Raw genomic sequence first — 288,358 nt, forward strand, 5'->3', positions numbered from 1 at the left:
TGAAAGAATGCTAGGTAGAAATAAGTATAATGGGGAAAGAGTCCGTTTACCACTTAACTTCACCTGGTGGGCTTGTTACAGTTCAACACTTGCCTTTTGATTTACTCAGGTTTGAAACAAAAGTTTCATCCAATTTGTTTTATTCACTTGATTATTCATACTATTTTATTCCTTGAAGCAAGTTTATGTGTCATTTAAGTAACTATCCCATTCCATCACTACTGCTCTCTAATGAATCCCTAGAGTGTGACGCTACAACTTTCATTTTTAACAAGCTCCTTATACTTAAGTTTGAGAACCACTAAAGCAAAAGATGTTTGGGGCACCTGGGTGGCTCAGTCAGTTAAGCATCGGACTCCACTTCAGCTCAGGTCACGATCTCTGTTTGTGGGTTCCAGTCCCAAGTCTGGCTCTGTGCTGACAGTCTGGAGCCTGCTTGAGATTCTCTCTTTCTCTCCTCTCTCTCTACCCCTCCTGCTCATGCTTTGTCTCTCTCTCAAAATAAATAAAAAAACATGAAAAAAAATGTTTGAAGTGGTTATGTAAGAATAAAACTAGATAGACTGGACATTTTCAGTATTCTTTAATTTGGGTTCCACACTGAAAATTCAAAATAACTTGCTAATGTGTATATCATACACCCAATATAATAACACCAGAGATTGCTCCAAAAATTTGGGATGGCATAACATTCAAATGATTTTTCAAGGAAGTATAATATAGTTTGCCCCAGCATCTGGGAAAAAAAGGTGGCGGGGGAATCACCGTAGAAGGACAAAGATATCACAAAAAGCAAGAACGAGACCTGAAATAATGGATCCTGTTCTAAACTGCAAATGTAGTCAACCTTGATTTACCACGGTATAAATTAAGGTCATGGGCAACTCAGCAGTTGTCTAATATTTTAGGTTTTTAAAATTTTAGGTTTTTTAAAAGATTACATTGTGTGGAGTAGTCAAGATTCACAGTATGTGGGGAACAAGAACAGAGTAACTCCGAAAATCAAAATGATCTACCTTGAATTTTTGTAGCATTTAACGTTTTTCAAAGTGCTTTCACACATACTATTATCTTATCCATGTAGCAGCCATGTGAGTAAGAAAATTATCATCAGCAAAACCATTTTCAGAACTTTAAATACTGGATCCACGAAGAAAAAAGGCGTGGAATTGAACCAGAGAAATGACAGAAAAGGATGTCAGTGAGGAAGAGAATCATGGAGAGGGCAAGCACAAAAAGCTGAGGTCCAGGCGACAGGGAATTGAGAGCCGAACGGAGACTAACCTGGCCGGGTGGGGGTGGGGGCGATAGCTTTAGTGGGCAAATAAGCGCAAAAAAGCCTGGGTGCAGGAAATACAGGATTATGAAACTGGAATTTACTTATCTGTACCAAAGAGGATGGATAAGGTCAAAGAAGAAGAGAAAAATGGAAAGCAAGGCGCACTTAAAGCTGCACGGAACTTTTGTGGGCTGCTATCCTTCAGTCCAATGACCACGGAGTTCGGCCTCAGGTTGAGAATAACGCGAAGGGGAGTCGAAGAGGGCGCGGGCGGGAAGACAGCAGAGCCGGGTAGCGCGTTCACTCGGACCAACAAAAGCCGCCGGACACACTTAGCGAGCCACGCAACTTGCGGGGGCCGAAGGGTTAACCGCGCGCCCGACTCCCGCGCGCTTCCCGGCCCCCACTCCCGCGGTCGCTAGGAAACGCCGAAAGTGGGGGAGGGGCGGGCGGCGCGGCGGAGGGTGGGAATCTTTTTCGGGCGCCCGGGGGCGGAGGGAGGGGAGCGCGCGTGCGCGCGCCCGTCCGTCCGTCGCCGCGGTGACCGTCCTCGGAGTCCGTCGGCTCGCGCCCCGCCCCCGTTCTGCTGCCCCCTCCCCTGTCGCGCGCGGGGGGTGTTTCTCGCTCCTCGCGAGTTGCCGCCGCCGCGGTCGCCGCTGCTCCTCCTCTCCCAGTCTTGGGTTTCCCAGGCACTGCTGCTGCCGCTACCTCTGCGGTCTGTATGAGGAGGAGGAGGATGTGAAGATGGCGGAGCTGCAGATGCTGCTGGAGGAGGAAATCCCGGGGGGCCGCCGGGCCCTCTTCGACAGTTACACGAATCTGGAACGGGTGGCAGATTACTGCGAGAACAACTACATCCAGGTGTGAAGCATGTCCCGGCCTGGGCGCGTCGGGCCTCTGGTGGGCAGCGCGTGGGGGATCCCCGGGCCGGGGGCCGTGCTTGGGGGCGCAGGGCGCGCGGGGCTGGGGCCGCGGCGGGGACCCAGCCTAGCTAAGCCCTCGAGGGCGGGGGAGGGGGAGAATAGGGTGGGAGCTGGGTCTGGTGAATTGGTGAGAAACCTCCGGCTGGAGGAAATTGTAGCTTTAAAACATTTTAAAAAGCCATGAATCAGTCCTCGTTGCGGTGTATGTGTCGTGTCCCCGCCTCTTCGCTTCTTCTGCCCTCGGCCGCCCCCGCACTCGGTACCCGTCAGTGTTCGGGATGGCGGTGGAGGCGGAGAGTGTTTCTTTCTATTTGACAGAATCCTGCTCCCCCATATGGCAGGGGTGTGGGGGGGATTGATGGATCACCCCCTCCCCCAAGCTCTGGAGGATTTTTAAGGGGCTATGTTGTTGCAAAGTAAAGTGCCTCAGTTTTATATTCATGTAAATGCCTCAAGAGACTGGTATTTTTGTTTATTTTTTAGTTTCTAGCCGGGGTTACTGTAGAAGAGCAGTTGTCTGTTGGAAGTTATTGCCATTTTCCTCCTTATGGAGAATGAGAAGCTGCATGATAATGAGCACCACCCCCCCTTCCCTCGACAACCCCGTTAGAATAGTTAATTTTCCTGTGGGAAAAAGAATTATAAGTATTTTTCAGCAAGGATTAGGAAATGATCCTCATGATTTAATTTTTCCCGAGATGGTTGGTTTGGTACAGAGACTCAGAGTGGTAACGCTGTGTGTATGTGTATGGAGGTGGGGTGTGTTGGGTGAGATGAGATCCAGCTGCGCCTGGATACAGCAAAAGATTCTGTGGATTTAAAAAAAAAATCCTTCTTGAAAAATTATTTGAAAGGGTAGGTTAAAACAGTTTGCAAATTAAGCGTCTTTTGTTTCTTTGTGGCTTATTCTGGAGTCACAGATTCTACCTCCATTTTTTCCCTTAACGTTTAAATTCTCTTGGGATAAAGGTGGAAATGGAAGAAGTGTGTTAAATTGTTCTTTCACTATGGTCTTCTCCCCCTCACCTCCCGCCCCGCTCCCACCTCCATCTCTCCAGGCATCCTTCTTAATATCAGTTATATTGGGAAGCATTCTTTAGTCTTAGTGTAAGCTAAAAAAAAAAGGTGTTGGAATTTATAGGTTTATAAATTTTGTAAGGATCACGTGGTTAATCAAGGATGTTATTGTGAGATTTTACTAAATTAGGTATATACTTAACTCTGTATTATCTTGTAGCAATGATTTGTATTGAAGAAGGGACCAGGCATAATCCAAGGCTTTTCCCTCCAAAGAGACTATTGAAACTAGTAGGAACAGAAAAAAATGTGTCTTGGGTCAGAGATTCATGCAAAAAAACACAGTGGTCCATATTTGGAGGGTGCTTCTTAAATACTGAGTGGGATAGAAAAGAGTCAAACATTAAGTTGTTCAGTGTTCAACTGCATGTATTCAAAAGTCTTGTATAGCTTGCCACTGTGTAAAGGGTTGATGAAACACACCTAGTGTCTACAGAATTTCATAGTGTAGTTAGTAGGAGAGGCTGATCTGTGAGCAAATGAATAGTGTAGTGTGTCAGTTTATACTCTAAGGGACTGAAGGTGGGGAGAAGGCCAGGAGGAAGATATGCTATTCCTAAGGAATTCACTGTCTCTAGGAGAGGCAAATCTAAAGGACTGAAGTGGTAATTCCATTGACTGCAGCATATTATGGGAGTTATAGGTCAGAAGAGAAACTGAGAATAGAAAAGTGATTGGGTAGCGGTTATTACCAGTAATAAAAAAATAAACAGATTTGTCTCTCTTTGGAACATAATTTTTATTATAATTTGAAGGTATAGTTTTTCTTAGATTACAATTGATACATAAAGGTAAAGTACATGGATTAATAAAACTGAGAGGTTAAAGGGATTAAGGGTTGTCATCTTTTTAAATATTTTATACTATTCTGTCATTACTGTCACCATTATCTGTTTTAGCAATAGGACTAATAATTTAGTGTGGTTTTTTTAAATGCATAGTATAGCTATTGATTAATGGAATTAGATTTAAAAATATTTTTTCAGTTTAACATCTAAAATAGATTTTACATGTTAGATTAGATTTTACCTCTTAGGTTATCATCTTTTTTATGTGGGTATAATATTGGTGTTTTTCTCTTACGAGATGACAGCTCTTACATGATTTGTTTGTAGTAAAGTTGATAAATGGAACATGCTGATAGTGGATTTGTGCTGACCTAGCTGTACATTTGACCCAACTGGCTCTCCTTGTGACCAAAGAACTGACCAGCAGGGGTTTTGATGCTGCCTCTGACCCTGTAGAAAATGAAAATTAATTGGTTGTATATGATCACATACTCAGTTTAGCCTTGTTTTAGCATCATATCCTAACTACTAGCTCAAGTTAACCCAACACTTACTTTATTTTGTGGAAATGTAATTTTTGCCAGTAAAGTAGAAAAAGATAAATCTGTTGAATCATGTGTAACAAAGGGTAAGGGTCTTTGTTCAGTGTTCTTAAGTAGCTGGTTTTAAGCATAGGAATAGCCACATAACTAAGAGAAATAAGAATGCTCTAAATGTGGATTATATTTAGTGTGGAAATTGAGCAAAGGAAGGAAAATGATTTTGCTATCCTTCTGGAAACAACTGTATCGTGTTTAAATTGTTCCTAATAAAAATATCTTTCAGATACATTATCAGCATTAGGAGTGACCAGATACTGCCTGTGTTAACACCCACAATCTATAGGTAGAACAGCGTTGTAGACAACAGTGTTGTAGACAGCGGTTTTCCAGGATACTAATGCAGTTAGTTAGAAATTTAAAAATCATCTTTAGTAAAAATTTAGATGGTTTTTGTTTTATTATTTCAACCTCTAGAAAAAGTGACAGTAAAAATATTTTTTCTAAAATGTGATGCTAAGAGGCACCTGGGTGGCTCAGTTGCCTAAGCGTCTCTTGATTTCTGCTCAGGTCATAATCTCACAGTTTTGGGAGTTCAAGCCCTGTGTCGGGCTCTTTGCTGACAGGAAAGGAGCCTAATTGTGATTCATTCTCTCTCTCTCCCTCTCTCCCTCTCCCTCCCTCTCCCTCCCTCTCCCTCCCTCTCCCTCCCTCTCCCTCCCTCTCCCTCCCTCTCCCTCCCTCTCCCCCTCCCTCTCCCCCTCCCTCTTCCCCTCCCACTCCCTCTCCCTCTCCCTCTCCCTTTGTCTCTCTCTCAATCACTCTCTCTCTCTCCCTCCCCCTCCCTCTCTCTCTACTCGTCCCCACTCATGCTTTCCCTGTCTCAAAATAAACAAACTTAAAATTTTTTAAAAATTTAATGAAAAAAATTACAACTAAAATTGCTGATATTTCCTGATTGATTTTAATTCTTGTCTGTGAAAAAGGACTTAATAATTGTTAAGGACTTTTGTAAAGATACATGTAGGACCTGTGTTCTTTTTTTCATTTATTAATATAAACATTGATACCTAATCTAAAAAGTTTCCAGAAATTTTAAACAATGTTTTGATTGACTTGGAATCTACATTTTTACAAATAGAAGAATTTTATTTTATTACTATTTTTTTTAATGTTTATTTTTGAAAGAGAGCGTGAGTGGGGGAGGGGCAGAGAGAGAGGGAGACAGAATTTGAAGCAGGCTCCAAGCTCTGAGCTGTCAGCAAAGACCTGACTTGGGGCTCGAACTCCTGAACCGTGAGATCACAACCTGAGCTGAAGTTGAACACTTAATTGACTGAGCCACCAGGTGCCCCAAAAGAGTTTTATAATAGTAGGAGTTGCTTTAATGTTTGGTAGATGAAATAAATTTATAGTTTTTACTTTCCTAGAGTAACTCTGAAAAACCAACTTATTATTAACATTTTTCCTTTCGTTAGATAAAATAGTTAATTGGTTTTTTGTTTTTTTTGTTTTGTTTTGTTTTTTAGTTTTTTTTATTTGTTTGTTTTTTAGATACATAGTAAAATCCCGTTGTCCATTATTTGGAGTAAGAGCAAAATCATCCAGTAACATGGTTTTGCTCAGAAGAACAGAAATTAAAAATGTACCTAAAGGGGTGCCTGGCTGGCTTAGTCCATAAAGCATGCAACTCTTGATCTGAGGGTCATGAGTTTAGGCCTCATGTTCGATGTAGAGCTTGCTTGAAAAGATAATAAAATAAAAATACTTTATAAAAAATTTTTACAAAATGTGCCTTAAATTTTATGTGAAATATATATATTTTTTGCTTTTGAGTAATAGAGATGTCATTAATGACTTCTGTTTTTTGTCTTTTTTAAACATTTTTTTTTAAGTTTATTTATTTACCTTGAGAGAGTGAGAGAGTGTGTTCTGGGAGGAGCAGAGTGGAAAGGAGAGAGAGAATCTCAAGCATGCTCCATGCTGTCAGGGCAGAGCTCAACTCTGGGCTCCATCTCCCATGAACCATAAGATCATGACCTGGACTGAAATTGAGACTCTGATGCTTAACCGACTGAGCCACCCAGGTGCCCTCGTTTTTTGTCTTTATCAAAAAAGATACTCCCAGAATTCATTAAAAATTGCATGAAAAGTTTATAAGGAGTTACAGTTTATTTATAATGCTAAGACATTTGTTTAACTTGACACAATACCTTCTGAGTGTACAGTCTTCTAGTCCTATGGCATTGTTTTCAAGTTTTGAAGGAGATTTTGTTATAATACAAAAAAATCTGATACATACAGTTCTTAATTTCTAAATATTCAAACTATTGTATTTACATTAATTTTCTATTGCTGTTGTGACAAATTGCTACAAATTTAGCAGTTTAAAACAACACAAACTTACCATTTTATAATTCTGGAGATGGTAAGTCTATAGTAGGCCACAGAATTGGGTTCTTTCTGGAGGCTCTGGGGGAGAATCGGTTTCCTTGCCTTTTCCAGCTTTCAGGGACTACCTGCATTCCTTAGCTCATGACCTTCTTTAAAATTCCAAGCCAGCAGTGGCATCACTGCAACCTCAGCTTCTGTTTTCACATCTCTGTCTCTCTGCTTCCATCTTCACTTCCCCCTTCTCCCTCTGCTTCTGTTGTCACATTTTCTTTTCTGACTCTGACCATCTGCCTCTCTTTATAAAGACTCATGTGATTATATGTTGGGCCCATTCTGATAATCTTCCAATCTCAGGATCATTATCACACCTCCAGAATCCCTTTTTGCCATGTAAGGTAACATATTCACAGGTTCCAGGGATTAGGATGTGGTCATCTTTGCTGGGGGGTGAAGGTTGTGGGGGGGTGGGTGGTGGGGGGAGGAGGGAGGCACTATTCAGTTATAATATTTGAACATAGCTTTTCCTTCCTATATCAGTAATTGGCTGTAACCCTTTTGGTACCTAAGCCCAAAACCTTGGTACTGTCCTTGACTCTTATCTTTTGCATTGGATAACAAATGGCTCTGTCTTCACATGTCTGGATCTGACTACTACCACCTCTTCTGCTACCAACCTGGACCAAGATATGATTATCACTCAGTTAGATTATAGCAAAAGCCAGAGTGATCTTTTTAAAAAATCTAAATCAGATCATGTTCTGTTCAAAATACTGAGATTTTCTGTCTCATTCAGTTTAAGAACTAGAAATTAACATTGCCTACAAGATACAAATGATCTAGCTTTCTAGTCTTGAATCCTCTCCTAATGTAATTCCTCTTCTCTTTTGCTAATTGTGTTTCAGCCACATTGGCCTCTTTTTCTTTTCCTTCTTTTTTAATGTTTTATTTATTTTTGAGAAAGAGAGCACAAGTGGAGGAGGGACAGAGAGAGGGGGGTGGGCAGAGGATCCGAAGTGGGTTCTGTGCCGACAGCAGCAAGCCCAATGTGGGGCTCAAACTTGCCAACCATGAGGTTGAGCCACCCAGCTTCTCTGGCTCCTTTTCCTTGAACATAACAGGCACAGTTCTGCTTCCACATTTTTTTTTTAAACTCTAGCCGTTTTTATTGAAAAATTTTGCATGATTTACTTTTCATTAGTCTGTGCTGTCCATGCTTCTAATGATATCAGAATCACCTGGATCACTGATAGCCAGTATGCATACTCTGTAGTATTTCCCACATACTGTGTCCAGTTCAATATTATTGCCATTGTAGTGGACACCAGTTTTGGCCACTATGATGTAGTGTCTGTTTCAGATTTCCTCAGGGGTGGGCAGTTGTTGGCGAAGATGACCAATTTCACTTTGCCATGTCTGATCATTTTCAGAGTATGCTTCTATCCCAGCACATACTTTCCACTTTTCATTATGAGCTGGAGCCTAGAGTTCATCAACTCTAGCGACTTTTTCATCTTCTTTGTGGCCACCATCTTCCTGTCTTAGGTGCAGGATGGCCCCAACTAAGAGCAGACTCCAAGGTTGCTGGGTGCAAGAAAGGTACCTCAAGACTTTTTTATTTTGCATTTACTGTGCCCTCTACCAGGAGTATTCATCCCCCAGATAGTTGTATCACTGGATCTTTTTACCTTTTTCATGCCTTTGATCAAGTGTCAACTTTTAAATTTTTTTAACTTAAAAAATATTACAAAATTGTTTTTTAATTTCAGTGTAATTAACATAGTGTTATATTAGTTTTAGATGTACATTATAGTGATTCCACAATTCTATATATTACTCACTGTTTTCATGGTGAGTGTACTCTTAATCCCCTTCACCTGTTTCACCTGAACATCCTCCTGGTAACCATCTGGTAACCATCAGTTCATCCTTTATATTTAAGAGTGGTTTTTTGTTTGCCTTTTTTCCTTTCTTTATTTGCTTTACTTCTTAAATTCACATTTAAGTTAGTGAATTTCACCTGTGAGTGAAATCATATATTTATCTTTCTTTGACTGACTTCACTTACCATTAGACCATCTAGTGCCACCCATGTTGTTGCAAATAGCAAGAATTTCATTCTTTTTTGTGGCTGAGTAATATTTTATTGAACACAAATACCACATCGTCTCCTTTTTTTAAAACTTGTTCTAACGTTTTTATTTATTTTTGAGAGTCAGAGCACGACTTGGGGAGGTGCAGAGAGAGAGAGAGAGAGAGAGAGACACAGAATGTGAAGCAGGCTCCAGGCTCTGAGCTGTCAGCACAGAGCCTGATGTGGCGCTTGAACTCACGAATCATGAGATCATGACCTGAGCCACCCAGGTACCCCTTCTTTTTTTTTTCATTTGAGCTCTATGCCCAGCGAGGCACAACCCCAAGATCACAACCCCAAGATCAAGGGTTGAATGCTTTAGTGACTGAGCTGGCAAGGTGCTCCATATCATGTTTTCTTTATCCATTCATCCATCAGTGGACACTTGGGTTGCTTTCATGATTTGGCTGTTGTAAGTAATTCTGCAATAAAGATACAGGTACATGTATTTTTTCAAATTAGTGTTTTGTATTCTTTGGGTAAATACCTAGTAGTGGGATTACTGGGTCATGTGGTAATTCTGTTTTTAATTTTTTGAAGAATTTCCATACTGTTTTCCACAGTGGCTGCACCAGTTTATGGTTCCACCAACAGTGCACAAGGGTTCCCTTTTCTCCACACGTTGTTTCTTGTATTACTGATTTTTGTTATTCTGACAGGTATGAGGTGATTGTGGTTTTGATTTGCATTTCCCTGATGATTAGATCTGGAGCATCTCTTCATGTGTCTATTGGCCATCTGTATATGTCTTATTTGGCGAGATGTCTGTTCACATCAACTGCTTAGTTTTTAATTGGATTATTTTTTTTGGATGTTGATTTGTATAAGTTCTTTATATATTCTGGATATTAACCACTTACCAGATATATCAACAGAATACAACATCAGTATACAGAAATCTGTTGCATTTCTGTATACCAGTAATGAAGAAGCAGAAAGAAAAATTAAGGAAACAATCCCATATACAATTACACCAAAAATAAAAAATATCTAAGAATAAACTTAACCAAGGAGGTGAAAGACCTGTACACCAAAAACTATAAAACACTGATGAAAGAAACTGAAGATAACACAAACAAATGGAAAGGTATTCCATACTCATGGATTGGAAGAACAAATATTAGTAAAATGTCTATACTATTCAAAGCAATCTACAGATTTAATGCAATCCCTATCAAAATATCAACAGCATTTTTCACAGAACTAGAGCAAACAATCCTAAAATTTATATGGAACCACAAAAGATCCTGAATAGCCAAAGCAATCTTGAAAAAGAAAAACAAAATGAGGTATCACAATCTCAGATTTCAAGATATACTACAGAGCTGTAGTAACCGAAACAGTATGGTACTGGCACAAAAATAGACACATAGGTCAATAGAAAACCCAGAAATCAACCCACAATTATATGGTCAATCTTTGACAAAGGAGGCAAAAATATCTAATGGGAAAAAGACAGTCTTGGGACACCTGGGTGGCTCAGTAGGTTAAGCATCTGACTCTTGATTTTGGCTCAGGTCATGATCTCACAGTTCACGAGATTGAACCCTGCATCAGATACTGTGCTGACAGCGCGGAGCCTGCTTGGGATTCTCCCTCTCCCTCCCTCCACCCCCCTCCACTTTCTCTTTCTTTCTCTGCCCTGCCCCCACTCCACTCACACACACTCTCTCTCAAATTAAATAAATACACATCAAAAAAAAAGGAAAAAGTCTCTTCAATAAATGGTATTGGGAAAACTGAATAGCCACATGCCAAAGAATGAAACTGGACCATTTTATTTTTTTACTGTTTATTTATTTTTGAGACAGAGAGAGACAGAGCATGAGCAGGGAAGGGGCAGAGAGAGAGGGAGACACAGAATGTAAAGCAGGCTCCAGGTTCTGAGCAGTCAGCACAGAACCCAACGCGGGGCTTGAACTCATGAACTGTGAGATCATGACCTGAGCCGACGTCAGACGCTCAAATGATGGAGCCACCCAGGCGCCCCAGGAGCATTTTCTTATACCATACACAAAAATAACTCAAAATGGATTAAAGACCTAAATGTGGGAGCTAAAACCATAAAAATCCTTTCTAGAAAAGAGCACAGACAGTAATTTTCTGACATTGGCCGTAGCAACATTTTTCTAGATATGTCTCCTAAGACAAGGGAAACAAAAGCAACAACAGCAAAAAGGAGAAAAAAAAACCAACTATTGGGAATACATCAAAATAAACAGCTTTTGCACAGCAAAGGAAACAAAACTGAAAAACAGCTTACTGGATGGGAGAAGATATTTGCAAATGATATATCCAATAAGTGGTTAGTATCCCAAATGTATAACTTATGCAAATCAACATCCAAAAAAGAAATAATCCAATTAAAAACTAAGCAGTTGATGTGAACAGACATTTCTCCAAATAAGACATATACAGATGGCCAATAGATACATGAAGAGATCCTCAAGATCTAATCATCAGGGAAATGCAAATCAAAACCACAATCACCTCATACCTGTCAGAATAACAAAAATCAGTAACACAAGAATTCATTTATCAGTTCTAGTAGTTTTTGGTGGAGTCTGTAGGGTTTTCTATATATAGTATCCTGTCATCTGCAAATAGACTTTGACTTCTTCTTTACTAATTTGGATGCCTTTTATTTCTTTTTTTTTGCTGATTGCTGTGGCTAGGATTTCCCAGTACCATGCTGAATAAAAGTGGTGAGAGTGGATAGCCTTGTTTTGTTACTGAATTTAGGGCAAAAACTCCCAGTTTTTCACAATTGATAATGATGTTAGCTGTGGGTTTTCACATAAGGACTTATTATTTTGAGGTATGTTCCCTTTCAACCTACTTTGTTGGGGGTTTTATGATGAATGGATGTTGCACTTTCCCAAATGCTTTTTCTGCGTCTGTTGAAATAATCATAGGTTTTTATCCTTTCTTGTTCATAGGATGTATCTCGTTGATTGATTTGCAAATATTGGACCACCCTGCATCCCAGGAATTAATCTCACTTGATTGTGGTGAATGATTTTTTTAAATGTATTGTTGGATTTGCTTTGTTAATATTTTGTTGAAGATTTTTGCATTTGTGTTCATCAGAGATATTGGCCTGTAATTGTCTTTTGTGTGTGTGTGTCTTTATGTGGTTTTGATAAATTTGGAAGCTTTCATTGCTTTTCTAGCTTTTTTTTTTTTTTTTTGCATAGTTTGAGAAGAATAAGTCTTTCTTTCTTTCTTTCTTTCTTTCTTTCTTTCTTTCTTTCTTTCTTTCCTTCTTTCTTAAATTTATATCCATATTAGTTAGCATGTAGTGCAACAGTGATTTCAGGAGTAGATTGCTTAATGCCTTTACCCATTTAGCCCATCCCCCCTCCCACAACCCCTCCAGCAACCCTCTGTTCTCCACATTTAAGAGTCTCTTATGTTTTGTACCCCTCCCTGTTTTTATATTATTTTTGCTTGTCTTCCCTTGTATTCATCTGTTTTGTCTCTTAAATTCTACATATGAGTGAAGTCATATGATATTTGTCTTTATCTGACTGATTTTGCTTAGCATAATACCCTCCAGTTCCATCCACGTAGTTGCAAATGGCAAGATTTCATTATTTTTGATTGCTGGGTAATATTCCATTGCATATATAGACCACATCTTTTTTTTTTTATTTAAAAAAATTTAAAAAAAAAAATTTTTTTTTTTCAACGTTTATTTATTTTGGGGACAGAGAGAGACAGAGCATGAACGGGGGAGGGGCAGAGAGAGAGGGAGACACAGAATCGGAAACAGGCTCCAGGCTCTGAGCCATCAGCCCAGAGCCCGACGCGGGGCTCGAACTCACGGACCGCGAGATCGTGACCTGGCTGAAGTCGGACGCTTAACCGACTGCGCCACCCAGGCGCCCCGACATCTTCTTAATCCATTCATCTGTCGATGGACATTTGGGCTCTTTCCATACTTTGGCTATTGTTGATAGTGCTGCTATAAACATGGGGTGCACGTGTCCCTTCGAAACAGCACACCTGTATCCCTTGGATAAATGCCTAGTAGTGCAATTGCTGGGTCCTAGGGGAGTTCTATTTTTAGTTTTTTGAGGAACCTCCATACTGTTTTCCAGAGTGGCTGCACCAGCTTGCACTGCCACCAACAGTGCAAAAGAGATCCTCTTTGTCCGCATCCTCGCCAACATCTGTTGTTGCCTGAGTTGTTAATCTTAGCCATTCTGACAGGTGTAAGGTGGTATCTCATTGTGGTTTTGATTTGTATTTCCCTGATGATGAGTGATGTTGAGCATTTTTTCATGTGTTGGTTGGCCATCTGGATGTCTTCTTTGGAGAAGTGTCTATTCAGGTCCTTTGCCCATTTCTTCACTGGATTATTTGTTTCTTGGGTGTTGAGTTTGATAAGTTCTTTGTAGATTTTGGATACTAACCCTTTATCTGATAGGTCATTTGCAAATATCTTCTCCCATTTTGTCAGTTGCCTTTTCGTTTTGCTGATTGTTTCCTTCGCTGTGCAGAAAGAAGCTTTTTATTTTGATGAGATCCCAGTAGTTCATTTTTGCTTTGGTTTCCCTTGCTTCCGGAGACGTGTCGAGTAAGAAGTTGCTGCGGGCAAGATCAAAGAGGTTTTTGCCTGCTTTCTCCTCGAGGATTTTGATGGCTTCCTGTCTTCCATTGAGGTCTTTCGTCCATTTTGAGTTTATTTTTGTGTATGGTGTAAGAAAGTGGTCCAGGTTCATTCTTCTGCATGTCGCTGTCCAGTTTTCCCAGCACCTCTTGCTGAAGAGGCTGTCTTTATTCCATTGGATATTCTTTTCCTGCTTTGTCAAAGATTAGTTGGTCATATGTTTGTGGGTCCATTTCTGGGTTCTCTATTCTGTTCTGTTGATCTGAGTGTTTTTATGCCAATTAATTCTTTTTTAGATGTTTGGTGAAATTCACCTGTGAAGCCATTTGTCTGAATGTTACCTTTTGATGATTCCTTCTTGGTCTATTTAAAGTTATAACATACTTCTGCCCTTTGTTTACTCCCCTTTTTTCTTGTACTTTTCTTTCCATGCTTTATTTTTCCTCATATTGTTTACTGGTTAGCATATGGTGTATCTTATTTATTTATTTGCATATTTCTGTCCCCTGGCATATGAGCTTCATGAGAGCAGGGAGTCTTTTTCATTGTCAGCATCTGGAACAGTGCCTGGGACAAAACAGACATTCAATAAATATTTGTTAAAAGAATAAATTAAGGGTTTTTCTCATAAGCAGTGGAAAATATCCTTTTGAAAGAAGTGAAATAAATTAGTTTCCCGAAATGGAAGAGTTTTTATATTTATGTACAGGTAAATGAAGTTGGTGAATACTTTTCATTTGTTCAGGGTATTTAGTATAATGTGACCAACAGAATTGAAACTGGTTATTTTACGTGTGGCTAGTGCTTTAGAGTTTGTTCAGCAGTTCATTTGCTTTCACTTAATGCATGGTTTATTCTATAGTGGATGCTTCTCAAATATTTGAGTGGATCTACAACTTTTTGGGCAGTGAGCAAGGAAGATACTCCTATTTATAAAAAATCAAGTAAGTAAGGGGCACCTGCATGGCTCAGTCAGTTAAGCATCCAACTTTGGCTCAGGTCATGATCTCTCAATTTGTGAGTTCGAGCCCTGCATCGGGCTCTGTGCTGACAGCTGAGAGCCTGGAGCCTGCTTCGGATTCTGTGTCTCCCACTCTTTCTCTGCCTCTCCTCCACTCATGCTCTGTTTCTCTCTCAAAAATGAATAAATATTTTAAAAAATCAGTTAAGTAAAATCAAGCTTAGTTATGACTCTGCTAAACCAAAATTCTGTAAACATAGGAATTTTGTCCATTTTTTTTCCTGTGTCCCCTATGCTTTGTTGAGTAAAATGATTGAGATTATAACTCATACCATTAAAAAATTACATATATATGTATATATATTACATGTATAAAAAATTACATATTCTTTTTCATTTAAGAAGTACTTACTAAGTGAAACAAGTCATACAGAGAAAGACAGATACCATATGTTTTCACTCTTTTGTGGATCCTGAGAAACTTAACGGAAGACCATGGGGGGAGGGGAAGAAAAAAAATAGGTTAGAGAGGGAGGGAGCCAAAACATAAGAGACTCTTAAAAACTGAGAGCAAACTGAGGGTTGATGGGAGGTGGGAGGGAGGGGAGGGTGGGTGATGGGAATTGAGAAGGGTACCTGTTGGGATGACCACTGGGTGTTGTATGGAAACCAATTTGACAATACATTTCATATTAAAAAAGAAGAAGAAAAGAAATACTTACTGAGTATATGTCCATGCTGGGAAGTCATTGGTAACTCATGGAACAGTCTAATTCTGTTACCATTTAATTGCTATGAAGACCCTATGTTCAGTAGAGTCTGAATTAATGGGGTTTGGACTAAATATAACATGGCACAGCTTTTCTTTTGTTGTGCTTGCTGTTATTTGGCTTTATCCATTTATCCATTGAAGATTTTGAATAGAGGCAAGAAGATGCATTGTTAAGAACTTCCAGAACCTACAAAACAATATTGAATAGGGGAAGCAACAAGGGATGCCTTTTTCAGTATGTACTACAAATCTTTTTCGGGAGATAATGCTTGAATAATGATCCCTTGTCTTTTTGTTTTTAATTTTTATTTGTTAAAATTTTTTTTTAATGTTTGTTTATTTTTGAGAGAGAGAGAGAGAGACAGAGAGAGAGAGACAGACAGCTGGGGAGGGGCAGAGAGAGAGGGAGACACAGGATCCAAAGCAGGCTCCAGGCTCTGAGCTGTCGGCACAGAGCTGGACGTGGGGCTTGAACTCCCAAACTGTGAGATCATGACCTAAGCCAAAATCGGATGCTTAACCAACTGAACTACCCAGGTTCCCCTCCTCTTCTCCTTTAAAACATTTATTGTAGAAGAGCAGGGCAGGTTCAGAAAGAATTTGAATAACCTAGCTTAATATATAGTACTGTTTTTGAGAGAAGAAATTGAAATTTATTGACATTAAATTCATATGGCTTCTAGGTTTTTCATCATCTGCACATATGATTATGATATAGTAATATGTATAATTATGAATTTTATTCATGGTTAATTCTACATATAACATAAATTTAATGTCGGCAATTTAGTTTGTGGTGTAGATGTATTATGTAATAATAAGGCATTGTACCCCAGCTTTTCCTCTTTTGAAATGAATAAAGACTGGATCTCTTGGATTATTAACATGACTTTTTTTTTTAAGTAGATTAAAGTCTGATTAATTCAGGGGTTCTTGGGTGGCTCAGTCAGTTAAGCATTCGAATTTGGCTCAGGTCTTGATCTTCTGGTTGGTGAGTTCAAGCCCCATGTGGGGTTCTGTGCTGACAGCTTGGAGCCTGGAGCCTGCTTCAGATTTTGTGTCTCCCTCTCTCTCTGCCCCTCTTTTGCTTGCACTCTTTCTTTCTCTTTCAAAAATAAACAGTAAAAAAAATTTAAAAAGAAGTCTGATTAATTAATATTGGTTTAATATTATTTGATATTATACATAGGCTGTTTTGACATAAGATATGTGAATTAGATCAGGTCATTTTTTTCTTCCAAATTTTTATTTAAATTCTAGTTAGTTAAAATATAGTGTAATATTGGTTTCAGAAATAGAATTTGGTGATTCATCACTTACATGTAACACCCAGTGCTCATCATAACAAGTGCCTTTAATATCCATCGCTCAATTAGCCCATTCTCCACCTGCTGTCCTCTGTCAACCCTCAGTTTGTTCTCTATTGCTTACCTCTGTTTATTTTCCCCCCTTCCCATATGTTCGTGTTTTGTTTCCTAAATTCCATGTATGAGTGAAATCATAAGGTATTTGTCTTTCTCTGACTGACTTATTTTGCTTAGCATAATACACTCTAGTTCCATTCATGTTGTTGCAAATGGCAAGATTTACTTTTTTGATAGGTGAGTAATATTCCATTGTGTGTGTGTGTGTGTGTGTGTGTGTGTGTGTGTGTGTACACATCTTTGTCCGTTCATCAGTTGATGGACATTTGAGCTCTTTCCATATTTTGGCTATTGTTGATAATGTTGCTGTAAACATCAGGATGCATGTACCTCTTCAAATCCGTATTTTTTTTTTTAATTTTTTTTTTTCCAACGTTTATTTATTTTTGGGACAGAGAGAGACAAAGCATGAACGGGGGAGGGGCAGAGAGAGAGGGAGACACAGAATCGGAAACAAGCTCCAGGCTCTGAGCCATCAGCCCAGAGCCCGATGCGGGGCTCGAACTCACGGACCGCGAGATCGTGACCTGGCTGAAGTCGGACGCTTAACCGACTGCGCCACCCAGGCGCCCCTTCAAATCCGTATTTATGTATCCTTTAGGTTAATACCTAGCAGTGCATTGCTGGATGGTAACGTAGTTCTATTTTTAACTTTCTGAGGAGCCTCCATACTGTTTTCCAAGTGGCTGCACCAGTTTGCATTCCCACCAACAGATGGATTCTCCGCATCGTTGCCAACATTTGTTCTTTCCTGTGTTAATTTTAGCCATCCTGATAGGTATGAGGTGGTATCTCATTGTGGTTTTAATTAGTATTTCCCTGATAATGAGTGATGTTTGAGCATCTTTTCATGTGTCTGTTACCCATCTGGATGTCTTCTCTGGAAAAATGTCTTTTCATGTCTTCTGCCCATTTCTTAACTGGATTATTTGTATTTTGGGGGTAGAGTCTGATGAGTTCTTTATAAACTTGGATACTAACCCTTTATCAGATATGTCATTTGCAAGTGTCTTCTCCCATTCTGTAGGCTGCCTTTTAGCTTTGTTGATTGTTTCTTTGCTATGCAGACTTTTTACCTTGAATTCCCAGTAGTTCAGTTTTACTTTTGTTTCTCTTGCCTCCTGAAACATAGTAAGAAGTTGCTTCAGCTAAGGTCAAAGAGGTTGCTGCCTGTGTTTTCTAGGATTTTGATGGTTTCGTGTCTCACATTTAGGTCTTTTATCCATTTTGAAATTATTTTTGTGTATGGTGTAAGAAAGTGGTCCAGTTTTATTCTTCTGTATGTTGCTGTCCAGTTTTCCCAACACTATTTTTGAAGAGATTGTCTTTTTTCCATTGGATATTCTTTTCTGCTTTGTCGAAGATGAATTGCCAGTATAGTTGTGGGTCCATTTCTAGGTTTTCTATTCTGTTCTATTGTAAATCAGGTCATTTTTGGCTACTACTTTAATCCTAGTCCCCTCTCTGCCTTTCCAAATGTAACAGTTGTCATCAGTTTGTTAAAACTCTATTTACCTGGGGTGCCTAGGTGGCTCAGTCGGTTAAATGTCCGACTTTGGCTCAGGTCATGATCTCATAGTTCATGAGTTCGAATCCCATGTCTGGCTCTGTGCTGACAGCTTAGAGCCTGGAGCCTGCTTCAAATTCTGTGTCTCTCTGTCTCTCTGTGCCTCCCCTGCTCATGCTCTCTTTCTCTCAAAAATAAATAAACATTAAAAAAACCACCCTTATATAACTCGGGTTTTTTTTGGTTTTGTTTTATTTTAAACAACATTAATGTCACATAGAACTCACCATTTTAACTATATTAATTAAGTGTACAATTCATTGGTTTTTTAATGTATTTACAGAGTTGTGCAACCATTACCAAATCTAATTTCAGAACATTTTCATCATCCCAGAGAAAACTTGTACCCATTAAACAGTCACTCCGCATTTCCCTGTGCCTTCACTCCCTGGTAACCATAAATCTACTTTCTGTCTCCATTGATTTGTCTGTTCTGGACATTTCATATTAATGGAAACGTAATATGTGGCCTTTTGTTTGTGGCTTATTTCACTTAGCATGATAATATTTTCAGCATGTACATGTTTCAGTACAGGCATACCCTGGAGATATTGGAGTTTGGTTACAATGCACTGCAATAAAGCAAGTCAAATTAAATTTTTGGTTTCCCAGTATATATAAAAGTTATTTTTACACTATCTTGTAGTCTGTTAAGTGTGTAGTAGCATTATGTCTAAAAAATTGTATATACTTTTTATTAAAAAAATATGTCATTGCTGGGGCACCTAGCTGGCTCAGTCGGTAGAGCATGTGACTCTTGATCTCAGGGTTATGAGTTCAGGCCCACATTGGGCTTAGAGATTACTTAAAAAAAACACCTTATTGCTAAAAAATGCTACCCATCATCTAAGTGTTCAGGGAGTCATAATCATTGGTCATAGATTACCATAAAAATATAACGCAAAGTTTGAAATATTGTGAGAATTAAAGTGTGACGGGCAGGAAGTGAGCAAATGCTGTTGGAAAAATGGCACCTATAGACTTGTTTGATGCAGAGTTGCTACAGAACTTTGAGTTTTTAAAAAACAGTATCTGCAAAGCTCAGTAAAGTATGCTTGTACCTCATTCCTTTCTGTGGCCAAATATATTTCATTATATGGATATACCACATTTTGTTTTATCCATGCATCTGTTGATGGATATTTGGGTTGTTTCCACCTTTTGGTTATGAATAATGTTGCGTGAACATTTGTGTATAAGTTTCTGTGTAAATGTATATTTTAAATTCTCCTAGGTGTTATGTAGGAATGGAATTCCTTGGTTATATGGTAACTTTATTTTTAACTTTTTGATTACTTTCAACTTTTTTTTCTGTAGTGGTTGCACTATTTACATTTCTACCAATAGTGTATGAGAGTTCCAATTTGTCTACATCCTTGAGAATATTTATTATTTTCTGCTTAAAAGTTACAGTCATGGGGCGCCTGGGTGGTGCAGTCGGTTAAGCGTCCGACTTCAGCCAGGTCACGATCTCGCGGCCCGTGAGTTCGAGCCCCGCGTCAGGCTCTGGGCTGATGGCTCAGAGCCTGGAGCCTGTTTCCAATTCTGTGTCTCCCTCTCTCTCTGCCCCTCCCCCATTCATGCTCTGTCTCTCTCTGTCCCAAAAATAAATAAACGTTGAAAAAAAAAATTAAAAAAAAAAAGTTACAGTCATTGTTGTTGGTGTGAGGTGGTATGCCATTGTGGTTTTGATTTATTTTTATTTAATCACTAATAATGTTGAGTGTCTTTCCATGTGCTTGTTGACCATTCTTGGGAGAAATGTCTATTCACGTTCTTTCCTTTATTTTTAATTTGTTCACTTTTAATTGTGTTTTTTGCCTTTTTATTGTTGAGTTGTGAGAGTTCTTTATGTATTTTAGATAGCAGATCCTTACTAGATGTGTGATTTGCAAATATTTGTTTCCAGTTTGTTGGTTGACCTTTCATTCTTTGTTCTTTAACTTTATTTTTTATTTTTTAAAATTTACATCCAAATTAGTTAGCATACAGTGAAGCAGTGATTTCAGGAGTTGATTCCTTAATGCCCCTTACCCATTTAGCCCATCCCCCTCCCACAACCCCTCTAGCAACCCTCAGTTTGTTCTCCATATTTATGAGTCTCTTCTGTTTTGTCCCCCTCCCTGTTTTTATATTATTTTTGTTTTGCTTCTCTTATGTTCATCTGTTTTGTCTCTTAAAGTCCTCATATGAGTGAAGTCATATGATTTTTGTCTTTCTCTGACTAATTTCACTTAGCATAATACCCACGTAGTTGCAAATGGCAAGATTTCATTATTTTTGATTGCTGAGTAATAATCCATTGCATATATATACCACATTTTCTTTATCCATTCATCCATCGAGGGACATTTGGGCTCTTTCCATACTTTGGCTATTGTGGATAGTGCTGCTATAAACATGGGGTGCATGTGTCCCTTCGAAACAGCACACCTGTATCCCTTGGATAAATGCCTAGTAGTGCAATTGCTGGGTCCTAGGGGAGTTCTATTTTTAGTTTTTTGAGGAACCTCCATACTGTTTTCCAGAGTGGCTGCACCAGCTTGCACTGCCACCAACAGTGCAAAAGAGATCCTCTTTGTCCGCATCCTCGCCAACATCTGTTGTTGCCTGAGTTGTTAATCTTAGCCATTCTGACAGGTGTAAGGTGGTATCTCATTGTGGTTTTGATTTGTATTTCCCTGATGATGAGTGATGTTGAGCATTTTTTCATGTGTTGGTTGGCCATCTGGATGTCTTCTTTGGAGAAGTGTCTATTCAGGTCCTTTGCCCATTTCTTCACTGGATTATTTGTTTCTTGGGTGTTGAGTTTGATAAGTTCTTTGTAGATTTTGGATACTAACCCTTTATCTGATAGGTCATTTGCAAATATCTTCTCCCATTTTGTCAGTTGCCTTTTCGTTTTGCTGATTGTTTCCTTCGCTGTGCAGAAAGAAGCTTTTTATTTTGATGAGATCCCAGTAGTTCATTTTTGCTTTGGTTTCCCTTGCTTCCGGAGACGTGTCGAGTAAGAAGTTGCTGCGGGCAAGATCAAAGAGGTTTTTGCCTGCTTTCTCCTCGAGGATTTTGATGGCTTCCTGTCTTCCATTGAGGTCTTTCATCCATTTTGAGTTTATTTTTGTGTATGGTGTAAGAAAGTGGTCCAGGTTCATTCTTCTGCATGTCGCTGTCCAGTTTTCCCAGCACCTCTTGCTGAAGAGGCTGTCTTTATTCCATTGGATATTCTTTCCTGCTTTGTCAAAGATTAGTTGGCCATACGTTTGTGGGTCCATTTCTGGATTCTCTATTCTGTTCCATTGATCTTAGTGTCTGTTCTTGTGCCGGTACCATACTGTCATGATGATTAGGCTTTGTAGTGTAGCTTGAAGTCTGGGATTGTGATGCCTCCTGCTTTGGTTTCCTTTTTCAAGATTGCTTTGGCTATTCGGGGTCGTTTCTGGTTTCATACAAATTTTAGGATCATTTGTTCTAGCTCTGTGAAGAATGCTGGTGTTACTTTGATAAGGATTGCATTGAATATGTAGATTGCTTTGGGTAGTATCGACCGACATTTTAACAATATTTGTTCTTCCTATCCAAGAGCATGGAATCTTTTTCCATTTTTTTGTGTCTTCTTCAGTTTCTTTCATAAGCTTTCTATAGTTTTCAGTGTATAGATTTTTCACCTCTTTGGTTAGATTTATTCCTAGGTATTTTATTGTCTTTTGTGCAGCTGTAAATGAGATAGATTTCTTGATTTCTCTCTGTCGCTTCATTGTTGGTACATAGGAATGCAACTGATTTTCTGTGCATTGATTTTATATCCTGCAACTTTGGTATATTCACAAATCAGTTCTAGCAATTTTTGGTGATATCTTTTGGGTTTTCCATATACAGTATCATGTCATCTGCGAGGAGTGAAAGTTTGACCTCCTCCTGGCCAGTTTGGATGCCTTTTATTTCGTTGTGTTGACTGACTGCAGAGGGTAAGACTTCCAATACTATGTTGGATAACAGTGGCAAGAGTGGACATCCCTGTCTTGTTCCTGACCTTAGCGGGAAAGCTCTCCCTTTTTCCCCATTGAGGATGATATTAGCGTTTGGGTCTTTCATATATGGCTTTTATGATCTTGAGGTATGCTCCTTCTATCCCTACTTTCTTGAGGGTTTTTATCAAGAAAGGATGCTGTATTTTGTCAAATGCTTCCTTGCATCTATTGAGAGGATCACGTGGTTCTTGTCCTTTCTTTTATTGATGTGATGAATCATGTTAATTGTTTTGCGGATATTGAACCAGCCCTGCATCCCAGGTATAAATCCCACTTGGTCGTGGTGGATAATTTTTTTTAATGTAGTATTGGATCCGGTTGGCTAATATCTTGTTGAAGATTTCTGCTTCCATGTTCATCAGGAAAATTGGTCTGTAGTTCTCCTTTTTAGTGGGGTCTCTGTCTGCTTTTGGAATCAAGGTAATGCTGGCTTCATAGAAAGAGCTTGGAAGTTTTCCTTCCATTTCTATTTTTTGGAACGCCTTCAAGAGAGTAGGTGTTAACTCTTCCTTAAATGTTTGGTAGAATTCCCCTGGAAAGCCATCTGGCCCTAGATTTTTGTTTTTTGGCAGATTTTTGATTACTGATTCGATTTCCTTACTGGTTATGGGTCTGTTCAAATTTGCAATTTCTTCCTGTTTCAGTATTGGTAGTGTATATGTTTCTAGGAATTTATCCATTTCTTCCAGATTACCCATTTTATTGGCATATAATTGCTCATAATATTCTCTTATTATGGTTTTTATTCCAGTTGTGTTGGTTGTGATCTCTCCTCTCTCATTCTTGATTTTATTTATTTGGGTCCTTTCCTTTTTGTTTTTGAACAAACTGGCTAGTGGTTTATCAATTTTATTAATTTTTTCCAAGAACCAGCTTCTGGTTTCATTGATCTTTTCTACTGTTTTTTTTGTTTTGTTTTGTTTTTTTGTTTTTTGTTTTTTTTGGTTTCGATGACATTAATTTCTGCTCTAATGTTTATTATTTCCTGTCTTCTGCTGGTTTGGGGTTTTGTTTGCTGTTCTTTTTCCAGCTCATTAAGGCTTAAGGTTAGGTTGTGTATCTGAGATCTTTCTTCCTTCTTTAGGAAGGCCTGGATTGCTATATACTTTCCTCTTATGGCCGTCTTTGCTGCATCCCAGAGGTTTTGGGTTGTGGTGTTATAATTTTCATTGACTTCCATGACCTTTTTAATTTCCTCTTTAACTTCTTGGTTGGCCCATTCATTCTTCAGTAGGATGTTCTTTAGTCTCCAAGTATTTGTTACCTTTCCAAATTTTTTCTTGTGGTTGATTTCGAGTTTCATAGCGTTGTGGTCTGAAAATATGCACGGTATGATCTTGATCTTTTGTACTTACTTAGGGCTGATTTGTGTTCCAGTATATGTTCTATTCTGGAGAACGTTCCCTGTGCATAGGAGAAGAATGTATATTCTGCTTTAGGATGAAATGTTCTGAATATATCTGTTAAGTCCATCTGGTCCAGTGTGTCATTCAAAGCCATCGTTTCCTTGTTTTTGATTAGATGATCTGTCCAATGCTGTGAGTGGGGTGTTGAAGTCTCCTACTATTATGGTATTACTACTGATGAGTTTCTTTACGTTTGTGATTAATTGATTTATATATTTGGGTACTCCCACATTTGGCACATAAATGTTTACAATTATTAGGTCTTCTTGGTGGATAGACCCCTTGATTATGATATGATGCCCTTCTACATCTCTTGATACAGTCTGTATTTTAATGTCTAGATTGTCTGATATAAGTTTGGCTACTCCAGCTTTCTTTTGTTGACCACCACTTGTTTCTTTAAAAATTTTTTTTAATATTTGTTTATTTTTGAGAGAGAGAGACACACACACAGTGTGAGCAGGGGAGAGACAGAAAGAGGAAGGCACAGAATCCAAGACAGGCTTCAGGCTCTGAGCTGTCAGCACAGAGCCTGATGCAGGTCTTGAACTCACCAACCGCGAGATCATGACCTGAACCAAAGGTGGACACTTAACCGACTGAACCACCTAGGCGCCACAACACTTGCTGTTTTTTGAGTTTTTGATTTTAGCCATCCTGACAGGTGTGAGGTGATACCTCATTTTGGTTTTGATTTCCATTTCCCTGATAAGAGTGATGTTGAGCATCTTCCTGTTTTTTTTTTTTTTAAAGATTTTATCTGTTTATTTTTAAATTTATTTATTTATTTTGAGAGAGAGAGAGCACCTGTGTGCATATGTGCACACAAATGGGAGGAACAGAGAGAAAGAGGGTGAGAGAGAATCCATACAGGCTCCAACTCAGCATGGAGGGACTTGATCTCACGACCGTCCGTGATATTTTGACCTGAGCTGAAATCAAGAGTTTGATGCTCAACTGACTTAGCCACCCAGGCACCCCTATAATAACTATTTTAGTGACTTTGTTGCTAATTTTAACATTTGTGCCAATTCTAGTTGGGTTTCAATTGATTTTTGTTCTTATTATCAATCATTTTCCTTTTTTTTTTGTCTGGTAACTTTTGATTGATTACCACTCATTGTGAGTGTTAATTTACAGGGTGCTTGATTTTTTTTTATTTTCCTATAAATGTTCTTGAGGTTTATTCTTTTTAAAATTTTTTTTTAATGTTTATTTTTGTGAGAGAGAGAGAGAGAGAGAGTGAGTGAGTGAGTCAGAGCGTGAGTAGGAGAGGGGCAGAGAGAGAGAGAGAGAGAGGGAGACACAGAATTGAAACAGGCTCCAGGCTCTGAGCTGTCAGCAGAGTCTGACGCAGGGCTCAAACCCTGAACCAGGAGATCATGGCCCAAGCTAAAGTTGGACACTGAGCCACCCAGGCACCCCTTAAGGTTTATTCTTGAGTGCAGTTAGCTTACTTGGAAACCATTTGATCCTTTTGTGTTTTTTATGAAGTTGAAACCATTATGAAAACGATTTCGTGCTTTATGTGTCTTTTTTTGGTTTGAAGAGTTCTCACTATAGTAATTATTCTAGGGCTAATTATTCCCCACTACTCAGAAAGGAAGACCGTCTAGTGTAACCAGTTCCCCATGAATTGGGAAGCTTTCCATTTTGGCTGAAGGAGCATGCATTATTTCCTATCTTGTGTGAGGACCAGGCATTCTTCTTTATAATCCTCTTGGCTGATTCTCTCCCCACTGTTGGGTAGTTTTCTCCTATGCATGTACTGATCAGTATTTTGCTGAATACTAAAGGGAGACCGTGTAACACTCTGTTACTTTTAACTTATGAACTGTATTTACCTTGGTCTTCCCAGCTTCTTGCCTCTGTCTACTGAACTCCAACTTTTGCCAATAAATAAGTAAGTAAGTAAATACCAATAATACCTATTTAAACAGAATTCTTTTCTCCTTCCAGTCCAGGATCCAGTTTGGGATTTCTTATTGCAGTTATTTGTCATGTCATTTTAATCTTTAAACTAGAACAATTCCTTAACTTTTCTTAACTTACGTGGACATTTTTGAAAGGTATATGCCAGAGTTTTGTTTTGTTTTGTTTTGTTTTGTTTTTGATTGTCCCTCATCTGGTATTTCTCTGAATGTTTCCTTGTGATAATAATCAGTTTATGCGTTTTTGTATATTTGGCAGGAAATAGTGATAATAAGTTCTCAGCACAGAGCATTATAATTAGGAGAGTATCATTATTGGGGATGTTAAATTTGACTACTTGTTTCAACTGTTGTTTGTCATATTTCTGTTATGTAAAGTTACTTTTTTCCTTTTTTTAATGAGTAATTTTCTCATGTTGATTTTCATATCCATTTATGATTTTTGCTTGAATCATTTATTGTTTTGGTAGTTGTAAAATAATGATTCTATAACTGTCATTCTTGATGTATTCATTTGATATTTGGGTGTAGAAATGAATAGGGATTGCATTCCTGCTCTCACTGTGGTTTGTGCTAGCGAGAATAGTGTGGAAACATTAGTTTTTGTGGCAGTGTTGCATTGTCCAGTAACTGGATTCATGAGTATTGAGTGCTAAGATGTGGCACATTTATTTCTTGGATGATGCAATTTACTCGGCATTATGGATTCTAGGTACAGCAGTAATTATATGCCAATTTACTGATCATAGCATAATAAGGTGGTGTGTTTCTCAGATTGAGTTTCAGTGGTTACCTTCTGTTTATTCTCACATCTTTGTGTTAGCGATATATCTGTTCTGGGTGGGGCAATTCTGTAATTTTGTTATGGACATGGTATCTGGTGGTGCATACTAGAACTTATTCCTCTCGTGTTTCCTATTGTTTGGGAAACAATGCTTTGTAGAAATTTCTCAAAGTGAGTGTGGCACTGTTCTCCACTCCACCCCTATATATATTGAAATATAACTGACATGTAACATTGTGTAAGTTTAATGTATACACTTGAAGATTTGATACATGTATATGTTGTGAAATGATTATCACAATAGGGTCACATCTCAGTCATGTCACATACTTGTTTTTTGGGGGGAGCGGCAGTGAGAACATTTAAGATTTACTATTTTTTAAAGTTTTTATTTATGTATTTTGAGAGAGAGAGAGGAGAGAGGGAGGGGCAAAGAGAGAGAGGGGAGAGCGAGTCCCAAGCAGGCTTCACTCTATCAGCGCAGTGCCTGATGTGGGGCTTGATCTCACAAACTGTGAGATTGTGACCTGAGCTGAAATCAAGAGTCAGGTTTAACTGAGCTATCCAGATACCCCAAGATTTACTCTTTTAGCAGCCTTCAAGTATATGATATGGTATTTTAACTGTAGTCACCATGGTGTACATTAGATTGCCAGAACTTATTTCATTTTATAATTAGAAGTTTTTATCATTTGACCCAATATCTTACTATTTCCCCTACCCTGCAGCTTTTGCCAGCCACCATTCTATTCTATATTTCTACAAGTGTGGCTATTTTAGATTTCACATTTAAGTGAGATCATACAGTATTTATCTTTCTCTAACTTACTTCACTTAGCATAATGCCCTCCAGGCCCACCCATGTTGTTGCAAATGGCAGGAATTCCTTGTTTCTCATGGCTAAATGGTATTTGTGTGTGTGTGTGTGTGTGTGTGTGTGTGTGACATTTTCTTTACCCATTCATCTGTAGATGAACACTTAGATTATTTCCTTATCTTGGCTATTGTGGATAATGCTGCAGTGAACACATGAATACAGATACCTCTTGGAAATAGTAATTTCATTTTCTTTGGGTATATAAAATCCCATTCCTGGGTCATTTGGTAGTTCTATTTTTAACTTTTGAGGAACCTCCATCATATTTCCATAGTGGATGTACATTCCCATCAACACTTTCTCCACATCTTTGCCAACACTGTTATGTTTTTCCTTTTTAATGATAGCCATTGTAGTAGGTATGAGGTGCTATGTCATTGTTGTTTTGATTTGCATTTTCCTGATGATTAGTGATGTTGAGCATCTCATTGTGTACCTTTTGGCCATTTGTATATTTTCTTCAGAAAAATATATATTCAATTTCTCTGCTCATTTTTTTTTGCCCAGTTGTTTGTATTTTTTTTAAAGATTCATAATTTATTTTTTTAACTTTTAAAAAAAATGTTTAATCTTAGAGCGCGCGCGCAAGCAGGGGAGGGATGGAGAGAGGGATACACAGAATCTGAAGCAGGCTCCAGGCTCTGAGCTGTCAGCACAGAGCCCGATGTGGGGCTTGAACTCAAAAACTGCGAGATCATGATCTGAGCTGAAGTTGGTCACTTAACCTACTGAGCCACCTAGGCACCACAGTTGTTTGTATTTTTGCTCCTGATTTTTTGCTTTTGATTTGATTACTTACATATTTTGAATATTAACTCCTTACTGGATGTATGATTTACAGATATTTTCTTTAATTCTGTACACTGCCGTTTCATTTTGTTGATGGTTTCTTTTCCTGTGAAGCTTTTATGTTGATGTAGTCTCTCACTTCTTCATTTTTACTTTTGTTGCTTGGGGTTTTTAGTGTCATATCCAAAAAGATAGTTGTGAAGATCCATGTCAAGGAGCTTTTTCCTTGTGTTTTCTTCTAGGAGTTTTATAGTTTCAAGTCTTATATTTAAGTCTTTAATCCATATTGAATTAATTTGTGTGAGTGGTGTAAGATGGGATCCAATTTCGTTTTTCTATATGTGATTATCCAGTTCTCCCAGCACCATTTATTGAAGTGAGTGTCCTTTACACATTGAGTGTTCTTGGCTCATTTGTCAAATACTGGTTGACTGTAGATGTGAAAATTTATTTTTAGCTCTTGATTCTGTTCCGTTGGAGTGTCTATTTTTATGTCAGTGTCATAATGTTTTGATTATTACAGCTTTGTAATATAAAGTCAAGAAGTGTGATGCTTTAGCTTTGATTCTTTTTTCTTAGGTTTGCTTTGGTTCTTTGGGGTCTTATATGATTTTACATGAATTTTAGGATTGTTTTTTCTATTTCTATGAAAAATGTGGCACTATTTCTTATAACTGAATCCTAAGTCATACACCCTTGGTCCCTAAGAGGTTAATATTAAGACATTTGTCAATAGTCTCTGGGTGTGGAGAGAAACTGATGCATATCAGGTTGTTCTGTGCTACTGTTTATTATCTTTGTATTGAGGTATAACTGGCATATAATATTGTGTTAGTTTTAGGTATACAACAAAATGCCTTGATATTTTTATATATTGGAAAATTATTACCACAGTAAATCTAGCTAATAACACCCATCACTGTACATAGTTATGGAATTTATTTTTTCTTGTGATAAGAACTTTTAAGATCTATCCAGCAACTTTCAAGTATATCATACAGTATTATTAACTATGGTCACCATGCTGTACATTCCACCCTTGTAACGTATTTATGTGCTGTTTATTGACTCTAATATCTCTCTGGCCTTTGAATTAGAGTGTAGTAGCATCATTTTTTTTTTTTTTTTTCTGTTTATAAGGCAGAGGTGGAGGAGCATGGTTGAAGGGCCTCTGATGATTTACCTGGCCTGTTGGGACTTCTATCTTGAATATTTATTTACATTTATGATCATGTATGCTTTAATATTTTTCCTTATTATGGACACCTTTTTTTTAGGTAGAAAAGCATAAATATGAAAAGGGAAATCAGTCTGTAAATAATCGTTTCAGTATTTGTAATTATAAATTATTTCAGAATTGTAGAGAAAATACATAGGTTCTCAAAAGGACTTATTTTGTTAGATTTGAGTTTAATGTTTTCAGGTTTATGTTAATCCAGGCATAAATAAGCCAATTAAGAATTTAGATGTATTTCAGGGGCGCCTGGGTGGCTCAGTTGGTTAATCCCTGGACTTCAGCTCAGGTCATGATCTCACAGTTTGTGGGTTTCAGCCCCATGTCAGGCTCTGTGCTGACAGTTCAGAGCCTGGAGCCTGCTTCGGATTCTGCGTCTCCTTCTTTCTCTCTGCCCCTTCTCGGCTCATATTCTCTCTCTCTCTCTCTCTCTCTCTCAAAAATAAATGAACGTTAAAAAATTAAAAAAAAAAGAATTTAGATGTATTTATTTCTATCAAAAAGAATGAAATCTTGCCATTTGCAATGACGTGGATGGCACCATAGTATATTATACTAAGTGGAATAAGTCAGAGGAAGATAAATACCATATGATTTCACTCAGATGTGGAATTTAAGAAACAAAACAGATGAACATAGGGGAACAGAAGGAAAAAGAAAACAGGTAAAAACAGAGAGGGAGGCAAACCATAAGGGTCTCTTAACTGTGGAGATTAAACTGAGGATTGCTGGAGGGGAAATGGGTGGGTGGGATGGGCTAAATGGGTGATGGGCATTAAGGAGGGCACTTGCTGGGATGAGCACTGGGTGTTATATGTAAGTGATGAGTCACTAAATTCTACTCCTGAAACCAGTACTGTACTATATGTTAACTGACTTGAATCTAAACAAAATCTTGGAAGAAAAAAAATAATTTAGGTGTGTTTCTAATTTCCTGTGACTTGAAATGCCAAGTGATACTGTTGTTTTGTTATTTTCCAGATGTTCTTTACATTAATGATAAAGCTTTGTGTTTAATCTTTGTTTAGAAAGAATCTTACCTAGAAGTGTAAAGTTACCATCTCACAATTGCAAATAAAGACTGACATGAATATTATTGTTCATAGAAAGGGAAGTTAGTCTTTAATGATTGTTCAAAAAAATTACACAGGGCCAGCAATTGCTTTTAAACAGTAAAAATGTGTTGTAATGAGAAACTAAAGAATCATATAATTTTTTGTAAATATTTTCTTTTTTTTAATATTAAAAAATATTTTATTTTATTTTATTTTTTTTATGAAATTTATTGACAAATTGGTTTCCATACAACACCCAGTGCTCATCCCAAAAGGTGCCCTCCTCAATACCCATCACCCACCCTCTCCTCCCTCCCACCCCCCATCAACCCTCAGTTTGTTCTCAGTTTTTAACAGTCTCTTATGCTTTGGCTCTCTCCCATTCTAACCTCTTTTTTTTTTTTTTCTTCCCCTCCCCCATGGGTTCCTGTTAAGTTTCTCAGGATCCACATAAGAGTGAAACCATATGGTATCTGTCTTTCTCTGTATGGCTTATTTCACTTAGCATCACACTCTCCAGTTCCATCCACGTTGCTACAAAAGGCCATATTTCATTTTTTCTCATTGCCACGTAATATTCCATTGTGTATATAAACCACAATTTCTTTATCCATTCATCAGTTGATGGACATTTAGGCTCTTTCCATAATTTGGCTATTGTTGAGAGTGCTGCTATGAACATTGGGGTACAAGTGGCCCTATGCATCAGTACTCCTGTATCCCTTGGATAAATTCCTAGCAGTGCTATTGCTGGGTCATAGGGTAGGTCTATTTTTAATTTTCTGAGGAACCTCCACACTGCTTTCCAGAGCGGCTGCACCAATTTGCATTCCCACCAACAGTGCAAGATGGTTCCCGTTTCTCCACATCCTCGCCAGCATCTATAGTCTCCTGATTTGTTCATTTTGGCCACTCTGACTGGCGTGAGGTGATACCTGAGTGTGGTTTTGATTTGTATTTCCCTGATAAGGAGCGACGCTGAACATCTTTTCATGTGCCTGTTGGCCATCCGGATGTCTTCTTTAGAGAAGTGTCTATTCATGTTTTCTGCCCATTTCTTCACTGGGTTATTTGTTTTTCGGGTGTGGAGTTTGGTGAGCTCTTTATAGATTTTGGATACTAGCCCTTTGTCCGATATGTCATTTGCGAATATCTTTTCCCATTCCGTTGGTTGCCTTTTAGTTTTGTTGGTTGTTTCCTTTGCTGTGCAGAAGCTTTTTATCTTCATAAGGTCCCAGTAATTCACTTTTGCTTTTAATTCCCTTGCCTTTGGGGATGTGTCGAGTAAGAGATTGCTACGGCTGAGGTCAGAGAGGTCTTTTCCTGCTTTCTCCTCTAAGGTTTTGATGGTTTCCTGTCTCACATTTAGGTCCTTTATCCATTTTGAGTTTATTTTTGTGAATGGTGTGAGAAAGTGGTCTAGTTTCATCCTTCTGCATGTTGCTGTCCAGTTCTCCCAGCACCATTTGTTAAAGAGGCTGTCTTTTTTCCATTGGATGTTCTTTCCTGCTTTGTCAAAGATGAGTTGGCCATACATTTGTGGGTCTAGTTCTGGGGTTTCTATTCTATTCCATTGGTCTATGTGTCTGTTTTTGTGCCAAATATTTTCTTTTTTTAAGCATTGTTTTATTCTTAAAAGTTTTGTTTTATTTTAGTTTTTTAAAAAATTTTTCTTTTAACATTTATTCATTTTTGAAAGACAGAGAGAGACAGAGTACAAATGGGGAAGGGGCAGAGAGAGGGGGAGACAAAGAATTTGAAGCAGACTCCAGGCTCTAAGCTGTCAGCACGGAGCCCGATGCGGGGCTCGAACTCACAGACCACAAGATCATGACCTGAGCTGAAGTCAGCCGCCCAACCGACTGAGCCACCCAGGTACCCCCTGTTTTATTTTAGTTGTTAATTTTGTCGCCCAACGTAGGGTTCAACTCATGACCCTAAGATATAGAATCACATGCTCTACCAACTGAGCCAGCCAGGTCCCCCTACATTTTCTTTTTTCAATAAGATTGCTTGTGATAAAAATTTGCTTCTATTGTAACCCTGTGTGGACTTTTCCAAACAAGATTTCAGAATATGTTCTTTCCCAACTACTTAAATATTTGAGAAATTTAGTGTTGCAGACATGCACAAACCAGAAAAGTCTGTAAAATGCTATTTTTGTGTTTGGCATCTTTTCAAGTTTGTGCTAACAAAAAAGATACTGTATCTTTGTTGATTTTGTTGTGTCTTTGAAGGAGATAATTCTACTTGGGGACATAACGAACTAGTAAGCATGTTTGTATCACCATTGTGTGGGATATACCATGTTGCTGGCTGAATGAATACATCAACTGTAAGAAGGCAAATGTGGAGATGAGAAATACATCTGCTATATTTTGGGTTTATCCATTAATGGAGCTGTATAATCATAAATACAGCACATATCTTCTTTTTGTAGTTCCTATGGTCTTTGACTCCTCTGTCTCCTTTTTATTGTCATTGGCTAAGCTATACACACACACACACACACACACACACACACACACACACACATATATTTTTTACCTTCTAGATTAAGGGGATATAAACTTGTATTCTTTTTTCTTATCCTATCTTTTTGATTTAACATTTTGTTTTTGAGGGAAGTGACATTGACCTGTAAAGTAGGAAACAATGAACTACCCTACTCTGGGGAGGGCAGGTTATAAATTAGTAAACTGCTGACAAGAAGGAGGACATGTATCATGAAATGTCATTTTTTCCTGTTTTTATTTTCTAGTCTTACAGTATTAGCTTTTATTTATTAAAAAAAAATTTTTTTTAACGTTTATTCATTTTTGAGACAGAGAGAGACAGAGCATGAATGGGGGAGGGTCAGAGACAGGGAGACACAGAATCTGAAACAGGCTCCAGGCTCTGAGCTGTCAGCAAAGGGCCCGACGTGGGGCTTGAACTCACTGACCGCGAGACCATGACCTGAGCCGAAGTCGGCTGCCCAGCCGACTGAGCCACCCAGGCGCCCCTATAAATTTTTTTTTAACGTTTATTTATTTTTGAGACAGACAGAGACAGAGCATGAACGGGGGAGGGTCAGAGAGATAGGGAGACACAGAACCCGAAACAGGCTCCAGGCTTTGAGCTGTCAGCACAGAGCCTGATGCAGGGCTCGAACTCACGGACCATGAGATCATGACCTGAGCCAAAGTCGGACGCTTAACCAACTGAGCCACCCAGACACCCCAGTGTTAGCTTTTAAAATTGACCCCATAACCCCATACATGGAGCCCTTGGTTTTGCTACCTCACTTCATATGCTATAGTGGATTTTTAAATTTATTCAGTCATTCATTATTTACTAAACTTTAGTTCTATTTTTTTTTTAATGTTTTTATTTATATTTGAGAGAGCGAGCAAGAGCATGAGTGAGGGAGGGGGAGAGAGAGAGAGAGAGAGAGAGAGAGAGAGAGAGAGAGGCAGAGAGAGGCAGGCAGAATTCGAAGGAGACTCATGGCTCTGAGCTGTTGGCACAGGGCCTTGACACGGGGCTTCAACTCCAAGCTGTGAGATTATGACCTGATCTGAAGTCAGACGCCTAACCAACCAAGCCACCCAGGTGCCCCTGTTTTAATTTTGTTAAGCATTGCTTTACTTAGTAGTTGTTTTCCTCTTGAGTTTCAAATGGTCTTTTGGTCTTTAAATCATAATTAAGACATAGTGATTGCCCTGAGGTGTGCATTAGGTACTTTTATTGTTAGTTTGTTTAGAGCCATTGCATGTCCCTCAGAGAGTCATCATAAAAAGGTGAAAAAATGATGGGTTTGGTTTGTGGCTAAACCATGGAGGTGAGTTGAGTGGAAAGCTTTTTTTTTAGTATGAATATCATGAGATCTAAGCTTCAGTTCTACAGTCCTACATCTAGTAATTCTTTTTTTTTTCTTTTTTCATCTGTAAATGGAAAGGATGATATCCTGACTCTTAATTTATTCAAGTTTTGTTCATAGATCAAAGGTTTTTAACTAATATTTATTGTTTTGTGTGAGATTCTGGTGGCATAGGGAATTAAAAAGAAACTAATAAACTATGATTCTTGTTCTCATAATACATCTAGTCCTATCATAATGGAAATAGGATCCAATACACAACCATAGTATTCCTAAGTGGCATGATGAAATTACTTCCCAAGGAAAGATGCAGTGGGAAGTTGGAAAATAGTTGTATTCAGCAGACGTTTATAGACCTTCACCATGTGCTAGCCTTTCTGGTCAGTGAGAGAACAGACATAAGTAAGATAGTGGTCCCCGTTGTTAGAGTTGGGAATAGAAATTACATAAGGATTGGATTCTACTTTTGAAATACTTTAGATTTATTCTGAACAAACTGTATTATATAATATCTGTTACCACTCTTTGGTTTCAAACTGCATATTGTAGTTGCTTTTTTAGTCACTGGATGTTGGTAATGAATTTTTGGTTTGGCAGTTTGTTTAAAGCCTGACAGTTATGACAAAAACATTGACATATAGGAGTTATCATTTTGTAATATTTCAGAATTCTGGATACTTTCTAGATACTTAGAATTTGGTATTAACCAGGTAATCATATATTAACATGAAAGGAAAATGATTTGAAAGAGAAGAAGCTTAGTAACTCTATCCTAAGTAAAAATAACGCCATTAAGGTTCAGTCTGGTACTTTTAAGTTTATTCATTCCTGGTGAGTAATAGTCTCCACATTAAGCATGAAAAGTTCTTTAAAACTCAATCATTATTTTAATTGGTATGAAGCATGCAGGAGGTAATTAGCTTAAGAAGTAGTGGTAAAAATACGCATAATTTATATATATGCCTTTTATAGGATAAAGGGACTATGGAAGATTTTTTTTACATGCTTAATTATGAGTTATGTGTTGACAGGATAATTAAAAGTTGTATGTTAGTAGATTTATGAGACAGAATTTAATGATGGTGAAACTAAGTTACTGGAAACCTTCCCTCAATTTTTTTTTAACTCAACAATAATTTAATATTATTCCATCCAGGTGAAGTAAGGAATTTCTTATAGTGTTAATTAAAAAAGTTAAGGAACTTTTTGTTTTCTGAACCATTTGGAAATAAGTTGCTGACTTGATGTCCTATTATTTGCTAAACACTTGAGTGTGTTTTTCCTACAAACAAGAACATTTTTCTATTTAATCACAAAATAATCATCAAAATCAGGAAATAATATCGATATATTTTCATTATCAAGTCCTCATATCCATTGACATTTTGCTGACTGTGCTAATAATGTTTGTTATTAAAAAAGAATAGAGTTTAGAAATATGTTGTATTTAGTTGTGAATTTTAGCCTCCTTCAGTCTGAAACAGTTACTTGTTTCTTCATTTTTCTTTGCTTTTCATGGCCATAATACCTTTGAAAACTTTAGGCAGGGTTGTCTGTTTATTTGTTTGTTTAGTGTTCTTCAGCGTTTAATGTTTCCTCATGATTAGATTCAAGTTAAGCATTTTTGGTAAGAATGTCACAGAGGGGCACCTGGGTGGCTCAGTCAGTTAAGTGTCCGACTCTTGATTTCGGCTCAGGTCATGATCTCATGGCTTGTGAGTTCGAGACCTGTGTCAGCCTCTGTGCTGACAGCACAGAGCTTGCTTGGGATTCTCTCTCTCCCTCTCTTCCTCTGTCTCTCTCTCTCTCTCTCTCTCTCTCTCAAGATAAATAAATAGACATTTAGAAAAATGTCACAGAAATGATGCTGTGTTATTTCCTTGCTTCCTGTCAAGTTTGTCTTGATTGCAGTTTGTCCTATTACTGATGATTCACTTTGTCTTGTTATTGAAGATGTTTATTTGTTCACTTGACTGAACTTTGTTTCTGACAGGTTTCTGCACTGGTGAAGTTACTCTTGAAATGTTTCTCTGCAATTAAAAAGTACCTTGTGGGACGATGCTTTGATACAATGCATATGTCCCATTTTTCATTTAGCTTTTAGCCTGTTTTATTCATAGGGTTAAAATCCATTTTTATCACTACTTATTTTAATGATCAAATTGTCCTGCATGTAGCCTTTTATATTACTTTTCATTTGGGGTGAAAACATCTTTTTTTATACCATATCTCTTTTGTTCATAATGTTTCAAATAGAGACACAGAATCTTAGCTTAAATTACTGCTTGTTTCAGAAATGTGTAAACCCTTAAACTGGTCTAGTGCCAACCAACAACATTACTGTAAAAGGTGTTTAGTTATAAAAATGATTTTCTGTAGTTACTGGAGTTTTGTATTCTCTAAAAGTTCTTACAACTGATAAGTGTCTCCACGCAAGCTATAGTAAGTTGGTGTGTCATGGGTCCCCATTACCATCCTCAGGTTTGACAGTTTGCTGGAAGGACTCACAGAACTCAGGAACATTGTTCACAGTTTTTGTTTATTATAGATTAAAATTAGCAAAGGAAAAAGGCATGTAACATGGAGTCCAGGGGAAACAGATATGGACTTCCAATTTTCTTCTCCCAGTGGAGTTGTGACAGTGTATACTCTTCCAGCAATGACATGTGACAGCACATATGAAGTATTGCCACTAGAGAAACTCGCCCAAGTCCTGGTGTGTGCTGTTTTTATTGGAGCTTAGCCATATAGATATGGAGCTCCCTTGTGGCTGACTCTAACTCTGGCTCCCTGGCTCCCACCCTGAGAGAGCTGACTGGTACAGCATGACCTAGGGCCCCTGGTGAACAAAATGGATTTCACCATAAGTCACATTGTTAGCATAACTAACAATGGCCCTGGGCCCCAGGTATACAGAGATACTCTTATCAGGCAAGGTATTACAAGGACTTACACCTTTTCTCCCAGAATCTGACGAAGGGCCAGTCCTTTCTTTGGAATATGCAGGATTTGAACATTCTATGCCTGCTGCACAGTTGATTACCTCCAATAAAAATGAAGTAAGTGTGTTTAAGGAAGGAAGAAAAAAATCTCTCTACTGAATTCTTTGTAGTGCTAATGTAATTTACAAAGAAGTGACTTATTTTAGGCACTTGTGAGATACCAAATGGACTATATTTTAGGGAAAACTTGCCCATCAGTGCAATAATAACTGTGTACACTGTATGTTAGCTAACTTGACAATAAATTATATTAAAAAAAAGAATCAGTGCAGTAAAATAGAAAGGGTAGGCTTTAGGGAAGACACTATTCCAACCACTTTGATATCTGAGTGGAAGGGATCAGTAGTTGTTAACATCAGCGTCACGGAAGTTACGACGATATAATATTGGTACGTACTTAGGCTTTAGTTAACTGTATGTAGTTGTATTCCATAATGTGGATTACTGCATGATCTTTTTTGAATATTATAGTTGACACGATGGTTTATTTCTCTGTAACCTTAGGACTAAAATGTTAAGAACTTAGAGAAATATATCACTCTTTATATAGAAGTAACTTTCTTACGAATTACTAATTTACCTTCATGAAAAATCAAATTAAATTTAAAAAATGAGGCCAAAAGTCTTTAAGAATCCTACAACTTTGAAGTTGACAGAATCATTGTAACCATGTAGTCCTGTATTTCCCAAGCTAGCATTGCATAATGTGTACAAATATTTGTGTTGTAAAGTGGATATTGCAAAATGTGCCCCCTTTTAAACCTATAAGGCACAATATAATTTTAAATGTTCTGGGATGTCTTGCATTGAAGAAACCTTTTAACTTACCTAAATGTAGTGTTTCATGAAATATAATAGTCCTCAAAACTATTTTATGCATGCCCAACAGCTCTTAATAAATACTATAGCATAGTCTTAGAATTGCTGTTGTAGTTCATTTATTTCTTTTTAGTATATGTGCTACCGAAGTGAGCAAGCACCATTTTCTTCTTTTTATAAACCTAGAAGCTTATATCCATAGAATTTGAACATTCTTTTGAAGTTCTCTATCCCTGGACCATAGCTTTTAGACTTTCATCTGAATTTGTATTTAAATATTTTAAATGGTTGCAGTCCAAATGTTTTACACTTCTTTGGTACTCAGAAGTTTGTCTGCTTCCCCTCCCCTCCTAACCCATACTTCCCACATGGCTTAAAACAAAAAGTCTGTTTCTTGCTCTTAGAAGATCTGCTCTGAATTTAAGCATCTTCTATGGCTCTCCTGTCCAATAATAGTAGTCACTGGTCATTTATGGCTATTTAACTTTTTAGAGTCATTTTCTATTTTACATACCATAAAATGCATCCACTTTAAAGTGTACAGTTTCGTAGGTTTTAGTATATTCATAAGATTGTGCAGCCATCACCACTATCTGATTCTGGAACATTTTCATCACTCCAAAAAGAAATCCCATACCCATTGTCAGTTACTTTCCCATCCCCCTCTCCCTCTGTCTTAGGGCAACCTTTGATCTTTCTCTCTATGGGTTTACCTGTTCTAGGCATTTCATATAAATGGAGTCCTACAATATATGATCTTTTGTGCCTGACTTCTTCCACTTAATATGTTTTTAAGGTTCACTGTGTTGTATTATGTTAGTATATCATCTTTTTTTTTTTTTAAATAACAGCTTTATAGAGATATAATTCACATACCATGCAATTACTCATTTAACATATAAAATTTAGGGGCTCTTAGCATCTTTACAGATTTCTGCAGCCATAACTACAGTTAATTTTACAACATTTTCTTTACCTCAAAAGGCACCCTTTAGGTATCACCTTTTTCTTTAAGTTTATTTTTATTTATTTTGAGAGAGAGATAGAGAGCAAGAGGGGTAGGGGCAGAGAGAGAGGGAGACAGAATCCTAAGCAGGTTCCGTGTTGTCGGCACAGAGCCCAGTGTGGGGTTCGAACTCACAAACTGTGAGATCACAACCTGAGCCAAAGTCAAGAGTCAGACGCTTAACTGAGCCACCCGGGAGCCCATTTTTAATACAAAAATTTTAATGATATAATTGTGCTAATTTTGTTTAATCCTTTCTCTGTTGGATGTTTAGATGGTTTCCAATTATTTGTGTAACAGGATATTAAATGAGACTTTTCCTGTTGTCTTAGAGTTATAGTTCAGGCTCCAGAGGTGAGGACAATATTCAACAGTTATCTCCATATTTTAATAAAGGGTGTTAGATTACTCATATAGGATTTGTTGAAAGATGAAACTGCTTTTTCAGTTTCTGAAAGATGTTCAGACTGTTGAAAGATGAAACCCCCCTTATTCTCTGTATATCCATGAATATACATATTTATGGATATATAGCCATTCTTTACATACATACATTACACACATATATGTAAATGAATGAAGATTTCTTTTAAGAGGGGCATAGAAATGCTGTGCTTCTCCTCATCTCCAAATAAGTCAAGAGAGTTTTATGAAAATCAGTCATGTCAGTTGGGGTTATCTGCTAAAATAACTGAGATTTCACCCCCAGCTTGAAGCTTACTAATTTGTAGAAATGCTTGAGCTGTGAAGTACAGGGAGAGAATTCTGGGTAGATCCTGACCCTAGTTGAATTGAGCATGGCATGAGAGTGGGCATGAAACTATTGCCTGACTTTCCTGAGAAAAGTCTGAAGGTTAGATCCATCCTAGAGTAGAGCAAGAGAAGAGGTTGTAATGGGAGGACCTAGTACTTCTAGAGTTTTAGAGGGGCAAAAATGCTGATTTCTCTCCCCATGGACAAAATAAGTAGAGCAGAAGTTAGTTGGGATAGAGCTTTTAAGGATCTTGCCCAAGAAAACTGCCTGCTGTGGGGAGTTATCCCTCTCAGAAAGAGGCTATGTGATTTGTGCCTTTAAAAAAAATTATTATTATTATTATTAAGAGAGAGCGCATGTACGAGTCAGGAAGAGGCAGAGGAAGAGAGAAAGAGAACCTTAAGCAGGCTCCACACTCAGCACAGAGCCTGACACGGGGCTTGAAACCAAGAGTCAGATGCTCAACCAACTGAGCCACACAGGTGCCCCCTGCCTTCTAAGCTAAGATCCAAGTATGGGAATTTGCCATAGAATGAATCACCTTCAGAGGATCTCTGAGGAACCCATAAAGTACTTCACACGAAAGAGGGTCAGAATTTGGTGTTACTCATGTAAGTCATTGCACTTTTCCTTTCATTCCTCTTGTTTTCTTCTACCATGCTGCTTCTGATTCTGAAGAAATGAACTAGAAGTAGCATCATGAAGTGGGCAGGAAGAGTGGAAGAGCAAGGTAGAAGAATAATGAAAGAACATACATTGCTTTCTAATTCTGGTTTGTGCAATTTTCAGTTTGGGCTTGAGCTGAGGAATTAGAATGGAAATTGAATTTCTGATTTAGGTTGAAATGATCCTTTTGAAGTTTGATAATGAAACTATTTTAATACCTGAAAATTACTACAAAAGCTATGAAATCTGGTTACATAATTTAGGAGCAGGAAAAGGAGACCCCAACATAGCATGGTTTGGAGAAAAGATTTAGTTAATTTATGATTCTATCCTGGAGTTCATTTTATTAAACTTGCTATTATAAATAACTGCAGAGAACATCTGTGAACAGAGTTTTTGTCCATATTTCTCTTTAATTCTTTATTATAGTTTCCCAGAAGTGGGTCAAAGAGTATGAACATTTTAAAGACATTCAGAACAGTCTTGCCAAATTGCTTTCCAGAGAGATTGTACCTCAAATACATCGTTAGCTAGTTGTGGATGGTTATCTGTCTTAATTTACCTTCACCAGGATTGATTGTTGTTTTTGAAATTTTTTGCTAGGTTAAAGCTGTAAAAAAGATGTATCTTTTGATTTACTTTGCTTCAATTACTGCTATAGTTAATAGCCAACATTTTGTCAAGTTTTTGGTGGCTACTGAGTATGTGTTTCATCTTAATTTTAATAGTCTTCTGAGATAAATGGTAATCTCTTCATTTTAGAAGTGAGAAAATTGAGACTTAGAGTAGACATCTCAAAGTTTACTGTGCATACGAATCACCTAGGCATCTTGTTAAAACAGATTCTAAATCAGTAATTCTAGGATTTGGTCCAGGGTTCTGCATTTCAAACAAGTGGGTTCCATATGATGCTGTTGATCCTAGACAGTACGCTACGCTTGAGAGACAGATGCTTGGAAAAGTTTAAAACCTTGCTTATGGTGGCATAGCTAGTAAATGGTGGAGACAAAAATGTTGGATTACAGGCTTTAAGCATGAAACTGCTCTGCTAGTGAGGTTACATGTCTTTTTGTTTATTATGTTACTTTTTCTTTAATGAATTTCCTGTTCTACCCATTGCTCTACCTTTGTGTTGTTCTTAATGATTTTCTGTCGTAAGTCTATTGGTTGTAGGTTTTTTAAAAAGTAGACATTGTTTTTAGACTAGTTTTAGGTTTACTGAAAAATGAAAGTATAGGGAGTTCCCATATACCCCTAATCCTCCTCCTCCCCTCCCCCCGCCTTTGCCCTTATTATTGACGTCTTGCGTTAGTGTGGTAATTTGTTACAACTGATGAGCCAATGTCCATAATTATTATTCATTGAAGTTGACTAGGATTCATTCTTGGTATTATGTATTCTGTGGATTTTGACAAATTACAGTATCATAAAGAATAGTTTCACTGCCCTAAAATTCCCCTGTGCTCCCCCTATTCATCCCTCCTTACCTCCCCAAACTGCCAGCAGTCTTTTTACTGTGTCCATAGTTTTGCCTTTTTTGGAATGTCTTATAGCTAGAATCATACAATGTGTAGCCTTTTCAGATTGATTACTTTCACTGAGCAATGTACATTTAAGGTTCCTCCAAGTCTTTTTATGGTTTAACAGCTCATTTCTTTTTATTGCTGAATAATATTCCATTGTATGATTTGTTTATACAATTTGTTTATCCATTCACCTATTGAAGGACACTTTCGCTGCGTCCAAGTTTTGGTATTTATGAACACAGCTGCTATAAACATCCTTGTGCAGGCTTTTGTGTAAACCTAAGTTTTCACCTCATTTGGGTAAATACCAAGGAGCATGGTTATTTGCATCATGTAGTAAAAGTATACTTAGTTTTGTAAGAAACTGCCATACTGTCTTCCATTCACCAGCAGTGAAAGAAAGTTCTTGTTCCACATTCTTTTCAGCATTTGGTGGTGTTGGTGTTTGGTATTTTAGCCATTCTAATAGGTGTGTAGTGGTATGTTATTGTTTAATTTATAGTTCCTGGTGACATGTTGAATCTTTTCATATGCTTATTAGCCATCTGTATATCCTCATTGGTGAAGTATCTGTTCAGATCTTTGCTTTTTTAAAGAAATTGATTGCTTACTATTCTTGAGTTTTGTTTTTAAGTAGGCTGTATACCCAACTGGGGTTTGAACTCATGACCCTGAGATCCAGAGTCACATGCTGTACCAACTGAGCCAGCTAGGTGCCCCTACTTATTCTTGAGTTTTAAGAGTTCTTGGTATATTTTGGATGCCAGACTTTTATCAAATGTGTGTTTTGTAAATATTTTTTCTCAATTTGTGGCTTATTTTTTTAACGTAACGGTCTTCTACAGAGTTGAAGTTTTAAATTTTCTGTCTCAAATTTGTCTTCAAATTTTTTTATTACTTTAATTTTTCTTTCTATACCATTGGGTATAGATTTTTGTTTATTTCCATTTTGAAACTTCATTTTATGATTTAAAACATTTTGTGGTATAACGCTTTTGAAGATCGTGGTTGTCTTTTTGACCATTGCTTTATATTTAGCAAACTTTTTCCATCTAGAGATCAGATAACATAAAAGGGGCTGTCATTTTTTGAGCTCTTTCATTGTGCCAAATTCTGTGCTAAATTCTTGGCATGCATGATCTCATTTAATCATCCGTGTTTTTTACTGTCTGAAATAATTCTGTCATATCCTCATCTGTCTCTTCTTATATCCAAAATCTGTCTTTTTTATTCTTATATGATTACCCTGCTTCGTACTTCAGAGATTAAAACCATTAGACTAAATCTCCTTCATCTTTCCGCCTTAAAATCTACGAACCTTATAGCTGCAGCAACTTTCTCCCTTTTCTCTTTTCGATTAATGGAACTGTTCTCCTTCTATCAAAGACCAGTTGCTCCACTTGAGCTCTTTCTCAAATATTTTGTTCCTTTGCTTACACTCTCTTGCCTCTTCAACTGTTTCTGTCCCTTTGGATCATTTACCTCAGCATGCAGACATGTTCTGTTATCTCCCATCTTAAACTTTTTTTTTAACCCTATATTTTCTTCTAGCTGTGGTCCCTTTTCTATAATTCCCTGTATGAACAAACATTTTTCACAGACTTACCTACCTCTGCTTCCTTCCCTTCTTAACATTCATTCTAATCTGGTTTCTACAGTACTGTTAAACAAAAATGACTTTTTTCAAATTCATCAAATGATTCCATATTGCCACAGCCATTCACTGGATATGACCTCATCTTTTCTGACTTCTCAGTAGCACTGACCATGTCTTCCTTCTTGAAACAGTCTCTTATCTTGGTTTCTGTGACATTGCAGTCTCAGGTGTTCTACATCATTCGTCCTTTACAGATTGTTTACTTTCTCATTATCATAGTCTCTGAAGGTTGGGTTCTGAAGCATAGTTCCTCGTCATCATTTCTTCTCTTTATACTCTACATCTCATTCATATTTTCATTTTAACTATTTTTTGGGCACTTACTTTGTATTGCCTGCTGTTTCTAAGCAATATTGGGGATTCAGGAGTGCTCTGCATTTCCATGCTTTTAAATACAGTATACTTTCCATTGTCTTTTAAATTTCTTGACTTCTGTCCCAAATAGGTTCCCACTTCCATTTGACTTTCTTAGAGACAACTCAGATTCAGCATGACTCTAGTAATGCAGAAGTGGGAACAGACTTAAGGATTTAGTCTTATATCCTTATAAAAGAGACTAGTGATAAATAGTAATCATGGAGGTGAGATCTTACATGCAATTATGAAATTCTTTTGATATTTGAATTTTGAATTTTGAAATTTTGAATTTGAAACTTTTGAGATAGTGAAGGCTTCTTTGTCAATTTTAATTTGAGTTCTATCTTGTAAATGACATGTGCTCATGTGTAGTAAACCATTTGTGTCTCCTTCAGTATTTTCTTGATATATTGTGGCTAAGTATGGTGTCAGCACTATAATGGTAAAGTTTCACTGGGAAGTAAAAGTAGTTTTTGTTGATTTCATAATTACAAATAGAAGAAATCAGTCACTGCTTGTTGATGTGGGAAGCATGTTCATGCTGGTGTTACTAAACACCCTTTCCCTGTAGCTAATGAAAGACCTTAGTAATGGCTAGATTTGGGAGATAGGAGTATATTTTAATTCTAACTGAAAAAAATTTGGAAGAAGTAATCTGTACCCATTAAACAGTAGTCCCTCATTCCCCTCTCAGCACTGGTATCTCTACTATAATTTATCTGTATGAATATACCTATTCTAGTTACTTTATTTTTTAAAACTTTATTTATTTTGAGAGAGAGAAAGAATGTGAGCAGAAAAGGGGCAGAGAGAGAGAATCCCAAGCAGGCTCTGTGCTGCCAGAGCAGAGCCTGATGTGGGGCTCCAACCCACAAACTGTGAGATCATGACCTGAATTGAAGTCAGGAGTTGGATGCTTAACCAACTGAGCCACCCAGGCACCCCCTAAGTACTTTATATAAGTAGAATCATAACATTGGTCTTTCATGTCTTGCTTATTTCACTTAATGTTATGTTTTCAAGGTTCATCTGTGTTGTAGCATCTACCAGAATTTCACTTGTTTTTAAGGTTCTGTTATATCCCATTGTTTAGTTCCACCAGATTTTATTTATCATTCATTTGTGGAGAGGTATTTAGGTTGTTTCTACCTTTTCACTGTTGTGAGTAATGCTGCCGTGGACTTTAGTGTATAAGTATCTTTTTCAGTATTTGCTTCAAATTTTTTTGGGTGTATACCTAGAAGTGGGATTGCTGAATCATATTAGTAATTCTGTGTTTAACTCTTTGAGAAACTACCAAACTGTTTTCCATAGTCTCCATACCATTGTACATTCCTACCAACAATGCAAAGGGGCTCTAATTTCTTTGCTGCCAGCATTTGTTATTTTCTGTTATTATTTTTTAAGTAATAGCCATTCTAATATATATATTAAGTAGTACCATATGGTTTTCACTTGTGTTTTTCTAAAGATATAATGTTGAACATGTTTTCATGTATTTTTTGGCCATTTGTATATCTTTGGAGAAATCTCTATCAAGTGTTTTACTCATTTAAAAAAATTAAAAAAGATTTTTTAAAATGTTTGTTTATTTTTGAGAGAAAGACAGAGCCAAAGTTGGGGAGGGGTAGAAGAAGAGGGAGACACAGAATCTGAAGCAGGCTCCAGGCTCCAAGCTGTCAGCACAGAGCCCGATGTGGGGCTTCAATCTATGAACTGTGAGATCACGACCCAAGCCAAAGTCAGACACTGAACTGACTGAGCCACCCAGGCGCCCCTAAAAAAAAATTGTTTAATGTTTATTTATTTTTGAAGGAGAGAGAGACAGAGTGTATTGGGGGAGGGGCAGAGAGGGAGAGAGAGAGACAGAGACACAGAATCTGACGCAGGCTCCAGGCTCTGAGCTGTTAGCACAGAACCTGACACAGAACCCCTAAAAAAAAAATTGTTTAATGTTTATTTATTTTTGAAGGAGAGAGAGACAGGGTGTATTGGGGGAGGGGCAGAGAGGGAGAGAGAGACAGAGACACAGAATCTGACGCAGGCTCCAGGCTCTGAGCTGTTAGCACAGAACCTGACATGGGGGCTTGAACCCATAAGCCATGAAATCATGACCCTGAGCCAAAAGTCGGGTGCTTAACCAACTGAGCCACCCAGGCACCCCAAAGTGTTTTACTTACTTTTTAATTGGGTTGCTTGTTTTTGTTGTTGTTGTTCAGTTGTAGGAGTTCTTTATATATTCTGGCTATTGATCCCTTATCAAATATATGATTTACAAATATTTTCTCCTATTCTGTGGATTACCTTTTCACTGTCTTTTTTTTCAACGTTTATTTTTGGGACAGAGAGAGACAGAGCATGAACGGGGAGGGGCAGAGAGAGAGGGAGACACAGAATCGGAAACAGGCTCCAGGCTCTGAGCCATCAGCCCAGAGCCTGATGCGGGGCTCGAACCCACGGACCGCGAGATCGTGACCTGGCTGAAGTCGGACGCTTAACCGACTGCGCCACCCAGGTGCCCCTACCTTTTCACTGTCTTGATAGGGTCATTTGCACAGAAGTTTAAAACTTTGATGAAGTCCGTTTTATCTGCTTTTTCTTTTGTTGCCTGTGCTTTTAATTTCATCTGTCACCTTTTAAAGTTTATTTATTTTGAGAGAGTGTGCACCCATGCACACAAGCAAATGAGGGTGGGGCAGAGAGAGAGGGAAAGAGAGAGAATCTCAAGTAGGCTTAGAACTGTCATCATGGAGCCTGACGGAGGGCTTGAACTCATAAGCCTTGAGATCATGACCTGAGCTGAAATCAGTAGTTGGTAGCTTAACTGACTGAGCCACCCAGGCACCCCATCCCTTTTTAAAATTTATGTTTGCTTAGTGTACATATGACATTATAACCACATTTAAAAATATTTCAAAAGGAAAAAGTTACCCTAATATTTTAAGTGATGTAAAAACTTCTCTTTTCCCCATTCTTGCTCTGTGATTGTTTTTACATAATTAAATGCATACTGTATATTTTCTTTGTACTCATTTACAGATTTTTTCCATGATTAATGAAAATATAATGTGTAACAATGAGATAGCAAATATAAATATTACATAATATAGCAAAATATTAACATTTTTAATGAGTGATAATAGGTTTGCTTAATTTATTTTTATTTTTATTTATTTATGTTTAAATATTTAGTTAGTTTTGGGAGAGTGCAAGCGGGGAGGCTCAGAGAGAGGGGGCACAGAGGATCTAAAGTGGGCTGTGCGCTGACAGGCTGACAGCAGTGAGCCTAGTGTGGGGCTCGAATTCATGAACTTTGATATCATGACCTGAGCCAAAGTTGGACACTCAAATCGACTGAGCCACCCAGGTGCCCCAGGTTTGCTTAATTTATTTTTGCACATTTAGTTCCCTTTTTTGTTGTTTCTAACTAGGAGCTTAGTTTTTAGTTAACCCTATTCCTAATATAGGAAAATATAACAGCCTTAGGGTCTAGCACAATTTTTGGGGCACCTGGGTGGCTCAGTCAGTTGAGCATCCTATTTCAGCTCAGGTCATGATCTCATGGGTTCGTGAGTTTGAGCTGGTGCAGAGGCTGCTTCAGTTTCTGTTTCCCTCTCTGTCTGTCCCTCCCCCACTCAGTCTCTCTCAAAAATAAAATAAACATTGAAAAAAAGAATCTAGCACTTTTTACCATAAGTTCATACCATAATACAGGTTCAGTATCACTTTAGCTTTCTTAAGAATATTTGGCATCCCGAGGTGCCTGAGTGTCTCAGTTGGCTAAGCGTCCAACTCTTGATTTTCACTTAGGTTATAATCTCACAGTTTGTGGGATCAGGCCCCGTGTCGGGCACTGTGCTGACAGCGCGGAGCCAGATTGGGATTCTCTCCCTCCTCTCTGCCCTTCCCCTCACTCATGCGCGCACGCTCTCTCTTAAAATAAACATTAAAAAAAAGCATTTGGCATCCTTGTCATGAGCTTCTCTTCATCTGCCAAAGGAAGATAATTACAAAGCAGATTTAAAACAGTGTGGGTATGTTTTTAAAAACTTTTTTCCCCTTGTTAATTACTTGGTAAAAATAGTGCTTTGTTTTTGTCATCCTTCCTCCATCCCCATCATTTGTATGGAACATTTTCCCGTGTTCATGTCTGTTTTGTGTTATTTTTTTTTTTTTTGTAAATTGTTCATGTTTATTGAATTATATTGTGTCTCACTGTGTCATGTATGACTTATTCTAGTTTGAATGCCATACTGTCTTTTTTTTTAGACTATATTCTCCATCCAAGAATCTGGAAGCAAAGCATGAATATATTCTTCCATAGGCATCATAGAAACTAATAGTTGAACAATTCTGAAGGCATAGTAGGTGTATATCTCCAAAGTTTTGCACGTTCTTTTGGCAAAAACTTTCCAGTTGCGTGTAATGATTGTCATATATTTTAGAAGCTATTATTTGAATTTCAGTGGAATTTAGTGGTGGGTCTTTCTTTCAAATTTGGTTTAGTTATGAGATTTGTTGGAATGCAGAATTGGAAGCTCAGTAAATAGGTATTATAAGAATACTCCCCTCTGCCACATATTGAGTCAGATGCTGTGAGTCTGCCATGACCTAATTAGGTTAATTACACGTATGATATTTTACCTTCCTAACAGTTTGGTAAGAAGGAAAACGGCTACTATACCAATCTTAAATTCCAGCACATCCCAGTCTTAATGCAGGGGTGATAGTGAACTCATGATACGTTAATAATACCAAACTATATGTTTTCTGAACCAGGGACTCTTTTTCATGCCTCTTCGTCCTTGTTGAGGCTGTTTTCCCTAGTTGGAATAACTTCTCTCACCCTTGCTTGGTAGTAATAACTCCATTTTTGAGACTATTTGGATGGTCATCTAGGATACTGTTCCTACTTGGATATCATTTGTATCCTTGAAAATTTTGTGTTGATATTTTGTTTGTTTGCTTTTCTCTGTATTGGACTGAAACTTCTTGAGTGCAGAGAACATGTATTCATTTTGATGTCCTGCTGCATAGTACGGTATATGTCATGTAATATGTGTTCAGTGAATAAGAGTTTATTAAAACGGGCACCTGGGTGGCCCAGTTGGTTAAGCATCTGACTCTTGATTTTGGCTCAGGTCATGATCATCATGGTGGTGAGATTGAACCCCATGTTGGACTCTGGGCTGTGCATTGAGCCTGCCTAAGATTTTCTCTCTCCCTCTCCCTCTGCTCCTCCCCTGCTTGAGCGCTCTCTCTCTCTCTCCAAAAAAACAAAAAACAAAAAAAACCAAAATTATTAAAATAAACTGATGGAATTAAATTATATCATGGAGGGTCTAGAAGGAATTGTTTTATACTTTAGATGGGCTAACACTGAATGAGAACTAAGTACCTATATTTTATCTAATCTGGTTGTAGTTTATATTCAGAGCAAAAATAATTGTATTATTTTCCAGGTAGTGTAATGTACTGGACTAGACTAGGCAAGAGATTTAATGCTTGGGAATAGAAAGAAACTGACAGTAGATCTCCAGGGTGTTATCTGTAGAAGAAAACTGTCTCCTGCATGTTCCCACTCATGCTCCCTAAATATTGTCGTTCTCTTCCTGCCCCCCTCCCCATTATCTATGCAATATCTGCCAAATCTGTGGTTCTATTTAGTAGAAGTAGAAAGGAAAAATAAATAATGGTAGGAATCTGGTGATAGTGATATTATAGTTTTGAGGTGCTCTAGAGGGGGTAAAGTTCTTACTCTTTTTATTTCCCAGTACCAATCCCAGAACATCAAATTGAGAAGTAAGCGTAAATCTTTTTCTTAGGGGTACACAATAAGGCATGAATAGCTTGGATGGTGCCAAACCATCTGGAGATCCAGGACATCTCCCTTATAGCACTTTTTCTCCTTCCCTACTCCCCACCCCCACTGGGTGATAGAGGTAACCGTGATTCTCTGAAACCTTAAGGTAGATACAGCTCAACAAATAATATGTAACTTCCATGTGTAATGTGATATGAAGATATGTAAGGCATAGTACTTACCCTCAAAGGGCTTACCACTAGGGGGCGTGGGAGTTTGGGTCAGTGAAACATGCGCATATTATAAAACATGTGCTCTAAGTCTGATGACCGAATGCTGTGGGAATGAGTTCTCAATAAGAAATGATGAGTATCACAATCAGGGATGGTTTCCTTGAAGAGGCAAGGGATGGGTTGTTGAAGTTGATGGGTTACAGGTAAAGTAAATAGGCTAAGGTAAGAAGCAATGATCTATGTTTTGAGAATCATAAATTTCATTAAGCTGTAATCTAAGGTCCGAGTAGGGTTGAATGGGAGATAAATTCTAGGCAATATTAAGGGAGGCTGTAAATGATAAATAGGGGAGTTTACATAGAAGTAGGTATAAAGAAGCTATGGGGGTTTCAGAACTGATTTAGGAAGATGAATTTTTAGGACAGTCATCAGATTGTAAGATACTACAGCTGACCTGGATCATGGAGTAATGGTGATAAGGAACAGAATTAAGAAGTGTTTTGGGTAAGGTGATGAGTTATGGATATATTGAGCTGGCATAATATGCAAGATGAGATGCTATGTCAACTAAAATATGGATTTTGCAGAGATGTAAGGTAAGCTGTAAATAGATTTTAAAATTCTTTGCTTGAAATTGATAGCTGAGGAAGGAATAAAGTTTCTTTCTGGGGAGTGAAAGTACGATAAGAAGAGAAGTAGTTTGAAGACAGGTTTTGGGAAAATCTCCACCTATAAAGTAATTGGTATCATGAGGGAAACTAAAGACATAGCAAAGTTGGAAGGATTAATCATTGCATAATATGGACCTGCTAGGGAGGTTACTTTATTCTGTGTAAGAATCTGTCTTTGTAGGATTATTATACAGAGCATACATTGTAATGTTTTTCTGTAAACCTATGATAATTTCCTCTTTTCTAAAAGTTTTTTTCTTTTTTCTTAATCTCATTTAAGTAGGAACATTAAATAGCTGGGTTGAAGTGTTATTTATGCCTTTAGTACATAAATTATATAACCGTAATCTAGTCAGTACTTAAATATACTTATAGCAAAGGTCAGTCACAGGCATTTACTTATCAGACATTGCTGCTTAGGAACTGCAAAACAACCTCTGTTAAAGTACTATTCACTGTTTCTTTTATAGGAAATAAGATATTGTAGCTTCTTTGTAATTAATAGGTTTCTCTGTTAAAGGTAAAGTAGAAATTCTGATACCAATTTTTATTGAACATTTTATGGGGAAAAAATCTCAACTTTAGTAAATATGCTGGTGAAGTGATCACTAAAATCTCAAACTTAGAATATCAGTTCTTGTTATACTAGATTCTTATAAAACCTTAATGAATGTCCTTGGGTTGACTTATTCATAGTAGATGTGCAGTAACCTCGACCCTTTACAACTTCATTTTGGACTTAGAAATAATAATAAAAAATCTTTGAGTCCCAAATAACTGTTTTAGTAAGCATGGAAACGTATAATACATTTCAGAAAGTTTAATTAAAAAAATTGTTTTGGAACGATTATGCCTTACAAATATTCCTTAGAGTTGACTAGGGCGGAACACTTAAGTTTCTCTTCCTTTTTATTAACGCATGTGTTACAGTTAAAAAAAAAAAAAGTAATACCTCTGAGGCGCATCGGTGGCTCAGTCAGTTAAGTGTCCAACTCTTGATTTCAGCTCAGGTCATGATCTCACAGTTCATGGGTTCGAGCCCCAAATCGGCGTCCATGCTGACCACGTGGGGCCTGCTTGGGATTCTCTCTCTCCCTCTCCATCTGCCCTTCCCTTGCTTGTTCTCTCTCTTAGAATAAATAAATAAACTTTAAAAAGTAATAGCTTTATTTTTTTCTGACACATAAAATTAATACTTGCCTGAAGTAATCTTTATGAAAAGACTCAAATAAATTATATTCCCAACATTCAGAGAAAACTTATGTTGATATTTTGGGGCTTATTTTTTTCTGACTCTTTTCATATGCTCATTTTTACATACAGGCACCTACAGAATCAGGATGATTGTGTTAAAATTGCTTCATAACTGGCTCTTTTGCACTTTTTTTTTAAAAAATTTTTTTTTTTCAACGTTTATTTATTTTTGGGACAGAGAGAGACAGAGCATGAACGGGGGAGGGGCAGAGAGAGAGGGAGACACAGAATCTGAAACAGGCTCCAGGCTCTGAGCCATCAGCCCAGAGCCTGACGCGGGGCTCGAACTCCCGGACCGCGAGATCGTGACCTGGCTGAAGTCGGATGCTTAACCGACTGCGCCACCCAGGCGCCCCTCTTTTGCACTTATTTTGTAGATATATTTCCATCTCAGTAATACATAGCAATACTGTTCTCATTACTGTATGAATGTACTATATAATTGTACTGTTTAATCAGTCTTATGTTTCTTTTCCTTCCCCACTAATTGTGTCATCAGTGAACACCCTATCTGTGCCTTTTTCATAATTGATTATTTTTCTGAGATAGATTTAGAGCTATAAAGTAGTGGAATTTATATAAGCTTAGATCAGAATAGTGAAACTCTTGGAATAGAGGTATGTTTTTAGGGTGAATTATGACCTGATAAGCCAGAGAATAGTGTTTTATAGTGTCAGACTCAGGTGTATCAGAATAGTGTTAGTTGATCATGCTGAAGTGTTTCCAGAATTGCTGTGTTGAAGGATTGGAGGGGTAGCTATATATTTGAAAATGTGTGTTCTTTAACATTCAAATTGAGTGGTGGAGGATCTGATAGAGAAGATGATGAGGATGGCCTCTCTCCCAAATATGGGGAGAATTAGGTAATAGGTTGGGGGTAGAATTAATGGCTAAGCCAAAATTAGAGGTGTCTGAATAAGTTCTGATTCCAGTATTATAATCCCATGATTTAGAGGCCAAGACAGAATAAGCTTTTTACAAATTAAGAATGAAAAATATATACAGTTATTTGTATAGGGAGTTGTTTATATATAGGGTGTTTATCCTATGAAAACATTACTCATGTCTTCATTGTTAACCTGTTTTGGTTATCAGTGCAAAGTAATAATGATGTAAAAGTTTCCTGATATTTTTATTTGAAGATTAATAAGGGAGTAGAGATTTTTTTACACATTTACTTAAGACTTGTCATAAAATGGTTTACCTGATTAAAAAGATACGTATAATACAAGTAATCTGTGGGAATTACTTTTTTTTCTGAATCAGCTGTGTATACTATGTTAATTCATTGTTTTCTTGGTTAAAAATCGACGTAGGTGTTTGACATAATTGATAATTGTTTTCAACATGCCTTTTCCTCATACTATCATATTATGTTTATTTCACTGTACTTCTTAGTTTTTATTAACCTTGTTTAATTCACATTAGTAATTTATTTATATGTCTTCTCCCATAATAGATCCCTCAGAGCAGATACAATGTTTTAAAATTCCTTAGCTCTGAGAGCAGTGTCTTGTATATATGATAGTTATGTTACATTGAATGATAGGGCAACATTTTTTTTTTTTTGTAACAGTGGCCATACAGTTCTCCTTCATTGTAGTGTTCATTTTCAGCATTTACTTCTATGTGTCATTTTTTGTTATTTTTGTTTCATAGAGTTTATGTAAACCAGATTTTTGTCTCTTCTAATGAAAATAGTTATTAAACTGTCTGTGAATTTTGTACAAGAATGAGTATTATAGGTTAATGAGTTATTTCTAGTTAATTGAATGCAATCTTATTCTGTGGGACCAAGATCAGAAAAAAGTATTTATCTCCCTAGTCTACATGTGTTCTGGGGCTGTTATCTTAATGCTTACAGGACTGTATTTGCATTCTTTTTTCATAATTACATATGAACTGACATAGTAATTCTTAGGCTTAAGTAAAGATCAAACCCTTTTAAATAGAAAGAAAGAAATCTGACTGCCTGTATTGACTTGACTTATTTTGAAAAATAAATGTAATTTTTATGCTAATGTTATTTAATGTTCAAACGTAAACTTAGATATAAGCCACTTAAAATTACAGCTGTCTTGTAACAAGACATATTTATTAGTAACATATTTATTACTATAAATATGTAATAAATTTATAAACAAAATACTAAATTAATAAAATTTAAGTCAGGAGCACTAATGTCATGGGTAATATTTTGCCAAAACTTAATAGTCCTTGAAATTTGAATATGTGGTGGGTTTATAGATTCTTTTTTCTAACTTTTTTTTTTTAATGTTTATTTATTTTGGGAGAGTGAGGGAGAGAAAGAATCCCAAGCAGGCTCTACACTGTCAGCACAGAGCCCAATGGGGGCTCAATCCTATGAATGACAAAATTATGATGAGCCAAAATTAAGAGTCAGACCCTCAATAGACTGAGCCACCCAGGTGTCTCGGTTTACAGATTATTTTGAGCAGTGTTACAGAGTGTACGATGGACTTCTCGGGGGTCCCTTGGAATGACTCAAGTCTTCTGGTTATTTAAGCCATTGCAAACCCTTTAAAAAACTTTAATTGCTTGTACAGCACAATGTAGTGTACACTTGGTCATCATTTGATGCAAATGCTTTATTTATATATTGTTTGCCTCTTTTATCTCATTAATTTGCTTTTCAGTTAAAGTAGCATGACTTTGGCCTGACACAGTTGAGCCCCAAAGCAGAGCTGAATTTGCTTTGCGTCTTAGTTTTTCAGTAATTCCAGAGGATTTATATTATGTAATGTTAATATGTGAATTTTAAAATTTTGTAAATACATTATTGTGGAAATTTAAAGTACAAAAAATTATTAAAGACATTTGCTGATTTCTGGGGAATATCTGTGAACTTTCATTTGGGATACCGTGATTTAGTCTCTCTCATAGTTATTCTTAAATAGATGCTATCTGACACCTTAAAAATCCTATAATCTGTGGCTCTTTATTGAATAATCTGCTTAGGTGTAGTATGAAAAATTTTGGCAAATGTCAGAATAGAGGAATTGGAGTTTTGTTACCTTCAACTGTAGGGTATCTGTTAAATTTTTAAAAATAAATTTAATTTATGGTATAATTTATAAGCATAATTCTAATTTTATATAAGTTTGATGACAGTATAATTTTTGTATCTTTTAAAACTTTGTTGTTTTTAATTTTAATTTCAATACAGTTAACTAACATACAGTGTTAGTTTTAGGTGTATGGTACAGTGATTCAGCAATTCTATACATTGTCAGTGCTCATCATAAGAATACTTTTTAATCTCCATCACATATTTCACCCATCCCCCTACCCACCTCCCTTTGGCAACAGGAGAGTTCTCTATAGTTAAGAGTCTGTTTCAATTTTTACATCTTTTGTTGGCATTGACATTTGTGAAATTTGAAACAGATATGCCTGTGTTGAAAGTAGCTGACAACAGAGAATGATTTTGTGTTTGTTTTTAAGACTATTTTTTAGAGCAGTTTTAGGTCCACAGCAAAATTGAGAGGAAGGTGTAGAGATTTCAACATCCCCCACGATATTGGTATATTTGTTACAATTGATGAACCTATCTTGACACATAATCACCCGAAGACCACAGTTTCACTTTAGAGTTCACTCTTGGTGTTTTGCATTCTGTGGGTTTTGACAAATGTGTAATGACATGTATCCCTTACGGTATCATACAGAGTATTTTCACTGCCCTAAAAATCCTCTGTGTTCCACCTATTCATCCCTTCTCTGACCAACCCCTGGCAAACCACTGTTGTTTTTACTGCCTTCATGGTCAGAGTCTTACCTTTTTCAGAATGTCTTATTGTTGGAATCATACAACATGTAGCCTTTTCAGATTCATCTTTTTTCATTTAGTAATAAGCATTTAAGGTTACTCCATGTCTTTTCAGTGCTTGCTAACTCATTTCTTTTTAGTGTGGTATGATGTACCACATCTTGATTGCTTCTAAGTTTGGCAATTATGAATAAAACTACTATAAACATTTCTGTATGGGTTTTTGTGTACACATAAGTTTCCATCTCCTTTGGGCAAATACCAAGAAGCTGGATTACTAGATCATCTGGTTAGAGTATGTTTAGTTTTGTAGGAAACCAACAACGTGTCTTCCAAAGTGGCTGTACCATTTTGCATTCCCACCAGCAGTGAATGAGAATTCCTGTTGTTCCACAGCCTTGTCAGTATTTGGTGTTATCAGTGTCCTGTACTTCAGACATTCTGATAGGTGTAATGGTATCTTGTTGTTGTTTTAATTTACATTTCCCTGATGGCATATGATGTGGAGCATCTTTTCATGGGCTTATTGCCATCTGTGTATCTTCTGTGATGAGGTGTGGGTGAAGGTCTTTGGTCCCTATTTTAATTGATTTTTTTTCCCTATTGTTGACTTTGAAGAGTGGTTTTTATTTTGAGTAACAGTCCTTTATCAGTTGTGTCTTCTGTAGATATTTTCTTCCAGTCTGTGGTTTGTCTTCTCATTTCTCTTGACATTGTCTTGTGTAGAGCAGAAGTTTTTAATTTCAATGAAATCTAATTTATCCGTTATTTATTTCATGGATCTTGCCTTTGATTTTGTATTTAAGAGTCATTGACATACCCAAGGTCACCCGGATTTTCTCCTGTGTTATCTTCCAGGAGTTGCATAGTTTTGCAGTTTACTTTTAGGTCTATCATCCATTTTGAGTTAATTTTTATGAGGAGTATAAGCTGTGTGTGTGTGTGTGTGTGTGTGTGTGTGTGTGTATTTTATTTAAATGTCCAGTTGTTTCAGACCATTTGTTGAAAAGACGGTCTTCCCTCCATTGTATTGCCTTTGTTCCTTTGTTAAAGATAGTTAATTGTTTTTATGTGGTTCTATTTCTAGGCTGTTTTGTTCCATGGAACTTTTTTGTCCATTTTTAACCAGTACCATACTTGATTAGTATATCTGTCTTGATTACTGTAGCTGTAGAGTGAATCTTGAAGTTGAGTAGTGTTAGTCTTCCCACTTTGTTGTTCTCCTTCAATACTGTATTGGCTATTCTGTGTCTTTTGCCTTTACATTTTAGAATCAGTTTGTTGATATACACAAAATAATATGCTGGTATTTTGGTTGGGGTTGCATTGACTCTATATTTCAGATTGGGAAGAATGGGCATCTTGACAGTATTGAGTCTTCCTATCCATTTATTCAGTTCTTTGATTTTGTTTGTTGGAGTTTTGCCATGTTCCTTATATGGATCTCAGACATATTCTGTTAGATATGTACTTGAGTATTTTATATTTTAGGTTATTAATGTAAGTGATATTGTTTTTAATATCAAATTCCACTTGTTCATTGCTACTATATTCATTGCTGGAAAGCTGTTGACTTTTTTATGTTAACCTTGTATCCTGCAACCTTGATGTAATCTTTTTATTAAGTTCCAAGAATTTTTTTGGTCAATTCTTTGGGATTTCTATATAGGTGATCATGTCATCTATGCCCTTTCCTTCTAAAGGGTTTCAGGAATAAACTTTTTTCTTTTAATACATTAGAAACCATTTAGTTTTATTAAATATATAAAGTTCATACTTGGTCTAAATAAAGCACTTAAATAAAGCACACCACTGTGTGCTCCTTGGTGAAAAAATAGATTACAAACAATCAAGAAACATTTTTGGGGATGCCTGGGTGGCCCAGTCAGTTAAGTGTCCGACTTCCGTGCAGGTCATGATCTCACGGTTAGTGGGTTTGAGCCCCACTTTGGGCTCTGACAGCTCAGAGCCTGGAGCCTGCTTCGGATTTTCCCTCTCCCTCTCCCCCTCTCTCTCTCTCTCTCTCTCTCTCTCTCTGCCCCTCCCCCACTCACAGTCTCTCTCAAAAATAAATAAATGTTAAAAAAATAAAAGCATTTTTGTTCTCCTGATACAATCATCTGAGAGTTGTGCGTTCTTTGGTTTTCAAGACTGAGGCCAATTATTTAGTAAACATGAATGTACAATAAATGTATGCCCTTATAGAAAAGTAAGCTATACTTTTCTCTGATGTATGTGAATATTCTTTCATTTCAATCACATCAGCTGATATTCCTGACTTCTATATATTCATGACTTCACTATTATGAGGATACATCAGGATTTTAAAGGACTCCCAACTTTTTTTCCTTAAAGAGCAATTGGTATAGCAATTTATTTATAAAATTCACAGTGTTCCTTTGCCTTACTTTAATGTAGAAGAATGATGCCCTAAATACATACTTCATGTTGGTTTACATCAATGTTATATCAGCCACAAAAAGCATCTCTCATATATTTTACATTACAGGGTCTTCAGTCTTCTGTGGAAAAGTAGATATACACAAAGCCTACCTAATATAAAAGGGTCTCATATCTTTGATGATCAATCAGCTACATGATTTCATATATTCACTAGGAACAAAGGCAGAGCATGAAATGATAATATTTGCTCTTCAAAAAATCTCAAATACTATCCAATATAAAAAGGAACATTGAAAATATTTGTTTGTCCAGATATCCATCCCCTTGATCCTTTGAGGCATACTATCAAATAAATTTTCTAAGTGTTTTAATTTTGAATTATTCTCTAGAGTTAATACTCTGATTTAGAGTAATTTCTGAAAAGTGTTAATGACTTGCTGCTTTTACTGTGAATTCAAGAAAAGTTGTTGATTGTTGTCATTGTGTTGAGCTTTTTATTTGTTAGGATGGAATAGTGTCTTTCAGGCTCCTTACGTGTATAATCAGAATCTAGAAGTCTGTATGGTGGGCTTTTTTTTTAAGTATTTATCTTCTACCAGATTTGGTTTCAACTCTGTTGTTAATTCAAGTATTGATAAGAGTGAGATTACTGTGCTCTCTTCAGCAGCACATATACTAAATTTGGAACGATACAGAGAAGATTAGCGTTGCCCCTGCGCAAGGATGACATGCAAATTCGTGAAGCGTTCCATATTTTTTTTCACTCATATGAGGACTTTAAGAGACAAAACAGATGAACATAAGGGAAGGGAAACAAAAATAATATAAACACAGGGAGAGGGACAAAACAGAAGAGACTCATAAATATGGAGAACAAACTGAGGGTTGCTAGAGGGGTTTTGGGAGGGAGGATGGGCTAAATGGGTAAGGGGCACTAAGGAATCTACTCCTGAAATCATTGTTGCACTATATGCTAACTAATTTAGATGTAAATTTTAAAAAATAAAAAATAAAATTAAAAAAAGAGATTACTAAGGATTAAGATAGAAAAGAGAAAATAAAGCTAATATAGTTATCTTTAACTCTTTGCAAGATAAACTGAGTATAATTTGATTATTTTGTTGACTGCTCCTTCTTCAAAAGAATTTTGCTCTCCCTGGAAAAACATATCTAGGGTTGTTAATTTTGACTCCTGTACTGTGTAGGAAAGAGAGGAGAGTGGAATGTAGTGAACTTTGAATAGCTAATGAGCACTCAAAGAGATAATGAGAGCATATCATGATTTGTAGTTTTAGAAAGTGGTTTTACATTCATTGTCTTATTTGGTATTCACACTACTTAGAATGGTTGATATAGAGGTTTATCTCTTTTGCTTTCTAATTGAGGAAATTGAGAAACTGTTAATCTTGTCCAAGTTGATACCTTGTAAAGTAAATAGTAGAGATGACATGAAAATAAAAGGTTTCTTGTTCAGAGGTTCATGTACTTTCTACTGAACTACAGTCTCTTTTCTTTTTTTATGTTAAAAAATTTTTTAATGTTTATTTATTTTTTGAGAGATAGAGAGAGACAGAGTGTGAGTGGGTGAGGGGCAGAGAGAGGGAGTCACAGATTCTGAAGCAGGCTCCATGCTCCAAGTTGTCAGCACAGAGCCTAGCGTGGCGCTGGAACTCATGAACCGTGAGATCATGAGCTGAGCTGAAGTCGGACACTTTAACCTACTGAGCCACCCAGGCACCCTAAACCAAAGTTTTCTATAGAAGATGGTGTCTAGCATTTAGCAACATAGCATATGTATCTTTACCATTGTTTTGCCTTGTGACCTTGGAAATAATGATTTAACCACTTTTTACTGTGTACTCTGTTCTTCAACCAGAGTTTGATACTTGGCAATTTATGTCCCATAGAGTTATAGCACTTAAAGTGATTGAAGAGAAAGATTTAATTATTTTAATTTTAATTTTTCATTATTTGCCACAATTATTACCTATTTTTATTTACAGTGTCATTTTTACTTATCATTATTATTACTTTTTTTTCTTTTATTTTTTATTTAAAAAAAATTTTTTTTTCAACATTTATTTATTTTTTGGGACAGAGAGAGACAGAGCATGAACGGGGGAGGGGCAGAGAGAGAGGGAGACACAGAATCAGAAACAGGTTCCAGGCTCTGAGCCATCAGCCCAGAGCCTGACGCGGGGCTCGAACTCACAGACCGCGAGATCGTGACCTGGCTGAAGTCGGACGCTCAACCGACTGCGCCACCCAGGCGCCCCTCATTATTATTACTTTAATGAGACATTACATTTTACCCACATTTCACATTTAGAATGGAAGGAAAGAACAAATTCAGAAAACTAGAGAAATGGATGCTAGAATTTATACATTCACATCAGTGCTACTTTTCCAGACAGTGATCTTGAGAAGCTATGTACTTGCTGCCATTGCTCAAAATATCCAGTGGATCGGGGGTGCCTGGGGGCTCTGTCAGTTGAGCATCTGTCTTCGGCTCAGGTCATGATTTCGTGGTTCATGAGTTCGAGTCCTGAGTCAGGCTCTGTGCTGACAGCTGGAAGTCTGCTTCAGATTCTGTGTCTCCCTCTCTCTCTGCCCCTTCCTTGCTCATGCTCTGTCTCTCTCAAAAATAAATAAACATTAAAAAATTTTTTAAAAAAATCCAGTGGATCTCATTTTTAAAATAATGGCTATAGGATTTTATGCATCTATACAAAGATGTATCTATTCAACATGAAAATATTAACTCAGCCAACAGTTGTTGGGTTTACATGATACTGATAATTAACATTCAGAACATTTTTAACTAGTGTATGTAGATTCAGAAACTGGATTTTATGAGCATTTTTGTAGAGTAGATTGATAGAATGAGTTATCTTTAAATTGATGATTGTTTTTTTTCCCCCTTTAGTCAGCAGATAAGCAGCGAGCTCTAGAAGAAACCAAAGCCTACACCACCCAGTCCTTAGCAAGTGTTGCGTATCTGATTAATACCTTGGCCAACAATGTCCTGCAGATGCTGGATATCCAAGCATCCCAGCTACGAAGGATGGAATCTTCAATCAATCATATTTCACAAGTGAGACCACACTGCTTTTCTCTTTTGCCTCTGAGGAACACTATAAACACAAGCAATCTGTATAATGCTGGCAGGCTTTATCATGTGAGTTAACTCACATGTATGATTTGCAAAATACAAATTCAGTATCAGGTTGTTTTTGATTCTTTTTGTGGAGCGATTCTCTATGAATTTGACAGGGAAGCAGATGTTAATACTTTTATTATAATTCAGTAGTCATGTTAAAATAATCATCTTTGAGTGAAAATTTCTCTGGTTTCTTCCAACTTGTACTGAATTCCACATTTCTTTATCTTCAAAAAAAAATATTAATGTGATAGCCTAATCACTTCTTTACATTTTTTTTTTCTGTTGGTAGGACTTTTGTTTAATCAGGATGGTACCGTATCTCAATAAAGAAAATATTAATTTAAGTGAACTTATAAAATTATCTTTATATAAAACTTAAAAAAGTTTAATGTTATACTTTTTTCCATTGTAAAAACCATTCCCTTAATATATAGAAAAATAAAAAAACGGAAAAACAAACCCTTTCACCACTGTTTAAACTTTTTACTTTTAGTACTTTATTCCAATACATTTTTCCTATAAATAGTTTTAAAAACGTAGCTGTGATTATATTATGTATAGAATTTTGGATTTTGTTCTTTTAACTTGTGATGACAACAGATATCTTCCCATGATGTTACAAGCTCTTCATAAACATTTTCAATGGCTGTATAATATTGCATGTGTATGTCACAGCTTTAGTAACCATTTCTGTATTTGGGGGCCATTTAAATAATACTGCAATGAAAAGCCAATTTGTAATTGCAAAATGAATTTTAAAAAACATTAAAAAGATAAAGGTTTTGATCTGCCTGCTTCTCTTTGTTGAGATCCTTGGAGCTTTTCTAGTTTAGCTGTCTTGTTACTGAGTAGCAGAGTTCAGGATGCTTCTGAAATTGACTAATCCAACAAATTTTCAGTCTGAAGCTTAATTTGTGTAATTAAATAAAATAGAGTCCAGATAATCAAACCAGATATGAGAAGACTCACTTATATTTGCTATTTGAAAGTTCACCAAACTGATTTAGAGGGACTTCTTGTTATTTAATACTATTTAATCTTAAAAATGTATTTGCCACTGTAAGGTTTTCTTTACATCCCATATGAAATTCTGTAGACATTGTATAATTTACTGCTTGCTATATTGCTGTATCTCTTAAAGTAAAAAACAAACCCTCCCCCAAACCCCCCAAGAATTCGCGAGTTTTAACGAGAAGTAAATTTTATTTGGAAGTGACCCCTTAGAAGAAATAATAATAATGAAATAGATGAACTTGGTTTTCTGTAAAAGGAGGGATATTGACAAATTACTAGTCTGATAGAGAATTTTGGGGTTTACAATTAAGAGTTTTAGAATTTCTGCATATTTGAAGTCTTAACAAAGGACCAAAAAAGACTATGAGAAGAAAAGTTCAAATGCAGAAGAGACATTAATAGAGTTTCTAAAAAGGATGAACAATTTGTTATTAGTTTGTGAAAGTAGAAGAGATTGTGAAGATAGATGATGACAATAAGCAAATAATAATGAAACATAATCATCTGTTTTTTAAAAGTAATCTCTATACCCAACGTGGGGCTCAAACTTATGCCTCTGAGATCAAGAGTCAGATGCTCTACTGACTGAACCAACCAGGTGCCCTGATAATCATCTGTTTTTTGATTAGAATTCTGTACTACTTTGGTAGAGAAGGGTAGCAGTTTTTTTTTTAATTTTTAAAACATTTTTATTTTTTGAGAGAGAGAGAGAGAAAATGAGATGGAGAGGGGCAGAGCGAGAGGGAGACACAGAATCTGAAGCAGGCTCCAGGCTCTGAGCTGTCAGCACAGAGCCCAATGTGGGGCTCGAACCCATGAACGGTGAGATCATGACCTGAGCTGAAGTCAGCCGCCCAACTGACTGAGCCACCCAGGCACCTGAGAAGGGTAGCAGTCTTAAGGAGGAAGGTGAATAAGTCTACTCTAAGTTGTAATTATATGTATGAATTCAGTTAATGAGAACATTTTATTTTTGAGTGTCACATAAATCTACATATAATTAATAGTCTAATTAGTACTGTCTTTTAAAGCCATTTTAATGGAGTAAGTGAAAAATGGGAGAGATGAATGGATAGAGATTAGTAGGTCAGAAATAACAGGGGCCAGGGGCACCTTGGTGGCTCAGTCGGTTAAGCATCAGACTTCGGCTTAGGTCATGATCTCATGGTTCATGAGTTCGAGCCCCACTTCGGGCTCTCTGGTATTAGCACAGAGCCTAGAGCCTGCTTTGGATCCTGTCTGCGCCCGCCTCCCCCACTGGTTCTGTCTGTCTTTCTGTCTCACTTTCTCTCAAATATATGTAAACTTAAAAAAAAAAGGGGGGGGGAAATAACAGGGGCCTGAGTCAGAGCTGTCAAGAATATGTTGACTCTTCTTCATTTGAAGTTGAACAATCCCTGGAAGGGTGAGGGATCTGCAGTTGTATAATACCTGTTAAGTCTATACAAAAGAGTATGCTGGGTGAGAGGTTGAATAGGAGAAATGGGCTGATGGAGGTTATAGCTAAGAAATAAGTAAATTTTAAAAATTATATATTTTTTAGTATTTGCCTTAAGGGTTGAAATAATTTTCAGTTATACTTAATGCACAGGTAGAGTCCTTTGTTTTAAAAGTCAATTGAGGGCACCTCTGTGGCTCGGTTGGTTGAGTGTCCAACTTTTGATTTCACCTCAGGTCATGATCTTGCAGTTTGTGAGTTTGAGCCCCGAAGCAGGCTCTGTACTGTCAGTGCAGAGCCTGCTTTGGATTCTCTGTCTCCTGGTTTCTCTTCCTCTCTCTCTCTCACCCTCTCTCTCTCTCAAAAATAAATTAAATAAATAAATAAACATTAAAAAAGAAAAGTCAGTTGAACATCAGAGTTATTTGATACTCTTTAGACTGAAAGATTATAGTATGAGAAAACATTTTCTGTTTACAAAGCAAATACTTAGTAAATACTCTAAATACAAGGATTGGCAAACCTTTTCTGTAAAGGACCAGCTAGTCAATATTTTAGGCTTTGTGGGCCACATGTGTAGTATCAGTTTCGTGTTATTCTCTGTGTGCGTGTGTATTTAAACAACTATTTAAAAATGTAAAAAGCTATTCTAACTTGTAGGTCATATAAAAGCAGTCTGCAGGCCAGATTTAGCATGTAGGCTGTAGTTTTTGCAAGCCCTTGTTCTTAAATACTGTTATTTTCTAATGTTTGGTAATTATATTTATTATTTATTTTTATATATATATATAAAATATATTTTTTTATAAATATATTTATATATATAAATATATTTTTTTTATAAATATATATTTTTATAAATATATTTATTATTATAATTATAATATTATTATTATTATTATGCTTTATTAAGAATATTACTATGTTTTTAGAGGGAGCCAGAACGTTCTTATGATATCTTGAGATTAGATTTTCCTTTCCTTTCCTTTCCTTTCCTTTCCTTTCCTTTCCTTTCCTTTCCTCTTTTCTTTTCTTTTCTTTTCTTTTCTTTTCTTTTCTTTTCTTTTCTCTTTCTATCTTTCTTTCTTTTTTTTTTTTTTTTTTTTTGGCAATTTGAGCAAAAGTATTAGGTTTAGAGAATTTGGAGAGAAGATTGGATTGAAGAAGGAAAGAAATGGAGGTTCAGTCAGGTCAAAGACCAGATCACATATTTATTGGAATGCTAGTAGGTATTAAGAGTTGTTTTGTAGGAATTGTCTGGTAGAGTGGTTCAGGACTAGGAGATACTAGATCTCTGATGTTTTTGATTTCTTTCCTCATCAGTATCTTTTTTCTGTGTCATGGGTAGGAACCTTATCACTTTTCAACCGCCTAGTGCTCTACCTCTTTTCTCCATATGTTTGGGAGTGGGGAGGGTCAGGGATCTAAGTTTTACTTTGATTCTTCTGCTGACTTGTGTGACATTTGACTTGAACTTCAGTTTTCTCATCTGTAAAATGATAAGACTGATTAGATGATATCTGAGCTATTTTCCATTTGGAATTCTTTATTCTTTTGAGGTTCCTACAAATGAACTTGATTTATATTTGCTTTTTTTCTTTCTATTCTGCTGGCTCTGCTATTCACCTCAGTCTGTGCCCCGCTGACCTCAACCCTCCATCACTCTGATATAACTGAGCTATTGCCTAAATTATTCTGAATTAGAATCTGAAGATGGGAATTCCATTGACTTAGCCAACTGAATGGCAGAGGTTTTAAAAAACAAAATAGAATTGATTACGAATATTTAGTATCAGACTTTTTTGTACTAAACATAGTATGAAGTAGTGCACTAATTTACACCACACTCACCATATCCATAAGAAGTATTAGGATAGGTTCTTGATGTAGATTACCTTAGGTAGTTTAAGGGTGGCAATTTAATTTTTATTTTTTATTTATTTTTTAAAGATTTTATTTTTAGGGCATCTGGGTGGCTCAGTCAGTTGAGCGTCTGACTTCAGCTCAGGTCATTATCTCACAGTTCATGAGTTTGAGCCCCACATTGGCTTGCTATCGTCAGCCTGTCAACACAGAGCCCACTTTAGATCCTCTGCCCCCACTTGTGCTCTCTCAGAAATAAATATTTTAAAAAAATTTATTTTTAAGTAATCTCTACACCCATTGTGGGGCTCAAACTCACAACCCTGAGGTTAAGAGTCACATGTTCCACTGACTCAGCCAGCCAGGTGCCCCAAGGATGGCAATTAAAAAAAATTTTTTAAAACATTTGTTTTTGAGGGACAGAGAGAGGCAGAGTATGAGTGGGGGAGGAGCAGAGAGAGAGGGAGACACAGAATCTGAAGCAGACTCCAGGCTCTGAACTGTCAGCACAGAGCCCGATGTTGGGCTCGAACCCACAAACTACGAGATCATGATCTGAGCCGAAGTCGGATGCTTAGCCGACTAAGCCACTGAGGCGCCTCCCAAGGGTGGCAATTTTAAAGAAATCCTGTCTCTAGCTTTGTTGCTGTTATCTTATTTCTTTGGAAGCATATTATTTAAAAAGCTAACAAATTTTTAATTTTAAAACTGAGAGTAGGAGTTAAATTAACATTAAATATTTTTCAAAAATATATAGTTATCAGAACAAACATTTAATTTTACTGAATTACTTGTATAAACATACATAGCTACTTTTAAGTCAGTATAGCATTATGTGTAAGGATGAATGCTATTACTGTGTCCTTGACTTTGTGTCCATTTCTGGTTAGTTAAAAAAAAAGGTTTATGAGAACATTATTCAAACTAAAATTCTTTTTTTTTAAATATATTTTTTAAGTTTATTTATTTCTTTTTGAGAGAGACAGAGACAGTGTGAGCAGGGGAGGGGCAGAGAGAGAGGGGGAGAGAGAGAATCTCAAGCAGGCTTCTCACTGCCAGCACAGAGCCTGACATGGGGCCAAACTCACAAACCGTGAGATGACCTGAGCGGAAACCAAGAGTTGGATGCTTAATGGACTGAGCCACCCAGGTCCCCCAAACTAAAATTCTTATAAGCTTATAAACTAAAAATTTTCCAAGCCAGGCCTGTCGCTTTTCTCAACTTAACCTAAAGAGTCAATACTGTCTACATTCAGTTCATCATGGCTTAAAGTGTATTTATTTTGAGACAGAGTGTGTGGTGTGAGTGTGAGGTGGGGGAGGGGCAGAGTGAGAGAGGCTATGAATCCCAAGCAGACCACACGCTGTCAATGCAGAGCTGGACTTGGGATTCTATCCCACGAACCATGAGGTCGTGACCTGAACCGAAATCAAGAGGTGGACACTTAACCGACTCAGCCACGCAAGTGCCCCCTCATTATGGCTTAGAAGAAGATCAGGGGGTTCAAAGGCAACATAAAGAACTTAAAGAGTAGTGTTCTTCCCACTCTAAGAGCTGACTAGAATTTATTTGGCCAGGTGTTGAAGTAGTTAACAGAGAGTAAAGGAAATAGGAAGGAATGATTATTAAATGCTATGAGAAGGGAAGTAATTCTTCTCAAGGGCTAGATACTAAAAGGCGGTGGAAGTTCTAACCCCTGAGGAACTTACCATGTAAGGTAATTTTTAAAAATTTATTTATTTATTTTGAGAGAAAGAGAGAGAGTGTGCATGTGTGAGCAGGGAGAGTGTGCATGTGTGAGCAGGCAGAGAGAGAGAGGGAGAGAGAGAATCCCACACAGGCTCTGTGCTGTCAGCACACAGCCCAACTGGGAGTTTGAACTCATGAACTGTGAGATCATGACCTGAGTTGAAATCAAGAGCTGGACATTTAACCAACTGAGCCACCCAGGAGTCCCAGGTAATTTTTTGTTTAAAAAACTTTGTAGCCTTGGGGTGTCTGTGTGCTCTGTCAGTTAAGTGTCCGACTCGATCTCAGCTCAGGCCTTGATCTCAGGGTTGTGAGTTCAGGTCCCACACTGGGCTCCGTGCTGGGCATGAAGCCTACTTAAGAACAAACTTTATAGCCTTGTTTAAAAATTCGATTTTAAATTAAGGAGATCCTTTGAAAGGTTATCAATATGTAATTATTCATAGAAGATAGGGTTTATACAGTTTTTAAATTCTTACGTATAGTTTATATCGTTTTATAAAAAATGAATAAGTGAAAATTGCCATTTAGTAATAACTAATTTGTTTTATGGAAGATGAATAATTTAAAGCCTATTTGTCATTTAAATAATTAAATGCTTATTTGAAACATTAACGTATAATTAAAAAATTGAGACATATTTGAAAACACCCAACTTAGTTGAGTTATTCCACCGTAACTATTTGCAGATGTTTTCTCACACTGATGATCAGCTGAAGTAGTACTGTCCAGTACAGTCACCTTTTGATTATCTGTGTTAATGGGCCACAACAATGCATGGGTAATCCTAAAACAAAGTACTTTATACAGTACCTGCCTGATATCTGTTGTGGCCTGAGCATGTGTTTGGATCCATGAAGGAGATGTAGGAGTGGGTCTCAGGCTTGCAAGGGAGTTGGGAGCCATTATGGTTATCTGAGGGTGATAAGAGGTATCCTAGAGAGCTTGGGTTTGGCACTACTTGGCTAAAGTGTCATGGGGGAAGCCCACAGCATGTGAGACCAGACTTGGCAATAGCCATGAGAAGGATAGAGAAACAAATTAATAAGGATCTGTTAATAGGAATAGACCACACAGTTGCAGTGACATTATTTGTTGTATTTTTTGGTTAACAGGTAACAAACAATAGTAGTATTTATTAAAAGTTACTTGCATTAGTTTTGGTCATCTTTGCTAAACACATTTTTTACTTGCCACAGGTAAGTGGTATTATTGAGACCTCTACTAAATAAGACTAAATTTATTATCATGTAACCAACAACTCTAGAAGTGACAGGATAAATTTGAAATACTTTTTTTTCTATTAAAATTCTTCCTAAATATCAATGTTGAACTTGTACTTCCAAAATTTAACTTTAACACATTTTAGTTTTGTAATTTCAAAGAATATGAAAAGGCAAGGCAATGATGATTACCGAAGGCTATGAATTTGATTTAGGAAAAACAGAGTAGCCATATTTTTAATAAAAAAATATAAGAGCTTTAAAAAAATTATTTTAAAACTAATAATTGGCTGTGAGTTGATGAGTGTTGAAGCTGGATTTTAGGTATATAGAGGAGTGTTCATTCTGTTACTCCATCTAATTTGAATGTGATTTTCCCCAAGAGAAACCTTTGAAAAATTTGAAGTAGGTGATTGCTGAAAATTTCAGAATGTTATAGACCAAACTTTCTTCTCCTTCCTTATGGAGTAGATTTATTGTTCTCTGTTATTATTCAGATTCTAAATAAAATCATAGCTATCTATTTTCTGAAGATACATTTGATTCACAAGAACTCCTACAGTTCAACCTAGTGTGGTAGTAGGATGGGAAGAACACAACTTATGCTCTTTGATTTTCTTAACCATATATTACTTTTATTACTGTATATGTTTTTAAAAAGTTAAAGACATCAAATATCTATACTTATCCAGTCGTTAGAGACATTAATCTTAAGTCAACTCTTGTAACAAGTCTGGAAACAATTGATATTTGAGAGTGCATAATGTAAGGATAAGTGAATTAGTCTCTCCTCTAGATCATTGGTTCTCAATCCGGGTAGTTTTACCCCTGCAGAGACATTTGGCACTGCAGACATTTTTGGTTGTCACAACTTGGGGCGCTCTTGGTATCTTCTGGGATGCTTCTTCACATTGTACAATACTCAGGACAGCTTCCCACAACAAAGAATGATCTGGCCCCAAATCTCAATAGTGTCTCTGTTGAGAAGCCCTGCTCTAGTTTTTCCCAGATGTAGGTATTCTTTTAAAATAGACAACTAGAATATTATATAGTGAAACTAAATTCTTTTGATTTCCCATGTGTATATCCTGTTAAGAATTATGTTTTAGAGCATGCATTCAGTTTTTACTGGTAATTAATACAAGAAGCAACATTTTTCTCTTCAGAATTCCTTCAACCAAATCCTTTTAGAGTTTAGTCCTGGGAAAATTGTCCCTTCCTCATGAAGGGATATATTTCCTTGTAATTCATTGTACTTTGCCTTCTCTCCTAGGAAGATGTAAGAGCCCAATTTTATGTCCTTTTATAGCAACTAGCCCTTATTTAGGCTCATAGGTCTGAGATCTTTTTCTTTGCTTTTCTGGTTTTTGTTTTATCCTTAGCATAAAGGTTTGTGGGTTTGGGCTGTGTGTTTGTGTGTATATAAAGAGAACATAGAAGTAATATGTAAATGCCCCAGTCACCAGGTATGATCAAATGTTTTGAGTGCTTTTTTAAAAAAAAAAGCCTCAATTTTTTCAAACAATTAAAAAAATGTGCTTACTATAAAATGTAACTATATATTAGTGCAGATATGGAAAGTTCCTTCCCCATTTTTATTTTGTAGAGATTTATTCATATTTCCAACATGAAAATTTGAAATTGAAGTTTCAGTTTGCAGTAAGCTTAGAATTCTATGGTTGCTTGGGTTTGCATTCTTATGGCCTCATTTTTGAATAGGATAATTATGTTTCTAAAAACAACATGGAGGGGCTCAGTTGGTTAAGCATCTGACTCTTGATTTCGGCTCAGGTCATGATCTCACAGTTTGTGAGTTTCAGTCTGGCATTGGGCTCTGTGCTAGTGGGCCCCCCACCCCCCAAAACAAATAAACTTAAAAAAATAAAAAGTGGGGTGGAAACAATGTCTCAAGAAAATAACATTCTCTGATAAATTTTCCTTTATTGATGTGTTTAAGACCAGTTATATAAAAAATAGGTACAAAAATGTGCCTATTTTCTTTGGTTTTTGTTTATTTTGAAGTGTACTTAATATATATGAAATCTTCTTAGCCCATATTTTTAATGATTTAGAATGTGACTCATTAAAAATTATTCAAAATGAGATTTTTATTTCTCTGAAGTTAAAAATAAGTAAATACCAACATTGTCACTAATATATAGATTTCTTTTTTCTTTTTTTTTAAAAAAAAATTTTTTTTTCAACGTTTTTATTTATTTTTGGGACAGAGAGAGACAGAGCATGAACGGGGGAGGGGCAGAGAGAGAGGGAGACACAGAATCGGAAACCGGCTCCAGGCTCTGAGCCATCAGCCCAGAGCCCGACGCGGGGCTCGAACTCACGGACCGCGAGATCGTGACCTGGCTGAAGTCGGACGCTTAACCGACTGCACCACCCAGGCGCCCCTAGATTTCTTTTTTTCTGTTACAGCTCTACCAAGTAGTTGAAAAGGAAAGCAGATTTTGTCATTTTTATTTAACATGCTCAGAAAAAGCTCAAAGATTATTTTTGTTTTAAAAAGAAATACTTAAATGATAAAGTTACTACCTTGGCCAGTCTTTGATTTGATACTTTATTTAGATACTAGTTGTGAAGCTTACACATCCTGTTGGCTTTTAGTCTTTTGGCTGAGGGGCACCTGGGTGGCTCAGTTGGTTATGGTTGGTGACTTCAGGTTATGATTTCATAGTTTGTGCATTTGAGCCCCACGTCAGGCTCTGTGTTGACAGCTCAGAGCCTGGAGCCTGCTTCAGATCTATGTCTTTCTCTCTCTCTGCCCTTCCCCTGCTTGCGCTCTGTCTCTCTGTCTCTCTCAAAAATAAACAGACATTTAAAAAAATTGTTTTTAAGTCTTTTCATTGAAATAAGAGGCTTTGAATTTGTTTCAAGTTTCCTTCATACCGTAGGTAGTTTGAGGATAGATAATCAGCTTTCATATTTCATAAAGTGATATTTAATACTGTCATATGGTCATCTTTTCTGTATTATTACAGATATTTTATTTTTTGTTTTTGAAAAACGTTTTGAAAGTGTTTTTTATTTTTGAAGTTTGTGTATTTATTTTGAGAGAGAGACAGTGGGAGTGGGTGAGGGGCAGAGAGAGAGGGAGAAAGAATCCTAAGCAGGCTCTGCACTGACAGCACAAACTCTTGATTTCCACTCAGGTCATGATCTTGTGGTTTGTGGGTTTGAGCCCTGCATCAGGCTCTGTGCTGGGAGTGTGGAGCCTGCTTGGGATTCTCTCTCTCTCCCTCCCTCTCTGCTCCTCCCCAGCTCGCTCTCTCTCTCTCTCTTTTAACATAAATAAAAACACTTTAAAAAATTAAAAAATATAAAATAATTGCTCTTCATATGCCACTAAACTACAGCCTGCTGTTTGAAAATGCTGTTTAAGGGGCGCCTGGGTGGCGCAGTCGGTTAAGCGTCCGACTTCAGCCAGGTCACGATCTTGCGGTCCGTGAGTTCGAGCCCCGCGTCGGGCTCTGGGCTGATGGCTCAGAGCCTGGAGCCTGTTTCCGATTCTGTGTCTCCCTCTCTCTCTGCCCTTCCCCCGTTCATGCTCTGTCTCTCTCTGTCCCAAAAATAAATAAACGTTGAAAAAAATAATTAAAAAAAAAAAAAAAAAAAAAAAAAAGAAAATGCTGTTTAATAGTATTAATCAAATTAATAAGAAACATAGTATTATCTGTGTACAGAAATTCACCCTCTATTAGCAAATGGAAAAGTAAAAAAACACATCCTATGTGAACATTTAATAAACCCAATAAATTAATGAGATATTTTATGAGTATTGTGTCATAAAAAACAAATTTTTTTGTAAAAAAATGTTAACATTGTATTTATATTTTAGGCCCCCCCTTTTTTTTTTAAACGTTTATTTATTTATTGAGAGAAGACACAGCATGAGCAGGGGAGGGGCAGAGAGAGAGGGAGTCACAGATTCTGAAGCAGACTCCACGTTCTGAGCTGTCATCACAGAGCCTGATGTGGGGCTCGAACTCACGAACTGCAAGATCATGACCTGAGCCGAAGTTGGACGCTCAACCTACTGAGCCACCGAGGCTCCTTTTTTTTTTTTTTTTAAAATAAAAAGGCATTTAAACACCAATGGAAATTACACTAATAGGTTATTTTAAAATGTAACCAACTTAACCACTGGGGTTTTCTTGATCATTGTATTAGTATAAATATAAATGGGGTTTGGGAAAAAATTAGCATGCTTTAACCCAAGGATTGGCAAACTTTTTCTGTAAAGGCCCAGCTAATAAATATTTTAGGCTTTGCAGGCCATACAGTCTTTGTTACAACATTCATCTTTGCCCTTGTAATATGAAAATATGTAAGTGAGTAGAATGGCAGTGGTCCAATAAAATTTTATGTATAGAAACTGAAATTTGAATTCTGTATAATTTTCACATGTCATGGCAGTAATTTTCTTTAGACTTTTTAAAACCATTAAAACATGTAAATACCACTCCTGGGTTCTAAAAACAAAAAACTTCAGGTGGGAAAAAACTTAGTGGGCCAGATTTGGTCTGCCAGCCATGATTTGCCAGCCCTTGCTTTAGCCTAGAAATGGAGAAAGCCAGTAGGTCCAAAAAGGAGAAAATTTAGCCATTGGGGTTAAGAATATAAATAATGATGTTAAGTCACTGAGCACCTATATTTTGACTTTTCCGCTTATTAGAACTATACATTCTCGTGTTGCACTTACATTATATTTTTCAGACCGTTGATATTCATAAAGAGAAAGTTGCAAGAAGAGAGATTGGTATTTTGACTACCAATAAAAACACTTCAAGGACACATAAGATTATTGCTCCAGCCAATCTTGAACGACCAGTTCGTTATATTAGAAAACCTATTGACTATACAATTCTAGATGATATTGGACATGGAGTAAAGGTAAGTATAATTTTTGTCAGCCTTTTAAAAATAGCAGTCCATAATGAAACACTTTAGAAAATGAAGCTTTTATCTTTTTTGGAAGCCCAAGTTTTGGCCCAGTTGTGGTTCTGAAGATTCCTTACTACTATAACTATTTTATCCTTCTTGCTTCTTCTTAGTGCTATGTTGTCAAGTTTTAAGCAGTCATCTGTAAATGAAATGCATTTATTTAAATAGTTATGATTAGACCTCATGTAGATTGGGCAAATAAGTGTGGTATAATTTCTGTAGTCTTTTAATGACTTAATATGACTGATTAAAAGATTACTTAGCATGTTATTAAAGTATTTACCTTACTTCAAGAATTTATCAGCAAGCTTCTGGCATTAGTTTTCAGAAAGAACATATGTAAACAAACATGTACTTTGAATTTTTCTAAAATAATTCTGTCTTAACATTTGGGTGAGAATAGTGTAGACAAAAGTAATATATGAATTAATATTTCTACCCATTTTGAATATGTAGCCATTATGTGTTTTGGCTATCTTTTAAAATGTATTAGAGTGCCTGCTGTATATATAAAATACCATGATCAAAACTGAAGTGCATATAAATTTCAATGAAATTGGTATTTATACTTAAACTATTTGGAGCATCAGCTAAGTATTAAGTAGCTTAAAGTTGACATCTTAATCATTGATTTGAAAGGCAGTGACTTATTAAATGTGACTTTGGATAAATATATACAATATACTTATAAGTGAAACTGTATAGTTTATGCAGTTGATTTATGTCTTTATATATAAGCAAATGTAAATTAAAAAAATACACTATACTAGTATGGCTAGAAATCAGTTAAGTCTAAATTTAATGTATATCTTGGTAAAAGAAAACATACAGTATAATTAAAAAAATATTTTTCTTAGAATTTTAATATAAGCATTATTATCTGGAATTTGATATTTAATTTTATAAAATACTTAAAATTTTATAATTTTGAGATTTTTTTTTCAAGGCTAATAACTGCAAATAGAAAATTTTAGGATACTGCTGGAATCTACTTCCAAAAGGCACTTAGAATAAAGCATAATATTTGTGCTTGCCCATTTACATAATAAAAACATGATTTCCTTCCCACTCTAATTCTTACTTAATTCAAGTAAAATATTACTCTTTTGGGACTCTGTAGTCCTTCTTATTTGGACTTTTAGTGTTTAGGCGACACTAATGTGAAGAAATCTTTAATAATGTTTTTTGAATAAAGCAATGTCATATAATTTCATCAAAAAACCTTCCTGTTCATGACACATTCTGCTTTGACCACTCTTTCTATGATCTACTGAAACATTATTTTTTAATGCTGAATGCTTAACTTGTTTTTTCTTTGTTTTTTTCCTTTCTCTTCACATCCTGAAGTTCCAACTAACCTTTCAATGCTTTTTTTCCTTACCTCTTTTATTTGCTCCATTTATGCATTAAGTGGTTGCTTAGATTTAAGGTAAGAGATTCCAGGGCTGGATTTCCATTCTTTGTTCTTATGTAGAATATTACATATGGGGAGTGAAGAGATACTCGGCACTTGGCCTTCTAAAATCAACAAATAATTCCTCTTTTTAATATTTAAAACTTTTTGTCATGCAATTTTGTGGTGTGTCTTCATGTTCTGTGAGGGCAGATTTTTTTGTGTTGTTCACCACCTTGTCCTGTGCTCCTAGAACAGTGCCTGACACACACACTAGTGGCTTAGTAAATATTTTTGAATAAATGCTTATTTTGCAATGTTAATATGTTTTGTGAAAATAAAATGTAAGTTACCGTATCATAAAATGTCATTATGGAGTAAAATTAGCTGGATTTTTGTAAATGTAGAATTTATGTTATGGATTGGAGGGCCAACTAATGTGCTTCATTTAACCCTCCCCCTGTGTAATAGCCTTTTTATTCTATAAATGGTGTGCTTTATTATACACTTGTGGCCAGTATGTCATTATCTCTTGACTCTTAGTCAATGTAAAGAAAGTGAGAAGTGGAAAATATTCAGTGTTATGGGTTTTTTTTTAAGTTGCAGTATCATGTATTTTGCTAAAATCAAGATTAGTTTCTTTTTTTCCAGTATTTCAATATAAACTCATTTTAAGAGTTTTTCTAGCTGAATATTAATTATATCAAAACATCAAAAGTTCATGATAATATTTAACAACAGGTTAAAAATTAGAGAAATATTTTGTTATGTGTTTCAGTAACAGGTGTTTTTTTCTTTTCTTTCTTTTTTTTTTTTTTTACAGTTTTAGTATTTTGAAGAATTAATGGTAAAAGACATTCAAGTATATTCAAGAAGTCTCTTTTAAATACAGTTACTAAAATCGTATTCACCAAACCATGCATTTCCTTTTTGTTCTTATTTTCTTAACTGACCCTTGTAATTTATTTTCAAATACATTTTCTTTCTAAACCCTGTTATTTGCCATGTCTTCAGTATAGAAAGTGATGACAGGAAGATAACTGAGATCTGAATCATTAACTATTAACCACGGCCACTGACATTTCAACAGATCTGATAGAGAGATGTGACTAGAGGAGTCGAGGCAAATAGTACTTCTTGTGTTATTGAATAGATGATGTTGGCTCCAAGCCCTCAGTCTTGCTGAGTGAAGGCATGTGGAATTGTGAGGAGAGTGCTTTTGCATAACAAAGAACTACACCCAAAGCAGTGTGTAGTTGCTTGGCTCTTTTCCTGTAAATACTATATGCAGATTTTGGCTGTTGATGTTTTAAAGTGATTGAAGAGAACAGAAAGATTACCTGAATGAAACACAGAAGTGGACTAATTCTTTTCCTCGTAAGTTTAGACCAGCTTGCCTAAGCTGCTATCCCATGCTCATTTCCTCCAGATTCCTTCTTGACCTTCCTGGGTTCAGGATCTGTTCATGTGAGAGATAGACCAAAATGAGTGGGAAATGAGAGAAGCTCCTAGAAAGCAAGGAAATATCACACTTGGATAAGATTCCTTAACATCTTTGCTCTTTGTACCAAAAACCTTCACTCTTTGGGTACTGTGGCTTTATATAGGTGTTGCTGTTATATCTGGGTGCAGTTTACTGAGCGAGAAGAGTACCCTGCATTCATCCTAGAAGCTACAATGCACCAACGTTCTGTCTTTTCTTCCTTCCTGTCCCCCTCCCCTCTTTTTTTAAAGCACATTGTTAATAATTTTTGGTGAACCAAAACAAAGTAGAGTGAAAAAAGTATTCAGCATATAACAAATTATTTCTCTTTTAGTGCTGGTATAAAAATGATTGGTTTTCAAAGGGTGATGAATGGAATAATATAATACATTAAGGTAGAAAATATAATTTAAAAATGTTAAAGTTGGAAAGGACTGCAGATAATAAACCAGTTAAGTGGTTTTCCAGCTGAGCTTGGAGATCTGTGGGTTATATCAAGTGCCCTAGAAGTCTCCTGATGTTTGTTGGTAGGATTATCTGCTACTTTGATTTCCTCAGCTGTTCATGAGTTCTGTCTTTGCTCTTGTTGCTGTTAGACTTTTGATGCCTTTCAGACTCTAAACAAAGATAACACTTTGGGACCAAACACATGGGATTTGACTCAGAAGAATCCTCTGTACTAAAAGTTGAATTTTTAACGTTTTGTACAGCGTGTTCTGATAGTGGTTAATTTAGGTTTTTTCTTTAGTTGAGTGGGGAGAACAAGTTGTAGAGTTTAGTTCATAAGACCTTTGAAAACAATGTCGTGATATTTGTACAACAAAAGGCATAAAAAACTAAATGGTGGAATGCCATATTGGAAGTGTTTTAGTATGTACCTGAGGCCATATAAAAGTGTAATTTACCTTGAACTATACATACTACTCCTCCTTGTATATTTGAATCCTGCTTTTTAAAAATGTTTATTAATACTGATATTTCTTTTTTTGGAGATTTCTATAATTTGTAGACATTCCTTTTTGTTTAAAACATAGTCTTATTCTAAAATATTCTAAGTTCCTTAAAAGCAGAGAAATCATTTTATAGGCCTTTGTGTCTCATTCTGACCCCCTGCCATGTCTCCCTTAATTTTCATATTCCTTGGTGTGCCTGGGTGGCTCAGTCAGTTAAGCATCTGACTTCGGCTCAGGCCATGATCTTGTGGTTTGTGGGTTCGAGCCCTGCGTTGGGCTCTGTGCTGACAGCTCGAAGCCTGGAGCCTGCTTCGGATTCTGTGTCTCCCCCTCTCTCTGCCCCTCCCATGCTCATGCTCTTTATCTCTTAATAACAAATAAATGTTAAAAATTAAAAAAGAAAATTTTTTCATATTCCATTGCCTACTAGTCTGGTAGATGAAAAGTGGTTGATAAATGAGGAATATACCACAGATAACCATTTTAGAATGTGTCTGGTACTATTCTGTCACAGCAGGTCATCTGTCAGTGGGAGATTTCTTCTTAGCAGAAGTGTCCTTTGTGAACTAGAGATATCTGGCCAGCCAGCTTTATAAAAAATACTGAAGTTCACAGGGTTCTGAAAAAGCACTGAGATTTGTAATAAACATTGTATTTTGATATATCAAGGTTCAAGGAGTTATTGAATGCACCAAAAAAGCATAGAGCAGGAGAGTAGGAGCACTGTAGAAAAAATATTAAGGCCATAAGAATGAGCTTGATGCTTGGTGCTAGTTGTAGAGATCTCCAAAGCCTGGGAGATAGGACCACTCTTTGAACATAAAAGAACTTTTCTACCTCCAGTATTACCTACATTCCTTACTCACAGGCCAATGGCAAAGTATTTGAGCATTGTCACTTAAATGAAATAATTCTTCTGTTTTGAGGATTTCTTTTTGGTGGGAAAAAAAGGGGGAGAATGTTTCCTACTGTTTCCTCCTTATACCTAATACCTGCTTTACTTAGCTCTCAATGATGACTTTCCCCTTTATAGAATTAAAAAATGCCCACATAATTCAATGGTTAAAAGCTTCATTCTGATTTCCAAAAAAGACTTTGAAGTATAATGAACACGCACACTCATGATTCAGGACCATTAACTGCATGTTTATGAACCAGATGATAGTTCTGCTTATGTTTATAGTTTGTTTTAAAGTTTCATGTGGAATTGCTGTAGTGAAGTAAGTGTAGCTCTGCTTTGTTTTCTTTTTCCTGAGTTTATGGTGCATTCTCGTTCTCCTGTCTCTCTTTCCCTCCTTCCCACCCCCCCCCCCCCACCCCGGCTGTCCACTTCTCCACACACAAAATTTAGTCCTGTGTTTTGCTGCTTGTGAGGAAGTGATGTCTCCCCCATAAACTTCCCTCAAAATAGTGTTTAGAACCTTGATGGCTATCAAGTGAATTTTTTTAATCAAATTATTTTATATTTGAAATAAACTTTCTTTAATTATAATACAGATCCTGCCTGTGATAAACATGTTAAGTTTTTATTTGTTTTTTTTTTTTAACATTTCTTTATTATTGAGAGACAGAGCATGAGGATGGGAGGGGCAGAGAGAGGAGGAGACATAGAATCTGAAGCAGGCTCCAGGCTCTGAGCTGTTAGCACAGAGCCTGACATGGGGCTTGAACTCACAAACCGTGATATCATGACCTGAGCCGGTCAGATGCTTAACTGACTGAGCCACACAGGCGCCCCGACACATTAAGTTTTGTTTGGCAGTTATTCCTATTCTTGCTCTTTCCCTCAAATTAGATGGCAGTATTTATACTCTGCATAGCATATTCATCGTTTTACTTAGCCTTTTTCACAAAGGAAAACCACCTTGAAGAAGTATTGAAAAACTCTTTTAGCTTCATATAAAGGTACAGTATCAATAAAGTATAAAATTACAGATTTTTTGGACATTCTACAGGGACTCTGGTTTCTTACATGATTTAAGTTACTTATCCAAACCCCATTAACCAAGCAGATACAATCATTTGATGATTCTACAGATCATAAAATATATCAAGTTTTGTTTATGGAAGTGTCCACTGGATTTTAATATATAGGTTGTTTATTTTATATATTTTATAGATTAAAAGACTTCTAGAAGATACTGCAATTTAAATAAAAACACTTTACATGCCAAAACCTTGAATCAAAGTTGAAAAGCTGTTTTCAAGTATTTTAGCTATTCCATATATAGAATAAAATTCTCTTTTACTTTTTCTGCTGCTCCTTTTCCTTCCCGTTTCTAGCAAATTGATGTAGTTTAGTGTTGGCTCACCTACTTCTCCCTCATCACTTAAAGTAACTTTGGGTTTTATGTTGTTTAAGGTTGAGCTTAAAGGACTTTGGTTATTACTATAAAAAATCTGATATCATAAATTAAGATTTACAGTTTGAAAAGCTACTGGTTATTTGTCCTATTACTCTTGAAATTTTACCTAAATGTGGATTGATGTTTTAAAAACTTCTGGCATTTTCATTTTAAGATATGATTAGTATACCCTCTGCTTATTAATGAGGGGGGAACAAGGATAAGTTAATCTGTCTTACTTGATAACTGGTTTGTTTTGTATTTATTAAAAGTAACACCAAAGGATTCCAGATAAACGTTTCACTTGAAAAAATATTGACATCTCAAAGGTATCATTTGTCAATTAAAGATTGTTTTAACATCACACACAACTTGTTCACTGGGCTTATTCATTTGCAGAGTTTGCTTCATGATATATTATTTCTTGCCTATTCAGGTAACAAGTAGTATTTCAGGATTTTTAAAAATTTCATTTAAGCCAGAGTAATTTTGGCAGCCTCAGTACTCTGTATTTGGTTATGATTTGTTTTCTTAAAATTTATATTTTGAAATTATAGTTATAAATACATTCTGATTTCAGTGGTGTAATGTCTTGCAGTTTCATTTTATAAATAAAATTGAATACTCCAGACATAATCTTATTAGAAAAGTTAATATCTTTTTTTGAAGTGTTTGGTAATCCACAATATTGGGGGCTTAAAATAGGGTCAGGTATGAACCTATATGTTGAACATATTTACTCTAACCCATTGGTAATCTCAGACAATTTGAGATTGCATTTGAACTATATTTGTGAATGACTTCTCTTACCTCTTTAAGATATCCAGATTTCTAGGGCTTTCTATATGAATGCTGATATACTTCTTTGGTGGCATCATTTGTTTCCAGATTATGCTACTCTCTTTCTCTCATAATTTCAATTAGAGAGAGATGGAATAGTGAGGAGTGATGGCCCAGCTCTGATTTAGGACGATGTTACATCTTTCCCATAATCTTTATTTTCGGCCTGAGTGGGTCTAATTCCCATTGGAACTAGTACATTGCCTTTGGCCTCTGTATTGCTCATAATTGAATGGGATATCTCAGCCCTAACTTTCTAGTTCAGATGTTTAGGAACATGACTTAACTTCTGGCAGCTTTCAGGTAGGTGATTCCTTCATAAAAGAACGTTAAAGAAATCTGAATTGTAAGGCTGATCCACTATTTTAAAAACTGAAAATTTTTTGGTATACCATACAATTTGACTTTGTATTCTCTAGTTACAATGGATCAAAACTATACTGCATATTTTATTGGGAAACATGTATTTTTTATGATATACTTGCTATCTAAAAAACAAGGAATTGTTTAAAGGCATTATTGTTTTTGACCAAGTTTTTCTTTGTTAAAACTAAAGTTCTTATGGTTATCCTATTTAATTTCAATTAAATATAGTATCAAATAGTCTAACCAGTGATCTGTTGGTGTGATGGCCTAATGGCAAATACAGTCTTTGCATACAAGTTTACAATCATTTGAAAATCTCATGTTAGGAAGAGTCCTTTGAGTACAACTGTAGAATAATAGTAGAGTAGAAATTGCATATGAAATGCATGGCCTCTAATTTTTTTTTTCCCTATTTAAACCTTCCCCTCCTTTGTTAAATAGCATAACATTATTTCCCAAAAGTGACATTTTGTTTCACTGTATACGAGTTGATTTTTCCTCCAAATTTTTTTAGGTGAGTACCCAGAATATGAAGATGGGTGGGCTGCCGCGTACAACACCTCCAACTCAGAAACCCCCCAGTCCCCCTATGTCAGGGAAAGGGACACTTGGGTAAGTATGTAATAATTGAAAACCACTTCATGTAGTGTTGTTGAAAACTAAACACTACATATGTTTAAACTATTTTTTAATATTTGAAACAAGAACATTTTCTTCCCAAGGTTATCCTTTTTTCTGGGAAACATCTTTATAATTTTAAAAAGATTTTGTTTGAAAGTTATTTTTCTGTTGAATTTTAAATTTGAGGTAAAATCCTAGCCCAAGTTCATGGTTTATTATAAATTGTACTCTAATTTCAGAAATGTTTTAGAGTATTCTGATTGTGCTTATTTTAGACTATTCTTCTGGAGAACACTGTAAATTACAAAATTCTGTATGTCTTGTGTGGTTATGAGAATACTGAGCTTTAATTCTATCTCACAGAAGTGAGCTCTGGATTTGACTTTTGGCAGAAATGGCCATTTAATGTAAAAGCTTAACATTTTTCTTCTGTAGCATCATAATATAAACATTTGGTTTACAATGGAGATTTGTGATCAGGTGGACATAATATATCCCAAAAGGCAGATGACTAAAATGGTGGTCCAGCTGTGCTCCTGCTCTGTGGTTTTGCATAGTCAACCTCTTAGCAATTCAGTTTTTTCATCTGTAAAAGGGGGTAATATTTATTCTCTATCAACTTTTCAGAGTCATTGTATCACAAATTGGATTTTTCAAAAAATGTGTAAGACAAAGACAAAATGCTTTGATACCCATTGGCTTGATGATACATGCTTAAAATTTTTTAAATTGACAATCTTGTTTTTGGCCCCCTCACCAAAAAAAAAAAAAAAAACTACAACAACAAAACCAACCAAACAAAAAAAACCATAACCAAAAAAACTGAAAAGAGAGAAAAGAAAAGGGAAAAAAGAAAATGACAAAGAAACTAATTAGGACAGGACAAGATGAATTAGAATATAAAAGAAGATAATGTTGGTAGAGGAATTATAGTTAGGACAATGGGAAATAAAAGGATAAAAATTAATTCCGGCCAGGAATAGGATGCTTTTATTTGGGGTCAGCAAAACAAATTCTGCTTAGATGAGAGAGGAAAGCATCTAGTAGATCAAATAAGATTTAAACTTCAGTGTAGTATGTTTTTATTTATTTATTTATCTATTTATTTAATTTTTCTATTTTTTAAAATTTACATCCAAATTAGTTAGCATATAGTGCAACAATGATTTCAGGAGTAGATTCCTCCGTGCCCTTACCCATTTAGCCCATCCTCCCTCCCAGAACCCTTCCAGTAACCCTCAGTTCTCATGTTTATGAGTCTCTTCTGTTTTGTTCCCCTCCCTGTTTTTATATTATTTTTGTTTCCCTTTCCTTATGTTCATCTGTTTTGTCTCTTAAAGTCCTCATATGAGTGAAGTCATATGATTTTTGTCTTTTTCTGACTAATTTCACTTAGCATAATACCTTCTAGTTCTGTCCACATAGTTGCAAATGTCAAGATTTCATTCTTTTTGATAGCTGAGTCATACTCCATTGTATATATATACCACATCTTCTTTATCCATTCATCCATTCTTTCCATACTTTGGCTATTGTTGATAGTGCTGCTGTAAACATGGGGGGTGCATGTGTCCCTTCAAAACAGCACACCTGTATGCCTTGGATAAATGCCTAGTGGTGCAATTTCTGGGTCGTAGGGTAGTTCTGTTTTTAGTTTTTTGAGGAACCTCCATACTGTTTTCCAGAGTGGCTACACCAGCTAGCATTCCCATTCAGTGTAGTATGTTGATGACATGGTAGGCTGTAGTGGTGCAGATGTAAGAGTAGAGAGATCAAGAGGAAGTATTTGTTTTCCTGTGGAATGTCTATATTTCTATTATATGTAGTACCTAACAGATTTTGTTAGGTTTTAAGTCAAGATTGTTAGCAAGGTAACCCACTGTCCTCTTAGTAAAAGAAAACTTTCTGTTGCTCTCAAATTTTGAAGATGTATTCATATACCAGTATTTGTTTCCCTTGTGTATTAGCAAGGGCTCTGCAGGATCTTTGGAGACCAGAGTTGCTGAGCACTACAAACCAGTTGATGGTCACAGTGTGGTGTTTTTGCATAGTCTTTGTCTAGCCATCATATTTTGTTCCTTTGGCCCTTATTTTTTACTTTGTATTTATCATTGCCTTCACTGTATTGTTCTCAGTCAGCAAGGGTTTTTGTCTGCATGAAACAGAACATTTTTATTGTCTGGAAATGAGATGTTTGGAAATGAATCCGTACCTTATTTTTTTTTTATATTTACATTATAATTTCATTTTTTTTTTTTTACTTTTTTTTTTTTTACCGCTTATTTATTTTTGAGACAGAGGGAGACAGAGCATGAACGGGGGAGGGTCAGAGAGAGAGGGAGACACAGAATCTGAAACAGGCTCCAGGCTCTGAGCTGTCAGCACAGAGCCCGACGCGGGGCTTGAACTCACGAACCGCAAGATCATGACCTGAGCCGAAGTCGGACGCTTAACCGACTGAGCCACCCAGGCGCCCCTTTACATTATAATTTCAGATGCCTAACCTTTTTAGTATTTTTTTTTTTTTTTAATTTGAGAGAGAGAGAGCACGAATGGGGGAGAGAGGCAGGGGGAGAGAGGGATCCTCAGCAGGCTTCACCTCAGCACAGAGCCCGACCCAGGGCTCAATCCCACAATGCTGGGATCATGATCTGAACCAAAATCAAGAGTCTGATGCTCAATTGACTGAGCCACCCAGGCACCCCTAAACTTTTTCGCATTTTATTTATTTTTTTTAAATGTTATTTTTGAGAGAGAGAAAGAGTGGGGGCACGGCAGAAAGAGAGAGAGAGAGAGAGGGAGAGAGAGACACACCCAGAATTCGAAGCAGGCTCTGAGCTGTCAATGTAGAGCATGATGCGGGGCTCGAACTCACAAACCATGAGATGACCTGAGTGGAAGTCCGACGCTTAACCTACTGAGCCACATAGGCACCCTACTTTGTAGTATTTTATTTATTTATTTTTTTAATTTTTTTTTTCAATGTTTATTTATTTTTGGGACAGAGAGAGACAGAGCATGAACGGGGGAGGGGCAGAGAGAGAGGGAGACACAGAGTCGGAAACAGGCTCCAGGCTCTGAGCCATCAGCCCAGAGCCCGACGCGGGGCTCGAACTCACAGACCGCGAGATCATGACCTGGCTGAAGTCGGACGCTCAACCGACTGCGCCACCCAGGCGCCCCTGTAGTATTTTAAATCCACGTTCCTGATATTCCTTTTCCTTCCTTGGACGTACTATATCATCTAGTGCCTTTTACTTATTTTTACTTATTTTTTTATTTTTTAGAGAGAGAAGAGAGCAGGTGGGGGAGAGGGGCAGAGATTGAGAGAGAGAGAGAGAGAGAGAGAGAGAGAGAGAGAGAGAGAGAGAATCTCCAGCCTCCACACTCAGTGCAGAGCCTGATGTGGGGCTCCATCCTACCACCCTGGGATCATGACCTGAGCTGAAATCAAGAGTCAGATGCTCAACCGACTGAGCCACCCAGGCACTACTGCTTATTTTTAATTATTAATGTACATATGTGTTTATGCAAGATTTTGAGGGTAGTAGAGTGGACAGGGTCACTACAAAGTGATCTCACTGAAAATCTATCTGGGCTATTGAGTAGCCCAGGAAAACTGTATTTAAAGGAACCTTGGGACTCTGGGAGGAGTGAATTATTGAGAAATTTGTAAGGGAGTAACATCATTTCAGGAAAAGATAGCTTTTTAATTTTCACATCTTGAGATCCCAATTTTTATTCTTTAGAAACCAGAATTGTATCTGCAGAATGTCACTTTCATGTCAGTTGAGTATTTATCATTGTCATAAAGAATTTAGAAACTTAGAGATGAGAACTAATTTAATAATCATTAATATGTCATTGTGCATCCTATTTCCTGTCATATTTCCTCTTTTTTTTAAATTTATTTTTGATGTTTTTATTTATTTTTGAGACAGAAAGCACGAGCTGGGTAGGGGCAGAGAGAGAGGGAGACGGGACCCAAACTGAAGCAGCCTCCGTGCTGACAGCAGAGAACCCAATGCGAGGCTCTAACTCATAAGCCGTGAGATCATGACCTGAGCTGAAGTCAGATGCTTAGCCAGTTGAGCCACCCAGGGGTTCCTCCTCTTACTTTTCTCATTCTCTTCCTTTTAAAGGAGATTTTGAGAAGAAGGAAATATATTAATAAAATCCAGTCTGTTTTGTACTTTACAGTCCAAAGCAAAATAAGTAGAAAGACTTAGGTGGTCTTTTTTTTTTTTTCTCTCCCTTTTAAATGTTGAACACTGAGGAAGGTAAGAGGTAAAAGAGATCAAGGTAAAAGTTGAGTGAGGTGAGAAAGGAAGTGAGGGGAGAATGGAAGGAGAGGAGATTAACTTGTGTATTTCTTTGTGTGGATGTGTAGTGCAAGTTCTATGTATTTACTATATAGAAAGGGAAATGACTTGTTAGAGTTGCTATTGATGATCACTGTGGGGGGTTGTGGAGCCAAATTATAGATTTATTTACCCTATCTTTGAATATCTTTGGTTAGGGAGAGAGGGGTGAGGAAGATAATTAGTGCATTCATGCAGTACAGTTGGGAAACTTTGGCATGGTACTAAAATAATTCGAACTCATTAAAAAAAAAGTCTGGGAAACACTGGCTTACTTGGTGGGAGAATCTTTGTGCTCTCTGAGAATGAGTGAACAAAATTGCATTAGTACAGGGAAATGAGGTTGGAGACTAAACAACAGCAATACTCATTGAAACCCTAATGACAAAGAAGTGATACTTAAGGAAAGACTGAAATTGGTAGCTGGGTTATGTGAAAACATTTTCCTGTCTCTGAATACAAATTGTATTTCACTACTGGCAACTCTTTGAATTTATTGTGCCGAAACTTGCTAATCACACAATACATACGCTCTTCTTTTTGTAGGCGGCACTCCCCCTATCGCACACTGGAGCCAGTGCGTCCTCCAGTGGTACCAAATGATTACGTACCTAGCCCAACCCGTAATATGGCTCCCTCGCAGCAGAGCCCTGTGAGGACAGCTTCTGTGAATCAAAGAAATCGAACTTACAGGTATTTTCTCTACCTCAGTGCAAAATGTGATGGTCATAGTACCATAATTTGTTCAGATTACTTCAGTTAAATCTCTCTCATTTTCCAAGCACTAAGTTCTTTTCCTCACTCTACTCCCCCAAACCTCATCTGATTCTACTTCTCTCTTCTCATGTTCTGATGAAGCTTTGAGGTCAGGAAGTTGAAAAACAGAAAAAACAGACATCTTAAAATACAGGCTTCTCTACAAAATTAATAGTTTAGTTGACCTGGAAAAAGTTGTGGACCAGATATGGGAAAAAAAGTTATGGATCAGATGTGGGAAATTGCAAGTTGTTTTTTGGTGGAACTTTACAGATGAAAAACTATATGCAATAAAACATTAATATGGAATGGTATATCAGGATATTATTACAAATAAAATTAGTTTTTAATTATTAATCAAATAACCTGTTTAGGGAAACTGCTTTTATTATAAAACAAGTTTCTTCAGACAATAAAGGAAAGTAATAGTATTTTTATATGTTGAACCCTATCACTTACCACTTATATATTTTTCCTTCTTTTTCAATTTCTTTAATAGATGCTTATTAAAAGTTGGTCAAAGCAAGTTTCTTGAACTTAGTATTTTTCCTGTTTTAAGAAATTAATACTTGAAGTGGAAGATTTTTGAATGATCTTTATTTAGCTATATTCATTTCAGCAAATTTTGGGAAATGCTGGCAGTATCTTCTTATATATAAATACTCATGCTTTGGTGGCTCTTACTTCTTCAGCAGCAGCGGGAGTAGTGGAGGGAGCCACCCGAGTAGTCGGAGCAGCAGTCGGGAGAACAGTGGCAGTGGGAGCGTGGGGGTTCCTATTGCTGTCCCGACTCCCTCTCCTCCCAGTGTCTTTCCAGGTAAAACACAAATGGTACTTCATCTTTACTTGTCTTTTTTCAATTTGAATTCAATGTATGATTTAACTATAGTGGGCTTTTTTCATAATCAGGATTTTGTTTTCTTTAGGACTCTAATAATGTTGGGAAATCTTTATGCATTTTTATATGTTTATTTTGAGGGAGAGAGAGAAAGCATGTGTACATGTGCACAAGCGAGCAGGGGAGGGGCAAAGAGAGATAAGGAGAGAGAGAATCCCAAGCAGGCTCTGTGCTCAGTGCAGATATCATGAATCGTGAGATCATGACCTAAGCTGAAATCAGGAGTTGGACACTTAACCGGCTGAGCCATCCACTTATCCCTCTGCTCTTGTTATTTTTGACCAAGTGATTTCTGAGTTCATGTTCACATACTTCTCTGTCATTTAGCTTTATGCCTTTGGTGCTGTGGCTCAGTTGGTGCTTTGAGGTTTCACGTACCACCTGGGTATGAGTTATATTCCAGCCAGTGTTATGACATTGCATGCCTTTGGACACAGTGGGTACTTAGTGTGAGAATCACATTCAGTGACAGATTTTAAAGTAGTTTTGGCACTTAAGTTTAGTGGACTTATGGAATTTAATACTGTCTGAAATACTACCTTTTTTTTCTGAAACAGAAAAATATGCTTGTTTAATGTGAAGACACCAAAGTTAAACTTTATTTTAAAAGTATGACACAGAAGACATAAGGATAGAATATTTAAAAAAAAATTTTTTTTAATGTTTATTTATTTTTGAGACAGAGAGAGATAGAGCATGAACGGGGGAGGGTCAGAGAGAGAGGGAGACGCAGAATCTGAAGCAAGCTCCAGGCTCTGAGCTGTCAGCACAGAGCCCGACGCGGGGATCAAACTCACGGACTGTGAGATCATGACCTGAGCCGAAGTCGGGCACTTAACCGACTGAGCCACCCAGGCGCCCCGAATATTTTGTATTTAATTTACTTATAATAGCAAATAGATAATACCTTTTTAAAAATCATAAAAAAAGATTTGTGTTTTCTAAATTCTTTTTTTTTTTTTTTTACCAAATAGGGTGTTTATATCTGAAATATATGTTTATTTTCTGATTTGTGTAATTCAAAATGGAATATTATTTTTCTAGTGTATTCTGTTTAGATTTGTATGCTGTTTACAAAATATTATGCTAAAAATTACAATATAAAGGGAGCACTTTTCTTCCAGAGTAGTGGCTTTTAGGTAAAACGGAATGCTTGTTTCTAATGAGTTAAAAAATCTGTACATTACCCTGAACATTTTGAATTATTTGCTAATAATCCTTTAGTATAAGCTTAATTTTTTTCTTTTTTTTTTTTTTTTTTAACACTCTGTATTCTTTGGTTAGTGTTAAGCACTGGATATCTAACATTAGGTTCTCTAATGCCTTTTCTAATCCTGCCTAATGGGTCTGCCTCATTAATGCTGCCTCTTACTCCTCTTTCCCCTCAGCCCCTGCTGGCTCTGCTGGTACTCCTCCCCTTCCTGCTACTTCTGCATCTGCCCCTGCCCCTCTTGTTCCTGCTACTGTCCCTTCCTCCACTGCCCCAGACGCTGCTGCTGGGGGTGCCCAGACCCTTGCTGATGGCTTCACTTCTCCAACTCCCCCTGTTGTTTCTTCCACTCCCCCTACAGGTGAGTATGGCTTGTTCCTTGGCAGGCACATCCAGTCATCTGGCTCTTTTTACATGGAACTCTGGCTTTATGACTTCTGTTTGTTTGTGCTCTATTTCTCTCTCTCTCTCTCTCTCTCTCTCTCTGTGTGTGTGTGTGTGTGTGTGTGTGTATAAAATCTGAAGAGTAATGGACTAACTAGAAGATGGCATGTGACCACAAGAGTAAAATTTACTGGGGAAATCAGGGTAAAGTTGACATACATTTTTCCAGTAGAATAACACAAATATACATTTTTTTATTGCTTGAATTTCACTTACTAGAGATTTGTGAATTTAGTATGGAGCCCTCTTCTGTACAGTTTCGAGAAGTTATCATTAGAATTATTGTTACAGATTACGTCTTTAACAAATAGAAAAGTCTATGAAAATAATTCTAAGGTATATTTTATAGGTAATATTTAACATATTGAATGTCTCTGTAAGTCTTTTAAAGTAGCACTGGAAACACATAGTAGACAATGGACTTTTTAAGAAATTCAGGCTTACTTAAGTGTTACTTAAGGTTGGCTGGTGTTTTAGTGTTTTAAAACTGCAACTTAAAATCTGTTTTGATGGGGAAGGAGAAAAGGTTCACTTTCTACAAAATATATTTGCAAAGTTAATAGTGATGCTGGTTAGTAAATAAATTCTTTATTATAAAAATGTATGTGTTTGGACATGTATCACCTTAGCTTGCTAAATACTTCATAGAATATATATATTTAGCTCTCCTGCTATAACTAGATGGTTGTGTTAAAGGACACTTAGCTAAAATGGATTTTGGATGGCGTTTTATGGGATAACTTCTATAATAGCACTTTGTAAGAAAAGCTTCCATAGTGTACGAATGTAAACATGGACTGTACTTTGATCTATACACACCTCTGTTAGGCAAGACTGTCTAGTTAAATCTAGGAATCTTACTATACTCCAACATCAATGCAGTAAAAAATACATCTTGAAGTTGGTTGTAGGCCCAGAAAGAACAAATCGCTCCCACCCAAGAGTGAATATTTTAGTAATAAAATCATAATTTAATAGCAGGTACTGGTTCAGAGTTTACCCTGAATAAACATTTGTTACATGACTGAATAATTATAGTTTTTCTTAACAAAAATCAAGGTAAATGCCTTAATAACATATCAATATAATCTTTTTAATACAGTTTTTGAATCACCAAGTACTTTTTTCTTTTCTTCTTATTAAGGTATAATTTACATACAGTAAAATTCACCCTTTTTAGCATGTATTTCTGTGACAGATGTACACAGTAATGTCACCACAACTTCAGTCAAGATGTGGAATAATACTGTCATCCTTGAATTTCCTTCATGCTCCCTTTGTGATCAGTCCTTCCCTTTCAATCCTAGCCCCTGGTAACCCTTTGATCTGTGTTTTTTTCGTTCTTTTTTCCCTCTAAAGTTTTGACTTTGTTAGCTTGTCATGTAAATGGGAATATATGGTATGTAGCCTTTTGGGTCCGTTTTTTTGGCACCAGTGCATTTGAGATTTATCCATGTTGCTTCAAGTTTCATTATTTTATTACTGAGTAGCGTTGTATCCTTCGGAGGTACCATAGTTTGTTTATCCCTTGGATTATTTCCATTTTGGGGTTATTATGAATAAATTGCTGTAGGTACACACACACAGACTTGTGTGTGTGTGTCAGTTTTCAGTTCATTTGGGTAAACACCTAGGGATTAGGATTGTCGAATTGTATAGTAAGTGAATGTTTAACTTCATAAGAAACTGTCAGATTGTTTTCCAAAGTGGCTAAATCATTTTATACCTCGACCAGCAGTGTGTTAGACTTCCAGTTGCTCTGCATACTTGTTAGCATTTGCTGTTGTCAGTTTGTCTTAAAAAAAAATTTTTTTTTAATGTTTGTTTATTTTTGGGAGAGAGAGAGTGCAAGTGGGGAGCAGCAGAGAGAGAGGGAGACACAGAATCTGAAGCAGGTTCCAGGCTCTGCTGTCAGCACAGAGCTGGATGTGGGGCTCGAACCCACAAATCGTGAGACCATGACCTCAGCCGAAGTCAGATGCTGAACTGACTGAGCCACCCAGGCGCCACCCCCCCAAACTGTTTTTAAACTATAGCCATTGTAATAGGTGTACAATAGTTTCTTGTGTGGTTTTGGTTTGCATTTCCCTAATGTCTAATGATGTAGACTATCTTTTCATTTGCTTCTTTGCCATCTGTTTATCTTCTTTGATGAAATGTCTGTTCAAATGTTTTGCTCCCCTCACACACCTTTTGAATAGGGTTGTTTGTTTTCTTACTGAATTATTTCATTTGTTTTGTTTTGTTTTGTTTTGTTTTGTTTTGTTTTGTTTTGTTTTGAGAGAGAGTGAGCGTGTAGAAGTGGGAGAGGGGCAAAGGGAAAGAGAGAATCTTAAGCAGGCTCCACGCTCAGCACAGAGCCTAACACAGGACTCAATCTCATGACCCTGGGATCATGACTAGTGCCCAAAATCAAGAGTTGGATGCTCAACCAACTGAGCTACACAGGCACCCCTTGAATTCTTTTTTTTCTGAATAAAAGTCCTTTATCAATTTTATGATTAGGAAATACGTTCTTCCATTTATGACTAACTTTTCATTCTTGTAATGGTATCTTTTAAAGGGGGAGTTCTTCATTTTGATTGAGTCTAGTTCATTGATTTTTTTCTTCTATGAATTGCGCCATACTTTCAATCTTGTTAGCTTATGCAAGGTCATAAAGATTTTGTTCTGTTTTTCCTAAAAGTTTTTAGTTTTAGGTTTTATAGTTAGGTCTGTAAAATTAAACTGTAGCTTTGTTTGCTTTTTTAACCCAAGGCAAAATAAATGCTTTATTAATGGTATCAATAGATTGTCTTTTAGTAGTGTTTTTGAATTATTGATGACTTATGTGAGATTTTAGACTGGATGTAATCTATAAAATTCATAATGGTGTCAATTATCAGGATGTTTTTAACTTGAAGATCATAGGTTTGTATTAGTTTGTTACAGATTAATTACTAAAATGCCAATAATGTATTTGTATCTGATGATTCAAATGGCAAAACATACCTTTGAAGTAATAATTTATTAGTATATATGTTTTTACATTTTTTATTGTGGTTATATAGACTTGACAGTAGATTATGTTTAAAAAATTTTTTTCTTTAGTTTTTGAGAGAGAGGGACAGAGTGCAGATGGGGGGAGGGGCAGAGAGAGGGAGACCCAGAATGCCAAGCAAGCTCCAGGCTCTGAACTGTCAGCACAGAGCCTGATGCAGGGCTTGAACTCATGAACTGTGAGATCATGACCTGAGCTGAAGTCGGAGGCTTAACCAACTGAGCTACCCAGGTGCCCCCTGACAGTAGATTATGTTTAAGCTTGAATACTCCAGATTTTTATACAACAGAATTGATTTTTAGGTTTTGATGCTGTCGTATGTAAAATTAAATGATATAGCAGATCTTGAGTACTTTTAAAATATTCTTTATATGAGTTCATATGAAACCAAGTTTGATAAATTTTTGGAGTTCCTGAAGACCAGTTTTAGTCACGTAAATCCTTTTTACAATCATGGATAAGATGAAAAATTGCCAGAAGTGTTTTTCTTTCTTTTCTCCTCTCCCCTCTCTCTTCCTTCCTCCCTGAACTTTCTCCTCCTCTTCCCCTTTGTTTTTTATTTTTTAATGTTTGTTTATTATTTTTGAGAGAGAGCGTGAGCAAGGGAGGGGCAGAGAGAGACGGAGACACAGAATCTGAAGTAATCTCCAGGTTGCGAACTGCCACCACAGAGCCCAGTGCAGGGCTCAAACCCAGGAACCACGAGATCATGACCTGATCCAAAGTCAGACGCTCAACTGAGCCACACAAGTGCTCCTATCCTCTTCCCTTTATCTCTCCTCTCCTTCCCCTTTCATCCCCTCTCACGTCTCCCTTCCCTTCTCTCCTCCTGTTTCCTCTCCTCCTTTCTTGTTTACTGGAGTGGTCTTTCCAGGGTGTTCTAGTGCTTTGTTTGCTCTGTCTGTTATAGTAGGCCTTCAGCTGAATGATGTTAAGTGGAAGTGGAGTCAAGAGAAAATTTAGGAGCTGAATTGCATTAGGGACTTGGATAGATTATGAAAGAATGTCTTTAGTTAGCATTACCTGTTTAAGTATTCTCAGCACAGTTGAGTGAAATTGCTAATAAATATGTATAGGTTCAGAGATGGTATTACAAATAAGATATATTTTACTCTTTTGTATCTTAGCTTTATTCATAGTTGTAAATTTCTTAAGCTGTAATTAAGAAATTTATTTATTTATTTATTTATTTATTTATTTATTTATTTAGAGGGAGGGGCAGAAAGAGTTGGGGAGAGAGGGAATCCCATGCAGGCTTCTTGCTGTCAGCAGAGCCCAACGTGATGCAGGGCTCCATCTCACAAACTTTGAAAACATGACCTGAGCTGAAATCAAGAGTCAGATGCTTAACCAGCTGAGCCACCCAGGCACCCCAACCTCTAATTTTAAGGCAAAATAATCTACCTTCGGAAGTGGAGGGGTTTTTTTTTATTAAAAATTTTTTTTCAGTGTTTATTTATTTTTGAGACAGAGCATGAGTGGGGGAGGGGCAAAGAGAGAGGGAGACACAGAATCTGAAGCAGACTCTAGGCTCTGAGCTGTCAGTACAGAGCTGGACACGGGGCTCAGATGCGGGGCTTGAACTCAACTGCGAGATCATGACCTGAGCTGAAGTCAGATGCTTAACCGACTGAGCCACCCAAACACCCCTTTAATTTTTTTTTTTTTTTTTTAAATTTTTTTTTCAACGTTTTTATTTATTTTTGAGAGAGAGAGAGAGACAGAGCATGAACGGGGGAGGGGCAGAGAGAGAGGGAGACACAGAATCGGAAACAGGCTCCAGGCTCTGAGCCATCAGCCCAGAGCCTGATGCGGGGCTCGACCTCACGGACCGTGAGATCGTGACCTGGCTGAAGTCGGACGCTTAACCGACTGCGCCACCCAGGCGCCCCCCTTTAATTTTTTTTAATGTTTATTTATTTTTGAGAGAGAGAGAGAGACAGAGCACAAGTGGGGGAGGGGCAGAGACAGGGAGACACAGAATCTGAAACAGGCCCCAGGCTCTGAGCTGTCAGCACAGAGCCCTATGTGGGGTTCGAACTCAGGAATGGTGAAATCATGACCTGAGCCGAAGTTGGATGCTTAACCAACTGAGTCACCCAAGTGCCCCATGGAGGTTTTTGATTGAATAAAGACGTATTTGATTTGGAATTATGTCACTTGACCTTTTGTGAAATACTTTGTTTTCCTTTAAATGAATTGGCTTTGCTACCTTAAATTTATTGCTATTGTTATTATTGCTATTATTGTTTTGGATAAGACTGTGTGTCAAACATTTTTTCTTTTTCTTTTCCAAATGTCATTTTTGTTTAGTTTTTAGTGGCCATTTTTGAGGGGTGGAGGAAGTAAGCCACAGATTTTAATTGTGATGATTTTGAAACCCTGTCAAATTATTAGTTTAATACAATTATAGTATTAATTAGTAATCTGTTTAGACCATAGCTTTTCCAAACCTAGTTTTATTTATCTACTTTCTTGCTTTTGCACTTTCTTTTTTAAAGTTTATTTATTTATTTTGAGAGAGAGCACAAGCTGGGGAGGGTCAGAGAGAGAGAGGGAGACACAGAATCCAAAGCAGGCTCCAGACTCTGAGCTGTCAGTGCAGAGCCCAATGTGGGGCTTGAACACACAAACCATAAGATCATGATGCGAGCCAAAGTTGGACACTTAACCGACCGAGCCACCCAGGTGCCCTCTTGCTTTTGCACTTTGATATGTTAGCTGAGCAATAGCTGTGGCTTTGTATGATGTTTGTCAGATAGCAATTAAGTTAGCTAAGCATTGTTACTTTTAATCATGTTATTAAGATTCAGACAATAAAGCATTTGGTTGTCTGAGATAATTTTCTTTTAATGGCAAATTTATGCTCTATCCCTTTTCCAGGTCATCCTGTTCAGTTCTACAGCATGAATAGACCTGCCTCTCGCCATACTCCCCCAACAATAGGGGGCTCGTTGCCCTATAGACGCCCTCCTTCCATAACTTCACAAACAAGCCTTCAGAATCAGATGAATGGAGGACCTTTTTATAGCCAGAATCCAGGTTAGATTTTCTTTTGCATCTTATAGAATATTTAAAATTTCAATTACAGAAGAAAAGACCTTTAATTACAAATGACTAGCGCATAATAGGTGTTTAGTACTATTTGTTCAATGAATGGAAGAATGACTACAAGGTTGCTAATACTATATCATCCATTTCTTTTTTTTTTTTTAATCAGTACACGATTTCCCTATAAAGTAGAACTTAATTTTTCCAAACAATCTTTTTGATTGTGCTGGTATTTGCTTTTAAAAATAATACTGTGGTGAACAGTATTTCCTTCTTATTTTATCAGATATCCTTGCTCTACGAATACCAAATAATGAAAATTGACTGTATATGAACATAGTTTATAAGTGGCATAGTAAAGGAGAGATGATATTTTTGAAGCTGTTTTGTGCTAGGCAGTTATACTGTCGTATTCACGTCTCATACCAAACCTATGATGGGAAAGCTAGGACTTGGACAGATTGATCCAGATACTACAGTCAGTCTTTCATCATGCATCATGCATACAGAAAAAAATTAATCTGGCACATATTTAAAGTCACGCAAACATTATTTTTGCTTTTTCCCCAGAGAAGGTAAAAGCAAATACTAGACACTGTGACTATTGTGGACATGGTATATCAACTTACTGCATTTTTCTGGATTTTTGCCAAGAGGTCAGGAAGTCTGTATATGCTCACCTTTAATATTAAGGGACAACCCATTCCATTTTTGATAAGCCCTGAAACCAGTCGACCATGGCTACCTTTTGGTGAAGCCTCCTTATTCCTTGGGAGTTATGCAGAAGAAATTTGATCCTCTTTCTAGATAAATGCAGTTTACTTATTTATTTTTAATGTTTATTTATTTTTGAGAGACAGAGAGAACACAAGCCAAGGAGGGGTAGAGAGAGAGGGAGACACAGAACGCGAAGCAGGCTCCAGGCTCTGAGCTGTCAGCACAGAACCCAGTGAGGGCCTTGAACTCGCGAACCGTGAGATCACGACCGGAGCTGAAGTCAGACGCTTCACCTAAGACTGAGCCACCTAGCTGCCCCTTGATAAATGCAGTTTAAAGAATGCCTTTATATATTATCTCATTTGATTCCTCTAATCATGTGTTCATTTTCATCTGTATTTTATAGGTGAAGAAACTGAGGCTGAGGTGATGTCAGGTTAGGATTTGAACTTAGATCGTCTGCCTCTGAGTTCCATGTTCTTTCATACTATCCTACCTAACTTCGGACCTTAAAAAATCTTCCTCTTACTCTCATAGTCTCTTTTTGGGAGTTAGGGGGTTGGAGGTGAGGAGGATCCCACAATGTTGATATAAAGTGCTTGAGAGCCTGAGACCTCGTCAGTCTTTTATACAGTTTTATCCTGGGAATAGTGCTCAGTAGCTGTTGGATGTAGAATGAACTCCTGTTCCTTTACTCAAATCCTTTGACTCTTTTGGGTCCCTCTTACAGATTAAACGCCATATTTACACTGTAGTGTGATGACCAACTGCCTGAGCTGAAATAGACTCTTGCTGCTGTCCTTGATTACACTTAATGATTTTTTGCTGTGCCATTCTTTTAAACTCATTTTGAGCTTAATTTTGACAAATCTGCCTATCTTTTTCATACATTCTGATTTTAAATCATGTGTTCCAAACTCATTTTTATACCTAAATGCAGTTTTTATTTTTAAACTTTAGTTTGTTAGTAGATATGGCTTATTTCATAGTTGTGTTGAAGGTAAGGTCTCTCTCTGGCCCTCCTTGGAAGTCTAGACAAATACTGCTTATGGCCCATACACCCTTCCCTATGCTCAAGTAGAATTTTGAAAGAGTGGTGTCAGTCTAAAATGGCTGGTTCCCTAATGGAGCTGAGAGATACTTCACTGTTACAGTTGATGACCCATGTGTATATGATATTCAGGAAATAGGTACAAGGATATTTACTTCTTTTTGTGTACATATACACATATAAAATATTGGTCTTATGAGAACTGTTGGTGGAATTTATTTGAAGGCTATTTGAGCACATACTTAACTGTATTTTATGTACATATTTCAGTACTTTCTTTGTAAATCTGATTTTAATGAAAGTATGTGTTAAAGCAGAAAAATGCCCTACTCTCAGGAATAATTTTAATGAAAGTATTTTTCACACTCATGGATATAAAATGAATTGAGATTCTTGAGCCTTCAATATAATGTGTGAGACAATTCATTTATTTATTTTTTTTCTCCTGTATGCCTCTCTTTTAAGTTCTGCCTTTCATCTCTAGGGATTTGGTAACTGTTTAAAGAGGGTGACTGCAGCTTTGTTAGTTTATTAATCATGGTGCTTTTTTGAATTAAAATTTATTTTTACTAAATCATGTTCTTTGAAAAGCTTTTCTTTCTTTTTTTTTTTTTTTTTTTTTTTTTGCAAGAATCAATACTTTGCAAACCAGTGTCCTAAGGCTACTAGGTGTTTCTTCTTTTTATTTGCTTTAGAAAATTATGTGTCTTGTATTATTCCCATGGGTCTTACCTTCATCCCTGTTTATTAATATTTAAAATGAAAAAACGTGTGTTGTGCTTTCTCAAGCAGCTAATTCCCTGATTTAACAAAAATGATCCCAGCTGTGTTTTTTATGAGCCTGTTTTTTTACAATCAGAGGCTTAAAATGGATGTGGACTTCTGAAGGGGTGAGCTGACAGGCTGGGATTCATGTGTCTCTAAATTCAATGTGATTTTCTGTGAGATGGAAATCTAGCAGCACTGTTATTGTAGTTGGTTTGAGTTGAAAAGGCAACCAAACATAGGAATTAAAATATGGAATTATGAGAACTGTTGGTGGAATTTATTTGAAGTGCCAAGTCCTAAGAGTACAATAATTGTTTTGTAATGATCCTAAGGGTACAGTAATTGTTTTCTAATGAGATTATTTCAGAAGCAATTTAATGAAAGGAACACTTTGATCAGGGCATAACTGAAATCCCTTTGGCTCTCATTGTTTCTTAAAATGTAGTCAAAGAAATAGGAATACCAATGTATCATTCATCTTGTCAGCTGCAAAGAGAGTCACTGAAACAAATAGAGCTAACAAGTTAACAGTTTTTATTTTAAATATCAATATGAAGCACTTTGGTGGTAAATAAATATGTGTGTGTTTGTACATTTAAGTGTCTTAGTTTAGGCTGCTATAACAGAGACTGGGTGGTTTATAAACAACAGAAATTTATTTGTCATAGTTTTGGAAGCTGGAAGTCAGAGATCAGGGTGCTAACATGGTCAATTTCTCGAGTTCTCTTCTGGGTTGCACACTGCTATCTTCTTGTATCCTCACATGGTGGAAAAGAGAGGGAGTTCTCCAGGTCTCCTTTGTAAGGACACTAATTCCATTCATGAGGGCTCCACTCTCATGACCTAACTGCCTCCCAAAGTCCCACCTCCTAATACCATCACATTAGGATTTCAACCTATGAACTTAGGGGATACATAAATATTCAATCCATAACATTAAAGAATCAGTAATGTATTTAAGTACCAACACCTTTTTTAATAGATATCCTATATTATACTGCTCATATTTTCTTTTTTTTAAATTTAAAAAAAAAATTTTTTTTTCAACGTTTTTTATTTATTTTGGGACAGAGAGAGAGCATGAACGGGGGAGGGGCAGAGAGAGAGGGAGACACAGAATCGGAAACAGGCTCCAGGCTCTGAGCCATCAGCCCAGAGCCTGACGTGGGGCTCGAACTCACGGACCGCGAGATCGTGACCTGGCTGAAGTCGGACGCTTAACCGACTGCACCACCCAGGCACCCCATACTGCTCATATTTTCTTATAGCAAAGATTAAAAAAAAATCTCATTCATAAAGTGGAATGTTGGTTGCAAGAAATGTGACTATATATAGTTTGTATGAGGAATTTGTGAATGAGTATTGTGTTTTACACAGGGAAAATGCCACGTTTTAACCACTGAATGTTATTAAAAACAACTAAAAAGAAACAATGAAAAAATTATATTGGGTTGGTGATACTGCAGAAGAGAAATCAATAACATATATTCACTAAATGATACTTACCATAAATTTCCAGAAGAATGCAGATGTGGTAGAGCTTTAGCAGAGTATGAATAAAGAGCAGTAGCAAGAAGCTATTTTCAAATCCTTGTTTTAGGCAGTCTTTAGTGTTTGTTAGAGAATGCTTACTCTAAGAACGAAAAAGCAAGGGAACAACTGAACAGTGGTACGTATATTCTCAGATGACCAAGTAAGCCAGATAGGCCCTTTATACTGATTATTAATACCAGTTATGTTTTTAAACTGTTAATTTGCTACTTTCACTTGGCATAACATCTTGTGACTCTTTTGGTTCAAAAGGAATAACAACAATGATCCAGTTCTTTTAACCCTTCTGAGACCACAGAATTGATAATTATTTGGTAACCATATACTCTTCCATCAAAAAAGCCTCCTTACTGAGTATCATTAAGTTCACTTTTAAATACTCCTTGCTATTCATGTTTAGAAAATATTTCACTTTTTAAAATGTTTACTTTTGAGAGAGAGAGAGAGCCAGAGAACGAGTGGGGGAGGGGCAGAGAGAGGGAGACGCAGAATCTGAAGCAGGCTCCAGGTTCTGAGCTGTCAGCACAGAGCCCAATACAGGGCTCAAATCCACAAACTGCAAGACCATGACCTGAGCTAAAATTGGACGCTTAACTGAGTGAGCCACCCAGGTGCTCAGAAAATATTTCACTCTTAAAATGAATTGTTTAAATCATTTCCCTCACTGCAATGTAAAATATAAGCAGCTAAACCTGAATAGGCTGTCAGATAAATACAACTTCTAAAGGTGGTATTCTTTAATGGTTTTAGTAGTAGTATTGAGGATGTTTGTTTTGTCTGCTTTTCTCAGAGTATTTATAAACCTGTAGAAATAAGATGTAAAATCCTAAGTGATTTTTCAAAACTTTTTTTAAATTTTTTAAAGTCCATTTATTTATTTTGAGAGAGAGAGAGAGAGAGAGAGAGCAAGCAGGGGAGGGGTAGAGAGAGTGGGAGAGAGAGAATCCCAAGCAGGCTCCACACTGTCAGTGCAGAGCCCGATGTGGGGCTGGAACTCAGGAACCATGAGATCATGACCTGAGCAGAAACCAAGAGTTGGATGCTTAACTGACTGAGCCACCCAGGTGCCCCTCAGAACTCTTTGAACTGGATGTTTTAAAACAATAAGCCTCAAATATTGTGCTACAAAGGATTTTATAAATAACCAGGAAGGTCATGCTTGGAAAGGCTATATATTTCATCAGCACAGACTCATAATGTAAATTTGGTTTGCTTGCAGAGCCTTTTAGTGTGTGTGTGTGTGTGTGTGTGTGTGTGTGTGAGTGTGTGAGTGTTTGTGTGTGTATTTGGTCCAGTCACTTGGTGAGGACATCTTCTCACATTAACATCATTAGTGTATATTGTGAACATAAAATTACTACATTTAGAGACCTTTTGGTGGTTATAGGGAAAGGGTGTTGTCATATGAGGAATCATCTTAGCTAAGTGTGGTGAAAACAAATGTCTACTTACTCTCTGCTCTTCCCTGTTCACAAGATGCCTAGGACTAGACTGAATATTGCAAATAATTCTTCTCATCAGATTCCTGCTTAAATCTCCTAGAATGGTTGATTTTCTATTCAGCTCTAAGAAAGATAAATCTAGTTTAAAGTAGGATTTTCTGGTTCACAAGAGTTCTGGTCAGATAGTAGGGAGGAGGAAGATGGAGGCATAGGAGGATGTTGGGCTAACTGCGCGTCCTGCTGATCACTTAGATTCCACCTACACCTGCCTAAATAACCCAGAAAACCGCCAGAAGACTAGCAGAACAGACTCTCCAGAGCCAAGCGTAGACGAGAGGCCCACGGAAGAGGGTAGGAAGGGTGGAGAGGTAATGCATGCTATACGGACTGGCAGGAGGGAGCTGGGGCGGTAGAGGGGCAGCCCACCAGGCAAGGCAGAGCCCTTGAGTCTGGCTTGCAAAAGCAGAGGGGCCAGACTGCATGAGTTCTGACAGCCAGTGGACTTAACATCTGGAATGTTATAAGTCAATAGCTCTGCTCTGAGAGCGGGAGGGCGAGAGGACACTGCAAAGGAGAGGTGTTGAGCCCCGGAAGACAGAGCTCAGCTCAGCGGGGAACAAAGACGCTGGCCAGCGCCATCTCCCTCTCCCATCCCCTTGCCGAAATCCCAAAGGGAACCAGTTCCTGGCACTGAACTTGCTTGCACCGCACAAACACCCAACGCTTCTATGGATCCATCCCTCCAATGGGTCTGCCTCCCTCCTGTTGCTGCAGGGCCCCTCATGCAGGGGACCACTGAGGGCAAAGCGAGCTAAGCCTGTCCCTCCTGCCTCTGTGCACCTTGTAGATCCACCCCGGCTAATACGCCAGATCCCATCAAAGCAGCACCACACGCCTGGCGGTGTGCAAGTAACCCAGACAGGGGCCATACCACTCCACAGTGAGTCCTGCCCCTGGGAGAGGGGAAGATAAGGTACACACCAGTCTGACTGTGGCCCCAGCGGTGGGCTGGGGACAGATATTGGGTCTGACTGCGGCCCCGCCCGCCAACACAAGTTACTCCAGACAGCACAGGGGAAGTGCCCTGCAGTTCCACGCCACCCCAGGAACCATCCGAAATGATGAAACGGAAGAATTCTCCTCAAAAGAAACTCCAGGAAGTAGCGACAGCTAACGAATTGATCAAAAACGATTTAAGCAATATAGCGGACCATGAATTTAGAATAATATTCATAAAATTAATCGCTGGGCTTGAGAAAAGTATAGAGGACAGCAGAGAATCTATTGCTATGGAGATCAAGGGACTAAGAAATAGTCATGAGGAGCTAAAAAATGCTATAAATGAGGTGCAAAATGGAGGCAACTACAGCTTGGATTGAAGAGGCAGAGGAGAGAATAGGTGAATTAGAAGATAAAATTATGGAAAAAGAGGAAGCTGAGAAAAAGCTAAAAAAATCCAGGAGTATGAGGGGAGAATTAGAGAACTAAGTGATGCAATCAAATGCAACAATATCCGTATAATAGGAATTCCAGAAGATGAAGAGAGAGAGAAAGGGGCTGAAGGTGTACTTGAACAAATCATAGCTGAGAACTTCCCTGATGTGGGGAAGGAAAAAGGTATTGAAATCCAAGAGGCACAGAGAGCTCCCTTCAGACGTAACTTGAATCAATCTTCTGCACGACATATCATAGTGAAACTGGCAAAATACAAGGATAAAGAAAATTCTGAAAGCAGCTAGGGATAAACATGCTCTAACATATAAAGGGAGACTGGTAAGACTCGTGGCAGACCTATCTACTGAAACTTGGCAGGCCAGAAAGGAATGGCAGGAAATCTTCAATGTGATGAACAGAAAAAATATGCAGCCAATAATCCTTTATCCAGCAAGTCTGTCATTCAGAATAGAAGGAGAGATAAAGCTGAAGGAATTCATCACCACTAAACCAGCCCTACAAGAGATCCTATGGGGGATTCTGTGAGTGAAATGTTGCAAGGACCACAAAGTACTAGAGACATCACTACAAGCATGAAACCTACAGACATCACAATGACTCTAAACCCATATCTTTCAATAATAACACTGAATATAAATGGACCAAATGCTCTAACCAAAAGACATAGGGTATCAGAATGGGTAAAAAAAAAAAAAAGACCCATCTATTTGCTGTCTACAAGAGACTCATTTTAGATCTGAGGACACCTTCAGATTGAAAGTGAGGGGATGGAGAACTATCTATCATGCTACTAGAAGTCAAAAGAAAGCTGGAGTAGCCATACTTATATCAGACAAAGTAGACTTTAAATTAAAGGTAGTAACAAGAGATGAAGAAGGGCATTATTTAATAATTACAGGGTCTATCTATCAGGAAGAGCTAACAATTATAAATGTCTATGTGCCGAATACGGGAGCCCCCAAATATATAAAACAATTAATCACAAACATAAGCAACTTTATTGATAAGAATGTGGTAATTGCAGGGGACTCTAAATACTCCACTTACAGTAATGGATAGATCATTTAGACACAGGATCAATAAAGAAACAAGGGCCCTGAATGATACATTGGACCAGATGGACTTGACAGATATATTTATAACTCTGCATCCCAAAGCAACAGAATATACTTTCTTCTTGAGTGCCCATGGAACATTCTCCAAGATAGATCACAAACTGGGTCACAAAACAGCCCTTCATAAGTGTAAAAGAATTGAGATCATACCATGCATACTTTCAGACCACAATACTGTGAAACTTGAAATCAACCACAGGAAAAAGTCTGGAAAACCTCCAAAAGCATGGAGGTTAAAGAACACCCTACTAAAGAATGATTGGGTCAACCAGGCAATTAGAGAAGAAATTAAAAAATACATGGAAACAAATGAAAATGAAAATACAACAATCCAAACGCTTTGGGATGCAGTGAAGGCAGTCCTGAGAGGAAAATGCATTGCAATCCAGGCCTATCTCAAGAAACAAGAAAAATCCAAAATATAAAATCTAATAGCACACCTAAAGGAAATAGAAGCAGAACAGCAAAGACACCCCAAACCCAGCAGAAGAAGAGAAATAATAAAGATCAGAGCAGAAATAAACAATATAGAATCTAAAAAAAAAACTGTAGAGCAGATCAATGAAACCAAGAGTTGGTTTTTGGAAAAATAAACAAAATTGATAAACCTCTAGCCAGGCTTCTCAAAAAGAAAAGGGAGAGGACCCAAATAGATAAAATCATGAATGAAAATGGAATTATTACAACCAATCCCTCAGAAATACAAGCAATTACCAGGAAATACTATGAAAAATTACATGCCAACAAACTGGACAACCTGGAGGAAATGGAAAAATTCCTAAGCGCCCACACACTTCCAAAACTCAAACAGGAAGAAATAGAAAACTTGAACAGACCCATAACCAGCGAAGAAATTGAATCAGTTATCAAAAATCTCCCAACAAATAGAGTCCAGGACCAGATGGCTTCCCAGGGGAATTCTACCAGACATTTAAAGCAGAGATAATACCTATCCTTCTCAAGCTGTTCCAAAAAATAGAAAGGGAAGGAAAACTTCCAGACTCATTCTATGAAGCCAACATTACTTTGATTCCTAAACCAGACAGAGACCCAGCAAAAAAAGAGAACTACAGGCCAATATCCCTGATGAATATGGATGCAAAAATTCTCAATAAGATACTAGCAAATTGAATTCAACAGCATATAAAAAGAATTATTCACCATGATCAAGTGGGATTCATTCTTGGGCTGCAGGGCTGGCTCAACATTCACAAATCAATCAACGTGATACATCACGTTAATAAAAGAAAAGATAAGAACCATATGATCCTGTCAGTCGATGCAGAAAAAGCATTTGACAAAATTCAGCATCCTTTCTTAATAAAAACCGTCGAGAAAGTTGGGATAGAAGGAACATACTTAAACATCATAAAAGCCATTTATAAAAAGCCCACAGCTAATATCATCCTCAATGGGGAAAAACTGAGAGCTTTCCCCCTGAGGTCAGGAACACGACAGGGATGTCCACTCTCACCACTAATGTTTAACATAGTGTTGGGAGTGCTAGCATCAGCAATCAGACAACAAAAGGAAATCAAAGGCATCAAAATTGGCAAAGATGAAGTCAAGCTTTCACTTTTTGCAGATGACATGATATTATACATGGAAAACCCAATAGATTCCACCAAAAGTCTGCTAGAACTGATACATGATTTCAGCAAAGTGGCAGGATATAAAATCAATGTACGTACAGAAATCAGTTGCATTCTTACATACTAATAATGAAGCAACAGAAAGACAAATATAGAAACTGATCCCATTCACAGTTGCACCCAGAAGCATAAAATACCTAGGAATAAGCCTAACCAAAGATGTAAAAGATCTGTATGCTGAAAACTATAGAAAGCTTATGAAGGAAATTGAAGAAGATATAAAGAAATGGAAAAACATTCCATGCTCATGGATTAGAAGAAATATTGTTAAAATGTCAATACTACCCAAAGCAATCTACACATTCAATGCAATCCCAATCAACATTGCACCAGCATTCTTCTTGAAGCTAGAACAAACAGTCCTAAAATTTGTATGGAACCACAAAAGACCCCAAATAGCCAAAGGAATTTTGAAGAAGAAGACCAAAGCAGGAGGCATCACAATCCCAGACTTTAGCCTCTACTACAAAGCTGTAATCATCAAGACAGCATGGTATTGGCACAAAAACAGACACATCGACCAATGGAATAGAATAGAAACCCTAGAATTAGACCCATAAAAGTATGGCCAACTAATCTCTGACAAAGCAGGAAAGAATATCCAATGGAAAAAAGACAGTCTCTTTAACAAATGGTGCTAGGAGAACTGGACAGCAACATGCAGAAGAATGAAACTAGACCACTTTCTCACACCATTCACAAAAATAAACTCGAAATGGATAAAGGACCTGAATGTGAGACAGGAAACCGTCAAAACCCTAGAGGAGAAAGCAGGAGAAAACCTCTCTGACCTCAGCTGCAGCACTTTCTTACTTGACACATCCCCAAAGGCAAAGGAATAAAAGCAAAAATGAACTATTGGGACCCCATGAAGATAAAAAGCTTCTGCACAGCAAAGGAAACAAACAAGAAAACTAAAAGGCAACCAACAGAATGGGAAAAGATATTTGCAAATGACATATCGGACAAAGGGCTAGTATTCAAAATCTATGAAGAACTCACCAAACTCCACACCCGAGAAACAATCCAGTGAAGAAATGGGCAGAAGACATGAATAGACACCTGTCTAAAGAAGACATCCAGATGGCCAACAGGCACATGAGAAGATGCTCAACGTCGCTCCTCGTCAGGGAAATACAATTCAAAACCACACTCAGATACCACCTCACTCCAGTTAGAAGGGCTAAAATGAACAAATCAGGAGACTAGAGATGCTGGCAAGGATGTGGAGAAACGGGAACCCTCTTGCACTGTTGGTGGGAATGCAAACTGGTGCAGCTGCTCCAGAAAACAGTGTGGAGGTTCCTCAAAAAAGTTAAAAATAGATCTACTCTATGACCCAGCAGTAGCACTGCTAGGAATTTATCCAAAGGATACAGGAGTGCTGATGCATAGGGGCACTTGTACCCCAATGTTTATAGCAGCACTCTCAACAATAGCCAAATGATGGAAAGAGCCTAAATGTCCATCAACTGGTGAATAGACAAAGAAATTGTGGTTTGTATGTACAATGGAATGCTACTTGGCAATGAGAAAGGGTGAAATATGGCCTTTTGTAGCAACGTGGATGGAACTGGAGAGTGTTATGCTAAGTGAAATAAGTCATACAGAGAAAGACAGATACCATATGTTTTCACTCTTATGTGGATCCTGAGAAACTTAACAGAAGACCATGGGGGAGGGGAGGGAAAAAAAAAGGTTAGAGAATGAGGGAGCCAAAACATAAGAGACTCTTAAAAACTAAGAACAAATTGAGGGTTGATGGGGGGGTGGGAGGGTGATGGGTATTGAGTAGGGCACCTGTTGGGATGAGCACTGGATGTTGTATGGAAACCAGTTTGACAATAAATTTCATATTAAAAAAAAAGAGTTCTGGTCAGATGAATTCTTAATTTGGTCCAGAAAGAAAACGCTGTGGTATCTGAATTAATTTAGACCATCACCTAAAAAGTTTTCCCTGGGGTGGGGGGTAGCATTTGGGGCGGCCTTTGTAAACTCCATTTGGAACTGAATTTTTTTTTTTTTTGACATGGACGGGCTTTGAAAAAAATCTAACTTGTTTTGCTGTAAAGTAATTCTGTTTTAGAAAGATTTGGGATTGGTTTTTACCTGGGGTGCTGTCAGTGGACTTCTTAAAACCAATATGGTTTCAGATTTTCACTTTCAGAACTAGCAAAAAAATAAATACTCATCTTAAAAAATAATAAACTCTACTTACAAAAGCAGTGTTCTGAGTTAAACACCTAATCATTCTTGTTTAGTACCAGAAGTTCATTTTTTTTTTTTCAATTTGGATGAGAAACAATATCTGAAGTGGGAAATTTCCTGCTTTTCTGTTCTAGGAGAGGTTGGGACTGGTGCTAACAGAAGAGGAACATTTCATCTTATTTGATATGAACATATACCTGATATCTATTTTTCTAGAAGTGCCAGTTGCTGCCTTCTGTTCTTTCTCTTTTATCAGCTTTGTTTGTCTCTGCTATTTCTATGTTCATTATGTCATCTTCTCCTAAGTTTGGAAACATAGGGTATTGTGACCATATCAAATTGTTCCAAGTCTTTGCAACATACAACTTAAGGGTTTACTATCAAGAAGTATGACTTAAGGGAAAAACCTAATCAACAGGTGTCTTTTATAAAAAGAAAAGGTACCCATTTCTAGGGTTATTCTGCTCTGTCCCTTATATCTAGATATTCTTCAGGATTAATAATTTAGCTCTTGTCTGCATTATATATGTTCCTTAGTTACCCAGAAGTACCAAGTGGCACTTTTTTCACACTAAGTTCTCTTCTTTTGTTTATGCAGCCTTGATTTTTTTTTTTTTTTTTTTGTGCCAGGTCCTGCATTAGGTTCTCTACGTGCATTAGTTTTTTGATTTTTTTAATCTTTGCAATCATTCTGTAAAGTAAACCACTCTTTTTCATTACATTTATGGATTAGGCTCAGAGAAGTTTTTACTTGGTGTTCCAACAACAAGGAAATGGTAAATTAGATATTTGACGTTGAATGACTTTAAAGTCCAGTCTCTTTCCACTAAGCAATCTTTCACCTAAGGTACTTCTCTATTTCATATCCAAACACTTTACTTTTCCAGGTTTGTATGTTCTCCCTGGGCCATTTTATGCTAGTCATATAGAAACATGTCCAGTCCTGTGAACTGGTCATGCTGTTTTATACCTCTAAGCCTTTGCCCGTCACTTGGTTTTCAGCTTCCTTTGATTCTCATTCTTGTCTGTGTATTGAACTCCTTTTTCTTCTAGTGCCTGTTCAGAGGTAATTTCTATGTGGCCTTCCTTACCACTACCCCATCCTGTACCCCCACCACCGTCACACTGCACCATCACTACTGCTGCCTCTCGCATAAACATTGTTGGGTTAAGGTTATTATTTTGTTTTATATTCCCAATTACAATGTGATCTCTTTGAGGGTAGTGACTCTTATTCATCTTCTTAGTTGTATTGGTCTTAACTGTAATTTGGAGTTAATAAAGGTGTTCTCTTTTTATAAAAAGATGTATACCATACTTAATACCCCTTCTGAAGGAAACTATAACTGTAGAATTAATCTTGGGCAATTGTTGGGCATGTATCTGGTTTATTTATATATGTTAAACGTTTGTTGAATGCTGACTAGTGCTAGGCGCTGTACCAGTGTTTGAGATAGAAGGAAAGACACCTTGGGTGGAGAGAATGATTTGAATGAGGCCAGTGTTGTTTTTTTTTTTTTTGTATGAGTTGGGTTATGAAAAATTATGACTCAGACCTGTTAGAATGGTTTTGATACTCGTCTCCTAGCAAAGTGCTTACTGCTTACTAGAAAGTCAGTAAATATTTGTTTAGTTAATGAATGAAGAACTACTTACTTTGTTAATGAAGCAATGAAAAGTATAAATTTAGGATGTTGGGATGTGATGTTTTTTTTTCTTGTATTGATGAACATTAAACTTGTAACATTTAAAATCCTGAAAAACAAATTATTCATGATAATCTGAAGATATTCTTTCTTTGAGAAGACATGTTAGCGATATGACCAGATCAGTTTGCCATTACATGTTAGAGTAGATCTGTATATAATAAATGCTTCCTGTTGCAAGTTTTGAAACATTCTTAAAACTCCCCCTAATACTTTGTATTTTTTGTGTTAATGTATTATCCCTTAAAAGAGGATCTTTAAGATAGCTTATAAAATATTTGTACATAGTGGTTTCCCTCCTTATATGTTTGTTTTATTGTATTATCCTTTCCTTTTAATGTAACTTGCCCTTACCCCTTATCCTCCACACCTTTTTTGTTTTTGCAGTATCTCTTGCTCCTCCTCCTCCCTCCATCCTACAGGTAACTCCTCAGTTACCTTTAATGGGATTTGTGGCCCGAGTCCAAGAAAATAGTAAGTTTATGTCTTCTTTATGCTGTAGATCAGATTATAGGCATAAAATGTCATTTATATATGATTGGCTGAATAGTCATTCATATCGCTAATACTTCAAATATTGGAATATTATTGAACAAGTCACTGTGTGAGCAGCTAGTGTGAATGATAAAATAAGATGAAGTTCTCTACTTTCAGGTAACTTAAATCTGGTAGTGAAGATAATACAAAAGTAAAATAAAGCACGTATAAGAACAAAAACCATTTCTAACCAAGGAGATGCTCTTTAGTCATCAGATATCGCATCTTTTTCTCTGAGTTGCTCAAGCAAGTAGTAGCCTAGTTTTCTGTCACTGGAGTTGTAGGGTGTTATGGCCGGCTTGAGAATCTTCCCCAGTCTTGGGATTCTAGGTGTAAAAATGGCCATGCCATGGTAGGTCTCAGGGAAGCAAAATTATCAGTCTGTCTCCCAGGAGACCTCATAGATTGGCAGTGAATTTACACTGGCCTGTGGTCTCGTGTTGAGCAATGCAGGATCAAATAACTAATATTATTGACACATTCAGTCTTCTCCTAGGGAAGCATTAAGGAAGCTCAGGAGACTGATGTCTACAAAGCAGGAGGCCTATATCAATATTCAGTGAGGAATTGCTGGTAAAGAGACCAATGAACATAGTCTGTATGATAGGTGAATTCTCTTTTTGTCAGCAGTCTACACAAGGAGCCCACATCACAATTGTAAGGTTGTATGATGGGCATGGAATCTGAATGAGAGGCATTACATTAATGAAAGTTTTAATGCCATCAGTATGAAGGAGCCCAGTGTATGCATCTCATAACAGGGATGGTCTCACCAGTGGGGTAGAAATACTGGCACTCTGTTGCTTAGGACTCCTACTTGTTTGGAAATGGGCATTGCCAATTCTAGAATGTAAGCTCTTACGAGAGCAGGAATTTTTGGTTGTTCTGTTGGCTGGCCGTTTCCCCAGCACTTAGAGAAGCATCTGACACAGTCCTGGTATTTTTTGTTTTTGTTTTTGTTTTTGTTTTTTTGTGCTTCTATAGCTAACTAAATGCCCCCTTTTTATGAACACATTTCTTTGTTGTGTTTTAACTGGCTATAATCCAGTCTTACTTGCCTGAGGGCTCAGTATCTCTTTCAGGTGCCTTTGCACCTCTGTTTGCTAGCTTCTGAAAATAGTCTGTTTAACTTCTGTTTATTGAAAGGTAAACCATGAGCAGCTCCAATGTTTATCATAGTGTGATTGCTTTTTGGAATAGTCTTTCTTTCAATAGTAATATACATTTCTCACCTAAAAATGTATAAAAATAAGAAAACTTTGTATATGAGGTGAGCTGTGGCTGATTTTACAGACATAGCAGGACTTCTACATTCAAATGAATGTTGTTTTTTTCAAAACATTCACCTTGGAAAGATACATACCTGTCTTTGGAATTATCTTCATAGTTTTCAGGTATATTATTTTGAAAATACTCTGTGGTTAGCAGATACTTACGTAGTCTGTAATAAGATTGATGTTTGGAAACAGTCTGGAATTATTTGGAACCAGGTATCCTGGGCTAATTAGTGCAGCTATGATTCTATTATTCTTCTTAAAATCCTTCTATGGCACCCCATTACTCTTTGGATAGAATTCAAACTGTTGAAGGCCCTTCCTGCTTAATCCTCTTCAACTTCCTCATGCCTCTTCCTGCTGAACTTTGGCTAGTTCTTTGAAGAGTTCCTACTTTATCTTTTTTTTTTTTCTCCCCTTTACATCCGACATGAAATATCCACCCTCACTCCATCCTACCCTTTGGCCATTAACTCTTACTTATCCTTCAGATTCAGGAAGCCTTTCCTGACCCACGTAAGAGTTTTGGTCTATTCCTCTGTTTTCCATAATGACTTAAAGCACTTACCACACTTGATTATATAAGTGATAATTTGGTTGTCTATGTCTCTATGACTTAAGCCTACTGCTCTATCCTAGTGCTGAGCATAGTAACTAGCCATAGTAAGCTTTCATTTCATCTTTGTTGAATGAGTAATAATGAACCATGACTTCAAAGTTATCAAATTGATCTCTTCCCATAGTGTTTCTTTTAAGATCATAGGCATTGAAGTTCAAATTCTTGCTTTCCACTTATTTAGTATAGTAGTACTTAATCTTGGAAAGCCAGTTTCCACATCCATAAAATGAGGCTTAAAAACACCACCTCCCAAGGTAAAGATTAAATGAAATAAAGTGCTAGCTGAGTAATTAGAACATTTTAAGTAAAAAATGGTAGCTTATGTTACTCTCATTAACTCTGAGGCATTATAAGAAAAGGTAAAAAATGAGCAATGGCAGAATCTTTGAGTAATTTTGTAGTGTAATTTCTCAAGGTGATTGTTTTGAAAGACAGTATTCCTTTGGATCTTTGTTTTGTGTAATTGTTTAAAGTCAGTTTCTTTACCTTGTAAATGCAAATAGGTTATGTTGTTTATATTGTTGATTCTTACCCCAACCATATGCAATTTCTCATAAAATATATGCTAAATCACATTTCTATATTTTTTGTTTATTTAAAAAACCCATTAGTACTAAGAGAATTTTTTTTTTTTGTTTCTAGAGAGAGAGAGTGTGAGTGAGGGAGAGGGTCAGAGGGACACACAGAGAGAATCTTAAGCATGTTCCATGCTCAGCTTGGAGCTTGTTGCAGGGCTCGATCTCACAACCCTGGGATCATGACCTGAGCTGAAATCAAGAGTTGGACGTTCAACCAACTGAGCCACCCTGGCGCCCCCCTAAAGAATTACTTTTTTCTTTTTTTTAAACTCTAAGGATTTTTAAAGTTTATTCCTGAGAGAGAGTGTGCAAGTGCAGGAGGGGCAGAGAGAAAGGAGAGAGAATCCCAAGCAGGCTCTGCACCATCAGTGTGGAGCCCAACATGGGGCTTAAATTCATGAACTGTGAGATGACTTGAGTCGTAATCAAGAGTAGAACCCTTAACTGACTGAGCTGCTCAGGCACCCCCAAGAATTACTTTTAATGAGGAAAGTTTTGAAGTGCATAAAGCAGATAGGTTGGGAGGTAGAGTGGCAGCAGGTGAAAGAATATTGGAATAGGACAGAATATGATAATGATATTATCATTATCCTGTGGCTAATGATGTGGCTTATCCTCACCAGACATCAGCAGTCTTCTCAAATCCATTTGATTGAATCAGTAGGCTTACATGAAAGATAGAAAATAAACAAGATTGCTTAGAGGATTTCACAGAAACAGTACCAATACCTCATAATAAAAATTAATACATAAAATTGCGTAGCTGATAAATTCAGCTTTACTCAGTTTTTGCTGAGCTGTGCTTATTTATGTACCAAGCATTTTGAAAGCTTTGAGTTCCCAGAGTTTGGAGATAATCTTTTAGATGTTATTATATGCCGATACCTGAGCAGTGGAAGCAGATCTCTACAAGGAGAGATTTTTAAATCACTCTTGGGTATTTAGCTTAAAGAAATTCTGGATCCTATATTAGTCTGAATTGTTAAAATTCTTTCTATATATAAAAAATAGCAAACACAAGCATCTTCATGGATGAAGTTATCCAGTCTTGTGATTTCCATCCCACTAAATTTGGTAAAATGCTATTAAAAAATTGAGAGGAATGTAGATTACAATATTTGATTATTCACTGGTGCATTCTAATTTATTATAAATTAAATATGGTTATAAATGTCCAAATTAGTAATATTTCTGATAACCACCACTCATTGGATATAATGTAAAGCCAAACTATATTGTATTTCTTTCTTTCTTTGAAAAAGAGGTTGATGTATTAGTATAAATAGGTTCCAGGAGGCTCTAATAATAATTGTTTTAGCTAAACTTTAACATCCATCAGCCCTGACCCAGAGAGGGGAGAAAGTCGTGCTTGGAGATTTGAAACATTATAGTTGGTGGAGAGCCTTCCCTTACTCATTTTTTGAAAGAGCATTATTTTCAAGTCTAGATTTATATACCATGTACATAGAAGCTTGGATAGGAAATATGGAACTTCACATAACATGTAGTTTTGTTATCAGCCTGATACATTCTTAGTTTCAGATACACCACCTCCACCACCACCTGTGGAAGAACCAGTCTTTGATGAATCCCCCCCTCCACCTCCTCCTCCAGAAGATTATGAAGAGGAAGAAGCAGCTGTGGTCGAGTATAGTGATCCTTATGCTGAAGAAGACCCACCGTGGGCTCCAAGGTCTTACTTGGAAAAGGGTAAGTTTCAGAGGGATATCTAGAGGGATGGGAAGAAACCTCTACATAGAAATGGAATTTACTGGTACTGAAGAGAATCTTACTTTCTACTGATAGGTAAAGTTTTGCTTGTAATAATCTGTGCAACGTTCTTATTAATTTAGTTTACAAGGCTCATGATTTTTGAAAGCCACACTAGTAAAATTCTGTGACTATTTGATTTTATATTGTTTATTTATTGTTCTTACTGAACATGCTTTTTTATGAGTGGTTTCTTCAGTAAGACAAAAATTTTAAAAATAGGGCTTTAGTGGAATGCCTCAGGAAGAGGATAGTTTTTCTAAATTATTCGTTATTCCTACCCCCATGCTTTGAAGCACTCTTTCGTGGTATCTTCTATCAGATATTTTAGTTTAAGCATCTCCATATGAAACTTTCTTCCAAACAATAATGATTTCTTAGTTTCTTTGCAAAGTAGTATTTGGCATTTCTTTTAGTAAAAAGTTCCTCTAAACATATTAGGTAATAGTGACATGACACTTCTGGGACACAGACTTCCAAATCTCACCAAGACTTATTAGCTCAGAAAAAATGTGTGCTATCTTGAAATTTTCTGTTAAGGAAATCAAAGCTACTGACTCACTGGTTTTAAAAACTGACCACATTAGAATCACCTGGGGAGCTGACATTAACAAATAATGGACTTCCAATTTGGCCAAGATAAAAGCAACAGTAATCAGATTTACCTACCCTCCTAAAACAAGAATGAATCCAGAAAAAAAAAAGACAAAAAATAATGATTTTCAGACATTGGATAATAGGCAGTGGTAGACTATGAGAAGGAACTCAAACAAGGTAAACCTTTGATTGTCCTAGCTTGCTTTACTTGGGGAAGTTTCTGCGTCATAGTGCAAGGAGGTGGAACCCATACAGAACCTGGAGATCTCACTGCATAGACGAGATAGAGATCAGAGTCTTAGGAGGCCACAGAGAAAAAGTAGTTACACAAAGACAGAGGACAGAGCCCCAGAGATCTGCAGAAGGGTCCCCTTAAGATTTTGGGATTGAATATTGATCTGTGCATGTGTGTGAAGAAACTACCCGAGATTGGAGAAAGAACAACCAAAAAGAAGTATGCAAAGAAATCATTCAAAATAACAAGCTTGGGAACAGTTCATGCTCCTGAACCAGCCAGAATAGACCATGTAATACACAAGGCATAGAGAAGAGGCCTCAAAACTCTGTCCTCTCGGTGATAGGTCCAAATTAGCCCTAGACTAAAGGTTGCTGTGGATTGCCCCAATAAATGCTTGAATGCAGACCTTGAAAGCAATCCAACTGACTTCAGGTAACTTAATTGATCTCCAGAACAAAATCCAACATTGTTCAAAAAAGCAAAAAAATCCAGTGCACCAAAAAGTAAGATTCACAGTGTCAGCATCCAATCAAAATTACAAAATATATATATATATATAAAAAGGGGGGGGGCGGGAAAATGTAAGTCGTAACTAAAAAGTCAGTCAACAGAAACAAACCTAAAATGACTGAGCTGGAGGAATTAACAAAGGATGTTATATAGCTATTACAAAAAATATTACAAATGCCACATATGTCCAAGAAAGTAAAAGAAAACAAAAACATGAGATAGAAGTAGAATATCTTTACAAAAAGAGAGAAACCCATATAGAATTTCTTAGAGATGAAAAATCACAGTATCTGAGGTACTTCAGAAGAAAAAATCAGCAACTTTGATGATATGACAATAGAAACTATCCAAAATGAGACATGGAGAAAAACCAAAAACAGAGCAACAGATATGTGGGACAGTATGAAATAATCTTCATTTGCAGATATGATCTTATGTGTAGAAAATCCCCAAGGCAATCTACAAAAAAAGCTGGTATAACTAAAAGGCAAGCTTATTAGCAAGATTATAGGCTACAAAGTCAATGTGAAAAGTTAATTGGATTTTTATATACTAGCAACACATACTTGGAGATTGAGATTTACAAAACTGTACCTTTTGTAGTAACATCAAAAATATGAAATACTTAAGGATAACTTTAATAAAATATATGTAAGACTTATATAATGAAAACTATAAAACATGAAAAGAAATTAATAAGGGCCTTAAATAAATTGAGAGATACATTATGTTCTTTGATCATTATTGTTTAAAGACTGGCTTTCCCAAATTGAGCTGCAAATTTAATGCAATTCCAATAAAAATTCCACCAGCCATTCTTATGGAAATTGACAAGGGGATTCTGATAGTTACATAGAAATGCAAGAGATCTAGTAGAATCAAAACTGTTTTTTTTTTTTAAGACTAATGTTGGAAGATTTAAACTAAGGCTATAGTATTCAGGACAGTGTGGTGCTGGTGTTAAGTATAGAAATATAAATCAATAGAATATAGATCCACATATATTGTTTGACAAAGGTGCCAAGGTAATTCAGTGGAAAAGGATAGTGTTTTCAACAAATATGCTCTAACAGTTGAATATCCATCACCTGTGGAGCTTACAATAACAAATAGCAGACTTCCACTGCTGGCCAAGGTAGAGCAACAGTAATCAGATTTGCCCTACCTAAAAGTTAGGAATAAATCCAGGAAAAATTTTATGTATGGTAAAGTAAAGGTACAAAGCTAATGTTCATGTACTTTCTACCCTTTACACAAAAATTCACTTGAAATGTATTATAGACCTAATGTAAAACCTAAACTATACAACTTCTGGAGAAAAATACAGGAGAAAATCTTTGTGTCCTGGGATTAGGAAAAAAAAAATGTATAGAGTGTATAAAAACATGAAGCTTAAAAGAAAAAATTGACAGACTGAATTTCATTAAACTTTTCTTCTTCAAAGACACTGTAAAGAAAATGACAAGGCAAGCATAGATTAGGAAGAATTTTCGCTAAATTACTCAGTAAGGAGGCAGACAACTTGAGAAAAAAAAATTTGGACACACTTCACCCGTTAGGTCCATGAATTGCAAATAAGCACATGAGAAGATGCTTAACATTATTAGTCACTAGGGAAATGCAAATTAAAGCTACAGTGAACCAAACTAAATACCGCTACATACCCTCTACAATGGCTGCAGTTAGAAACACTGGCAATACCAAGTGTTGGAGAAAGTGTGGTGAAACTGTAGCTCTTAAGCACTGCTAGTAAGAGTGCAGCATGTTTCAGCTACTTTGAGAAACAGTTGGCAGTTTATGAAGTTAGACCTACACCTGCAAGCTGGTCTGTCAGTTCCTTCCTATTTACTTAAGAGGAGTGAAGATCTATGTTCACACAAAGACTTGAACTCAGATGTTCATAACTGCTTTATTCGTAATAGCTAAAACCTAGAAACAACCCATATATCTTTCAACTAGTGAATGGATAAACTACTTGTGAGATATCCATCCATTCAGTGGAATACTGTTCAGCAATGAAAAGAAACAGACTTACTGATACAAGCAACAACATGGATGGATTTCACACAATTATACTAATGAGAGAATCTAGACACTAAAGACTCATACTTCATGATTCCATTTAAATGAAATCTGGATCAGTAGTTTCCATGGTGAGGAAAATTACATAGGAGCAAAAGGAAACCTTGGGGTGATGGGCATGTTCTATATGATTGTGGTGGTGGTTATATATTTGTCATATATACAAGTGCATATATTTGGCAAAACTTATTTGTTGTATTTTGTGTCTGAATTAAACCTTAATAAAGCTGTTTTTAAGAAAAACAAATGAGCCCAAGGCACTACACTAGGGTGTGGCTTTGGGCATTGACATTTTACAAACTCCCTACCTAATTTTAACACTGTCCTAGTTAAGGGATGACAGTTTTCAGCTCTGAAGAACCAGCTCAGTTATTCCTTGAGAACGGCCAATGAAAGATTTTGCTTTCTAAAAATGTACTCCTCGGTGAACGTGTAAAACTCTGGAGAAATTTTAAGAGAGGAAAATTAGTTGTTTTCAGTCCAAGTAACCCTTTAAAGTTTAAAAGAATATGCCTGAATTGTTCCCAAAGATATTTTTCAAAGTTTGATTTAGCTGATAATTTCAGATCTTTTAAAACATGAAAATCAGTTAAGCTCTTTCTTACTCTTTCTGGCAAAACAAAAATAACCAACCATGCTTAGCTTGTGGTTGCTTTTTTTGTTTGAGTGTGCATCAATGTTAAGGCTACTGTCTAATGACTCATTTTGTCGTCTTAGACCTTAGGGCCTGGTTCTCAACCCTGCCAGCATTTTAGAGTCATCTAGGCAGCATTTAATATGTCTGCACCTCCAGACCTATGAAATCAGAATCCATGGGCACAGAACCCAGGCACCAGAATTTTTTAGAGTTCTTCCAGGGTCGAGAACCACTGTCATAGGAGGTGGTTTATCTTAACCCTTGATTACTGCCCTTACCTGCCAAATGGAGATAATGTGTATATGTAAGTATCTTGATTTAACTTGGGTAAAGAACAGATGTTTTCTTTATTTTTTTTTTAAGGTTTATTTGTTTTTAGAGAGAGAGAGAGCATGTGCATGTGTGCAAGCAGGGGATGGGCAGAGAGAGGGAGAGAGAATCCCAGGCAGGCTTCCCCCCTCTCAGCACAGAGCTCAAAACGGGGCTCAATCCCACGACCCTCAGGAAATCATGACCTGAGCTGAAATCAAGAGTCAAACTTGGACTGAGGCACCCAGATGCCCTAAGAACAGATATTTTCATGTATTTATTATGTGCCTGACATAATGCAAGACTTATTACATTAGTAAGGCAGTTAATCTCCCCATTTTGCAAACTAGGAAATTGAGGTTCAAAAATTATTTATATAACAGAAAATGTGTTTCAGAAAAGACAGTATATCATAATAGCTATAAATGATAATAAAAGAAGCTAACATTTATATAGATAATGGTTACTTATAAACAAGGCCCTAGGCTACATATTGTATGTGCATTGTTTCATTTAATATGACAATATTACGTTGTTTTGAGGTGTTAGCACTATTGTAATTCCCATTATACATTTGAGTAAAAAGAAGCTTAGGAAAGTTAAGTATGTTCTGTAAATTTGTAAGTGCTAGAGCTGGGATTTGAACTAGGTGGTATAAACCTAGAGCCCTCATTCATTCATTCATTCATTGATTTTAGAGAGAGAGAGTGGGGGAGAAGGGCAGAAGGAAAATCTTAAGCAGGCTCCATGCTGAGCATGACCTCAGCCAAAATCAAAGAGTCAGAAATCAGGAGTGCCTAGGTAGCTTAGTTGGTTGAGCATCTGGCTCTTGATTTTGGCGTAGGTCATGATCTCACAGTTTTGTGAGTTCAAGCCCCACGTCGGGGTCTGCACTGACAGTGTGGAACCTGCTTTGGATTCTCCCTCTCTCTCTGCCCCTCCCCTGCTCATACCTTCTAAATAAATGAACTTAAAAAAAAATAAGAGTTTGACACCCAACCAACTGAGCCACCAGGTGCTCCGAGAGCCTACATTCTTAACCACTGTCCTTAGCTTGATCTCAAACCTGGGATTGAGTTTTAGCTATACTATTTAATAGTGTTAAATTCTTCCTGGCAAACTTCAACCTGTTTGTCAGTGTCCTATTTTCTATTCCTTCCTTCTAACAAGCCATCTGTTCTTGTGTTCTTGTAACTTCTTGTTAGAAGTATAAACAGTGTATGGTAATTTATCAGATAATATTTCTGTCCTCACAAGACTATGACAGTCGCTTGTCTTGTTCATCTTTGTATCTCTAGAAATTAGCACGGATGCTCCATTAACAATTGTCAAAAAGTGAATAGTGCCATTAATTCTATCTGGGGATTCCAGAAGGCTGCTCAGAGAACATGGCTTTGTGGTGTGTCTCAGGCAAAGAAGAAAGATAGAAAGGGCCATCCAGGCAGAGGGAATCCTCTTGAGTGAAAGGGCAAGGTGGTTTGGGATATGGTGAGTAGTGTCACATGCAACATGGTTGGGTGGCACAGAGAGGGTGGGGTAGGAGTGTAGGAAGAGAAGTACGTTGTAATTAGCGGTGGGAAGCCTTGAAATACCACCAGCCTGAGGTGTTTGCATTTTTTTTCTTTTAAAAAAATTTAATGGTGGAGGGAAATTGTGTAAGATTTTTAAGCAGCTTAATAATTTCCCATGAAAGTTATATTTTAACTTTTTTTGGAAAAAAGATAATCTGAGATAAGAAAACCAGGTATTTATACCTCCCTAAGCAAGATTAGGGCGAGGCAGTGGTGCTGAAAATCTTGTTTACATAAATAAGTAGATGCAAATGGAAGTATTTTTATGTGGCACTGTCACTCATTTTTTAAACTCCTTCAGAGTTTATGTACCAAAAATCAAGTAATGTTCTGTCTTTAAAAATTATGTTTGTGATCATGTGTCAGCTGATAACTCCAGTATAGTATTTTTTAAATTTTATTAAAAGCAAAGGAAGGGGAACAACTTGCAAGCAGGTTGGGTTAATCAGTGGAGTAATTCCTTTTTAATACCACACCAGATTCTTGAATTGTCCTTTTGGTACCCAGAGATGTTTTGTACTTTAAGGTGGTCCACAACTGTACTTCTGTGAAGTAGGAGAAAGATAAATAGGAAATGAGAATTTTTATGACTGATGTCTGGTTGAAGGTATCATTTCTAGCAGATCAGATTTAGGAAGCAGTTTTTTTTTAAATTCTAGTATAGTTGACATACAGTATTAGCTTTAGGTGTAAGGAAGCAGTATGCTTTGAGAATCTAGAAAGTGTCTCTATAAAATTATCTGTCACTCATACTGTTTAGAAAATCTTCAGGTACAGGGGCGCCTGGGTGGCTCAGTTGGTTAAGCGTCCGACTTCAGCCAGGTCACGATCTCGCGGTCCGTGAGTTCGAGCCCCGCATCGGGCTCTGGGCTGATTGCTCAGAGCCTGGAGCCTGCTGCCGATTCTGTGTCTCCCTCTCTCGCTGCCCCTCCCCCGTTCATGCTCTGTCTCTCTCTGTCCCAAAAATAAACGTTTAAAAAAAAAAATTAGAAAATCTTCAGGTACAGCCAGCGATATGTGTGTGTGTGTATGTTTAATGTTTATTTTTGAAGGAAAGAGGGACAGAGCACGAGCAAGGGAGGGGCAGAGAGAGAGAGGAAGACACAGAATCCAAAATGGGCTCCAGGCTCTGAACTGTCAGCGCAGAGCCTGACACGGGGCTCAAACTCACAAACCACGAGATCATGACCTGAGCTGAAGTTGGTTGCTTCACTGACTGAACCACCCAGGCACCCCAGTGATATGTGTATTTTTAAAGACTGCTGCCCTAAGTAGGGCAGTGACTGTCATGATGGAGAAAAGTATTTGGATTTGAGAGACATAGGAGGTAGAATTAACAGGACTTGGGGGATATTCTCCTGCTAATTACTTGCAGTGGGTTTGCATTTCCAGAAGCATCAAGAATGTTATCAACTCAAAAAAACCACAAAAAACAAAAACAAAAAACTAACACAACCTAGGTTGACGAAGTACTAAGTACTCTACATATCTTACATTCTCTTACATTTAATTAAACTTCTGTTGCATTTGTGTTTAGGTGTTTGGTTATATATTGAGAAATCCACACTATAAACTCTTCCTAGACTGGGGCGCCTGGGTGACTCAGGCATGAGTCCGAGCAGTCCCACTCTTTCTGCCCCTCCTTCTGTTTCTGCCCCTCCCTTTCTGCCCCTCCCTGCTCGCCATTCTCTCTCTCTCAAAAAAATAAACTTTAAAAAAAAAAAATTAGGTTCCTCTTAGAGTCCTCCAAAGTATTTTCTGGCATCTGTAATAGATTACTATAATGGCAAATATTCAGAGATTAAGAAAGCCATTTAAATTTTACTAAAGCAGCCCAGAAACAAAAATTAGGGTAAGTTGCATTACATCCTAAGTCCCTGTTGTAGTTTTGTTTTTGTATGTGAAGATTAAGGTTGTATGAAAAACTAATAGTCAGTATATACTTATCAGAATGATGGCCAGATGGAGACTGGAGTTCTGAGTGGTATAATGAAGATGCAGAGGATCTTTTTATAAAAAAGATAAATCTTTACATGGAGTTGAGCAAGTTACAGGGTATCCCAATTTAACTCTAACTTACTGAATTTCCTACAAGTTATATGTGTGAACAATGGGAATCTACTATATATATTCTTTCAAAACACATGCTGCCTTAAGCCAATATAAATTCTAGGGAGTTTGAGAAAGGAGAAGTAAATCTGCTATTCCCTTATTCTCTCTCAATTTCTCACTTGCCTTTTATGGTGCATCTCACTGCACTAGTATAATTCTCATGTTTAAAGATTTACACAATATGGTGCTTCAATACAAGCTCAACTGAAGTAGCAGCCATCTTTCCCGATTCTGGGATTGTGCATCTTTCTTCAATGAGGTATTTGTCCATAGGCTCTTGAAGGTAAGTTTGACTAAATGTGATTTTTTTTCTTTTCTTTTCTTTCTTTTTTTTTTTTGCCATTTATGCTGTTTTGAACCTAACCTCTCCAAGATGGGATTCCACTGTATATAAACTGGGTATTAGGAAACAAATTTTTTAGTCTGTGTTTAGAAAGTTACTGTTTGAAGTGCTGCAGAAGTTGGGAAAGGATGGATATTATTCATTTATTTGTCTTTCTAGGAATATTATTCTTTTCACATCCTATTTTTTTTTCCCTCTAGTTGTGGCAATTTATGATTATACAAAAGACAAGGAAGATGAGCTGTCCTTTCAGGAAGGAGCCATTATTTATGTCATCAAGAAGAATGATGATGGTTGGTATGAGGGAGTTATGAATGGAGTGACTGGGCTCTTTCCCGGGAATTATGTTGAGTCTATCATGCATTATTCTGAGTAAAGCTCAGCAGGGCTATGCTTCCCTGAATAGTCAGGTCTTCCCAGATTATCAAAAGGCCCTGGGGCTTCCCCTCCAGTGAAATGAAGGAAAGATACAAAGGACACAAACTACTTATGTTTTTTTGGTTTATTCCCCAGTATTAAAAAAGCAAGCTGAATCTGAACAAATGGGTCTTTCTGCCATTATTTGTACTATGCTGACCTGTTTGGATTAAAGTAAAGTGACCATTTCTAAATATATCAGAGGTATAATAGCATAACTCTGTAAAACAAATCAGGTTAAGACTGATTCAGAAAAAATCTGGGATTTTTCTCAGGAATACTGTACACCCTTGGGATTTCTCCTCCTGCAGAATCTGTGGCATTGGATGCTCTTCAGTGCCTGTGCTAAAGGGTCAGCCTTGTGGTCTCGCGCCGTACCCGCACCCCACACTTTCTTCCACTTGTATGAGGAGAAGTGAACTAGTATTTAAATACCATACTTAACCATTTTTATAATTGTTTCGATGACTTATTTCCTCTTAACACTGTAAATTCTGCATTCTCTCAGCACTTTGAGTGCACCAGATGAGTTAACGCTGCTGACTTGCATCCCTTCATGTTTTTCAGTTTGTAGATTGAGGATGATGAAATGAGTCCCCAAACATTCTGAGGGTGGTTAACAATCGCTGGCTTGATTTTAATGTGCTGCTGCTGCATGAGACTGCATTGCCACTAATGGCTTGTGTACCCAGATGTGTGAAGTGTGGTGGCCCGGATCGTATACTGAAGTAGGCGCGTGAAGCTAGATGTGAGGTCCTGAGGTTCTGAAGAGATTGAACTGTAGAAACGTTCTGCTCAATAGGCATCCTAAACCCTTGCCTTAGGCATTCTTTCCAGGAGTAGAATCTTGGAGGTCAGACCAATTATTTCTTTACTTCTTTCACTATTTAGAAAAAATTCTTTTTTGGAAAATAGCAGCTACTTTCAAGTCTCTTAACAGTCACTGGGAACAAAAGTCTTGCTACCGTCCTCTCTGTTGTTAATGGCCAGTGTTAGCTGCTGCTGAGTAGTTTACTCAATTCTAGGAAAGGGAAATACTCTCCCAGTTTTGTGTGACTGGCTTTAGTAGCTTCTGTTGGTGAGAATTTGAACCTTGTACCTCAGACTAAGAATCGTGGGATGAGAGGTGTAAGGCCAAATACTTATCTAATTACATTGCTAAAAATTAATGTAATGTTGAGAGAAACAATAACAAGTATTTCTGTCTGTCTGTACAAGTTATAGCTTCAAATGCAGTGGAGTTTGTAAGGCAGGTGGATTTACTCATCTTCTTTAATCAGTATAAAAAATAGTGGAAACGTCCAGGAGGGCTTGCTGCTCAGCAGGTGGAAGCTGCGGCGATGACCCAGCTCACAGACCCAACAGTGCTGTGGGTTTGTCCCAGTCCCAGGGACTTGGCCAGAAGAGCCTTTTGCCAGGTCATTTTCCGGTGCTGGGTGAAAGGGGAGAGGCAATAGCTGCATTTACTTCAAGTGAAGGCCTTTAACAGGATAGTAGAGGTCGAGAAATTTGAAAAATGAACAAGTGTGCACTAGTGTGTGAGGGAATTCGGTGTAAGCAAAAGTTAATATTCTGCTTACAAATCTGAGCACAGAACTTCATCCCCATTTAACTGAGACCCAGATATAGAGTTCCCTTATCAAGACTTTTCGTTTTAAAGTTGTAGGGGTTTTCCTCCTACACACTGCAGGTTAGCTGTTTGCTTTTAGATTTCTTCAACACTTTGAATTTAGTGTTCATTAACTTGCCTCTGCTCCATGCTTTTGTTAGGTCATCTTGACATTCTTTACTCCCTGTTTTCCTTCAAAGTAATGGCCCTGAAGTGTCGTCTGAGCCTTCGGGTTCATTATGGACCTGGATAGATTAAACTTTTCTTAGTGTTGGTGTATAACTAGGAAACCTGTTTTGAAATTAGATGTTCCAGTTTTTACTTAAATAGCTTTGTGCTGAGAAAGCTTAGTGGATTTTTAAGGCAAGGAGGTATTTTGAAATCCAGTATAGTTCTCACAGCTCACACCCACAGAAGCAGAGAAGATAATTGTGCAAAACAGTTGGTGGTAGTCCGCTTGCCTGTTGGACCCCTTCTGGATTGTGGGGTGCAGAAGACACTGATGAAGTCCTTCATACTGAAGACCTGCAGCAGAGGGGGATCCATGGGTCAGCTTTTTCTTTATTATTTAGTACTAATCTGTGTGATTGTTTTAAAAAAACCTGTTGGATTTTCGGCATATTTTAAATTTTTGTACAGTTTGGAATTCTCTATATTGTCTTGGAAGGATGCTATGTAATGATGATAGGCCAGGCCTACACTAATTGGAGACTTTTAATGTATGTAATATTTCATAGATTGCATGCTATTAATAGTCTGTGAAGGTAGTATTTCTTGATTTATCGTAAGTTTCCCCCATTTATCTTTTTATAAACTACAAGATGGTAGTAGGAATTCCAAATGAATACAGAAATCTTACAGGATACATAATATTGTGGCAAAGATGATCCAAGTCTAAAATGTGACTAGTAAGCAACCATTCTGACAGGATAGAGGGAATCTAATGGGAGAGGGGATTTTTTTCCTCCTCAAGTGCTTTTTTTTTCCATTTAAAAAAAAAAAAAGTGACTTAAGCACCCCACACCCCACCCGTTGCTTTTGGTACTACTATTTAAAAGGCCATGGGGAAATTAATGAAAATACACTTTCTTGTTGACCTTATGACCAGGGCAATAAATTTAAAAACCAAAATCTAGCCCTGAGAGATTCAGCCTGTATTGGGAGTAAATATGAGTCTTTTGAGATGTCTTGATCAGTATTTTCCATTCTTTTGGCTAGTTGCCTTCTATCTCCCTCAGGGGCACCTGCTGTTCCCATCTTAGGGTTGGCAAGGGCCTGCTACTTTTGCTGTATTCCTAAAAGTCACTAGGTGGGACATTCTTTTCCCTCCCTTTCTTTCCCCCTCCTGCTGCTGTTTATTACCCAGCTAGAGAGAAGGTTTTGTGCATCTTTACAGTGATGTCTGTGATGCAGGTGTGCTCCTTAGCTGTCTTATGTTGATTACTGATGATTACTTAAAAGATTTTTCTGCTGGAGAGGCATCAAAATGATGGTAGTTTGCTTTTATCCTTTTGTGTTCATTTTCTTTTAGCAGGTACTTTTCTGCATTAAGAACTGTTCCTTTATTTTTATTACCTTTTCTCCTTGGTGGAGAGAGCATGACATGTTCTGAAGGCCACCTTGCCCTCTGAAAAGGGTTTGATGGAGGAATTGGCAGGTGACTGCCAAGTCTTCAAAAAGAAGGGATCTGAATCACTTCCCATCTGTTCACTTCTGAACGTCTTTGGCCAGGAACTCCTGACTGGTGTGAAGGTGATGATTTCCCTCACATGATTTACTTAGGATCATAGAATTTTAGAGCTAGAGGATAAAAAATTTTAGTTCATTTTCCATTTTAACTGAGGAGGTTAGACGTTTCGTTTCAGATAACAGCTAGTTAACAGTGGTAGAGTTCCTGACTCAACGCCTGGTACTCTTTCTACAACTGTCTTAATTGAATGTGCTATGTTTCTTTAAAAACTGAGTTCTACTTGATGTCTTCAGGAAGATACTTGAAAAGATATGCTGTTTCGATAAATACCATCAGTATTCAAATTGTTTAAAGGCGTGTACTAAGTGCAACCTTAATTAGTGAAAATAATCATTTTAACCCTCTACTACACTCAGTACTATGTAGCAAAAATAGGTTCTATTATTTCAACACTGGCAGGAGCACAGCAAAAAGCCTTATTGAGAGAGCCTTATAAGACAGTTCTTAAATGGAGGCATTGTGCTCATAACCTGAAGTTTACTTTATGCTGATCTTTGTTCCTATTTCTTAAGAATTTCATAATTCTTAAAATTGATAATAGGGCCTAGCTATGTATAAATGATCCTTGCTAAATATCTTGAGGTTTTTTGTAAAAAACACAAAAAGCTTATTTTCACATTAAAATGGTAATGTCTTTTGCAACTTCAGAATTCTATGGAAAAGCAGTTTTTCATACTTTGTGTCCATGCATCTTTCTTCTTAAAATGGTTTACAAAAAAGAATGTAAACACTTGTGATCTGGCCAGTTGTATTTTTAAGCTCCTGCAGAGAGGGTTGGTGTTCTGAGTTGAGTAGAAATCATGCAGGAAAACTTGAGGGAGCAGTCTGTTGCCAGTAATGTTTTTTGTGTGTGCCATTAAGCCACCTCCAGATGAGTGGGGGAACATTGACTTCTTAATTTCAAAAATTGTATTTGAAATTGTTGCTGTGTACTAAGAACTTGACCTAAATAAAATTCTACAAAGTCCAAATGTCTTGTGAATGTATTTATGCAAGTAACCAAAGAGGTTAAGTACTAAGGTGAGTAAGCTGAAGTGTATCCTTCCGTGTTGCTCTAAATTGTTTTCTGATCACTTGCCCCCAAATACAATTCTATTAATATAAAAAGAGGAGCTTTTTTTTTTTTTTTTTTTTTGCCTTGGTTTGGCAAACACACAGTGTACATACCTTGACATGGCGACATGGCAGGCCAACACATAAGGGTGATAGCAAAGCTTTAAAATAAAAAAGGTTGTACTTTAAGAAGAAAAATCTTAAAATTTATTATCACTACTTAATTGCTAATGTATTCAGTAGCCAAAGCTTTCTCATCTGTCAGTAAAAACTAAAGGTTAACGAGTTGAATGTGTTTAATTTGTTCTTACCGCACAGCCTATTTATGGGTACCACCAACATGAACAGCGAAACCAAGTTCTTAATGATGTCAATCCACAAACAGTCAAGTCCCCATGTTTAAATGAAATCTATGTATTCTTTTTATTAAGAATTGGGTAAGCTGACATAATGAAAACACATAACTGAAAACAAATTTACACTGACTGTATGACTACTGTCCTAAGCCATTACAATATTTCACCGACAGTAACTGGTAGGAGTAATTTGGAAAATAACTTAATCCAGCAGAACAAAAAAAAACATCGTCAGTAGTACTGAATATATCTCTCTCATATATATATATATATCTCTATATATATCTATATATAGGTTTGCACAATCAGGGAGCAAGGCACATAATGAAATGAGAGCGTACATTTAAGCAGAAGAAAATAGCAACAAAGCTGAAAGAAAAACTGTAACTTCACCTTTACCGAGCTGTGCATAATCATAATGGTTTGAAAAATGTCCTCTTATCAGGTACTTTATAATGCAGTTCTTTTTGCCGCCTTTTTCATGCTTTAAAAAACTATATTCCTACACTGTATCTATTTATTTATAACAAAGCTCCCACAGCCTGGATGTCAGTGTAAGCCTTGACTCCATTTTTTAAAGAAATGGGAAAACGAGCAATCCCAGTTAAATATAATGTGCAATTTTCCTTTGAAACAGTAAACAATGATTTTTACAATATTTAGCACAAGCTAATGATACCGTAATTGTACATTTCTATAAAAGGAGTTCACTAGTGGCTAATGATAAAATTAAGCAAAATCATTTGAAACATTCCAGTTAATGCTTATTTTCGAGGAGGGATTATTTACAAGTAGAGAAAAAATATATAGGAAGTAGGAATCATGAAAAGTGGCAGTTTTTGGTATAGGTTACAATAAATCTAACAATGGACAGTTCCCAAAATGCAAAGACTTTAAGTGCTGCAAGCATGTTCTGCCTAAGAAGAGGTTGAGGCTTCAACAATGATGAGCTTGGTATTAATAGCCATCCGTGATCAATGTGGTCACTTCTGAACTTAGCTACCTTTTAATACGCAGTACTTGCCATCACCCTGACTTGACTTACTTCTCTAAATGTCTTTGGTAGAAAGTGGCCACTCTTCAGCTAGATGAAGCCATCTCTTGTGAGACAGACATTTTTTCTATTTCTGCACAAACTACAAATACTCATCTTCCTTCTCTTTCATTAGCACCTCAAAGTTTGCTTGTTGGATTTTTTTTTTTAAATGCTATTCCTCCAAAAGAGTTCAAGGCACTGGGGATTATAGCAGATAGTGTCTTCTCTTCAACAAACAAAGAGCAGATGAATTGGAGATGTTTTCCCTTATGTGTTTCTCAAGTATATTCTTTTTATTTAGCAAATTTACTCTACAGCTATATTTCAGGTTTCTTTTACATACAGACCTTCTGAGGGCACAATAAGAACAGAGCACTTGTTTAGTTGGAGAGACAGCCTGGTAAAGGTATAGAGATGTTCTTCTACTGAAATGTTTAAAGGAAAATAAATCTTAAAAAATTGTGGGATATTGTATTGCATTTCTCTGTACATCAAATCTCAACTTGTGAGTGATCACATATTCCTACAGGGTTCGGGATAACCCACTTTATATAAATAAGTGATGTCAATGAAACAAGACTCGAAGTGCCAAAAGATACTTGCAACCTGAAAGGGAGTTTTAGGACTAGACATCCTCTCATCAAGTGTGTAAGTCCAAATTATTATACCTACTTTACTTAAAGTAATTACCCCTGTAATCAAACAGGGCCATAGAGGTTTAATTGGTCTAAACTTGAATAAAATGTGAGACATTCTATCAGTTATAATTTATTAGCTCTGAAGGTATATGAAAAAGCTTGTTAACATGAAACTAGGGAAAAAAGGTGACAAAGGGTTCTGTTGGTGGCTTGATAGTCAAATACAACCAATCCATACCATTACCTGACACTTTTTTTCCAGGCTATTTTATAACCTTACATCCCTGACACAAGGTGATAAGCAGCTGTATTCCCCCAGAACAGCTGCTTCTCAAACTCTAACTGGATGCACAGCTCCTATTAAATTTTGATCTCAGAGTTGTCACTCCACTGGAATTACTTATTCACAACCTCCCAATTTTGTTTAAACTTTGTTGATAAACTCAGCATTGTTTTTAGTGGCAAGTAAACTTACACAGAGAGAGGACTTCGAGGAAAGTTCACAGCCCTTAGCAGAGTATGCCATTGGTGGGCGGGAGCACCTTGATTTTAGAGGACTGTAAAACACCATCACATCTACATTACTTTGAAATTTTCTCATGAAAATCATTTTCCTGTAATTTTGAAACGTCATCTTTCTCATCTTAAAAAGTCCCCAAAATTAAAAACAAATTTACAGTTAAATGAGTACCTATGAAAACCTTAAGAATACTTAAGAAAAAATTACAGCAGCTAAAGAAATAATGTATTTGAGTAGTAAAAGCCCAGCTGAATAAAACTGCAATACAGAATAGTCTAGCATTTGTATTATTACAAAAACCTAGTGTAAGTTGTTTTATCAACAGAATAGGCTCTGCCACCTTTCCAAGTTGGTGCCAAAACTTTAAGCCCAGGGTGGTCTAATTCTGAAATTATCTGTGGTAGAAGTTAAGGGGGTCACTAATTAACTGAGTCACTGGCTGAAATAGGCACCTGTTTGCACTGCCCTCAGCAGCACGATGAGCTCATCCATGCTGTTCATTTTTCAGCACAGCCAAGTCTCAGCTGTCCAGATTTTCTTCTCTGACCAGATGCAGCTATGTGGGATTGGAAGAGCTGCTGAGCAGAAGGCAGTGGAAGAAGGCACAGTATTAGTGTCCTTTGGCAGCAGGTGTTCTCCACGAACACACCAGAGAAAAGTTACGAGAATGGAGTAGTGTCAAAAAACCAAACCAAAACAAAAAAGCCCACAGAACTACATCCCAACAAAAATCCAAATTTAAAAACACTCCACTAGGGAGTCAAACACTAGAAGTACAATCTAACTTTTTTTTTTTTTTTTTTTTTTTTTTTATTCAGCGTTTCACAAAAAACAAATGGGAAAGTTGATTAATAGCCTTCTCTGTCTTTGGAGATAGGTAAAAGAAAACAGCCTATTGTAGACTAGCCATTGGACTGGGGAAAGAATGACAGAGTTCTTCCTCTGGCCCTGCTCTCTTCTCCGTGCCATGAGCATCCTAAAGGATGGCTGCTCTTTCAGGAAAGTGATATGCTGGAAGCTTCAGTTCAAGATGACTATCAGGCAAGAAGGCCTAAGGAATCCTACAATGACTAAACAGCGGCTGTACCTTAGGGCTCAAATCATGGGTGAAGGAAGACTGAGGGCACATTATTGTCCCCCTCCCCCCCAAGCAAAGCTGAAGTCCACCTATATACACATATACGTATACGTATACATATATATAAAGGTCACCATCACAACAAAAACCCTAGTGATGAATATGCCACTGGATTCATAATAACTTTACCCCACAAATAAGGGTGATCCTTAGAATATAAAGCTGCAGGCAGAACACAATGGGAAATTCCTTCTCTCGTGAGTTACAGTGGAGCGTGGCAATCTGTATTCAACCATTACCCAAACTGCTGTGCATGTTAAATTAATTAACGCAGATGTGTTAAAAGTCGCTTTAAAAGCCTAAGGATATCAAGCACACAGAACTTTGAGAACAAATGAAAAAGTCCAAAGTACCTTTTAAAGAAGCAGGGCTTTAAAAAATGCACAAAGGTACACATTGCTCAGTAAGCACATGAATATGCAGACCGATACCCTGGGGCCATGGCAATGGTGAGGTGCCACTTCACATCCTCTATGGTGCCATACTTTTCTGGAGGTGGCTTTATAGGAATATCTTGTGTATACAGTACAACTTTTGCTTATTTTTGAATTATTTACTATCTCTGCCCCACTGCTATGGCATCACTTTTTCCTTATGGGACAATCCTTATTTTGCACTGGTAATCCGTATTCACAACAGGTAGAGACTTTCATTTACAAGATGTGCTCATTTATCACTGCTGGGATGGCTAGTTTTTATTGTGTAAGAGCAGCTCTGAGGTTGCATTTTATTTGTAATGGTCACTTTATCATCATAAACTGATGAGACAGTACATAGTTCACATACCAAGGAAAATTCACAGGACCAAAAAAAAAATTTGCCTAAGTATAATGTGAAGCATACAGGATTGTAGGGTGTGATGAGAGTGACAATTCTGTGTTATACCAAATTGCACATGCATATCATGTATTGTCACTTTGGACTACACTACTCCATCAGAACACCTGGTTAACCTGGACAAATCTCCACAACCAAGCTATGGCAAGCAAGAATCCTAGTGCACTCCAGTAGCTGAGGATGAAATTGTCAAAAAGCTCATTTATATTTTTCCCTCCCTGTAGGACAGTCCCATGCTTAAACGAAGTACAACCTGATTAATGATACCTGCACAGGGGCCAGTTTTGTTCTTTCCTAATCACCCATCCTAGAGCAACACACAAAAAATACGCATTTCAGAAGGTAACTTTGTTTTTTGTAATGATGCACTATTTCGGACATGGGATGTGTATACTTGATATAGCAATTGTCTACAGATACCTACTATCAACGTCTACCTAAAGCACACACTACAACTGGTGGGACGGAGCATTCCAGGGGTACTGTGTCAGACATTCTCTCACAACAAATCAAAGCAAGGATCATGAAGCCAAGCTTGATGAGGCTCCGCAAAGCTTATGAAAAAGATTCCAACGGTACAAAAAGAACTACCCGGGATTATAGTACTAAATTATCCATGTATTGTAGGTGAAGAGCTTACCTGTGACAGAACACATCCTAGATACGGGTGGGATCATGGCAGCAATACTGCAACTAGAATGGTTTGGTTACATCATATATTTACTGCCTATGCACGAGCACGAACAGATATGGTGTCTGTGAAAACTTCCCCATACTGCACTATTTCTCCATCCGTGATGCTGACAGAGTTTCCTGATTTAAAGTGCCCCTTCATGTACAGTCATGAAGTGTCAGTCAAGCAGTTCGAACTTCAGCCAAATGGGGAAAAAACAAACACAAAAGCCCCATTGGTACACCAAACATTCTGTTGTCTTCTCAAATTGAGACACCACATAATACATCTATTCCTTAAGATATAATACACAACGTGCACAGACAGGCTGTGCATGGACACTTATAAAATGCCTTCTAAATAAGTCATTATAAGTTTTTGGTCCAATCCACATGATAGATAATAGAAATCATAAGGGACAGGACACAATCCCCTTCCAGGCCTCTTCCACCCAAGATACACAAACCCATTTTCAGATTAGGAGAGAAAAGGAATAAATAGATTCACTCTCAGCCATATATATACATATACACATACATATATGTATACATATATATACATATACATACACACACTATATGTGTATAGCTATGTGTGTCCACGCAAATGTACACACACATAGAGCTGGATACTACCTGAATAACAACATCATACTAGGAGGCTCTGAACACCAGAATTCATAGGTGATCAGGTGAGCTGATTGTAGAACTGATTACAGACACCATGAAAATAAAGTCCTATGGTAGCTACTACCAGTCTCTTGAGAGCTTGGTATTCTGGTCTCTCTTGGGGGGAGCGGGAGGGGGTCCTCTCCGCAACGTTGCATAGCCCGATATATGACTCCCCCCGTAACCAGCTTTTTGTTGATCAGAAAGCAGTTCAGGGGGGGGCGGGGGCAATGCCATATCATCCATGGTGGCTGTGGGTTCTGCTCTGGACATGCGGGAGGAGGAGAGTGAGCCATGCCGGGTGATGGACTTCCGTTGCAGTGTCCTGTTGAGGTCAGCTAGGAATCCAGGCTGGACACTAAGGCTGGATTTGGGAGAGGTGGGCACTTGTGGCACAACTGTGGCCATTGTTGGCTGCTCAGAGATCTCTGCTTGAGTGAGGCGGGTGCTGTCATTCCGTTTGGGTCGTGTGGGGGGAGGGGCCTTCTTCACGGATGTTTTGGACCATGGCTGGGGTTGAGGATTGACAACTGCGACTTTTGGAGAGGTGTTTCCCGAGAATACTGCCGGAATCTCTATGGGGGGCAGAGGAAGCTCTATTTCAGGTGGAGGAGGTGGAAAGTCAGAATCAGATGGAGGAGAAGGAAATTCTACCACGGAGTCTTTTCCACGTCCACTCAGAACGGATGCTTTTGCTGATACACATCCTTGTTGGAGAACTCCGGGAAGGTTAACTCCAGAAAGATTCAGTTTTCCAGGTTTGGGGGGTGCTGCCGGAGGGGGGCTCTCTTTGCTGGGAGACCCTGACGGTTCTGCTGGCGATGCGAACTTGCTCACTAGACTGTCTACGGAGGGTCTTTTGGGCTCAGGGTGCTCTGCGCTACCGCTGGACTTAATGCTGGAGTTTCGCTGTGGGGTTGGGGGAGGTTTCTTTGCCCCGGGGCTGGACGTCTTACTGGTCTTTTTGCCAGGAGATCCACTTTTGTCGGAGGCGGAGGCTGGAGAAGCTGTGGGTGTGGCTGGCAGTGGTGGCGGGGCTGAGGCCAGCGGTGGTGGTGGTGGTGGTGGTGGTGGTGGTGGTGGTGGAGGAAACACCAGGCTGCTCTCAGGTGGAGGAGGAGGGAAATCCGGAGAAGGGACAGGGATGGAGCTGGGCTGCCACTTAGGTTTTGCTTTTACAGCAGGAGGGGACTGAGGGGCCACATTTGCTGTGGGGGGCTTTAAGGGCTGTGACTCCACGTGAGGAGGGGTTGGGGGGGGTGGAAACTGGCTGGCTATCTGCTTCACTACCGAGGGCACCGAGGGCACCGGAGATAGTGGGGAGGGAGGTGGTTTTACACAGAAGCTCTGCTGCTTGGGTAACGTGGGTGGCGGAATAGGGCCAGGAGGAGCAGGGGGAGAGGGTGGAATGTGGGAAACAGGAAAAGCTGGCTGCTTTTTTGCGGGGGGAGCTGGAGGAGCAGGTGTAGGTGGCACAGCTTGTGTCATGACAGGTGGCACGGTCTTGGTGCCAGTCGGTGGGGGCACAGTCACAAGGGGTTTGGGAGGTGCCTGGGGAGGGAGGGGTGCAGGGGCAGGAGGGGCAGGTGGTGGTGTGGGAGGAGCCACTTGAGTGGCATGCTGCACGTGATGAATCTTCAGCGGGGGAGGGGGAGGGGGAGGGCTGAACTGTGGGAGGCATGGGGTGCAGGGCACCGGTTTTAGCTGGGCCATAGCTGAGCCCGGGGTGGGGGGTGGGGGCGGAGGAGGGGGTGGGGGAACCACTCCATTGGGGGGCACCAGGATCTGAGGTTTTCCTGACTGTGGGGTGGAAGCCAGAGACTGTATCACTGAGGGTGGTGGAGGCTTGAATAGGGCTCCTGAGTGCTGAGAAGCGTTCTGCAGCCTGGTTATTGTGCTGTACTTGACAAACATCGTGGCTGCTGAGCCTGCAGAAGGTGCAGACTGGCTGGGCAGGGGAGGGGGAGGTGGGGGGGGGAGGGGGTGGGGGTGGGGGTGGTGGTGGGGGTGGGGGCGGCAGAGGTGGGGAAGGCTGTGAGGCGGTGTAGGGGGTGATCAGCTTGGGCTGTGGGGATAAAGGGGGCATAAGTGAAGTGTAGGGTCGATTCAGAGACTCCATTCTGGCCTAAAAGGAGTATAAAAGGGGTGGTGGGATGGGAGAGAGAAAACACAACAAACACAACAGTTACAGAGGTAAGCTTTGCGTAAAACTAAACAGCAAGGAATCTGGGACATGCAAGAAAGGACTCAGCAGTGGGACATCACAAAGGCGAAAATGAGACTCCCTGGGCAGCAAGGCACAGCATTTGATCACCCAGCAATACTCTCAAACGGCAAGACTGCCTAACAATCTAGGAAAAAGGTCCTGCTGCAAAAGCTGTTGACGGGTGACGGGCGGCCTGATTTCTGAGCCCTGACTTTCTCACACCTGCCCTGAATGGGCACCCCCGTGGGTGGACCTCCGAGCACAGACCCCACCCGGACTGTGGCAAGTGGAGATGTGATGGGTCGAGTTCACCTTTCAGTCTGTGGCTGCATCCACATCAAGCAGATGCCATAACTGGGTTCAGGAGTGCTGGTGGAGGGCCTCCTGAGGAATGAGGATGGCTTTTTGATGCTAGCAAGCAGACACGTGAGAATATGAGAATGTTCAGCAGGCGTGCACAGTCACACAGGAATGAATGAGCTTGACACACACACTCGTGTTCGTGTGAGACATTTGCATCCAACATGCACAGAAGTCCAGCAATGCAGGTAAAGGGGGGGGCATTCTTTACATTTGTGTTACTGGAAAATACATAAAGAAATGCTTCATAAACATTACAGCAAAAGATCATTAAAATACCATCACAGAAAAAGCCAGGAGAAAATGAGAGGAAACCTTTGAAAACTAGAGTAAAGAAGATATATCAAGAAATGGGAATGAGAGTTTGCCAACAACCTGCTGACCAGCCCATCTGGGCATCTCTGGCATTGCCTGAATTACCACATTTGGTCATCCATTTCACAGAGCCAACTCACACAAGAATGTGGTTCAAGTACTTTTGAAAAGAGTGAAAGAAGGACCCTTGGTTTATTAAGTTTGGGTACATCTTTTAGGTTCTTTGAACAAACTGTGAAGATCCAATATAAATCATTTGTTTCCAAATTATGAATGACATCTAATTAGCGTCAAAAATGCTTAGGTTAGTAGACTAGAAGGCTGAATTCTAATGCCCATTAGGACACTCACATGTTTCTTTAAAAACTGCACAAAATAAAAGCATTAGTCTGGGAGATTTGGTTACAGGAGTCACCCAGGTTAATGTGTTTCCGAAGAACAGTCCCTGACCTTAACTTGACCCTGTCTTGGCTGCTGCAGGGGTGCAGACCTTAGCTGTGCTGGCCTTCTCATTTGGCACCTGAGGCTGAGGTAACAGAAGAAACACAGGGGTGGGGGGTCAAGACAAACAGACTAGCACCCCTACATAGCAGGGTGCACGCTCATGAAACTACTAAGGCGAACTATGCTGCTTCATCACACAGCATTTGGACCTTTGTTTTCCTTGGCCTTTCATTTCAAATGCACATGGAGAACACCATTAAAAATTTAGTAAGGGAGAAGACTTTTCTTTAGATACCTGAATTGTATAAATCTGCTTTTCTACATATATAAAATTATTAGTACCAGATAGGGCTGTTCCACCCAAATTGATTAAGTGGGGAAAGGTAGACCATAATTTCTTAAAAGTATGAACCCCTGATACGGGAGTTAAACAAACTGGCAGTGTTTTGAGAATTTAGGTCATTAGAACCAATTCTCAAATATTTATTTCTAAGACAAAGTGTTCCATCCCCACACTACCACTAATGCCTCTAAGAGCCTACTACTAAGAGCCTACTAATGCCTCTTCCTGAGGGCCAGTTTATCAACCACATAAATAAATAACTGGATAAATTAAGGGAAAATATCTGTTTAATTCACATTGGTGAATACACTTGTGTAAAGTGATTCAGACCAAAACAACAACAACAACAACAACAAGAAAAATCACAATGATTATTGGGTAAAAACACAACAGTCAGGCCAGGTGTGCCACTGGTCCTTCGGTGATGGTGTGGGCTCCTGCCTGCTCAGAGGGCAAGGACAGCTGGGATGCAACACTGCCCACAGAACTTCACAGGTAGTGTGATATGATGTCTTCTACTGAGGCTAAAGAACCTCTGTATTTCTGAATAGTCTTGCAATAATCATACTCGTCCTTCAGTGTCACTGAAAAAACTACCATACAAAGCTCAGGGATCCAAAATTTTAAGGGGATTCATCTGAATTTAGTCTTCCACATATACTAAAATTTGAGAGAATTCATCAATGTGCAGAGAAATGCCAAAAAAGCGTAAAGGAAAAGACGACAAAGGAGTGAGTCTAAATAAATTAAATTAATAACAAATAATGCACCATAAGCAGCTTCTCTGGAACAAAATTAGGGCACTGGCACTAAATGGCGTTACTCCATCCAAACTGATTAAGGGTGAAAAAGAAGAAATTGTTATTTCTTAAAAATGTGAGCCACTGATAAAGTCGTTAAACTGCTAGTTTGAGATCTTAGGGCATTAGAGTCAAGTGACAGATACTCATTTTTGAGGAGAAGTCAAAGAAAGAATACTGAAATAGGGCCCAGAGAGTCCTAACCAAGGAATAAAAGAGCAACAAACTAAACCCATGAAACGTCAGATTTCTTCCTATCAGTGAACACAAGTGTGTTACCTACCTTGCTGGACTCTTCTAATTGAGTGCCCCGTTTCCAGGCTTCAGAGAAGATGGAGCTCACAATGCTCTGGGAGCGGACATGTCCTGCTGGCTGAGTGTCAGACACTCCACTGTCAGACTGGTTCGAATGGTTTGACTGAGACTCTTTAAAAGAGATTTTCAAAAATAGGATCAAATAAGTCATTGTTGTGACAATGTGAATGTGCACACTTAGCTCTTTTACACAAGACAAGATGCTATGCCACAGCGCAACAAGTTACTTTTCAAACTCATTTCATATAAACACTGTCTGGACCTTCCACTAGAAAATTTTTATCTTAGGGCTAGTAGGAAATCTTGATTCTTTTTAAATAGTTCACCATGACAGGCTGACCGTTACAATGAAAGGTTCGTGTAACATTACTGGTATCCTGAAAACTTGTAAGAACTCCTAGCAATTAAGAGAATCAGTAAACTACCAATAGAGGAGTTGAATTTTTTTTCCAATCACATCTTCATTACACCAAGACTCAATCTTTGTATACACCCCTGCTTCAGACCATCCTAGAGAGTTCTCACAACTTCAGATCATACATGAAGTCTACTTCCTTTTTTGCCTGCAGCGACTAGTACTTAGGAACTACACCTGTGTGAGAAGTGTTTTCTAGGGATTCAGGTATTGGTACCACAAGGCAGCTAGCCACACTGCAGCCTGGCCTCCTGGTAAGGCAAGAACACCTCTTCGAGGGAGCTGGGTATGGTGAAGGGTACACTGCAATCTGACATCCAGGGAACTGGGGAGATTAAGTCACTGGACCCCAAGCCAGGCAAGATAACCATGCAGAAGGAAGCACCTAGCTCAATGATGGAGATTCAGGTGTTAAAGCAGTCCCATCCAATACTTGGTGAAGGGGGGGTTATTATCAGATTGCTTTATTAATCAAGTCCAGCCAAGGTAGCCAAAGAAGTACACAGATAACAGCCACAAACTCCTATGGATAAAGTCAGGACATATCCTCAAGGCAAAAATATAAGCTATGAGATAAAACCTACTCTGTTTTCTTCTTTCTCCACCATCTAATTGCTGAGTGTTTTTTAAGCTTTTAATTTTAATTCCAGTATATTAACATACAGTGTTAGTTTTAGGTGTCCAGTATAGTGATTCAACAATTCTACCCATTACTGAGTGCTCACCATGGTAAGTGTACTCTGTAATCCCCATCACCTATCTCCCCCATCCCCCGCTCCCCCACCCCTCCTCTCTGGTAACCAGCAGGTTTGTTCTCTATAGTTAAGAGTCTGTTTCTTAGTTTGAGTCTCTTTTTTCCTGTTCGTTTGTTTTGTCTCTTAAATTCCACATGAGTGAAATCATATGGTATTTGTCTTTCTCTGGCTTATTTCGCTTAGCCTAATGTTCTCATGCTGCATCCTTGTTCTTCCAAACGGCAAGATTTCATTTTTTATGACCAAATAATATTCCATTATGTGTGCGTGTGTGCTTGTGTATGCCACATCTTCTTTATCCATTCATCTATCAACGGACTTTTGGGCTGCTTCCACCGTTTGGTTATTGTAAATAATGCTGCCATAAATATAGGGGTGCATATATCCTTTTGAACTAGTGTTTTTGTATTCTTTGGGTAAATATCCAGTAGTGTGATTCCTGGTTCTATTTTTAATTTTTTGAGGAACTTCCATACTGTTTTCCACAGTGGATGCACCAATTTGCATTCCCACCAACAATGCACAAGTGTTCCTTTTTCCTCCATAACTTCACCAACACTTGTTTCTTGTGTAATTGCTGAATGTTTTTTAAAAAGTTGCAACTTCACTAGCGTATGTCCCTATTTAACTGCTATTCAGGACAACAGCCTGTAAGATAAGAGGCTGGAATATGTGAATCCTTGAGCTCTCTTCAGCATGAATGCACATGATTTTGCAATTTATATTTACAAGGCTGCATAATATTTAACACACTGTATAAGAAGGGATGATTCTGGACTAGGAAAAGGCACCACACCATGTCATAAAATGTGTGGAAGAACCTGCATTAATGCTATATAAATTTAAAAAATATATATTATGGCGTCTGTTTTCTCAATCTTTCCCTGAATTTCTTTTTCTAAAATCTTATTTGTGACATATTCTTACCTTGTCTTTCTCAATCCATTGTCTCAAAAGTGTCTTCCCTTTTTAATAAACATTTTTACAAGAGTTTTAGATTTATAGAAGAGTTGCAAAGCTAACAGAGTTCCTGCACACCTAGCACCCAATTTACCTCCTTATTAAGTTGCTACATTACCCTGGTACATTTGCCACAATAAAGGAACCAACAAGGATACGTCACTGTTAACTAAACTCCACAAGCTTTTTTTGGACTTCACTTACAGTTAGTTGTCATGTCTCCTATGACAGTTTCTCAGACTTCCTTTGTTTTTGATGACTTTGACAGTTTTGAGGAGTAACAGGTCACGTATTTTAGAGAATGTCTCTCAATTATTATTTTGTCTGATGTTTTTCTCTTGATTAGATTCAGTTATGAAATTTGGGGAAGAAGACCAAGAGAGGCAAAGTGCCAATTTCATCACATTATGTAAAGGGTACATGCTATCAACAGGACATATTACTGAAGACACTGACCTTGACAACTTGGCTGAGCTAATTTTTGTCAGGTTTCTGCACTGTACAGTTACTCCCCTTCCCCCACACCTAACCATCCTTTTGGCAAGCAAGTCACTCTGCCAACCCACACTTAAGTGGGGAATTAAGCTCCATCTCCTTGAGGGAAGAGTGTCTGCACAAACCACTTAGAACTCTTCCATCCAGAAGATCTGTCTCTTCCCCATTTATTTATTCAAGAATTTATATCCATATGGACTGATGGCTGTTTATTTTATAATTTGGGTTATGATCTTAGTTATTTTGTTGTTCCAACTGTTACAGCTTTGGTCCCTGGACACTCTCTCAGGTGGCTCCTGTGTCCCTTTGCACAGACTAATCACTGTGTTTTTTGAGCACTTCCTTCATTACAAGCTGCTCCAGGCTCCTCTTATTCTCTGCCACAGCCCTAGAATCAGCCATCTGCCAAAGAGCCCTAGTTCTTTTGTTCTGGAAAATGGAATTAGAAAACCAAGATCTAGGCTCTCTGCATTTTCACTGCCACTGGGGTGTCACCACTCCTAGCCCTCTCTGTGGACAGTACTAGGAAATATATGTATGTATACTAACCGATGTGTATACACATTTTGTTTCATAGAGATGAAATAAAGTCATACAACTTTTTAGTCAAATACTTCTTTTTAAAAAGCCCGTATTTTGGGGCAAGTAGGTGGGTTAAGCGTCTGACACTTGGTCACTATCTCCCAGTTTCGTGAGTTTACTCCAATGAAAGGCTCTGCACTTGGCAGCGTGGAGCCTGCTTGGGATTCTTTGTCTCCCTCTCCCTCCCTCCTACTTGCACTGTGTCTGTTTCTCTCAAAATAAATAAAAAACTTAAAATTTTAAGTACATAAAAGTCCATGTTTTTATTTTATCCTAAAGTAAAATAGATTCTGAAAAGTAGAATTTTCTTAAAGCATAAACACATAGCCTGGTAAAAACACAGTAAAAGATTAATTCATATGTCGTACTAATAAATGATGAGAGGTTTTTTTTTTTTCTTTTTTCTTTTTTTTTCAACGTTTATTTATTTTTGGGACAGAGAGAGACAGAGCATGAACGGGGAAGGGGCAGAGAGAGAGGGAGACACAGAATCGGAAACAGGCTCCAGGCTCTGAGCCATCAGCCCAGAGCCTGACGCGGGGCTCGAACTCACGGACCACGAGATCGTGACCTGGCTGAAGTCGGACGCTTAAATGACTGCGCCACCCAGGCGCCCCTGTTTTTTTTTTTTCAAATATCTCTTAAAGTCATTATTTCTTTCATAATATGTAAGAACAAATAAAAACATTCTGCTTTTAGAGGACATAGTTACTCATATTCATGAAATATTTTGAAGGGAAAGAAGCATTTTTAGGTGTGATCACCACATACTTTAAGGATGTGGGATCTGAAAATAAGTAACTTTTGAGTATCACTGATTTTCTGTGAAAACTTTAGTTAAGTTTGATGACTTAAACAGCCTCCTTAACTGTGATACTGAACTAATTCTAGTTATTTCCACTCTGTTGAAATGTCAGGAATCCTCTGGGGAAGGAGGGCAATTTCATCATGGATTCTCAGTATGGAGACTTTCTCCAAGGAACTTTTCTACCCCTGAGTATGAATCAACAGTTGTTTTTTGGCAGTATGATTTTTTTTTTCCATTTATTTACTTGAGCGTAGGGGGTGGAGCAGAAAGAGGAAGAGAGAGAATCCCAAACAGGCTCCACACTGTCAGCACGGAGCCCGATGTGGGGCTTTAACTACGAAACCATGAAGTCATGGCTTGAGCTGAGATCTAAGAGTCACTTAACTGATGGAGCCACCCAGGTGCCCTACTATGACTGAGTTTTAAATAAACTTTACAAATATATAACAACACTCCTGAATTTACAACTCTATACTGCTGTTCCATTTCAAATACATTTGTGATCTAGCCCGGGGGCACCTGAGTGGCTCAGTCAGTTAAGCATTTGTGATCTAGCCCATGATATTGTCCCCTCTAATCACCAAAAAATTTATTTTATAATTTAGACATTAGGTATAGCTCTGCTTTTAACAACCATGCTGAAATAACCAGGTCTGCCATCAGTTCATAGAGATATCTTCATATTGGCAGTAAATAGTGCTTTCAGTGTTTCAAACTACCTGGGATGCTCGAAGAACTGGATCCTGATTTAATGCTGGAGCTGGATAAGGAAGTCCAATCATAAGCCGACTCTGTCCTCTTCAGGGCTTCTTGATAGTTCATGTAGAGCTGTTTCCCATACTAAACAGAAGGCAGTAAATGGTGACGTGAACTTTACTGGGTATGATACAGATGGGTGAGGTAAGACAGGGGGATGCATTTCTGTTTACTGATTCATAGTTTGCATTAAAATTAATACCTATAAATACTTCAAAAGTTATTTTATTACCAGTAAATTATAATCTACTCTTATTTTTCATTTTAATAAAGATACCAATAAATTAACATTTCATTCATATTCCTTATCAATATAAAGATTTTTTTTGTTATTCCTAAGGCAACTCTGATTTTATAGCTATAATAAATTTTATTTTACTTAATGGGCAAAAATATTCCTTCATGTATTATGTATAATCTTCTTCAAGATGTCCTTAAAATTTTTTTCAAGAACTTCCTTTTTTTAAAGAGTTTTAGATTCACAACAAAATTGAGAGGAAGGTACAGAAACTTCACATATGCCCCTGCTACTACCCATGCACCATCTCTCTTTTATCAACATTCTCCACCAGAGGGTGCATTTGTTTCCATCAATGAATCTACATTAACACCTTATAATCAAAGTCCATAGTTTACCTTAGGTTCACTCTTGGTGTTGTACATGCTATGGGGTTTGAAGAAATGTATAAAGATATGTATTCACCATTACAGTATTACAGAGTATGAATATTTTCACTGACCTAAAAATCTGGTGTCCTGGTTATTCATCCCCCTACTCCCACCTTGAAGCAATTTAATTCTCAAAAACTTTCTTTGACTTAGGCTAAACTCTGCCACAGAAGAATCATGTACTGTGTTCTCCAGAGCCAAAATAAATCACTCTGATGCTACACTTTTACCAGCAGTATGATTTCATGGATACCAACTGTTAAATGTCTATCTCCTCACCAAAGAAAGAAGACATTTCAAACATAAAACTCAGAAAACACTGACAAAATCATAAACATGAAATGATTAGAATTGTCATGACAATCAAAACCACATGAAACACCTCATCATATTCTATCATCAAACCAAAAACAAAACAAAACAGAAACAAAAACACCCTACCTTTGCAATGCGAATACCATTAACCCACTGGTGCAGGGTCCTCACATCATCACAACAAAGGTACTTGATATACTGAGATTTCTTCTGGATCTGTGGGTGCTGCAATATTAAAGGCAAAGTCTAATTCAGTCCCCTGGAGAACTAAAGAAAAACTATCAAAGCTGAAACATACCCTGACAAGTTATAGGCCATTAGAGTAATGACCAAAAATAATTTAAACCTCTTATGTGGGCATAAGGCCAAATAAAATGGCCCATAAGTATTTTTACAAAATAAACTACAAAGAAACTTATGTTAAATTTTAGGTCAAGATATATGCAAGGTAAAAAATACCTTCATGTCATGGCTAATTCCCAAATACCTTCTGTATTTCAGAGAAACAGGCCATCAAGGTTAACAAATCAATATAACTCTTCATCTGTAAGACTATGAAAGGGAAAATTTTGGTTTCACTTTGAACCCATTGGAATCATGAGTTCAGAAGACTCCAAATGAGAGCGTCTTCGGTAAAGCTTCTAGAGCTTCTGTGGAGGTGAACCAATGGGTGGAGTGGGTGAAGTGCAGGACACAGCACCTAAGACAGAAGTGGGTGCTCACACCTGGTGCAGTGGTGCCCCCTTTGTGGCCTGAGCACTGCCCTGCACCCCTTCTACCCACAGCACGTACCCTCCAAGGAATGAGCAGCCTTTCAACTGCACCATCAGAATGAGTTTTCACAATCCAATGTACTTTTCAGCTGCAGCTAGGATGGGAGATGACTGACCAGACCAACTACGCAATGCAAGTGCTAGAATGGACTGAAGGTATTTTAACTCTACTGGGCCACAACCTGGAAAGAAAAGCCCCAAATCACACTTGGTTCTGGATGTAATGGTTGTTAATTTATTACTTCTTTTTTCAGTTATTCTGAAAAAACTTTGAAATGGCTATATTTTACCTGGGGAAATATTTACAATTATGTTCAATTATGAGAGGCTTTAAAGATTCTCTAACCACATTTGTTGTGGGAATCCATGAGATCAATAAAATAAGTTGGTTGAGCATCTGACTCTAAATTTTGGCTCAGGTCATGATTTCACGGTTGTGGGATCAAGCCCCCACAAAGGACTCTCCGCTAGGGATTCTCTTTCTCCCTTTCCCCCTCCCCCCATGCACATCAGTCTCTCTCTTCCTCTCTCTCTCTCAAAAAAGAGATCCATTTCTCTGGTCTACAGTGTGAGGAATTTAAATCCATTTATTTTATTCTATGCATTGCTTTAGAAAGCTCAGCTCCTATAATAAAACATTTAATACCAAAACCAATTTAGTTACTAAAGGCTATAGTCAAAGTTTTAAACAATAAGTCCTCAGCAAAAAGAGGTTAGCAAAACAATACTTAACAGTTTTCTCTCCTAATTCTATAGGTTCCATGGCCTTCTCTTGGCATATATTTCCTCATCCTTATTAAATTACATTATAATAAACCACCATAGCAATCTTGAAAAAGTAAAGGAGGACAGGTAGAGGAGATGTATTTTCCATACAAGAAAGAAGAATTCTATCTCATTCATTCATGTAACAGAAATATTAAGAACTGTTAGCCAAATCTTTAAGTAGGTGTTGGGATATACTGTGAGCAAAACAGAAGAAGTCACAGTCCATGCAGAAGATAAAATGGGATGGGGCGCTCAGGTGGCTCAGTCGGTTAGATGTCCAACTTCAGCTCACGTCATGATCTCGCAGTTCATGAATTTGAGCCCCACATTGGGCTCAGTGCTTACAGCTCAAGAGCCTGGAACCTGCTTTGGATTCTGTGTCTCCCTCTCTCTCTGCCCTTCCCCCCTCACTCTATCTCTGTCTCTCAAAAATGAACATTAACAAAAAAAAAAAAGATAAAATGGGATGACTGAAAAAGAGCTTTTTTCAGTATTGCCAGCTAGCTCTTGAAGAGTAGCTGTTCTCCATCTCCTGCTTCACTCAGGCACTGCCTACAGGACATGGTGTGGACATCTGAACAAAGGTCTACAAGGTGGCACTCAGCCTTTACCACCACCCCCTCTATGGTGATTCACAAACCGTTCTTGACCAATTCCTTCCATTTCCCGAGAGCAGGGCTACCTACCACACATGGGCATTCAACTGCAGCAGTGGCCCTGCCTGAGCGTTCGTGTTCTACTCATTCTCTACATTAAGGGAGTATTTTTATCAATAAAATATCAGAGAAAATCAAAGAGAAACAATCTTCCATCCTCTCATTTCTCTAACCTGGGAATCCATATAACACCCTGAAGAATACTATGGATATGATTATTTGAGTATCTGCAGATTACCTGCTAGTTTAAAGTTCATTTTTGGACCTCATAACTTCTCTTTTCTAACTTCCCACGTAATAGAGACAATCCTTCTATAGCCTTCATTACGGTCACCCAGGCTCCGCAATAATACCTCAGGCAGTTGCCTGTTCCACCAAAATATTATTTTCTTAAAACTGGCATTTATTGGGGTGCCTGGGTGGGTCAGCTGATAGAGCATGGGACTCTTGATCAGGAGTCATGGGGCTCTTGAGCCCTATGTTGGGCGTAGAGATATAAAGTGCCATTTATTGAGCACTTAGTACATACCAGGCATTATGCTAAATATGTCACATATGTTAATTAGTGCATTCCCTCCTCAGGAAAACCTGATGAGTTACATATTACTATCTTCACCAAATGAAGAGAAACTGAGGCTCATTACTCCAAATTGCTCACATATTCATGCTTATTAGTGAAAGAACTAGGATTTGAAACCATGCCATCCATTCCAGGGCCTGTACCTTTAATTATAATGTCATACTTCTGTCTTATTAGTGGTGATATCTTCTTCCAAAAAATGATGCCTCTCTCCTCTTTTTCCCCCATTAACATTCCACCACTGTAAACATCACACAAGAGCTAGGAGCAAGTGTGGAGGAAACATTCTTTGTCAAAAACCAAAAGCTTAACATTTAGATTCTTAAAGATTGCAAAGAAAAAAAATATATATATATATAATCAAATTGTTCCCCTAAACAAATTAACAGCTATTTTATCATTTCATCTTTAAAATGATGTGGATTTGGAAAGTTTGCATTCTCTCATAAAGGACAAAATCTGAGGGGTGCCTGGGTGGCTCAGTCCATTAAGCTTCCAGCTTTTGATTTCAGCTCACGTCATGATCTCACAGTTCATGGGTTTGAGACCTGCACTGAGCTCTGTGCTAAGAGCATGGAATTTGCTTGGGATTCTCTCTCTCCCTCTCGCTCTGCCCCTCCCCTGCTCTCTGTCTCTCTCTCTCAAAATAAAAATGAATACACTTAAAAAAAAAAACAAAGGAAAAATGTGAGAATTAAATAAAAATATTTAAGAATACAGTAGGAAATTCAGGATTACTATTGTACTATCAGATTAATTTTCTCTGTTTATGCCAAAAATTTGATTGAGATAGGTAATTCTTTTTTTTTTATGATTATTTATTTTTAAGAGAGACAGAAAGACAGCATGAATGGGGGAGAGTCAGAGAGAGGGAGACACAGAATCTGAAGCAGGCTCCAGGCTGTCAGCAGAGCCCGACACGAGGCTCGAACTCACAAACCGCGAGATCAAGATCAAGACCTGAACCAGTTGGATGCTTAACCGACTGAGCCACCCAGGTGCCCCGAGACAGGTAATTCTTAAAACTAAGTAAAAGTAATGCTCTAAAATCACAGTCCAACTGCCAAAGGAAAACCAATGAATATATACTACCCATTTATTACTTTGGAAACACAAATAGGCTTGAAAATTAATTCTCTCACTAACATGTAAGTTAAAAAACAAAATACATAACACTCAATTCTACTACTTCCACCATTATCATATAACATCTTTCTTTTAATAATGGTGTTTGAAGTTCATTTTCATATTCCACCTCTAAATATTAACCATTTTTTCTTTCTTACCTAACATACTAAAATAAATTACTTTGCCTCATTTCTTTAGGAATAAACATTTAGACCTGGGTAAGATGAGCTATATTCCAACAATTACCATGGTATATGTATTTTAGAAATGTAAGTTTCCTTTAAGTAACGTATATACACGCATACACATGTATCCAACATGTACGGAGCTCTTTCAGATAATAGATAACGTATGTCCTATTTATTCCCTCATTGTCATATTTCATGAGCAAACTCTTCCCATCATTTTTATTAATACCTTTAAAAAAACTAATTGCTGGGGCGCCTGGGTAGCTCAGTTGGTTGAGCGTCTGACTTCAGCTCACGTCATGATCTCACAGCTGGTGAGTTCGAGCCCCGCATCAGGCTCTGTGCTGACAGCTCAGAGCCTGGAGCCTCCTTCAGATTCTGTGTCTCCCCCTCTCTCTGCCCCAACCCACTTGCATTCTGTCTCTGTCTCTCTCAAAAATAAATACATAATAAAAAAAAAAACACCTAATTACTAAGGGGCGCCTGGGTGGCTCATTCAGTTAAGCATTGGACTTCTGCTCAGGTCATAATCTCATGTTTCGTGGGTTTGAGCCCCACATCTGGCTCTGTGCTGACAGCTCGGAGGCTGGAGCCTGCCTTGGATTCTGTGTCTCCCTCTCTGCCCCTCCCTGCTCATACTCTGTGTCTTTCTCTCTTAAAAATAAATGAACATTAAAAAAATAAAAAATAAACTAGTTACTAAACAATGTGCTTTATTACTTTCTACAAGTGTGTATTATATTTCCTGTATCCTGCATTTTACTGGAAGAACTGACTCAGTCATTATAGCCCAAAGGTGATAAGTAGAATCAGACCCTATAAATATTTACATTTGTGTAGATCCTGTGTGGCAGCATTTTTGGGTTTGTTAGAACTCATATGCCCAAGAATAAAAATACTTACATAGGCAAAATCTAGTACAGACTTTGCAGGAAAAAAAGGCAGGTCTTAAATACTAACAGTTGTGTCGTCTCAAGAACATTGATCCCTCTAAACCTCAGTTTCCATATCTGAAAAATGGGGACTCTAGAACACATCTGTGTGACACTGTCATGCAGTGCTTCTAGCGCAGTGTCTGCTACCCTAGAGTTCTTCGATAAATGACAGCCATTATTTTTACTACTATTTGTGCCTAGCGGTATGGTTTATTTCAGTACCTTGAACATTTTTAGATATAAATAGGTAGGCAATATAAATATATGAATTCAGCTTAACCTACACTTCACCAAAAGCAAATATGAAGTACATAAATTACTATATAAGCTAGCAAACAACTCCTCTGAACAAAAATATTCCTGACCTAAGAATTCTGTGAGCTGCAAAAGGGATTAAAATAATAGCGGTGATAATTAATTTTGGCTGTAAGAGACACTGTTTGTTGCCTTCCTCACAGCTATTTCTTCTCCTCTACTTCTTTTCTGAAAGAGCCTCAATTTTGTTTGGAAGTCTGTCAATCCCTCATCTTAGGATGTGCATTCTGATTAGGCTAAGCCAAAAATAATGGAATTAACATAACCAAGGAAAGACCTGTACTACGAGAACTATAAAACACTGATAAAGAAATGGAAGATGACACAAAGAAATGGGAAGACAGTCCAATCTCATGGATTGGGAGAACAAATCTTATAACGCCCATATTACCCAAAGCAACCTATAGCTTTAATGCAACTGCTATCAAAATACTAACAGCATTTTTCATGTAACTAGAACAAATAATACTAAAATTTGTATGAAACCACAGAAGACCAAAAATAGCCAAAGCAATCTTGAAAAAGAACAATGAAGCTGGAAGTATCATAATCTCAGATTTGAAGATATACTACAAACCTGTAGTAATCAAACAGTATTACTGGCACAAATAAAGGACACATAGATCAATGGAACAGAATATAAAATTCAGAAAGAAACCCATGCTTATATGGTTAATCTATGCCAAAAGAGGCAAGAATATATAATGGGGAAAAGACAGTCTTTTCAACAAATGGTGATGGGAAAACTGAACAGCTACATGTAAAAGAATGAAACTGGGCCACTTTCTTACACCATACACAATAATAAACTCAAAATGGATTAAAGACCTAAATGTGAGACCTGAAAACCATAAAACTCCTAAAAGAAAACACAGGCAGTAATCTCTTGGACATCAGCTCTAGCAACATATTTATGAGTATGTCTCCTCAGGCAAGGAAAATAAAAGAAAAAAAATAAACCCTTGTGGCTAGTCGGTTAAGCATCCAACTTCAGCTCAGGTTATGATCTCACAGCTTGTGAGCTCGAGCCCCATGTCAGGCTCTGTGCTGACAGCTCAGAGCCTGGAGCCTGCTTCAAATTCTGTCTCCCTCTCTCTCTGCCCCTACCCCACAAAATGAATAAATGTTAAAAAAAAATTATAAAAAAACACAAACTATTGGGACCACACCAATATAAAAAGCTTCTGCACAGCAAAGGAAATCATCAACAAAAGGACAACCTACAAATGGGAGACGATATTTGCCAATGATGTGTCAAATAACGGGTTAATATCCAAAGTATATAAAGAATTTACACAACTCAATACCCAAAAAGACAAATAATCTGATCAAAAAATGAGCAGAGGATCTGAACAGAATTTTTCCAAATAAGACATACATATGGCCAACAGACACAGAAGATGCTCAACATCATTCATCATCAGGGAAACGCAAATTAAAACCATAATGAGATATCACTTTACAACTGTGAGAATGGCTAAAATCGAAAACATATGATATAGCCAGTGTTAGGATATAGAGAAAAAGGAACCTTTGTGCACTGTTGGTGGGAATGCAAACTGGTGCAGCCACTATGGAAAACAGTATGGAATTTCCCCTCAAAATTAAAAATAGAATTACCATATGATACAGTAATTTTGCTACTGGGTATTTACCCAAAGAAAACAAAAACACTAATTCAAAAAAATACATGCACCCTTATGTTTATTGTAACAATATATACAATAGCCAAATTATGGAAGCAACCCAAATGTCCACTGATAGATGAATGGATAAATAAGACATGGTGTGTACACACACACACACACACACACACACCCAGAGGAGTATTCCTCAGCCATAAAACAATGAGATCTTGCCATCTGCAACATGAATGAACGTAGAGAGTATAGTGCTAAGTGAAATAAGTCAGAGAAAGACAAACAGCATAGGATTTCACTCATATGTGAAATTTAAGAAACAAATGAACAAACAAAAAAAGACAAAAACAGACAAATACATAGAACTGGTGGTTAAGGGGGCATGGGTGGGGGGACAGGAGAAATAAAGGGGATTAAGAGTACATTCTTCTTAATGAGCAAGAAGAAATGTATAAATTATTGAATTATATTGTACACCTGAAAGTATTAAAACACCATCTGATAATTGTGCTTCAATTTAAAAAATAATTAAAAAAAAAAAGGTACGCATGTCCTCAGGCCAATGATTCTCAAGAGAAGGACTGTTGGTAGCTCCTGGGAAATATTTCCTCACTCTTAGACAAATACAGGGAGTAACAGTCCCTCTTCTGCTGCTGGATTTTTCTAGATCCATTGCATCATGGATCCATCATCCAGGTGATGCCTAGAACTACAGTGGTCATCTGTACCTGTGAAGCAAGCCAGCCTGAGGATAAGCTGATAAAGCAGAAGATGGAATAGGGAAAGAAGGAAGAAATTTCGGTTCTTACAACCCTGACTCCTTGAAATAACCAACTCTTACTGCCTTCATGTTATGAGACCCCTAAATAACTTTCACTTATATGGGTTATGTCTACTGATACTTACCTTATAAGAAATTAAAACTGAGAAAAATTAAAATAACAAAAGTATACAAATATATGTTCCATTACCTAAGACAGCAAAATTATCATCACATGTCATGTAATCTCTTAGAAAACTCCACAATACATTTGTGAGAGAATGAGAGTGTAAAAGACAAATAACATCTCAGCATTACCGAATAGTAATTTTGACACCACAGTCCCCTTGACAGAGTTTCAGGGACTCCCAGGGAGCTTGGACTTTATTTTGAAAACTACTGGATTGAGCTACTTTGTAATGACTTTTAAAAAATTATTTGTTGCTATAACCTAAATGATACAGTGGTATTCTCCAGGAAAGGATTATTTAATAAAGGGGTACCATTACAATACAGTTAATTTTACCAAAGCAATGAAAACTCTACCCCCAAACTCAACTGACAATTCTCAGAGAAAAGAAAAATCAATGACATAAACATGTAGACATAAGTAGTTACCCAAGAGGTAACTAAGATGGAACCAATGAGGAAAACTTAAGTCATCTCCATAATTATCTTGAACTTTTATTTTTATTTTTTTAAATGTTTATTTATATTTGAGAGAGAGAGACACACACACAGAGTGCGAGCAGGGGAGGGGCAGAGAGAGAGGGAGACACAAAATCTGAAGTAGGCTCCAGGCTCTGAGCTGTCAGCACAGAGCCCGACCTGGGGCTTGAACCCACAAGCTATGAGATCATGACCTGAGCTGAAGTTGGATGTTTAACCAACTGAGCTACCCAGGTGCCCCTATCTTGAATTTTTAAATGTTTTCTTTATCAGTGTTCCAGAGATTACTTAAAATGCACTAAAAATATCAGTTCTCAAAAGCACAGTTATAGTCCGTGTGAGAAGCTCAAAAGTTTGGATAAAAGAGGGAAGAAACTCACTAAAAACAGCTCAGATAGGTCATAATATATGCATTGGCTATCAGGGCTATGGTTTGCTGGAAAAAGTGACAAAAATCATTTCTGGACCAGATATGAGCCAGTCCACTTTGAAATTGGGCACATTGCCCCCTGATGGTTCTGCTGGGTAAATACAGGAAAAGAACTAAAACACAAAATACCTATTTCCCATTTTTGGCTTTGATCTAAGTTTCCTAAAATTAGCCTGCTTTTAGATAAAAATCTCAAATTTAAAATTTAAATATTTTGTATATTCTGACCCAAAGCTTATACAGTATCCATTTCTTAGCAACATCAATCTAATTAGGGCTATTGAGTTAGTGGTCAGCTGTGGTTTAAGCATATACTTCTTTTCCTTACCATCCTTCACTATTCTCTTCAAAACTTAAAGAGAAGGCAAAAATAGTATACCAAATAGAGATATAAACTATTCTAAAATGTCCAATAACTAGCTCTATGTCTAACATCAATTAAAATTCCTAAAAAGAGGGGTGCCTGGGTGGATCAGTTGGTTAAACATTCAACCTCAGCTCAGGTCATGATCTCGCGGTTCATGAGTTTGAGCCCTATGTCGGGCTCTGTGCTGACAGCTCAGAGTCTGGAGCCTGCTTCGGATCCTGTGTCCCCCTCTTTCTCTGCCCCTCCTCTCTCTCTCTCTCTCTCTCTCAAGAATAAACATTACATTTTTTTTTAATTCCTAAAAAGAGAAACATGCTTACCTTTAGCACCAGACAATAATCTGTGGGTGCTTTGTATTTGTTCCGATAGTCCTGTCCATAATAAACATTGACATGATCCAGTTGGAGAAAGCACACCAGTTCTCGAGAGACCTAAGATAAAAACACCCAAAAGACTGAATGAACAATAATGTATAAAGAAGTAAATATCATACTTGGTTAACAGTTTCTGGTGGAGAATAAAAACTTTGCTTAGTGGAAATAGTGATATTTTGTAGATAACAAGACAGTGAGATTCTCTATAAATGTTCCTTCTTTTATCCATAATGCAACAAAAAGGCAGTCCATTTCACTTACTGCCTGCCATTCACAATGAACACACTTACTTGGAAAGGGTGGCATTTTAAAGAGACTTTAAATATAATATAGTATATTAAATACAACATAGTATAACAGAGCTCTGGAAAAAAATAAAGAATCGTGTAGTTCAGGGCTTGTAATGCATATCTCAAGTACAATGATTCTTAAGTCAGCGTTTCCTCACCTTAAATAGAGGCAACAAAATATACCTCTTAGGATGGTGGTTAAGACTGGATAAGATGATGCTGTAAAGAGTTTAAAACAGTGCTGGTCCCTAGTAAGCAGAGAAGTGACAGCTACCAAACGGGCCCTCAGCAGGAGCATATTATCCCAGTGAGGCTGAAATGCCTATAATCCCAAAAATCTATTATCCCCAAACAATAACAAGCAAAACCTACTCTGACAGAAGTTCCAAAAATACTAAATAACAGTATGATTTCAAATGTGACAAGATAATTGAGATGGGCCCAATGAATGACCAAAATGTGACCACTTTCAGGGGTCTTTTTCTTTATAACAGATCAATAAACAAAGCAGTATCCTGTGTGTCCTACAAGAGTTGAAACCATCAGAGCCTGGATTCACCCTCTCAGCATACTCACTGCAGATTAAAATCAATTGCCATAATGAGGAAGCTCAAAAGCCAACAGAAGGGACACACCTTTGCTTTTCCTTTAGGGACATAGTAGATACCAGATGCTCGCAAGAGAAAATAACGCTTTTTCCAGGACTTTTTACCATCATCTTTCAGCCACAGGACTCCTTCAATTTCTGGTACAGTTACAGAACTTCCACAAAAACATTCCTAAAATAAGAAGATGATTTGGAAAGACATGTGATCTTTTGATTCTCAAAACAAAACTGTGTTTAGCCTGTAAAATCCATGATACTATAATTAAACCAAAATGGCTTTGTAGTAAAACCACATTGCTAATTTTACCTCAGTTAGAACATCCTATTCTAAACATCATGTAGATTTATTGTGAAACAACTATGGCTATCCCTATGAACTTTCACCTGACACTTAAAAAAAAAAATGTTTTTTAAATGTTTATTTTTGAGATAAAGACAGAGTGGGAGTGGGGGAGGGGCAGAGAGAGCAGGAAACACAGGATCTGAAGCAGGCTCCAGGCTTTAAGATGTCAGCACAGAGCCTGACATGGGGCTTAAACTCACAGTCCATGAGATCATGACCTGAGCCAAAGTTGAATGTTTAATTAACCGAGTGAGCTACCCAGGTACCCCCCCCCCTTTTTTTTTTAACTTAGAGAGAGAGAGAGAGAGCGTGCACACGAGTGAACATGGGTATGCAGGTGCGGGTGAGAGGGGCAGAGGGAGAGAAAGAATCTTAAGCAGGATCCATGCTCAGGGTGGAGCCTGACTCAGGGCTCCATCCTATGACTCTGAGATCATGGCCTGAGTCAAAAATCAAGAGTCAGATGCTCAACCAACTGAGCCACCCAGGTGTCCCTACCTAACACTGTTTTGAAGAAAGTAAGCTGAACTGTCAACTGAGCTGCATGTAACAGGATTTAAATGCATCTGTAAACAGCATTTACACTGTAACACTAAATTTAATAAATTAGTATAACACTAAATTTAATAAAAGTCTCAGAGCTAACATAAGCATTAGATTTTATTTTTTCTCCAAATTAACAACACATTTTGATTAGCTGTCAAACTAAATTTTAAAAGAAAGCAACCTGCTAAGTGATAAATTAAAATTCACAATTTAAAAATTATCAATTTATATGATTCTAAAACAAAGAGGTCATTTATTTTCTAAAGATTTATTTAAAATTTTTTTTTTAACGTTTTATTTATTTTTGAGACAGAGAGAGACAGAGCATGAACGGGGGAGGGGCAGAGAGAGAGGGAGACATAGAACTGGAAGCAGGCTCCAGGCTCTGAGCCATCAGCCCAGAGCCCGACGCGGGGCTCGAACTCATGGATCGCGAGATCATGACCTGAGTTGCAGTCGGACGCTTAACCGACTGAGCCACCCAGGCGCCCCAATTTTCTAAAGATTTAAAACTAAGTTGAAAGCAATGTAAACTCAAAATTATGAATTCTAATGTCTATATTAGATAAAAATGTAATTAAAAAATCAGTTATGTATTTGGTAAGAGAAAAATAGAAATCCTTACTAAATATTAACATAGAATATTTTGAACCTAAATTAATTTCTCTCTTCTCCAAGTACAGAGAAATCAGGAATTATAAAGAGGATTTTTTTTTTTAACGTTTATTCATTTTTGAGACAGAGAGAGACAGAGCATGAATGGGGGAGGGGCAGAGAGAGAGGGAGACACAGAATCGGAAGCAGGCTCCAGGCTCTGAGCCATCAGCCCAGAGCCCGACACGGGGCTCGAACTCATGGACCGCGAGATCATGACCTGAGCTGAAGTCGGACGCTTAAACGACTGAGCCACCCAGGTGCCCTAAAGAGGATTTTTAATTGTAACTAGTATTACTATGAAAAGGTGAGTGTTGATCTTCATTTTCCTAATTGCCTTTTTGCTAACTAAGTTTATTCTGGTTTTTAAATATACTAACTTCTTTGATTTTAGTTCTCTAAAATCAGCAAAGGCCAAAAAACAAAAAACTGAATTATGTTTGAATTTATTTTATTAACACTGGGGCGTATGTATGTATGTGTGTGTGTGTGTGTGCATGTGTGTATGTATGTATATATGTGTACATCTTAAAAGATCATGATTTATAAAATTATTTGAATTATATAAAGGTAAGGCTTGAAGTATTCCGTAAATAACTAAGTATATTCAAATTTCTCTTTGGGTAAATAGATAAAACACCACAGTCATGTCCTTCATTGACTAGCCTTTTTTCCCCACCTGTCTGCTTCTAACAGCTCATGACTCCTTTTTAGTCCACTGATATATTACTTGGCAAAATAACAGATTTTAAGAGGTTCTTCAGTGGCCTAACAGTCACATAGTTGAATTCTCCCCCTCAGGATATAGAGGAATATAGGCTTCTCTAGTTGCAAGTGCAATTATGAATATATAGCATTGATATACTCAACTTCAAAAAAGGTGCTTAGTATTTTAATATTTTAATGTGCAGGAAAAAAGACGGTGAGGGGAGTGAAGAGTCATACCTCCAACAGCACTTCTTTATTTCTATCTGCCATCTCAGCGGTTTCCTTTTTCCCCAGAAGATAATTCTGGAAAAATAAATAGATGAAAGTTAAGGAATAAACCCACCCTATTATTCCCTTGGAACAGGTGCATATATGATTTCTTCTAGAGATTTCGCAATTGTGTCTTCTTGTATAGAATGAGAGGAATACTGCTCTGAAAAGTAACTGGTGCATGAGCATCAGGGCTAAAATGCCTCCTCCTCCTCATTTTTCCCAATATCTTGAACTATTCCATAAACAGCCCTGCCCCAAATCCGGAGGTGATATCACATGTAACAGATGGCAAATGTTTTCAACAACTGATGAAAGGACCTGAAAGGTTTACAAATTTAGTAGAGTAAGGCAAATTTCCTTAAAATATGCTAAGCTTAAGTGATCCAGATACAAAAATTTTAATTTGTATTCTGGCTTTAAGAGAAGAAATTCTCAATTCTCTGAGACTATCATTATATCATTTGCTTGACTCAACTAAAATCTGAATTCTAATTCTAAACTTTTTCATAATCACGTATAAAAGGATCTATTAATATTCCCAAATGTGTACTGTTCACTAAAAATATCTGGTGAAAATGTATCATGATTAAGCTGTCTGAAGGATAATTATTTAATACTTTTAACACTGCAACCATTTTTCATTACTTCCTTTTATAGTGGAGTTGTTTTCTCTTACCTACTGATTTTTATAAAATATTTGTGTTAGGAAGTATTAAACATTCTGAAATAAGCAAAGATGCCAAATAAATCAAGGTAACTTAAACTAGAAGGTAGAATCATTTATAATCAAGGTTATTGAGATTTTTTAAAAAGTCAAAATAAAGTGTCAACTGGATAAATGGAGGAAGTAGAGAATTTAAATATGAAAGTACTTTTCTTTGATAGATGAGAAGCTCACCAAATAAACAGCTGAGTTCAACAGCTCTGGATTACAAAGAGGAGAAACCTGGTATCTCCCTGGAGTTCCTTCTGATGCCCCAAAGGCTCACCCCATCTGGCTCTGTGAGACTGGTAGCCTCTTTGAGGCCTGACACCAGGGCCCCAGCAGACCTTCCACTTCAGCAGTAGTGAATGCTCCCATGAGGTTTTGAAACCACAATGCTCCAACTAGGTGGTTGTCAGTTTTTTGTTTTTTGTTTTAAACTCTATTAACTTAAAAGTAATAGAATAATGTAAGGTGAACATTTAGAAATCATGGCTTCTGTAAGTTATTCAGTCTCACCTGTGGGTTTTTGAAAAGTGCATATTTTTCTATACGTTCCATAAATATAAGCTTGTTTTGGCTATCTCTTGTCCAATTAAGAAGATTTTCAACCAAGTTTTCATGGTCTTCAAAGATTCTCTCTGTCCCAAAATAAAATATCAATATTTTGTTAGTATTCATCAGACCTGCATCAAAGGTATGCAACCTTGTGAAGTAATTCAGAGCGGAACCACACAATTTTAACTGACATTATAGTCCCTGGCCCTTAGGGATTATCTGGTCTTCCCTCTATTTTCATATAAGGAAATGTGCCCAGTGGTGTTAACTGATTTCAGCAAAGTCACACAGATGCTACATGGAAGAATTGGGACTAAAATCTAGGTCTTCTGACTTCTGCGTCTTCCTCAGCCTTCAGCCTTTGCCATCCCACCCTTGAAAAAACAAACACCAAAATCCCCCAGCATGTTAGTTGCATTTCATAAATTCTTATATTAAGTATTCCCAATAGTATTTAGTTCTTATCATTTAAAAAATTTCCAAGATGTTTTCTTCTTTGGACTATTGGTTTTAATTTTAAACAGATGTATTTTCTAATTTCCAAATTAGGAATCAAAGAACATGTCTTATATATTAACCCATGTTCAAGGAACACATCCAGGATATGGATTTTTTGAAATTTCCTTTCAGGTGCTTATGGACTGACATTTGAATCAGTTTTTGAAAATATTCCATCTCTGCTTGAAAAGAATGCACACTGTCCTGTTATTAGTGTTCTTAATATGTCTATTAGATCAAACTTATTTTTCAAATCTCCTATATCCTTTTTTGTCTGCTTGATTATACTGATCACTGAAGAGATTCTTAGGTGAAAAGTTCTACTACAAAGGCTGACTTGTGAATTTCTCCTGGTAGTTCTGTCAACTTTTGCTTTATACATTGTAATGCCATTATCAGATTAACATTTAGAATGATTACATCTTCCTGGTGAAGATGTGTGGTTTCCTTTCCTAGTGATGCATTTTGCTTAGTCTATTTTGTCTGATCTTAACATACTTATCTTTTTTTTTAGTGAGTATCTTTCACACTCCTTTTACTTTCAATCTTTCTGTGTCTTTAGGTAATAGGTCTTTGGCAAGCAGGTGCATTTTACATTTTGTTTATTCATCCTTAATAATCTTTACTGTTTAACTGAATAATTGACAGTTCTTATAATTTGTTTTCACCATCTTATTTTGGGTACTTAGTAGTCCCTCGTTTTATTCATTCAACAAATACTGAGTGATCACATACTGTCTGAAGTATGTATGTTTGAAGCACTGTGCCATATATGATTAAATTAACAGTTTGTTAAGATACTGTAGCTAATTGTAATAGAGAAATATTACATATGTGGGTCTTTAATCTATAGCTCTGGATATATTCCAAAAACTAGCATCCAAACATTTTCTGTGTACCATGATGCCATACCTATAAACTCAAACCTTTCTAATTCTCTCAGAATAGTTATCAGCATTATTAGAATATATTTTATACATGTTAATAAACTAATAACTTATGGCTTAGTTTTGGGGGTGATGTATGTGTGTTCTGTGACCAAAGAATAATTAAACTTTTATTTCTCTGGAAACTGCTGTGAAATATTTAAAGATAAAAGAGGTAGGAAGAGCAATGCAAATACTTTTTAAAATAAAATATAAAGTTGAAATTGATTACTGATTCAATAATACCTAATAAAATAATAATTGCCAGGTTGCTATAATCACACAACTAATAATATAAAAGAAAACTTTTTAAAGAGTCCATGATGGCATTAAAAATGAGGAATTTTTGGGGCGCCTGGGTGGCGCAGTCGGTTAAGCGTCCGACTTCAGCTAGGTCACGATCTCACGGTCCGTGAGTTCGAGCCCCGCGTCAGGCTCTGGGCTGATGGCTCAGAGCCTGGAGCCTGTTTCCGATTCTGTGTCTCCCTCTCTCTCTGCTCCTCCCCCGTTCATGCTCTGTCTCTCTCTGTCCCAAAAAAAATAAATAAAAACGTTGAAAAAAAAATTAAAAAAAAAAAAAAGAGGAATTTTTAAAATTAGAAAATACCACACTACATTACAAATCATAGAAAACTAAGATTTAGTACATCTAGCTAAAAATAAAAAAGATGTTTTATGTTTTCCCTTTTAAAAGTCAAATGCTGGTCTAAGGAATTCAGAACAGGGATGCCTCAGTGGCTCAGTCAGTTAAGCACAGGACTTTGGCTCAGGTCGTGATCTCATGGTTTGTGGGTTCGAGCCCCGCGTCAGGCTGTGCTGACAGCTCAGAGCCTGGAGCCTGCTTCAGATTCGGTGTCTCCCTCCCTCTCTTGCTCTCTGCCCCTCCCCCACTTGCACTCTGTCTCTCTCTCTCAAAAATAAACATTAAAAAAAAAAAGGTAAGACTTGTTTTTAAAAAAATAAGGAACTCAGAACAAATGTGAATAGATATAATGATTTTTAGCAAGTGTGTCTATTTATGCAGTTACTTAAGGGAAAAAGTATTTTCTTACTTAAAAAAAACAAGTTTTAGCCATAAGATCTGAAGTGAAACTGGGAATGATCTTGCATTCAAAGAAATCTCAAAATACTTGATGAAAAAAAAGATAGTGTATGAAATCCAAAGTTATATATAGAAAAAAAAATATATAGATGTCTCAAAGTGTTTTTGTTAACACGCAAGCTGTTAGAATTACATAGAAACGAAAAAGTAAGTAAAGCAATTATACTACTAACCCATTTGTAATTCAGAGATGGTTTCTACGAGTGACCAGTCTAAACTATAACCGCAGTGGGATTTGTCCATTAGGTTGTCCAGCACTTGTCTCACCGTCTGCCTCTCATCCACCATCATTGTTTTAGAACTATCGTCAGACATGTGAACTCTGATCACCAACTATAACAGGTAAAAGGAAATTAAAAACAAACCGAAAAATAGGCATTCTAGAAATTTCTTCCAATATCAAGCAATGTTCTGAGTAATGTTCTTAGTTAAATATAAATTAAAACACAAATAATGACTTTATTATGCAAGAAACTCTAAAATTAGGTATCAAATAACCTACCTAAACAAATTTAAAGCATTTTTAAGGTTATCAGAAGACAATTGTGTTTTAGAATTTAAAACAAAGTTATTTCTTTATAATACATTTTATCTCCAAAAATACATGCGGAAAATGTATTAGGAAGAAATACCCCTCTATCTCTCCGTACCTTAGAAGTATGGTATATAAGCAAGGCAATTCTTTATAAATCTGATTTTAAAAATCCCAAACCAGGAAAACACCCAAATATCACCTTTTTCACTTGAGCCTCTTTAATTTTCTCCAGGGCAACTCTGATCTTCTCAGCTTTCAATTTTGCTGCCTGTTCTTCCTGTGAACACAAAGCACTTCAGGTAAACCGATGCTAAAATAATGAGAATTTTTGAAAAGTCTTTTTATCTTAAGGATGTTTGCCAGCATTGAATTTTAGTATCAATATAACTTCAGCCACTTACATAGAGCACATTTAAAAAATAACCCTACTCACTAAGTAAGATAGACATACAAAGAACATTTTTAAGATGAAGACTTGAAGATCTCTTATAAGACCAGATTCCACCTTCTAAAGGAAAAGCAATCTATAATGTAGTAAATCTATCAATCTGAAGCAGATAAATTTCAGGTTCTGAGGTAGGAGAAACAGGAATGCATAATGTGCTGTGGTATGGTCCTGCCAGTTTGTCACACCTGCACAATCCCTCAACTCTGAATTTACACTCGCCTCTGAAGTCCGGGCAATCTTCTGCATACTAATGTTTTGTTCTATTATACTAAAAATGTATCTTCATCATAAACAGCAAAAAAAAAAGTATCAGTTTATTTCTTTGCACTGACATAAAAGTCCCTAATAAAAAATACAGGTATGTTCTCATTAATATACCAATTCAGATAGAGAAGAATGCATTATACACTAGGTTTCATTCTACCTTAAAAAATATACAATATAACCAATGTCTTATGTCAGTTAAACTCAAATTTGTTTCTACTAACTCACTGATGAAATTTTTAAAATTTCAAATATAATTTCAAATATAATTTTCCAAATATCTAATTTCTAGTAACTTCTTTATAAAATTTAGAGAAGTAGTAATAAAATTATCAAGAACTACAACTACAGTTACACAGTTTAGTTTTTCCTAAAATAACATATAGTACTGTAATACTGGTACTTACTTGCACTTTCCAGCAATAGGCCATTGTATACTGTAGCTTTAATCTCCAGTTGAGAAAAACTCATATAAGTAAATCTTCACTTATGAAGGATTACTTTCTATTTCTAAGCTTTTGATTACTCTGGAAAATATCTAAGAAAAACATACACTACCATCTTATACATTCCTATATTTAATATAAGACTTAAAACAAAAGAAAACCCTGGTTATATCAGCCAACTTTACCTGCTCTGGATTATGATTAAAAAATACAATCCATATGTTACTCTTCACGAAAAAGCTAAAGCTTCCAGAGTCAAAAACAAAAACGAACTTCATTTATAAGATTTACTCCCTGTTCTCCTAAATTGTTGTCTTTCTTGTTTCTGAACTGTTCTCTTTCCATTTCATAATCTAGGCTATCTTCCCTCATTTCAAGCTTAATAGTTACTACTCTGTAGAACAGAGAAGAAAATAGTGGTTAGAGAAGATACTGGGCTCCTTTGCCAGAAATCAGATCCTTTTCAATGAAAGGAGCCAGTGAATTAACATAATAACTGAGGCGTGGAAATACTATCTGTAAACCCAATTAGGGAACAAAGAACTTTATTTTAACAATGGAGGGGGTAAGATAAGACTTGATTCTTAGACTATTCTAGGTATATTCTTTTGATTAAAGGATTAAATCCTGTATCCACCCCCCCCTCTTTATGCAAATAAACAACATAAAATATGTTGCCTGTGTATTTCACAGTAAGTTTCTTTTTTCTTTTTAATGCAGGCTATACAGTGAGAAAACTATGCTACTGTCATTAAAACTTAGTTTCTAGAATTCTGTGTCTTAGAGAAACAAACCATTATTAAATTACCAAACCCTGGGTTTCTAAGTACAGCACTACTCTAGAAAGGAATTTTGAATACTAGCATTTCCAGTGGTTTTTATGAAATCAGTTGACAGGTTTTTTTTTTTTTTTTTGGGTGGGGGGAGAGGAAAGAAGGAAGCACGAGTCTTACAAATGTTTTCTCAATGGGATAATGATCTTATGTTCCTCATGGCTCATTTCCCACATCTTTGTATTAGTATGAATGGCTGTTACAGAGAAGAAAAGTTTATCAAGGCATATTTTCAAGTTTTACTTCATGTCTCTGAAAAGCAAATTTAAACCTCAAAGTCTGGTGAGCAAAGACTGATATGCAAAATCAATGCTTTGTGTATTTGTAATATAAACATGAACTTCCAAAAGGCCAAATACTTTTATAACATTATAATTATTCTGCAGAAGTTAAAAAAAATTGTCCCCAAAGCCAAAAAACATTTTTAAAAGAAAAAGAATATTCAGGAGGATAAGACAAGCTACAGACTAGGAAAAAATATTTGCAAAATATTTATCAGACTTATCCGATAAAGGACTATTTATCTAAAATATACTAAGAACTCTTGAACTCAAGAAAATGAACCCAATAAATGGGTAAAAGACACAAATGAACAACTCACCAAAGAAGATACACACGTGGCTAATAAGCCTATGATGCTCAATATCATATGTCTTTAGGGAACTGCAAATTAAGACGAGATACCACTACACAACCTATTAAAATGGCCCAAATCTAAAACACTGAAAACATCAAATGTTGATAAAGTTGTGGATCAAAAGGAACTCACATACATTGCTGATGGGAATGCAAAATGGTACAGCCACTTTGGAAGATAGTTTGGTTGTTTCTTATAAAACTAAACATGCTCTCACAATATGATCTAGTAATCTGCTCCTTAGTATCTACCCAAATAAGGTGAAATTTACCTCTACCCAAAAATCTGCACACAGATGTTTATAGCAGCATTATTTATAAATTTGCTAAAACTTGGAAGCAACCCAGATATCCTTCAGTAGGTAAATGGATAAACTGTGCTACATCCAGACAATGGAATATTAGTGCTAAAAACAAATGATCAAGCCATGAAAAGACATCAGGGAAACTTTAACGCATATTACTAAGCAAAAGAAGCCAATCTGAAAAGGCTGCACACTATATGATTCCACTTTTTTTTTTAAAATTTACTTATCTGAGAAAGAGAAAGAGAGTGGGCATGCGTGGGTCCAAGTCGGGGAGGGACAGAGAGAGAGTCCCAAGCACACTCCGCACCGGCAGTGCAGAGCCTGATACAGGGCTCAAACTCACAAACCGTGAGATCATGACCTGAGCCGAAGTCAGATGCTTAACCAACTGAGCCACCCAAGCACCCTGCACACTATGATTCCAACAACAGGACATTCTAAAAAAAGGCAAAACTATGGAGATAGTAAAAAGACGAGTGGTTGCCCAGGGTTGGGGAAGAGGGAGGGATAAGTGGAGTGAAGCTATTCTTCATGATACAATGTTAGATACATGTCACTATACATTTGTTCAAATCCAAGACTGTCCTTGTTAATAAACTGGAGGGTTCCCAAGAGGGAACCCTACTGTAAACTATGGATTCTGGGTGATAATGATATGCCAACAAAGGTTCATCAGTTGTATCAAATGTACCATTCTGGTGGGGGATGTTGATCACTCTGTACCTTCCCCTCAATTTTACTGTGAATCTAAAAGTTCTCTACAAACATAAAGTTTATTTTAAAAAGGAATATACAAATTTGAATACTGCATTCTGATACTGGTTATAAATATAAAAATAATATTTTCATATTCCCCTTTTAGTATAATATTATTTGCCAAATACAAAAGAACACAACCAGTGCTACCTTTTGAAGCACTGATTAAAAAAAGTCATTCAATTGTAAGATTAGTTTCAATGAAGTTTTGTTCCACAGGCTAACAGGAAAAATGCTGACACACCAGAAGAAAGAATTAATGAAACAAGAGATACAGTGCAACCATTTGACATATATTAAACCAATTAGATTTCCTAGTCATCAGTAAGAAACCATCTTTATGTAAAGCACCCTAGGTGGGACTATGTAGAAATTTTTTTTTGTTGTTGTTTCTTTATTTTTGAGAGAGAGAGAGAGAGAGAGAGAGAGAGAGAGAGAGAGAGAGACAGAGAGTGAGTGGAGGAAAGGCCAGAGAGAGAAGGAGACGCAGAATGCGAAGCAGGCTCCAGGCTCTGAACTGTCAGCACAGAGCCCAATGTGGGGCTCCAACTCGTGGGGTCTTGAACTCATGAACCATGAGATCATGACCTGAGCCTAAGTCGGATGCTTAACCGACTGAGCCACCCGGATGCCCCTAGGTGGGGCTATTTTAACATCCAAATTCAGCCCTTCCACGTACTTAAAATACTACTCTTGATCTGTTTTAAAACTATATCAAGTTCAAATTTAAGAACTATGTGCTTAATGTCAACCTAGGCAAATTTTAGTTTATTCTTCTCCAGTTTATTAACAAGGATGATCCTTGCTAGAAGCTTTTTGAAGAAACAACTGATCAAGATACCTCTTACTTTTAGATTTTAGAGTCTGAATATCATTACTGGAGCAAAATTGAAAATAAAAATATTTATATCAAATTGCAGGATCATAGCATTTTATGCTTCTTATGGATAACCTCTTCCTCGGAAAGGTTGATTTCACCTACATTATCATGTTGACCCTAACAACCTAGGAGAGGAAGAAATTGTTTTAAGTTCATAAAGTGTACAATAAAGATCACTCTTTGTTGATATGTTTAGATTATATAGTAAGAAGACATATAGCAGTTTATTTATAAACTGACTTCAATACAAAGAACAAAGCCTTATTCATCTCATGTTCTCTTCTTTTTGTTAATGCAGAAACCCTCAGGTCTTAAGCCTTCTCTGCCCCTTATCTTTTGACTATCCCTTTCTCCACATTGTTTGTCCCACAGCCATCCTAAACGTAAGTAAAAGGTATCTCACACATACAACAACTTTCTCTACTACCCTGTCTCTTAAAAGAGCAAAAGACAACCCATTTTCAACCTGAAAAACTCCTGTGGGGCTATCAATAACCATCAAATGCCAAGCCTCTTCAAATTTACATAAAGAACAAAACTCAGTGAAGATCTTCTGATTAAATGAAAGCCAATGCTGTGGTTACACAGTGTTGAAGCATTCTCTTTAGTGTAAAAATTAAAATCTCACAGAAAGAGTGACAGTTGCTAAGAGATGGCCAATGAATTCCTTCAACTAAGAAATTATTAAGGCTTTGATGGTTCAGAACAAATCCAACTGAAATTAAGGGGTTAAAAAGTGGTTAGCAGTTTCTTTGGGATCTAGCTTCACATTTTACAAAAAGTTATGTAAATTTAAAAAGATTCCAAGGAAACTTTGAGTGGTAAATAGCTCACTGCCTATGAAATGTTCTACTCTTTACTACTTAGAGCCCAAATAATAATAGTAACAACTAGTTTATTTCCTTGGAGAAATCCGGACATTTAACATTAACTGAACACCTAAAACTTGCCACACACTATGAGACATCCTTGCACATAATATCTCACTTAATTCTGAATGATACAAGGCCAATATCATTATTATATCCATTATACTGATTAACCAAGGCCCAGAAAGACTAATCTTTCTAAGATCATACCGGCAGTTACCAAATGACTAACTACTTGCTCTCTCCACTATAATGTTGTCACAGTTCCTTTTGTTCTTAAACGTTATAGCACAAACTTATGGGAAAGCAGTAAATAAAAACTGCTTGTGAAAAATGAAAAGACTTACAGTAATATAATACCACTTTTGTAACTTCCCTGAAGCAAAGAAAATGGTGGTTAACATTATTAACAGTCCTTAGAAGTCACTAAAGGACCACTGTGTTATGTGACAGATGTTTGTTGAGACTATGCAGGCTTGGATCTGAGTGCAGGGGAGAGAGTTCCTGCTCTCAAGGAGCTTACATTTAAGGAGATAAAACAATAAAGAAATAGATGTATGATAAGTCAGTCAGGGATAAGTCCTACGGAAAAAAATAAAGCAGGGTAAGGGAGTAAAGAGTGACAAAAACACATTGTTAGATGAGGAGGTCAAGGAAGGCATTTAGAATGGTACCCAGAGTTTTAAGGGCATCAGATCAACAATGTGTCCTTTGTCCACTGCTCCATTTATGGCAAAGTAGTTCTGTGCTGGCACTAATGCCATTCTTAGAAGAAACTGGTTGGTATGGTTTTTGCAGAAGTTCCTGGCTCAGAACTGTATGTAGGATTGTTAGTTCGGTAATAGAGGTATAGGGACAACTGGATTTATATGGAAAAACAAAACAAAACAAAACAAAACAAAACAAAACATTCCCTTTGCTGCCTTGGCTTAAGCACAGTGCCACTATGTTCATTCTACTGGGTGTCACAATGTCTTAGTTTGGAAAAGTGCATATGAGAGGTGGGTCGTAACTGGGGCATGATGCTTTTTGGGTAAAGGGAACCAGACTGCCACAAAGGTGGCATGCAAGAGGTATAAATTCATTTTAGCTTCACAACAGCCAAATTCTGTGGTATTGAGGACACTGACATTGAGAAGCTCCTGCAGCATGGGTTATCTGGGGATTTCTACCACCTCCTTGACTCCATGCCCCATCCCAGCCTATGTGTTTAGGTTCTATGCTAATGAATCACATTCTTGCTCAAATTTCTTGTTGTATGTAAGCAGGGACATAGCTGGAGCCAGGTGTTGGCTATATAGACCAGCAGTTCCGACACCTAGGTAATGGGAGAAGGAGATAATCCGAGCAGAGATGGCTCTGATGCTGCAGTTGGCATCACTGTCTCTTGGGCAGAGGGAAATGAGAGTTACTGACTGGATAACTCTCCCCGAGATAGGAACTTTGTACTGTTCACTGCCAAAGCCCAGGGTTGTGAACATGGCATGTATCTGTTGAATGAAGTTATTCTCTTCAACAGTTTGCCACTACATTTGGAAAAAAATACAAACTCTTTAAGCATGCTGTGAACAATCTGGTTCCTGCCTACTTCTCCAAACCCAAATCAAGGCCACTCCTATCTACATTCAACTACTGTGGCTCCAGCAACATAGCCTTTTTTTCAACTTCTCAAACCTACCTAACTCTTCTCCCTGAGCCTATCTATATGTAACACTAACCTTCACCCTCAAGCTGGCTTCTTTTCATCCTTCAATGTTTAGGTTAAATGCTGCCCATTTAGAAGGGTCTTTTCTGATTTTACCATCTAAAGAAAATGTATTCCTAATATTCTCCCCAGTACTCTCTATTGTTTTACCTTGCTTCCTCCATAGTATTTAACATAATTTAGAATTTGCTTCTATTTGCTTGTTAATATTTTTTTTATCTGTCTTCCTAAGTAGACTGTGAGCTCCTGAGGGTAGAGGGATATGTCCATTTTATACAAAGCTGTATCTCAGCCCCTAGCATAATACCTGACTCAACAAATATTTGTTCAATAAATAAACAACAGAAATGGTAAAATGTTACATCTGAGTGCAGTATACAAAATGGACTGGAGGAAAGAGAGGCAAGAATGAAGAGGCCAGTGCGGTAGCCTGATAAGAGGTAAGCGCCTATTTTAGGGTGGTAGCAATGGTAATAAAATGGATGGGTGAGCCTAATCCTGCAATTTCTTCATTGTAGCTTTAAGATAGTAACTGAGAAGAAAGGCACTATCGATGGTAACGAGGGCTCACACCTGGGTAACCAGGACAGTGGCAGCATTCTGAACAGAAACAGAAATGTCACAAGAAGAAGGACATAAACTGTGAGGCCCCAGGGTAAGTGTGAGTAACAAAGCTAGAGATCTGTAGGAGTGGAGATGCTGGGAAAATGCTGGTAATCTTTAAGAAATGCGATAGCGATCTGGAAATATGTTGCTCTCAGGTAAAGAGATCTAATCTAGAACAGAGATCCTAGTTGAAGCTATGAGTGTGGATTCTGGGGAGACAGAGAGTAAACAGAGTAGGAGCTGAGGAAAGAAAAAAACTTTGCTATGGTTATAAAGTATAACGTGGCTATTATCTGCTTAGAATTCTACATTTCCCTACCATAAGCTGCTTTACCCCATTCCTAGATCACTTTAAAGAGAAACTCAAGCGAGAGAAAGGATTTCACTGCGGACTCACGGGTCTTTGAGCTGCTCCTCTCAGAGATATTTTAATTTTAGCCTTATTACCCTCTTTCACAAGTTTATAAGGTTAAGTAATACATTTTTTTAAAAAACCCTCAGACATAATAACTTAACACACATTACCCATTATCACCACACATATTCCAAAGAAACTATAACCAAGTCTGAATTCTTGAATTCATTCTTGAACCATTCTTGAATTTAACAGTATTTAAATAAGATAATGAAATAAAAACATGACTTGAAAAGAGGTAAAAATCTATTCAGCTTCCCTATTCTGTTATTCCTTAGTTAATAAAGACAGGGGCTAAAGGATTTTTTTTTAAACCCACCACCGCCTCGCCTCCCCCCACCCTTTTTTTTTTAAAGGATTTTAAATTGATGTAAAATATCAGCCCAGTGAAAATCCAGTTGGACCAATTCAAAGCATTCTGAAGGCAGAGAACTGAGAAATTAAAATTACAGCTTTCTCTTCCAATTTGATTAAACTAATGTAAATTAAAGTAAGATTCTGTTTATATAAATAAATGTTTTAATTAAACAAAGTGTTTATAATGCAAACAAGAATTAGAGAACAAAATTTGCTAAAGAAACTCAGAGCATGGATAACCACTAGTAATGAAAGTTAAAATTAAAGCAATGTTTTTTGGCTTTAAAATGAAATAAAATGTTAAACTAGATTGGTCAGGTCATTTACAAAAGTTAAAAACTAGTGAAAAATTATGGAAAATATTTTCCACTCTCAATATTTTCTGATATTGAGAGCAGAATATTAAGTCATTATATCTTAAGTCATTAAGATCAATAAATAATTACCTTCAGTAAGAGAAAAAATAACTCTACTAACAACAAAAGTGCTTAAATAAGAAAGTACAATCTGAGAGCACAATCAAAACTGGAAATTATATTCTACCTAAAAGGCAACAAATATTTACATGCAGGTGGAAAGAAGTATCACCTTGGTCAGCAAATGAGAAGGTTTTCCTGCAATGTTTCTCAGAAGAAGGGAGGTTTCCCTGTCCAGATAGGAGTGCTTGTGCAGAAAAAGAGAGAAAAACAAAAAAGGCAATAGAAGTCAGCAGAGATTTTATGTGTTTAAAATATAAAGTAGACAAAGAATGATTCTCTATCATTAATCTCATGTCTCTTTCCTATAGTGAAATGTGTTCATAAGAAAACTTAAAAAAAAAAAAGAAGAAAAGGATGGAGAGGCAGACACCATCTATGCCAGCAGGCATGCCCTACCTGACTCCTGGTGGTCCCTCACTCTGAGAAAATGGACCATGCACTGCACAGATCACAGAGCCAGTTGGTCTTCTTGGGCAATGTTTGTGAGTGCTGTGCACACGGCACAGATAAATAGGTGTTGAAGACTAATGACTAAATGTATTCCTTCCTCTTATTAAAGCCTATAGAGACCTATATAGCTTTAGGTAGTATATTCTTATGAAAATAGAACAAGTCTATTATCATTTCAAAAACTCTGCAAGTATTTCTGATCAATTCAATGATAGCTACACCAAGAGAAAAAAATGTCCATAAATATTTTGCCTAGTGGATATCATCTGTTTTCAATAAAATCTTATCAATTCACTCATTATATCAACACTAATAGGACTATATTGCACAATAAAGGACTTACATAGCAAACAAATGACATAAACAAAATATTAACAGTATAGTTTCTTTACACTGATTAAATTCAAGCATTTAATATATTTTCATAAGAATAGTTTGTGAATAATGAAGTCCCTAACTATCCTTTTCCCCCTTAATAACTTTTTAGTAACATGTTCAACGTAAGTTCATGCAATTGTATTTGAACTCACAGAGTATAAATTATAGTTGTTTCCATATATATGTAATTCAAACTTGCCTGTCCCTAAATAATTCTGAATTAGAATTTATTTTTTAAAGCTATGTAGTTACTAACCACCATTTAAAACAATACATCGACACTGCTGAGTGGAATTACAGAAAATACTCTATGATATTACATTTTATAAATATAACTGTATATAAAGTTATATTTTGTAATATATAAATATATATTTTATAAATATAACTGTATATCAAGTTATTCTTGAGAAAAAAATTCTTTGGAAAGAAATTTAAGTGAACTAGAGTAGCACCCACTCTCAGAAAATTGTCAGAGATAATAAAACACACTACTTCTAAGATTAATATTCTATTAAGATTAATCTTATATTAATTCTAATCTTAATTCTATTCTAAGATTAGAAACACTGTTACAGAAAAGAATATTAACTTAATCTTTGCTCATATCTACACTACACTGAGTTGAGTTTGCTACTTAATATTTGATTGTCTATATAATTTATGCTTTAATACAAGATGAACCTTATAAGCATACCTGCCCCTTTCACCCATTCCTGCAAAAACAAAAACAAACAAAAAAAAAAAGGAAAAAAAAACTAAGGTTAAAAAAAATTGGGCATATTCATTAAGATTAGCACTAACAGGATCAAACAATAACAAGAACAGAGACAATTATCTCTAGGTCCTCATTTACCTAAATAGTATAATCCTCCTGAAGGAAAAGATTAGTTGGCTTATCCATAAAGACGCAGGGCAAGAGAAATTTCTAAAATTGCAATTTAATTATTTAATTGTTGAGGTTAACAATCCACTAAGACCAAGGAGAAAACTGGGAAGGACAATTAAAAAGAGCAAGTATAACTTTCACTGCTCTTCCATTCATTCATTTTTTGCTCACATGCAATGGCAACAAATGTATTTTATTTAATTTTTAAAAATTTATTTATTTATTTACTTATTATTTATTCATTCATGAGAGAGAGAGAGAGAGAGAGAGAGAGAGAGAGAGAGAGACAGAGACAGAGACCACACATGCAAGGGAGGGAGAAGGGCAGAGGGAGAGAGAAAGAATCCCAAGCAGGCTCCAGGTTCAGCATGGAGCCCAGTGCAGGGCTCAGTCCCACAACCCTGGGATCATGACCTGAGATGAAATCAAAGTCAGACATGCAACCAGCTAAGCCACCCCAGGTGTCCCTGGAAACAAATGTATTCTTACACAATTATGTAAAATACACAGAAAACTATTTCTTAAAAACCTACTCCTATTTCCTTTATCTTATTCAAAGATTACTTTTTCAGAAAAAGATCCTTCAAATAAGTAGAATATCTATATTCAGAAATTATATTTCAAATTAAATTTAAAAAATCTGCTTCATGCCATCAAAATGAACTATTATTTTGTGAATATAATTCCAGACATTAAATTTGAGTTTAAACTTAAAAATCATACAGGATTTACTCAATTAGTCCTCAAACTCAAATCACCTCAAGACTTCAAATTACTAAAAAAGAAACCTGTGATCTAATCAGTGAGAAATAATGATACCTAACTGTATTTGTTTAAAGACTCATAAATAGAAGTTATACATTTAAAAATATTAAAAGGTTTGGAGCACCTGGGTGGCGCAGTGGGTTAAGTTCCTGACTCTTGATTTCCACTCAGGTCATGATCTCACAGTTCATGAGATCCAGCCCCATGTCAGGCTCTACACTGTCAGCCTGGGATTCATATTCTCTCTCTCTCTTTCTCTCTCTCTCTTTCTCTCTCCCCCCCCCCCGTCCCTATCCCACTCGCATGCATGTTCTCTCTCTCAAAGTAAATAAACATTAAAAAAAAAAGAAGAAAGTATTAAAAGGTTCAAACAGCCTAAAATAAAAGGGAGATAATCATTATATTATCATAGCTGGTGTACCAAAAATAATCCACATCCAAAAAATTAGACCACAAACAATATCAGAACATGATCATAAATTATTCTGTGCTTGGGACAGTCACATAGGTATTCACTGCTTACTCACTAGCTGGGAGGGAAGCCAGGCCGGCATGTTTCCTCTAAGTTTTAAGTATTTGTAGCACAAAAATGAAAACCTAGAAACCACAAGCAGCCAACTCCTTCCTTCAACAAATGCCTTACTTTATCTTCCCCTAATGGTGCCAGTCATGTGTTGCTCTACAATTCCTCAGAAAGTGGGCTAGGATGTCAGGAGAACTGGTTACTGGAGAAAAATGCAAGAGGGATGAGAAAAGTGGTATGCAGTTGGAGGACTGAGAAAAGCAAAGGCCACAGTGGTTTGTGCATGTCCTTAAATTAGTCTTCTGTCATGGCACACAGTGCTGGTAACAAAAATGCACATCACTTCATTTAAATAGGGCCTTCTTAGATTTTCTTTCATTCACCACTAACAATACAAAGTCAGTGGCTTATTTTCAATCCATTTCACTGGTTTATTAGCTTATTTTCTCTTTTCCATTTTCCCCTTTATATTTTCAATTATTTATTAGATTTCAACTTTGAGCCTGGAGCCATGTAAGGCACTGGAAATGCAAAGGTGATCAGGATAGGCATTCCGTTGCTCTCACAAAGCTCAGAGTCTAACAGGGAGATAAACTGGCAACTTTAATACAATGTGTTAAGTGGTATGGAAGCAGGTAGGAGGTGGAGTATCTAATGCAAAATTAGGGGCTCAGAAAGTATTTCTCAAAATGCTTAGAGTCCTGGAAGATGAGTAAGCAGCAGCTAGGGGTGTTGTGGGAGGTAGAAACAGAACAAATAGAGATATCAGAGGCTCTAGAAGGGGGCAGTACTACCTTCAAGGAGACATTTCAGAAAATGGGGATATTTTGGACTGTCACAATGAAGAGGAGGAGGGTGTTATTGGAATTTATTATGACGGAAACAGAAATGCTGGATGCCCTGAAGCATGGAACAATGTCACATAATAACGGTAAAAGTCCCACATCATACATGAACTTTTACTGTCTTTATATAGAAAATCATATAGATGGAAAATACTGTTCCTAATATTCTGAGCTTAGACCCCAACTCCGTTTTACATATAAATACAATGTATTTCTGTGTAATTTTAATATTCAGTGACTCTTCCAAGAATGCTATTTACCTTGTGAAATAAATTGGGGGAAGCCTGCACTTTCTTTTGTCCAAAGTTTGCCAAGAGTTATTCATTACGTTGGAAAATCATTTCACCAATGGAAACCTAGCTTAAAGAGTTGCCAAACCACAACAGACAGTATCACTGTGCACTCTGTCACATGCAAGTAAATGACAGGAGAGATTTGAAGTTCCTTTTAACAGAATTAAGAACTAAATACTATTAATGAAAAGACATGAAATGCAAGGACTTCTCTGAGCTTCAGTAATAAAGACTTTTAAAATATTCCATATTACTATCTTATTTAAAATAGTTATAGCATAATGAGAAATCTATGCTGTAAAAATATCAAATATCAAAATAATTTTATTATTGCCTCATCCAATTTGTAAGATAGTGAATGGTTTTATCACAATTAGAAATGACTCATGTGTAAAAATTTTTTACTTCCCCATTTTCTTTTCTTTGAGCCTATAAGTAGCCTCAGCACATTATCCCTACTTCAGTTAAGGTTATTTTCCTTTTTCTATTACCAAATATAGGTATGTTTTGTCTGCAATTATTTGTCATAAAATGTTTTAGTTCTAGGCCCACCCATATTTCTCCTTTTTTCCTGTAAAAAATGACTTCTGATCTGCTCACCTTTCTTAAATCCAAATTATAAGTGGGTATATGATTATGTTATTATGTCTTTTAATACAGTGGTGGTCAAGCATTTAAAAACTGAAATAGATACATTATTTTATTATAAGTTACTTTTTGGTTATTCTCCACCATGGGTATTAATTAGGGCATTAAATTTATTTTAAAAAGTAGGTATGTAGGTAGGGTATAGTATCTATGAATTTCACTTGGGATAAACATAGTGATCTATATTATTTGTTATAAAATGGGGGTACTGGGACTGGAAGGATTAAGAACTGAAACAAGTAGATGGCAACGCAAATATTACAGCAAGTGTCGATGATGCTTAAGAGTATAAGGGAGGGGCTGAAGGTGAGGTAAGAAAAGTGTTTTTCACTATGCAGGATATAACCCACTAGTGGATTATGAAATCAATTCACTGGGTTACTAGGTTATTACCAGGCAAGGGAAGGGGATGGAAAGAAATGGAAGGAGGGTCAGAGGGAATCTGATTCGGTTGGACAGGGGTCAGGAACTTCGCATTTTCTTGTTATTCATAGATGATTCTGAAGCAGCAGTGTCCAACTGAATATAATACAAGCCACAAATAAAATTTAAAATTTTCTAGGGGTGCCTGGGTGGCTCAGTTGGTTGAGCGTCCGGCTCAGGTCATGATCTCACGGTCCGTGAGTTCAAGCCCCACATCGGGCTCTGTGCTGACAGCCTGGAGCCTGCTTCAGACTCTGTGTCTCCCTCTCTTTCTGACCCTCCCCTGTTCATGCTCTGTCTCTCTCTGTCTCAAAAATAAATAAACATTAAAAAAAAATTTTTTTTTTAATTTTCTAGTAACCACATTAAAAAAAAAGGAATGGTAAAATGAACATTAGTATCTTTTATTTAACTGAAAATACCCAAAATAATATAATTTCAAGAAATAATCAATAAAAATATTAACATTTATATTTTTAATATTAAGTCTTTGAAATCCATGGTGTCATTTATTTTTATAGCACATCTCAATTTGGATTAAGCACATTTCAAGTGCTTAATAGCCACATGTAGCTAGGGGCTACCATAAGGAACAGCATAGCTCTTAAGCATCCAGCTTTGTCAACCACTGATCAGAGGGTACATTTTTGAAGAAAGAAATTGGGTTTTCAGTGAAGCATCAGTGTGGAAGAGTCACTCTACTTGACAACCCCATTCGGAAGAACAGCTAAATTTGTCCATACCTTAAGAAATATACAAAAGCCCTTAGTTTCAGAGTAAGAAAGAAAGTATGTAGCTTTAGGTTCTGATACAAAATTTCTTTATATCAGATATCCTACCACCTATATAATCTTACCGTATTAACATTCAGTTGTACTGTTTCATGCAGTTGCTCATTTGTTTTCTGCTAGTTTAAGACTGGTTTAATTTTAATTCAAAAAATTTAGGTATATGACCAGTTTTCATCATCAGGAGTTCTAAAGAATGCATTCCTCTTTATTGCTATTTTAGCAGTCCCACAGACAGGTTTACAGAACTTACAGGTGTCAGCTCAGCCTGTTCTTCTGTGAAGTCAGTATGATGCTTGGCCTGCTTGCTGGGGCATCTCAGAGAAATAGCATGCTGTGAAAATGCAGGAAGGAAGAAAATGATAGGTAAAGGAGGTGGAAAAGGGCCAGTCTCATTATCATGCAGGAAGAGAAAAAGATCACTGAAATGAATCGTTGAAACAAAATAGTAATGAAAAGTTGCATGCATCTTTAATTATATTATGCAAAAATAAAAAAGAACCAGATGATCTAACCCTTGATAACTTAAGGATAACCTCACTACTTTGAGACAGCAGAGCTCTATGGGAAGCTATGCACAAACACCAAGTCTAATACCAATTCCTGCTTCAACTGGGCCCTGACTGCTGTTTGGCAGTACTCTTATTAGTCTTTTCCCCCCACTTCCTAAGTCATTCTCTCTAAAGCTCGTTCTAAGCAGTTTCCAAGTTGGTCAAGCTTCTAGTTTCACCCTTCCACCTCTTCGTATGACTTCATTTCACCCCATTACTAAGAACATCACATCCCTCAGTGAGGATTTTCATCACTAAAATGTATCCTTGAACCACACCTCTTTCTCATCTTTTTCTCCATTTCTGTATGAATAAATATATATTAAGTATGTCCTAGATCCCATTCATTTCCCCTCATTCCCAGTCTCTATATTCAACTAGTCCAACTTATTGGGAGTGGGAAAGACAGAAAAATATTAATACTTCTAGGTACCCACCTCTTGTTAAACTAGTGTTTTCTCCTTTTCACTGCTAAATTTCCTGAATTCAGCTATAGTACACTACCCTTCACTTATCTCTCAATTTCCTGCAATCTAGCATCTATCTTTTTTCTCCAAAGTCTGCATCCTTTGAGTTGTAATGCATTCTACAATTCATTCTCAAAGTCATCAATGATCTTTTAACCAAGGATTTCTATCTTTCCTATCATAACACTCACTACACTGTACTGAAACTGAAATTGTTTGGTGGTCTGTACTGGCACTTTCTCCTCACACTATAAATTATAACCTCCTAAGGACACTGTGTATTATGTTCACAGTTTTACCCCTTACAGCCTAGTGCAATGCCTAGGCACTCAAATATTTATGGCATGAATAAATGACTAGTGCTTCTTGGATTTCCCACCACAAGCTTGTTCAGATCAAGACTGTTTCTGCAACAGACGTTGGCAAGGATGTGGAGAAACAGGAACCCTCTTGCACCACTGGCAGGAATGCAAACTGGTGCAGCCACTCTAGAAAACAGTGTGGAGATTCCTCAAAAAATTAAAATAGAATTACCCTACAACCAGCAATAGCACTACTAGGAATTTCTCCAAAGGACACAGGAGTGCTGATGCACAGGGACACATGTACCCCAATGTTTATAGCAGCACTATCAACAATAGCCAAAGTACAGAAAGAGCCCAAATGTCCATCAACTGATGGATGGATAAAGAAGATGTGGTATGTATATACAATGGAATACTACTTGGCAATGAGAAAGAATGAAATCTTGCCATTCGCAACAATGTGGATAGAACTAGAGGATATTATGCTAAGTGAAATAAGTCATTCAGAGAAAGACAGGTATCATATGTTTTCATTCATATGTGGAATTTGAGAAACTTAACAGAAGACCATGGGGGAAGGAAAGGGAGAAAGATAGTTTCAAACAGAAAGGAAAGCAAAACATAAGAGACTCTTAAATACAGAGAACAAACTAAGGGTTGATTGGGGGTGCGGGGAGGAGGGAAAAATGGGTGATGGGCTTTGGGGAGAGCACTTGTTGGGAGGAGCACTGGGTGTTGTATGTAAGTGATGAATTATGGGAATCTACTCTTGAAGCCAAGACTACACTGTATATACACTGTATGTTAGCCAACTTGACAATAAATTATATTAAAAAAAATCAGCCAACATGCATTTATTGAGGGGCATCTATAACTGTGCCCAGTACTGGTAAATATTCAGAAGTAAAATAAATGACTTTATTAAAAAAAACTGTTTTTTCTTTATTGAGGTATAACTGACAAATAAATGACTCTTAAGAAAAAAAAAGACTTTGGGGCACCTGGGTGGCGCAGTCAGTTAAGCGTCCGACTTCAGCCAGGTCACGATCTCGCGGTCCGGGAGTTCGAGCCCTGCGTCAGGCTCTGGGCTGATGGCTCAGAGCCTGGAGCCTGTCTCTGATTCTGTGTCTCCCTCTCTCTCTGCCCCTCCCCCGTTCATGCTCTGTCTCTCTCTGTCCCAAAAATAAATAAATGTTGAAAAAAAATTAAAAAAAAAGAAAAAAAAAGACTTTTTTCTTTGCCCTCTCTACACTGTCTCATTAAACATATTCTCTAACGTGCCAATCACTCTATCATGGGAGGCCTATCAAATGTATATTGCCAATATCCCCATTCTTGGGAAATAAATAAAGACTGCAGTATTAAAGACTAAAGGGGCATGATAAATGCAATCGACTGCCAAATGGTATGGGGAAGCAACTGTATATATAAAAAAACAATAAAGCAAATGTTGCAAAATACCAAAAATTAGTGAATCTGAGTAATGAGTTTCATGAGTTCTTTGTACTATTCTTTTCTTTCAAGTTTTCGAAAGTTTCCTATTATTTCAAAATAAAAAGTTTCTTCATTTGTTTATTTATTTTAATTTGCATCCAAGTTAGTTAGCATACAGTGCAATAATGATTTCAGGAGTAGAATCCAGTGATTCATCCCCTACATGTAACAAACACCCAGTACTCATCCTAACAAGTATCCTTCTTAATGTTCCTTCCCCATTTAGTGCATCCCCCCTACCAAAAACCCCTCCAGCAACCCTCAGTTTGTTCTCTGCCAAAATAAAAAGTTAAGAATCTATTCTCTGTAGACTCCATCTCATACAAACTCCCATCTGAAGTGTTCAACAAAAAGAGATGACTGACTATATATACCATGTTAGTATGACGGAACATTAGTTATTAAAATTCAACACATTGAGGGGTGCCTTGGTGGCTCAGTCAGTTGGGTGTCTGACTTTGACTCAGGTCATGATCTCACGGTTTGTGGGTTCAAGCCCCACGTCAGACTTTGCACTGACAGCATGGAGCCTGCTTCAGATTCTCTGTCTCCCTTTGTCTCTGCCCCTCCCCTGCTCTCGTTCTTTCTCTCTCTCTCAAAATTAAACATTAAAAAAATTTTTTTAATTCAACACATCCTCACCAAAAATGAATATATGTATGCAAAGTGACAACAGAAGTAGAAATAGTACATGTGCAAAGATTAAATGTCATTACATTAATACAGATGAAAGGGATCATGGAATGATATAGTTTATTTAATATTAGGTTCCACTTCCACAAAATATTCAAATACTTTACTACAAAAAATTATCTTCCCCAAATCTAGTTTTTACCTCAAAAATGAATCTGGGGGTCAATCAATTCAACACATCAATTTTGCTATAAAAATGTTCAATTTCAAAAACTTTTCTTAGCAAGCTATCAAATTTTCCATCTATCAATCAAAAACTCCAAAAATCTCTGCAAAGTTAGTAAAGTTAGTTATGAATCACCACTTTTTTGAACTGAATCTATAACATATTAAAATGAAGTTTCATTTACAAGCCAGAATCTTGTGCTGGTGTTGGAGTGGGGGGGGGGGGGGAGGGACGGCAGGTGCACAGAAAAGCATTGATCTCATATAGGAGCCAAACCATAATCAAGAAATGGCCTCACACCAAAGAACAAAACACTTCCTTTTGATAGCTAACACCTTAGATTACAACTGGAAAAAAGAAGTAGAAGTCAGTGGACACACATTAGGTTTCAATAAAACATTTACATTCATCCTTTACTGACGTGTGTGCATCTTTCACAAATATTAAAAATGAGCACAGCATTGGTAGTAAAGATTGCAGACCCTAGGGCTGGAATAGTCATTCCAGTCTGAGCCTCTCAGCTTAGCCATTTACTGGCATTGTGACTCTAGGCTTACTATTTAACCTGTTTCCTCATGTGTTAAATAGAGTGATAATAGCATTTTCTCCAAAGGCTGTTGTAAGAAGTGAATACCATTACTATTTATTACAAATGTGGGAAACCACCAACCTTCATCTGAATTTCATTTATGCCTCAATTCATTTAAATTAGAGCTAGTTTAGAGTTGTTAAATTTTAACAATACATTCAGGAATATACTAAAACACCACAAGATGGGGATATTACTGCGTGAATCTCTTCACCCTTTTTCTTCCTCCACCCTTGTATTTCTGTCTCTTGGTCTGGGTCTAAGAGCACTGGTCATTTTGAGTTTATTTTTGTGAATGGTGTAAGAAAGTGGTCTAGTTTCATTCTTCTGTATGTTGCTGTCCAGTTCTCCCAGCACCATTTGTTAAAGAGACTGTCTTTTTTCCATTGGATATTCTTTCCTGCTTTGTCAAAGATCAGTTGGCCATACTTTTGTGAAATAAGTCATACAGAGAAAGACAGATACCATGTTTTCACTCTTATGTGGATCCTGAGAAACTTAACAGAAGACCATGGGGGAGGGGGAAAAAAGTTAGAGAGGGAGGGAGGCAAACCATAAGAGACTCTTAAAAAACTGAGAATAAACTGAGGGTTGATGGGGGGTGGGGAAAGTGGGTGATGCGCATTGAGGAGGGCACCTGTTGGGATGAGCACTGGGTGTTGTATGGAAACCAATTTGACAATAAATTTCATATTTAAAAAAAAAATAGAGCACAGGCCAGTCTAGCCTTGTCTTGATTCTCCTTCAATTCTGTGATGAAGCAGCAAGGTATTGCAGTATGAGCTCTACAACCAGACTGTCTGGGTTCAAACCCTGGGGTAACTTATTTGGTCACTCTCTGCTTCAGTTCCTTCAGTTGTAAAAATGGAGGTAATGCTATCTATTCCATAAGACATTGTGCAGATTCAGTGTGTTAAGACATGGTAGGCACAATGCCCAATACAGAATAAACGCCCAATACAGTAGGGGCTATTATTTTCCTGTTTTTCACCCCTCTTCTCTCTATTCCTCTTTCACTAGCCATTATGTAACCAGTAAATGTCTGAATGCTTTAAAATTATTTCTTTTATATTTTATAGTCCTTATTCATTGTAAAAACAGATGAATCTATTTATATTCTTGTTCAAAAAAGGTCCTTTACCAGCCCTCGCAACACAAAACTAAAAAGAAAAACAAAACAGACCTAAAATCAAATAGAGATGAAAAATCGCACAGATTACTAAGAAATACACAAAACAAGAATCAGGGTATACATGTAAATGTTGATTGGGGTGGTGTGTTTGAAAAGTGTGAGAACTAGACTTTCATCCTGGTTTTCAACAAATCTTCAGTTCTTTCATCTGGTACCTATTCTTTCTACTATTTATTAACCTCAGAAAGCCAGTGAAATTGGAATTAAACCCAAGTTGGTACATGTGAATAAATTTCAGTCAAATGTAGTAACACAGCCATCAGAATTTTAAGAGAAAAATAGCTGCAATAATTGAGAAATCAATTAATAATCTCTATCTTTTAGATATGCAGCCCTCTTAAAGTTTGAGAAAGCCTTGTGCTCTCAAGTTAATACTTCAGACCAAAAGGTTGTTTGCTAAGAATAACTCAGGACTTAAATTCCAGTGTGGTTCCCCACCTCCTTGTGCTACAATAAACACAATTGCTATTTTCTTTCCACTACCTCAAAATTTCTAATTAATTCTTTAAATAGTTCTAAAAAGTGAAGGAACTGGAAGAATTTATTGCACTGAACCTATGATATGCTATTGGCATATTGAGTTTTAATGGTATATCAATGAAAGATTTCATCTAGGAAAGATTTCATTTACTAGATCAGATACTAAGAAATTTTTTCCTATCATAATATTTATAGTACAATCATCAAGTATTAGTAGGATGCAATAAAACGTTTTGAATCTGCCATAAACTACAATAATAATAGCTCTTAAAAGCATTTTCATTTTAAAAGTACAACTTCATGTATAAAGTTCCAAATTCAGAGGAATCATTAAAGTTTCAATCTCACCAAAAAATAAATATAAAGGAATGTTTTAGCATTAACCTTTTATCAGTGAACCCTATTCTATATAAAATTTATAACATGAAATTACCATTTAAATTTGCCAACTGCTATCTAATTGAAAACTATTGTCTTATCAGTTAACATGAATAAAAGTGCCCTAACAATGCCAGGAAATCAGCTGCAACATTTATTTCACATGGGTTAAGATACAAAGAGGCTACATTTGAATTTATTTCAACCACAATGAATTCCAGTTTAAAAATTTACTGGATGGGGGCACCTGGGTGGCGCAGTCGGTTAAGCGTCCGACTTCAGCCAGGTCACGATCTCGCGGCCCGTGAGTTCGAGCCCCGCGTCAGGCTCTGGGCTGATGGCTCGGAGCCTGGAGCCTGTTTCCGATTCTGTGTCTCCCTCTCTCTCTGCCCCTCCCCCGTTCATGCTCTGTCTCTCTCTGTCCCAAAAATAAATAAACGTTGAAAAAAAAAATTAAAAAAAAAAAATTTACTGGATGAATACTACTGGTAGACTTCATAAGAATACTGACTGAAATTATTCTATGATCCATTTTTATGTTTATCCATGGAAAATATTTTATTTTAAAGCATTCTTTAACATTCAGGAAGTAATCATTTTTTAACAATCAGCTTCAGTTTATTTTTAAGATACTGATAAAAACTGGGTATGGGGCGCCTGGGTGGCGCAGTCGGTTAAGCGTCCGACTTCAGCCCGGTCACGATCTCGCGGTCCGGGAGTTCGAGCCCCGCGTCGGGCTCTGGGCTGACGGCTCAGAGCCTGGAGCCTGTTTCCGATTCTGTGTCTCCCTCTCTCTCTGCCCCTACCCCGTTCATGCTCTGTCTCTCTCTGTCCCAAAAATAAAATAAAACGTTGGAAAAAAAAAAAAACAAAACTGGGTGGCAAATGTTATAGTTTCGTAATTCAAAATATAGACTCCCCAGTTACTTGAACTACTTACTGTCTTCTTTGGAATAAATAAATAAATAAATAAATAAATAAATAAATAAATAAATACTAAGAAGGCTTAAATAAATAAATAAAGCACAGTATTTCAACAAAAGTTAGGAAAGAGAAAGGCAGGGAAAAAAAGACTTACTCTTCCAGATGTGAAAAGGTACTGTGCCTATCCTGGTTTCAGAGAGCAAGAGGGCAAAAAGATAAGCCATGGTATTGTTTCATTTTTAGATGGGCACTTTGACTACCCATGCCCCCAAGATAGAACAATACCAATCTCAGATTGATTCTTCTAACCTGGCTCAGATGTCTGGCAAAAAAGTAGGAGGCAGCATGACTGGCAAAGCGAGAGAAGGAGGGAGAGGTAATGGGAAAGCAAATCCTGCAGGCCATTGCATGGAGCTGGGGTTTAGAGTAAGATACAAAGTCTTTGGGTTTGAAAAGAGGGGTAAAACCCAACCTACCTTTTAAGAGGATCACTCTGGCTTCTGTATGGATGGTATGATGTTAAGGGGAAGGTGAATATAGGAAGACTAGCTGGGAGGCTATTGCAAAAATCTACATCAAAATGATGCTGGCTTGGTGGCAGTGAGGGTCACGAGAAGTGATCAAATTCTGGATATATTCTGAAGGTAAAGGAAACAGAATTTGCTACGACTGGAATGGGGGGTGGAAAGAAAAGAAGTAGACTAAGACTCCAAGGATTTTGTTTGATGCACTAGAAGGACAGCAGAGCCACTGACTATGATGGAGAAGACTTTTCTCCCAGACTTTTAGTTTGGGAGAAAAGATCAGGATTTCAGTTTTAGATGAGTTAAATTTGAGCTACCAATTAGACGTCCAAATAGAGATACTGATTAGAGATAGGATGTATGAGCCTGGAGGTCAGGGTGGAGGTGCTGGCAAAAGACACCTGTATTTCTTTGAGTCTAAGATGACTTAATGCTGGTACTTTCTTGATCTTCATCAGGAACTGTCAAAAGAAAACTTCACACAGAATGTATTTGCCACCTCACTGACAGTGAGTGACAAATGCCACCTGTTTCTAAAACATGGTCTCTCAACCTTGGTACAATTTTGGGTTAGATAATTCTTTGCTGTGGTGGCTGTCCTGTGTGTTGTAGGATTTTAGCAATACCCTTGGCTTCTACCCACTACGTGCTAGTAACACCCTTTTATTGGCGATAACCAAAAATGTCTCCACACACTGCTGAATGTCCCCTGGGGGGAGTGCAAAATAGCTCCCAGTTACCACTGTTTTAGAGGGATTAAAATGTGGGGAACAGATGCGTCTTAGATAAATGAAATAGGGTACTAAAATGTGGGAGTTGTCAGTGCTTAAGCTCACAAGACTGGATTTGGATAGAAAAGTAGTCTGAGGACTGCACCTTGGGGTACTCCAATGTCAAGAGACCATAGACATGAGAAAGAGATTGTAAAGGAATGGTCAATGATATACATCCACTCCTTCCCCAAATCAAACTAAAACAAAGATAAATGTTTTTTTTTTTTCTGTTGCCTTTTAAAAAAATATTTATTTTGAGAGAGAGAAAGAGAGCAAGTGAGCCCATGCGTGTGTGCATAGAGTACGAGCGGAACAGGGGCAGAGAGAGGGGGGGAGAGAGAATCCCAAGCAACTCCACGGTCAGCACAGAGCCGGACATGGGGGCTCAAGCTCATAAACTGTGAGATCATGACCTGAGCCAAAATCAAGAGCTGGATGCTTAACTGACTGAGCCACCCAGGCACCCCTTGTGTTGCTTCTGAAAAAAAAATTAATAACAAACTCACAAGACATGACAAAATTTTGGAAGCTAGAAAGCATTTGGCTGAGTGGTAATCAACTCATAGACCCAAGGAAAGCTGAATGTTGAGCCAGCACTGGAGAAAAGCACAGGAACAACCCAATGTACATCATGTAACCTCAAAGTCTCCAGAAGCAACAGAAATGATCGTGGGAAGAAAAGCAGGAGGATTACTTGAAAGCATACTTAAGAAAGCAGTTAATTCCCAGATTCCTTCCTTTACTCGCCCACCAGCAGTGGTCTCAAGTTCAGACTGACAGTCACTTATAGGACCCAACAGACCATAGTTTGGCACTAAGTTTACTTAGTTCTGTAGAAAGACAAAGCATGCTAGCATGAGACATGCTATCTTTAGAAGGGATTATACAGTCCCCCAGGAGCCTTTTGTGGACACACCATTGTAAAGGACAGAGATCATGTAGGTAAGTACAGAAATCACTCTGGCTTAGGGAAACTTCATACTCCACATGAATCAGCAGTACATTTTAACAGCCAATGAGTATAGGTTCTAGGATCCCTCAAGGGATGTATTTATGTTCACTTATAAAACTGACACACTGCACACTGGGAAACAAAGGACTGTGTCTTTTCATAGGCTTCTATAGTTTACTCAGTCTTCCCAGTCCATATGCACTCACTAATCAGGAGTCAGTTTGCAATAAACAATATTACCTGGAAACATTCTATATTTATTAGTCAAGTTTCTAGTTAAAAAAAAAAAAATGCCAGGAGAAGGAAAACACCCAAGATTGTTTCCCATGAAAATAAGGGCTCAGACTTGCTATTAACCCTTTTCTACTTAAAGTGATTCTCGGGGCACCTGTGTGGCTCAGTCAGTTAAGCACCTAACTCTTGATTTTGGCTCCAGTCATGATCTCATGGTTCATGGGATCAAGCCCCATGTCAGGCTCTGTGCTGACAGAGTGGAGCCTGCTTGGCATCCTTTCTCTCTCTTTCTCTCTCTCTCTCTCTCTCTCTCTGCCCTGCCCCTGATCATGTGTGCGTGTGTGCTCTCTCTCTCAAAATAAATAAACTTAAAAAAAAAAAAGTGATTCTTGAAGGGGAACTTTTGCCTTAAAGGGAACATATAGCAACGTCCGGAGATGTTTCTAGTTGTCACAACTGTCACAACTGAACTAGGCGTATGTACTCCTGGCACCTAGTGGATAGATGTCAGTGACGCTGCTGAATGTCCTACAATGCACAAGATAGGTCCCACAACAAAGGATTATCTAGCCCAAAATGTTAGTAGTGAACGTTGAGAAATCCTGACCTAAAGGGATTAGACAGAAGTTCACATACTGAACACTGAGGACCACCTCACATTGCAAGCCTTCTCAAATGGGCTGTTAATGCACTGGCAGCCAAGCATATGCCCTCCATGCAGGAGAATGGAAGAATCTTCTCTGGAGAAGCTCACCCACCTGAGAGAAAAGACCTAAGAATGATCCTACAGCAAAGACTGCAAAAGACAACAAAGAACTTTAAGATGATAGTAACAGAACACTAATTTTGTTTGAACCAAGAGACTTAATTAACTGGGGGAAAGTTTGGAGTTGAAATAGTGATAAACATACAAAAAAACTGTATGCTTTTAAACTTAAAGACAAGTTTTAATTCCAGGTAAGCAAAATGTAATGTCCCAGAAAGGAAATGTAATAAAAGCACATAGAGCCTTGGGCACCTGGGTGGCTCAGTGGGTTAAGCGTCCGTCTCTTGATTTTGGCTCAGGTCATGATCTCATAGTTCCTGAGTTTGAGCCCCGCACTGGGCGGTGCACGGACACTGCAGAGCCTGCTTGGGATTCTCTGTCTCCCCCTCTCTCTCTCTCTCCCCCTCTCTCACTTGCTCCCTATCTCTCCCAAAAATTTTAGAAAGAGAGAGAGAGAGAGAGAGAGAGAGAGAGAGAGAGAAAGAAACAAAGAAACAAACAAAGAAAAGACAGGCATATAGAATTTAGCACCAAACTGCATGTATACAGTCATGATAATACAAACACTGAATAGTATCCCAACCAAAATACACTGGGAGGATAGGAAGGGAGAAGGGAAAGGAGCTGTCTAAAAAGGAATTGTCTAAATCCTAATCTTCCAGAACAAGAAGTCAGAAGATAGCACATATAACTATAATAAATCAAGAAATAGTAATAGAAGTATAGATTTAATGATATAGATGTAAATACCCTGAGAATCAGCTAAAAGAGCAGACAGTTCTAACCTCTGAGAGAATATAGCATGTTTGTACACATGTGTAGCACTGTTTTCTGTAACAACCCTCACAGAACTATTGAGCTCTTTAAACTCCATGCATGCAAATGTAATTAAAATATGCTTTAAAAATTGTATTTGAGTGTAGGGACAATTTGATACATGGGTTTGGGATCTAGTAAGCCTCAACTGGTTTTCTTAATTTGAAGAACAGACTAGATCCATAAAAAAGTGCACTAAAACAAGTTCCAGATTTGTTAAACCACTTTTCTACTCATCCAGGCAAGGCAAAAGAACAGGCTGGATAGAGAAGGCTTCAACTCTTTCCCTGCTTTATTCCTGGTTTACTCACCAAACTTTATACTGAAGTCTTACATTAAACATGATACTACTGAACACAGGCATCCTTGCCTATGAATGCCACAAGGTCACATTTGAAGAGTTTGCTGGGAGAGGATTTTTCATTTTTCATTTTATTGTATGAATTTCTATAATGAGTATATTTTTACAGATGAAACACAAAGATACTTAATGATTAGTTCATAACCTGACCACATACATCTTGACCCAACTCAAAATAACCTGATTAGAAAGAAGGAATATCAATATATAAAACACAGAATAACCAAGAAAGCATAGCCCTAACAAAATATTGCTCATATTCCAAAGGGTAAATCTAAAAGACAGAAATGGAGCTGGGGCTAAATATAATCCCCAAATACCGTAAGACAGAAATCAATTTTTAAGTTCTCTATATAATATACATACCACTTAAATGAGCTTCATTTTAAATAAGTCAAAGTTTATTTTTTAGATTGATATAATGTACGTATTCTTTACAAGCAATAAAACTCAAGTTTATCTCCAAACCACCATGATCCATGTTTCTTTTATGCCGCACTGTGCCCAGAACAAGCTAGGTACATTAATGGGTACAAGGAGTTACTGATAGAAATTAATCTAATGAATTAAACCAATGGGGGGAAAATCAATAATGCTGAGTAATAGGTGTAAATTTTAAATTTCTCTGTGATTCTTTAAATCATGTTTGCCAAGATTTTACCTTAGTATTGACTATTCACAAATAGATTATTTTACCCTGTGGTAGAGAGCATTGTAAACAGAAACCAAATGGAAGGCTGGCTTTATTTTGCCCACAGTGATTTTCTTCTTTTTTGCTGTTTACCCTGTAATAATATTGCCTTCTTCTTGACAAAAATATTCAATAAAGAATTTACCTACACTAAACTCAGCTTTTGCTAAACTCATTTTAACATATATCCATTTCTTACTCTTGCCCCAACACATCCAAAAAACTTTGTCTTTTAAAAATCCATTCACATATATTATCCCTTTTGATTCTCTGAACCACCATATGAGGAGTACACCCTGTGCTATTAGCTCCATTTTACTTCGGAGAAATTGATGTCCACAGAGGTTGAATAACTCATTTAAGGTCCTAATGGTAGTGAGTGGCAAAGATAACACTTGGAACCAAGTTTTCTGATTCCAAGTCCATTGGCTTTTTTCACTACAGTACACTTACTCTTTGACAACAAAATAGAATATTGGAGGACTATAGTGGTGATAGGTATCTTTTTCATAAGTTGTTTTATAATAAACATACATTAAAAGCAACTATTATCAGCTTAACAACTATAACAGCTTTGCAAAATGTCATCAAATATAAATCACATTTCAAGTTTTTAAATCATGTGAAACAAATGATATTAATTCAAGGGCTTCAAACAGCCTAAGAATAAAATGAAGAAACTCTCTTAATTATTGTGACACTGCTGTATCTGGTAATATATTCCTTCTGTAGTCTGATTTGAAAACTTAGCTTAGAGGGATCCTTGACAAATTTTAAATGTAGAAAAAAAAAAGACAGTTAATTAAAACTACGTTTAAAAAAATATAATTTCCTCCTTTTTTTTAGTACTAAAATGCCAGGAAAAAAAGTTCCATCTACTTACCTCAGTAATTGGCTGCCCCTGATGTGTCAAATCCAGTTCTTGAGGGCGTGTTACTTTATCAATATCCAATGAGTCCATGCTGGACGTTGCAGAGGTGATGCTAGAACGAGAGGAGTTACTAATAGAGCGCACTTCAGCATCGCTCACTGTGCCTGCTGATGCTGTTCTTCTGTGCTGATTAGTTACTGACGGCTTAGTGTCTTCTAGTACAGATTGCTGAGCAGCCTCATCCATGCTCAAGGAAGCCTGTTCTAATTGTGCAGTGATGTCATCCAGGGAGTAGTTGGCATGTGACACTTTAGTTACTCTGTTAGACGAGGACGACAATCCTTTCAAAGTGCCATGTTTTGATGCATGTCGGCTAGCAGGTAATTTCTGAGTAGCTTTTGTTTCTGTGATTTGACGCTTACTATTTCCTGCACCAATACTGCTGAGCTCCTGCTCTATTGAGCAAAGATCGGCCATCAGGGCATCCAGATCCACAGTTTCTCCCTGATTCAGAGCTTCTGCAATAAACAATATACATGATGTGTCCAGATCACACTGAATGAGAATTTATACATTCTATTATAAATCTGCTAATGAATGCAGGGGAAGAAGCAAAGAAATGTATCCTATTGGGCCTAAAGCCTACCAAATATGTATTTCTAAGAGTTTTTTGTTTTAAATTCACAGAGAAATTTTTAGAAGCAAATAGTCCATCTTTTAAGATTTATAGTAATCAGCAGAGAATAAAATTATGAGTTGAAAGATAAAAATAATGCAAAAATCATATACTGTCCCATGATTTTAACCACATCCCCCATCCAACTTTTTACCGTAGGCTATATGCTGTTAATATGATCAGTGCCTTGGTAGAGCTGTTAATACCTGAAGAGTTGAGAGCATAGAAGGAAAAATACAAGGCCTAAAAAAAACTGCAGATTACGATGTCAATTCCAAATATTATAAAGTTGATTAGGCAGAATACATTAAATAAAGGCCAGAGGAGCTGATTTAAAAACTAACAGGTAATTTCACTGGACTTTATTTCAATGAAAATACAACAATGCAATTAAGTATGTCATAGGGTTCCAACTTGAGTATGTACCTGGTCAAATTATCAATCACTAGAAAACTATTTTAGTTATGTTCCAGTTCAGTTTGTTCTGTGATCATTTCAATTAGTAATAAAATGCACAAACCAAGAAATATACGAACTTACTGAAGTTATGCATGTAGTTTTTACATTGAGCTATTCAGAACTGTAACTGCATTGCTTCCACATTATATAATTTAGTATGCTATTTTACATTTTATTTCCAATTACATCTTACCATTCAAGTTGTATATGGAGAAGCGATAAGAAAAATTGGCCATATTTGTTTCCTGACGAAGAGGAGATCTTTTTACTGGTTCCATGGGCTTGTCAGAATCTAAGCTCTTTAAAAAAGAAAGTTTAATAAGTTGTATTATTTTCAGGCTTCGATTATAAAAAAGATAAAGTTTGATTAGGTGAACTTTCATAGAATAGTTAATAAAACCAAAATCCTTCTAGTCCTAAGGAAAAGTATAATTGTTTTTCATATTATTTTGGCTATAATTTTTTTTTCAATTGTTAGATACATGCTTACTTTAAGGCATTTAAGACCATCCTAGTTCAGAGTGAGTATCATTCCGAATACCTCAAGTGATGAACTCATTTTATATAAATTCATTATAATCTGAGCGTATGAATATGGACATGGAAAGATAAGAAATAGAAAGGAACAATGCAGGGAATTCTGTTATCTCTTTCCTCAAAGGGATTTGTTTTTGGTCCAGCATAGTCTCATTCTTGGTATGAAGTACCCTGAAGATAAGGCAAAATTCTGGACTCAAAATGAGTGAAATCCAAGATCATTTTTTTTTTTGTATTTATTTTTATTAAAAACTTGTTTTTTTTAGTTTTAATTCTAGTTAATATATACTGTTATATTAGTTTCAGGTATACAATATAGTGATTCCACAATTCTATACATTACTCAGTGCTCATTATACCAATCCCCTCCCATTTGGTAACCATCAATTTGTTCTCTATAGTTTAGAATCTATATTTTGGTTTGTCTCTTTTTTTCTTTGGCCTTCTTTAGTGATATACTTGGATTCCTTTCTCTTTATTGTTTGCATATGTATTACTGGTTTTTTATTTATGGTTACCATTAGGTTTGTATATAACATTTTCTGTATATAGCAGTCTACATGAAGTTGATGGTCACCTAAGTTTGAACCCATTCTTTTTTTTTAATTTTTTAATTTTTTTTAATGTTTATTTATTTTTGACAGAGAGAGAGAGCATGAGGGGGGAGGGGCAGAGAGAGAGGGAGACACAGAATCTGAAGCAAGCTCCAGGCTCTGAGCTGCCAGCACAGAGCCCGACATGGGGCTCGAACTCACAGACTGCGAGATCATGACCTGAGCCGAAGTCGGACGCTCAACCGACTGAGCCACCCAGGTGCCCTTGAACCCATTCTTTACTCCTCTCCCCCTCATGTTTTAGGTGAATGGTGTCATACTTTACATCTTTTTATTTTGTGAATCTCTTGACTTATTTTTATAAAAATACTTAGTTTACTGCTTTTGTGCTTCCTACTTTTCTCACTCCTAACTTTTGGTCTTTCCACTCAGAGTCCCCTTTAACATTTCTGAGATTAATAAACAAATCCTCCTCTCCTTTACCCCAAGTGTTTTTCAAACTGTTGCTTCTATGCTCTATCTCAGTGGGGCTGTTTGTTGTGCTGCCTCTTCATGGGCAGTTTCCTCTAGCCCTTCTGGGTCTCCCAGAGCCAAGCCCCCTGATTTTAAAGTTCTAAGTGTTAAGCTCCACTGATTATAAGAAGGGACATTCAGCCCCTCTGGTTTTCAAAGCCAAATGTATGGGGATATGTCTTCCTCATGCAGGGTCCCTCATGTGAGCATCTGCTTCTCTCCCCTCTCCACACCCAGGATGCCCCTCCCTCATGTCTCTGCCCTTCCTTCTCTCTTGGATGTGGCTTCTTCACTACATTTAGCTACGGAGAGTTTGTTCTGCCAGTCTTTAGGTCATTTTCTGGGTCATTTACACTGATGTGGGTGTTACCTAGCTGTATCTATCAGACCAAGTGAGCTTAGGATCTTCCTACTCCACCATCTTCCCCAGAAGTTCTAAGACCTAAGATCTCAACAGAGAGTGGCTACAACTTCAAAAAACGACGGAATATCCTTTTTCTTCTCAAACTCTATTAAGAGGAGGACAAAATGTAATCCAGCTGTGATACTGCCTGTAAGTCTAGGATTACACTGTACTTAAGGACAGTGTCTTGTAAGTTATCTTGCTAACTCTTTAAATGACACTTTTCCTCTCTAACCTTTCTACAATAAAGAATATAAGATGCTTACAACAGAGAAATTCAGGGGAAAGGTCAGTAGTTGGTGTCTATTTAAATAAATTTGCAAATATTAGGAATAGTCTTTTAAAACTTTAATTTCTATTTAAAATCAAATAGATTTCAAATACAAAAAGAATGCTGGATAGTCTTTTTGTAGAATCATGGAATTAGATTAGAATGGCGCCTTCTTTATTCACTTGTCTCAAGATAAAAGGAATCCATTCAGATAGTGTCCAACCAGTTTTTAAAGCTATCATATGAAGGATTTCTATAACCATTCACTGCCTTATTTCAAAGTTTCACAAAACTGTCAGGAAATTCTTTCAACCTCAAACCCAGTTCTTCTGCAATTTAAGTCCTAATGCTTCTCTCAGTGGAAATGAAAAGTAATAGGTAGATAATATTTTCTGTAAAAGAACTTGAATATAATTGAGGACATATTAAGAGTCCATCTATTTACCAGTTCAAATAAACAGATACTTGTTATAATTATCTGCTGTGCCCACAGTGCTGGGGGAACAAGGGAAATAGAAATACTCCTTGACACCAAGAAATTGGTAACCAAGTAGTATGGTTTTTAACTCTTTTGGGGTGTTTGGGCAGGGTGGGGGGAAGTATCATGAGAATTTTGTAAAAGCTATGTATGGCCCTTCTTCCAAGAAAAGGCAAATACACAAAAATTTTTACAAATGATTTTAGAGGATTCACCAACCACTTAGAAGTTAAACTCAATTTAATATAAAGTTGAAAATCCCATTAACACAGTATGTATGATACAGGTGCACAGATGACACTTTGTGGTAAATTAAAATAATGAAACAAAAACTTGAGGTTTAAGCCGCTAATAAAGTATATAAACCATTTTTTGAAAATTTCTAAAGTGTTGAAAAGCAACTTGTTAGCAGTGAGCCACAGCATGCAATGGTTTTAATTTTGTCTCTAAAGACACATTTATACAATAAAAAACCAAAAACAACAACAACAAAAAACAAAAAAAATCAATGGGATGCCCAGTAGCTCAGTCAGTTAAGCATTTGACTTCCACTCAGGTCATGATCTCATGGTTCATGAGTTTAAGCCCTGCGTCAGGCTCTGTGCTGACAACTCAGAGCCTGGAGCCTGCTTCGAATTCTGTGTCCCTCTCTCGCTGCCCCTCCCTTGTTCACACTCTGTCTCTCTCAAAAATAAATAAACATTAAAAAAAATTTTATAAAACAAAACAGTCACAGCATTAGGTTAGGAGCCAACTTTTTTGGTGAGTGGCTCTTTACATTATATGGCAAGAAATTTAAAACACTGGGAAGAATACAAGTACCAAACCAGTAGAAATGCCATTTGCAGTGAAATAACATGGAGTTACTATTTCACCTTTAAAAAAAAATGTTTTATTACCTATTTTTGAGAGAGAACGGGGGTGAGGGGCAGAGAGAGAGGAGGAAAGGATCCCAAGCAGGCTTCGTGCTGTCAGCACAGAGCCCAATGTGGGTCTTAAACTTACCAACTGTGAGATCATGACCTGAGCTGAAATCAGGAGTTGGATGCTTAACCAAATGAGCTACCCAGGCACCCCACTATTCCACCTTTTTTAAACCCAAGATCCAATAAAACAAGATGAAAAAGCTTTGCCACTATTTTAAAATGCAGCCAGGAATGAAGTTTTGTCAGTATTCTAGAATTATGTAATAGAAAATACTTGCATATGAAGACATTACTTATGTTGTAAAATATATTCATATTTACTAAGTTATGTAATAAGATTTGCTAAAATTTAGACTTTTAGATTTTAGGTTTTAAAACTTTTTTAGCTAGCGATCTCAATTTACAAAAGAGGTTTTAAGTAATCCCTCTAGATGAACAGAACTTCTGCAACAAGTATTTTTTTTGTTTTTAGACTTCTTAAAATAACCACAGAAGATAACACTGTGTTCTAGAGTTACCATTCATTGACTTTTGAATGTTTTGTACATTTTCCCTTTGTACCAGTATTTAAAAATGAAACCTATATCCATATCCTTATGTCCACACAGTAAACTTTTAGCACACAGTGATGACTAAAATCATCGAATAATTTTTCAAGTACTATTTCTAACCTGAGTGAGTTTGTCTAGCTCCCCTAGCCAGGCTCCAAACATTTTGTCCAGGTCCTGATCTTCCTTATCACTGTCTTCTTCAGCACCATGGTCAATTTCTTCATCTGATAGCTGCTCCATCTGAAATACAGATATTTGAGTAGAATGAAGAGTAACAGGCTGAAGTTGAAAATTATGCAGTATCTCTTGTGATATATATTGCAACTTTCCGGAGTTAAATCTTCAAAACTAGAGATCACATTACACAAAGGAACTAGAAATCATTAATGGAGACAGGACTGACAAGTGAATAGGAATGAGCACTTAAGTCTCAAATTTTTAGGACATTGTGAAAAAGCGAAATGTATCAGATTATGACCAGAATCACAAGTTAACAGTAATTCTAAAATTGCAGAGCCCTCCCATTAATCAGAGGATTTTATGGTAGTACAGTTTTCTCCACTAACTGATCCTATAACACTCCAAACACCACAGAGAAACAATTTCAGAAGACTTCAATCCAGCAAGTTATTATCTCACTTATTCTGTAAAAATCTGTTTAGATGCAAAAAAAGTATGTATCCTGCAAAACTTTAGTCCAAAAATCACTTCAGAGAAAAGACAAAACAAAGTATTTATCTAGGTTAGTTTGTTGAATTAGTTCCTCCTCCTATATTCTTTCTATCTTATTTTCTCATTAGTTACTACAAGATTGAAGGAACCAGATTGAAATTTAAAAAACTTTAGAAAACTGGCATTGAAAACTTTAAATTCCTATACAAAGTTTCCTATATGTATGACTTTTCAAGTGTAATTTCATGAAAGAAGAGATATTTTCCTTCTCATTAATCATAGGATATCTGACACGGAACCTACACATTGTTTTGAGGAGGCAAAAAAGATTACACAAAACAAAGATCAATTACTGACCAGATACTTAAAGTTCTTAAAGCAATATTAATCTGATTATTATATTTCAATATAAAGGCTCTGAAAAATCTTTTAAATTTTCAGTACAGTTAACATACAGTGTCATATTTGTTTCAGATGTACAACAGAGTGATTCAACAATTCCATATATTACCCAGTGCTCATCACAAGTACACTCCTTAATCTCCATTACCCATTTCACCCATCTCCCCATTCTGGTAACTATCATTTTGTTCTCTACAGTTAAGAGTCTGTTTCTTGGCTTGGCTCTCTCTCAGACATCTTTAGTACAGATTACCTTTGCTTAAACCAACATATTCCAAATTAATTTGACCCCAAGTCCTTTACCTTCAACTTGGAGTAATACCTACTAACTTTCCCAGGGACACAATGAATATCATCATTTTATATTCCATACTCTTGACTCACATTTCTGAAACACTAATTTTGTTCCAGTGGATCTAGGCAATATTTGGAATACTGCCTGTCAGTTGGTTTAAACAATTCCTCAGAGATTAAAAATATCCTAATCTCAAATAAGAATTTGTATACATATTATACTTCCAAAGCAACAATCAACAAAATTGTGATCCTTAAAATGTGGTTGTATGCTATGTGAGGAATTTCATTGTCTAATGAAGTATCATGAAACTAAATTTTAAACCTTATTTTACTAGATAAAATTTTGCAGAGTCAAATAACGCTGCAAAATCAAATTGAACTTAGTTCTAAGGATGTGGAAAATCAGATCATATCCCATTTAATCACTTAAGGAAAATAATTTTCTTAAGCTTAATACTACAAAGGATCATAGCTTAGCAATATCTCTAATGTAAACTGATAACTCTCATCTTAATTTCACTACCTTAAACATGTATAAATCAGGACTTTCTTTTTTTCTTAAGTTTATTTATTTTGAAAGAGAGAGAGAGAGAGAGCAAGAGCGGGAGAGAATTCCAAGTAGGCTCTGCGTTGTCAGCACAGAGACCGAGGTGGGGCTTGAACTCATGATCCATGAGATCAAGACCTGAGCAGAGATCAAGAGTCAGATGCTTAAAGGACTGAGCCACCCTGGCGCCCTGCCCCCCGACCAGGGCTTTCTGTCTTGACAAATGGAAAATATATCCACTAATTCCCCAATTCATACATTTGAGTCTTAAAGAAATTTGGTTTTTATAATTCACTTGTGTTAATAGTTCAAGGATTTTTATTCATTAATGAATTACAGATCTATCTCAACAGAAAACTGATATCATACTTAATCACTAAATATACCAGAAAGACAGAAAATGTTTGTACAAAGAAAAACCTGACGAGGTAATTTAGTTACTCAAATAACAGTTGCTAGCTTGAGAACATCTAGGAGTAGTAATACCCAGTCTTCATAATGAAGACCAAAAAGCAACAAAACTGGAATTTAAAAGTCAACTTCCTCTTCCTTCCTAATCTTAAAATTAAATACACTGGAATAACCCAGAAGCTAAAATATTCTAGCAGGAATTCTGCTTTGAGATAATGATTATGCCTGCACTTCCCTTCTGAGCACACACTGTAATTGCCCATAAGGAAAATGCTATACTGGAAAAAAATAGGAATATAATTTTGCATGTAATTTTGTAGAGCATATGTGAAATAGTTCAAAATGAATATAAGTATTTTAAATTATCACAGAACAAACAGAACTATAGCCTCCACATCAAAGACTAGTGTGTTAATTTTGAGTTTTTTCCTATTACTCAAACTGAATAATTATTCAGATTTATTAAATCTCTTTAAATATTTTCATTAATAGTTTTACCTGGATTACTACAGATTAAAGTAGAGGAAAATATGGCTAGGGAGCAATATGGAAATCATGAAGCAACTATTTGACTTTTACTATTTATGTAACTTTTGCCAATTTTTTTCCATTCTTGAATTTCTGTCACTACATGGGTTATTCTATAAAAATTAACTTAAGACACTTATCCAGAGACTTTTCCAAAAAAAATTTAGGTTATAAAATATTTCTTAACATATCTACACCCTAAAATACCATTCTCCATTCTCTAGAAGCTGAAGTTGATCTTTATTCTCCTACACCCAGAAATGGCATCATTTCTAATTATTACACACACCAAATAGCACTCCCCCCCAAAGTTGTCTTGGCTGTACTGTTAAAGTCAGCAAATCTGGTACAGAAATTCATTCCTTATTACATATTGATACCTGTCTCCAATTAGATCACAATTCTAAATCTGAATTTTCCCAACATAATGCCCCTACTGGAAATAACATCAGAAAATGCAAATAAAATAATACAACAGTCAACTGTCCCTCCAAAGACGAAAAAATTAAGGAAAAGAAAATAGAACTTATGACTCTTGTTTTTAAATTATAATGCATACTAGAATACTATTAAATTATCCTATGACTATTAGATTAGGTACTTTGGGGGTGAGGGGAATATTCACTTTAATTCCCTGCTCCATTACATCTGAGGGAAATTATGTTCTGAAAAAATAAATGTACCCTAACACAAATGAAAAGGTTTATTCCCCAAAGGGCAGACTTGCTGAATATAAAATAAAATCCATAGTCACTGGCAGATCAAGAAAACCCTGAGTAATCCTGGACTTCAGGGACCTCTGTGACCTCTCTTCCCACTCTACCCTCCAACCACACAGTCCTGCCTGCTATTCCTTGGAGCAGGAAGTGGGGGGAGGGTGTAGATTCTGTTTTGAAGATAGATTGAGAGATGTCTAGTAAATACCCAACTGGAAAAAGTGAGGAAGGGTTAGGAGTCAGGTAATGAGAAGGTTTGGTTGCCTGATTATTTCAAAATCATACGTTTATTAGAGGAAAATCACAGATTGCAGGTAATAATGAATGAACTAATATTTTAAGCTAACTTACATTTATTTTTTTCATGTAGTAAAAACAAAAATAATGGGGGAATGATCCACTGTTGCTTATATGCAGGTTGGGTTTCATTTTACAGATAACAGTCAATAATTGTGCTTCAATTATTACGGGTTAAAACTTACATATAGCAAGCTCTACTACACACAACAAAACAATTCATTTAGTATTCCTTAGTAAGAAACAATATTATTTCCACTAAATTTTCTATGAAGTTAATTATTTAAACATATTTTCCCTATTAGATTTCCTCTTGGGAGATATTTTGGTTTACTATTCAATTTTCTCACTGTGAGATAGAATGGTGATCTTTATCAAGAAGGCCGGGCTCAGAGTAGGATTTAAGAATTTGAATAAATATATTCCAGGTAGGACAAATTATAAAGAGCAAAGGAGAAAGCCTGTGTTTATAAAACTGTCATGACACTGACTCAAATAAAACAAGAGTTTGAAAAAGTGAGTTTTAAGAGGACTAAGGTCATATATATGACTTTGAAAGCCAAGTCTATTTTTCCCCCAGAAGGCAACCGTATTTTCAAACACAGAAGCAAAGGGGTAGGGGGAGAAATGGTATTTTACTCAGAAATGGTATTTTAACTGTGTAAAAGTTATTAGGAAGGGGCTAATATTTAGAGGACTACTGTGAATATTATGTAGAGATAATTACACAAATGGAAATTGAAGTCCAAGTCATATGTTTAGAGAGTGGCAAGAAAAATACATGGTATTAAACAAAGGTGCCTTATTTATTACTGAAACTTTTGTCCCTTTAACAATTCAAAAATAATTGTTTTTTTGTTAAAAAAATATATATACATACATATGTATATATATACATAATGTATATATATACATACATACATATGTATGTATATATGTACTTAAAACCACATGAAAACTCCCAGAATGCAGTACAAAGCTGCCACTACAGCATTTCTCCAGGTCTAACATGCTCAATGTTCCAAAGAGGCAAGAGAAGCTTTGATTTAATTTAATGTTTGCTGTACACCTGCTGTGTGCTAGACACTGGGGGAAGAGAGATGGACATGATAGCCTCTGTCTTTAAGGAATGTATAATCTAGTAGGGGGCAGACAAGGAAACCAACAATGATAAAACACTGTGTTAAGTACTACAACAGGGGTATGTTATGCGACTATAGTTTAATTTAGTTTGAGGAGACTGGAAAGGGATGACGCTTCAGTCCAGACCTGAAGAATGAATGTGCAAGGCAGAGAAGGGGAAGAGTGTTTTAGACAGAGGGACCACGATGTGCAAGGGCATAAAGCTGTGACAAAGTAAGACACGTTGAGAATTCTAAGCGACTTAACATTTTTGGAGCATAAGATATGTGGTGTAGACCCATGGAAAATGGGGCTGGAAAGGAATTATCGGCAAAATTATAAGCCATACCAGAGTTTGGACTTGATGCTGATTGGCAATCTATTTCCAGTTGTGGTCTCCTGATGACCTACATTAAAATTATCTGGGGTGCTTCTTTTAAAGTCCGTTTTAAGATGGTCTAATGTCTACTGAATACTAATTTCCAGGGTCCTAAGACATTTTTAACAAGCCATCCCACATATTCTTTATGCCTACTAAAGTCTGACAACTGCACAGTGTGTTGTGTTATAATTACAACTGGGTGGATTTGCAAGACAAAAGTGATGCAGTTTCACACAATCACAATTTGGTTATAGGCAGAGCAACCTGGAATGAGTATTCTCAAAGCCCATAAATAATTTAGGCAATGAGAAGATCCCTTAATTAACATATCTCAATTACTCCTCCATTATACCACAGTTCCAAGCTTCTTCTGAGTTATTCATTGAGATAAAATTTTCATTTTTTATGACCAGTTATATTTCAGTAGCTCTATCACAAAAACAGTTTTTGAAAAACCTCCTATGCTGCTCTAATCTGATAAATAATTCCAAAGAAAAACAGGCACTAGATAAGCGAGGCTGTAAAAACTTCCAGGTTCAAGGAGTGCCCCCAACTGTGCAAGATACAACTCCTGCAAAATAAAAGCAGGAGGAAGGAAACTTAAATCAGACAAAAGAAACAATAAGAAAAAAACTCTGTTAAAATTAGCAAGGCACAAAAAGAGGAAGAAGACTCATCAAAAGCAGGAGAGAGGAAGCCACAGCAGAGAAGGAAGAGGAGAGAAACAGGACACAACATAATGTACATCAAGTGAGAACTGTGGGGAATGGAGAGCCATTAACTCCTCATGTGACTAGGGCATCCAGAGGTGTGCTGGATTCACTGCTTTCTTGATCTACAACTCCTCAACGTAGAACCTTTAGTTCTGCTGTGAACTAAATGTTACCATTTGTAAACTGCCCAAATGGAAATTGGGAATTTAACAAATTAACTGAATTTACACAAGCTCTTCACAGAATCAAGACATTAAATACCGTGTTGTATGTACAGCAACTTTTCCCTCTGGTTTTATCTTTTAATTTTGTACGGTCTTTTTTCCTTTTTTTAAGATACTGCTAAAAATTTTTATTTTTTTTAATGTTTATTTATTTTTGAGAGAGAGAGAGACAGAGTGCGCGTGGGGAAGGGGCAGACAGAGAGGGAGACACAATCTGAAGCAGGCTACAGGCTCTGAGCTGTCAGCACAGAGCCTGACATGGGACTCAAACTCATGGACCGCAAGATCATGACCTGAGCCAAAGTTGGACACTTAACCTACTAAGCCACCCAGGAACCCCAAAAGTTTTATTTTTTAAGTTATAAAGCGTGTAAATTTTTTTTTAAAGTTTATTTATTTGAGAGTAGGGGAGGGGCAGAGAGCAAGAATCCCAAACAGTCTCCGGACCGTCAGCACAGAGCCTGATGCAGGGCTGGAACCTGCAAACCATGAGATCATGAACTGAGCTGAAGTTGGACACTTAACTGACTGAGCCACCCAGGTGCCCCTCCTGGTGAATTCTTGCACTGTTCTGGTCAGTAAATTATTCACAACCCAAAAATCTCATAAATGTTTATGTACATTTTTAGTTTTATTTTATCATTCATTCTTTTCTGTAGTTATTACATTTAACATAGGTAGCTTAGTTTGGCATGAGAATAAGAACCTTAATTGATTACTCCCAAAATTCATTTTTCTTTTATTTATATATTTATGTTCCATATACATACTATGTTTTTTCCTGAGGATTCTTTTCCATTATGAGCCTATTCTTATATAAACATCACTTTATACTTTATTAATTTATAAAGCAGATGAGTTTTTTCAAAAACTCAAAAGTTGCTTTTTATAAATCAATCACTAAAGTTTTCTCTGTTAGGGTTAGTGGCCTTCAACAGAAATGGCCCAAATTTTACCTAAGGTCCAATACTTCAAATACTTTGCCTACAAACAGCATTATGCCAAGTACTATGCAAGATAAAAGGAAGCAAAAAATACATTCCACTATTTCAAAGAACATTAATCCTAACCATGGGAGAGATGGTAAATACTGAAGTATCTTGATTAAAAAATTCTCTAAAAACGAAGTTCCTATTGTAGGCCTGTGCATAAATCAAATCTAAAGGAAGTTATGATCTCCTAAGTGTTGAAAGGGATCAAGAAAGAAGCAAGGTACTTGTTATTCGAAGGCTTCATGGGAGCAACCTGAGAAAACTGGCCACCAGGAAACTTGCATGACACCTTGTCCTATGAGAGTGAGCTGACATCTGGATCTAAGTTTTGTAGTTTCCCATGGAACTAAACCTCCCAAATCAATAAGAGAGGTGTATTACTCTTGGTTGGCCAAGATGAATCCTTTCTTACCCAGGAGACAGAACCACTAAGGGAGGTGATTCACCCCTTATGCCTTCTCCTTTATTTATGTCTCAGTTTTTGACAACCCAAGATGTAACTAACACATCCTCTTCATAATCATGTACATTAACTCTAAGGTAACTAAAGATAATAAAAAGAAAAAAAAAACAGCATAAAACAAACAAGAAATTTTTTTAGTAGTTGATGGCGATTATAATGTTTAAGAAAACTATAAATCAAATCAAAGGCAATATGCTAATTTAATGTTTTATTTATAAAGCACTTAAATGCACCCCTGGTAAAGGAATTCCTTTCACAAGATAATGAACCATATTCATTTCTTTATTTACATTGTATTTGTCATAATATTGGATACTGTTAATATACTAAACTCTGAACAGGAATACCTTATCTGAAGCGAAAAAAAAAATCTTAGTTCAATGGTCTCAAAGAAACCCCTAACATTCCTAATAAATAAGAAGTTCTAATGATCAATCTTATAATTACTAATTATATAGTACACCATAAACCATAATCTGAAATAACAGAATAAAAGCCCAATAAAACCAAAAAACAAGAATAATAGTAATATTCTTTTGTTTATATTCCAGTTTTTGAAGTTCAAGAATTGTGAAAGAATAAATGTCTGTTGCTTTGAGGCACCCAGTGTGTGATGAGCTGTTACAGCAGCCTTAGGAGACACATACAGTCACTATACATATCAGTAGAAATGGGGCTTACATGACTGCTGACAGAGATGTTGATGTTGCTTATTCTGCTCCATACCTGGGACTGTCCCTGCTACATACCAGTTATTTCTGGAGACAGCTGATATTGTGCATACACTCTCCGACTTCAACGAGAGGGAGAGTGCTAGACAGTTTAGAAGCCATTTGGACAGGATGAATCATCATCACTATGTTTGAACTCAAGGTTTCAAACAGACAGGTAAATATGGAATAGAAATAAAGATAGACATATGTTTATGTGTGTTTGTAGGTATGTCCACACAAAGGGCCTAATAGCAATAACATCCCAGTAGGAATTAGCATACTTAGCATCCAGTTTTTGGTTTCTAAATACACACTCTACCCAAAAAGTAACCAGGGGCCCTTGGATTAATGAGTCAAGAGTTGGGGCTGGAGGAAAACCAAACAGACAAGATGAGAACCTAGAATATCTTCTGTGCCAGAAAGTGCTCAATAAAGATAGGGACATGTCTGTCATAAGGGCATAGAGGCCAGACGGAAGGAGGTCCCTGGAGACTAATATGGGACAATTTAAGCATTAAAATCAATTATGACAGGAAGAAGCTACATAGCCCATTAAATAAGAATCCATGAATCCATTCTGATATAAACAAACATGTGGGAAAGAAAGCTCTTCTTCATAGAATGCCAATGAATTAATGTAGATGAAATGACAGATCACCATTTGTAACCATTGTAGTAACAACTGATTCAGGTAAGAATGATCAACAGATAACAACTGATTCAGGTAAGAATGATCAACAGGTGAAGATTTGAGAAGACTATTTACAAATTGTCAAAACTATCTCCCCAAAAATTGCCTTAACCAAGTGATGAAAGTTAGCATCACTAATATTGAGGCAAATTAATATCATATACTTTCTCAGAAATAACACACTGAGAAGATATATTACCATTTTGTGGTGTTCCTGACAAAATGCATTACCCAAATCAAATCGTAAGACATTTTACAAAATAACTGACCTAAAGCTGAAAAAATGTGAAGGTCAAGAACACAAAGAAAGCCTGAGGACATGTTCCAGATTAAAGGAAACCTAAAAAGACATGACAACTAAATGCAATGCTCAATCTTGGACGGGATCCCAGACCCTGAGAAAATACATAAATATAGGTATAAAGAACATTATTGGGACAATTGCTAAATTTGACTACGGGCTGTGGATTAGATCACAGTATTGTATCAATGTTACATTTCCTGATTTTGATAACACTACTGCAGTTATGTAAGAATATCTTTGCCCTTAGGAAACACACTAAAGAATTTAGTCATACATGTCTGCAACTTATTCTCAAATGGCTCAGAAAAAAAAGTATGTGTGTATGTATGTGTGTAAATATGTATAAAGGGAGAGAGGAATAATAATTAGGCAAAAAGTAAACTACAGTTGTTTGTATAAGTCTTCTTATAATAACTTTTCTGTAAGTTTCAAATTATATCAAAATAAATATAGAAAGAGAGAGAAGAGGGGTGCCTGGGTGGCTCAGTCAGTTAAGTGTCTGACTTTGGCTCAGGTCATGATCTCATGGTTTGTGAGTTCGAACCCCGCATCAGGCTCTGTGCTGACAGCTCAGAGCCTGGAGTCTGCTTAGGACTCTGTGTCTCCCTCCCTCTCTCTCTCTCTGCCCTTCCCCCACTCATTCTCTCTCTCTCTCTCTCTCTCTCTCTCTCTCTCTCTGAAAAATAAACACTAAAAAAAAATTATAAAGAAAAGAAAGAGAGAGGAAGGGAGGGAGGGAGGGGAGATAAAGAAAAGTCTGCCCTCAGGAAATTGTAGTTCAGTTAAGAAAACACAGGATGTCAACTAATACATCATGTAAAATTCAGAAATAAACTTAAAGGAAAAAACCATATAAGCTGAAAAACATTTTTACCAAATAAAATAATGCAGCTTAAGGTCCCTGAAAAATAACTGCAAATTTCTCCAACACATGATTTTTATTACCGTATGCATGTGTTACCATTTCTAAACTGCATTTGCCTGGTTTACTCAGTTAACTTTCTTAGCTTATTTTGGTCATTATAAAATTAGTTTTACTTAATGCAAATAAAAGCTTACCACTTTAGAAAAATCTCTAAATAGAAAAATATCTATTTAGAAAAAATAGATAATTCTTTCACAGAAGCAAAGACTATCATTTCTAACCTTCGGATGAAAAATGAAGTAACTAGGGGTGCCTGGATGGCTCAGTTGATTAAGCATCTAACTCTTGATTTTGGCCCAGGTCATGATCTCACAGTTGTGAAATCAAACCCCGCATTGGGCTCTGCACTGACAGCACAGAACCTGCTTGGATTCTCTCTCTCCCTCTCTCTTCCTCTGCCCCTTCTCTGCCCATGCATGTACTCTCACTCAAAATGAATAAACTTAAGAAAAATTGGTTGGGGTGCCTGGGTGGCTCAGTCTGTTGGGCATCTGACTTTGGCTCAGGCCATGATCTCACAACTTGTGAGTTCGAGCCCCATGTAGGGCTCTGTGCTGATAGCTCGGAGCCTGGAGGGTGCTTCGGATTCTGTGTTTCCCTCTCTCTGTCTGCCCCTCCTCCACTCATGCTCTGTCTCTCTCTGTCTCAAAAATAAACAAACATTAAAAAAATTAAAAAAAAAATTGGTTAATGTCACAGTATGTCAGGAATAAGTCAGAATGTGTTCTAAATCGAAGACTAATACACTTGACCCTTGAACAACACAGGTTGAACTGACCCCAGTTTTATGCAGATATTTAAGATAAATATGGTACAGTACTATAAACATATTTTTCTTCCTTGTGATTTCAATAACATTTTATTTTCTCTAGCTTACTTTATGGTAAGGATACAGTAAATAATACATATACAAAATATGTGTTAATAAAGTGTTTATATTGGTAATAAGGTTTCTAGTCATCAGTAGGCTATTAGTTTCAGGGGAGTCAAAAGCTATACTTGGATTTTTGACTGCATGGGGGTCAGCACCCCTAGTCCCCACACTGTTCAAGAGTCAACTGTATTTAATCAAATAATAAGGCTGAAGCTAAATACAGACTTCAAGATGGTTTTTTTAAGTTGCTTTGATATTAAAAATGTTGTTACTAAATGCGAGAACAAAGGGAGTGAAACACTTGTATCCTGCATTATTCATCAATATATTCCGTGACCTCCTGCCTGACATCTAGAATAGTAAGTGCCAGAATTGACCAAATATCCCCTCTTCAACAAAGCTGCCTGCTTCATTTCATCTCCCTCATAAATGTAAAAATCCTAGGAAAGACATTTACAACACATTGCTGATAGAACATACATTCAATACAGTCCCCCATACAATCAGCCAATCCATCTAAAAAAAAGTCACATCACTAAACTATAATTATCACAGAGCAATTCATCAGTGTCAGCACCAGGAGGCTCAACTATTTTTCTCAGCCTTTGCCCTCTTTCTTATTTTGATGACTACTATCTTGGTTCAGATCCATACTACACCGTCCTCAAGTTATTCTACCAACTTCCTAACTGACTTCTCTTTTTTAATCCATCACTGTCAGACTAATCTTCCTTAAAAACTTTTTTCATGCCATGATTCTGATCAAACACCCACAAGGGTTTCCCATGACATTCTGAATTAAGTAAAATTTCATCAAATGATTTCACACCTTCTCTGACATGGCCTCAACCAAAATTTTCAACCTTATTTTCTACCTTTCATACTCAGTATTCTCAAAAAACAAGCATGCTTTCTTAACATAGCCTGTGTTCATGTTTTCAACCTGACCGCAACCTCTCAATCTGTCAAAAAAAAAAAGGGGGGGGGGGAAATACATTTCTTTCTCTCCCTAAAATCCCACTGAAGTGACAGCAAACAATTGCAAAAGGGAATAAACTCAAAGGCAATGAAGGCTAGAGACGGCAAAGGCATCCAAAGATCAGAGATTCTGGCAAATTTTTGGAAGACAAAAACAGGAAGATACAGAAAGATGAACCAGAGCAGGAGCCCTCAAAGCAGGCATTTTTCACTCAACATTTATTCAACAAATATATATGAGCACACAGTGTGTGCCAAACACTGTTCTAGAAGCTCAGGTTATAGTTATAAATGTGACAAACAAGGGATCTGTTAACAATGAACTTGGATTCTAGTTAAGGTAGAGAAATATTAAACAACAAAAACAAAAAAATAAGACCCATGACAAGTATGGTGATAATTAGGTTACAATTATAGGGAAAGTGATGGGAGTAGCTTCTCTAGATTGGATACACAGAAAAGGCCTAATTAGTGATATTTAAACTAAGATATGAATGACAAAAAGATGTCAGACATGCACAAATCAGAGAGAAGAACATTCCAGGTACAGCACACAAATTTGGTGCGTCAGGAAACAGAAAGAAAGAATAGTCTGATAGGAAGAGAGAGCCAGATCATTCAAGGATTTGTAAACCAAGAAACAGAAGTTTGGATTTTATTCTAAGAAAGCCCTCTCGAGGTCAATGACAAGTCATTCCTCACAAAAAGCTGCAGCAGAGGTGGGGACCATTTTTGGAGGTAGACGATAAAATGCGCAAAGGGATAGAGGTGGGAAAAAGGATGCTCAGCAGGACAAGAACCAGTATTCCCCACACTGGCAAACCTAGGGAAATTCTGGCACTTGCTTCTGGGTTAATGAAGCTAGAAAAAACAGCTCTCTCAAGCCTAGTAGCAAGCCTAGGTAACCAATATAAATGCCAGAAGCAACCAGATGTAAAACAATAGGGAGTGGGTGGTCCTGAGAACCAGAAGGCACAACCTCAGCTAAAAACATTCAAAGTTTTAAAAAGTTTATTCTAAGGGCACCTGAGTGGTTCAGTCATTAAGCGGCTGGCTCTTGATTCTGGCTCAGGTCATGACTTCATGGTTTGCGATATCGAGCCCCGCATCAGGCTCTGTGCGCTGACAATGTGGAGCCTGCTTGGGATTCTCTCTCTCCCTCTCTCTCTCTGCTCCTCCCCTGCTTGCTCTCTCTCAAAATGAAAATAAACTTTAAAAAAAATAAAAAGTTTATTCTAGAATTTGATGAAGTTGTTTAACCTTGTAAAAACATTAAAACTCAATGAATTTTATACTTTAAAAAAGTTGATGTTATATATGTGTATTATATCTCAATTTTTAAAACAAAAATTAAAAAAAAATTTAAGCACTGTGCTAAACAAAAAAGAGTTGGATGCTACTTTCTCTAAGACGCCCATAAACTTTGTACCTCTTTATGGCATTTACAGCAAATCAGCTTTATATTATGTGTACTTTGCCTTATCACCCTCCACACCCAACTAGGTTGCAGACTTCCGGAGAGAGATCATATGGTTCTCATTTGTCACCCCAGAGCCACTATCAAAGAAATATATTTTTTCTTCATCTGAATTTCAACTTTTTTCTGTTAAATATTTCTAATTTGATGGACTCCAAATGGAAGATGACATCTAATTTCACTAAAGGTGCGCTCCTTTAAAAAAGAAAAAAAAAGTGGCTAATTTATCCAATTTTCTTTTTTTTTAAATTTTTTTTAAATGTTTATTTATTTTTGAGACAGAGAGAGCTAGAGCATGAACAGAGGAGGGTCAGAGAGAGGGAGACACAGAATCTGAAACAGGCTCCAGGCTCTGAGCTGTCAGCACAGAGCCTGAAGCAGGGCTCGAACTCACGGACCGTGAGATCATGACCTGAGCCAAAGTTGGCCGCTTAACTGACTGAGCCACCCAGGCGCCCCTATCCAATTTTCAATAAATACTAAGTTTAAGGAACCAACACATTTATTTTTTATGTTTATTTATCTATTTTGAGAGAGACAGTGCATGCAAGCGAGAGAAGGGGAGGGACAGAGAGAAAGAAGAGAGAGAATCCCAAGCAGGTTCTGCACTATCAGCACAGAGCCTAAAACAGGGCTTGATCTCACAAATCATGAGGTCATGACCTCAGTGGAAATCAAGAGTCAGACACTTAACCAACTGAGTCACCCAGGTGTCCTGGAACCAACACTTAATTTAAAATTAATTTCGCTATCAACAGAAGAACGGTTTAAAAAAAAACAAAACTGAAGAAAATTCTGCAATGCACTTTAGTTTTCACAAAATATTTTTATAATATTTCTATAAGGCTGTTTCTAGGGATATGATTTGATTCAATAGCTGTATTAATAATATGACTCTCCTGGGGCACCTGGGTGGCTTAGTAGGTTAAGTGTCTGACTCTTGATTTTGGCTCAGGACACGATCCCACAGGTTCGTGAGATCGAGCCCTCTGTCTGGTTCTGCACTGACAGTGCAGAGCCTGCTTAAGATTCTTTCTCTCAAAATAAATAAATAAAACTTTTTTAAAAAAATGACCCTCTTAACAAGTAACAAACGAGTAATAGTAAGGGTTCCTGCACATGACAGAAACCTAATTGAAATTAATTTTATAAACAAAGAATATAATCAAATTCAAAGTTTAAAGAAATTTGTCAGTACATTTATCACACTGTATCTCTTCTCTCAACTTCATCTCTATTTCTCTCCTTTCCAAGGTTTCATTCCAAAATTCTGTACTCCTATTCTGCAACCTGCTTTAAATCTCCATTTCTTTCTTTTTTTTTTCTTCCTCTTTATAAAGAGAGTGCACGCACACACACAAGTGGGAGAGAGGGGCAGAGGGAGAATCCTAAGCAGGTTCCATGCTCAGCATGGAGCCTGATGTGGGATTTGATCCCACAAACCTGGGATCATGACCTGAGCTAAAATTAAAGTTGGACAATCAGCCAACTGAGACACCCAGGCGCCCCTGTATCTCCATTTCTTTAGATTCTCTCTTCTCATTCTGTCCCATCAATATTTTTCTCTCCATATCCCTGAAAGAAGCTACTCCCAATTCCTAAATTTCACAAATCACTAAAACAGATTTTTAGAATTAGCCAGAACACTGAATTCATACAACTGGTAAAATAGATTTTTAGAATTAGCCAGAACTCTAAATAAAAACTCAAGATTGGGGAGAAATCACTTTGCTAGTAAATCCCACATATAGTAGTAGTTCTTCTTCCATCTTTGCATATCAGTATTTTATTCTGGCGGGAGTCACAAATCCAACCAGAGATGGCTCATTATTCCTGACATTAACCAGCCACAAATGGAAATGGGTAATATTTAATGGCCAAGAATTGCTTTGGGTGAAAAGATAGGGCAAATAGTTACTGAAATTTTCATTAAGAATTTGCAAAGGTGTCAAACAGCAAATGCTAAAACATCCTTTAAAATTTTTAACACAAATTCTGGTTAACAAGAAAACTCAAGTAGGTAAATATTTCATTTTTATGACCTAAGTCTGAATTAGTAAGGAGAAAACCTTCATTATCTTATACTAGTGAAAGGGTCTATTTAAAGAAAGTCGGCAAGATATTCCTAGCCTAAGTCATCTAAGACTAAATAAGGACTCAGGAGAGACTGGAAATTCTTATTCTGCCACTTAACTAACTACAACTTCAGGCTAAATCATTTAAATCCTTAGGTCTTATTTTCTTAATATGCAAAAGAAAAGATGGACTAGCAAATCCAAAAGTCTCACCCAACACCTCCCAACCAATTTTGGTTCTAATTTTTAAAATGTATTTACTTATTTTGAGAGAGAGACAGAGCCTGCATGCGTGGAGGAAGGGCAGAGAGAGAAGGATAGAGAAAATCCCAAGCAGGCTCCATGCCCAGCGCAGAACCCAATGCTGGGCTCAATCCCATGACCACGAGATCATGACCTGAGCCAAAATCAAGAGTCCAATGCTTAACTAAGCTACTCTGGCACCCCTGAAGTTTTATTTTTTAATTACTGACTTTATACTCTAAATAGCCTTAGGAAACTCAGTGACTCCATCAAGTGTAATAACATTCATATTATAGCGCTCTTACAAGAAGAAGAGAGAAAAGGGGGTAGAAAACTTATCAAAAAAGTAATGGCTGAAAACTTCCCTAACCTGGGGAAGGAAACAGATATTCAGATCCAGGAGGCCCAAGAACCCCCCCCCCCCCCAAATTCAACCCAAGGAGATTCACACCAAAACACACAGTAATTAAAATGGCAAAAAGTAGTGACAAAAAAACTTTAAAAGCAGCAAGAGAGGGGTGCCTGGCTGGCTCAGTCAGAAGAGCATGTGACTCTTGACCTCGGGGGTCATGAGTTTGAGCCCCACACTGACAGTAGAGACTAAATAAATAAATCAGTAAGTAAATAAATAAAAAAAAAACTTTAAAAAAAGCAGCAAGAGAAAAGCAGACAATTACATAAAAGGGGAATCCCATAAGGCTATAAGCAGATTTTTCAGCAGAAACTTTGCAAGTCAGAAGGAAGTAGCATGATATATTCAAAGTGTTGAAAGGGAAAAAAGCTGCAGCCAAGAATACTCTATCCAGCAAGGCTACCATTCAGAATGGGAGAGATAAAGAGTTTTCCACACAAACAAAAACTAAAGGAGTTCACGACCACTAAACCACCCTACAAGAAATATTAAAAGGGATTCTTTGTGTATAAAGGAAAGACCATAAGTGAAAGTATGAAAACAAAACAAAACAAAAAAACACAAAAGCAGTAAAAATAAGTATTTCTGTAAAAATCAGTCAAGGGATTCACAAAATAAAAGGATATAAAGTATAACACCATATACCTAAAACATGAGGGGGAGAGGACTAAAGAATGGGTTCAAACTCAAGTGACTATCAACTTTATATGGACTACTATATCCATAAGATGTTATATATAAACCTAATGGTAACCACAAATTAAAAATCAGTGACAGATATGCAAAGAATAAAGAGAAGAGGATCAAAATATATCACTAAAGAAAGCCAACATACCATGAAACAGAGCAAGAGAAGGATCAGAGAAACTCTATAGAAACAACCACAAAACAAGTAACAAATGGCAATAAAAATATATCTATAAGTAACTATCTTGAATGTAACTGGACTGAATGCTTCAATCAAAAGACATAGGGTGATAGAGTAGATAAAAAACAAGACCCAATTATATGCTGCCTATAAGAGACTCATTTTAGACCGAAAGACACATGCATTTTGAAAGTGAGAGGATGGGGAAACATTTATCAGGTAAATGGATGTCAAAAGAAAGCCAGAGTGGCAATACTTATATCAAACAAAACAGAATTTAAAACAAAGACTGTAACAAGAGTCAAAAAAGGACACTACATAAAATTAAAGGAGACAATCCATCAACAGCATATAACTGTAAATATTTATGCACCCAACATAGAAGCACACAAATACATGAAACAGTAAATAATAATTAACTCTAATAAAATAATAGTAGGGGACTTTAAAACCCGACTTACATTAATGGACAGATCATCCAAATAGAAAATCAACAAGGGAACAGTGGACTAGATAGACTTAATAGACATATTCAGAACATCCCATCCTAAAACAGTAGAATACACATTTGTTTCAAGCACACATAGAACATTCTCCAGAAGAGATAACATACTAGGCCACAAAACAAGTCACAACAAATTTTTAAAAGTTGCAGTCATACCATGCATCTTTTCTGAGCACACACTATGAAACCAGAAATCAACTACAAGAAAAATCTGGAAAGAGCACAAATACATGGGGATTAAATAACATGCTACTAAGCAAGAATGGGTCAACCCGGAAATCAAATAAGAAACACAAATTACATGGAAACAAGTGAAAATGAAAACACAATGGTCCAAACTCTTTGGGATGCAGCAAAAGTGGTTCTATGGAGGAAGTTATAGCAATACAGGCCTATCTCAAGAAGTAAGAAAAATCTCAAATAAACAACCCTACACCTAAAGGAGCTAGAAAAAGAACAATAAAACCCAAAACCAGCAAAAGAAAGGAAATAATAAAGATTAGAGCAAAAATAAATGATACAGAAACTGAAGAACTAGAACAGATCAATGAAACCAGGAGCTGGTTCTTTGAAAAGATCAACAAAATTGATAAACCTCTAGCTAGACTCATAAAAAAAAAAAAAAATGAAGAAAGAAAGAAAAAAAAAAAAGAGTTAATGAGAGGACCCAAATAAGCAAAATCACTAAGAGAAGAAATAACACAACAGAAATGCAAACAATTGTAAGAGAATATTATGAAAATCTGTATGTCAATAAATTGGACAACTTAGAATAAATGGATAAATTCCTAGAAATATACAACCTACCAAAATTAAAGCAGGAAGAAATAGAAAATTTTAACAGACCAATTCTAGCAATGAAATTCATCCAGTAATCCAATCCAAGAACTCCCAACAAATATAAGCACCTTCACAGGCAAATTCTAACAAACATTTAAAGAAGAATTAATACCAATTCTGTTCAAACTATTTAAAAAAAATAGAAGAGGAAGGAAAGCTTCAAAATTCATTCTATGAAGGCAGTATCACCCTGATACCAAAAGCAGATAAAGATATCACAAAAAAAGAGAACTATGAGCCAATAACTCTCATGAATAAAGATGCAAAAATCCTCAACAGAACATTAGCAAACCAAATCAAACAATATGTTAAAAAAACTACTTTCCACGATCAAGTAGGACTTATTCCCAGGATGCAAGGGTGGTTCAATATTCGCAAAACAATCATTGTGACACATCACATCAACAAAAAAAAGGTAAAAACCTTATGATCATTTCAACAGATGCAGAAAAAGCATTTGACAAAGTACAACATCCATTCATGATTACAAAAACAAAACAAAACAAAACAAAACCTGCAAAGTAGGTCTAGAAGGAACATACCTAAACATAATAAAGGCCTTAATTGAAAAACCCATAGCGAACATCATACTCAATGGTGAAAAACTGAGAGCTCTTCCCCTTAAGTCAGAAACAAGAAGGGGTGCCTGGGTGGCTCAGTTGGCTAAGTGTCCGACCTTGGCTCAGGTCATGATCTCATGGTTCGTGAGTTCGAGCCCCGCATCGGGCTCTGTGCTGACAGCTCAGAGCCTGGATCCTGCTTCGGATTCTGTGTCTCCTTCTCTCTCTGACCTTCCCCTACTCATACCGTCTCTGTCTCTCAAAAATAAACACTGGAAAACAACAACAACAACAACTTTTATTCAACATAGAACTGGAAGTTCTAGCTGTAGCAATTAGACAACATAAAAGTAAAACCCACAATAAAGAAATCAAAGGCATCCAAACTGGTAAGGAAGAATTAAAACTTCTCTTACTATTTACGGATGATATGATTTTATATATATAAATATATAAAACTCTGATGGGGCGTCTGGGTGGCTCAGTTGGTTGGGTGTCCGACTTCGGCTCAGGTCATGGTCTCACAGCTTGTGAGTTCGAGCCCCACGTCAGGCTCTGCGCCGTTGGCGCAGAGCCTGGAACCTGCTTCGGATTCTGTGTCTCCCTCTCTCTCTCTCTACCTCTCCCCCACTCATGCTCTGTCTCTGTCTCAAAAATAAATAAACATTAAAAAAAAATTAAAAAAAAAGAAAACTCTGATGACTCCACCCAAAAACTATTTACAACTGATAAATGAATTCAGTAACTTGCAGGATACAAAATCAATATACAGAAATCTGTGGCATTCCTATACACTAATAATGAGGCAGCAAAAAGTAAAATTAAGAAAATAATCCCATTCACAATTGCACCAAAAATGATAAAATATTTACAAATAAACGTAACCAAAGAAGTAAAAGACCTGAAATCTGAAAATTATAAAACACATGACAGAAATGAAGACAACACTAAGAAATGGAAAGACATTTCATGCTCATAGGTTAGGAGAACAAATGTTGTTAAAATGTCTATACTACCCAAGCAAATCTACAGATATAATTCAATCTCTATCAAAATACCAACAGCATTTTTCACAAAAATAGAACAATCCTAAAATCTGTATGGAATCACAAAAGACCCCAAACAGCTAAAGCAATCTTGAAAAAGAAAAACAAAACCAGAGGTATCACAATTCCAGACTTCAAGTTATATTACAAAGCAGTACTAATTAAAACAGTACTGGCATAAAAATAGACATACAGGTCAATGGAATAGAACAGAAAACCCAGAAATAAACCCACAACTATACAGTCAATTAATCTTCGACAAAACAGGAAGAATATCCATTGGGAAAAAGAACATCTCTTCAACAAATGGTGTTGGGAAAACTGAACGGCTACATGCAAAAGAATGAAACTGGACCACTTTCTTACACCATGCACAAAAATAAACTCAAAATGGATTAAAGACCTAAATAGGAGACCTGAAACCTGAAAACAGAGCACAGGCAGGAATTTTTCTGATGTCAGTCACAGCAACATCTTTCTAGATATGTCTCCTGAGGCAAGGGAAATAAAGGCAAAAATAAACTACTGGGACTATCTCAAAATGTGAAGTTACTGCACCGTGACAGAAACAATCAACCAAACTAAATGGCAACCTACGAATGGGAGAAGGTATCTACAAATGACACATCTGATAAAGGGCTACTATCCAAAATGTATAAGGAACTGATACAACTTAACACACACACACACACACACACACACACACACACACACACACACACAATAATCCAATTAAAAAATGGGCAGAAGACACGAACAGACATTTCTCCAGATGACATCCAGATGGCCAAAGGACACATGAAAGGATGCTCAACATCACTCATCATCAGGGAAATGCAGAAGAAAACTACAATGAGGTATCACCTCACACCTGTCTGAATGGCTAAATTCAAAAACATAAGAAACAACTGTCTGGCAAGGACATGGAGAAAAAGGAACCCTCTTGCACTGTTGATGGGAATGTAAATCCAGTAATTGCACGATTGGGTATTTATCCCCCAAATACAAAAACATTGCATACATGCACCCCTATATTTATTATAGTGTCATTTACAATAGCCAAACTATGGAAGCAACCTAAATGACTACTGACTGTTGAATGGATAAGGAAGATATAGTATAAACATACAATGGAATATTATTCAGCCATAAAAAAGAACAAAATATTGCCATTTGGATAAATGGCAACATGGACAGAGCTAGAGAGTATTTTGCTATGTGAAATAAGTCAGTCAGAGAAAGTCAAATACCATAAGATCTCACTAGTATGTGGAATTTAGGAAACAAAACAAATGAGGCATTCCAAGTGAATTCATAGGTTAGCTTTCCTTTTCGGTTAAAAATACAACCAGAGTTGGCTTCCTCTATAATAAAACATACCAATTTAGGACAACTGTTACCTGCATGCTTCTCTCTCAGAAGACAAGAAAGAACAAAGTTTAAATTACTATTTGAGAATATTGACAATTCTAGGTTCAAATAGAATTAACTCTGCTATTTGTACAAAAAAATAGTAATGTTTCACTTCAGATTAGTACTCTTTGACAAGAAATAATACTGTTCATTCAATAAATGTGTAATGAAATACTACTATGAAGTTGGGCACAGTACTGGTAAGTTACAGGGAATACAGCTATATAAAGAGTAAAATAGGGTCCCTCCCCTCAGGCAATTTTATTAAAATCTCCAACAACAAAACAGAACTTTTATACCGTTTATACTTTTTACTTTTAAAATGAATGCACCTACTACATGGTACAATATTTTAAATTTGAAATGTTTTTATATTACACACACACACAAGCACGTGGTGGGGGAGTTTAAAGACAAATTTTGTAAGGATACATTCAGCATTTTCAGAATAAATAATCTCTACTCTTTTGTTATAACCATTCACCAACTAGCTGATAACTGTATTTTTACTCTACTATACATGATTACAAAAAATTAAATATGTTTCCCCAAAAAACGTACTGGAAGTAAAATCAGTCAGGGGTTGTTAGCCAAATAATCATCCAAATTATCTATACAGATGTCATAACATAGGAGTTAGTGTATTTTAGTCAATTCTCCAGGATGAAACAGGTTTATAGCTAGGACAGCTAATGTATCTTTAGAGAAAACACTTTTATACCACTGTAAATAAACATAAGCAACAATGCCGTTATTCAAAACTCTTTAAAAGCTTTGGTCTGGGGGCGCCTGGGTGGCGCAGTCGGTTAAGCGTCCAACTTCAGCCAGGTCACGATCTCGCGGTCGTGAGTTCGAGCCCCGCATCAGGCTCTGGGCTGATGGCTCAGAGCCTGGAGCCTGTTTCCGATTCTGTGTCTCCCTCTCTCTCTGCCCCTCCCCCGTTCATGCTCTGTCTCTCTCTGTCCCCAAAAAAATAAATAAACGTTGAAAAAAAAAAAAAAAAGCTTTGGTCTGTGATCAGAAAAAATTTCTTTAACAGACCTTTGAAAGAACACAACTTCCATGGATGAAAAATTTCATTGAATATACTGCAGAACCTCATACTCCTTATCCTAATAACTATATTTCCAGAAACAAACTAAAAAAAAATACCCAGACCAGAAGTTGGGGAGGATGTGGAACAAGAGGAACATTTTTGGTAGGTACATACATTCCTCATCACTTCAGAGAGCCATTTGGAGATTACATATCTAAAGATCCTGCAATAATACCTCTAAGTGTCCAAGTACTTAAGAGACAAATGTCAGGAAAAATGTACAAAAAAATTCACCACAGCATTCAAAAGGTGAATGGAAAAACTGGCTCATTCTGAGAAAAATATGAACCAGATCTAGAAGAATCAGCCTGAATATTGTAAAACCATCTAGTTGAAAAAAAAATGAAAATTTTAGGAGGCAAATATAGTTTATGGCTTGTATGTAATTCAAAAGCACAGAACAGCAATAAACAAAATTTTATGGATACATGTGTACTAAATGCACTAAAACACGAAGCAGAACAACACAAATTGTTATCTAGGAGAAGATTTCTGCTGTACCCATTGTATCTCTTCAAATAAGTTATTTGAAGAAAATAAAAACTGATTACTACAGTTGATGAGTATATGCAGATGTCTATCATGTTTTACACTTTTATTTAAAATGTTTTAGGGGCACGTGGCTGGCTCAGTTGGAAGAGCACGTGGCTCTTGATCTTAGGGTGGTGAGTTCGAGCTCCACTCTGTAGATTACTTGAAGTTAAAAAATAAAATTCTTCAAAATTAAAAATTAATTTATTTATTAATTTATTTATTTCCACTTCCACCATAGGTATAATCATACTTCTACTCATGCTGCTCCTAGGGTGGAAGATGACCATCGTGCATATATATATATATATATATATATATATATATATATACACATATACATATACATATACATATACATATACATATACATATATACACACACACACCTCCCCCTCCAGGAACCCAGGCACAAGCCACCCACCCCAACACTCACAGACAGAAGCATTCCAGTGCACACAATCCCAGATGATACATTTCCCCACAGTTTAAGTTGACTTTAGACACCTGAATATTTCCCCTGAGGAAGTGCATCATTCCTGGGGTACTGCAATACCAGGTCAATGTGTGGAGTAGATGGAGCAAGCTCCTATTCCATCTCCCTGCTCCAAAAATCTACTTACTATATTATCCTGGGACAAAGGATGCATTGGATATTAAACAGATAAGAACAGACACCACACTTGATCTTAACCAAAGTCCTAGAAGTGATAAAAAAACAAATTTATTTTAAAATGAAATTAAAAGATGGATAAAAAAAAGTTGTGAACAAGTATGCTTAAAGACAAATATTAAGGAAAAAAAAAACAGGGAAAAAATGGGGGGGGGGGAGGGCAACTAAATATCCTACAAGAAAAAAAAAACCAAACCTGAGTAAACTGGGGTGTGTTTTATGTCCATTCTGGATTATAATGCAGGTGCTGTAAATTATTCCTAAAGCATTTAATGTATGGGAAAATGCCAGTGATAAAACTTTAAATGAAAGAAGCAAAACTAAATTGTGCATACTTAATGGCTATATAACATACATACACAAAGGTGAGAAAATATATCAAAAATTTAAACTGTAGTCATTTCTGCGTGGTAGGACAGAGTTTTATTTTCTTCTTTATACATCTCTAAATGTCACATATTTCCATTAATATTAATGAAAGGGGGAAAAAAGGAGAAGGTAAACTACAAACTCAAAATCCTCTTGTAAAAACTTACTTCCCAATTAACCTGATAAGATTCTGTTTTACTTTTGATTCTAAAATTATTGGACTATGTTAACAAAGATAAACCTCTTTAAATATTAATATTCACAACTATACAAGCCAAAAGAATTACGCCAATAACTATACAGCTGTAAAATTATACTTTACAGTTTCTAAAGATACCTGTTTAATCTCTGCTGTTTCTAGCACTGTCACATCGAAATATATGGTCCCTTCATCTATGCATTAGATAAGGTTTTCACATGGAAAATCTCATACCAAATCTTAATTTATATCATAAAAATAAGCATGTGTAAATAACAATTTGGCTGTAAGAAATGACACAAATAGGACAGCATGCAGTGTTCACATAACATACTCCATGGCAATTGAAAAATAAAAAATACTGTTTAGAGAAATTAAAGACCTAAATAAATGGGCAGATATACCATTATTAATGGACTGAAAGATGGAACGTCATTATACGTCAATTGTCCCCATATTGAACTAAGTATTCACTATGTAATTATAGCCAATATCCCAATGTCTGATTCTAAAATTTACATGGAAAAGCAAATGACCCAGAACAGCCAAAAGAATATGGTAAAAGAACCTGGGGTAAACTACCTGCCTTCAAGATTTACTCTAAGGCTAAGTAATCAAGACAATGTAGTAATGGCAAAAGAATTGAGAATTCCATCATTGTAACAGAATACAGCCCAGAAATAGGCTCATTCTTACAATGTCAAATGATTTTCAACAAGGATGTCAAAGTAGGTAAGTTGAAAAGGAAAGGTTTTGTTTTTCTACCATTCCTGAGATATAGTTGACAAACTGAAGTATAAAGCTTTTTTTAACAGATGCTGGAGCAAACATATAAATATTGAGGGTGGGGAAGCCTCCACTTCTTTATCAAACCATTAACAAAAATCAATTCAAAATGGATCACAGACTGAAATGTAAAGGCTAAAATTATAAAGCCCTTAGGAGAAAATATAAGATACCTTTGCAACTTTGGTGTAAGTCAAGATGTATAAGGATAGAAAACACTAAACCATGAAAGTAAAAATATTTTGATAAAGCCCAATATAAAAACTTCTTCTCTTTGAAAGACACCACTAAAAATATAAACAGGCAAGTCACAGACTAAGAGAAAATATTCACAAATATATCTGATGAGGGACTTATATTGAGAAAATATAGACTTGCTACAACTAAACAATAAAAAAGATAACCCAATTTTTTAAATGGGCAAGACTTGCAGTCATTTCCCAAATGGCTAATATGAACCTGAAAAGTTGCTCAACATTACAGGGGATCAGGGAAACGCAAATTAAAACTACAACAAGATACCACTACATTGGCATTACAGTGGCTAGAAGGCAAAAGACTGACAATTCCAAGTGCTGTTGAATATATAAAATGATGTGTACAACTTGGGCTAAGTTTGTCAGTTTCTTGAAGGATTAAAATTACACCTACCCTATATAACTCAGCCATGCTCTCACAGGTATTTATCCAAGAGAAATAAAAGAGACTTGTATACAAATAAAAGAGACTTGTACACAAATGTTATAGCAGCTTTATTAGTAAGAGCCAGAAATGGAAGCAGTCAAAATATCTATCAACAGGTGAATGGATAAATAAGCAACAATATGGAACAATCTAAAAATCATTATTCTACTTGAAAATAAGCCAGATTACACACACACACACACACACACACACACAGAGAGAGAGAGAGAGAGAGAGAGAGCGCACGCGCGCTAGAGCATGGGCAAGTGCTAGAGCTCAGGGAGAGGGAGGGAGGGAAGGAGGGAGGGGGAAAGAGAGAAGGGGGAGGTGAGGGGGAAAGAGAGAGAGAGAGAGAAACACTGAGTGATTCTACACATAAGATTCTAAGAATGCAAACTAATCTATAGTGACAGGTTGCCTGGAGACAGAGGGGAAGGGAGATACGACTTGCAAAGAGTTATGAGGAAACTTTGGGGGACGATGGAAATGTTTACTATCTTGATTGCAGTGATGGTTTCATGTGTGTATGAAAACACACCAAATTGTATACCTTAGTGTGTAGTTTATTATATGGAAATTATATCTCAATAAAGTAGAAGAAAAATTTTTCAAGAAACAAGCAAACCAAAAAACTTTAGAGCAGAATTAGAGTCAAGGTAGTGGCTAGCCATGAGGGGCAGGGGTATAGAGAAGCAGATGTGGGGCAGGGGGCTTCTGGCACACCTGTGTTTTTCTTTTTTTCATCTCTGTACTGGTTACAGAAGAGCAGTCAAGTTGTAAAAGTGTACACTTATGATATGTGTACTTTTCTGTATATTTTTCTTCAATACTGTTTTTACTTCTATTTAAGTGTTTATTTATTTTTGAGAGAGAGAGAGAGAGAGAGAGAAAGAGAGAGAATGAGGCAGAAGATAGAGGGAGACAGAATCCCAAGCAGGCTCCCCACTGCCACTCAGAGCCTGACGCGGGACTCAAACTCACGAACTGTGAGATCATGTACTGAGCCAAAACCAAAATTTGGAGGCTTAACCGACTGCGCCACCCAGGCATCCCTCAATACAAAGTTTTTAAAAGAGGATATAACATCTACCTCTGACCTAGCAATCTGACTCCTTTATCCAAGAGAAATGAAACATCTGTCCACAAAAAGACCTGTACAAACATATTCATAGCAGTTTTCTTCACAATGGTCCCAAACTGGAAATAGCCCAGGTGTCCATTAATAGGAAACTAGATAAACAATCTATGGTACACACTGCTTGTAAAATTGAATATTACTCCACAGTAAAAAGAAACAAACTACTAACGCAAGCAATAACATGCATGTGTCTAAAAACATCATGCTGGGTGCAAGAAGTCAGGGATAAAAGAGTACATATGCACAATCAACTAATAGGAAGTTATAGAAAAGGCAAAATTTACCTATGGTTGTAGTTGCTTCTAGAAGAAGTAACTATCTAGGATAGGGAGAAGTAGAGAGAGAGTGGGGGAAGGTAAAGGGTAGTCATAGAAATGTTTTAGATCTCACTAGAAATGTCAGGAAAAAAATGCTCACTACGAATATGGAAAAATTATGTCTATCAAAACTAGTGAATAACTAAATTAAATGTTTAGCTGGTACCTTTAAATCACCTTCAATAATCCTCAAAAGTATAATGCAAATCCAAATTTAAGTTTCTGAAAAAAGTCTATAATTTCAATTGCGGTGAAGAATGAATTTTATTTAGGTCTCACTTTGCTGTGAAGTCTCACTTTACATATTTTTCTTCTATAAAAATCATTTCCCAATCATTAAGAAATGAGAATGTCTTGTCCCAAGTACTTTTATTTGTCTTTGTTTTTTATTTTGAAAGAGAGAGTGAGTGAGTGAACGGGGGCAGGACAGGGGCAAAGAGACAGGGAGAGAGAGAATCCTCCTTCACTGACTGTGCAGAGTCCAATGTGGGGATCCATCTCAGGAATCGGGAGATTGTGACTTAAGCTGAAATCAAGAGATGGATGCTTAACTAACTGAGCCATCCAGGTGTCCCCTAAGTGCTTTATTTTTAAGATGGATTCATATAATAATATCATACACTACGAAATGGAACTCTTCTGAAAGGTCCATTAACAATAATAATTCAGTAAGACTGTATAGTGGTTTCTAAAATGGAGGTGACTCTACCCCAGGAGGTAGGAGTGATGATCTAAGAACGTATTAGGAGCTCTTTTTGTATTTAATCTGTATCATACGTATGTATTTTAAGTATAATATAAGGTAATAGAATATATAGATTTCCTTAACACACAAAATGACACTGGCATCTTCATTATGGCCACCAATCAATCACACCTGATATAAAGTAATCCAGGTATTCTGGTACTAAGTGATTCTAAGTATTCTGAGACAGTGATAGTATTTGCTAGATTCTTTTTCAATAATGAAATAAAGAACACGACTTTTTGGAATGTGCTACAAGAAATGGGTTCAGAGAAGATACAGTTTCAACAGTAAACGATTTCCTTAATAGAAACAGTATTTTATGGAAAAACTATTATATAATCCTTCATGAAGCAGCTGTTTTGATTTCAACAAAAGAAAGTTGGGGGCAGGAAGTAAGATTTAATTTCAAAAGCAACTACTGCCAGCAAAAGACAAGCTGAAGCAAGAAGATTGTCAAATGTTATAATATTTTACTGATGTAGTTGAGGAGTGACCATCGTATTTTATATCAAACAGGTTTATTAGTTGTTTCATGGCAAAGTATTTAAAAGAGGTGTCAAAAAGTTAAGCATTTATTTTTTTTACAAAGAGTCTAAATTTGCGGACTTTCTGTGGTGACTATAGTAGCATACCACCTAGCCACTGTTTTCAACAGCAAAAACAAAAAATTGGTTAATCTGTACCTTAAAAATCAATGAGACATTTTAAAACTCAGTAAGAAAATATCTGTTTTCCAAAAGAAAACAAGGTGTGTCATCTTGAATCACTCACATATCCTAAAAACAGAGAAACCATTTTCTAAGTCTTTCAATGCTTTCCAGGGTTTTCTATGGATTTTGAACACATTTATTAAAAATATATCAGTGCAAATCCTCACACTGGAAAAGCAAACTTTACTAGCTAAATCTGCAAAAGTGATGGATGGAAATTAAACAATGGGTATCTCCAGTAAGAAAGCACAGCCAAATATATACTTATTCTTTTTGGGTATATGTCCCTACATAAGCTGCCTTCTAGTTAAGACAAGCATTAAAACCAAGTACCAAATTAAACAGATTTCAGATGCAGACTTTGGAATTTCTGTATTACCAAGTAGTAAACCCAAGATTTTTTCAAACATAATGCAGTATAGTCATTGCTCCTGCTTTAAAAAATATGTATTTATTTTGAAATTGTAAACAAAAAGGTTTGGTAGCCATTACTAACATTTATAAAGTACTCCACTCATAGATAAGGGGATCATGATTCCCTTCACTAGTCTCTAAAACCATTTGTTACAATATAAAATAATCAATAAAGAATTATTCTTTATAAATAAAGTAAACACTATTAGACATTATTAGATTTTAGTGAATCCTTTCAGGAGATGTAACCAACTGTAAATAATTCTTCAAATAATAGTTTTCATTAAAAACTTTACTCAATTTCTATTCTACTTAAGGGACTGAGATATTTCAGATGAGTAAAAGCAGGGCCAATAATCCAAAATTCAGGGGAATTTAAGACAGTACAATTATCTACAACACAAAGCAAATCAAGTATGGTCTAGAGAAATGAAGAAGAAAGCAATTCTGCTTGGTGTCTAACAGCTTCACAAAGAAGGTGTATGAAGCTGGGTCGCAAAAGGTAAGTGAGATTTTGACTGGAAAAAAATAGAACAAAGCATGTCTGAGAACCATGGATAGAGGCATGAACAACCTGGGGTAAGAAAAGAATATACTGTATATAGTTGTTTTGCTGTACTCATTTAGCTAACACTTTTCTTCACATATCAAATTTAGCAAGATTCTTTTAAAGGTATTTTCCAAAAAAGCATCTACCTCTTAAGAACCGTTACAAAATTGGTTTACTGCAATTCTACAATATTTAGGCCTATCTAAAATGTTTACAGTTCCAATTATCTCCAGATTCACTATTCTTCACCAGGGGGCTTAAATTTTAAGTGTCACACAATGACAAGACATCATTATGGACCTCCCAACCTTTTCTTCTCATGTAAAGGGATGACTTACTTGTCCTTTCTTTTCTAAATCTAATCCCTCCCCTTTTTCAAATCCCAGTACCATGTGCTTTCTTCTTGGACTCTGCTCCCTTGATTACATTCTCTACTGATTCCTTGTATCCTGCACTTAAACTGGCATCCTCTCTGTTTTAGAGGGGTGAATACCTAGCTCTTCTGACTTCTCCATTACATCTAGCTCTGCCCAACGAAGAAAAACAATATGTATTTTATTAGCAGCAAAATATATACTGTTTTAAAAGCCAATCTGTAAATCAAGAGTGATGTATTTTAAGACATCTGCCCCAACATGTGGTAAATTACATCTTAAAGTAACAGCAGTAAGAGCATGGGATGAAGCTTTAGAGAACATGTAATTTGGGGGTTTTCTAATATTTCCCAATAAAACTTTCCCAGATGAAATTTTTTTATTTAAATCCAAGTTAGTTAACATAGTGTAATAATGATTTCCGGAATAGAATTCAGTGATTCATCACTCACAAAAAACACCCAGGGCCCATCCTAACAAGTGTCCTCCTTAACGTCCCTTGCCCATTTAGCCCATCCCCCCGACCCAAAACCCCTCCACCAACCCTTAGTTTATTACCCGTATTTAAGAGTCTCTTATGGTTTGTCTCCCTCCATTTTTACATTACTTTGCTTCCCTTCCTCTACGTTCATCTGTTTTCTTAAATTCCACATATGAGTGAAATCATATTTGTCTTTCTCTTACTGACTTATTTCACTTAGCATAATACACTCTAGTTCTATCCATGTTGTTGCAAATGGCAAGATTTCATTCTTTTCAATCGCTGAGTAATATTCCATTATATATATACCACATCTTCTTTATCCATTCATCAGTCGATGGACATTTGGGCTTTTTTCTTACTTTGACTATTGTTGATACTGCTGCTATAAACACTGGGGTGCATGTCTAGATGAAATCTTTTTTACTTTATTTTTTTTCTTAAATGTTTATTTATATTTGAGAGAGAGACAGAGACTGTGTATGAGTGGAGAGGGGCAGATGGAGTCAGAGCCAGAATCGGAAGCAAGCTCCAGGCTCACAGCTGTCAGCACAGAGCCTGACACAGAGGGGCAACTCAGGAGCAGTGAGATCACGACCTGAGCCAGAGTCAGACCCTTAACCAACTGAGCCACCCAGGCACCCCTGAAATCTTTTTCTTTTTTTAAATGTTTGTTTATTTTTGAGAGAGAGAGAAAAATAGAGTGTGAGTAGGGGAGGGGCAGAGAGAGGGAGACACAGAATGCAAAACAGGTTCCAGGCTCTGAGCTGTTAGCACAGAGACTGATGGTGGGGCTTGAACGCACAAACTGTGAGATCATGACCTGAGCAGAAGTTGGACACTTAACCGACTGAGCCACCCAGGTGCCCCTCCAGATGAAATCTTTATACAGCATCTAAGATACGTAAAACTGACACAAGTGCTGCTAATACTATTCTATGTTCAAATATATTAATTTATTACCAACTCAAAGAGACAAGTTAAGGATTAAGTATGTTATAGTCTTATAACAATCTAAGCAAACCATTTATTACTGTAAAGTTTTGTTTTGATTTCACCCAGATAAGTAATTCCAAGTAGGTAGCAGCTTTTGTAGTCTCAGGATATGATTCAGTTAAATTGAAAAAAAAAAAATTGTAAGTTTTTTCTTTCAAAATTGGTTTTGAATATGTTGTTATAGTTTTCAATTTGTTAAAAAAATTTTTTTACCATGCAACAAAACCTTTATTAACATTTTGAATAGCTATCGAAAAAAACATCAATTCAGCTTTAATGAAACCGGTAATATCTAAACCTAGAGTGGGGCAAATGGCTAGAACGCAGAGTAATGCCATCATTGGGTATATAAATTCAAGACTGAAGAATTAACAGCCACCCCTCAGATGGAGAACCAGGTGCAGGGTTGATCCTTTCTGGGTGCTGTAATCAGAAAGAGTGCGGCTATCTTCCAGCAGCTTTGCCTGCAAAAAGGTGAGCCTCTGCTGGTCAGGGCAGATCCCTTCTTTATCTTGGATCTCAGCTTTCACATTCTCAATGGTGTCACTGGGCTCCACCTCCAGAGTGATGGTCTTGACAGTCAGGGTCTTCGCAAACATCTGCATACCACGCCTCAGATGCAGGGCAGGGTACAGGGTCGACCCTTTCAGGATATTGTAATCAAAAAGAGCCTGGTCATCTTCCAGATGCTTGCCTGCAATAATGAGCCTCTTTATCCTGGATCTTTTTCTATGGTGTCACTGGATTCCACTTCCAAGGCAATAGTCTTGCCGGTCAAAGTCTTAGTGAAGATTTGCATTTTGACCTGCTAGCGAATGCAAAGACACTAAATCCAATCACAATGAGTCACCTCCACACCAACATACAAACACCCAAACACCCGACAATGCCAGCCACTTGTGAACTAAAATTTTTTGTGTATGTATGTGAGGGTTGCTGAGTCCTTTCAATGGAGAAAAAACAGTCCTTTCACCAAATGGTGCTATAAACTGGATATACACATGTGAAAGGATGTGGTTGGACCCATAACTAACACCACACATAAATATTAACTAAACATAAAAGCTTAAACTATAAAACTGTTAGAAAAAAACATATGGGAAAACCTTCATGGCATTGGATTTGGCAATGATTTCTTGGACATGACACCAAAAGCATCAGCACCAAAAGAAAAAAAAAGATAAAGTGGACTTCATTAAAATGAAAAATTTGTGTACATTAAAGGATACCATCAACAGAGTGAAAAGACAACCCATGGCAATGGGTTGTAAGTCATTGTAAATCATGGATCTGATGTGAAATTAATACCCAGAATGTATAAGGAATTCCTACAACTCAACAACAATTTTTAAAACCCAATTTTTAAAAATGGGCAAAGGATTTGGATAGACATTTCTACAAAGATACACATATGGTCAATAAGGACTTGAAAAGATGCTCAATATCACTAATCATTAGAAAAATGTAAATCAAAACCACAATAAGATGCCACTTCACACTCCTTAGGATGGCTATGATAAAACAAAACAAAACCCTGAAAACAGCAAGTGTTGCTGAGGATGTGGAGAAGCCAGAACCATTGTACGCTGCTAGTAGGAGTATAAAATGCTACAGCCACTGTGGAAAACAGCATGGAGGTTCCTCAAGAATCAAACATACAATTACCATAAGATCCTGCAATTCTACTTCAGGGTATATACCCAAGAGAACTGTGGTGTGTGTGTGTATATACACACACTTAAAAAAAAAAACGAAATTCCGATTCATGGTATACAATGAACTTTGAAGACATTATCTTAAGTGAAATAAGCCAAATACAAAACAACAAATATTGTAGGATTCCATTTATATAAAGTACCTAGAGAAGTCAAATTCATAAAAACAGTAAGTAGAAAAGTAACTACCAGGGACTGGGGGGGGGGGGGGAGGTACAGAGTTATTATTTAATGAGTAATTTCAGTTTGGAATGATGAAAAAGTTCTGAAGATAGTGATAATGGTTGTACAACTTTGTGAATGTACTTAATACCACTGAAATGTACAATTAAAAATAGTTAAAATGGTAATTTTATGTTGTATATTTTACAATAAAAAATTTGTGTGTGTTATTTATTTTATTATGGTGGCAGTATAAAAATGTAGTTAAGAAAACAAGCTTAAGAATTATGTTGAATGGTTTCACACCCAGCTCTGTCATTTTATACTTCTGTAGTCTAAGCCTGTTTGCTCAGACTGTAACAGAATCTACTTCATAGAATTATGGCAAGAATTAAATAAGTTTTATATGTAAAGCATTAAAAACAAGGCATGTCATTTAGTAGTCACTTTTTATCATTGTAGGTTTAAAATACATTTTTAATGAGATTTAAGTGAAACATCCGCAGAGCCCTTGAAGGTCCTCCTCAAAATTCCAGAGTTCAGTAAAACACACACTGAAAACCAGTGATCTAATCCAAATTTCTCATTTTACAGGTAAAGGAATTAAAATCCAAGATAAGAGGTTAGCCTAGGTCACATATCTTGTTTTGCTAATATTAATTATTCTAAAATAAGAGTTTGAGATGAACAATAATATTGACATTCAAATACTTCAGAACCAAAGCAAAGCCATGAGATTCTATAGACTCTATGAATAGTGTGATACCATCCACCATGCTAATCTAAAAAATACAGTAATTATGTATGGGGTGAAAACCAAAAGGTAGCAAAACCAAAAGGAAAGTCATCTTAATTATTCTCAAAGACATGCTTAAAAACACTTCTTCAGAAAATAAAGTGTTAAAACATTAGTGAAAACCAAATTATATTGACCAAGAGTATGAGGCACACCCAATATGTGCACACTACTCCACTCCTGTTAGCCACTTACTATATAATCTTAGTGAGATCTCTCAATCTGAAAAATCAGCTGCTTTTTCTACCAAATGGAGCTAATATGCACCACGAGGAAACATCTACAAATAATTCTTTATTAAATTCAAACAGAAGAGAGCAGCAGTCCAAATTACACAAAATGTCTAATCCAAAAACTCATGTATTAAAGCTTTGTTGACATTTTTGTACTCCTTTGGATAGGGCTAGATCTGGTTTCTGGGAAATTCGCAACACAAAAAGCAAAATAACAGAGACAATCTTTGAAGGTCAGACTCAACAAGAGCGGAAAAGGCTTTTGAGCGTCTCTATTTTGCCCTTCCCCCATTGGTCTTACTCCTCAATTGGGCTCTCAAAGGACAGTGCCACCTCTGCTTGGAATGTCCTCCCCATCTACATCAGCTGAAATTCTACCCATTCTTAAAGGTTCCACTTAAATGCCACAGCTTCCATGAATTTTCCCCCAGTGCTCCCAATCTAGAAATAATCTCTCTCTCCTCTTTGCTCCCATATTTTGCAGCTCTACTTCAACATTTTATTATATAATGCATTGCATTACAATTATCTACCTTAACTTCTTCCCCCACATTACCCTCAGGTAAATCTCAAGAGCAGTAGGCTAAGGAAGAAAGGAATCAACATTTGCTAACACCTCAGAGCCTTGCAAGGTGCTAGGCATTTGGCATACATTATCTCATTCAATCTCTCTGACAACCACCTGGGGAGATAAACTGGTGGTGTTATTCCCATTTTACTGATAGAAAAGTACTGCTGAGAGTTAACAGCTTTGCCGTCACACTACTAGACAATTCCAGGTTTATGGAGCCTCTGGTTTCCCTGGCTTCAAAAAGCTCTTTCCATCAAGCTGTGCTGCAGGTCTTGTCCACTTTGTGTGTCTCTCACTCTAACAGACAAGAAGGTATTCCACAAAGATTCGCTGAATTTAATATTCCTCTGAACTCACTACCACCCTTTTAACAATCCGTTCACGCAATATCCCTAGCCCATTACCTTTACGGTTCCTATACAGATTTTACATACACACAGGCAGCTCTCCAGATCTTCAAAAGAAATGCTGCAGACATATCAACCCTCATGGGGAGGTTAAGTGAAGAACCTTTCAGTTCTCCCAGATTTCCCCAACTGCTCTTCCCACAAAATAGAAGAAACCTCCCCCACACGAGACACATTTGATGCGATGCGTATACCCTTCCAAAAAGCTCTTATTTCATACTCAGCAACGTCTTCGTGCTTACAAGCAGTAAAGGCTTATGCGGTTCCCAGTTCACACTGTGGGGACACCCTAAGACACTGTCTGAATAAGAAAACCGCATCTTACAGACTCTTGAAATGAAGGCATCCTAATAGTATTACTCTGCCTCCCTCTCCTCCTTACCGTCCCCCGCCCCCCCCCCCCCAACGAACTGCAGTTTGGATTTCCGGCGGGAATGCACACGGACACAGCAACATGAGAGGGGGCTCAAAAGCAAGAGCGCAATTAGCCTGCTTAATTAGAAACAAGACGCAGAAGGCGCCCCGCATTTCTGTATCTCTGCAATGAATTCATGTATGGAAGGTGGGGGCCACCGAAGCCCGAGGAATCCCAGACATGGAATCACTGGATTCTGCGGCGAGTCGGGGAAGAGTCCTTTCCTCCTCGCGGTCCCGGGCCACCAGCCCCCCGTACTGGGTCCAACCCCAACCGCACCCTCCAGACGGTCCCGTATCTCATTGTCTCCCTCCGTCGCTGCCCCCAGGGGCGCAGGGGGCAGCCCAGGCCCCAACGACCCCCACCCACCCGCCGCCGCCTAGCCGGGCGTGGTCCCACGAGCCCGGCCCGGCAGCGACCCCGCCCCAGGCTCGGCTGCCCGCACCGCGCCCGGACGGCTGGGCCGCGCCAGGCGCCGGGAAAATGGAGGCGGGAGCAGAGGCAGCGCCTCACAGCCCGCGCCCGGCCGGCTCCCTCCGTCCGCCCCGAGGGTGAGGCTAAACACTCACCGCGGCAGCTGCTCGATCCTCCAGCGGCCCCGGGCTGGCCAGCCGCCGCTCGCGCTGCTCGCGCTGCTCGCGCTGCTCCCGCCGCCACCCCGCCGCCTCCTAAGGCGCGGCGCTCCTTCCCCGGAGACGCCGTGAGCGCCCGCAGCTCTCGCGCCGCGCGCACCGTGACTGACTGACTGACCGACCGGGCGGGGCGGGAGCGCGCAGCAGGCGGGGCGGCCGCAGCGCCCAGCGGTGGCCGAGCCCAGTGGGGCCGCGTCCGGCCGAGGCGCAGAAGGCGGAGCTGAGGGCTGGGCAGCGGACGGGCGGACCGACTCACGCCCCGCCGCTAGCTGCCCCCGCCCGCCGCCAACCACTCACTTCCGGCGCAGGCGGCCGCGCCCGCCCCTCCCGGGCGTCCGCCCGCCGCCCGCGCCCCCCGAGCCCCCCGCCCGCGCCCCCTCGCCGGCCCTGCTCACCCTCCCTGCAGGCGCCGGACCGCACCCAGCCGGGGCTGTGCTCCGTGCTCCGCCTTTCCTCCGCGCGCGCTTGTGAACCGCCTCCAGGAACCAGTGAATCACAGAATGAATGAGCGAGGAAGGAAAATCCCGGTGCCGTCCCACCCCCTGCTCGCCTTTCGTTGGACGCAGGCCCAGTGGCCTAGGTCCCAGGGCCGTGAGACACACGGAAGCTTCGAGCAGATCTGTCAAAGGACCTGTATGCATGCACCTTTATGTCATCCACGTATCCAAACACCCCAGCAACGCATCAGATGTCTTAGGTGCTTAAAGGACCATGGTCGTAACAGTCAGTCTGTGAGGCATGTTTTTAGGAAAACCCATTTTGGCCGACAACTCTCTGTATTTTCATGCACTGTATTGAGAAGCTTTTAGAAATTGGACATTTCAATGATTTTTAGTTACTTTTTACCTTTGAAATGTGCTTATCTTGCGTTCTGAAGTTTTGTCACCACCCCCCCCCCCCTTACTGAAATTGTTTAGGAATAAGGTGTTGGCATTTTTCTGGATTACCAAGCTCTAAATTCCTCAGATACTGCTCATTTTGATACAGGCTTGACTTACTCAGACTTTTAAGGTTTAATCTTAAGTTTTTATATGTTTATTTTGACCTCCTAAAGTTCATCAAAGAGAGAAAAAAATAGAATTAAATTATTTTTGCCTGGCTACATGCAAAGTAAGTTTGTTGACAGCGTTAAAACAATTGACCAATTGGAAGGTGACCTGGAAATAGTTGTAGTGAACATTCCTTTTTCATGCCTTCCCATCTGCTTGCTAAGTATGAGTATCTGCACCTTGAATTTTCACAGATGAAGGATTGACTATACCATTTCTGACACCTGGGGTCCCTTTCTAAGAACCAGAGTGTTCATTTCTCTGTCTTGGGGCCATATCCTGGTTTGGTTAATTACATTCCATTTTTTTCATATATTCTTGAGGACTTTCACGTGGTTTCAGGCTTTTTGCACAATCTGTTCCAAACTGGTGCACAATCCGTTCAAACTGGTATTTAGAACCATACAATACAGTTACTAGTTGCATTTCACGCTTGAGATATTTGTACTTTAGAAACATAACTGCACTTTTGCATTTTAAGTTTGTAGGTGCTTTACTATTCTTCTGTAGAATAACGTAATCTTATAAATGAAGATGGTGCTGCTGACCAATTCCTTGCCTTCTGTTCCTTTCTGTGGAATTCATCATTTATTACCCCTAATTATAATTATTTTAGTAAGTTATGATCTTGCCTAATGAATGTAATACAACAGTTTATTTTTATATCTTCCGTAATACTAGCATAGTACCTTGTACAATAAATATTTTTAAATTAACAAGTGTAAACCTTTTGATAAGTGATAACTCATATGTATCTGTCTACAGCCTTTCATCCCATTTCCCTTATGGCTAGGTTTGTTGAGATTATGCACACCTGAGTGCCAGACCTAATAAATTTCTTTTGTCATCAAACGCTATTACCAGGCTGAGAGATACTATACAAGGAAGATATTCACTTCACTGAATTTCCTTTAAAAAATAGATCATTGAGTGCTTTTTAGATAGCTTTTTCCTCCCAGTGCTTAGGTTGGTCTAGGTTAAGAAAGAAAGATAGAAAGAAAGACAGAAAGAAAGAAAGAAAAAGAAAAAGAAAGAAACACACTTTCAGCCATTGAGAAAAGTAAGCAAGTTCTTAACATTTAAACCATAAAACCATTGATTTATTAAACAAAGGTTTATTGAGGTCTAACAAATCCAAGAAAGTCATGGCAGGGTGGTATTTGCCCTCAAAAAGCACACAGTCTAATGGGTAAAGGATGCAAGGAAGTCACTATCATAGAGTCCATTCCCAGCTCAGGAAAGCCTTCCAGTGGAGGGGATTCTTGAACTGAATGTTCAGTGACAGGGAGGAGCTAACCTGTTAAGGAAGAAACGTGCTGGCATTCCAGACAAAGGCAACAATGCCTGTGCAGGAATGGAGGCACCAAACAGCACAATGCTTTAGAGGCTCTGCAAGCAGTTCCGTTTTGTCCAGACAAGCAGAGAGAAGGGTCAAAGAGGAGGGAGGAAAAGGTAGAAGGGCTTCTTTAAAACAGGGGAGGGGGAGAGGGCTCATGTGTTAAACCCAGGAGTTTGAACTTGATACTCCAGGAAATATAATAAATAATAAAATCTTTGGAGATTTTAAACCCCAGAACACCTGAGTTTGTGTTTTGGAGACCAGGGAGACCAGACTGGGGCAAGAGTAAATTAGAAGGTGATAGCAACAACCGGGACAAGATATGCTGCAGGTGAAGTGGGCAGGATGGACTAGATGGGAGAAATACTAAGGAGAGAGACTCCATAGGATTTGATGTGTAATTGGATATGAGGGAGTGAAAGAGAAGGAGAGAACTAGGATGATCCTCAGGGTTTTGGTTTGGAAGTCAGACTGGAATGTAGCAGCCATCTCTGTGAAGTAGGGACCCCGGAAGGAAGAGCAGGTTTCAGGGGACAGGCTGAATACCTATAGGAGAAAGACACCAGGTATATGGTACATCAAAGGATCTTAGTCTGTCATTTCCGAAAGTGTGTTGTTTGGAACTCGAGTTCCACACGATTTTAGTAGGTAGGATTCTAAAAACATAAAATTGTCCTTTAATCGAATAAGTGAAAAAATGTTAGGTTAAAATTTCGTGGGTTTTGAAACTAGAGTGGTTTTCGGGAGTTTTAATATGTTAATGTTCACTGTGAATTTTTTAAGAGATACATGTTACATGCAGCATTTCCCAAATGTATTCAACCTTGAACTGCTTTTTTCAGTGGAACATCTCATAAAACATGTGTTTCACACAACACACTTGGGGAAATGCTGACCTAAGCCAGATTTTTGGCTTAGAGTAGAGAAAACTGTAGCCCCAAGAGAAGTGACTTGCCTAAAGTTAAATAGCTATTATTAGAAGACATTGGACTAGAATCCACATCTTCTGACCCCACTCACATGCTCTTTCTGCTATAATTTCTAAAGCTATGATAATTTTTAATGATTACCACCTTATATAAGGTAAAAATGTTTGTACATTGGAAAAGTGGGACCAATTACTACCTTAGTATGATCTTTCTGATAATTTAGCAGGAGCCTCGTAAAATTAAATCACCTAACTAAATAGGACATCCATCTAGTTGCCCTAGCCCTGAGGTATCTTTAAATAAAGAAACTTTCAGGAATGAATAGAAACATAAAAACTCTCCCCAGAAATTTTAGTGTTGATTTTTCCCCCTTCATCTTGAAGAAAGGACAGGTTCCAAAATGTGCTGAGACTATGAAAATCCACACCAGGTTTTGACTTCCTCTCTGGCACAATTCCCCTGCTTCTGAAGACGCTAATAGCTAATGGATGGGAAGATTTTCGTATCCTAAATTCATAGTCCTTTTCCCCAGAGGAGAAGTTTTAGTACTTCCTATTCTTAGAGAAAGGAGACAAATTATTTGTTCCCAAGAGACTTCTTGGGACAATAGGACACGTTCTTTTTAAGAGTAGCTTTTATACACGTTACCTTTAAAATTAGTCACCACAGTCTTATGTTTTAGTAATTTAAACAAACTATTTCATTTCTAGATGCTATCTTCATTTTTAGTAGGCACACCAAGGACCATCCCATGTAGTGTAAATATGTTGAGTGAATGACTAATTATTTACTTAAAGAAATCTGTAGTCATAAGTGAAAAGAACACTACTTATTTATCAATTTATCAAAACTATTTCTTTAGTGTCTACCATGTCTCCAGCTCTGTTGAATCACTTTAAGCAGTACTAGAGAAATACAAGAAGTAGTCTCTGATTTAAAAAAGTGATCTCAAAAGAGGTTAGAATGGGAGAGAGCCAAAGCATAAGAGACTGTTAAAAACTGAGAACAAACTGAGGGTTGATGGGGGGTGGGAGGGAGGAGAGGGTGGGTGATGGGTATTGAGGAGGGCACCTTTTGGGATGAGCACTGGGTGTTGTATGGAAACCAATTTGTCAATAAATTTCATAAAAAAAAAAAAGAAAAAATAAAAAAAGAAAAAATAAAAAAAAAATAAATAAATAAGTGATCTCACCCATTGTTGGAAAGGCGGCGGGGCGGGGGGGGGGGGGGAACAACACAACTCATTCTCATATCCTGTATGTGGGAATGTAAATTGTTACAAACTTATTCTGGAGGGCAATTTAGCAATAGACATTGAAATACCTTAAACAGTTTATCTCTTTGACCAAGCAATTTCTCTTCTATGAATTTATTCCAAGGAGTAAGACCAAAACATTAGCTAGGATATTGTGAAATGATGGTAAATATCATAAATTCCCTAAATGTCTAGCAATGAGGTTAAGAAAATGATGATTTTTAGAAGAATAGTTTTTGATATGAAGAGATATGCACAATATGTTGATTAATAAAAAATTACAAACATGGATAATATGAATTCATGAAAAAACATATTACATAGGAGAAATGTAGAAAATACCACAAGAAGAAAAAAGTGTTTATTGCTGAGTGGTATAAGATTACGGTACTTTATTTCTTTATCTTTTAATGAATTTGTACTCTTTAATTAGAAATTAAAATGAATGAACTAAGTTAATATTTATGAAGGTAAATAAACCTCTGAAACAAAATGTTGAGGAAAATAACTCACAGAGCATAAAATATTTAACAGAAAATAAAGTTAATTTTAATATAAAAAGGCATCTCTGCATTCAAGAAACTGTTGGTGAGGCAAGAACCAATGAACTAACCTGAGAACAACTAAAAACTCAGCTCTGATACAGATTGTGAATATAATAGTTAAGAGAAGAGAGAAATTGGGGCACCTAGGGAGTTCAGTCAGTTAAGCTTCCGACTCTTGATGGGCTCAGGTCATGATCTCGCCTTTTGTGAGTCTGAGCACAGAGCCTGCTTGGGATTCTCTGTCTACTTCTTTCTCTGCCCTTGCCCTGCTCGTTCTTTATCTCTCCAAAAAAATTAAGAGAAAAGAAAAGAAAGAAAAGAAGAGAAAAGAAAAGAAAAAGAAAAAGAGAAGAGAAATTGAATGGGACTGGAGCAGGTTAAGATGACTTCGTGAAAGAAGTGAGACGTAGCTGGCACTAGGAATCTGAATGCCGAGGGGAGAAACAGGGTCAGGGGTAGTAATATAAGGTGAGGCAAGAGCCTTGCACAGCCCATGCTAATGTTACCCCTCCCAGTTGAACATTAACAACTGCGGAACACTTGATCTTTGCCTATAACAGTATGTTTGTTTCTTTCTCACAAGTGGGATTTACATGTAATATGAATATGTAATAAGTAGAGTATTACATATTCTTTGTAATTTTTTAAAACGTTATATTAGATTTTTTTTTTACACGTAGCCCTTCTACAGGAGGGGACATGTTATCTGCAAAATCTGTAGAACTGGACATTTCCAGATATTTATTTAGAACAAACAACAGCTATTATGCAAGAGCAGTTACCACAACCTGAACTCTTATGAGTGTTCTGTCATCCACAATCAGACCACGTGGAAATTCAACCAATCAGAACGCAGCAATTCTCTGATTATGCACATGTTACAGACTGCTGCTTTTGAGCCAGCTTTCTAGTTCAATAACTAAATTACTAGCAGTAGTATTAGCTACACACGCTAACTGAAAGAGTGAGTGACTAGTGTTTAGTGCTTAATAATAAACTATAAAGGCTATGCCCATCTCAAAAATGTCTGCAACAGGAAAGAACAGGGCATAACATGACTTTCCATCAAGTATCCCTTTAGTGTGGGTTATTGCCAGGTCTACAGTTGCCACTGTAAACAGGGAAAACATTCTAGAAGCAGGGAGGGGTGGTTAGGGCAGAAGAAGGATGCAGTTCAGTCCATGACAGCTGCCCAGTAAATATGTATTGAATTGAAGGGACTTACCTAAGGTGAGAAATCAAGGCTGAAGAAATAAATACACACATACCTTGTAGCCACAGAGACTGGCAACATAGTAATTGAAGACTGGGGTGGAGGTGGGGGCGAAGGACAGGAAACACACATGCACATATACATATACGTATATATTATATATAATACATGGTTTATTGATATGATCACACATGATATATTCAATTATAGTGCAAGATAGGTTTACTATGTTGTTCCTCATAAGCAAAGAATTCACTGTGCAAAATAGCAATGGACATAGTGCATTAATGCAGTCTTTCCATTGACCCCTGCACGTTCATTTATGATTCTTTGCTTCAGATGATTTGTGTCTCAGATTGCCTTTGAATAAATGTATATTTTGGGGCACCTGGGTGGCTCAGTAGATTAAGCCTCTGATTTTGGCTCAGGTCATGATCTCACGGCTTATGAGTTTGAGCCCTGCGTCAGGCTCTGTGCTGACAGCTCAGAGCCTGGAGCCTGCTTTGGATTCTGTGTCTCCCTCTCTCTCTGCTCCTCCCCCACTTGCTCTCTCTCTCTCTCTCTCTCTCTCTCAAAAATAAGCATTAAAACAAAATTTTTAAATAGAAAAATGTATATCTTTAGCTTACCCTAGAAGAAGTAATCAAGAGTGTTCAATCTGTAAAAATAAATAAAATATTATGTAGGTTTCCAGACTTAATGGTCAAAATGCATATATGCAGTATATAGACAAAATATGCATTTTGGAACAATTAGAAGTGTTATTTTACCGAAAAAATTTTTAGATTCTTCTATTATATATTTATCACTTACCACTTTATTCCTTTGTAATTTATTACAAATTTATTTATTACAAATTGTAATTTATTACAAATTTATTCCTTTGTAAATCAATCCTTCTAGGGGATTGATGATTGAGTTAAGAAAAGGCTCTCTCCCTTTGTTGCCTCATGGTCATATCTGCATGATTCTTTGAACTGCTTAGGGAAAAATCATTTGAAAAGTATGTCATGGAAAAACAAGGTAAACAGATGACTGGCTGATCACTGATCACTAGAACTTTTGTTCAGTTATGTGCTTTGAAGCAAGGCTATGCCAAATAACATGACATCACCTAAGGTGCTATCACTGAGTCCCATCAGTCATGCTCTTCAAATGTCCCTAATTTTCCCTTCTTCATGGTCCACGCCACTGCTATACCTCTCAAGATCTTCAGTATCTCTAACTAGAGTTTTGCAAAAGTCTGTGGGTTTATCTCCCACTAGCCTCTCCCTTCTCCTTTTGATAATGCCCTGCAATAATATTCCTAACCAATCTCTGGTTTTACCAGGACCGCTTTCACTGTGTCGTTTTTTTCTGTTAAAAACAAGCCAAAAATACAGTCTTTTTATTTTGGAGAACTATACATCACAAAACATCAAGTAAAGTACAGGATGATCCTGATTTTGTTGAAAGCAAAAACTCCAAACCCACATATATATGCATACATACATATATACATATATAAACGACATGAGCTACAGTTATTATCTTACAGTGCTGGAGGTCAGAAGTCCAAAATCAGTCTCAGCTGGCTAAAATTGAGGTGTTGACAGAGTTGCATTTCTTCTGGAAGCTCTGGGAAGAATCTGTTTCTTAGCTTCTAGAGGCTGCCTGTATTCCTTGGCTCATGGCCGCCTTCTTCATTTACAAAGCCAGGAGCATAACATCTTCTAATCTCTCTTAGTGTCTGACTCTGACCCTCCTGCCTCCCTCTTTTAAGCACCATTGTGATTAATTTGGTACCATCCAGATTATTCATAATAATCTTTCCATCTCAAAATCCTTAACTTTATTTATTTGTGCCATCTCTCTTTTTTTCTTGATGAGTCAGGCTAAAGGTTTATCAATTTTGTTTATCTTTTCAAAGAACCAGGTCCTGGTTTCACTGAAATTTTCTGTTTCATTTATTTCTCTATTTCATTTATATCTACTCTAATATTACTTTTTTCCTTCTTTCTACTAGCTTTGGGCTTTGTATATTCTTCTTTTTCTAGCTCTTTTAGGTATAAGGTTAGATTGTTTGTTTCAAGACCTCTCATTACATCTGAAAAAAATCCCTTTTGCTATGTAAAGTAACATATCCGTAGGTTACAGGAATTAGAACATAGATATCTTTTGAGGGGAGGAGCATTATTCTGTCTACCACACCCAAACATTAGATACATAAAAATTTGCATGAAAAATTAAGAAGTTTGCTATCTCTAGATTAAGAACTTCAGGTGATTTTAATTTTTACTCCTTTGTGTTTGATCAATATTCCTACTTTTCAAAATGCTCTTGCATTACTTGTTTATTCATATAATGACAACAATGAAAAAAGTCAATGTCATTATAGAGGACATCTGCTATTTTCTCTGCCCTGTCCTCTTCTCTTTTTCTGGAGACAGTATTTTTCTTTTGGATCTACTCCTAATCCAGCCTCCAACCTCAGCTGTGTGGTTCTAAGAACAGCTGGCAATCATGGTGCCTCTTTACTGGTTACGTAGCTGGATTCTCGCACAGAGTTGTGACACGGAGGCTTTTGTTTCCAGGAAACAACTTTATTCCTTCCAGCACTGCTCAGTTGGGTCCATGCCCAAAGAACTGAACCCCAAAAGCCACCTGGCATAGTTTTTAATATATTTTTTTGCTTCTTTGTCTCCCATATATGGCAACACACAAACATGCAGTCTGATTAAGTGGTTTCATGTTATGAGGTTGTGAGGGATGTTGTCACATATGCCTATAGCCTTGAGGTTCTTTTCTTAGGGAGGGGACCCTACCACGGTTATAGATGAGAACATGTGATCCACACTGGGGTGACCAGGGACATTCCCAGCATTTCTTTCTTTCTTTCTTTTAACCAGAATTAGGGGAAAAAGTCTTCTTCTCTGATGGGGCACTCATGAAAAGGCAAACTAGAAAATGTTGGTGACCATGTTTTTTTTTTTTCTTTTTTTAACGTATATTTATTTTTGAAAGAGAGTGAGGCTGAGCATGAGTGGGGGGGGTGTGTTGTGCAGAGAGAGGGAGATACAATCTGAAGCAGGCTCCAGGCTCTGAGCTGCCAGCACAGAGCCCGACCCGGGGCTCAAACTCAGGAACCACAAGATCATGATCTTAACTCAGGAGGGACGCTTAACTGACTGAGCCACCCAGGCACCCTGGTGATCATGGTTCTAATATCATTGAAAACATGAGAGCAAAGCAGAGATGAGGAAAACAGAGAGGGAGAATCCCAGTGGTATTTTGCATGCATGGTTGGAATTGTCTAATGAACTGCTCGCTGTATTCCTCTCCTTCCCTAGGTTTGGATATATAAGCCAATAGATTCCTCTTTCTACCCAAACTGGCTCTTACTATAATTTGCAACAAAAGAGTCAGGTTAAAATAGTTAGATATGTTTTTAAGCCCATAGCTATTCCCTGTTGCTTATTACTTACTGTCTCAAATTAGCTCCCCTGACTGGCTTCAAAGCTATTTACCACCCCCTCCTTCTCTGCCCCCACTTCTCAACATTGTTGCACTCTGGCTGGCCTTCTCATCTTTCTTCACTCACTTTACGGCCTTTGCTTTTGTGGCTTTGCTCTTGTTCCAGTCTGGACTGTTTTCTCCTCCCCTCCCTGCCCTTGCATCCAAATCCTGACCAACCTTCCCGGCCGCCTCTAGGACACTCCAGGAAATATCCACCAAATCAGCCACAGAAATATCTATTCTCCATATATTTATAATACGTAAGGTCTGTATCATGCACTCAATACCTATGTCCACTTTTTATGATTTGATAAACCCCATGAGGACGAAAACCATACCATGTTTTAAAAATTGCCCTCATAGAACTCATTGCTCATGTTGATTAAATTACATGTTAAGTCAAAGCTCAGAAATATTAAGGTGTAGTTCTTTTTGGATGAAAGCATAGGCCATTGTGAATATTTATAAGTTAGAAATGGTCTGGTCCACTGAAGACAGTTTCATGATACTAAATTGTCATCCTTATATTAGCATGTTTTCTCATTATTTCCACAGAAATAATTTAAGAATGGGAAGTAAGACCTAATGGGAAAAGATGAAGAAACCAGAATCAGTTAGCCATGGGGGAAAAAAATGGAAGTGAACCTAACAATAATGTTAACATTTGTGAAAATTTGCTATACAGAAGATAGGGCTCTTCTCCCTAGGAACAGAGATTGAGTCAGGGAATCAACATACAATCAATCACATGATGAAATATAGGTGTGCCTAGATAAATTTATCACCATAAAAGTATCAAACAATTAAATGAATTCTGAACTTTGTATTATGTAGTTCTATGGTAGTTCTGAAAAAAAAATTGGGAGGAGTAGGGAGAATGGTTTAATGGTGATTTTATCTAAAGGTAAGAAGTTGAATAAAATGACTACAAAAAATTTTTACTAACTGTAAGGATTTATTTTATAAAAATTTAGTATTATACAGAGGAGGGAAAAAATTTGAATTGCATTTAAATGTTATAGCTATGTATGCAGGTGCGTTTGTTGTTTTCTCCACAAAAGGAGAATGTCTTGTTCTAAATACATGCAGGGATAAGTTAAAAACTTTGCCTGATCTATTCATCTGCTTTCTTCCATGGAAAAACTTAATTATGTTCAGATATAACCCAATTTCTGGCTTTGAAATTATTTCTGCCTTTTTTGCTTCAAGTATAAAGGTAAATTTTAAATCCAAATCAGGTATGAAAACCATTTAACTGTATTCTCTACCTAGACAATGACACCCTTCTCACAATAATTCTAACAGCACAAAACAGCTCAATTCTATGTAGTACTGTCCATCAGGACCAGTAGAGCACCAATGATATATCTATTACCAGCCTAAAAAGTGGTCTCAGGGGAGGGGGAAATGAGTAGGTGGAGCACAGGGCATCTTTAGGGCAGTAAAACTATTCTGTATGATACTATAATGGTGGATAGGTGTCATTATACATTTGTCAAAACCCATGGGATGTTTACAAAGAGTGGTCCCTAATGGAAACCACAGACTTTAGTTAACAATAATGTATCAATATTGCCTCATCAGTTGTAAAACATACTGCACTAATGCAAGATATTAGTAATAGGAAGACTTGGGAGGGGAACAAGGCATGGAAGGTGGTACCGGGAAATGTATGAGAATTCTGTAGATTCCACTCAAATTCTCTGTAAACCTAAAACTACTCTAAAAAAATAGCCTAATTTTTAAAAAGTGGATTCCAAGTACCTGAATGAGTCCTTAATTAGGGAAAGAAAGTAAGCATAAAATAGCTATCTTTTGTTAAGAATATTACATATAGCCAATATATATCTGTAATAAATGGTCTGCCCAATCTTTTAAACACCCAGGAAAATCCTGTTGCTGTAATGATCAGAGTCTCATTGAAAATAAATTAAATTTGAAGCCATGAATATTCGTGTGTGTGTGTGTGTGTGTGTGGTTCTGCTTATTCACTATGAACCAAAATTAGGGAGAATACCCGATTGTTGTCCCTATGAAACCAAAAGCACTTGTGACAAAATTTTCCCTTTCCTTTTCTACCCCCCCAATAATGCAGTATTTCAGCCCTAATTTCAGAGAGTCAGGGGAGGAAACCGTGTCAGTATCAATGCTGGTCCATCGTGGGTCTAAAGTAGTTAATATGTTCATTTGCTGTTCTTGTCATTACACTGTATTTTTAAAATTAAATTAAATTAAATTTTGTTTTATTTTATTTTATTTTATAAGATTTATTTATTTATTTATTTTGAGAGAGAGAGAGAGAGCTGGACAGGGGCAGAGAGAGAGGGAGAGAGAGAATCCCAAGCAGGCTCTCACTGTCAGTGCAGAGCCCACTGTGGGGCTGGAACTCACAAACCATGAGATCATGATCTGAGCTGAAGTCAGATGCTTAGCCGACTGAGCACCCAAGCACCCCAAATTAGTTTTTTAAAAGATTTTATTTTTAAGTAATCTCTACACACAACGTGGGGCTTGAACTCACAACCCTAAGATCAAGAGTCACGCGATCCACCAACTGAGCCAGCCAACTGCCCCTACACTGTATTGTAAAACTTGAACAAATAATGAGGATAGCAGTCCTCTAGAAAGAATGATTCCTTTCAAAACCCTTGCCCTTATGGACTTTACAGATCAGTGCAGAATCTGGACATTATTATTAAAGGCAAGTAAAAGGGTCCTATGGGAACACATCATGGGGCATATGCTTAGGGAATGAGTGGTGTCTGTGAGCCCAGGGAATGAAGGGCAGAGAGGAATTAACTGATTGAATGAAGGAATGGGGAGGTTTGAGCAATGAAATAGGACCATATATCCAAATGCACACTGGTCCACTAAATGCTTCATATATATTTGAAGATCACATTCTCAAATGAACACATCTAGTTCTTACCTGTGGTTCACCACTGTTTCTAAAGAATATCAGTTGTCAGTAAAAGGGACTACCACCCTTTTTCAATAAGGAAAAGAGGTATGTTTTCCGTTTTATGCTTTTTTAAAGCATTTGTATTCAGTTGTTCTGGCTATGAATCTTAATCCTCAACTGCTAATTTGCAAAAAACACCACATTTCTTTGTTTTCTTGAATTAATTTTGACCCACAATCTCCCCTCCCACAATGTAGGCAAGAAATTCAAGCTCAATTGTTCCTGGCACTCCCCTGCCCTGTTGCTCCCCATCCTTTGCCAAGCAAGTACGAGGCTTCACATAGCCTCAAAGCACTGGGGAGGTCCCTTCTGTCATCCACCCACTCTGCGTTCCGTGGAGGTGCCCACTGACATGGTTCTCAGAGTCTCTCAGATCCATGACTCTTGTGGCTTTCATTCAACCATCGGGTACAGGCATCTTTGATGAGCTAGAAATATTTGGCCCCTTCTTCAGGCTACTACCAGGGAAGAGACGGCAGGAAAGGAAGGGTGCACAGAAATGTCTAATTTTCCTCAAGGCACAACCTTTTTTCCCTTACATGCATACTCAGTTCTCTTTTCCCTCCAGGGAATCTAGCATAGATTTCTGAAGGGGGAAGAGGTGGGCAGTTTTGGCATTTGGAAATAAAACCAAGTAGGGAAGTATCTTGTAGGCAACTTCTGCTTTCTTCCCTGTGACATATTTAATACTCCCCCGAGGCAAAGAAGCATGTGGCCTACTACCTTCCTGAATTTAGGATGAGAAAGTGAAAAATATACAAGGAAGCCATAAATAGATGTCTCAAAATCCTCATCCTCCCACACTGTCAGATTGTCCAAGCTTGCTTCACTGAATGAGAATCTTCTGCCTGAAGTCTTAATGCAAAAGGGTCAACTACTAATAAGCTACATGGTATCTGCCCTCTTCTACAAATTCAGTTGAAGTTCTGATGAGAAAGAAAAGTCTAAGATCAGAGATATGAGGAAAACGGGTGTATGGAATTCTTTCCTTGGTTGATATTTATTAATACAAGATGAATTCCAGTATGTAAAATGTTCAAAGCATGAGCACCTATAATATGGATCAATTGATAAAGTTGAAAAATTTCAGTAGTGACTTTGTCCTTTGAGAGCCTGATTCTCGCATAAAAAATATCAATGAGAGGGGTGCCTGGATGGTTCAGTTTGTGGAGTATGTGACTCTTAATCTTAGGATTTTGAGTTTGAGCCCCACATTGGGTGTAGAGATTACTTAAAAATAAAATTAAAAAAAAATATTGATGAGAATGTAATTTAGATAGTTAACAATTTATACTGTAAGAAGAATCCCCAGGTGATTTTTGGCAAATCCTCTCACATGTATTTATGTTTAACTCATTCATTGATTTTTTTTCCTCCTAAAATAATTTGGTAAAGAGTGAGGCAAGTCACTACCAGTAGTTTCTTCTATGATATATATTGGCAACGTCTGTAATAACTTTTGCTGTGTAATTACTATTTTTCTTTTTTAGAAATGTAGAAATTAACAGAAGGAAACATAGGAGTTTCCATTTTGTCTGGAGATTTCCTATGCTCTGCTCCTCTGCTCCAGTTTTGGAGACACTTATGCATGTGATAGCAATGCTAAGTAAAAGTTATAATTAGAATATCATGGTAACGTAGGATGAGATACATCTTTGCAGTGCTTTGCTGTTACCACAACAAATAATGGGAAACCACAAGGGCCTTTTATGCATTTTTCTATTGAGGGAATGTCCGTGTAGAATATTTGTCAAAACTGTGAAAGATTTTTTTTCCTAAATGTTTTTACTATATTTCCTATTTACATTTTAAGCTTCTATTTGTATGACAAAAACTTTCTTTCTCTTAATTATTATCCAAAGGGAACATGACCTTTAATTAAATATCAGTGTTTGTTTGAATTGTTCCTCAATTAGATCATATTTCCTTAAACTTATTCTAGAGGAGAAGATATGTACATCTGCCACTGATTATCCATGTCTATATATCATGGTTCACAGAATTAGGGACATTAAAACTGCATGCATGGAAGGCCAACAAAAAAAGTTACTAGCTCTCAGTGTAATATGAGGATGTGTGTCTGATTCTTTCCTTAAGGCTCCAGAAAGGGAGAAAAATCTTTTTCCTCCAGCATTCTCTAAGCAGCATAGCGATTGAAAAACAAATCATCTACATGTAAATTTTTTATCACATAGAAATGTGTACTCCTACAGTTTCATATAGAACAAAGAATTATCACAGAACATTCCTTCTGGATGTTTGGCTTGTCTAAACTTCCATTCGAATCTGTGTTTATCGGGTAGACCTGGACATTCATTCCTTTAGAAAAACTTTTGTTAGGGCTTGCCATGTGTCAGGTACATTCCTAGAAACGTAAGATCAAAGGCAATCTAGGACTGAAAAGCTGAATTGTCTCCAAGGATCAGTATTGGAGCTCAGCCCTCCTGAATAGCTTGACTTGAGGGGTGGAGATGGGGGGCTCACAGTACCTGACCAAGCTCTGGACATAGAGTGGGTGCTTTGAGGTCAGCCAGGGTTATGGGAAGCTCTCCAGTCAGTCTCCTGAGAGTAATAGCCACGAATCGTGTCAGAGCAATGAGTAGAACCCCAGGCAGGGGTTAGCAGTAGGGAGGCCTGGAAGCTGGTAGCACTACCCTTGTTATAGATCTGGGATTTGTAGGTTCTGGTTCTCAGGAGGACAAGAACAAGGTGGATCCTAAGGCTAGAATAACTGGAGTGGCAACATACTCTTGCTTGTTACCCAAAAGCCTCTCCACTTCCCTCCCTGGCAGTTGGGGGTAGCCATTCACTTGCATTCAATTGCATCCAATTCTAATGCAAGACATATTAAAGGATGTCTGTTGGGAGTAAGGGGAAAGTTTTGGAGAAATATTTTGCTTTCCTGAGAAATAGGAATAAGCATTATTGGCAAGAACCTTTTCTTTTTGTTTTCCAGCCTTGAATGTAAGCATGCTGCATGCTGCATCAGTACATAGTGATCAAAGACAATGCTAAGGGTGGTGGAGAAAAGAGAATAAGGTTAACTACATCTTTGACACTGTGCAACCACAATCCTAGCTCTGGATGCCACACCTCCAGGCTTCTTGTAATTAAAAAAACAAAACAAAACAAAACGAACCGCACCTGTTTGGTTAAGCCACCTTTGGGAATTCTGTTGCCTACAGTCAAATACATTCTTAATTGAAATAGAAACCAAGATAGAAACTCCATGGAAAATAAGGGATAGAGGTGAGGATTTAGCTATTGAGATAGGAGTAAGAGATGGGAGATAGGTTATAGGGAACTAGGTCAAAACTCAGTGATTTACAACAAGAGAATTTATTCAGACAGAGCATAACTGGCAGAAAGCTAGTTTTCAGGCTTCTTATCCTCTGTGCGCAGAAACAGGATTGGACTCAGAACCTATGAGAGGACAATGAGAGTTTAGGGCATGGAGAATTTGGGGGGGCAGAGAAGACAGAGAAGTATCAAAGTCTTGTCTTTCATCATCAAATTCTTCTTAAAATTTCATCCTATTGTTTAAAAGCATCAAAATAATGTCCCTCATCATATAAACCAAAGAAGCAAACACAATTTTTCTGGAGTTCTTGGAAAGTCACATGTTCCCCCCCAGTATTAATAAGTTGGTTACAGTGTCTATTAAAGACAAATTGACCTAAATTACAAAAATGAGAGTCAAGAGATCTTATAGGACTAACACCTATGAAGACTTTTCTCAGTCTGAAAAAGTATAACAATAATATAAATGTAGTGTTTTATTAGCAAATAAAGCATCACATTTAAAGATGGCTAAAACCTTTATTAATCAAAGGTAGAGGAGCACCTGGGTGGCACAGCCGGTTAAGCATCTAACTCCTGATTTTGGCTCAGATCATGATCTCACAGTATATGAGTTTGAGCCCCGTGTGGGGATCAGCACTGCCGGCATGGAGCCTGCTTGGGATTCTCTCTCTTCTCTCTGCCCTTCTCCCCCTCTCTCTCACACTCTCAAAAATAAATAAATAAAAACTTCTTTAAAAAGTAGGAGCAATATAGAAGGTGTAAGATGTAGGAAAATAAGTTTTGTCATCTGAATGTATAATTAAATTCTATCTCGAATTAAAGAAAACATTCTGGGAATCCATGATGGAGTCTTGGGAAAAGAAAGGAAGAAGTAAGTTTAAGGTTAAGAGGTGAGGACATAGCTGTGCTGGAGAGAGTAGGAAGTTCTAGGAGACAGAAGGGCCTTGAAGACAGACTGGGCTCCACCCAGGACATTAGTGGTGAAAAGGAGATTCTTGCTCCTCTGATCCTATTATCCTCTGGGAATAGAATTCTGGGAGCCAGAGTCTAACATCCTTTCCCAGGAGAGGAGAAAGCCATTTATTTAAGTGGGAAGAAAGTAGTCATTGCTGACATTTTCCTATCCTTTTATTGGTGGGCAAGAAAGTGGCTAGGAAATTGTACCAGACACAGTTTTGCAGGTGGGAACAGAGCGGTAGCATCTAAGGTAAGGCCAGGCACGGGGTGAGGTAGCAGGAAGCGGGTTACCTAAGGTCAGGCCAGATGTGGGTTACCCGAGGTCAGGCTAGTGATCATTTTAGAATTTAACTGTGGGTTGGGGCAGATGTCTTTTCCCTAGACTTTCAATATTCCAAGTATCAAAGTTTCAGGCCTACCGAAATAAATCTCTGGTCTGCTGAGTTACACAGCACTTCATCCAGAAAGAGTTTGATCCACTGAATATGTCCTAGGGTCTGAATTGTCTCTAACAAAGTATGAGGTTCTACTGAGGTCTCAATTCTAGAAAGCCTGACCTCATTATTGACTTTGCACCCATGCAGGGCCCTTTTCCCTTTCGAAAGCTCTTACTCTTCAATTTCGGACTTGATTCCTCCAACCGTGTCTCCAATAGCCCACTGACCAAATGGTTGACCTTTCTGAGAAATGTGATCAGGAACTTGAATAAACAGGGAGGTCCCAGCTTCTGACCTGATTTGAAGCTGCATAGATGTGAACCCCTTTCTCAGGGAGATTGAGTAAGTTGGTTTAGGAACCTTGTCCCCCACCTATCAAGGGAATTCTTCTCAGTTGAAAACTGCTGTTTCTTCAAGGCCAGGGAGAAGGATTCAGCCCAAAGGGGACTCTGACACACTTAAAATATGGGGAAAAAATGAATTCTTCATTCAGAGGGGGCATAGGTGATTCCAGGGTCTCCCTGACCCAACAAAGACCTCTTTACCCACTTGATTATGCTTGACATTCCTTTCCTTGACAAATACTTTTATGGACAATTAGAATATAAGACAAGTGCCTAGTTGAAGAGATACATTGACTGAAACTCATTCATACCAAGGTAATAAACCAGTTAATCAGTAAGCTTAAGTGACTGATTTGGGGGAAGCTACTGGGTCCTTGAAGTGGGTGATGAGGTGGAGAGAAGCCTCCATTGAGCAGCAAGACTCAAATGAGTCTTTTCTAAGAAGAGGGAGAAGAGGACTCTAAAGGAAAATGTCATTTATTCCACTCAAGAATATTGCTTTTGAATTATACAATGCATACTTCTCGTTTTATAGAAGGATTTGCATGTGGGGAGGAGGATTTAAAATGTCCAACTTCACTACAAAGCAGTCTAATTCTAGACAAGGTAGTTTCAGGTTTCCATAGTAAGCTACTATTTATTATTAGTTACCATTTCTATTAATTAGAATAATAATGATAATACAAATGTACATACGACCACAGGTTACTTATACAGAAATACTGAGAATGTGCGAATTCACATGATTCACCCAAATTGTTGGTTCAATCCATTTTTCAAATAGGAAGAAGTTGGAATCCTATTATCCCTCCTCATATTTGTGATATCCTGTCTCCATTTACTTATATTTCTTTTTTTTAATGTTTATTTATTTTTGAGAGAGAGAGAGAGAGAGAGACAGAGAGAGAGAAACAGAATGTGAGCTGGGAAGAGGCCGAGAGAGAGAGGGAGACACAGAATCTGAAGCAGGCTCCAGGCTCTGAGCTGTCAGCACTGAGCCCAATGTGGGGCTCAAACTCATGAACTGTGAGATCATGACATGAACCGAAGTTGGGTGCTTAACCAACTGAGCCACCCAGGCGCCCCTTTTTACTTTTACTTCTTAGGAACTCACCTCTAATGTCAACTCAGGGCTTTTACTTTCCATTTCAATCCCTGAATAAATGATTTTCTAAATATTGCTTACAGTATTTATTTTATCAGGAAATTATTGCCTTATGAATCTGCATTGTGAATTTGATGTGCAAGCCAAAAGCAGAAGTTTGAATAAGTGAGTGTTCCATATGAATTAAGTTGGAATTTGGCTGACATTATTTTTCTTACTGTACATTCAATATATGCTGTAGGCATCGTATAAAATAATAAGTTTTTATAGCCAGGAGGAAGTGTTGGAGGCCATTTTTGTCAGTGTTGAATATTTTATTTTATTTTAATTAAGGTTTTAAATTCAATTCCAGTATAGTAACATGCAGTGTTATATTAGTTGCAGGTGTACAATATAGTGATTCAGCAATTCTATACATTACTCGGTGCTCGTTATGATAAGTGTACTCTAATCCCCTTCACCTATTTCACCCATCCTTCCACCCACCTCCCCTCTGGTAAACACCAGTTTTCTCTCTGTAGTTAAGAATCAGTTTCTTGCTTTTCTCTCTCCGTTTTGTTTCCTTTGCTCATTTGTTTTGTTTCTTAAATTCCACACGAGTGAAATCGTATGGTATTTATCATTCTCTGACTGACTTATTTCACTTAACCTTATACTCTCCAGTTCCATCCATGTTGTTAACGTTGAATATTTCTTTAAAGTCTCAATAAGAATTCCGTGGTTCTTGGATCATTTTAAATCACATTTAAAAGTCAGATATATGGAAATTAAGGACGTGACAAAGTAAAAAGGAAAAATTATGAGAAAAGAGAATCCTAAAATAATTGTATAGTATTTTTGCAATTAAAGTACTTTCAGAGTACTGAAGAGAATAACAATTTGATTTTGTGAGAGGTCTGAAATTAAGATTAAACATGTTTCAAAAACTCTTTTCAAGTGCTGTAGCAGAGATGTCCAGTTGTACTGACAAAATCTGTTCCAGAGCTGTTGTTGGACATAGCCACTGAGCCAGGCTCTGGATTTCCCAGTCTCCCTTGCACCTAAGTGTGGCCATGTGATAGTTTTGGCCAATGGAATGCGAGCAGGAATGACTTTTGTCACTTCTAGGCCAAGGCTTAAGAAGCAGGCATAACTTTCTACTGCAATCTCCTCTTCTGTTTCCTCTTTATCCTCCTTCATCCAGCTGGAGGCACATGACAGTGGGGGCCTGATGGAGGTGGGGCCACAAATAAATTGAACGTTGATTCCCAAGTCACCATCTGGAAGAAAGCTGCCTGCCAACCAGAAGTACTACACGAGCAAGAAGTAGGCTTCAAAGTGTGTAACAGCTATAAGGCAACAGAAATTTATTTGTACAGCAACTAGTGTTTCTCCAGCAATGTAAATACCCTTATTACTGTCATTTACTGGAAATTTCCAATAAGATATTCTGCTGGGCTTACTTTAATGAATAGATGAGACTCACTTGCAATTAACAGACCATTTGGACATAGATTTTTTTTTAACTGTGGTAAAAAAGCACATAACATGAATTTAACCACTGAGAAAAATCTAAGTGTACCTTGTAGTATTGTTAACTATATATACACATCATTGTACATCAAATCTCTAGAACTTTTTCGCTTTGTATGACTGAAACTTTATACCCATTGTACAACATCTGGACACATTTTTAAAGTCTTTAATAACTGCTTATGTTCTTCAGGAGGTAAACTGTTTCCTTGAAGTCTTAATTTCAGTACAAGCTAAATATAACATTTAACATTGCATAGCTCTTGCTATGTGCCAGGCAATGTTTTGTTTTTTAATTTTTTAAAAATGTTTATTTATTTCTGAGACAGAGAGAGACAGAGCATGAGTGGGGGAGGGGCAGCGAGAGAGGGAGGCACAGAATCTGAAACAGGCTCTAGGCTCTGAGCTATCAGCACAGAGCCTGGCGCGGGGCTCAAACTCACAAACCATGAGATCATGACCTGAGCCGAAGTCGGTTGCTCAACCGACTGAGCCACCCAGGCGCCCCTGCCAGGCAGTTTTAAGTGCCTTTTATATATTATCTCAACCTGACCCCCAAAATATACCAGACCTCTATTGCTGGAAAAATAAAACTGTTTTGAGGGGCAAAACTACCCCCTTTTAAAAAGTTTATTTGTTTGTTTAAATAAATAAACTTAAAATGAGAGAGAGAGAAACAGAGAGAGAGTGCACACTGGTGTTAGCAGGAAGGGGCAGAGAGAGAGAGAGGGAGAGAAAGAATCCCAAGCGGGCTTCATGCTGTGCTGCTCCGTTCCATGAACCCGTGAGATCAAGACCTGAGGTGAAATCAAGAGTCAGACACTTGACGACTGAACCACCTAGGTGCCCCAAAATACTCCACCCCTTTTTTTTTTTTTTAATTTTTTTTTCAACGTTTATTTATATTTTGGGACAGAGAGAGACAGAGCATGGACGGGGGAGGGGCAGAGAGAGAGGGAGACACAGAATCGGAAACAGGCTCCAGGCTCTGAGCCATCAGCCCAGAGCCCGACGCGGGGCTCGAACTCACGGACCGCAAGATCGTGACCTGGCTGAAGTCGGACGCTTAACCGACTGCGCCACCCAGGCGCCCCTCCACCCCTTTTTTAAAAACTTAAAAAAAAATGTTTATTTTTGAGAGAGAGACAGAGTGCAAGTAGGGGAGGGGCAGAGAGAGAAGGAGACACAGAATCTGAAGCAGGTTCCAGACTCTGAGGTGTCAGCACAGAGCCTGACATGGGTCTCAAACCTATGAACCATGAGATCATGACTTGAAATGAAGTTGGATGCCTAACCGACTGAGCCACCCAGGTGCCCCAAAAAACTCCCTTTTAATATCAAACCTAGGACTGATTATTACATATTTTAAATTAATGAATCTGAAATAATGAAATTTAGTATAAAGGAGGATATTTAAAATATTTACAAGATGATTTATTATAAATATAACGTTCATTAAAATAGATGCACAAAAAAGACATGTTTCTGATATTTCTAGTTATTTTGCTGTTTGTGGTGGTAACTGCATTGGTTTTTCTTGCTGAGTTGCTTTTCTTAGCCTGGACTGCCACAGTAGATTAATGTTTTTGCCCTAGACTTAGGCATCTATTAAAAGAGTTGGTGAATGGAGCGATTATAACCCAGGATCAATTTTCATCCCTAAAGCAAACCAACCCTTTGGACCTTGGACCTTCAGCTAGAATAGGAGTTCTATCCTCTGCCATGTTGACTCCAGCACTACTTTCTAGAGTGGTAAATAAACACAGAAAAATGCCAGGTTTGCCCTTACCTACAAGAAATAAATCATTACAGACATTCAGAGCACACTCCAAATCATACAGAAATGCTTACTCTAAATGCACCATCACTGCTGTTCAACTTGGTCACATTTTCTAAACCAATAGTGTGGGGTGGGGAACCTTAAACTCCCTAGTTTAAATTTAGATCAAGCTCCCGTATAAAATTCCCATACTTACTCTTTATTTTAACCTCCCAGAGTAATACTCTTTTTATTTTTTTATTTTTAAAGATTATTTATTTATTTATTTTTCAACGTTTATTTATTTTTGGGACAGAGAGAGACAGAGCATGAACGGGGGAGGAGCAGAGAGAGAGGGAGACACAGAATCGGAAACAGGCTCCAGGCTCTGAGCCATCAGCCCAGAGCCTGACGCGGGGCTCGAACTCACGAACCGCGAGATCGTGACCTGGCTGAAGTCGGACGCTTAACCGACTGCGCCACCCAGGTGCCCCAGTAATACTCTTTTTAATCCTTTGCTGTCTTTCCTGCTTATCTGCTTTCATTTTTTTTTTTCTTATATCCTAATCCACTTTATAAAACCTGTTCAGGCTCTATCAAGGCTAATTCTTTAGTCTCTTCTTGGTGTTCAGCAATCATCTTTCTTTTGGTCCCAACAGCTGAGATCCCAAAGCCCTCACTCACACATTCTTTCCTACACTTATATCTGGGAACAACTCTTGATCAGGTCTGAGGCAATTTAAAGAGCCCCAGGCCAGTATCCGGAAAACTCAGCCTCAAGCCAGCCTTTCTGCTGATGCCATTTGAACATTCTCCCTGTATTTATTCATCATCTATCCCCCTGCCATTCATTCCCTTCCATGTGTCAGGCACAGCGTAAAAACAACGAAGACCCAACAAATACCGAGACACAGTCTTTATCTTGAGAGTCTTTCAGTCTGGAAGTAGACAGACAAGTTAACCATCAATTGCAGTAGTGTTAAGTGCTGTGACATGGCCGTGTACAGGACACTGTGGGAACCTCTGGGAGAGGCATCAACCTCTAGAAGAGAGCATAGGGTGGGTACAGAAGAGGGTTTCAGAAAAGCTTCCCAAAAGAGTTGATTTCTTTTTTTTTTTTAGTTTTTTTAATGTTTATTTATTTTTGAGACAGAGAGAGACAGAGCATGAACAGGGGAGGGGCAGAGAGAGAGGGAGACACAGAATCTGAAACAGGCTCCAGGCTCTGAGCTGTCAGCACAGAGCCCGATGCGGGGCTCGAACTCACAGACCGTGAGATCATGACCTGAGCCGAAGTCGGACGCTTAACCGACCAAGCCACCCAGGCACCCCTAGAGTTGATTTCTGTACAAAGATCTGAAGGATGAGTAGGAGTTACTCAAGTACATAGGGAAAAATGTGTGTGTGTGTGTGTGTGTGTGTGTGTGAGAGAGAGAGAGAGAGAGAGGCTGGAGGATAACCAGAGCACAACATGTTTCAGGAATGCTAAGTAGCCCTGTTTGGCACTATAACATAGGAGTTAAGATCATGATCTCAAAGCCAGACCACATGGGTTTGAATTCTGACTGCTGCTATGTAACCTTGGGCAAGATACTTAATCTTTTTTGCCCCAGTTTCCTCGTTTATAAGATAGGAATAACAATAGAAACTCTTATAGGATTGCAATGAAAAATAATAAACTTAATATGTACAATTACTTACAATGGTGCCTAATAATAGCATATTACATATATGCATATGTATATATGTATGCATATATATACATATATATAGCATATATACAATGGTGCCTATTAATAGCATAATAATAAGGGTTTGCTATTATTTAGCTATAGTATCCAATAAAAATAGGGAGTGGCCAAAGAAAACTCTTGTGTGCCAAGAATTAGGACTTTAAAACCATTCACTGAATCCCTATTGCTGCTTTAAATATGTCACTTTGCTGCAGTATAGACATCTGCCTGAAGTCGTTGAGCCTGGAGGAAGTTCTGCTTTACCTAGCTCCCTTGCAGGAAAGATGGTGAGCTTCTTGTTCCATCCCCTGTTCCACTGAGCAGCTGCTGGGAAAGGTGATGCCTGGGGAGCAGGATGGACTGGGAAAACAATGAGTTCATATGTGGTCTTTGAAGTGCTTGTGGATGCAAGTGTAAACATCTCTTAAGTAGCTGGATATTTAGGTCGAAAGACAAGATTTGGAAGTAGCCAGCATGAAGAGGCTACTTGAAAGCCTAGAAGTAGAGTTAAGATTATCCAGGGAGGCTGAATAGATGGATAAAAAGAGAGGTTCCAAGAATCCTGAGAATGAAAGATAGGAAGAAAAGAACACTTGAAGGATATCGAGAAGGAGTAACTGGAGAGGCAGGAGAAAATCCAGCAGCATGCAGTGTCATACAAGCCTAAAGGGGAAATCACTTCAGGAGGCAGGAGTGATCACCAGTGTCAAATGCTGCTAAGAAGTGCATAAGATAAGAACGCAAAACAGTCCATTTGTGATAGGGTGAACTTTGGCAAGTGGAGTTTTAGTGGAATGTTTGGCAGAAGCCAGCTAGCAATGGGCTCAGGGTAAATGGGAGGTGAGGGAGAAAGAAGAGGAATAGAATTCAGGATGGAAGATACAAGAGGACAGTGAGTTTGGGAAGCTAGTGAATTCAAGAAATTTAGAGGTGAAAAGGAAGGCCTGGAGCATGATAAGGACAGGTACCTGTGGAGGTGAAGGGTGAACTGTTTAAACGCTGGTGGTAAAGAACCAGCTGAGAAAGAAGAGGAAAAAGGGTGAAAACTGGAGACAGGTGAGTTGGGAGCAGGTGGGGGGGGGATAGGAGGAAGGACCCTTCTTGCACTGGGCAGGAGAAGAAGAACAGGGATGAATACGAAGGCAGAAAGTCGGGGAACTGAAGCTGAGGGAATTTTTTAATTATCTCCACTGTCTTGGGAAGCAGGAGGCTAAGTCTCTGGTTCAGAGGGAGTGATTCAGGGATAGAGTAGAAGGTTTGAGGAGAGCGAGAAAAATGGGAAACCGTGAGAGGATACCCTGGAAGAACATGTAGGCATATTGATATCCTAGTTTGCTTTTTTTTCTGGAGACCTTGTTTTTTTCCCCAGTGGTCTAACACAGTAGAGAAAAGAGGACTGACATTGTATTAGATAAATAGATTTGAAATGAAAGGCATCTGAGCAAAAGAATTCTTAGGATTGGCTGAAGTGATGAACTGTGGATGGAAATATAGAAGGCAGAGTGTAGGAGGGATTTACATGGGGCACGGAGGGGAACATGTAATCAAATAACAAGGATGCTAGTGCCTTGTAATGGTGTCCCCTTGAGTAGTGCACAGCCTACACAGCCTTTTGTGGCAGCCCTCCATGATAGGCATGATGAGATTAACATTCACAACATCTCCAAAATAAAGGAAAGAGGCAAGAGGGGAAAGAGGGGCTTTGATTTTTAAGAAGGTGCTAATCATGACCTAAACTGACTATCCACTAAAGAGACCCAAGCCCAAACAATATAGATTAGTTTGTTCCCAAGACCCTTTTTGTGCATTGGATACAGCAATGGTTCTGGATGCCCTAAGCCCTAAGGTGGAGTAGAGTGAATGGAGGAATTCTAAATTTTGGTCCTAGTAGCAGGGATGTCCCCTTGTTAATTGCATTATATTTGTAGCATAATATGATATACATTAATATAATATGAGAAGTATAATATATAATACATATAATATAATACAACATATAATGCTACATAAGTACATAACACTTATAGTTATTAGGCCCTAACTAGTTCCCTTTTGTCAACATTCTTGACTTGTTACTTGAACCTCTCTGGGGTTGGAATCTACCTTTTTCACTACGGCTCTTAGGCTTAAACTTCTGGTCCTTGGCCCTAGTCCCTATAGAAATTTGTGCTTGCTAAGACCTCTCTGTTTCTGATGGCCATCAACCTCCATCTCTGCTTCTGCCTGTTCCTGGATGCCTTGGATGCTTGGGTTCTTCTTTCTTTTTCTTTTATTTATTTTTTTATGTTTATTTATTTTTGAGAGTGGGGGGAGGGGCAGGAGAGAGAATCCCAAGCAGGCTCTACACTGACAGCACAGAGCCCAACTTGGGGCCCAAACTGATGAACTGTGAGACCATGACCTGAGCTGAAGTCAGACGCCCAACTGACTAAGCTATCCAGGTACCAGGGTTCTTATTTTCTGGCCCTCACCTGCACCTACATGGAATCTTCCTGACACTAATCTAGTCCTTGTTAGTCCAGTGCCTAACCTAGAACAGTCCCAGAGCTCCTGGTCCACGAGAGTGTGTCCGATGGGACATTGCATCCTAGATTTTCTGGTGCTTTTTGATCTGGTCCATCTCACACCAACTGACCTTCAGTTACATTGTTCTATTCCTGTCTCTGAACTTTTTCAAAATATCACTCCTATACCTAGAATACTTTTATCCTCTTTTGTGGTATCTTTCTGCCACTATTAGGTTTGGGGATTTTATTTTAAATGTTTCTTTTTGAAACCATATTCCATAGAACACTGGTGTGTGAAGGGAAGTTAAAAGAATTCTGTAAAAAGAAATGAGTGATTTCTGTGGGCAAATGTTTACGAAGTACTTGGATAAATAAATTAGATTCTTTACTTCTCAGGTACCTCTCAGAACACTTATTAAGCTAATATGCATTGAAAATTCTCTATAGGAATCTATCTGTAGAACATTCCAGTAGAGCCCACTTTTATGGTATACTTCTTAACATCTTTTGGGACTTTTGAGTAGCACAGCTTGGAACTGTTTTAGAGGTTAAAAGGACACTATTTAATTGTAAATCATGTATTCATTTAATTATTTTTCGTTCATCCAGTCAAGCCTTATAGAAAGCCTACGATCTCAGGCATGATGTTATTATACTACAGACAGTAGGGTGATTATATATTAGAGACATTATGATAATTAACTTCTGAGGAACTCACCAACAGATGTAAGCTTGGTCATGTTCTCTGAAACTCACACTCACTAATCCCCTTAGTGATAACTGATCTTAAATATGTTTTACTGCTGACTGACCTCATGCAAAATTTGTTATTTCTAATATTTTTTAACATTTTGAAGCAATTGGTATAGAGAACTTAGAGTCAGAAGGTCTGCTTTAAGTAGCCCTTACCTTCTTGGGCTTAGTTTTATCTGTTAAATGGAATGATAATTGCCTATTTGGTAAGGTTGTAGTTAGGGTTAAGTCAGTTCATATATATAGAAGTTATTTTTAAAGGGGCATAAAAATATAATTCACTTTTTCAGAAGGTATAAATTATTAAAGAAAAAAAAACTATGGAAGAAAACCATGTTGGCAGCATTAATAGACACTTGAAGCATTACTATCAGATGTTCAAATTTATTTTTCATTTTTTAGAAAATACTTCTTAGGCAGAGAACGCAATGTTGGTCTAAATCTAAATAACAAAACAATTTTACATTTTTCAAATTTAACTTTTTAAGAAGCTATAGGGTAGGGGCGACGGTGTGGCTCAGTTGATTGAACATCCGACTCTTGATTTTGGCTCAGGTCATGATCTTGCAGTTCATGAGATCAAGCCCCGCATCGGACTCCAAGCTGACAGCACAAAGCCTGCTTGGGATTCTGTCTCTGTCCCTCCCCTGCTTGTGCATGCATGTGCATGCTCTCTCTAAATCAATCAATCAACTAATCAATCAACCTTAAAAAGAAGAAGAAGAAGAAGAAGATATAGGGCACTATTGAGTTTCTGCTCTCTCTCCCAAATTAGCATTACAATTTTATTTGCAATCCAAACTTTGTTTGGGGGGAGTGGTAAATTTTTCTCCAACTAAGATATGCATTTAGTTGGCAGGAGGTATATTAAACAAACAAAAACTTTTCAGTGTTTATTTCAAGAAAAGGCTATTTGTAAGAATCAGATCATTTTTATGTTTATTGGGCACTAAACTGTTTACTGGAATCAATTTAATTGCCCTATGTGAATCCTAATTTGAAAGTCAAGTGTGATAGAAAAAGAGGAAAATGGTGAGAAGAATGTAACCATCTGAGTTAATGAATCTGTTTTTTCATGGAAAGGGAACTCATGCATTGTTTTAGAAAGACAGTGTTCTCAGGACACCTGGGTGGCTCAGTTGGTTAAGCGTCAGACTCAGCTCAAGTCATGATCGCGCAGGTTCATGAGTTCAAGCCTTGTGTCGAGCTCTGTGCTGACAGCTCAAAGCCTGGAGCCAGCTTCCGATTCTGCGTCTCCCTCTCTCTCTGTCCCTCCCCTGCTCACACTCTGTCTCTGTCTCTCGCTTTCAAAACTAAACATTAAAAAAAAAAAAAAAAAAAGAAGAAGAAGAAGGAAAGGCAGTGTTCTCACCAAACACACTGTTCTGTGTTCCTTAACCCAGAGAAACCACTAGGGGATCTACCCTAAGGCAGCGCTCTATTTGAATTATTAGTCAACAAATTTCAGCACAATGGAAACTGTAAAGAATATAAAAAGACCTAGAAAGTTTCTTAGCTATTCCACCTCTGAGATAAATGGCTCCTTTTAAGGCAAGTATCTTGTTCCTATTTCTTACGTGACAAATTAAACCATGTGTGTTTTTAAGTCCAGGGACTTTATTAACATGGAAAGATATGAAAGAATTGCCTAAGGTAAAAGTCATAATGCTACTGATTTATTGCAATTAGCTAATTTGACTAACTCTTTTACCGTGAAAGGAAGAGAAACTCCCTGTGAGCTGGAGAGGACCTGAGAGATCATCTTTTTACTGGTGAAGAATCTTGGGTAATTTTTGCTAATTCAGAATGATGGGGATTGTATAACACCTTACTTGGAGGCGTCATTTCTTATTGTAAATATGGAAAAATAATTGCTTTAGACACGCTTTGTTTGATGTATGGAGAGCCAACCATTTTTTTGTGTATATAATTCTAACTACAATAAAGAGCACTGTCAATATGTAGTCATCTTTTTTGCAAGTAAAAGAATTCTTTATCCTTCATTGGAAAAAATACCTTTCCCCTGCTCTGTTTGTTTCTTTTCTTTTTTAAAAATGTTTATTTACTTATTTTTTATTTTTGAGACAGAGAGAGACAGAGCATGAACTGGGGAGGGTCAAAGAGAGGAGACACAGAATCTGAAGCAGGCTCCAGGCTCTGAGCTGTCAGCACAGAGCCTGATGTGGAGATTGAATTCACTGACTGTGAGATCATGACTTGAGCCGAAGTCGGATGCTTAACCGACTGAGCCACCCAGGCGCCCCATCTTTTTTTCTTTTCTTTTTTCTTTTCTTTTCTTCCTTTTCTTCTTTTCTCTTCTTTCTTTCTTTCTTTCTTTCTTTTCTTTCTTTCTTTTTCTTTCTTTCTTTCTCAGTTGTTTCTTGTGACATTTTTCTAAACATCTGAATTTAAAATTATATCTTAGGGAATGAAAATACTTCTTCTACTTATTTTCCAAATAATGAAATTGACTCAGAAAAATAGCACTGGCACTAGTTTGGAAATGTAACTAGTTTACAAAATCATACATAATTTGTACAACCTTGAGGTTTGGAGCTGCTTACGGAAACTCATGCCATCAAACCCTCCACTCAATCAAATTCAGCTTTGTTAACATCGGCGCTGGCTGTGTAGCCTCTGTGTACACAGGCAAGAAATAAAAGGAAGCACTACTACTAGACAGCAGTGCTACCTATAATTCCCATCATTGGAGATTTACTCCTTTGAAATAAAATATTCTAGGAGCGGTGGATAAAAATCCAGAAGCCTCCGTAAGAAGTGCAACACTGGACCATTGTCTGCTATTAGCACCTTGGGGATAAGCAATTCATTCATTTTTGGGAAACATTAGGAGAGCTAAGAAACAGAGGTCACTGATGTAGAACACTGGCCGGGGGACGAAGGGCGTAAAAACTCTGATTACTGCTCTGCTGGTAACTAGTTGTATGACTTTGAGCACATCACTACCCCCCTCTCCTAGCCTCTAGCCTCTCTTTCCATAGTGGTAGCATTAAGGTATTGTTCAGCACCAAATTCTATAACTGTACTAAGGAAAGGAAGGCGGAGTGAAGTGGAACCAGGCTAGTGAAACAATGAGTCTTGTCCCATCCTGATATTTCTGTCTCCGCAAAGTGAGAGAACTGGAAGGCCAGGTCCGAAGCAGCTTTCCAATACTTTCTCAACTCTGTGCGCCTATCTTGAGTTGTCTCAGGTGAACAGTGGCTTCTAATCAGGGAGCGAGGGCCCAGTGGTCAGATTTGCCTCACTTTGAGTCCTACCCAGACTGGCTCGCACTCAGCTTTTAAATTCTTTTTTTTTTTTTTTTTAGCATGGTTGTGAACCCACTCCTTAACGACTCCTCACTTTGAGTGCACAATAACTCAAAATGACTCCAGTTTTTTCTGCCCTATTGAACTCTAAGTCCCTGAGTGGTTTCTATTCAGAGTGGTTCAAAATTGCTCTTTATTATTTTCTTAAATGTTTATTCATGTTTGAGAGGGAGAGAGACAGAGTGAGAGTGGGGGAAGGGCAGAGAGCGAGGGAGACAGGATCCAAAGCGGGCTCCAGGCTCGGAGCTGTCAGCACGCACAGAGCCCGACGTGGGGCTCAAAGTCACACAACGGGAGATCAGGACCAGAGCGGAGCCCAAGTCGGACGCTTAACTGACTGAGTCACCCAGGAGCCCCCATAATTTACATTTGAAAGCAAAGTTGGTTTTGGTAAACTCTTTCCTGGGTAGCTGAAAAGAATTGACAATTTTTATCCTTTCTTTTGTGTTTGTGTGATTTTGTTTTTTTATTATGCCTTGTCAAGTGGCCTGCCTGGATATGAGCAAACCCAGATGGGCATGAATGAATCCAGGGCAGTGAGTATGTGAGTGTGGAGTGTGTCAGGCCTGGGTGCCTATGAATTTAGACATGCCTGGACTTATATATAGGCTAAGTTTGGGGAACCCCTTGTAAGAATGTGAGTGTAGACATTCAGGGCCATGGTTATGGCCTGTGACATGCAAATGTCTTGTTCAGCCAAGCCTAGATGTGAGATTAGACATGTCAGAGCCTCCTTTGTCTTTAACAATGCTTTTTTCCTGTATTATATCTTGTATACTGTATCACTATAAAAGAATAAAACCTATTCCCCTAATCCAGTCAAGAATTCAGATATATTAGGGCACCTGGGTGGCTCAGTTGGTTAAGCGTCTGACTTCGGCTCAGGTCATGATCTCGCGTTGTGTGAGTTTGAGCCCCGCCCCCCCCCCCCCCCCCCCCCCCCCCCCCCCCCCCGGTCGGTCTCTGTGCTGACAGCTCTGAGCCTGGAGCCTGCTTCGGATCCTGTGTCTCCCTCACTCTCTGCCCTTCCACCGCTCGCACTCTCTCTCTCTCTCTCTCAAAAATAGAAATAAATAAATAAATACATACTACATACATACATACATACATACATAGAATGCACCATTGGGTGCCTGGGTGGCTTGGTCAGTTGAGTGTGTGACTTTGGCTCAGGTCATGATCTCATGGTTTGTGAGTTTGAGCCCCTGGTCGGGCTCTGTGCTAACAGCTCAGATCCTGGAGCCTGCTTCAGGTTCTGTGTCTCCCTCTCTCTCTGCCCCCCCACCCTCACCTCACTCACACTCTCTCTTTCTCTCTCTCTCCCTCAAAAACAAACATTAAAGAGAGTGTGATGAGTTTACTAAGTCAAGGCTGATTCTGATTCACTCAGGATTCCTTTCAATGGTAGAGCCAGTTTATCTGACAACTCCCTTAAAAAAAAAAAAAAAGCTATGCAACCTCTTACAAAATCCAGATTCTGTGTTCTTTCTGATTTTTGAAAAACATCAGGTAAATGTGAGTTAAATGTCTTTTCTCACACATCATCTCGTAGTTAGAGAGAGGTCAACTCTGTCATTCTTCTCTTCCTTCTTGTCCGTTCTCTGATGTGCTCTATGGGAGAAAAAAAACCCATATCCAGAACCTGTATTGGAATGGAGTTGTTGCTTCTGATCAAGGCAGCAATAGGATAAAACAGATTTGCAGGGCTTGAAGATCTTTACACCCAAGATACTCCCATTCTTTTTAGATTTAAAAAGTAATAAGTGAATAAGGTAAATAATACAAATAGGTGAAGAAGATCTACAAGGACCCTTCCAGAAGTCTTCAATGCATATAGACATACACACATGTATTTTCTCTCTCTCTCCATCTTTCTTCCTTTCTTTTCTTTTCTTTTCTTTTCTTTTCTTTTCTTTTCTTTTCTTTTCTTTTCTTTTCTTTTCTTTTCTTTTCCTTCCTTCCTTCCTTCCTTCCTTCCTTCCTTCCTTCCTTCCTCCCTCTGTTCCTCCCTCCCTCTCCCTCTCTTCCTTTTTCCCTTCCTCCCCTCCTACCCATCCTCCTTCTCTTTTGCTCTTTCTTTTTTGGTGGAAACCAAGAGAGAAACACTGGGTATCTCAGTGTCTCCCACCAGAACTTGTATGTATGTATGTATTTATTTATTTCTTCTTCTCCCCCAGCTTTATTGAGATATAGTTGCCATGCAACATTGTGTAAGTTTAAGGTGTACAACATAATTGATATATGTACATATTGTGAAATGATTACCATAATAAGTTTAAATAATACATCCATTACTTCCCATAGTTATAACTTTTGTGTGTTTGGTGATAAAATCTACCCTTCCGTTCTTTCTTTCTTTCTTTTTCTTTCTTTCTTTCTTTCTTTCTTTCTTTCTTTCTTTCTTTCTTTTTCTTTCTTTCTTTCTTTCTTTCTTTCTTTCTTTCTTTCTTTCTTCATTCCTTCTTTCATCTTCTCCTTCTTTTTACATAAATGAACTCATACTATTCATCCACTTCTGTTTTTTTTCTTTTCCCCCCTACGGTCATATAATATTTCATTGGCTGTGCTGTAACTTACTGAACCAGTCCCCAACTGATAAACATTTTAACTCTACATTTTTACTTGTTAGTTGGATGAGTCAACATAGATAAAGAACTCTCACTTTTTAGAAAATCTGCTTCATAAGATTAACCCTTCATAAGATTAACACATCTTCAGAGCAGAAATTTCTTTTTGTGTTTCTTGACAAGTAGTAGGCACAATCCCTGCAGGCAAAGCTTTTTTATGTTGTGAAATCAGCATGATACCTGGTATAGTCGCTTGTATTACATATGCTTGGTATTTGTTAATTGGTGATAATGACAGTGTTTCATTTTAGAGGAAAGAAGTAAGTTACTGAGAGATCAAGCTGCAGGACGGTGAGGATGGTGAGAGTAGGCCAAAAGCCAACCCTTGACTGTTGAACTTGGTCTTTATTCATTAACTGTTTCTCATTATTGCAAGGACAGTTATTACCATTACAATAAAATAGCTTGTTTTGAGCTAGGAGGTATAAATAAAGACTGGGAGATTGATAAATCTCAAGACACAAAAAAAATCTAAAACACAAGAGATGAAAAGAGGTCCCTGTTAGAGTGTAAAAAATAAATTATTATTTTTAGTAGTAGTATTGTGATGCCCCAAATGAAATAAAATGATAAAAATTACAGCGTATTAATTTATATACTGAAAATAATTAAAAACAGTGCCTCACAGTATTATTCCCCAGGATGAGCAAAAACTACAATTTTATGCAAGATAATTCTGTATTCTTAAGCCCCTCTTCTATAATTCCAGGAAGATGTGATTTATGGTATAGTGAGCAATACCGATGACCACATTTCTCTTGTGGGCTGCAGCCAATGCCCAGCCTCACCTTCCTCTTCACTAAGACATGCAGCAGACATCAATCATCATTACCGCACAGCCTGTCTGCATCCCTAATTAGGAAATAACACACAGTAGAGCTTAGCAGCAGAGTATGCAGTATGATGCATTTAAAAAAAATCGTCTGTGGCGAAAAGCAATCCCAAATAAATTGCTTGTGTACTGTGAGCCCAGGACACCACAAGGTCTTAGGAAGCCAAAAGCCAGTTGTCTGGTAAAATTTCAAGAATCTAATTGAACGTATTCTGCTTGCCAAGGCAATTTGTAATTGTGTTTTTGAGTACAAATAAGGATATTTTCAGGATTATTTCTCATATTTTTATGGTAGCTTTCCAGGTTAATTTACTTTGCCATGGTTGCCTCATGCTGTTTCCTTGGCTGTTTATTTGGCATTTGATGAAACTTGCTGTTGCTGACTCTAGCTCAATGAGAGATTATTACTGGATGGGAAAATTGCATGATTTGTGTCTTGTCATTGATTTGCTGCTTTGTTGTTTCATCCTATTGTCGTGATTCATCTTGGCTATTTCTGGGCAAGAGAATGGTGGAAATTATTCTGACTTAAGGAAGATAAAGGCATTTGAAACTGTATCAGGGAAGGGAAAGGGAACTAGTATTTACTGAGGACCTACTGGGTTCTAAGCAGTACTCCAGGAACATTTTCTTCTTTTATCCTCCTAATATACCTGTTAGGTCTTTATTATCATCTCTACTTTACAAATGGAAAAACTGAAATTCAGATTACATAATTGCTTAATGTCACACAGCTTGCACAGTGGAGCCATGGTTGGAAACCAAGTTTGTCTAACTCCTATAACTCTGCTTCTTCAAACAATAATAGTACCTTATATGTATACACAGCTCTATCATTTATAAAGCACTTTCCCATAAGTTATCATCTTAATTTTCCCAACAGCTCCATGAGGTATACACTATTATAAAACTTTATAGATGAGAATGATGAGGCTCAAGAAGGCTATGACTTACCCAAGGTCAAACACATAATAGATGAAAGGGCTAGGACTTGGTGACTTATGAATATAAGGTCATCACTTTCTCCATGATGATGAGAGAGCGAGGGGCAAGCTGATGGCAAAGAACAGCACCTCCCCACCCCATGGGATATATGTGGTATTCCACAGACAGTCCTGGCTGCCCAAGAACAGGGGAAAGGAAGGAAAGCAAATGGTTGACTGATAGAGATCACAGTCATGCAGGACAGGAGTCTTCTTCGGTTTATGGATAACTTAGTAAACTGCAAGAAAAAGGCAATCTTATCCATAGCCTAATCTCCAGAAACATATAGACTCTGTTTCCTGGAGCCCTAATATCACCCTCATCAAGATGTAAAGGGATTTAAGTGACAAGTTCTTGAAACAGGCAGAGTGACCTTCTTCTAGGAGGTGACTTCTAAGTGTCATCTGCCTCAATGATGACACTTTGGTAGGGGCGAAAGGGAATCTTGGCTTAACATTATCCTGACACCCCCCCCACCCCCCCAGCCCCAGGATCCTGTGAGTCTCCTTAAACACATAAAAATTCCTTTGTAAACCTCCTTTATCTTTAACCCCCAAGTATATGTTGGCAATTATACTCCAAGCATATGGCCCCTGATATACATCTGAAGGGTCTCATGACCGAAGTTTTACTAAACAGTAATAAATGATGTTTTCTTAACAATAGCTTGCCCCTAAAGGTCCTGGAAACCTAGCTTCCAACATTCCTTACAGGCTAACACTGTCCCCAACCCCCTCCCAACCTGAAGGTATATAATCAGTCACTCTTCATAACCCCAGTGCAGCACTTCCTGCCCAGGGGCTTGTCCTGTACTTTAATAAAATCACCTTTTTGCACCAAAGACATCTTCAAGAATTCTTTCTTGGCTGTCAGCTCCAAACCCCACCATTACTCCTAAACCCCATCAATGACACTACTGAAGCCTTTGAGGAAATCAATGCCTGCTTAGAAGAATGCAAATTGCCTTGCACCAAGTTATGTGTTTATCTATTTCTTTCTATATCCCATACACTTGGAAAAATAACTTGTGAGAAACACAGCTTAAGACATAGATGTTGGTATACAGTGAAAGGCAAGGTAAAAAGACCAAGGAATGTATTAGTGAATTAGAAACCAGGCCAAGAATACACATTTGTGGTTGCACATAAAAGTAGCAGAAGTTAGATTTGAGGTCATGTACAAACTGGGGCATCTTGTTGTAGTGTTGATGATGCAATTAGATGGTTTTCAGCCATATTTAATAAAGGACTCTTGCCCAAGAAGACAACTCATTAAAAAGTTGGAGTGGAGTGGGGAAGAAGTTGGGGGATCAAGAGGAATTTTCTTTACTTCTTCTTAATTACACTTTCTAACTCCCCACTCCCTTCTCTTTGAATTCCCCACCCTCCCCAAAACATTTACCTAATAAAAATGGTGGCACCAGGATATAAATGACTGGTATGCTTACCTTTTCAAAAAGAAGTCTATTTAACACAACTGGACTTCCAAGATGTAGAATGTCCCCTGAGAGGGTTTTTTTGAGTAGGGGCAGTTTCTGTTGCTCTATGATTACTTCTGGCAGCCACATCCCCAAACTTGCCCATATTCCCCTCAAAATACTCTTTGAACATGCTTTCAGCAACACATATTTATCAGATACAATTTGTGGTGGACACTGCCAAATGTTGGGGATATGTTAGTGAGAAAATACACACACTCTCTTACAGAATATAAGCTCCAAGAAGGCAGGTTATATAGTATATGGACTTAGCATCGTTCTATGCCAGCCACAACCCCATTCCCACTTTAGCAAATGACTGTGTGCTCCCTTGGGCTCAGTAAAAACAGAGAACTAATAGATTGTGGATGGGTTATGGGTTCACGGATGGAACCATTGAAGCCATGAATAGAGTATTGGCAATAGATACTGTGTTGCAGTGTTTCTTTCTCTTTTCCTCCCTTCCTCCCTTTCTTCCTACCTTTCCTTCCTTCTTTTTCTTATTACCACTCAAATTATTATTTTTTTTAAATTAGTTTTTAATGTTTATTTATTTTTGAGAGAGAGAGAGAGAGAGAAAGAGAGAGAGAGAGACAGAGCACGAGCAGGGGGAGGGCAGAAAGAGAGGGGGACACAGAATCTGAAGCAGGCTCCAGGCTCCGAGCTGTCAGCACAGAGCCCAATGCGGGGCTCAAACTCACAAACTATGAGATCATGACCTGAGCCAAAGGTCGGTTGCCCAACCAACTGAGCTACCCAGGCACCCCCCACTCAAATTATTCCTAAATGCTGAAATGTACTTACAGAAATTAGGCTCTAGGGATGACCATTTTGGGTCTAGCCACACAGCATAGACCTTGCACACTTACTAGCTGTGTGCCTTTGAGGTTCATTTGCTCCACCTGCCAAGTGAGGACAGTTAATAGCTACCTTAAAGTAGGTACTACATGTACATAATAAGTGCTCAGGAAATGGAGCTGTTATAATCACTGCTAGTTAAATTTAGAACTCTTCATTAAGTGATTCATTACCTTTATAATATTGGAGATATTTTCTTTATAATAATGTAGGCATTATTTGTGGAAAGATGATATTTATAATAATAATTCTGCAATTCCCAATTGCAATGTATTAGTTGCTAGACTTTTATTTAGCACATTCATAGCTTAGGTTGTTTTGGTCATTCTAGGTAGGTTCTTTATATACCATTAAGTCAGCTAAGCAGTTGAAAAGCCAACACACATTTGTAACACATATAATACTTGCACATATAGGTTTACATGATGCAGGAAACTGTGTGTACTTCCCCTTTGGTCTTTGATAATTTTTTTCCCCTCATGACACAGAATAACGTGACCAAATGGTATGGCTTGGCTGTGTTCTCTCAAGTACCCTGTGGAGTCCATTGTGTCAGCTTAATGCCTCAAGTTCAAGTGCAGCTAAAGTTCCAGTGCTTAAGTACCAGCTTTGGAGAGTGCCTGCAGAGATGCAAAGCATCCATGTTGGCGGCCCTAATTCATTAAACTTTTGGCCTGATTTAGGAAAACAGAGAGATCCTATGGTACCCAAACCAAATTAAATTGTATTGTATCACGAGAAACAACTAAAATTTGTGAACCATTCTCCAATGACTACGTAGCCATGTGGTGTGTTTGAAGGTTTTGCTGAGTCCTTTGGCTCTCAGATCCAATGTTCTGGCTCCCACCAAAGTTAGTTTTCATTAGAAGAATGCATTCTTATTAACTGCATACTTTATTTAAAAGACAATATGCTTAGGGGCTCCTGGGTCACTCAGCTGGTTAAGCATCCGACTCGATTTTGGCTCAGGTCGTGATTTCACGGTTTGGTGAGTTTGAGCCCCATGTCGTAGGGCTCTGCATGCTAACAGCATGCAGGCTGCTTGGGAGTCTCCCTCTCTCTTTGCTCCTCACCTGCTCAGGCTCATGCTCTCCTGTCTCTCTCAAAATAAGTAAATAAACTTAAAAAAAAAAAGACAATATGCATAAATGAAAGAAAAAAAACCCAAGTGTTTTTTCTATTTGCCTTGTATAGTTTTCTGGGGCAACACAGTAAGTGTAACTATATAGTAAATATGTCTAAGCACAAACACTCTAAGTGTTTTTTCCATTCCCAGTAAGATTGTACATTTACTCTAATAATGCTGCTATTGTTCAATATATGTTTAGAATAGACTTCAGGGCCTCTAGCATTTTCTTTGGAATATGCTCAGTTGTGGAAAATCTTCATCTTTTGAAGATGGATGTGAGTTTCAAAAAAAAGAAAATCACCAATGGTCATTTGAATCCAGGTCTGGGCAATCGAGCTGCATAATTCCACTTGTTAAAAGAAAACAAAATGTGATAAATATGAAAAAAACATGATAAAAAATTGTGGTAAATGGTGCATATAAATCAACTTTAATTCAAAAGAGTTCTAAAATCGCTGTAGGCAATGCCAACATTATTGGAATTACATTGCCTTCCAAGGTGACTGCTTTAAAAATCTAACTTTTGATTCTTTCGTAAAAATTTAGTCTTGTAACTTACTGGTGATACTTCATGCCAATGTAGCCTGACTCAGAAGGAAATTCCAAGTACTCAGGGACTGTGCTTTCAACAATTAAGATACATTTTTACTCAAGTTCTTAGTATGATGCCAAGCATTTTATGGCAGTTGAATCAATAGTAGATGATGATGATGGCTGGCTTTGATACCAGTAGAGTTGATAATGTAAGAAGACATGGCAAGACATGAGTGGCCATGAGCTGGCTTCTTCAGGACTGCTGGCATTGCCTTAGAATAGAAGGAGGAACATTGCTACTTACTGCTAGTGTTTTGTTCTTTTTACATAGCAGCTTATAAAACCTGTGCCTTATGCTTGCTTCTAACACAGCTTATGGAAAATGTGTAGTGAAGCCACTGTATGCTGAAGAACAACCACTGAAAATGGAGACATTTGGCACAAAGCAACCTTGGAGTGGCTCATTTTCATGAGAGGTCTTGCTAATCATATCAGTGACATGAACCCAGAGGAAGACTCATAGATTGTTGACCTGCAAAGTACAATCCACTGACAGTTTTCCAATATCATTTATACCTTGGGAAACATTGGCATTTTTATTCCAAGGGATATTAATGGATTTCTATATTCAAAAATTTATAGCATATGCTCAGGGCACCTGGGTGGCTCAGTTGGTTAAGCTTCCGACTCTTGATTTCAGCTCAGCTCACGAGCTCATGGTGGTGAGCTCAAGACCTGTGTCAGGCTCCGTGCTGGGCATAAAGCCTGTTCAAGATTCTCTTTCTCCCTCTCTCTCTGCCCCTCCACTGCTCTCACTCTCATGCTCTCTCTTTCTCAAAAAAGATTATAGCATATATTCAAAATATACAAGAAAAGAATTCTCTGTGGATTTTTCCCTGAGGGAGTTTACATGTTAGCAGAGGAAATCAAATTAGGCAAAAATAATAAAAAAAATGCAAAATAGAAAGCAATGAAAATTATTTGAGAGGTACAGGTAAAATGAAATAAGTGGTTGGAAGAAGGAGAGTCAAGGAATATTCTGTGGAGGAAGAAAGATTTGATCTGAGATTTGAGAGTGAGACCAGAAAATAGCACATTAAATATGTAGAAGTAAAAATCCATGAGATGGTACGTGGAAAGGGCGAGTTGTTTAGCTGGCTGGAATGTGGGAGTGTGAAGAAGGAGGGGCTGGAAATAGGTAGAAGCAGATGAGATTTAGATTGTAGGAAGTGGGGAGGAGTAAACAGATGGGTGATACCATGTGACCTTTGCTTCATTAAAAACAATCTGGCTGTACTGTTTCAGGGAGAGATCTCTTTCACCTAATGTTCAACAATTGGCTAATATTAAAAGATTAGCTTGAGATGTTGTCAACCATATTAGATGTGAACCAAACATGAGGTGTAAATGTATCTTTAATTCTGTGGTTGTAACATTTCTGAGTGACTTAGTAAATTAAACTTTTCACACATGAATGGTGCTGGTATAAATGTGTTAGCTTTATACTGTCCAGTAGCTGGACATAAAAAAAGTTAACTGTTGAGCTTGATAAAGTGCACTCAAAAATGCAAGTTCAGGTATGAATTGCCTATTTTTTTTTTTCTATAAAATGACGAGTCTGGAAAAATCCTTAGGGCAGAGGTAGAACTCCATTCATTTACCTGTTTATAGACCTTTAAGTAAGAGGAGGAATGATTTGTTCAAATTTTCTTAAACCTCTGTCTGCTTCAGAGTGCAGGTTGGTGCAAGCTTCTTTTTAGTTCCTCAGGCTACAATAAACCCAACATGGGCTCTCTTCTTATTGGTGGATACAAAGCCATGTATCTGGCATTGGAATGTAGGTCCGGATATCAGACAGCTTGACCATGTTACCTTCCATTATTCTGCTTATTCTGTTTTCAGACAAAACAAAACCAACTCCTAAACCTGAAACTTGTGATCTGTGCTCAGTTAACACCAAACTAGGAGTCAGTGAAGCGATCAGCACGAGTACGTGGGCATCATTACAATGCTGAGTCACTCTCAGAGGTTCGTGCTTTCACTGAATTAAAGTTGCAATGTATTGAGTGTAGCTTTTAACAACACAACACTCTCATAACCAAGTGTGGGAGTAATAATAGAACAAGCAAATTACAAGGAACTGGGGAAGGGATTCCACTACTGAGGAAGCAAACCAAGGGAATTGCTTTTACATGGCATGTGAATTTGGTTCCCCACACGTTCTGGTGTCCCTTCCAGATACAGATTTTTTTTTTCATGTGTAACAGATGACTGAAAATGTGGACTGCACACATAATAAATTCAGTGCGTGAAGAACTCTGTGTTTTAGGATAGTGCTTAGAATGTATTTTTTGGTACTTTTCTTCAGAGTACTGAGATTAAGTATAATTTTATCTCAGTGCTGTTGACTGTAGATGACAAAGGACAGTGGAAGATGTAGATAAAATGTATCAATGAATGTTCAATTTTACTTTGTCAATGAGATATGCCTACTATGTGCCAGATTCTGCTAGACTCTGCAGGGTGTACAAAGTTAAGGAAAGCACAGTCTTTTTCTCAGGAGATAGGGAACATAAGATAAATGTACAGTTAACTAAATTACTAGGGAAGATAGGCTAAATGTCATGAATGAGCTTATAACCAGCACGCCAGGGTAGCTTGGAGCAGAAGAATGCCCAGGAAAAGTTAAAGGGAGGCAATAGGTGTGAATCTCCAAGAATCTGGGTGTCTAGGAAGATGGTGGCCCCATTCATGGAAATATGGAAGTCAGGAGGAAAAGTAGATTGCCTATGAATGTGTTGAGTTTGAGAAAGGAGGGAAACAAGAGAATTTGAGAATAAGGATGTGTATGGACGTGCAGGTATAATAACAATAGAATTTGTGGAGGAGGTAAGATCACCAAAAAAAAAAAAAAAAAAAAAAAAAACCACACACACAAAACATAGGGAAGGAAAAAAAACTGCTGGAAACTTTTAGGGAAAACCCATTTTCAAAGGACAAAAGAAAGAGGAGGCAGTGGCATTCAGATTCTGAAAGAATGGTCTGAAGCAGTAGGAGAGCCTGGAGAATGAAGCATGTTGAAATTTAAAAGAGGGTTTCAGGAAGAAGTTGAACAACACTCAGGATTGCCAATTGAGGGCTCTAGGAGGATGCAGACGCAAATGGTGTTGAGTGATTACAAGGTGATGGATGCCTTTTAAGAGGGAGGTTTTGGTAGAATGGCAGGAGCAGAAGCCGGATTAAGTATTAAAAGTATGCGGAAGCATATAAAACAAATTACACAAAGATCACACATTTTCCTGTTAGGGCAACTACTCTGCCTTTAATGTCAGGGAAATAATGCAATAGCTAAAGGAAATAATTTTACAATAGATTAAGCATTAAAAAACGCCCACATTTGGTAAGGTTATCTCAATCTTTCTCACACATGCCAGTGTGAACCCTTTGTTGAGATAATTGAGTGGCTTGTCTTCCATATTATTCACACTTGCTAATACTATGAATGGAAATTACATATAGATAGCTATGCCCTGAAGTGCGAGATGTCTGGATTAGGTGATGGAAAATAGCAGAGAAGGTACACTTCAAAAGGCTTAGCATGTGAAGGCTACTTTAGTCATTGATTTTTCTCTGTCTTGGAGTGTTGATTTCTCCTCCAGACTTCTGTGCTTCTCTTTGGACCCCAAGTTTTTTTTTTCTTTAATGGTGTTTTGAGTGGTTGCACACTAAACAACAAGACTATGGTTACCGATTTACACTGCAAACATCCCTTTTGCCTTCTTCAGTAGGATTAACCAGCTGGATTTATGGAAACAACAATAAGATTGCAACAACAGTATCTTTTATCTTTATATTGCTTTTCATTTCTCAAACCCTATTTGCATATGGCTCCTATTTGACCTCAAATCAGTTCTATGGGGGATAAACCTAGTTTATTTATTTATTTATTTATTTATTTATTTATCTATCTATCTATCTACTTATTTTTAATTTACACCCAAGTTAGTTAGCATATAGTGCAATAATGTTTTCAGGAGTAAATTCCAGTGACTTCCCCCAATGTATAACACCCAGTGCTCATCCCAACAAGTGTCTTCCTTAATGCCTCTTACCCATTTAGCCCATCCCCCCCCCCACAGCCCCTCCAGCAACCCTCAGTTTGTTCTCTGTATTTAAGAGTCTCTTATTAAACCTAGCTCTTTTAGATGGAAAGGGCAGAGGGAATATATGATTTATAGGGAATAGGATGAGGTGATTTGATTTTATCTCACTCCTGAAGAGCCTTTCCCCCTTTCCGATGGATTATCCTTCTATAAAATCCATTATAGTTAATGGATGATAGTTAAAGGTATTTAGAGTTAAAGAAGGGGTACTCAGGGGGTTGAAGATGAAAGGGGTGAAGTTACAGAGAAAGATAATCACTCATCCATGAATTCTTTTGTCCATTTATTGACCTCACTATGTGCCAGGTGTTGTGTGAAGTCTGGGATATAGAGTTGTTTTGGTGAAGGACAGAATATTCTTTTCAGAGGACAGACACCTGCTGTTGGAGAAGAATTTGGTGGCAATTGGTGGCAGGAAGAGTGGAGAAGGAAAGGGAAAGCCAATGGTGAAATTCCTGGACAACATATGGAGTAGGCTGCTATGGCCAATTTCTTCCATCAAGAATCTTTCCAAGCCTCAGGAAAAAGGTTGGTGGCAGATGGAAGATTGGAGAACCCTCAGGTAGATCTTTGAGTTGAAACACTGCTGGACTTCAGTAAATGGTTGGGGAAATGTGCTGGATTATTCTGCACCAGTAAGACTTCACAATAGCTTTGAAGAGAGAAAGTCAAGAGCAGCTTCTAATCCGAAACCATGAGAAAATTTAAGAATGGATCAAAATATCTTTTCTATCATATTCCTTTAGTGAGCATTGGCATATTTTCAAAAAATCTAAACATGCCGAGACTGGAGGGTCATGTTTCAACTAGTATGTTGATTTAATTCTTACTCAAGAGAGAAAATAGACACTCGGATCATCAACCCCAGTTTTTGTGGAATCAGATTTTTTTTCCTCTCTCTGAAAGCTCTTATATAAGAATTGTCCAGAATTAAATGACAGGTAACAAGTTCATAGCCCAGAAGGAACATTGTGTCTCTGGGCTATCAAAACATTGATCACCCATCCAACCATTTAGCAGGGGTTCCCTGGAAACTCTCCAGCTTCTAATGAACAGTCAAAATACGTGAATGGGAAGACTAGATTTGGCAAGCTGTCTGATGACAGAACGCAGATGTGTATCCTGTGATTTGGCAGAAATGTGGTTATGTTGACTGTGTTGACAGTTGACAGAGTCTAGGACAGAATGCCATTGAGCAACTACTCTGAAGTTGGGCATGTTTTTTTCCTGGTAGAGGGAGGGGTGTTGGTGGTAGTGATTACATATTCTTCACTGGTAAGAACAACATAGCCTCTGTAGAGTTCACAACTTCAGCTGGCTCCACTCATGGCTGATGAAGCAAGCTAGAATGGCAAGTTCTATTGGTGGTTATCTGAGCCAGTCTGCACAGGTCTCTGATTGCTGTGAGTCAGCATGTGTGAGGTTCCATGGGCAGTAAGGAACCAGAAATACTGGTTTCTACCAACTGCTGGACTCCTAGGGACTGGTGTGACTGACTGTAACAGGAGCTTCAAATCCTTTCTTGGAGGAGGCAGCGTTCATAAATAAATAGAAGACAAATACAACAGACTCAAACTGAAATTTGTGGCTTTTGTTTGATGTGGTGAATGTATTTGACCTAGCCCAAGAGAGAAACCTGGAGTCTCTACATATATGCAATCTCTGTTCAACATCATCTAAAAGAATCCTGTACAGTGCTGAAACTTATAATCATGTGATTAATAGACTGATAATTACAGTGTTCTGCAAATGAGAATGTGAAATGATAGTGAGTGGGGAAGAATAGAATATTCAGCATTTTAATAAAACAAAATAAGAACACAATAATAGTCATTAGAGTATTAAGTACTTATTACATTTGTTTCTAAATTCTGTTTTTAGTTGCAAATAATGTAGCATTTATTATAAAATTATTCCTTCATTTCCCCCTCTGCTCAAAACTAAAAATTTACTTACAAAAATAGCCAAAGCTCTTCACAATTAATCCCTCTTACTTTTAAAAATAAGGGAAGCAACAACAGCTGAGTAGAATACATTTTTTCACATTTCAAGCAATCTTCATTTAAAAGCTATACACAAAGGCATATGTATTTGTTTTTCACCCCTTTTTGGAATTATAAGCAGATTGATCGCTCTGGGGCCTGGAGTTGGTGCTATTTATTTCCCAGGCTGATACAGCAGAGTTCATAGTTCCTGATTCCGGGGATTAGGAATACAAAAGCTGATCTGTGGGGAGAAGGAGAGTTTTCTGGAGACACGTGCAGCTGCTGCAGGCCAAGCCAGTACACTAGCCAATCCAACAACAGCACTGACGTTTGCTCTCAGTTTTTCACTTCTGGACAGGGAGGCAGATGCTGCCAAAAGGGCTCCTCATTCTTACCTGAAGGCTGAGAAGGGTAAAGCCAGGGGGTCTGATGATCCATGATCGTTTCCCTTCCAGAGGCCTTTTCCCCTGGCACGTTAGTTGTCGGGATCTTGAGTAATCATGAATTTATCCCGTAAGGCACCTGGATCCTACTTTATCCAAACCGTAAGAGACTCTTAAAAACTGAGAATAAACTGAGGGTTGATGGAGGGTGGGAGGGAGGGGAAAGTGGGTGCTGGGCATTGAGGAGGGCACCTGTTGGGATGAGCACTGGGTGTTGTATGGAAACCAATTTGACAATAAATTTCATATTAAAAAAAATAAAAAATAAATAAGCCTAAGTAAGTAAGCCTGTCTTCCTTTGCTGCTGCCTGCCCTCTGCCCCCTTTTTATGGGGGTAGGGACATTGAGATTTAAGTGGGTGATTTTTCTCTCTGTGAACTGAGTTCCATTTTTAGAATAGGTTCCATAGAAATAAGAATTAAACATTGTTTTGCTATTCCCAATACATTTTGTACTATTAATTGGTCTAGCCATTTCAGAATTTAAAACAGTGAATGTTCAATTAAATTTGCATAAGGGATATTCTTCTCGGGAAACTAGAAAAAAGAGAAAATTTAAATCCATTTAAATTCATTTATATCACCAATATGCATAAATGACAATAAACATGCCATAATCCTTACACTTAGCTTATCTGATGTTTCATGAAGCTGTCAACTAATCTGTATATCATCCAGATGTCTTGCTCACCAAATTTCAGAGTTGGAGCTGTGAATATTTGCAAATTTTTTTTAATGTAGCATACATTACCGTTTGTCTCAAAGTATTTCAGTAAACATGTAAGAGTCTTTCAGGGCGCATGGGTGGCTCAGTCGGTTGAGTGTCTGACTTCAGCCCAGGTCGTGATCCCGCACCTCGTGGATTTGACCCAGCATCAAGCTCTGTGCTGACAGGCTCAGAGCCTAGAGGCTGCTTCAGATTCTGTGTCTCCCTCTCTTTCTCTCTCTCTCTCTCTGCCCCTCCCCCACTCTATCTCCCCAAAATAAATAACTTTAAAGAAATGATTTAAAAAACCCAAAAGTCTTTCATTATATCTAGAAAGCTAGAATAATCTAGGTGTGGAAGCTGATGATGGGAAGGGACTCAACCAAGTTTCTGTCTCTGGTCTTGCCAGTGCCAGGCCAGAGGAGCACAGACAGATCATGAACTTCCTCTGGGTAAGTGTCACAGAAAAACAGGGAGAATCTGCAAGCTGGGCCAGGAGGTATTACTATGTGGAGATATTAAACACAGTCACCAATTAAGGAATTATGATAAAAACAAGTGTTTAGGGAACAATGACATCTTTATAGACTCCAATAGGACATTTTGATATGTTTCCCAACTTTTCCACTTCCCACTTAAAGAGGGCTGCATCTCTGGCTGGGATGGCCGCCTCCCTGAATTTCAGAAGTGCTAAAATAACAAGCAGTGTCTGGCTGGGTGATTTTCCACATTCACCCTGTTTAAAGGAAGAAGCTTGTTCTACCGTAAACACTTATGGGAACTGTTTGCTTTGGATGGGCTTGGTCCACATGGGCTGAGGAAGGCCTTCATGCTTTGGTTTCTTGCCAAGGTAGAAATTTGATGCCAAAGGCTTCCTAGTCATGTAGAGGCGTCCTCTGATTTGAATAAGTTTGGTCTGAAGAAAGTGTGTTGGAGAGCCCAGAGTTATAGCAGTGGCTTGAAATAGTAAGCTTCTACTAACCTAGCATGGTTGTTGTATCTTGGATTGAGTATTTCTTGAAACTGCTTTTGCCTTACCAATGGTTCAGAAAGGCTTTACCCTGAGACTATACTGTACCTCTATAGAAACTTCTGGGATTCATATATTACCTTATATCTATTAAACCTAGGGGATAAGCATTCTGGGTGATTTAGCACAGTCATGAACATACATAGAGTCCATGGACTCCAAGTGGGTATATACAGGCAAGTTGGGTGTAGCTGGTGTAGAAGCGAGTATTACATTCTAGTCATTCCATTACTTGCTGTACTCAGGGTGGATGATTTGTAAGAGTTGTGATTCGAGGCACAGGCTCTACAGATAAGCTGCCTTGAGTTTGAACCCTGCCTCTACCAATTATTTGGCATGCGACCTCGGACAAATTGTCTAAGTTCACCGTGCCTCTTTCTTCACCTCTGCAAAACGAGGATTGTCATAGGGTCTCAATCAGTTAATATATGTGGAGCGCTTAAGATAAAAGCCAGAGCCAAGGTAAGGGCTCAGTAAATTTCATTTTCTCCTTCTCTTGAAATCACAAATGATGCCAATTGATTACTTACTCATTGTCTAGCTTTATGGTTCTGGTTGGAGAGGGAATTATCGGAGAATGAGAAATATGTGGATGTACCATCTGGTCTACCTTCACACCTGTATGTACCCATTATCGGTGCACAAAAGCAAAATAGGGCCCATTGAATGCTCAAACATATATGAAGACTGTTCTCAGAAGTCATTTTTCTGGCTTGTGTGTTATTAGGCAGATCAGTTCTGGTTTTAATTTTGTTCTGTCCTTTGATAGTTGAATTCAAGCCGTGCTCCCTGTAGCTTAATCTTACCCCGTGGTTGCTGTGTGCCAGTCTGATAAGACTACTTAACAATGACCTATGGGAACTGTCATTTTCATACACAAAAATAGCGGTTGACCAAATCTATATATTCTCTCAGGTGTGGCTACACACTCTAAAATACCACATAGCAAGTGGGAGGTGTGGCATTTACAAGTAGCAGATTATTGTATAAACACTTCCTGTGCCCCAGCCTGCTCTGACTTCAACTGCTTTTTTAAGCCACTGATCCACAGCTCTTGTTACGAACCATAACCCCAGCACCTCTCCCATGCAGCTCCACTAGCCACTCCCTGTCTTGGATCCTGGCTGCCTTCTGTCACAGTCTTGTAGATCACATTATTTGAATCCAGTGTTTCCTTGTGGTTCACTCTGTTAGGGACCTTGCAGCCCGCCCCCCCCCCCCCCCCCCCCCGTGGAATAAAAGGTTAGAAACATGGACTTTGAACCTGAGTGACTAGGTTAAAATTCTTGCTCTGCCACTTCTTATTTGTGAGAACTTGGACAAGCTTCTTAATATTTCTACGCCTAGTTTCCATATTTGTAAAATGGGGAGCATCCTTGGGCCCGCTTCATAGGGTTGCGGTTGTGGTAGGAGTCAATATTTATGAAATATGTTGGAGAATGCCTGAAATGTATAGTAAGTGCATGTAGATGTTTGGTTAAATAAATAAGTGCAGTGGTAGTAAGACACACAGGGCATTATAGGAGCAGCTAGTCCTTAGCAAGATTAACATTTTGTTTCCACTCAGCTGTGTCCCAGGGTTGAGAACCTCTTCCTCCTCAGAGAGAACAGAGAAAAGAAAACAAGCCAGACCAGAGTTTGCCTGTTGAGTATCGGGACCACTCTTAGTGCAGGTCAGCCTGTCCTGATCTTTTGCTTTATTTCCAGAAATGAGCCTTTGCCCTGATCCTTGGACCAAACCTCTACCTTGTATCTTTTTTTTTTAATTTAAGTTTTTATCTTAACTCCAGTTCCTTGTAACTTTATTGTAGTGACTGAGTCTTTGTCTTATTTTCCTGCATCCTTAGTCTCTGCCTTAGTTTCTGGTCAAGCCCTCAGTTCTTCTAGAGCAGAGGTTCTGCCTTGATCTTAACCGTCTGTACTTGAACTCCATTCTCCACCAAGGGTTCCAGCTCCCAGCTGCCAGACCTCTTGCTGCCTGGATCTCTAGTACTTGTTCTAGGATTCCCCATTGCTTTATTTCTTCCACTTGCTCAGCCATTCACCCATTATTTTACTCTCCTGACACTATGCCCTGCCCACATGGCTGGTCCCTCCTTAAGGCCTGTTTTGAAAGCATTTACCTGACCTTCAGAAACAGGTGTTTAGAGTCTGGTCTTATCTCACAGAAGGGCTGTTCTGTCCCCGCTCAATCTTCCCTACTGATAGAAAGAAGGTGGGAAGGGCTGAGACATTCTCTGTGTCGCTCACGAAGTGACTTACATAGTTTAGGTTCTGGTTCAAAGGGATTTTTGGAGTGTGTGTATTAGGAGGTATCTGTAATTAAAGTGCATTGGTGTAGGTGTACTTAGGAGTGCATCGCTGTATATAAAGTTTGCTACTTGGGACTTTCTCTTCTTGATGCCCAAGTTAAGGAAATTTCTTTGCTAATTTATCTCTCTGAAAAGCCAGTCTTGCTCAATACCAGTCATGTATATTGTCCCACTACTCATCAATTAATGAAGTCATAATACTGCAGTTTTGATTTTTCACTTCAGTTCTTTCTACGTATTTTTCATTCTTAGTGTTTACATACATGTTCAATATTTCAGGAAACCATGGGTTTCTCCTCTGTTTTCTCCACCGTTCCCATTTTTTGCTCCCTCAGACTTTTTAAAACCTTGAATATAGTTTAAATGCCAGCCAAAATAATTTCTTTCCATGAACTCACTTCTGCTGAACATGGCCGCTTTCTTCTTGAATAAGACAATCTAATCATCTCCATTAAGATAATAACCTCAAAGCCCCATTACTGATGAGGGTGGTGTGAAAGTGAGGCAATAGTGAAAGGGAAATAGAGGGCATAGTATAACCCCCTGCTTTTAGCACCATAACCTAATTTTCATTAGGCCCCATGTAGCTGCCTAATTTCCATTAGGCACCTGCTGATTTCTTGTAGCCCCACATGCAGAAGACAATCTCATTTTCCCTTCAGTTCTATTTGGTACTTAGATTTAACTGAAAACTTAATTATAAGTGTTAGAAGTTATGTGCAAAGTATTTCTCATTTGTGAATTATTTTATTATCAAATTTTTATGGTGTGCATTTATTTTCTTGGTTGAAATAACTTTCATTTTAAATAGCATCTGACACTCACAAGGGTTTTAAAGCACATTCACGTGTGTTATCTCATTAATTCTCCCAACAGCCCTGTGAGGAAGGTGGAACATATTATTCCTATTCTACAGATGAGGAAATAGTAGTGCAGAGAAAGACTGGAGGAGGGTAAACTAGAAGGTGTGTTTGGGACAGCAGTGCATCGGGAGGGGAGCCTAAGGATATGGAGTGCTGCTTACAGCTCTGGCACTGTTGATTACTAACTGTGTGTCTCTGGGCAAGTCACTTAATCTTTCCATCCCTCAGTTTCTTTGTCTGGAAAGAGGGACTTTGATACTCCGTAGACTTTCTTCCAGTTCTACATCTGGATAACATTTGTTTATCTGTCTATCTGTCTATCTATTCATTCATTCATTCATTCATTCATTTATTCTTATTATTTTTTATTTTAAATTTTTTTTTTCAACGTTTATTTATTTTTGGGACAGAGAGAGACAGAGCATGAATGGGGGAGGGGCAGAGAGAGAGGGAGACACAGAATCGGAAACAGGCTCCAGGCTCTGAGCCATCAGCCCAGAGCCCGACGCGGGGCTCGAACTCACGGACCGCGAGATCGTGACCTGGCTGAAGTCGGACGCTTAACCGACTGCGCCACCCAGGCGCCCCTTATTTTTTATTTTAGAGAGAGAAAGAGAGAGCAGGGAAAAGGGGTAGAGGGAGAGAGAGAATCTTAAGAGGCTCCATGCTCAGCACAGAGCCCAGTGCAGGGTTCCATCCCATGACCCTGGGATCATAACCTGAACTGAAATCAAGAGTTGGACACTCAACTCACTGAGCCACCCAGGTACCCCTGGATGATGTTTGTTTAAACAGGTATGTTCATATTTACCTCCTCTACTCAACCTCTGACAAGCGAGGAATATGAATACACATATGCACACACACAACAGACAATCAAGGTACTTCTTTGGACCTAGAGTTGAGGCAAAGCAGTCCCAAAGTGAAGGATGTTGCTGACTGGGATCCTGAGCAAGGGAACTGGGAATGTAGGAAAAGATGATTTGTTTTTGAAAAGGTGAAATATTCATTGTAGGGAGTTTTGAGGTGGCGACTTGTGCCCAGGACGGTGTTTGATCCAGTTCAGAGCCCACCTGGATGAGAGGATTGGAGAAGGTTGGAAAGTATGTCTCTTTAGGGGAGAAACAAACTGGACATCAGTTACAAAGTTTCACTCCATGATGGTTAATAGAAACAGGGTAACCATCAAACTCTGTCAAAGATGATTTTTTTTTAGGGTAGTTTTCAGTTCACAGCAAAACTGAGAGGAAGTTACAAGGATTTTCCATATAACTTCTGCCCCTATACATGCATAGGCTCCTTCAATATCAATGTAACTATTAGAATTTTGGAAAGACTTCCATAAAATATTGAAGTATAACTGCTTCTATAAATGTAAAACTATGAAATGCCTTTTGAAAAACAATGGATTTATTATTAATCATTGCATAAGAATCTTGTGGTAACATTTTGGGAAGAGGAAGCCTTTCTCTTCCTCTCCTTGTGTTAGTTACAATGTTATGGCACTAACAGTCAATAAAGGATGTGACCACAAGAGTATCTGTTTTGTAACACAACTAATAATCTTGAAGGATTTCAATTGTGCTTTGTAACGTGTTTGTTTCGTGTGTCTATGTGTTTTTATATTTTTATCAGCTTAGAGGCTTTTACTGATCATATAATGCAAGTCACTGGTATTAGCCAGAGCCATCATCTTCTCTTGATCAGCAGTAATTGCTGACAGAAGAATTTCATGGCAGCATAGTTGGAATACTTCTTCATTGAATCGAAAATGAAGTAAATTCATTGTGGGCAAGGAGCCCGCCTGTGTCATTCACCTGTGTCACCTGAGCGCCCAGGAATAGTAGACCCTAAATAAAATTGTAGATGCATAAAACATATTCCTCCCCAAACTGTAACAATGTTTGTAATTATCAACAGTGGAAACAGTTGCATGATGCTACAAGATGAGTAAATTAAGAGACAACCTTGTTGTGTGAGGTTAAGCTACGGCTTCATGTTGTACCTTCAATCACGATATTTAGTGCATATCATTCCTTTATTGAAGTGCCCCTGGTTTTTGAATAGACAGTGATAGTTTCTGTAGCTGTGTAATCAGGGATTTCTATTTCTACTAAAAATTTTGCAAAGCTAATAGCCCATGTAGAGTTTGGCGAGGATGCTATATGCATTTTGATTACTCCTAGAGCCTGGAAATAGAACTCAGCATGAAATTACTAAATGGACTTTCCTGTGGTCTCAGGAACTCTGAGCATGATAGGGAACAAGTACCTCCACATTGAGAGGAGCTAGACCAACTTCAGGGGTTGCTAAGAGATTCCCTAAAAATTAAAAAGAAAAAAACCCCCTGTTTTTAACGTTTATTTATTATTGAGAGACAGAGAGACACAGAGTGTGAGCAGGGGAGGAGTAGAGAGAGGGGGAGACACAGAAACTGAAGTAGGCTCCAGGCTCTGAGCTGTCGGCACAGAGCCTGACGTGGGGCTCGAACTCATGAACTGTGAGATCATGACCTGAGCCCAAGTCGGTTGCCCAACCAACTGAGCCACCCAGGTGCCCCCCTAAACAGTTTTTATTGTCCCTCATCCAACTCCAATAAGCATTCTTGGAAGAATTTTTTTTAGAAATAACAACTTTATTGAGATAAGATTCACGTCCCATCAAATTCACCCTTTTAAAGTATACAATTCAATGGTTTCTAGCATACTTACAGAGTCGTGTGACAATTACAACTATCTAGTTTTAGAACATTTTTTCTCACCTGCAAAGAACCCTGTACTCATTAGTGGTCACTTAACTTCTCTCCTTTTCCTGGCCCCTGGCAATCATGAATCTGCTTTCTGTTTCTATTGACTTGCCTATTCTGGATTCTGGACACTTCATTTAAATGGATTCATACTATATGTGGCCTTTTGTGTCTGGCTTCTTTTGCACAGCATTATGTTTTCGGGGTTTATCCATGTTGTAGCATGTTTCAGAGTGTCACTTTTTTATGGCTGAATAATAGCTGATTGCATGTGTATTCCACATTTTATCCATTGATAATGCACATTTGGTTGTTTCCACTTTTTGATTGTTATGAATAATGCTACTATGAACATTCATGTGCACACTGTTGTGTAGTCTCAGGAGAATAGAACCTCTGTTCCCTGGAGTTTGTGAGCACACAGTATGGAGTCTGTTCCCTGACTAGACATGAAGCTGGCTGGAGCTGCCTTCAGAGCAAAGAGAAAAGAAGAAATTGTAGTAGGAGTAAGCTACAATTCCACGGTAGCAGGGTAAAGATTGTGTTTTATAGGGACTAGAGTAACACCATGGAGAGTGTAACTAACTTGAAAAGACCTTGACCAAGAATACTGTCTGTGTATGGGATCACTGCCTGAGCAAGAGCTAAGGGAGAATCATTAATGGTCAGCAGGTTAGTCTATTCTATACTTGAGGGAACAGAAATGTGTTGGAGAACCCCAGTGGGGAGTGTTTTTCTAAAGAACACACATACTTTTCCCACAGGAGAGTCAGGAGAGTCACGGAGGACACCAATGGCCAAATAAAGTAGCACCAGCTAAATAAACGAAGACCTCTTTGCTGCATTACTTCTCCTTTCTCCTCCACCCCTCAACTGGGGAGGAACAACAAACAAGATTGAGGTGTGGTTGGAATAAGGACTGTATTCCACTTCCCCATTGCAGTTTACTGGAATTCATTAGGACCTGACGTAGAATATAGGGGAAGGGAAGATTTGAAGAAGAGGAAAGAGAAAAGTTTGGGTATTAGAGAAGACTGAACCTGTGCGATACCTTGAAACATGACCGTTACAAAAATAGAAAGTACCTAGAAAAGTTACATATTTTCCCTAAGATATTGTCTGGGGTCAGGAAAACGATCTGGCAGAGCATGTTTGAAGCACAAGAATGGGGGGAAAAGAAACTAAACCTATTTCCTATTTGCACTCTACAGAGTCCAGCCTGATTAATAAGCACCTTCTGTCAGAAGAATGTTATCTCTGACTTTGGACTGCTTAGGACTTCTTTGGGCCCCAGAATTGTGCTAAAGATGGTGTAGTGGCTGGTGGTATTCAGCACAGGGGCTGTCAACAAAGGACCTTGCCACCCCCACGACAAAGGTAGGTGCCTAAGCAGGCTGACCAATTTGAATGTCCTACTTCCAGGTGACAGTGATGGGTCCAGAGATGAGTACATGACCCAAGCAGGGCCAAGCAGAGTCCTTGTCTAGAGAGGGGTAGGAATTTTGGTAGTCTATTTCCTCCCGAGACCATGCTGTAAGAACTGTTGCTTCTAGGGTCAACTTTCCCTCCATGTGGAGAGTGCTTGCTGGAGAATGAAGCCAATCCAGAGGGAAGTGATTGAGAGACAGACTGTCTGATTCATGATGCACTGTTTGATGAAAAATGTTAAAAAAACATTCCTGCACTATTGGGACATAGAGTTGAGTTAATTATACCCCTTAATTCTTGGCATAAATCACCTCTAGTCACCACCTCTCATTTTATTTATTAAAAAAATTTTTTTTTAACGTTTATTTATTTTTGAGACAGAGAGAGACAGAGCATGAATGGGGGAGGGTCAGAGAGAGAGGGAGACACAGAATCAGAAGCAGCCTCCAGGCTCGGAGCCGTCAGCCCAGAGCCCAACGTGGGGCTCGAACTCACGGACCACAAGATCGTGACCTGAGCTGAAGTCGGACGCTTAACCGACTGAGCCACCCAGGCGCCCTGCACCTCCCATTTTAAAAATTGCTCCCTCTCATCCCCCATTCCCTCTCACATTCTCCTTCCACTACAGGCACCCGCTTAAATGCGTTTTATGTTTTTCAGAGGCATATGCATGTTGAAGAATATATATTGACATGGTTTTGTGTATATGTATCCTTAATATAAATAAGTGGCATTATATTAGACTTCACTAAATCCTCCACTACCCCCCCCTCCCTTTTTAAGACCCAATACTGTGTTTTTACGTTCTAACAGCATTACTGTATGTAACTCATTGACTTGACTGTGGCTTGGGCTCCTTGGTTGACTCAGTCTCTTTCATAACCACACACAGTCCTGCTCTGCATATCTTCATGCATGCCTGGAGATATACCTAGGATTGGAATTTCTGGACATTTCAGTTACCACATAAACCAATAAATCATCTTTTTTTTTTTTTTTTTTTTTTTTTTTGGCTTGAACCGTGTGGCAATGGGTTTATGCCATTTGCAAGCAAAGGACTCCTACCTAATGTTTGTGCATTGGAGGTGAGGGGCATCTTGTCCCCTCTGCCTGGACTCCTCTAATCCCCTTCAGGGAAGCCAAGAGTAAAGCAGCATTTATGATGTCCTTCCACTGCTCTCCACTCATGCTTTTAGACCCACTAACTGGCTTTTTTTTTTCCTTTGGGAAAACTCTCATCACTCCCCAGTTCACATGATGGATGATGTGAATCTATAGGTGTTGTTTTACTGAAAAAGTATTTTAATTAAAAAAAAAATCCACATTAAATGCTCTGAACATAGAAAGATGCTTTCAAACTTTGGAACCACAATTATGTTTGGGACTCTCAAGAAATGGAAATGTCTATTAATGCTAAAAATACCTTACTAGATCAATCATCTTAATAATAAAATCTTATTAAAACAATGTTTTCTCACCACAGGAATGTAAGTTATGAGACCTTGGTTAGGGAGATTTCCTTCTGTGGTACACAGATCTTTCTCCAAATGTTTTTGTTTATGGAACATTTTGGGACTTCTCAGAAGTTTTCCTGTCACACACTGCTGCAGAAACTCCCATTCATGACACAAAGGTCAGTTGAAGTAGTGAAGAATAACGAAACAGCATTCTATTCCTTGACAATGAGTTCATATTAATAAGGTGAAGTTCAATAGGGATAAATTCAAGGGATGTAAATATAAAAGTATTCATCAATGTTAACCCTAATACTGAATGGGTTCAGGAAGAGGTAGACCTGGTTTGACAGTACCTCATATAAAAAAAGACACAGAGGTGTTAAGTGACCCTAACTTAGTTGGAAGAGGCTGTTAGAAGCACCGTGCAATCTGAGGCAGCGGTAATCGAAGTGGTGTACTGTGTTCAGCCTGGGAGTCAAGGGAGGAATCACTCCCTTCTCTTTTGCTGGTTTTGCCATCTCTGGGGGATTAGTCTGAGCACCAGGCTTAAAAGAGACAACGACAACTGGGAAGCTTCAAGGTAAGGACAACTGGCATGGTAAAGAAATCTAGAAACTATCCCGTCAGTAAACACAAAGGTCGTACCAGCTGTTTAACTTCACTTTGCTCCAAGTAGCATGTCCGTTGAGTAGAGATGCTGGGACTAGAACACTGGTCTCCTGGCCTGTGTTTAGTGCCCTTTCAATTATCTTGTGTCACTGAAAACTTAAGGCTCCATGTGGCGCTCTCGTGGAAGGCAAACCTAGGACCGATGGTGTTAGTGAACCAGAAAGCAATACGTGTAACATAAAGACTAAACAAACAAACACCCAGCAAGTGCTCTCCAACAATGGAAGGGGTGGTCCCCAAAGTTGTGGTGACCTTTGTCATGGATATTCTTCCAGTAGAGATTTGATAATAGCCCTTCAGGGATATTGTAGAAAGAACCCCTTTATGGAAAAGGACACTGGACGATCCTCTTTGTTTT

General features: G+C 37.7%; 3 protein-coding genes, 2 non-coding genes and 1 pseudogene across 54 annotated transcripts; 2 read left to right on the plus strand and 4 right to left on the minus strand.

Annotated features, from left to right (window-relative positions):
• Window positions 1-1,780: 1,780 nt before the first annotated feature.
• ABI2 (abl interactor 2) lies at window positions 1,781-127,129 on the plus strand. 50 transcript variants are annotated; one of them, XM_043577586.1, is made up of 13 exons: window positions 1,796-2,140; window positions 61,304-61,471; window positions 73,557-73,733; window positions 75,196-75,213; window positions 81,679-81,776; window positions 86,693-86,839; window positions 87,595-87,719; window positions 89,189-89,371; window positions 95,378-95,536; window positions 109,598-109,684; window positions 113,755-113,928; window positions 122,588-122,680; window positions 122,901-127,129. In XM_043577586.1, exons 1-13 carry the CDS (start codon window positions 2,024-2,026, stop codon window positions 122,975-122,977), a joined length of 1,623 nt encoding a protein of 540 aa, XP_043433521.1. In that variant the 5' UTR covers window positions 1,796-2,023; the 3' UTR covers window positions 122,978-127,129. The 50 variants fall into 50 exon arrangements, with proteins under 50 accessions (XP_043433492.1, XP_043433521.1, XP_043433478.1 ...); XM_043577543.1 differs by having other exon boundaries at window positions 123,080-127,129; XM_043577587.1 differs by having other exon boundaries at window positions 87,598-87,719.
• LOC122481672 lies at window positions 7,493-8,686 on the minus strand (annotated as a pseudogene).
• Window positions 59,029-59,135, plus strand: LOC122482218. Its single transcript, XR_006297024.1, has one exon. It is a non-coding gene; the product is annotated as a U6 spliceosomal RNA (small nuclear RNA).
• A 485-nt stretch (window positions 127,130-127,614) lies between the features above and the next one.
• Window positions 127,615-231,507, minus strand: RAPH1 (Ras association (RalGDS/AF-6) and pleckstrin homology domains 1). The gene is given in 15 exon segments (XM_043577538.1): window positions 127,615-135,059; window positions 135,061-135,207; window positions 137,834-137,976; window positions 142,600-142,720; window positions 143,747-143,845; window positions 153,150-153,260; window positions 154,129-154,272; window positions 156,589-156,654; window positions 157,847-157,968; window positions 160,585-160,744; window positions 161,146-161,223; window positions 189,190-189,695; window positions 190,506-190,611; window positions 194,666-194,785; window positions 231,170-231,507. Coding segments are annotated over 14 exon segments (3,819 nt in total). The 5' UTR covers window positions 231,170-231,507; the 3' UTR covers window positions 127,615-133,163.
• Window positions 218,386-218,574, minus strand: LOC122482405. Its single transcript, XR_006297183.1, has one exon. It is a non-coding gene; the product is annotated as a U2 spliceosomal RNA (small nuclear RNA).
• On the minus strand, window positions 226,506-227,454 carry LOC122481671 (ubiquitin-like). The gene is given in 3 exon segments (XM_043577595.1): window positions 226,506-227,009; window positions 227,011-227,028; window positions 227,030-227,454. Coding segments are annotated over 3 exon segments (429 nt in total). The 5' UTR covers window positions 227,101-227,454; the 3' UTR covers window positions 226,506-226,669.
• Window positions 231,508-288,358: the final 56,851 nt, after the last annotated feature.

This window comes from Prionailurus bengalensis, chromosome C1 (genome assembly GCF_016509475.1).
Source record: "Prionailurus bengalensis isolate Pbe53 chromosome C1, Fcat_Pben_1.1_paternal_pri, whole genome shotgun sequence".
NCBI classification, from domain to species: domain Eukaryota; kingdom Metazoa; phylum Chordata; class Mammalia; order Carnivora; family Felidae; genus Prionailurus; species Prionailurus bengalensis.

Coding starts and splice junctions, on each gene's coding strand:
- ABI2 (XM_043577539.1), top strand. CDS start 2,024: ATGGCGGAGCTGCAGATGCTGCTGGAGGAGGAAATCCCGGGGGGCCGC. Junction 109,685..113,754: donor GGCCCGAGTCCAAGAAAATA/GTAAGTTTATGT, acceptor ATACATTCTTAG/TTTCAGATACACCACCTCCA. Junction 113,929..122,587: donor AAGGTCTTACTTGGAAAAGG/GTAAGTTTCAGA, acceptor TTTTCCCTCTAG/TTGTGGCAATTTATGATTAT.